Source organism: Phodopus roborovskii, unplaced genomic scaffold, assembly GCF_943737965.1.
Source record: "Phodopus roborovskii unplaced genomic scaffold, PHOROB, whole genome shotgun sequence".
NCBI classification, from domain to species: Eukaryota; Metazoa; Chordata; class Mammalia; order Rodentia; family Cricetidae; genus Phodopus; species Phodopus roborovskii.
The window spans coordinates 3184448-3472805 of NW_026126547.1; the positions used below are offsets into that span (position 1 = coordinate 3184448).

The 288358-nt window shown below is 43.8% G+C and overlaps 5 protein-coding genes across 8 annotated transcripts; 2 read left to right on the top strand and 3 right to left on the bottom strand.

The window, feature by feature from the left end:
• Positions 1–13182: 13182 nt before the first annotated feature.
• On the bottom strand, positions 13183–132930 carry Pkd1l1 (polycystin 1 like 1, transient receptor potential channel interacting). Its single transcript, XM_051200565.1, has 54 exons — positions 132843–132930; positions 129950–130052; positions 128017–128103; positions 126050–126129; positions 125892–125962; positions 117237–117335; positions 115877–116111; positions 109895–109951; positions 107192–107356; positions 105017–105136; positions 104394–104562; positions 103742–103981; positions 100838–100970; positions 97345–97551; positions 96618–96799; positions 93371–93592; positions 91589–91749; positions 88042–88170; positions 87289–87348; positions 84540–84716; positions 82953–83030; positions 80733–80875; positions 79775–79892; positions 75930–76041; positions 71044–71242; positions 70080–70136; positions 65708–65917; positions 64070–64312; positions 62354–62464; positions 62098–62252; positions 61057–61157; positions 59619–59811; positions 57504–57587; positions 55191–55398; positions 52525–52631; positions 50818–51034; positions 48457–48630; positions 47235–47385; positions 44193–44328; positions 43166–43250; positions 42583–42759; positions 41166–41284; positions 38447–38557; positions 34653–34773; positions 33824–33907; positions 33149–33294; positions 32000–32234; positions 29816–29920; positions 29019–29159; positions 25168–25302; positions 21975–22205; positions 19571–19732; positions 18634–18804; positions 13183–13377 (listed from the first exon to the last, which is right to left on the bottom strand). The coding sequence occupies exons 1-54, from the start codon at positions 132928–132930 to the stop codon at positions 13183–13185; spliced, it is 7800 nt and encodes a 2599-aa protein (XP_051056522.1).
• A 12620-nt stretch (positions 132931–145550) lies between these two features.
• Positions 145551–155807, bottom strand: Hus1 (HUS1 checkpoint clamp component). 2 transcript variants are annotated; one of them, XM_051200612.1, is made up of 8 exons: positions 155727–155807; positions 155168–155295; positions 154913–155089; positions 153178–153285; positions 152145–152219; positions 149061–149160; positions 147309–147428; positions 145551–145885 (listed from the first exon to the last, which is right to left on the bottom strand). In XM_051200612.1, the coding sequence occupies exons 1-8, from the start codon at positions 155776–155778 to the stop codon at positions 145803–145805; spliced, it is 843 nt and encodes a 280-aa protein (XP_051056569.1). In that variant the 5' UTR covers positions 155779–155807; the 3' UTR covers positions 145551–145802. The 2 variants fall into 2 exon arrangements, with proteins under 2 accessions (XP_051056569.1, XP_051056570.1); XM_051200613.1 differs by having other exon boundaries at positions 155677–155797.
• Positions 155808–161091: 5284 nt separating this feature from the next.
• On the bottom strand, positions 161092–176736 carry Sun3 (Sad1 and UNC84 domain containing 3). The gene is made up of 9 exons (XM_051200614.1): positions 176677–176736; positions 173928–174031; positions 172524–172564; positions 171612–171783; positions 170577–170661; positions 167128–167243; positions 165944–166111; positions 162832–162924; positions 161092–161279 (listed from the first exon to the last, which is right to left on the bottom strand). The coding sequence occupies exons 3-9, from the start codon at positions 172550–172552 to the stop codon at positions 161160–161162; spliced, it is 783 nt and encodes a 260-aa protein (XP_051056571.1). The 5' UTR covers positions 172553–172564; positions 173928–174031; positions 176677–176736; the 3' UTR covers positions 161092–161159.
• Positions 176737–186493: 9757 nt separating this feature from the next.
• Positions 186494–206029, top strand: CUNH7orf57 (chromosome unknown C7orf57 homolog). 2 transcript variants are annotated; one of them, XM_051200611.1, is made up of 7 exons: positions 186494–186640; positions 190138–190323; positions 191810–191918; positions 193963–194119; positions 196872–196969; positions 198225–198397; positions 205061–206029. In XM_051200611.1, the coding sequence occupies exons 1-7, from the start codon at positions 186586–186588 to the stop codon at positions 205105–205107; spliced, it is 825 nt and encodes a 274-aa protein (XP_051056568.1). In that variant the 5' UTR covers positions 186494–186585; the 3' UTR covers positions 205108–206029. The 2 variants fall into 2 exon arrangements, with proteins under 2 accessions (XP_051056568.1, XP_051056567.1); XM_051200610.1 differs by having other exon boundaries at positions 198177–198397; positions 205061–205579.
• Positions 206030–239437: 33408 nt separating this feature from the next.
• Positions 239438–256893, top strand: Upp1 (uridine phosphorylase 1). 2 transcript variants are annotated; one of them, XM_051200609.1, is made up of 10 exons: positions 239438–239581; positions 239965–240054; positions 240742–240827; positions 248490–248555; positions 250440–250557; positions 252094–252252; positions 253573–253687; positions 255368–255577; positions 255852–255998; positions 256684–256893. In XM_051200609.1, the coding sequence occupies exons 4-10, from the start codon at positions 248509–248511 to the stop codon at positions 256821–256823; spliced, it is 936 nt and encodes a 311-aa protein (XP_051056566.1). In that variant the 5' UTR covers positions 239438–239581; positions 239965–240054; positions 240742–240827; positions 248490–248508; the 3' UTR covers positions 256824–256893. The 2 variants fall into 2 exon arrangements, with proteins under 2 accessions (XP_051056566.1, XP_051056565.1); XM_051200608.1 differs by lacking the exon at positions 239438–239581 and having other exon boundaries at positions 239920–240054.
• The last annotated feature ends 31465 nt before the right edge of the window (positions 256894–288358 follow it).

Genomic DNA, 288358 nt, shown 5'->3' on the forward strand with positions numbered 1-288358 from the left:
AAGTTATTTTGGTATATTTTAAGTTTGTGGTCTGCAAAACATCTACTGTTGTGCTTTTGTGTTTGGGCAGAGAATGAATTCTTGGTAATTCTATACGGTCCATCTGCTTCCAGCAGCACACACACTAAACCAGGCCTTTCAAAACTAGTTAGTAGCCAAGAATATGGGCTTGTCCTCCAAATTTAATAATCTCCTTAGCAAATTCTCATCTGAGAATGTGGGCTTTAAAAATGAGTTCAATCACAGTAGTCTAGCTGACTTCAAAGCTGAGTGTGAGCAACCATTTTATATTGAATTAGTCAAGCCAAGAAGAGAGAGAGAGAGAGAGAGAGAGAGAGAGAGAGCTATTAACAACATTCAATTGTTCACTTTACAAAATAGAACTTTATTGCAGAAATCTTATATAAATAGACTCTGTTCTGGTCTTGTTCAATGCATTATTAGATCTAGATGATAACTTGCAGAAGCAGACTCACAGGGAGAACAACGCCTATAAAATAAGATTTCAGGCATTCCTTGTTAGGCAAAGTCAGAAAAACAATCAAACAGGAATACAGCCATGCTCAGCACAAGCACAACTGGTAAAGAAAACACTTAGGAAAAGCCAAACTACGAATTGTGACCAGGGTCCCAGACTGATGACACATGAGCCTGGAGTTTCTCCTTGGCTGTGCATTTGCTTGTGAGAACTGAACAACTGACAGCTAACCTGTAAAATGAGATGGGCAGGCAGAAATGGGCAGTGGTGTTGGCTGAACACTTGGTTCTCAGCACCGTTTTGTGTTTGTGGCACCTGAATGACCAAGGTGCATGGTAAAGTATGGGCCTTGGAAGGTAGAGCCAGGCCCAGATAGCCAGACTAATTTTCTCGGCTTCTAGTTCAGCTGCTATCTGGGGATCAGCCATTGCAAGTCAGTGCTGCTCTGATGCCTTCCCTTCTTGGTGGACAAAATCCCCAAATAAATCCTTTGTCTCCCAAGTTATGCAGTTGTGCATTATGTCACAGCAATGTGAAAATCAACTGATATGTAAGTGTAAAATGTCTCCAGGTAGTTCCCTACCCCCACAAAGGTACCAGGGAACCTGGTGGTTAACAACTGTATCCCTGAGCCAATGTGACCTGGTCCAGAAACATTCCCAGTTTGTGATTCAGGCCTCTCTTTTCTCAGTCTTAAAAGGTGATAATATACATCCTACTTCACTGGGCTTTTGTAGACATTAATTGAGATTTCAAAGAACTTAGAAAATTGTTTGGCTTCTATAAGAGAGAAAGGAAGAGAGAGGGAGAAAGGGAGACAGAGAGTCTGTGAGCAAGAGCGCTAATATAAACTGTCAAAAGAAAACTGTCCCTATAAAAGTTCATATTCTTATTTTTTAAAGAATTTTGAAAATCGGACAGTTCTGCTGTTCCATGGGGGTATGGGTACAGAGTTCCAAGGAGCTTAACAGTTACCATTTTACTCAGCACTCATCCCAAAGCAAGTGGATGCAGAAGGGCTTGAGGCCCAGGGTGGTATCTTTGCACGTGAAGGAGACATGATCCATTGCTGGGAGATGGAGGCCGACGGTGGAGCAGAAAGGAGTACAGTCACACTGGGTCGTCCAGTCCACTTGGAGGCAGCCCCTGCTTCCAAGGGTCCCTGGCGTGTGTTGTAGAACAATTCAACCATCATAGTGTCACCAAGAAATGGTCCTAACCCAGAGCCATTGCCTTCCAAAACTACAGACTGCTTTGTCTTTACCTGGCCCTGGAGCTAAATACTAATGTATATAGCAACATGGCCCCTTAGACTAGAGCCTTACACAAACAAACAAATAAACAAACAAAGATCAGACCTAAGCCGCACATTCCAACTGATCAATTGGGTAAATATGTGAACAAAATTCCCTTTTAGAGAAAGTGGTCAAGTGTGGGTTGTCACAGACTGACCAAGATGGGAAAGAATCCTCAGTATGAGCCAGTGACTGCTGGAGGAGAAACTGCCTCCAAGGAGGCTTCAGGAACTAGGAGAATATGATCCGAGTGTAGTCTGCCTCATTCACAGGTTCCCAAGCAGCCTTTTCCTCAGCCAGCAGCTCTGAGGATGTAGGACCAGGCTTGAAGATCTTCACCACCACATCCATCCTCTCCACAGCATGTGAGGTCACTGGCCTGTGCTACTAGGGTTGGCATGGTTATTACATCTAAAACAGCTTCCTGATAAAACTGGAATAGCAGATATCAGATTTACCTTCCTACCCAAATTGAAGGAGGAGGAGGAGAAGGAGGAGAAGAAGAAGAAAAGAAGAAAGACTAAAGCAGCTGGGATTACAGGTCAGGCCAGTTTTTGGTTTGCTTTTTTGCTGATTCTGAAGTAAACAGCATAAAAAGACTTTATTTTTTTTTATTTGCTGCTAAGCTAGCATACCAAGTGATGGGTTTTATTATGGCCTTCTCACAATATACATCATTGTGCTTTGTTCCCATCCACTCTCCTGACATCTTCTCCCATCTTCCTTGTTCCAGTCTTGCCTGGTTCCTTCTCACCAATCACTCTTTCTCCATGTCTCATAACTTCCATTACTTTCTCTTTTTCCTCATCCCCTACTCCCATAAGATTGTTTCCACTTCATGGTCCCCTTTCTATTTTCCTGACATCCCCCAACACACACACACACACACACACACACACACACACACACACACACACACACACACACACACAGGTCTAGATTCTGCATATGAGAGAAAGAAATGTAGTATTGTCCAAGTCTGGCTTATTTTGACTAACATGATGATATCTAATTCCATCCAGTTTCCTGTGAGTGTTATGATGTCATACTGAGTGCCATGATTTAATATTTTTTATGATTTCATATTTTTATAATCCCATTGTGCAATGCTCCACAGTCTCTTTATCTGTTCACCTGGAGATGGCTGGATCCACTTTCTAGTTACTATGCCTCTGTGGTAAATTGACTCAGTGTTCTCACTGAGCATGGTTGGATCACATGGTTGATGGGGGTTGTCCTTCTGTATATATGTTTCTCTTATTGGTTAATGAATAAAACGCTGTTCAACCAATAAGGCAGGAAGATAGGCAGGACTAGGAGACAAGGAGAATTCTGGGAAAGGTAGGCAGAGAGGGCCTGCCAGAATAGTTGCCATGTAAGCTGACAAAGGAGTAACAGGTCCAGACCCTTCTCCACACCATGTGGAAATACTTAGATGAATAGAAACAGGGTAATAATTAAGACAGCTAGCCAATAAGAAGCCTAAGCCAACAACCAACAGTTGTATAAATAATATAGCATCTGTGTGTTTATTTGGGGCTCCAAAGGATGAGACCTGCTGGGTCAGAAACAGCCATTCAGCACATGGCTATTCTAGTTTTGGATGTTTGAGAACTTTCACATTGGCTTCCATACTGGCTGCACAAGTTTCTGTTCCCACCAGCAGTGTATAATGGTTTCTTATGTTCCATATCTTGTCAGCATTTCTTGTCCACTTTGCTTGATGGGCATAGGAAAGAATCTCAAAGCAGTTTTCATTTGTCTTTTCCTGATGGCTAAGGCTGGAGACCACTTTTCCTCACGTCTGGTTTTATGCGAGTCCCATACAACTGCTGTTATTGTGGCCCTGAAGTAAGAAGTGAAATTAGCTTTCTCTATTTGATTGGGTTTAATAAGGCTACCCAGGAATTTCTGTGCTTCAATACTAATTTTAGGATTTTTTTTTTTTAAAGATTTATTTATTGTGTTTACAATGCTCTGCTTACATGTCTGCTTCAACACCAGAAGAGGGCACCAGACCGGATTACAGATGGCTGTGAGCCACCATGTGGTTGCTGGGAATTGAACTCAGGACCTTTGGAAGAGTAACCAGTGCTCTTAACCTCTGAGCCATCTCTCCAGCCCCTTAGGATTTTTTTTTTTTTTCCTAGTTCTGTGAAGTGTGGTATTGAGTTTTGACAGGGATTTCCCTGGATCTATAAAAATACTTTCAGTCATATAACTATTTTTACATTAGTTCTTCCAGTCCATGGTCCCATGTGTTCTTTATGCTTCTAGCATCTCTAGCTTCTTTCTTCAGGGTCCTGCAATTTCACAGGGGAAGTCTTTCACCTCCTTTGTTGTGTCTATTGTGGGGCATTTTGTTCATTTTACCTGCAGCTGCTGATTTTTCCCTTATTTCTTAACTGAGTTTTTGTGTATTGACTCTGGATTGTGCTGATTTGCTTTGAGCGTGTTCTGCTGAGTCATCAGTGTTGCCTAAGTATAAGGTCATGTTCATCTGCAAAGACAGGTAATTTCCCTTCTTGAGCTACCTGTTTCTTCCGTATGTCTCTTGCCTTACTGTTCTAGCTAAGGCTTTGTGCACCATATTGAATTAGAGCAGAGAGACTGGGCTCCCCTGTTGTATGCCTGCCTTTAGGAATGTTTCCAGTTTTCTCCCACTCACTAAAATGTTGTGTATATCATGGCTGACCATATATTACATAAAATGTGTTTCTCATTTCCTTAGAGAACTTCTGATGAAAAGATAATGAGTGCTGTATTTTAAGATAATTGTGTGACTTCTGTCCTTATGTTTACTTACATGCTATATTGCATTTATTGTTTCTTGTATGTTAAGTGACCTTGCATCCCTGGTATGAAACCAACTTGGTCGTGGTGTTTGGTCTTAATGCATTTTCAGGCCAATTGGTCTGTCCTTATGTAGCATCCACATCTGGTTATGGCATTGGTTATATAATGAGCTTGTGACATTCTACTCTGTGGAACTCTGGGGAGTATTGATGCTGGCCCTTCCTTAAAGGGCTAGTACGTATAGGCACTAATCCTTTCAATTTGGGCCTTTCCTTTGTTAGGGGACTTTTTATTGCTACTTCAACCTCATTGCTTGTTTTAAATCTATTTAAGTTGTTTATATGTTCTTGACTTAACTTTGTTTCTTCGAGATTTCCATTTTTAGGATATACATTTTCAATCCTCTGAATTTCATTGGAACCAGCAGCGGCCTCTCTCTTTAGTCTAATTTTACTTGGGACTTCTCATTCCTTTGGTCAGTTTGATTAGGCATTTGTGAACCTTGTCCATGTTTTCAAAGAACCAAGTTTGTGTTTAATTGATCCTTTGTATTTTTCTTGTATATTTTATTTAATTGACTTTGCCCTGAGAGTCATAATTATTGCCTTCTCTTTTTAATTGAAACCAGGATATGAGTTAGATAATATCAGGACTTTTTCTTTTAAAAACAAAGTATGGGTTGGTGATTCTCCTTCGACCCCTACCCCTCATCCCTTGTCCCACTTGATCTCCTCTTGTATTCTCCCCCTCCCCGTAGTCTCTTTTCCTCTAAGTCCCACCATTCCCCATCTTTCTTTGTCATCTCTTGGTACCCTCTCTTGGTCTTCTCTCTAGTGTTTTAGGTTTTCCTCACACTTACACCCATTGATATGTACACACACACATTATAGGCTAGGATCTGCACGTGAGGAAGAACTTTGTGGGCTTGCTCTTTGAGTATGGATCATCTTGTTTAATATTGTACTTTCTAGATCCATCCATTTGAAGATTTGAAGAGTCCCTAGGTGCTGCTCACTCTGCTGAAGAAATGTCACATTTTCATGCTCTACAGCAGCAAAAGGCAGATGGCGGCTCTACAAGTTTATCCACTTTAGGCTTGGGGCTACCAAAATCCAGAGTTATCTGGGCTAATGAGATCAGCTTTGGCTACTGAGAGGAGTCTGGACTTCGTTGTCTGAATACAGCTTCCTACAACCTGCCGTGGTGAGCACTCTAGTACCCTCCTGTCATGTGTGTTCTCACAACCCAGGGCTGTGGCAGGCTGAACTCAGTTGTTTTCTGTCCTTTGTCCTCAGGGGTAGGATATCTCTCAGGCTTATGTCTGGTTGGAGCACTCTGAGTCACAGAGAGGCACAGATGTGCTCTACACTGCTGACTCATTTGCCCAAGGAATCTGTGTCTCCCCAAGGCCTGCAGCTGGCTTTGGGGCTTGTGAAGGAGCTGCTCTTGCTTATTACCCTTTAGATGGGGCCCACATTTCCCCACCTCTGCTGATAGCCACACAGCTGGAGCTATGTCTGGCTTACTCACCATGTCACCTGGCCTTTTCTTTCACTTGTTGGAGTCTACTGTTACCTTGTGGATTCCAAAGCTCTTAACCTTTTCCTTTTTGAAATAGTCTGTTCTTTTTTTTTTTTTTTTTTTTTTTTTTGGAATTGATTATCCACTTTAACCAGGTCACGGAAGTGTTTTTAAAAGTGCTTTTGTTTTTAATTTTTATTCCCCTTCTTATATTTACCTGATTTTGTTTACATTTTTATTTTCATTCTTGGGCAGCTGTTCCCCTCCTCCTCCTCCTTCCCTTCTTCTTCTTTTTCTTTTGGTCTTTCCCCTCCCTTTTTATATCGTTCTTCTCTTTCTGTTTCAACTTTTCTTTACATAACTTTTTCTCCTTTCCCTGTCTCTTCCTTTATTCCACTCATGCACTATCTCTACATTCATTCTTAATAGTTTTCAACTCCATGCTATGCTCTACGTTATCTTTCCAGTTTGTGGTCTTGGTCAGTAGTGGTGTATTAGTGGGATTTAATTCATTACCACTGTGACTCCCCTTACATGTTCATCCTCACTCCTATTTGATTGTAAATGTGATTGTGTGTCTTGTTTTGCTTGGTGCTATTCTTTTCTCCTCCTTGAATGGTATTGGAAATGGAGCTTTTAAAAGTGGGCCGCTCCATAAGATTCCCAGATGAACAAATTGCAACACAGACATGCATGAAAACAGATAAGAAGCAAGGCAACAAGGGTCCTTCAAAAACACCGCTACTCGTCAACAATGGAATTCAAAGTTTGTGCATTGATTAGTGTTAAATGAAGAATTAAAATATTTTAAAGACGACAATGATGTCAACGAGATACAAACAAACAGACCAAGGGAGTAAGGAAATCAATTCAAGACACAAAAAAGAAAAAAAGTGTAGGACAAAGTCGGAAACAGGTATGAGAAAGTCAGTAAAGAAATCAAGATTTTTGAAAAAAGGAACACAAATAGAAATACTGAAATGAAATACATTTCAACTAATTAAAAACAAACAAAAACAAAACCATCTCCCCAATGGACTGGATCCAGCAGAAGAAAGTGATGGAGGAAAAAAGAATGGACTGTGACATTCAAACATCAATAAAGACAAGAGTTTATAGTATCCATGAATTGTGGGGTACAACCAGAGATAAACTTAAGAATTTACAGAATTGAGGGAGCAGAGATAAAAACGAAAGGCATATAAAATTTATTTAGTTACCCTGTAGCAGGAACCTCCTAAATTCAGGGCAAGAATTGGACATTTAAGCAGAAGAAGCATTTATAACCTCAAGTGGGCCTGCCAGAGAAGGATCTCTCTACTATATTATAGTCAAGATGCCCACACTACAGAAAGAGTGAGAAAAGGAGAGAGAGAATTTTAGAATATTAAAATCTGTAAAGAAAAACGCCAACTAACAAAGGCAAATATATGAGAATATCATCAATTGCTCATTAGTATACACAGTGGACACCATCCATGGTGAGCTGTATTCATGGTGAGCAGCATACATGGTGGAGGACGGAAGACAGGCTCACTGTGAGATAATCAACAGAACAAACTTCATGAGGGGAACAGATGAATACAGGAGAATCAAGAAAGAATCCATTGCACCCAGTGCAACAGACCAGCCAATGCCTAATATAGAGAAGAAAGGGGGGAAAGTCCAACCTAGCAATAAATTATCAACAAGACACAAAAATTAATAAACCCTTCTCAATAATATTCCCAAATGTGAATGGTCTTAACTCTCTGGTTATATTTATACATAATTATATCCAGAATTTCATCAGAAATGTAAACCCTTAACTTGTGGATCTATATAAACCCCCCATCCCCTCCTTACCCCTGGAATGAGAATGCTTACTTTGTGCCATTGAAGAACTTTATTTGTGTTCTACTTTGAGCAGCTAGAATCCAAGATTCACAGTGTGTGTCAGTCTGCAATAGAGTCAGGCAACCACATAGCTAATTTGTAAATCTATGTCTTCTGAAAATTTCACTTTCAGGATTGGTTCCTGTGTTGCAAAGGTAGCCTCTGACCCTATGGAACTCACAGGACTTGGCCCTTCCTGATTTCCAAGACCCTTGTCTTCTTGAAGCAGACCAACCCTGAATGCAATGCAAGACATAGTTTGGGGAAGAATTTTACCAAAGAACAGTGATGACCTCATTTTAACAACATAACAAAAGATGTTGATGAACAAGTTCTTCTCAAGTGAGGAAATCAGGACTTCTTGTCCTGGGGAGAGAATCTGGACTCTTTGAAAACATATTATTTCCTAGCCTAAGGTCAATGAAGAACCCGAGAAAACCCAAAATAGACCATGGTCTCGCCCCAGCACAAATGTTTCCATTTATTTTTGGGCTTCTTTGGCAAATGTGCTTCCAGAGGAATGGGAATTAGACTTTGTTGACAGTAGACATTTTGCGGATGTAGACATTTTGCGGATGTTTTCCTAGCAAGGCAGATGGGGTACATGTTTTGTCCAGGAGCACCCATCAGGTCACATCATGATGGTGGTGTTGGCAACACAGATCTCTGCAGCCACTGGCATGCTGAGTTTCTTATGCCAATGTAGCTACAGGATTCAGTCTGCCTGAACACTGCTGAGTGTTTCATGGCAAAAAAAAAAAAAAAAAAAAAAAAAAAAAAAAAATACGCTGAAATGTATATTGTGCCTTCAAGGAGTAAGCTGTTGACTCAACCATAACGTCACTGAAAGTGGCTCACAGTTCAAGCAGCTCATATCTTTGTGCCTGGGTCAGCTTGTCCTCCACACACTTCCTGCCTATGTGTGGGGAGGAGGCATTGCTTACAAATACAGATACATTACTGTGATCTCATAGAATTCAGGGCTCTGACACTTCTAAAATGACTTCATCTTACAGAATCTGAAAGGGCAAAGCCCCCAACCCACCACCCCCATCCACCTACCCAAGAGCTTGATAGTATAGAAGCACATGTTTCTGGGCCACAGGTGAGGCTAAGCTCTCATGAGGTGGAAACAAGAGCAGCTCAGGATGGCCATCAGCTGCCTGGACTCAGCAGACATCTTGTGTAGAGTGTTCACCTTTCGAAAACAGCTGGGGAGAAGATGGCCGGGAGCTGGATGTCCTGATGTCTAGGACAGTCTTGTCTTTACTGTCATTCTCTTGTGTGCTGGGAAAAACCACAAATATTTTAAATTAATTTCTCAGTTAACATAAAGCTCTCCCTATCAATACTTCTTGATGGCACTAGGCAGGGATGGTTCTTTTCAGCATCAATATGGGAGCTTAGAACCATTTGTTACTCCAGTTCTGGGGATCCAATGCCCTCTTCTGGCCTGTGTGGGCACTGCACACACACACACACACACACACACACACACTAAATTAATAAAAATTTAATAAGTATGTTGATCACATTTGTGTGAGTTTACTTCTGGGGCTTTCTCTGAGACCTGTCTTGCCCCTCTGCCAGTATCTACACAGTATTCGTTACTGTAGTTATATGTAAATTATAGCCCCTTCCTGCACCAGGCACCAAATTCCTCCCTCTTGACAATGACTCAGCATCCAAGGAACCAGCTACCTGTAAGAGTCACCAATTGTGTCATCCTGAGGTTTTGAAACAGGAGATTTGGACCCTGCAGGGCAAAGGGTGTTGCTGTGTGTTTCAAGGGTCAGGCCACATCCCTGAGCTTCCTGATCTAGTTTTCCTGCTCTTGCCAGGCAGTAGGACCAGGGTAATGGGGAAAATATCACTCCTTTTTGCAAGGATTCAACAAGAGATTGCAAGAAAGAAACCACGTGACCATCAATATCTGGAAAACTACTCAACTCATGCCCACTACAAAGGAAGACCTTCTAGGGCCACTAGTAGATCAAGGCCGAGGGCTAGTGCATTCATAATTTTAACTAGTTCTGTTGTAAGAAAAAGCTGTAGTACTGAGAGAAACCAAGGAGACTGTTGGCCAAAATAGGTGTGTATAACTTCATTCTGCATTTTCCCAGACTCTGAAAAGTGGATAAAATTATCATGGCATGGTCACAGTGACTGGTGACCCCCACATATGCTACCTGTAACTGGGAGTCTCTGTCTTCCAGTTAGGACAAGCCCAGTGGGAGGCTGGATGATTTTCCTTTCACCCGGTCCTTAAAACTAAATAACCACCCATTTGCCATTGTCACTTTGGGCATGTCTGCTAGCGGTGACATCATCACAGAAGCTTTGGGGCAGACACTATTCACCACTATGGACACTGGCTCCCAAACTGCTGGGGAAATGGAGTCGATGTTTTCCCAACAGTGTTGTATTGGTGACATGGCTGACGGGTGTCTTAGTGGGTTCCCACGAGATTTACAAGGATCCTGGCCTCGCAGGCCACCACATGCTTCTTGTGTTCTGTTGATTTTGAGGCCTCATGGATACTCTCTGACAACCATGCAGTGCTTAGAGAAAATACCACTGCATTCCTATTTAAAAATGTCATTTAAGTGGAAGAAATTAATCTTTGGGTATTGCCCAGTCTTATCCAGGGTAAAACAAACAAACAAGCAAACAAGCAAGCAAACAAAAAAAAAAAAAAACTCAAAACAGAGATGATCAACTTTTCATATCACCAAGTACTAGGGCCCAAATATTTTCTGTTAAAAAAAATATTGCGTGTATATATGTGTCTGAGTGTATGTATATGTGTGAGTGTACATGTGTGAATGTGTGTATGTGTGTATATGCGGTGATATTTTGTGAACTAACAAAGCTTTCCTGAAGAGCAGAGTGAGGAGCTAGCCACACTAGTTAGCCATAAACCCCCAGCAGTAGTGGCACACACCTTTAATCCCAGCATGTGGGAGGCAGAGGCAGGTGGCTGTCCTGGACTTCATGAGATTGATCCAGTCTAAAAAAGAAACACAGCCATGCGATGGTAACCCACACCTTTAACCCCAGTATTTGGAAGTCAAACACCCTTAATCCCAGGTAGAGACAAGCGTGATATGTCGGGGCAGAGAGCAGAATGTAATGCAGGAGGAGCCAGGAGCTCACTGCATTCAGTCTAAGGATTGGTAGGGACAGGGTCGCCCCTTTGGTCTGAGGATTCAGTAGAGGTAAGAGGTCTCTTAGTGCCGGCTTTTTACTTCTCTGGCCTTTCAGCATTTAACCCAATATCTGACTCCAGGTTTTTATTATTAAGACCTATTAGAACTCGTGCTGTATTTGGTGCCTAACTTTAAGACATGAATTCATGAAAAAGCCACTTGCCAGTGGCTTTGCAACCACCATCACAGGTCAGAGATGCACACGAGGCTCCCCCGAATGTCACCACCCAGATGGCTTGGTTCTTCTCTCTTTTTTCCATAAGCCTCTAAGCGAGTTTGGATTTTTTTTTTTTCTTTTTTTGTTGCAGCCTCTCATCAACAAACTCCACAGGCCCAAAATCCAGAGGTACCTGGGCTCCAAACACCACAGGACTTACCCACCCTAGACTGGCTGGTTCTGCCTTCAGGCAGCTCCTGACAAAGGTGCTTCGATCCTGTATACTCTGTGTGTGTGTGTGTGTGTGTGTGTGTGTGTGTGTGTGTGTGCGCGCGCGCGCGCGCGCCAAGGGCATATGCATGCTAACGTGCTACCTCAATCGTGGATGGAGGTGAAACTTGTAGGAGTCGGTTCTCTCCTTGAGAACTCAGGGACTGAATTTAGGTTGCCTGGCTTAGCAGGGCCTTTACCCACCGAGATATCTTTCTGGCCACAAGTATCACTTTCATAAAAACTATACAGACTAAAAGGAGAAAGTGGGAAAAAAAAAACCCACTACATACTTTGTTTTACCTTTATCAAATTAGTGGGATTACTGGGAACACTGGAATTAATGTGAAACTGTGTGACCCTTGTCTTCAGAGATTCACAGTTGCATAAGTGTTTGTGATGAGCTTTTTCCTCCCCAACTGGAGATGTTAAAGTGCTAGTCTTCAATGCCCAAGAATTACCAGGGAAGTGAGATGCAGTCATCACAGCAGGCCCTAATCCAGGACATCCATGTCCTTACAGAAAGAGGAAACCTGACCATGGAGAAGGACAGATGGGGAGAATACCAGTCAGCCACCCCAAGCCAGGGAGGACAGAGAAGCTGGGGAAAGCCTGGCAAGCTCTCCTCCGGTGCCATGGACCTTGGGTCTCCAGGCTGTGAGACATCATATTACTGATTGCAATATTTGTTACTGCACTCCAGTGACCCAATGCAGCCCTTTATCTAGTATTGGGGGCAATCGTTAACTGAATTTGCTCAAAGCCTATGAAACAGAAACTTCTTCAAAAGCAGCCATCTCATAAAGCATCCTAACCCTGGAAAATTTAAAGATTCCAGTCCTGCGACCCACCCCCCCACCAGAGAGAATGCAGCTTTTGTAAATAAATTCCATGCTCACAGTGACACAGAAGCCCTGGTTTGTATCCAGTGTCACAACTGCTGAACTAGCGCACATCCACAGGAAGAGGGTGTGAACACCAGTATTTCAACTTGGCTGGCATTTGTGTGTCAGAAGGGGATAAATCAGGGGCTGCAGAACATTCCTCCCTGGGCATCCACCTCAGCAGACCCGGTGTGGAAGCTGAGATTGCTTATCTCAGAGGCTCTCTCTGCTTCAGCATCCATGGGGCGTTTTACATTTCATGCACTCCCAATACACCCAATAGCCGTAAATCACATCTAAGCAGTTCTATTAAGTTTAACGAGCTTTTCTTGTGATGTCCATCCAAGAAAAAAATATCAAGATATACTTAAAAGTATAGAAAAGCTTAGGGGAAAAAAATGTCTTCTAAGAACTATTAAAACTATTGTTCACCACCGTGACCCTGTCTCTGTGTAGTCTCTGGGCTTGAGCAACACAAGAGACTCTTTCAAAAGCTTTTCAGTGGGAAATTATTTCAAACTTAAAAAAAAAAAAAAAAGCTATAAGAACAATCCAAAAGTTCTCAAAAATCCTGCCCTCGGAGTTGCCTACCAACCTTTGCCCTTCTTGGCTTAGCTTTTGGCTCTTTCCAGCCATAGGCGCCATCTATCATTTTCCACAGGCTAATCGGTTTACTAAGTGTTTTTACTGTGTGTCTTCAGTAGTAGAGAGTGCATAGATTGTGACATCGTAGCTCTGGCAGCACCCGGCAGAGCCAGGGTAGGAAGATCATTTTCTTCCGCAGGAACACAGTGGCCCCTCTGAGTGTTAACTGCATCTTGGGAACAGAGGGGTGCCTTCCTCCCCGAGACCTCTCACTTTCATTCATGACTGCAATGTTAGTGGCCCCTCTCTGTGTCATGGAAGAGACATATCACACCCAGATCTGCATGAGCACAAAAGTTGCCCAGACTATCACTCATCTTTCCGAGATTCTTATTTTCTGCAATTGGGAATGACATCTTCCTAGTGGTTATAGCTCGTTTTCAGCATTTCATGGTGGCTCACAAGTGCCCCCTCAGTCCCTTGGAGAGGTGACAGGTACATGCATGGACCTTGTCACTCTTTTTAGTAGTCTAGTTTAAATCCAAATAGAGGAAGGAGAACATGTCCATATTAACTCCATTTGCCTTGTTCAGCTGTCCTACAGGGAGGGACACAGTGCTCTTTGTCCTAGGGAGGAAATATGGCTATGGGATTGTACTATGTGCCCATAGTCCCCACTGTGTAGCTACAAATAAATAGTAGTTCAGTGGTGGGACCTTGAGACTTGTATGCCTACATCAGAAGGAGCAGGGCCATTCAGGTTCTGTTTTCCTCATGTGAGGGCTGGGGTGGCTTAACTTGAACCACAGGCTGCCTTACCCTCCGAGTGTTAAATTACCTTGTACCCACCTGTAAGACAACACTGCTTGACAGAAGATGTTATGGAAGCCAGCCACAAGCATGAAGTCTGTCAGTGGTTCTCAACCTTCCTAAGGCCATGACCCTTTAATACAGTTCCTCACAATGTGGTGACATCCCAACCATACAATTATTTTGTTGCTCCTTCATCACTGTAATTTTGCTACTGTTATGAGTCATAATGTAAACATCTGATATGTGACCCCTGTGAGGTCACGACTCCAGAGGCTCTCCGGTACCTCACAAACTGGAAGAGTCAAGGAAAGAAGCTGTAAGAAGTAAACAGAGACCTAAGAATTCAAGTTCATAGCACTAACCTACTGAAATACAGAGCCTCTGGCCTCTGCACAGGACGGTTCTCTGCAAGCATAGATGGCCTACGCTCCATCCCCCAGATGCAGAATGCTAACACAAGTTTTCCACCTATGAAAAACTTCTTTAATTCCATCCAGGAAGAAGGAGCCTAGTAACTGCACTTTAAAAAAAAAAAGTCTTTGTTAGGGATGGAAGCCAGGGTCTTCTGCATTCTAAACAGGTGTTCTATGGAGGAGCTTTGCCCTACTTGAGCAGGTCAGCTGTGTCCTGAGATAAAGTGCCCCCTTCTGGCTGACTCATCCTGCTTTAACTGTACTCGTAAAACAAGAGGAGAGGAAATTTTATGGGGCAAAGATGCCCCCCCATAGCTTCTTCCAATTGTCCCTGTGGACTCAGGCCTGGCTAGCTTCTGGAAAGAAGGGGCACACTGAGTGGTGAGGGGCTGGGCGACAACAAGAAGTGGAGTAGGAACTTTTCTTTGACTGAAGGTGGAGGTAGCTAAGAGGCAAGGGCAAGCCAAGAATCACAGAATGAGCAATGAGCCAGGGGCGAGAAGAGGCGGTGGGCCTGGCAGCCACAGTGTTCTGTTGCTATGAGTCACTTAAGCACAAAGAACAATGCAATTTGCAGGTGGTTAGTGATAGCTCCAGGCCACCTCTCCTGCTATTTTAGAGAGATACTGATCTTAATTATTATTGGTTAAGATGAAAAACAACTGCTCCGAGTTAGGAAAATCAAATGGGTCCTTTCCTTGGTTTTCATCACACAAAGGGGAGTCTGTTCTGCAAAACCCAGTTGGGCTTGGCCTGCTGGGGACCACTGACACCCAGCTCCTTCCCAGAAGGACAGCTAACTTGTGCTGAAGAACCTGGGTGCCACAGGCGTTGGCAAACCCAGCTACAGTGGCTTTTGTGTAATATGCCTTTGATCAATGTCTCATAAAGTGACTGTTCAGAAAACAATCGCATTTTCCAGTGGGAGGAAAGTAAAATTGATGATTGTGGTAGTGCCAAGCACTTCATGTCACACAAGAACAGCTTGTCCTTGGGGCACAGATTATGAGTCTTTGCTGTCTCTGGCATGGATACTGCAGAGTGTTAGGAAACCAGCATGGGTCCTCATGCATAGAGAGTGTGGAAGGTCTCAAGAGAGCAAACAATATATGCATGGGAACTACTCAGACACATGTGTGATTCTAGCCCCTGGAGTCATGACATAGATGTCCATAAGTGTGCTGACAGGGGACTGTGGGAGGAGATTTATGTCTTAGATATGGTCCAGTGGCAGCTGGAGGTAGAGTTCTGGCTAGAGTTCTTGCCTTAACCGTATTCACGAAAACAACTCAAGCACACTTGAGGTCCCCAGCTTGAGGCCCAGAACCTTTTAAAAATGTCATTGTGGGATTTTTGAATGAACAACTTTCTGGTTTTCCTTAATCTTAGTGAAAGTGCCTCTGATGTACCCCTGGTGGTCTGTATACTCGGAGACCTGATGTATCCCCTAATGGTCTGTATACATAGAGATATCTTATTTGGGATCTATCCTTTTTAAAAAGAGGGCTTTAGACATTAGGAAGAGATGTTGGACTTCACTAAATACAGCTGTGGAGAAAGTCAAATGATACTTTACTCCTGTTTTGGTGAAGGCTGTTATTGTATTTTTAATACTAAAAGTAGTCAATTTAAAACTCAAGGTCATGGGATATTACTCTTACTTTTTTAATCTGCTGCTGGATCTTACTTGCTAATGTTTTATGCAGATTGTTTTGGTGCCAAAATCAGTAAGACTGGTAGTTTTTGAAGTTTGGGGTATCTGCATAGTTTTAACCAATGTATTTATTGTTTCATGATAACACATTTGAAAGATTTCATTCTGTGTAGTCAAGGAAGAGTTTGCAGGCACTCTGGGCTTGGCTTTTTCATAGGAGTATGAATTTCACTTGTGCCCATCTGGCTGGTGGTTTCAAGAGGGTGGCCATGCAAACTCTGCTTCTGCTTTCTCTCTTTTCCAGTCAACTTAGCCCCACCAGAGTATAGACAGCCAGTTTGTCTTCCCAAAGTTTTTATTATTCACACAGTTTAACTAAATGTGTTTGCTGTCCTCCGCCCCCCTTTGCGTTTTATACATTGGCGTTCACCATCACCGTCACATTTAGCTGTAGGATGGCTGATGGCTTACAAGTGCACCTCTGATGGATCACTTGGTTTTGCTGCTGGCTTCTCTCAGTTGCACTCCATGTTTATGATTCCTGCCTTCCTGCTTTGCTGAGTGCATACGAATTCTGTTGATGAACTGGGTCGAATATACACTGTTTCCTCATTTAGCTGTTCCTGTAAGCCCTAATTTCATAGTACATGCCAGCCTTGGTTCTACTCCTGTTATCCTCAGCTCTCATGACACAGGCATTCACGTGTTCTCTTCCAAAAGTCTGTTAGGATTTTCAATTTTTTTTCATGTCACAGGAGTTGGAGAAGCTACTTATTCTTTAATCCCTCTCTATATGTGCATTCTTGCTTTTTAAGTTTGTCATGCAATTGGACATTGTATTTCCTAGTCTCAAAAATTATACTTGTCCTTTCATGTGTCCCTTTTTTTTGCCGAGATGAACCTTCAAATCATTTCAATAATTAGAACACTAATTAGTAAAGCAGAACAGCTTTTTAAGTTTAAAATCATGTAGAAGCAGGCATCGATGCTGTCTAGACAGCAAAAGAATGATGCTCTTACCTGAAGTCTAGTAAGTAACGCTTACATTTTACTCTAGATTACCAGATTTAAACCCACTTTTTTTTTTTAAATTCTGGTATAGAGTTCCCTTTTAGATATACAGATAGTCTCTGACTAACAATGGTTGATAGTACAATTTTTCAGTGTTAAGGTGATGGTCCAGAGTTCAAAGATTAAAAGGGAGCACTACCCTTGCAAAGGCCCAGGTCCATTTCTCAGCGTTTAGTGACTCACAGGTGCCTGTAAATACAGTTCAGGGGATATGACCATCAAAGTCCTTTTCTGGCCTCTACAGACACCCGCACACATGGTGTACACAAACTCATGCAATTATGTACATACACACACATAAAATAGAGGATAGATAGATTATATATATATATATATATATATATATTAGACAGATAGATTATAGAAAGATGGTTCTTTTCAGAAATGATGGCACATTCTGTAGAGATCATACTCAGAGTCACAGATCCTGACTACTCCCAGTGGAACCTGGTCCTCTGCCATGCTGTGTTGCTAATTCTGCCATTTATTCCTGGTGGATCAAATGCCTTTTTGTGTGCTCTATTTCAAGTTTTTTTTTTTTTTAAGGATATAATCCCATTGTCGGTGGAAAAACATCTGTATAGGCCCAATTCTTTATTCCCTCTCTGACTTTTGTACAGCTCTCTTTTTTCAGATTTCTCTATCTATTATTATTCCTAAAATAAATGTTAACTTTTTAAAAAATATTAATTTTGCTGAATTTTCTCTGATCCTCATCCTTTGTTCATTTTCTTGCAAATCTATTCTTATTCTTCTCTTCAGTGTGCATAGAAAAGCATTTCCCCATATCTGTGGATACAGAGAAACTCCTCTTTCTTCCTTCTTGTCAACTTATTCTTTTTTGTGAGGGTGGGGGTGGGGAGGTTCAAGACAGGGCTTCTCTCTGTAGCCCTGTCTGTCCTGAAACTTGCTCTGTAGACCAGGCTGGCCTTGAACTCACAGAGATCTGCGTGCTTCTTCCTCCCAAGTGCTTGGATTAAAGGCATGTGCCATCACTGCCTGATGTAACTTGTTCTTTTATTTGTTCATATTTGTGCTTTCTTCTTGCTCCTCTTTCAAATAAGGATTTTCTTCACTGAATTACTTTTCATGAGAGAATACCTTGCTTGCCAGTGGCAATGGCTTTTAGTTGTATGCTCCTTTGCCCTCGCCTTTGGTTGGCACCTCCCATGTGCTCATCATGAATCCCGTGCATGCTCTCACATATGGCAGCATCCGTATGCACATCTATCCCCTCTGTTCTAATCCTCAGGGCACTCAGCAGGCTGCTTTGCATTGCCCGTCGCATTGCGCTAACAGACATCCCTCATCTCTGGGAGATGCACTTTCCATTTCTGCTTCTCCATCTCTTTATTGATTACAGTTAGAATGGGAAATGATGGGGCAGGTAGATATCCATGGCACCACTGGAAACTTGAAGTCTTGCCATGCATTCTAAATAATTTAAGCAAATCTGGCCAGAGTACATCTTCCCACTAACACTATTCTTAGAGTTTTTTTTTTTTTTTTTTTTTTTTTTTTAAGTACAAATCCATTTCATGATTTCAAACCAACTTTAGGATATAAAATTTTCTGCATAGAAAATTAACAAAAATAATTTGCATAGTCTTACCCCAGTAGCTTGGCACCCTGAAATGCCAACTAAGTGACTATCTACTGTCCTTGACTCCACTGTCCTCCTCCATTGCTCTTCTAGGATAGAAAGTTCTAGGCTGTCAGACAAACCATCAATCTTCTCCAGAAGTTCATCCAATAGACTTGAAAATTCATCCAGGTAGTAACTCTGAAGGGAAGAAAACTAGATTAGTAAATGCATACAGGAATGTGATATTTTCCTTTTGCCCTCATTATCTGAATTATTTAGTGATGCCAACTTTGGAAAGTTTTCACTATGATATAAAATATCTTGGACCCAGAAGAGAGAAGACTTGGGTGCTGGACCAGTTTCCTTCTGTGTGTCTTGGTTCCTTCATTTATGGTGTGCACATACTGCTTCATTCATAAGCATTACAGCTAATGACACTTTGACAAAGAACCTGTGAATGAATGTGAAGGCAATAATGGGCACATGACAGGCAGTAAGCCCTATCCAAACACACAGTGCGATGACGCTTCTCGAAGGCTTCAGGACTGCACCGAATGCTGTATAAACAGCAGTCATGGATGACAGCTGAGAATGCACTGTGAAAATACCTAGATTTGACTTGTTTGCATTAGTGTCTGGAGTGCCCAACCCGAAGTGCCAAGGGATCCATGGTTTGGGTAGAAGCTTTGTCTGATAGCAAATGCCAAAAGCAAGGGAGACTCTACCTTGGGGTGATTATAGGGATGTATCAAGCAGTGATGGACACTGCCAACCCTGTAAGTTCTTTAGTGTTTTAGGGAAAGATTCTGGAAGATCCACTAGGGTTGAGAACTAATTTTGAGCCTTTGCAATAACTGCTGGCACAGAATCACTGTGGTGCTCTCGTTGCCGAAAGCTAGCCTGCATGTTAGAGTCATCAACCCGAGTGTACCACTGCTTACTGCTCCAAGGTCCCACCACTTACATGGTCCACAGGCACTGCAGTCTCCTCCAGAGTTGTTGTTTCCAGCCCCAGAAGGGTGAGGAGTTTATGCCATGCATAAACAGCAACATTTTTAAGTGTCATGAAAGACTTTCTGTGAAAAGACTTCCTTTTTCGGAAAACAGTCAGGAGGGAAGCCCTCAGCTGGAGGAGAGAAAAAGAGAGAGACAAACTCTGTGTTACCAAGCCTTGGAGTTGCTGCTAATATGAAGTGGAAATTACATCTGCTGTGTATGCATAAGGACTTCTCAGGAAGCGTGAGGACACAAAATTAGGAAAACACCACTCTGGTGTGCAACTACGGTTTGAGCTCAGCTGTGAAAATGTATCTTACTATGAAGCATGCTGTTGTTGTCTCACAGTGGTGTTCCTGTGTATGACACACCATCTCAGCCAGAGTGTGAGCCTGTGTCCGGGAGGTGGGAGGGACAGAGACCCAGCAGGCTGCTGTGCCCTCGTGTGTGCTTATAAGATGAGACAACACTGTGCCCCAGACACAAATCCCTGTGTTATGTATTTCTTCAGTGCAGACTGAGGCATGTTAGTTCACATCCCATTTATTTTGGAAAATAGCTCAAAACAAGCAAAATATTAGCCATTTAGAATCTGTCTGCTTTGGGTGTCCTGGAGAACCTCACAGGGTGTTGTCCATTGAAATGGAGAAGCTGTGCTGACAGACCCCAGGAGCCAAAGCTTACAAAGTCACTGACCCAGAGCCTCCTAACCGCTTCTGCTGCTGAGCCACACCCTCTGGACATCCCCACGACTCCCTCTCCTCTCTCTTCTGGATTTTTATCACCTGACTCTGCTATAGCCTGCATGTGTGTATGTGAGTGTGTCTGTGGGGGAGTGCATCTTACAGCGTGAGGGGCTTCCACTGTGTGAAAACATGTCAACACACATCTCAAAAAATATCTCTGGGTGTCACTGTCTCTCACGGCCACAACTTTTCTCTTGGCATTCCCTTGAATCCCTTCAACCCTTGGCAGAACTGTGTGGGGACACCAAGAGCTGGAAACATAGACAGCTGGCAGACGGACATAGCACATCTGTGTGTCTGAGGGCTGACTTCAAACCGCAGGACTCAGGGTAAACAACAAAAGAAGCTGGGTGCAATGGTGTAGGCATTGAATCCCAGCACTCAGGAGCAGAGGCAGGCAGATCTCTGAGCTCAAGGCTAGCCTGGTCTACAGAGTGAGTTCTAGGGCAGCCAGGACTACATAGATATATCCTGTCTTGAAAAACCAAACCAAAAACAAAACAAAACCGGGCATGGTGATGCCTGGTTTTAATTCTAGTACTTGGAAGCAAGAGGCAGGTGAATTCCTAGATTTTATTGGCTAGCTTTTATAGCTTAGGGCTTACTTGATGAGAGGCCTTTTCTTAAGGTGAAAAAAAAATGCAGTTTCTGATGAATAATACACAAAACTGTCCTCTGGTCTCCAAATGCAAACATGCATAAACACACATACACTTATTTGTACTTCTCATCCTATACTTAAAATGGATGGATAGAAAGAGACGTAATGAGTGTACAGTGGGTAAACAGATGGATGATGGGTAGCTCAGTAATGATTAGTTGGCTGGGAGGTTAAGTGGTTGGGATGTTAGGATGGAGGAAGGAATATAGGATGGATGGACAACTGGTAAGTAGTGATCAGGGAATGTGGACCTCTGAAAGGAGCTAAGAGCACCAGCCTGAGTGCTGTCAGGGTGTGAGCATATGCAGAAACTTCTAGTTTAGCAATCTATCAATGAAAACATTGACAGAACTTTATGAAACAAAGGATTTGAAGTCACCGAGAAAACATTGACCAATTCCTTTAATGCATATTGAACTTCACCATGTACCAGGAACCACCCTGAGAAGGGATGGCTGCTTTGAATGTGGCTCAGGTTAAAAGGGAGTCAGAAAGGACTATCTAGGACCATGACTTGGTGAGACCTGCTTCAAGTTTATGGGAAGACTGGGACCTAGTGTGTGACAGTGACACACTGAACACCATCTTATAAAATGAGTAGGGCGTACAAAGGAGGGGTTCAGTCGAAGCAGCCTGAGTTCAAGGTGAGGATGAGAAGAGGTGTGAGTCAGCGGGGTGGGCTGAGGGGTGGGGGTGGGGACGGGGTGGGATGGGGTGGGGCAGTGTCCTGAGCAGGAGTAGCTGTGGATTGCTCTCAGTGAAGGGAGAATTGAGCTGATTGTGTTCAACCCCATCTCAGGGCAGATCAAGTAGATCCTGGGGGGAAGTCTGTTCCCATGAGATCTGGCCAGGGCAGTCTGGACTTGTCTATCTATATGGACAGAAACCATTTTGTCCTGATAGCAGATGAAACCTTCATAAACTTTGACTTTTAAAGTCTAGGCTGCATCAAGGTATCCACGTACCATTCCGAAACATAGAGTTGCCACCAGCAGAAAAAGGGCTCCACCGTAACAAGCCATGGCTTGATGGCCAGGATCCAAATGATTGTGCAGTGAGTCCCTGTGGCTTCTTCCCAGAAACTGAAGCGGCAGTCCGGGAAATGCTTCTGTAGAGGCGCCAGGTGATGGTGTGGAGGTGAAGAGCAGAAACCGGCACAAATAGGATTGGGCAGCCAGCAACAGGGCCCCTAAGAGCTGCAGGGAGGAAACCCCGGGATGCTGAGCCATCATCGCTCTTTGGGGAAGAGGGCTATTTGGCGGACTTGTAAATGATTTTAAGTTAATAGTTTGGAGAAGGGGGATTTTTTGTGTGCAGCTTAAGACTTTCTGGTTTAGGCTCTCACCCCAAAGAGGCCGGCTTCCACCAGAGCTGTCCCTCCCAGGTCTCGTGGTTCAGTTGTCAGAGCTCTTCTGTCCCCATATCCCCATCCTCCCTCCACTGAAGCCTGGGAAACTCCCCAATGGCCAGTCCCAGTTCACACACATGCGCCATGGAGGCCTGTGATGGATAATCGACTGTAACCCTTTTCAGTCACCTTTGCTGTCAGTGACCTGCCCTTCAGCCTTTGGCCATGAGCATCCTCACTGTACATTGGACTTCCCTTATATGGGGCTCCTGCTACTATGATAGTCTCTTGCCTACATGTGTCTAGCACCCAGCATGGGCTATGTAAAGACATGGCTTAAGAATTGGGAAGGGCTACTTAGAGACAAACTAGCTCTGGTTAAGCTTGTGGCCTGGCTGTGAGAAAGAGGGACTTGGGGTCTTAGTTGTAGTGTCAGTAGCCCAGTTTGTTTCATACTGTCTACTGAAATCAACTCCAGGGCTGACACACTTTCTCAAATGATGACAGACCATCCACCATTTTGCTATCTGTCTCAAAAACCACTGGCTTCCTTTTGTTTCGCTGGTCCTACATTTAGAATTCCTCGTGTCTTGTCTGGCACTCAATGAATATCCTTGACTCTGATGTGGTGGTTTGGTACTCATCTCTGTGGGACTGAGGAGGAAGAAAGCATAATCTAGGCTGAGCATGGCAGGACATGCCTGCAACCTCAGTGCTGTGAGGTGGAGGCAGGAGCGTTGGGAATTCAAGGCTCTCGTTGGCTTTCTAGTGGGTTTAAGACCAGGCTACAGTACTTAAGACCTGGTCCTGAAGCAGAATAAAGAGATGGCAGCTTTGCCAGTGGGTAAAGGGACTTGCTGCCACTACAAGGGCAGTGCCAATGAATCTATCATAAATGACAGTTTAGGCTCAGCTCAAGCTGGACTCTGACCAGGTAAACAGGATTGCTAGTGGAGAGCCCCTCCAGCCATCTACTTCTGGCAGGGAGGCATCTAGTTCTCTGTTAACACGCATCTGTAATAAATCATAGTCTCCATGATAGCTCCCCACCTCTTATGCCCTCGACCCCCCAACTCTAACTTCCAGACTGTCCCCACTTAATGCTCTCTCCCAAAGATCCCCACTTAAAACTGGCAAGATTCCCCCCACCTTTTGCTCTTCTCTCTGACCCCAAGAGAGAGCCTTAGCAGTTGTGAATTTCCCCAAAGCAAGCCTCTCTTCCGCCCACAGAGTGCTCTGGTCCAGTGTTTTCATTGTGGCCCTTCGCCTACATTGCCTAGCGCAATGAACGCAGATGATGAGAGAACAGGAGGGGCTCGCAAGAGTTGTCCTCTGACCTCTATACAATGCCCTCCCACACAAATAAATAAATAGATGATAAACAAATCTACAAATGTAAGCAGCAGGCAAGCAAACAACAAAACACAAACTATTAGTCTTCATCTCAGCAAATCAAGATGAAGGGCCTGAATGACCCCCCCACCAGATTCCCAACATACATACACTTTTGACAGGGCAAGTGCTGATTCTTAAACATCATTCACTATATCCATTGACATATATATGGACATATAAATTTTCTTAACATAAAAGGACTTTTGTATAATGCTAAATGGTGTTAATAACAGTCTCTTGCTAGTTAAGGACCACATAGATCTATACAATTTCTAAAGTGTTTCATGGCAGGTTTATTAGCTGGCCTCTGGTGACTTTTGTTAGTTGGTTATGGGCAGCCTAGGCTTAAATGTAGCTGTCTTAGATTCTGAGGTCTGCTCTTTCTGATCTCATTTGCTGACCCAGTCCTCCAAGCACAGTCTAGCAAAGTCTGAGGTCCATATTCTCTGGAGCAGGAGACTCTTGCTTGGGCCCTTGTGAGCCTGTGTGAGCCTTGAAGCCTGAGAGCCAGAATGTCCTCACAGTAGCCACCAGGCCAAGCAGTTCTCTCAGATTTGATAGCAATGCTGTCTGTGGCAGATGTGGGAACTTCTGCTGCATTGGGCCTATGTAGCTAGAGCGAGATCTTTCCAGCTGGGACCTGCTCAGGACCGGCAGCCAGGGACATCATCAGGACCTAACACTATTATCTGTGCCTGGTTTGGGCCCCCATTCTCCAGTCAGAACTTTTGGCCCATCCCTGGATAGAGACTTGCCCTGTGCTGACATAGAGCTCAGGCATTGGCAAGCATTCATACAAACAGCTGAGCATCATATGATGCTCTTTTGTCCCGACTGGAGTTTGCTTCTGTGTCCTATTGATACTCTGTGGTTCCTTGAGTGAGGTAAACAATACAAAATGGGTCCCTGTGTGTGAGTGGAGAAGTCTCTGTGTGCCGGAGTCGGATGACAAATGGATGTAGAAGCAGCATGTGGCCATCAGAGGACCCTGAAATTACGGTCCCAAGGCAAGCCTCATCCCCTCTCTCAGCTTCTTGCTCCATCATCTGAAAAAAAACCACCTTTTCCACCACAGCCCATTGTGATCACTAAGCGTGTTCACATATAAGAGACACTCCACAGCATTCCTGACACTTCGAGAAAGGGGGGCAAGTGTTAATAACCACAGAAAATAACCATTGTGTGCTGTGGGAAAGTGTAACACAAAGCCAGTGTTTAATAAATCGTGGCTATTGGTGTCACAAATGTAATTTAATATCACTGGTACCCCTTATCTAAACCCCGCTATGATTGATTAGGTGACTAGAATTCTGGATGGTGTGTCACCCTGTGAAAAGTTTGCTATTCCCTAACTAGGGTGAACCAGTGCGTTGATTGACTAAGGAAATCCCTGGAGAAGGGGGGAGGATTCTTACTGCTGGGGCGAAGGCTCTGGAGAGACAGGAACACGTCACTGTGGATAAGGATACCATGGTGCTTAGGAAGCCGAGGAGGTGAGCACCCTTCAACAGCCAGAGGAACAAGAGGCTTCCCCGGAGCCATCTTGCCATCTAAGGGAAGAACACAGCAAGTCAGTATACCCTGACAATGATAATAAGGTCACGTAGACACAGGCACATACCTGTGAGCTATGCTGAAACACAAGTCGGTTTAAGGAGTTGTTTAGACTACAGGCCTCCTGGGGACACCAGGTACCCCAGGGACACCAAGCACCAGTGTCTGCAGAGGAGCACATGACAGAAGCAGGATACAGGCCACAGTATAAGACATCTTCAGAAGGGCCGGGCTGGTAGAGACAGCAGAGTGGGTGTGGCTGCTTCCCCTCTGAGGCTCAGTCCACCGTGCTGTAAGGAAATGAATGGCCCTGGCAGTGGTGATAGGGTGTGCCCCCCTAGTCACGTAACACTTTACCAATGCTTTCCTTGAAGATATTGAAAATTTAATTCTGTGATAACCAGAAGGGTTCCTGCATTATAGCTGTGAAGTCTATGGCTCAAATAAACACAGCAAAGACACATAGCAGAACGACCCAGGGGCACATTCATAGTCTAGGTCCAACACTCCTGAATCACTCAAAAGTTGTGCACATGCCGATAGCTCACTGGAAAAGGCCTTTCATTCTGTGCAAGGCCTCGTCTACTTCCCCAAAAGAAAGAAAAGAATGCTACATGCTAGAACTTCATGTGAGCAAAGGATGAAGGTTTTCAGTTTATTTGGGAAATGACCAAAAGCCACCTCTGGCAACTGAGGCCTGGGTAAGTTGTGAGGGGCTGGCACACCTGTGGCCAGTGAGAAGCAGCCGTGCTTGGGAAAACCAGCGACAGCAGAGCTAGCACGGCCTAGGAGAGCTACACGTGGGACATGGGCACAACCGCACCTTTCCTGGTAGCTGCAATTTAGCAGGTGAAAATAAACATGGAGATTTACTTTGCACTTTATTTAGATCAACACATGCAAAATAGTATGTGCATTCTGTACACACAGAGATATTTGCATATTAAATTTATGAAATTCAGCAAGTACTTTGTATTTTGAGTATATCTCAATTTGAGCTGACCACACTTCCTGCTCTACACTGTCAGGGGGGTCAGTGACCATGACACTGGAGAGCACAACTATGGCCTCTCTGTGGACCCCTTTCTTGCCTACGTATAAGTGGAAGGATACCAGAATGCCTTAACTGTTTTCGTTGTCATATTTATTTATCCGATACCTATCATATGCTGAGAGGAATATGTATGTATTTTCTTCCCCCCTTCATCCTAGAAAATCCCTTGTTTTGTACCATGCTTCTATCATAACTTGAGGAAGCCTGGCCCACTCCTAGGGTTAAAGAGAAGCTGTGGCTAAGGCCACAGGCTACAGTTACGAGGCCATCTGGACTCAGACAGAGTGCACTGATGGCCTACCATACAGATATCACAGTTCACTTCTCAGGTAACTGGTACAAGACCAGAGACCATTCCCGCTGCTGCTTCTGAGTGGCCTGTGATGCTCACCCTCTTGGAGTACGGGTGGGGTCATCTGTGGTGTGGATGGGATATGATCACCAACTGGTTTAGTGACAATAGCAAGGACCTTCTCCTTTTTCTTCTTTTCAGCCTTGGTTTTCTCAGCTGAGTATTTTCTTTTGTACAGGGCCTTTCTGGAATACACAGCAGTCTGGAGTACCTGCCAATTCCTCTAACAGGACAGGGTCCCGGCTTTTTAACCTTAGGGACACTCTTTTTTGGCTGCACCAGCAGCAGAGGCACCAGCAACATCACCACCAGCCTTCTTGGCTGCAGGGGTTTTTTTTTTTCTTCTTCTTCTTTTTTTCTTTTTCTTCAGGCTTCTCGGCTTTCTCATCCACCATCTTGAAAGATGGGAAAACCCAGCTCTGCTTTAACTGCACGCACTTCTCAGAATAACTGAGGCTGAAACAGAACATCCTAAGACAGAGAAGGCACTAGGAACCGCCTGGGCTGTTCATTACTGTGTGGAAAGATATTACCCACAGCTGGGAGAACTTGGAGAGCAGTTCTGGGGTTCCATATGTTGGGGGATCCAGGCTAACTAACACTTCATGTCTTAAGACTTCTTTTTTTAAGGACAGAAAGGAAAGGAGCTTCCTGCCTGTGTGGACAAAAGAATGATTTTCTTCACTTTTGTGATTGGCAGACGAGACTCCCATGGATTGTAGAATATAATCCAAGGTTCAGAAGTGTCTGGAATCTTGCTCCTGGTGCTTAGCATAGGGATGGCTCAGCAATGTGTACAAAGAATGTGTTTCATAGCACCATGGGGGTGATGAGCAGGAAGGGGAGGAGGCAGGCCGGCTGCTCATGATGTAAAGAAGATGTCTACCTGGTTAGTGCCCAGCCTCGGGGCTCATGAGTACCCATGGAGCTCAACACTCAGGAGTAGGACATATAGCTGCATGGCTTCCCTCATGCAAGGGCTCTCTTCTTAGCCTGAGAGGGCACAGGACTGACTCATAAAGTCACAGGTCTAGTGTCATCTACAAAGGAAGGTGATTTGTGTTCTTGTCCTCCAGGAAGAAACCAAGATTGTCTCTGTTTGGGATCCTTCAAAACACTGGCCCCAGGGTAATAAGTCTCTGGTACTTGCATGGCCGGGCCACTCTGGCTATAGGAAGGTCCTGCCTGACACCCTCTGGGCAGCAGCTGTCTCAGGAATACTCTGTTTCTGCTCCACAGTTTATCCAGAGTGTAGATGGTGAGAAGCCAGAGGAGAAAAGATGAGTGGGGTTGATATAACCTCCAAGGAGACAGAGACAATAGTGGTACCAGTTATCCAGAAAAGGAAAGCTGAAGCTGTGGCGGAGGAACATTACCGTCCTGCATCCTCTAACACTCCTCACTCAGTAGAAAAGAAAGCTGGGTCCAGGGTGCATCACAAGATGATTCAGAGGGAAATTATAGGGAGGAGGCAGAGCTGGGAGTACTGAGGTTAAAGGGGAATTAGTCCCCCCTCTTTTCAGGTTGTTCTGAGAGCATCTTGTCCAGGGTGGGAAGGTACAGAATGGCCCTGGGGCATCAACAGCCATCAAAGTGGGTAGAAAAGATGCTTGGAGAATCTGTGGGTAGGTAGATGTGTTAGCTGTGGCTACAGCAGAACAAAATGGGAATATAGATTCAGTTTGAATATATCCTCTGTAGCATGAAGCTGTGGACCTCCAGCGAGCTCAGCTGCTGTGGTAGGATCCTCTGACCCACAGGTCCCCTCCCAGGGACTTATGAGGCTTGTCTTGCAAATTCTACCTGGTCCCCTTGGTAGAGATCCCATTCTACAGATGGAAGCCTAGGGGGCAGAGATAAAGGGACTTAGAGATGGTGTTTCTTCCTTTCATGACCTCAAGTCTTTTCCTGAGCCTCAGTCTCATCACTTATTGAAAACACCAGCATCTAAGACCATCAGCAGATGGAAGGGAAGGCAGGCATGATGCATCTAAGAATAATAGTGACAACCTCCTTACTGTAGACTATGTTGACTGACACCTGCTTCCTCATGCTGCTGCAAGTCCATTGGCATCCCTGGCTCTTGAATTCTGCTTTACATAGCATGTGTGGCTGCCAAGCTAGTGGGCACATGTGAAGTTCTCCAAATCCATCATTGCTTCAAGTGGCACCAACTGTGAGCTTACAGCATTATCATCCAACATAACGAATCCATCACACTGAACCTTTTAGTCCTTGTATGACAGATATCATTGAGCGACATCAATTATGGCTTCTTTCTGCTAGCCTTGAGTTCCCTATCATACCTGATTCCATGACACCATCAGACTTAGGTCCACAAACATCTGATGAAGTCCTTTGTGGAACTGGTCATTGACATTCTCAGCGAGGGTAGTGAGGTGAGCAGAGGCTGCATAGTAGGCCAGGGCTACCCCAATCATAGAGAGCTGCAACACAGGAGAGAAAAGTCTCTCAGTCGGCTGAGGGTGGGCACAGTTGGCATTCCTGACTCTCTGGTGACAAGTTGCCTGTCAAAACTTAAGTTGGTGGTTAAGGAGGTAACTTGGATGGTAAAGTATAAGCATGAGGACATGCAATGTCCAGAACCCACGTAAAAATACCCATCATGGTAGCACATGCTTGGAATCCCCATGAGGGGCAGACATAGCAGGGTGGATTCTTGGGGTCTTCAGGCAGCTAGCCTCATCTAATTGATTCTTTCCAGGCCAATGAGAGACACTGTTTTAAAATGACAGATGGATGATATCTGAGAAATGACACCTAGGTCTGGCTTCTGGCCTCCACACATTTATGTACTCAAACACACATGAACATGAGCATGCTTGTACACACACACACACACACACACACACACACACACACACACACACACACACAAACACACACACACACACACACACCACTACCACCATCACCACCACCAGATTCCAAGGACACCTGATTTCAAATGCTATCTGCCTTCACACTATACTGGGGGAACCACAGTGATGTTGGAAATAGTGTCTATAAGACTTCATGACATAAGTATTTTTCCTTTCAGATAAAAATATTTTAGTGTTATTGTTCTACATGAGAGACTTACCTCAAGCCAGTGTCTCAGTTTTCTCCAATAGCTGAGGATGCCCTTGGTGGCCATTCCCCAGAGCTGGAAACAGAGGTGGGTCATGTTGAGTACCAGGAACACCAGCTGGGAGGGGACATGAATAAGTGAGACAACGGAAGGGTCAGTTAAGTAGTTCTTTCAAGGTCCAGACTTCTTCCAGTTTCCATTGCACATATGGTATAAGCCTCTCTCCTTCTAGACAGCATATGATAACAAGCTAGCCCTTCAGTAGGTACCTGGGCAGCTTAGTATCACTTCACACTAAGCTCTCCCAGTGACCCAATCCCATGTGAAGCATTAAGATGTGCCATTGACCCTGCAGACACAGGAATAAGGCATGCGGATGTCCACGGCCACTACCAGCTCACCATGCCAGCCTGCCACTTATTCACAAGTTTACAGGAAATTGGAACCCATCAGCAGGGGCTTTGTACATTCTCCATCCTCTCTGAGAGCTATGTGTACTGTGCCTTTGTGGATCTAATAAACTGCAAACATAATCAGAACCAAGTTGCTTTGAGTCCTAAGGGGAGGTTGTGAAACAGTGTACTTCACCATGTCATGCCAGAGACTGCCTCTCCACTACAGAGGAGAATAGTGGTGAGGTTGGAAGTAGTATTGACAACACTCCTGATAGATGTATTTTTCTTTTCAGATAAAAATTCCTTAGTGCCATTGTTCTACACAATGAAGACCACTACATCAGAGAGGCTACCTCCAGCCAGTGTCTCCAGGAAACTGACCTGGTTTTCTAAACTCTTGACATTTTGCCCAACATGGCTTCATTTTCTTTTTTTCTTTTTCTATTGCATGAATTCTGACATTTTAAGATATTACACTAGCATGTTATTGACCTTGTTTTCTGACCATTTTTCCCCCTTTTTGCCCAAAGCCAGAGCTTCTTCTATCCCAGCTCTTCCCAGTAATCCACTCCTGTTCTTCACAGTTATTCTCCATTTCAGTCTCAGCTGTGGCTATCTCTAACAGTCCCTAGTCTCCTTTCCCTTCCTGAAGCCAACTAGACTTGACTCGCCCAATAGTAGATGATTCATTCATAGAGAAAGATAAAATAAGAAGATACAAAGGCAGTGGCATACCATGGAGGGTATGCTGAAGCTTTTGGCTGTTCAGTAAAGCAATGTGAACCATTGACACCTGGTGCTATGGGCTGGGGGCAGGGAGGAGCAGATATCCCCAGATTAATATTTTGGCACCCAAAGTTCCATAATGCCTCTATTTGGAAACAGGCCTCATTGGAAGTACTTAAGGCTAAGTGCAAGCATGAGGTGGGGGCATATTTCTATACTATTGGTGTCTATTTATATATACTTGAGGCCCAAAGGGCACATACTTTCTCTTTGTTCACTGGTACCAAAATGAAGCCAGGCTGTTTGATACAGTGAGAAGATGGCTTTTCACCACCAAGGAAGGGGTCTTTGCTACAGCCCAGCATTCCCAGCACTTGATCTGGGGTTTCTAGCTGCCAGAGCTTTGTTAAATAGATGTCTGTTATTTAAGCCTCCCAGCCATTGAGCAGTAAGTAATCCTATTCGCCTGACAGGGATGTGTGGTAGTCCCCAACGGCTGTCTGAAATTTCAATAGTGACAAACACTATTAATATTGGATCTTTCTTATAAATACATAGACAGCTATGATAAACCTTAATTTCTAAATTTGGCATAGTAACTGATTAACAGCAATAACCAATAATAAAGTGGAACAATTATAACAACACACTGTAATTATACAACAATATACTGTAAGGTTGTTTAAAATGTGGGCATCATTTACTTCTGGAATATTCTACTCCATATTTTCAGATCATTTGTGACTATAAAAGTTAAATGTTGGGCAGTGAGGGATGACAGTATGTTGTTCTGGTGGTTGAGACTGACTAAGATTCCCCGATGAATTTAGGACATCAAGGCAATAGAATACTTACGCTCATTTTGTATGTGATGGTTAGTTTCCCCATTGGGGATCTTCTTTATCTACAGTCCTAACACCTATTCTATGATTGATAAGACATGAAAGAGACATACTAAGAATTGTGCAGGTGGGTCAATGGGAGGTTCCTATTTTCACAGAGGTAGAAGGTATTTAGCCATGTGAAGCCCTAGTTCTCTGTGCCCATCCAGGAGGCCCAGGACAGGTGAACTCACCTCTGAAAGCATAAGAAGGTTCTGTGAGACTGAATCACTGTAGAAGATGCTGATTGACTCTACCAGGGATGAGGGGACAAGACCTCCCATGGGGAGAAACTCTGCACGTAGGGTCACACTTGTGAAGAGTCTCATTGGCGGGTTGTAGAGAGTGAAGTGCACAGATACGGCCCTGGTTCTGTGGTCGATCCACCTGTTGGCCCTGAGGGCAGTCAGGGCTGAGTGTGCTTCATGCCTGGAAAACAGCTCTGGTCAGAGGGAGGGCAGGAAACAAAGCCTCGGAGTCCATGGAAAACTCCATTTCTGGCACCATGTCCAATACACCAAAAGCAAGCCTCATGGAGACAGATGACCCCTAAGTTTCTGATTACTGCATAGACAGTCCTGCTGTGGGCTAGGGCTCCCACCAGGAGCCCACTATTCCTTCACCCCCCTTCCTCATTCCTGTATCCAGGATGTAATCCCAGCCAACAGATGGTGTCTACCCTCACCTGTGCCCTGTGAGGGGGGGATGCCCAGCAACCCTCTCCAAGGGCTCACATCCTTCTCTTCACAGTGGACTGTGTGGATAGAAGGAAACCACACCTAATTCATATTTAGTAGCAAATCATGTTCTGCCTTTAATTTCTCTGGCACACTACTATGACCATACAGATTGACTTCCTAATCAAAGTCCTGTGCTGTGGTGAAGGCTGCACCATGACCTGGGCCCAGGGCCCAGGAACTGGCAGGACACTTGACTACAGGCTCGGCTACAGGAAGCATGGTGTATGCATGCTGTGTCTACACATGCGGGAAGACCCACTCCTCATCTTCTCAGTGAAGCTCAAGGCATCATCTGTGTTCCTCCTCTAGGAGTTAATGGCCAAATAGTCAAGACCACGTGAACTTCCTGCTTGGCACTCAGTAGCAAAGGACAAAGATTCCATGACTCTGCAGGCTCTGGCAGCTACTTTTCAAGAATGAACCATTCAGTTCTCCTCTACGTACTTTGGTGTGAATCTGAAGTCTGAGTTCTTCCACGCCATTGTTCTGAATAAGAACACTGCCCAGGCCTTAGCAGTGCTGGCCCTTTTGGAGCCTGCCCAGAAGCTGAGCCTGCAGCAGACATGCCTCACTTAGCATCATGGGGTCTGGGAGCTCACTGACCTTGTTCTTCCTAGAGTGTGCACGGCACTCTCCCTCTTAACCCCACAGGCCTCACCACCAGGGGTCACATTTTGGTTCTCAAGATCAAGGTCATGACTCCATGTAGGTAGTGCATCTTCCATGAGCTCTGAGGTTGACCTGGGAGGCTAGAGCACAAACAACCATTCAAGTAACCCCAATCGATCTCTGTCCCCAAGTCCATCATTGTGGAGCTCTCAAGCTCCGCCCACACAGAATATAGCCAACCATGTGGTCAGGGATCCTGCTGCTTTCAAGGACCATTCTACAGCAAACTTCATGATCTCTGGGTCATGTCTCAAAATGGAAGGATCAGGAATATGCTTGTTGATGGCTGTAGCTGAGGAGTTGGCTGTGTGGGGCTAGCCAATCTACAGAACACTGCATTATGAAGAGATGCTGTAGATGCTGTCTTTGGGCACCCTTCCCCATCAGAAAATAATACAAACAAAATTCTAGTTTCAGAGCTTTAGAAGAAAGCCTTCTTCGTCTAGAAAACCAGCTCTAGAAGTGAAGAGAATGGTTCTGGGGAAGAATGTAGAGGTTGCAAGAGGGTGCTTGAAATGGTAGAAGGGAAGGCACGTGGAAATCTCACACTACATCCCAACTCTCTAGCTTATCTGCCAGCCCTGTCTCCGAGTCTCCAGGTGCACTTACTGTACATGCAGTACCAGAAGAAACCTTCAGCTGCTTGATCACAGAAGGGCCTATTAGATGGCACTGCCCTCTGAGAGCTCCAGGCTGAAAGAGAGAGAGACTTGGTGTAACAGCTTTGTGAATTTCGATGGCCACTGTACAGCATTGCTCACAAGGCTGGGGAAGCACAGGCCACCCCATCTGCAGACTCAGAAGTTCATTGTCCTGAAAACCCGAGGGAGGATACAACCAGCACCCCAGAAACCAACCTTTTGCAGATGCAGCCAACACCCCTCCTCAGCATCCTCAGAAAAAGAAAGCATTCAAATGAAGCCCTCTCTGCCCCCTCATGTGAATGACCCCAGGCCACTCCATGACATTCTAGGAATGCAAGCAAATGAAACGAGGGACAAAACGTTTGAGATATGGAGGGCAAAGCACTTGTATTTTTCAAAAAGGGGAACAAGTGAACTGTGAATGAGGGACGGGAAAGTACACACTCAGGACCAGCCTTGCCTTTTTCTGGAAGCTTCCCTAACGCATCTGCCTTAGCAGTGGGCTCCTCTTCTGCTCTGGGGACTCCTGAGCCCTTGTCATGCTAGCAATAAGTTGGCTTCTTCCTCAATCTTACCCTGAACCTCTGTTAAAGTGTCCAGGCCCTGCTTGGACTGGCAAGCATTGAATGGAGGGTGTGAATAGCTTAGGAGGCCATCATGGGCCATCCTAGAGTCTCAGGAGACTCCAGGCAAGGAGACTAACAGGTTTCTTTGCCTGTCATGGTGCCATGGAGCAGACCTATGCTGCCTTGTGGTTCCTCTCACTGCTTCTGACATAGGAAATGAATGCCCACCTGAGCCCCCCAGGTTCCAGCAGCAGGTCCTTCTGGGTACAGCCCATCCAGCAATGTGCTCAGAGTCCAGTCCCACCAGTCATCTGTGCTGCTCAGGTTCCCAAAGGAGTGTCTGGCATTTCTTAATCCAAGAACAAAACAAATAGCATGAATCCATAAGAACAATTCCAAGTGAGGGGAGAAAGGTTGTTTTTTTCCTGGCATTTTTTTCCTCCACTTGCAGTCTAGGTACTCTGTGAGAATTAAGCCAAAGCAAACTGCAATATAAGATACAACCCCAGAATTCACCCTGCTCCTCAGTGACAGAGGGAAGAGAAACAATAGGGGAAAATAATCTCTTGTTTATTCATTTGCTCATTCGCTCAACAAATATCACTGTGTTACTGCTAAGTACCAGGTACTCTTTCTAGACACTGGGAAACAAGACCAAATTCCTGTCCTTCAGTGAGGAAACAAACAAATGTATGCACGTATGTGTGTGTGCATGCATGCATGAAGCTTATGATAAAAGTTTCAACTGCTAATATTTTGACTTTACAATGGTTTAACGTTTCACCCAACGACATTTCTGGGGCTTCCTGCCAGAGAGCCTTGGCCAGGTTATGGGTAGGAACTCCTTAAGGGTGGCTTTGGGAGGTGACAGAGGAAAAAAAAAGAAAAAAGAAAAAAGAAAAGCTGGACAGTTTAATTAAAGGCAAGGAAAAGCCTTCAACTATGTTAATAGAGCACTGAGTCCTTGCAGCTGGAGTGATAGGCAGTTGTGAGCTGCTGGACATGGATGCTGGGAACAGAACCTGGGTCCTGGGGAGAGCACTTTGCACTCTTGAACTCTTAAACCCTGAGCCTTCTCCCTCTGTAGTTCCCTTTTCTTGAGAGCACAGATCATCTCCTACCCATTAAGTAATTTTTTTGTTGTTGTTTTGCATGGAGCCTAATCTATGTAGGCCCCCTACTGGCTGCTAGTTCTGAATCTCATGCTTCTGTGAAAATTTGGCTAAACAGGAACTTCTGAGGCTGCAATGGAGAAACGGGGGAGGGGGTGGGGTGGTAGGAGAATGGGGGTGGGGTAGGAGAGTCAGGGTGGGGGCACAAATAAAGCAGATAAAGCCCTGAACATTTACCACCTTTGGGAGAGAGCACTCTACAAAGAGAAGGTGGCAGAGACCGAGGCGGGGAGGGATATTTGGCAGACAAGTTGACTGCGTACCTGCCACTTAGGATGCTCCATATCTGTTTTTAAAAAACAAGCTAGTGTATATTTAATAGCCATACTGAGTTCCCACAATATTTAAAACTTTTACATTTTTATTATTATTTTTTAATATGTATTGGTGTTTTCCTTACATGCTTGTCTGTGTACCACATACATGCCTGGTGCTTTCAGAGGCCTGAAGGGGGCATGGGATCCCCTGGGACTTGAGTTACAGATGGTTGTGAGCAGCCACCTGGGTGTAAGAAACAGAACCAGAGTCCTCTGGAAGAGCAGCCAGTACTCTTAATGGCGGAGCCATCATCTCTGCAGCCCCCATACTACTTTTGGAGGTGCTGGTAAAACAACACCAAGGCAGCTTTGCCCATATTAAGCTCGTAATCTGTCACCGAACTGCACCCCTACCCCAAGCTTGCATAGTTCAGAGAAATGTCATCACTCCCTGATATTTGTTCCCTGTTGGGACATCATTAAAAAACACGTTTGTGACCCAGAGCTCACCCACCCACAGGAATCATCTCCCGCTCCTTCCTGGCACACTGGAGAGCAGGAAGGACCAAAGGGTCCAAGCATGCCCTGGTTCCGTGGGTACTAATTACCGCAGTTCTATCAAATGGGCCTGCAGAGGCAGTCCTTCGAGAGGAGACAGGAGCAGTCCTCTCTGAGCGCACTGGGATGGAGGCCGGCTTCGCCTCCTGTTACCGGTGCCTTATGGCTTAGTTTTGTTGTTTTGGGATTTCATGAAGACTTTGAGTTCAGAAGTACTTCAAGTACAGATTAAATATCATCAATCTGCTTTAGAGGAATATTTTGTTGTTGAAGACAGAAATCTAGACTGTCATTTTCTGAACTTTATAGAGGACACTGAAGCCTGGAGCCAAAGGGCTGCCTGTCACAGAAAGGCAAGGGAGCCCTCCCCTGATTCCACAGGATTCCTTCTCCTGGGCTTGGTCCCCAGCTCTCTCTGGAATGCCACAAGTAACAGCCCCCCCCAGGACTTGTTGATTTTTAGGATTAGGTGCTGGCGGATGGGGAGGCAGACAGGGCCCACTTTAAATGTTCCGTTTTGAACTGGTAGATATAAAATAGCCTTGCCTGGTGACCAGAACTGTAAGAGGCAATGAGGCAGTGAGGTTTCTCTTCGTTGTGACCCACCCGGGTCAACATCTCAAAGGTCTACCTGAGCATATCAGGCAAGTACACATAGCTTTCTTATAGATATTATCTCAGCCGGAATAGTTCTGAATTGACTATCAAGAGGCATATGAGAAATATTGAGTAAAAAGGAAGTCATGAAATGTGCGATAGAAGTAAATTAGTCAAATCGGTGTTTATAGTGTTTTGATTTCCATATCTACAGAAAATGCCCTCCTTGGTCTCTTTGTTTTGCTCACAGCACCCCCTCCTGGCAAGTCTATGTATATGTTCAATTGGAAGAAGAAAGTTGTCAAAGTGGAAGGTAACTGTGGCTTTGCCAAATGGGGTGCAGAAAATAGCATGTAGCTTCCTTAGAGCTGCAGTCTAAGAGGTGGGATTATTGAGCCACAATTCAAGTACTGGGACTTCCACACAGTACCTTGTTAAAGAGCAGTAAAATTATAAAAATAAAGGGAATGGCTTAGGTGAGTTACCATCTAACAGGGGATCAGTGTTCCCCGTCTTACAGAATCTAAAAACATGTCCTTCAAACAAAAAGATGAAATGGATCTTACTACCATCCTCTCCTGGCCTTAATGTGGCAAATATATTTACATAAAGCTCAGTGAAAAGCCAAGGCCACACATTTACAAAAGTGCTACGGAAATGGGTATTAAATATTCTCTCCAGAAAGGAAACCCCTGAACTTGTGGAGTTGCCACTGCTCCCTGCCACTGCAAAGCAAGCAATTATTCATATTGCTAGAGTCAAAGTGCCTTGGAGAAATTGCCTGGGTTAGCAAAATTCACTAACTTCCAAGAAATGTTCAACTAAGTGTATCCACTCATCTCCTTGGGCATCCTAATCTCTGGGATATCAAAACCCCCAAAATATCCACATGGCAGAGGCCATGAGAGTGTGTCCCTGCCTTGGCATGTTGACTTGGTTAGTGTTCACTTATGATGGAAGTCTGTTGCATTTAAAAGTAAAAAGGTGAATAAACATTTGAGACATGGTAGAGAGCTTGACAGCATGTGGCACTTTGGAATTGGGGACCACAAATCATAAACTGCAACTGCAGCCTTTGGTTGAAGAACAATGATGTTTTCCTGCAAAATAGATGGTATGACCCTCTTGTTCTGAATTCCTTTCACTATTGACCTCAAATGAGATGCCAAGCATCTTGTGTTAACGTGGATAATTAAACAGCCTTTGCCAGACTTCATATCCAGGCCTTGATGAAAACCTTTCTCTAAGGGCAGTCTGTACAGGTGAAATGACTGAAGGAGCGAGTAGAGGGTCTATAGGGCTCCCCCTTCTGGAACAAAGTGAAGGAAACAGTTTCTGGAACCCAGAGGTTGGAGTTCTCTTTGGGTATGAGTGATTACAGTGACCAAGAACTAGTGCAATACCCCCCAGATCTGCAGGAGTTCCCCAAACCTCCTACCTTGTGAATTCCTTCCTGATGGCTTGATTGAGAGAATATTCACCCGGACAGAATCTCCCATATGTTATAAACAAAAGCAGCAGCAGCATGAGGCTGTGCACTGAAATGTCTCTGGGAGGAGAGATTTGAAAGTTAACATCTTTGCAGACCCTGTGTATCTACATAGCCATTTCCCTCACAGAGTGTGGTTTAGGGAGCAGGGCATCCATGTTCTGTTAGGATGTATTAGCATAAGGCATGAGCTGGATTAAAGTTTGCATTTACTCTTTGTCTTTTCATTAATTCTTGGAGAACTTCACAGTGTCCTTTGATCATATGCATATACTCACCCAACTCCTCTTAGATCCGCCCACCATCCCTACCCATCCAACTTTGTGTCTTTATTTTTGTTTAACCCATCAAATACAATTTGTGCTGCCCTTATACTCTGGAATGTGTGGCCTTCCGTGGGAGTTTGACCAACCTATCTAGGCCACACTCTTAAAAAAGCAAAAACTGGTTCTCCTCCCACCATCTATCAATTGCCAATAGCTCCTTAGCTAGAAGTGGCATTTCAACACATCTGTATTTGTGTGTTCCTCTATGTTTTATTGCTATTCAGCTTCCAGGTCCACTTTTGGAAAGACTATAATATGTTCATTGAATAGTCTTTATATTTTTGTCAGTAAACCTGATTGGGCCTATTTGTGTAGCTATTTCTGGGCTTTCTTTTCTGTTCCATTGATCTAGGTGTCTATTTCCTTGATCTGCAACTATTGTTTAGACCAACAGCACGCTGCAGTTTCTGCAGCTACATACTACATATTAGAATTACACAGTGTCAGCCTTCCAACTTCATTCTTTTTCAGGATTGATTTTGTTATTCTAGTTGCTTTGTTCCTCTTATCCCTTATTCATTTTGGAACCAGCTTGTTGACATCCATTTTACATAGCATAGGGTATCTGAGCAACGAATCTGCAGATAACTTGGAACACATTGATGCACTGCCCTCTGTGGGTTGATGTGCATAGTGTATTCTTTCTTCTTTCTCTCTTTCTTTCTTTCTTTCTTTCTTTCTTTCTTTCTTTCTTCCTTTTTTTTTTTTTTTTTTTTTTTTTTTTGGTAGAGTTTTGTGGGTTTGGACTTACAGTCCCTGAATGTTTGCTTACATTTTCATTTGAATACTTGGATTTCTTCAATGCTACTATAAACAACATTGTATGTTCAAGTTCAAGTATTCTTTACTACAGGCATGTAGGAATATAACTGCTTTATATTGTATGAGTGTATGTGTGCAGGCTTTCACGTGTGTGTGTGTGTGTGTGTGTGTGTGTGCAAACCAGAACACAACTTCAGGTGTTGCTCCTCCTTTTTTTTTTTTTTTTTTTTTTTTGGTTTTTCAAGGTAAGGGGTTTTCTGTGGCTTTGGAAGCTGTTCTGGAACTAGTTCTGTAGATCAGGCTGGCCTCGAACTCAGAGAGATCCGCCTACTTCTGCCTCCTGAATGCTGGGATTAAAGGTGTGTGCCACCACACCCACTACTCTATTTTCAAGGACAACAGCAATAGCAAAGTTGGAAAACCATGCAATTGCTCACCTGCCCTACCCACCAGTGAGTTGTTAATCTGAAGGAAGGCACGGGTGTTCTGCACAATGACACCAGGGACTGAAGTGTCCCACTGGCTTCAGTCTACATTTGAATCTTTCTTAACTTTCCTGTGTGTTTTATGCATTTCCTGTCAAGGTGCAGTACTCAGAGCACTGGCTACACATGCTTACTGTACCTATGTGACTTTGATGTGTGTGTGGGTGGGTACGGGGTCATTTAAGTCTGCCATGTATGTTTTCAGTGGTTTAGTTGGGGTAATTTAACTACTCTGCTTTTATGAGGAGACTGAAGAAGTTTCTAAGTCAGTGCCTTGTCTTCCCAGAATTTAAATGTGACACTTTAGTAATGCCACAACTCTTTTCTTTGCAAAGGATTTGTTTTAGAATGTGTTCTTTACTTAAGGGAGCTGACTGTTTGCAGGAGATAATGAAGGATTTTTAAGAAGGATGATTCATTGGAGGAGACATTACATACTTTAGAAACACTATTGTAGGTAAAATATCAGTCCAGAATTCAGAGCTGGGAGACATGTATTGACTAGTACTTGCAGAAGGTTCCTCCAGAAACTACCATTAGTATCCACCAGAGATGGGGATGGAGATGGGTACCTTTGATAGAAAGACGCATGGCTGGTGTCTAATTTGGAGAGGTTTGTCTCAGTTACTAAGCTTCATGTTTTATCTAAAAATTTGAAATGGATTTTATGTTGAGCCCCAGAATGTCTGTGTAAACTATGTTGAGTTATTTTCAAACACTGGTCCCTGGGCACAGCCATTGTCTATGAAGAGGTAGCTCTTGGATTTTCATTGCCCTCTGTATTCAGCTGGAGGAGTAGGGTGCCAGGTCTAGTGCTGAACACAGCGTGGAGATGCTTGTGAGTCTGTATGACTGAGCCATCTGAGGTACACTGCTCTGGGCCACTGATTGCAGGCGGTGACAGAACAGTTTTCTTCCTCCAGTCTCTGTCCCACATGTTCTGGCACAGGCTGAGACCTGGGAGGATTTTCCCAAGTGTAGATTGAGATCTCTTACTGTTCCTTCTAAAAGGAAGGTAGAGCCAGGGAAAGCTCAATGTATTCTGACCTGCGCCCACCTTGGGAGTCTCTGTGCATCAAGGCTGCCTGCACCCACCTCAAGGCTGCCTGCATCTGGCTCTCTTTTCTCAGTCTCTCCATGGTCACTCTGAACTTGGCCCTGGATGGTGGCCAAGCCCAGCGCAGGTGGCGTTCTCGTTGTCGGGTAGCCAAAACCTGGAGGTGGGGGTGAGGAGACTACATGATACCAGGGTCAGGACTGGAAAGAGAGGGGCCTTTGGTGTCCCTGCCAACCCAAGAGCCATCATCATTGCTCTCTGCCTTACATTCTGGGGACAAAGAGGGACCTTGTACAGTTAGCACACACTGTGTTGCTGGGGAGGTAATGGGAGATGGAGTAGACACATTTAAAAACTGCTCATGCCCCAAGCCAGAGATTTTGGCCAGGATTGCATCTGGGCATTACAAAGCATAGCTTCACAAGAGAGGCGTGCCCACTGCTGTCCAATCACAGGAGCGGTTGCCTTTGGCATTTGCATAGTAGTTCCTATTAGAGACCTTCAAAGACTGGGAAAGTGATTTTATAGCAGTTTATTTTAGTATGAAATGACCTTTGTATGTCTTGTGTAATAGAAGCATCATGGCTTCCATGCTGTAGTTATGTGCAGGACTAACACTAGCCAAACACCAAACCCATGGGAAATAGTCACCCATTCATTTCTCACTCATCTGTTTACCCATTCCATGCACATTCAGTCCTCAGTCCCTCCCAGCTCTGCTGGACTTCTAAGAAATATAGATCAAGTACTGTGGATTGGGCTTGTGGTTTGTTCTGAGTACTGTGCACCATGGCTGGGTGCACCGGAAACTGGAAGGCAGAGCATCACAGCTTAAGGTGAGCATAGCATGGGTTTGGAGAGTCAAGCCTGATCAGAACTGAGTTCCTCAAAGGCCTCTCAGTTTCTGATACTAGACTAGCTGGCAAAAGAACCCCGCTGATTGCCTCAGACTTGGACCCTGCTGCCTATGCTGAAAGGGGAAGAGAGTCTTGGAAGAAGAAAGGGGAGCTGGGGGCCTGCAGGTGTGTAGAGAGTAGAGCAGTGTCACTTCTCAGAAGCCATGGTGTTGAAGGATTGGGCCAGAGAAGGCACGACACAGGCCTGCACTTGGGACATGGAGACCGCTAAGGTCTGTGTGGAAGCATGGGGAGAGAGTGAAGCTATATATTTTCTGTGTGTGCATTAAAAAGCAAACGATCTAGAAGTTCTCAGAAACTGGGGCCAGGGATTATATTTCTCATTTGCCTCTACATTTTCAAATGCACTCATTACCCTGTGGCTCTGATTTCACCAGGATTAGGGTAAGGAAAGAAGCATAAGAAATTAAAACACACACACACACACACACACACACACAGTGGGACATCAAAAGTACAGCCAATTTTGAACTAAGGTCTGAGCTCCCATCTGCATGGTGGGAACAGAGCAGTTCTGAAACCTCCCGCTCCTGCTCACCCTTTCGGCTTCCTCAGCACTGTCAGGACTACAGGAGCTGCGAGAATGGGGAATGTAGGCTCTGGAGTATTCTTTCCGTTCCAAATCTAGATCCTTGGTTGCATCATGTAAAGACTCAATAAAAAACTGGCTGTCGTGGTTCCTTTTCCAAGCAAAGGCCAGCGCTGCCAAGCAGATCTGGAAGAGAGGTGTCTGGTTGTGCCCCCTCCCACACAGAGCCATCTTCCTGGCCCTGCACTGCCAGCTGACTTCATCTCAGTTCAAAATAGATACCAGAAGTCACTTCCCTGAAGTCCCCAGCACCTGGTCACCAGGTGTGGCCTTCACCAAGATGCCTCTAGGGCACAGCTCCCTAAACTGAAGATGGAGACAAGCGGTTCATCTCTTTGGGGATTTTTCAAATAAGGATTCCAAATACCAGGTTGAGTTGGAGCTTAGCCTGGGCCCTGTCTCCCAGATTTTATCGCATCTAGATCATCAAACTATAAAGAGGGGACTCACATCATCAAAACACACACACTGGTCCCTGTGCTATCCCGTCCCCTGCTGATGAAGGCACCTCTGCCACAGGGGAGTTTCTTACCATGAGTGGCTGGGTGACAAATGCACAGCAGACCACACAGAGAAGCAGCAGATACAGCCACCACACACACTGCTCTGGCACAAACCTGTCCAGAAGAGGGAGGGGTCAGTTGATACCATGGAGTAAGCTACCCTCGAGACAGTTACAGCCAAAGGGCAATGATGTCTTCACTGCTAGGAGGCATGGGGTGTGATTTAGGGGAGGTTGTGGGATGGGTACCAGGTCTGTCTGCCCATCAGGGTCCCTCCCTGTTGAGGGAACAGCAACCTTTCTGACACTTCCCAGCACCAAGAATAAGAGGGCCTGAAATGGAGACCGGGTAGAGCACAGACAAGGCCTTGGGAAGTGCAGGTGGTGGTGTTTTCAGGACTCTGTATTTCACCCCACACCTCTGGATTAAGCAAACTGAGGTGTGAAGAAAATTCTAGTGCCTGTCCTGTCTTCACAAAGCGGTCAGGAATGCAGTTGGGAGAAGAGCCATTTTCAGGAAGAAAGGGCCCCTTCATGGGTTAGGAACATGGTGTAGGCTTTTCTAGAACTATAGGGGTGGCTCTCCCTCTTCAGAGGTGGCTGAAACCACACAGGAGCCAGGTGAAGAGGGAGCGTGTGGGAAGGACTGGTTAGGATCTTCGCTGTATCATCATAGCCCAGCTCAGCAGTATACATTTTTTTTTTTTTTCAAACAACACCAAACAACAAATGGTTGACTTTGGCCAGCACCAGAGTTTTTCCTCTGATGAGCTTAGTGTCAGAATACCACCCATCCCTGCTTTTTGGTGCCCTTCCCCCTTAGCTTCTTGTTTGGTACTCAGGATTCTGTCTATACAGAGCTTCTGTTGAAGACCTGTCTGGGCCGAGTGGCGCTTTGGGGGTTTGTATATGGTTGTATTCACCTTTGGAAGGGATGGAGTACTGGAGAAAACAGTGATATTGGTAACTGTGTATGAGTGCCCTGAAACAGGGGTCTCTTCCCAGATCCTGGACCTCTATCAATACCTGAGGATGTCTAAAATCCTTAACCACTCACCTGTAGCCTAGGAATCCTGTCCCCAAACCACAGGCCAGGGACGCTGACCCACAAATGGCCCAGGCCACAGAGCTTGACCAGGTCAGACAGACTCTTGACCACCGGGGCACAAGTCCTTTAAAAGCACTGCTGGGAGCTAAGAAAGGCCAAGATAGAGAGATCATGCAGGTTAGCAGACTTTGTCATTATCACCCACAGTGTGATGAAAGCTTGTCACCTTGGTTGGGCTAAGGTGTGCTGTCAGGAAGCTACAGAGGACAATAACCATTGAGTAGGTGGGCGGAACAAAGCAGATAGGCCTCCCCATGTGGGTGGGCCTCATTTAATCAGTTGAAAGGCTAAATATAACAAATGGACAAAGAAGGAGTTCCTCTTGCCTGATGATCTTTGAACTGAGATATTGGTCTTTGCCTGATAGACAGGGGTAGCCTTGGGAAATGGACTTGGCCAGTATAGCTGGGTCTTCTTGAGCTGTCATTTCTCTACAGAACCCACAGGCAATTTCTCACTTCTGAGCTCTGGTTTTCCAGCCTGTCTCTCTGCCCAGCATATCTAGCCAGCACTCCTGGGGCAGCCTGCCAACACTAGTACTATTATCGTAAGCTCGTCTAGCTGAGTGCTCATTTAGACATAGAGATGCCTTTTTCCTTCTCCCCTAGGGTGCACTGTGGGCCAGGCATGGCCTTGGTCAGTTGAACACACAGACCTTGCTGATCACTGTCTACAGAGCAGTGTCCACTGCTGCCCAAAGCCTCTGATGACCATTTGTCCACACGTTATGCAGCCCCAGAGACCCAGTTATATGTTGATACCCTGTCCTCCTTCCTACTAGGCCAGTTCAGCAGGACCTTCAATCCCTTCCGTCAGACCAGACAAGGTTAGTTCCCGGGACCCTGGTTCCAGCAGGACTTACTGACTCCACTGGCACAGCCTTCCCTCTTTTTCCCCTCCTTTCTGGCTCAGTGAGCATTTGCCATAATTTGAAGCTGGAGCTGTTACTCTAATTTGCATAGAGCTTTGGCCTTCAAAATATTTAAAGTGTAGGGGTCTCTCACTGACTTTATAAAAGCATTGGATCTGGCTTGTAAGCCAGACTCACTAGGATTGGACTGAAGCCAACTGTCATGGTTTCAGATAGGCCTGGGCTCATACCCAAGCTTGGATTTTAGAGAGAACCAGAATGTTTAGTGACATTTGGACCAAATACATTCTTGTTCCGCCTCTCTGTATGGGCACAGGTCACTGTCCTGTCAGCAGGAATGGGGGGTGGGTACTCAATATAAATAAGGGACTTTACCTTGTGAACTGGGAGGAAGGTGGTGGCTCTTCTCTCTCAGAGCAAGAAAGGATGGACAGACCATAGCGCTACTACTGGCTGCCATCCTCCAAGCTCCGTCAGTCCCTGGAAGAATGTCTGATGCAGGATGCTGGAATTGTGACAAGGTCAGGCCAAGTCAGTGCCACTTTTGCTGCTGCTCATGAAACACCAGAGCCCTTTGCAGCAGCCAGCTCTGAGAGTAGGCATGGTCAGATGGGGGCCAGGTCAAGCACAGGCCTCAGGTGACTTTTAAAGAATGTCATTTTCTGAGTTGTACCTAATCTTACCTAACCTCCATTTTCCTCTCCCTACCATGGGGCAAATGCTGGTGGCCTCCAGGCACCCCCGGGCAGTCAGGCTGATAGATTGCAAAATCCACCAGAGTAAAAATGAGGGCCAGACCCCTGGCAAGTGCTTGGGGTGTGGGTCAGGGGTTCATGTGGCATGCAGAGCAAGTGTGGCTGGAGAGCGCCTTGCATAGGAACAGGGGTGTGGAGCTATGGAGGAGACTAAGGCACTGCCTGGAAAGCGTGGGAATCTGGTAAGCCCCAATGCACCACCACAGAGAAAGCCCCCAAGAGCACCAGTACCACAAGGGCACCAGCATCCCAGCACCCCAAAGGTACCAGCATCCCAGGGCACCAGCACCCCAAAAAGATCCCCAAAGCATAAAGATCCCCAAGGCAAAATCCCAGTGCAATGCAACCACAATGATAACATTGAGAGAGACCTGGCTCCCGAGCCCTATCTACAGCAGTCTCTCCTCCTTCTCTTCCACAGCCCACCAGGATCTCAATGGACACACCTATGGGACTTTCCAGATGCTTGCCTTCCCTGGCCCTACCTAGTTGTCATTCCCACTCCTTGACCTGGGAAATGGCCTACACTCTCCGGAGGACCAGCTCCAGCTGTCCTCTGGATCTAACCATGGCCAGGCCACGACCACAGGAAGATGCCAGGGAAATCCAGTTTTTAGCATCTTATGCTGTAGAGTTATTGACTGCACGTCATGTGGCTTACCTGGAATGACTGCCTCAAACTTGGTCTCCCACTGTGATCAGGGCCTGTTTTGGGGAGGGGGGGACAAATGTGTGACTCTGAACGAGGCACAGCTATGGTACTTTGGGAGCTGCTCTCTCTCTCACCCCCCCCCCCAGAGTGAGCCTGAGCGACAAGGCAGAGCTGAGATGAGAACTTTTGATGTCTCCCTCCTGATACAGGCCTGGGAAAGCCCTCAGCCACCCAGAGCAGGAGAAAATTGTGCAGCTAAAAACTTACAAGATCCTTAAGAGGAAAGAGTGACAAATGGGGCTATCTAAGGTTTTCAAACAGTAATTATTGAAAAGTAGGATTCTGGAGAAGGGATTTACTCCACAGGCAGCCATATTTTTCTGCCATGGGGTGGCTGGCTATCATTCATATGATTCTGGAAATGGCGGGTACAAGATTATTGTCTACAAGGGATGATGGTCCAAGAGAAAAAGTGGCTTTAGACACATCTGGTGATATCTATTTTCAAAGAACAAGACAAACAGAAAGCAGGGATATACTGCCTACTTAAGGGAATGGCTCCCGAGGACCAGTTGATGCCAGGGAAGCTTCTGATTTTAGTTCACCATACCCTGAGGCACCTCTGTCTTCACTCCTCCTAGAGGCCACTGTAACCCAGCCTGTAGATGCCCTGTTGTTTCCTGTGAAGTAAAGAGGTTGGTTGGTAAGGGCACCCCACATCGGGAGTCTCCCCAGGAGCATGGGGCCACACACCTTGCTGAACCTGAAGAGCAGTGACAAGAGTTGTGTGGCTGGGCAGACCAGGAAGGTGCACAGGAGGCAGAGACTGAAGGATTCCAGAGTGGGTCCCACATCCAGGGAGTTCTGCAACCATTCAATTATACCACAATTAATTCCCTCGAGTCCCACCCAAAACACACAGAATTCCAAATGCATTTGATGTGAACATGAATTAGCTAAAGCCCTTTCTCCCAGAGCCTTGCCTCTGCCCCAGGGGTTGAACAAGCCAAAATGCACTTTTCCTCATCCTTGTGAACCAAACAAATGCTAGCTGAGCACGCACAAGACTGATTAAGTCCTGATGACAGTCCTACAATAAGGAGCCAAGAGCTTCAGTATGTCCCCAGCCAAGGACAAGAAGGCATCCTGGATCAGACTACTGGAGGTACCCAGGGAAGCCGAGCTCCCCAGAGAGCATAGCAGGCCTCTCCTGGCCACTTGATCACATTCTTGTCATGTTTTGTTTGTTGTCACCAGTTCTACCAACATATTATCGTTTAAATTCTGCATGTCTTTAAGTGTGATCATATCTGCTGCCATGTAAAGGATTTGCCACACTCTTTGTCCTCTGACAGATGGCTGAACTCAACCTTGACAAAGCTACTATCAGTGTCCCTTCCAGCCATCTGCAGGGCCAGGTGAACTCAGGGGCTGGCCCCATGAGTGATGCTGAATTTATCACAGAAAACAACCTTGGGCTGGAGAGATGGCTCAATGCCTAAGAACACCTGATGCTCTTGCAGCTGATGCTAGTTTGTTTCCTAGCACCCCCATCAGGCAGCTCACAAACAACCTGTCACCCCAGGAGAGGTTTGACCCCCTCCTCTGGACTCTAAGGGTACCCTCCCTGTCCCTCCTTGTCTCACATGTACCCATAATACAAATGATAAAAATATTAAAAAAGATTAGCTTCTTTCCCCTCCCCTGAATATCATGCTGTACAGATGCCAGGATGTGGATTCTCAGAGGGCAGCAGTGTGTTGAGGACTTGCAGACCCTCCCAGCTCTAATTCCAGTCCTGTTCCCTGCTGGCCTACTCCTTACTCTGCTGGACAGCTGCCCCTAGCTTAAGCTCTGAGGTTTGCATGGTAAAAGAAGGACAGGCTGTATGCCTGAGATTTGAAAGTTACTCTGGGAAAATCTGCTGCCTCCCACCTGCTCATGAGCACCCACGGTGACCAGGGCAGCGAGGCATGAGTAGACACAGAGGAGGCAGGAGGACACGGCAAGCCGCTGTGTGTGTAGGTAGCTGCTGGTGGGGGGCTGGCTGTACGGTGAGAGCCAGATGTGGAAATCCTCCAGGTACTCCGTGAACTTGGAATAGAAAAGCTGAAACAGAAAGCACAGGTGTTTTCCCAGACCTGGACACAGGTGTGAGCAGGGTGGAGCCCTGACTGAGAACCAGCAACTTTCAGAAGGAGACTCCAAAAATGTCTTGGCTTTTCTCTTTCAGCTGAAAGCTGGGTAACTCCTGGCCACTGGGTCGGCACAGGCAGAGGCCCCACCCACGTCCTCCTCAGCAACATTGCACTGGACCGTGCCTTCACCACCAGGACTCTGACCCAGTTCAGCCTTCTGCTGAAGCTTCCAAAGGTTTAGTCCCAGCAGCTTCCTGCATCATTTGTGCTGGCACATGGAGACTTCCTCTCGTGGCCTTCCCGCCCACCGTTCCTTCCCTTTCTGATCCCAAGAGACTTTCTAAATCTCTCCATTGTCAGCACTTTCCACAGAAACACCTTCACATTTTAGCTGGGCACTGGCTCCGGGTGCACTGAGAGCTGGGGCTGATCTGCCCTCTCCTCCGCACGCAGCCTTACAAGGTCTACTGCCCGGAAGTTGGTAATATCTTGTGAAATTTATCTGAATTTTAAAATTCTCAATGCAACTTAAGTATTTTTTGGTGCTAAACATTCTAGAAAAGAACTGTTTATAAACAGAACTGAACAGCAAATACAGGAAAAACAGGTTTAATAGACTAAGGATATATCTTTTGCATGTAAATTCCCAAGTGCCCATTGATTCCAGAGACCCAGCCATATGGGTTGACAGACAACTAAATCACTGAAGTCAGATTTCTTACCCAAAGTTCTCAAGCAAGAGCTGGAGGGGAAGCATGGAGATTATTGCCCAAGGGATGTTGCAGTTAAGCAGGGCCTTTGGTTTAAAGTGCTAATTTTTTTTTTTTCTTTCCCATGGCTGTTTGGGAGCAGTTGTTTCCAATTCACATTGGCCATGTTTTCTGCTAAACTGGCAATGCCAGGTACTTCTCTCTATGGTGACAGTGGAAAGAACAAGACCCAGTGGCCAGGAAATGTCAGGTTGGCAAGAAAGTTCAAAGGATAAAAGCACTTGCTGCCAAGGCTGATGGCCTGAGTCCAATCCCCAGGACCCGCATGGTGGAGAGAGGACCAAGTCCTACAGTTCTTGCACCCCTACAGTGCACTGTGACATGGACACACATTCACAAAACCAGTCATTTAAAATGTTATGAAAATTAGAAAAAAGAAATCACTCTTCACAAACCCAAGTCTCAAAGACGCGTCTCTGTGACATTTGCTGTTACAGAAATAAAGGAAGGAGAATTGTGGCTGTAGCATCAGCAAATAATGTACAGTGGGCTATTGTATGGCCTCTAAATTCGTTAAAAGAAAACTCATGAAGAGGTTTATTCTAAAATATAGAATATAAAATGTGAGTGTTAGCAATGAGCCAATGTCCACCAATGGGGAGTTGATGGGAATATTCAGAAATGAAAATTTCATACTTAATCTGATACTAGACAATTCTGGCACTTATCTATCTTCAGACATTAGAGCCATGATCTGTTTGTATTCCGTGACAGAGAAATTGTTTGTGGCACATGAGTTAATAACAAGTCTTTAATTTGGGCCCTCTTGGACACCACCATGCAGAAGTTCTAGAAATGTGTTACTGCTGCTGCTCAAAGACGGCAGAACTGCATTACTGTAGAGATTGCTAAGCAGCAAAGGCAATGATGCACGTTGGCTGGTCAGCTGATCCAAGTGTCATGTCACCTGAGGTGTGATGTGCTGCAGCTATCTCCTCTGAACTGAAACCGCCCCTCTTGGAGGAGGAGGGAGGTGCTAAGACCCAGGGAGCTCAAGAAACAAGAGTCACAAATATTGCTATGAAGAGGATTTACTGGCTGAGCTGCCTGCAAGTAATGCAGAGGCCTGGGACCCATGCTGGGGTTGGCTTTTTAGTGGTATAGCTTCTTTTGAGTCACCCACATCCTTATAAGTCATCCATAAACCAAGTGGCTAACCAAGGTAGACTAGGACGGAGTAATTTCTTTGGTGGGTCGTCAGTCCCTATCAGGAGTGAGTAGTCTTGTTTAACATCTCTCCAGGAGAAGTTAAACAACATGAGTATTTTGATAGTTAGCTACATAACTTTAGGAAATTTCAAGTAGCAACTTTGGAAAGATAAGCAGAAGTGGGCATCAAATAGTACCGGCCAATTAGGTATGTCACCAGTCACCTACATGGGACCTACCTTCCAGAAGCCAAGACCGCGCCGCAGGCAGAAAAGCTCTCTCTGCACACGGCCATCGCATAGGCTCACAGCCAGCCAGCACTGGGCCAAGAAGAACCAGCATTGGCCTGAACATAGGTCTTTCACCATTACGTGACTGATGAACCAGTTTGGGGAAGGTCCACTACTGTCGTGCCAGAGGCGGATCTTCTGCAGTGGTCCCAGTTGGTTAGGAGTGCTAGTGACACATAGAAATGTCTTATCAGCCATGCGTATTCAGTACCTGTAACAATCTCTGGTATGGCCCTTAAGGACAGTGGGCTCCAAGGCCTTCAGGGTCACTCTAATGCACCCTTTATCACCAATTTACTTCTCCCAGTTTCAGTTATTCACCAACAAGCACAAATAGAACATACCTAGTGGGAAATTCTAGAAATAAACAATCTCAAAGTTCTCGAGTCTTATTATATTGTATTGTTATAGCCATTCTGCTTTATTATTACTGATTGATAATCTTGTGCTGCGCCTCACTAATAACTCATACTTTATCTTGGGTTTGGATGTCAAAGAGCAATCAAGTAGGTACAGGGTCCAGTGCTCTCTGCTCATGCCGGGAACCACTGTGTGGCCTGGAACACATATCTAGAAAAGGAATGGCCCCAACTACCTTAAAGCAAGTCACTCAGCTCTCCATATGCCTATTCTGGTGTGAGTTAGCCTGAAGTTAAACTGTACTTTCCTCGTAAAACAATGCTCCAAAATAATAAATATTATCAGCAAATTATAACAAACATTACACATTCCTTTCATGAGAAGAAAAATGACTCCATTATTTTTGTGATTTTTAAGAATGGGAGGTGCTTACACCTCTGCCTTGATAAACGATATCTTCCCTGACTCCCCATCTTTGGGATGCCATGTAGCATTGCTCTTCCAGATTTGGAGTGGTGGCACTAATTAGATTAATCAGGTTTTGTGACATAAAAAAATGCTTATTCTAGGGTCTCTTTTTCACGTTGCTCCTCTGAAGAGGCAGGCAGGTCTTTGTGTCACCTCTCTCTCTCTCTCTCCCTCCCTCCCTCCCTCTCTCCCCCTTCTCTCCTTCCCTTTCTCCCCCTTCTCCCTTTCTCTCCCCATCTCTTCCTCCCTCTCTCCCCCTCTCTCTTCTTTTTTTTCTCTCTCTCAGCCTTTCTCCTCTCTTTCACGACTCCTGTCCCCAAAGGCCAGTTTCCTCCCTCCTCTCCCCACTTTCTCATTTCCTCTCTCAATAAAATTCCCTATGTTAAAAAAAAAATCACTTATTCTAACACACAGGCTTAGTAAGCCTCCACCTTTTTTTCTGCCTTCATACAAACCCCCATCCCCACCCCGACTCCCACACCTCCAGCCCCCCACCCCACCCATGTTAATCTAGCCTATATGTAAGGCATGTGTGTAATTCCAGCCCCAGGGCAGCAGAGTCAGGAGAATTGTTGCAAATCCAAAGCCAGGCTGGTCTACATAGCAAATTTCAGACCTGTTGTGGCTACATAGTAAGACCCTACCTTAAAAGCAAAACCAGAACCTTTCTAAAATTTTAAGTATGTGAAACAGTGTTCATCACTCTCTCTGCTTTATCTTAAGCATGATGTTCAGAAAGCCAAAGTTCCCTATGCAGCATCTTTGGGATACCCATTCTGACCAGCCACTTTCCCAAACCATGAGGTTAGAGGTGTCAGGAGTACCTACCTCAGTATAAAGGTGTGCCTGGAATTCCTTCCAAACAAGGGCATCTCTGGGCAGCAGAGTTCTTTGGTTTCTGAGAGTCCATTTTCACCACATAAAACAATGAAAACCTTTGAACAGACACAGAAATGAGAGCTAAACCCATGTCACTGAGGGTGTGGAGTTCTCCAGAACAATGTTTCTTTGCCCATTCCAGCTCCCTCCTGGCAGGTTCCAGCATTGAGCCCAGGGGCTGGGGGAGCCTGCATGGCTTGCAAAGCCCTCACAGACCAGGGCTGACATCCCACAGTGTAGTCTACTCCACTAGCCAGCCACAAATTTCATCTAGAAAAGTGGGAGCCCTTTGGAACCTCAGCATTTCTATTCCTCAGCAGGGAAGAACTCCACAGAGGGCGGCATCTTCTACCCTAGGGCATGGTGGCTGAACACTGGGCCTATAGAACACCAGAGTGTGGTGAGTACTGGTGGGTGGGATACCCATGTCCATAAGGAGCACCCTAGGGGAGCACATTGGACTGTGCCTATCACTCTCCCTGGTATCTGTCACACAGAAATCTTCAGTTTTGTTGTCCTATAATCTTAATCTTTCTTTCATTAAAATAACATTATTCTCTGCCTTTCTTTCCTTCCATGTCTTCCTTCCTTCCTCCCCCCCCCTCTTCCTTTCTGTCTTTTTTGGTTTATTTTTGTTTCTCAAGACAGGGTTTCTCTGTTAATAGTCCTGGTTGTTCAGAACTCACTCTGTAGACCAGGCTGGCCTCAAACTCACAGAGATCAGCCTACCTCTGCCTTCCAAGTGCTGAGGTTAAAGGAGTGGACCTCTACATCCTGGCCCAATCTCTTGTCTTTCAAATCCTGTCCCAATCCAAAATAATCTTTTGCTTAGAGTAGTCACTATTTTTTTAAAATTATCTTTGTTTATAGACTTCTGAAGTTAATTGTGTATGTAATATCAACTAAAGATTTTATATTGTTTTCTTTTATAGCGTCTAGATATTTTGCTGAACAGCCTCTTTGGTCTACAAGACCTTGACACACACCTGGGTCATTTCTGGGTATGTAACTGTCCCATAAGTGTACTGGCCAACCCTAGACGACATTACACTATGATGGCTCTTGCATGGCTTTCTGGTGGGAGCCATGCCCCTCTTTTTCAGATTGTTAACCCTATACTTATTCTTCTGTGTGCTAGTGTTCCTTTAATATGGACTTTAGAATTAATAATTCCTGTTCCACAAGACATCTTTCTGAAATTGTAATGATTTCATTTGCTTTTAAGGCTTTATATCTTAGTTAGTTAGTAAGTTTCTTTTTTCTTTTCTTTTTTTTCAGTAAAATGGATAGTGTGGCTGGGTGTGACGACACACCTTTAACTCCAGCATTTGGGAAAGAGAGGCAATTGGATTTCTGTGTTCAAGGCCAGCCTAGTCTATACAGCAAGTCCCAGAAGAGCTAGGGTTACATAGTGCAATCCTGTATCAACATACCAGCAAACAAATGCAATCAGAACAAAAACTCAAATAAAATATATAATGTGGATATAGGAATAGACCAATTCACATTGTCATCATTATCATTGTCCTATGGATTTATTTATGATTTATGACAGGGGGAAATTAGTTGTCTCAGCTACTGCATTAAGATTGCTATTTATTTAGGTCTTTTATGAATACTGGGCAAAATCTTCCCATGGTGCTTCTGTACATGTTAGGTGACTTCACCTTCAGGTTCTCATCATTTTGTGACTGTTAGGAGGCTCTTGCTTTTAATTATACACAACGGAAACTACTGACTCTGTATGGATGAGTGGTGTGGTTAACCCCAACCCCGATCACGAACCTAGCAAACATGTCTAACGCATTGGGTCTAATTGTTTTACATTGTTTTTGTACCAGCATGTCAAGAGCACATGGCTCTACCTTCTGGATTTAGGGGAGGCCACACTCACTCCTCATGCCTCTAGTCCTATATAGGTTCCACAAAGCAGACATGATTTTAGAGAAAAGTATCAAGTACATACGGAGAATTCCTGGTGGATTTGTTGGACACATTGCTAACACATGCCTCAGAAAGTTTGTTCCTGTCCTCTGTAGACTTCTCTTCAATAGCTCATCTTCACCTAGGCGTTCCCCTGGGCTGCTAGGCTGGACTTCCTCCTTGAGCCTCCTACCACTTCCTCTTCCTCCCCACCCACAACCTCATCTTCATCTGCCTCTCTATTGAACCCTCTGTCCTTGATCTCTGTCTCTCAACCCAGCCCGTTTCCCCTTAGCCCCAAGGCTAGTCTAGGAACTTCTTGCCCCTTTCTCGCTAGATCCTTCTCAGATGTAGGTCATGGATTCAGTGTTAACTCAGAGAAGCCCAGTCAGTTCTCATCCTTTCAGAGACCCACCCTGAAGAAAGCCATTTGTGAAGCTGTTTTTCACCATGGAGTCAGAAAAGGGGAGGAGAGTCCAGGGGGCAGGAGGTGAGGGTCCTGTCTTTGCCCTTACAAACATGCAGAAGGACAGTGGAAAGGAGAGATAAGCATCACCGCTGACATTAAGATGGGACAGTGGTCACAGGTGACTGATAGATCAGCCAAATCATCTCATTGTCACTTCTTGTGCCTATGAGGCCCATGGACACCCTGAGATCTCACTAAAGGCATTGTTAGGAGCTCATGTTACCTTTGCCGTAAATTGGGCTGGTGACCGGAAGCCAGTGTCAATGATGACTGCATACAGCTGGTGGCCAGGTGGGATATCTTCTTCCAGAAAAATACAGCCAGGTTTCTTTTTCTTGTGACAGTCTACACATCTGCTTTTAGTCATCAAAAATCCATAAAGGATCAAGAAAAACACACTGAAAATACCGGGAAGCAAGTTGCATGGGTGACTGTAAACAAAGGAAGAGGAATTAAGGAAATTTCTCGTGAGAACTGGCATTCAGGAAGATGCATCAGCTCTGCACAAATTCACAAACTCTCATTGGTTTTTATGAACTTGTTAACCCAACACCTGATACTGGTTGAGTGGAAGGGGACTCTAAAAACACAGAGCTGCCTGTTGGCAGACAGGCACCCCACAGTCTACCCTGAACCCCCAAGGAGCCTATGATGATCCAGCTGGGGTGGCAGGAAGCTGCACCCTGTTATGTCTGATGGACTTGTACTGGGGAATTAAAAAAGAATGCCAGGTATGGCTCAGTGGTAGAGTACTTGCCTAGCATATGTGACACTCTGGGTTTAATCATTAGCATGAATGGGGGGAAAAATGGAAGAGAGTAGGAAAGAAAGAAGAATGTCCCTGTATGGACATGCCTCACAGTACCGTTGTGACATTCTGTTCTCTTCCTGCCTCCACCAGCAGAACAAGACAGGAGAAACCCTAGATGTTCCCCTGTGCTTTTTTATCTCCCCATGTCCTGGCAAGCAAGGCTGCTTGCTCCCCACAGGCAGCTTACACTCATCTGGTCCCTGGAACTCATGCACCAAGTCGGCCTGGGAGAGCAATCATCCAGCGCCATCCTCTATAGATTCACAGAGTCACCATGAGAAGCCCCTCCAGCTGAACCTTAACATACTTGGACTTGGGCTATATGGGCATTTGACAAAACTGCAGAGGGCCCATACTGTGTGTGAATGCTACCTTCCTAGTCTGTCTCATTACTCTGACTCTATCTAAAGCTGATGTGCTTGGTCCCAGATCTGTGTCCTCTTTTCTGCTTCCAGACCAGAATCAGAACCAGGTCACCTTTGCTCTCGACCACACTCCATGAACTCATAGCTTCCTAGCTCTAGCCCATCCTTCTTATTCTGACATTACTTCCTGGAAGCACTCAGGTGTCACCAGCGCTTTGGGGTGACTTTGGATGCCATTTTCTGTCCCTATTAGCTCCACTCCCACATTGTTCCTTGTTTATTCACAAATAATACTAGTGTTTCAGAAAACCAGGATGGGAACTACTGTTCTCCAGGCCCTGAGAACTGTTGGCTGGAAACCTTCCCTGGGGTAGCACTGGTCATCAGTAGCTAATGACTACTTGCTACCTATCAGGCCCACACGCTTATCTACTAAATACCATCCATAAGTGGACTACAGTCTCATATTCTACCAATATAGGTGCAAAAAATTATTCAAAGCAGTTTTCCTTCAATGTGCTCATATCCCAAACTCTAAATAAAGTTTTTCAATATGAAACAGTGGCTATGAATACATGGTAATTTTTGAACGTATTTAAAATAGGATAGAGGTTTGTGGAGGTTCGAATAGGAATGGCCTCCATAGACCATGTGTTTAAATCTTGGCCATAGGAAATGGCGCTATTAGGAGGTGCAGCCTTGTTAAAGTAGGTGTGGCTTTGTTGGAGGAGGTATGTCACTAGGGGGTTGGCTTTGAGGTCTCAGAAGCTCAAGCCATGCCCAGTGTACAGTCTCTGCCTGCTCTATGCCAATCAAAATGTAGAACTCTCAGATCCTTCTACAGTGTCATAGCTACCAGTATACCACCATACTTCCCAACACGAAGACAATGAACTAAACTTCTGAAACTATCAGCCAGCCACAATGAAATGTTTTTCCTTTATAAGAGCTGCCGTGGTCATGGTATCTCTTCACAGCTTTAGAAATCCTAACTAAGATGAGGTTGTTATTGAAAATGAGGCTACAATATTCAGTATTAACCAAGAAAAGCAAATTGAGTGCCATTTTCGATTGCTGTAAACATGTACTAAATCAGTAGTAATTGACCCAGTCTACTCTGAAACATAGCTGAGCTTAAAAGTAAGGAAGATACTGGATCCCTGGTGTTTGTAAGGCTCCTGTCAGTAGATGTAAAGTACAAACAGTAATATCACATATAAGACAATCATTCCTCACATCTATGCTCCAGAAAGCAAACATGCCAAGTAACTGTTAACTACAAACTCATTGAGCATGGGCGTCCCTTAAGCGGTCTCTAGAGCACATGAAATGAAACTCTGCTTTGGAGAACGGAACTCACCTCCGAAACACAGAAATGCTGCTCACTTCCAAAGTGGCATTCAGCTTTCTTCTCAGGACAGAGAAAGGCGCAAGGCGATGGTAGCTAAGGGGGAAGGCAGAGCAGAGTAACAAATGTGGGTAAGTTCAGCTCTCTGTGATGGGACAATGAGAAGCTGGAAAAAAAAGAAGTCATTCCAATGTTGTGACGTGGGCCAGTTTGCCATGTCCTCATGTGTAACTCCGATGTACCACAGAGCCTCACAGTCTGGGAATGGAAACTGTCCTGAGATGTCTGGCATCAGGGAACACTGCCCCCTAAAAGGCAGACCCAGTACTGCACAGCCCTGCATGAGACTCAGGTTAGAGGCTCATGATGGACTTATCTTTGCTTAAACACTTGTCCTGGCCTCACAATATCTTCTCATTGCTAAGCCTGTCATGACAAGTATAGTAAATTCTGTTTTTTTGTAAAACAAAACCGCCTTCTCTTTGTCATCCTGCAGGTAGTTTCTGTGTGTTCTTCCTCTGTGACCCTGGCTCTTGGGGAAGAAGTACTATGTAATAGAGAACAACGAACAGCTTCCATGTGTAATTTAATAACAAAGAACACCATAAATTCCCATGGCACAATATTATCATAAAAGTCCACCGCAAAGCAAGATGATGTTGGCACGAAAAGAGACACGGAGGCCAATGGGTTGAAATAGAGAATCTGGTCATAAATCCACACCACTTTGGCCCCCTGATTTTTGACAAAGATACCAAAAGTACACGCTGAAGAAAATACAGCATCTTCAACAAATAGTACTGGAAGAACTGAGTACCTGTGTGCAGAAGAATGAAACTAGGTACTAATCTCGCACCCTCCATGAAAATCAATTCCAAATTTTAAATGTAAAAGCAGAGCTTTAAAACCAATAGAGGGAAAGGTAGAGAGTATTCTGTAAGATACAGGCATATGTAAGGGCTTTCTCAATGGGACTCCAGTCACTCGGGAAATAAAACAAGTGAACTCAATCGTATTTTTATATATTTTGCTACCTTTGGACAGTTTTTTATTTCATTGATCTTTTGTGTGTATATCATGGTTTTCAATTTTGTGGGTCTGTGCGTGTTTCTTGAGCTTTTTTGCTGTTTTATTCTAGTTTGTTGGCTTTTTGTTTGCATGTTTGTTTTCTAAAGAGAACGAAGATGTGGAGTTGGATGTAGAGAGATGGGGACGTTCTGGGAGGAGATGGCAATGGGAAATCTATACATTTTTAGTTAAAAACGACTCTCTCATACACACACACACACACACACACACACACACACACACACACACACACCAAAGTCAAAAACAAACAATTACAATGTAAAAGTAGAAGGGGAACCAGGAGTAGGAGGTGGATAACAGAGGATAATGCCTCCAGATCAGTTCAGTTTGGACATGTTTGACTCCTAGTGGGCAAACACAATATGTGACTCTTTGTGGCTTCATTGTTCTTGAGGGAAAAGACTGTTTCTATACTAATAATTGCTGAGTTTCTACCCAATTGGGAAGGTAAGGGCAGCACAAATAAATGGACTAAACTGATCGTAAGATTGTTAAATCTATGCCTAGGTGATACATAACAGTCACTTTAGCTATCCCAAATGACTAGGAATGCTGCTTGTGTCCATGCAGACTTCTCTTTCCCTGTGAAGCTAACTTTCAGTCCAAGCCCTTGGGCAGGGAACTCCTCTGCTCACAAAGAGATGAACAGCAGCGGCTGTAACAGTGGAGGCTCCGCCTGCCTGACTACAAAGTACATAGTCCCAGGACGCCCTGCGTCTATGGTAACGATCTAATGGATTCATGCTCACTCAGCTGCTGTCTCATTTCACAGTGGGCACTGACAGTGACCTACAACATCCAGTCGTTACAGGTGGCTCCAACAGGATGCCCAGAGAACATCAGTCCCTTTCCTTGAGAGCCACAAGACAGACGTGCAGACAGGTGTAGCAGGCATTTTCTGTTAGGGTAGCATCAATCAAGACTGACCAACTTTCATGAGAGGACACCGTTCACACAAGGCCCCTGGGACTGACACAAATGTGGATGAAAATAGAGCCAGTGAAAGCTCCCGGCTTGTCCCCAGCAGGATGCCCGTACCTGCAGTTGACTTTTTCAGGAGAAGTTCCTGGCTGTGGACAGGGACCTTCGGATCTCCATCCTGTCTTGTCCCAAAGCACACACTGGATCCACTGGAAATTCACGGTGTAGTTTACTGCCCCAGCAAGATATTTGTTTGGAGGTCTTCTGTCATAATCAGCATTCAATAGGGACAAATACCCCACATTGGTCCCTAGAAAAGAGGGGAAAACAATATCAATAAAACGTGAACTTTGCAAGTGGGAGGGCCCCAGGGGACACAGAGATAGAGAAGGACTGAAAAGTACATCAGATTCTGGCCATTTCCTGCTATGGGGTATTTACAGTGAGTTAAACACACCAAGACTTTTCATTTTGAGTGACAGAGTGCCGTGGGGGGGGGGGGCAGTGTTTCTGATGCCACCATGTTCCAAGTCCTTCCTGACATCTAAACAAAGGGGCCCCCTCCCACTCCCTCCCACCCCCTCCCACCACAAAGGATGGAGATAGTTCAGCTCCTCCTTAGCTACCATTCAAGCCATTTCTGCTTCTTCTCAGACCACCCGCCACTCTGTCAAACACGATGCTTCTGTGAACAACACACACACACACACCACATAGCTTTAGCTAATCATCTCCAGATAAGTTTGATGTTTAAAAGTAAAAGTATTTAAAGTTTTCTCCTGGGATTTTGAAATAAATGGTTTGGGGGAAATTAGGTATTAGTTGTGAGAGTGCTTGCTGTGCAAGCATAAAGACATGAGTTCAAATCCCTGTATAAGATGTTTGGTGGAGTTACACATTTCCTTGTAATCTAGTGGTGTGGGGATTGGAGACAAGATGTTGTCTGGGGCTTATGGACACCAGTCTTGTCTCAGGTCCAGGAACAAACCTTGTCTCAAGGGACTAAGGTGGAGAGCCATAAAACAGGATACCCGACATCTTTCTCTGCCTTTTCACACACAGAGATTTGCACACCTGCTGACACATATGGGCATAAACTGCATATACTATACATTTATACCACATGCTCTCTCATACACAATGAATGAATGAATGAATAAAATTGTACCACTCTTCATATTCTATGCAATAATAAATAATTGGTCAGAGAGTTAAAATGTTAAAACACTAACAATGTACCAGTGCTAAAAGACACATAAATGATTTCTCTTAAAACTCAGATATTAGGAATTGATTTCTAACAGTGGCCCCAAATCTAAGAGTCCTCCTCATCAAAGAGACCTTACTTTGTAACATATGCAAGCAACTACAGAAACCCACAACTGGTCAAAACACAGTGTACAAGTGATGGTGGAATGTTCCATCCCAATCAAAGCATCTACAGCTAAGGCTCAAGGAACATTGCAAAAGAATGGTTGGAAAGACTGTAAGAGCCAGGTGACTAGGAAATCCACTTGAGCCTCCTAGAAACATTAGGGACGCTTCATCCACTGACCTTTCAACGGAACAGCAGGTACATAAACTTGTACAGTCTGCTCTTCCCAGAAGTACACCTGCTTCACAAGAAAATCAGTAGGCGTGGCTTTCTTGGAGAACCTGGGGCAAACAAGGAGTGTAGACTTTTCTTATGCACTTTGTGACAACCATACTTTTCCAAACTATTCATGTAAAGAAAATCCCAAGCACCTCCCTCCCTTTTGTCTGTGCTTTGAAGAATTAAGTGGGGGAAAAATCCAGGTTCTTTCAGCAAATAGAAACCTCTTGCCATCCGATGGCTCAATGCCCTTGGCAGATAGAGTCAAGCCAGTGGATTAGGATTCAGCTGTGTGTGGAGGCTATCTGCCCAGCAAATACATAACACTGACACTTGCTCCTGAGTCCCCTCCAGCCAGTGGAGAGTCTCACATGCTTACACAGCTGCCGTGGAACAGCTAACATCTGCCCACACATGGAAACTCCCAGAGCCGCTTCTCCCAGAAGACACTGCCCCTCCCCACCAGCCACTCAGTCACTGCAGTGGCTTCCAACAGTGTTTTCAACCAGAGTCCAGAGAATCTCCAGTAGCCTTTCCACACAGTCTAGCCACTGGCTGAGGCCAATCTAATCTCACATACTCAGTGTCACCGAGAAAGAGAATTAACTTACCAAGTCTCTATGGAAATATAAAATATAATACATTTTCTCCTGGGGGGGGAGAAAAGAAGCAAGCGAGGGAGGGAACAATAGAACAATCTTGTCCAGGTCTGTACTGTGGTGTTATCAGACTTCCAAATGATGCCATACTATGTATGACTGAAACTCGGGTGTTTCTCACTCTAGGCAACAGGCAGGAATCTAACATTTGAAAAGGATGGGAGCTCATTTTCTAAACAGATACACATACTTCGTACATGTAGGCACACATATAATTTTCTTTAGACAATGACCCTTATTATTGCTTTGAAGCTGATTCACCCATTTGTTCACAAAAACCCTCAAGGACACTCCAACATGTTATAATCTCATTTCCACCACCGTAGCTGCCACCCTCACACACCTTACTAACAGCATGATGGGGAAGGCTCTTGTACTGGGCTTAGAGAATCTGATGTGTATCTGTAAGGTTTCCTGGGGTCTTTCAGCAAGCCCAGTGAACTGGTGGAGGTTTACTTCATCCCGTCTCAACGTGAACATGGTTGGATTTCTCTTGTGCTGTTTGTCAGAAAGAGAGCAAGTCAGGCGTGTTGTCTTGGGACAGTGGATGCATTAGAAAACAGCCAGCCCAGCTTAAATAGCGGATCAGCTGTCTTTACCTGGTGGTTTTCCTCTCCAAACTCCACAGTCACAGGTGTCTCCAGTCGTCCTCTGAGAATTGGGCGTCTGCTCTTGCAGCTGTAAAGCCGAGGGCTTACCACACCACCCACCTTGGGGAACAAAGGAAATGAAGCCAACAGTTGAGTCGAAGGTGAAAAGCAGATAGGCACAGCAGCACACACCTTTAATCCCAGCACTCCCTGGAGGCAGAGGCAGATGGATCTCTGTGAGTTCGAGACCAGCCTGGTCTACATAGTGAGTTCCAGGATAGCTGGGCTGTGTGAAGAGACCCCGTCGCAACAATCAAATGAACAAACAAACAAAATGAAAACAAAGAGAGGTGAAGAAAAGCAGGTGGTTATTGGAGTCATACTGTCTTCCAGTTCTGATCAAACAAAATGAGTTTAATGAGATAGATTGGCAGGATTTTTGTGGATGGGGGAGGGAGGCCTTAATGCTCCTTGTATGCTTTCCTTGCCAAAATGATAATTTTAAGTAAAAAACAAATGTTACGCACCCTTATAAAAAGAAGTATTTGTGATGGGCGTGGTAGTGCAAGCCTTTCGTCACAGCACTCAGGAGGCAGGGACGGGTTGGTCTCTGTGACTCCGATGGCTACATAGTGAGACCCTGTCTTATTTTTTTTTCTTTTAAAGAAGGAGAAGAAGGAGGACAAGGAAGAGGAGGTAGAGAAGGAAGAGGTGAAGGAGGAAGAGGAGGAGAGGGAGAAGAGGAGGGGCCCCACTTGGCTGAGCTGGGTGGGAAGGCAGGGATGATCACTGTGCACACCACTTTCTGCCTTTCCTGACCCATGTGATCCACAGACCCAGGAGCACCTGTGGATTCTGGATGCAGATGCTCACAGCAAATTGTGAAGACCTTGGAACCCTGCTTGACTTCCACAGCCCTAACCTCGGACAGATCTCACACACACCTCTTCATTAGCATGGCCTCTGTTCTGTTCTGTTCTGTTCTGTTCTGTTCTGTTCTGTTCTGTTCTGTTCTGTTCTGTTCTGTGTGAACTCCATGTTGATTGTAGGACCACTCCACCACAAGCTCTGGCCCTCTACTCTCTGACACAGATTAGGCCCCATGGTGAACACTGCAGAGAATCCTATCAGAGACCAATGAGCCCTAGTTCTGCTAAGATTTTCCTGGAGAAATGTGTAAAGACAAAAGACCAAGAATAAAAACAGAAATCCTGATACTTGAAAGATCAGGCCATGATCTTCAGGAGCCTGACTTCAGACACCTGGGGCAACTCAGGCAAACAACTCCTAATGACCTATGGTACCTTAGCCCAAATGGCCAGTGTCAAAAGAACAATTTGTACTGGAAGCTGTACTAATTAACAAGACTGTGAGAAGCCCGCCCACCTACCCAGAAATGGACACTTTATAAACACCTCAGGAGTAAGGCTAAGCACTTCCCCCATGGACTTGCCCACAGAGCCTGTGGTATGGTCTAATAACTCTTCTCTTTCTCTGTCTGGTCTTGTCCCTGGAAAATACATTTTCCACCTTCTGTCACCAGTCTTCTATAGGCCACCCTGGATACAGCAAGAGTTATCTCTAGCCACTTCAAAAATGGCTTCTCTTTGGAAGCAAGGACAATGTGCAAGAGTTCCAACCTACTTTCCTTTTTTTTTTTAATGTAAGTCGAGTTACTGAAAATTTGAAAGCGCCACTAGAAGGGGCAGAGGCCACAAGCTGTACCTGTCCAGGAACTGGTCCCATTGGATAAGGACTGCTCATAAAGGCCATGAGCTGGCTGATGTAGCACTGGCTGTGTGATTCCTCTTGAACTGGACTGTGCAAGACCAGGTCAGCAGGGAAGTGAACCCAGATGAAGCCCAGGTTCTGGACAGAACTCTGGAAGCTGTGATGGACAATGGTCCAGAACTCCATCTGCCCAGTGCTTATGTGAAGCTGATGCTGGTGGCTCAAGGAGAGACAGGTCTGCAAACACAGGAGGGAGAGGAGGATGCTCTCAAGATGGATGAGCAAATGGATACAAAACACAATAGGCAATGGTACTAAAGACACAAATGACTTTTTCCCAGTTCTGGTGCATCTCACTGATATTTAATTTATTTTTTAAAAATTGCTATGCTCTTGGTGCTTCCTAGTTCATAAGAAGAGTTTTGACAGTATGATTGCTTTTCAAACCTTTAGGTGGGTTGGTATGTGCACAAGCCTGAGCTTTAGTACAGGTTCAGATGGAAGACATTTTCACATGTGCATGTGAACAACAGTACAAACTGCCAGACTCAAATATAGTATTTGTTGGGAACCAGCAGTCTGCTGACCCCGCCCCCTACTGACGGGTGGGATGTTCATGGCCTCGTCTTATCTACAACATGACTTATCTGGCTGCTCAAGCTTTATGTGGCTGCCAGGGGACTCACTTACACATGAGCAAATTTCCCTTTTAAAGCAAGCGTGCCAAGCACGCCTCTCTCTCTTTCTCTCTCTCTTGCTCTTTCTCTCTTGCTCTCTCTCTTTCTCTCTTGCTCTCTCTCTTTCTCTCTCCTCTCTCTCTCTCCCCTGCTTTCGGTTGGCCACCAGCTACCCCCCCTTCTCTCCCCTCTATCAATAAACTCCATGTGGGCTCTGAGTCTCGTGTTTGTGTTTCATAGGCAATAGCTGCAGCAAAAGAACAACAGTATTAGTTGCTCTATAATTTCCAAAATGTTTTGATAGCTCTAGTTAAATAAACCTGCAAGCGTGCGTGGAAGGGATGGCAGACGGGGGGAAGGGGAGAAAAACATCTAATATTAACTGACTGCTTCCTTAGAACATTGGCCATTTCACAAGATTAAAATAAAATATCCAAGACAACTTCTCAAAACCACTGGAGCAGAAATATAAATAGATAAAATAGACATCTGTTTTTTTTTTTTTTTTAACAGCTATGGATCAGCAGTGCCACTTTGGAATCTAATGTGTGCAAGCCATCTTTTGTGTGACTTCATATCATTTTTCGGAAAACAAAGTATGCCCCAAATCCCAAATGGAAAACTATCAGAACACTGGACACAGAACACTACTGTCACAAAACACGTAACATTCCAGGTGAACATTTCCAAACACTGAGCCACCACCCAGAACCATAGCTCATCTCTTCAGGAACTAACTCTAATATTAAGTGGGGAAAGTGATGTAAATATTGGCTAACATGTGATAAGGGAGCAGCTGTTTGTTTTGTCTGTTGGTTTGGTGTGTGTGTGTGTGTCTATGTCTGTGTGTCTGTTGGGGATGGAATCAAGTGTCTTATGCATACAGAGCACATATTCTTCCACTGAGCAGCACCAGGCCTGTGGTTGCATTCTGCAGGTGGATAGAACATCTTACCAGTAACATGTCGGAGATGATCTTCATACCTTCTTCTTGCAGATAGTCCTCACTTCTCATGTCTTCTTTGGCAGCTTCCCAGACTCCAGAGATGAGAAGGATAAATTCAACTCCCAGTTTTTTGTTGACCAGTAGCTTCCTGGAGAGCTGACCTTGAGCGAGGAGCCCCTGGGCATGTTTGAGGATGTGCATGGCACTCGTCAAGCTCAGCTGCATGGGAAGAGGGCATGCGGTCAGGTGTTCCCTGACATGTGGTGTGTACACTCTTGCTTCTTTCTCTGTTACTAGGGATCAAAACGACTCAACGTGGGAACAAGACAACAGAATCCAGCTCATGTATGGTGTTAGGTGGTGAGTGGACACCATTCCCAGCAAGAATTTGATCTAGGATGTTTAGCTTCTCCACTGATACAATGGCCAAAGAAAAGCATAAGGTCTTTTATAGCCCTTTCTGCTTTAACATGGTATGCATTTTTTAAAAGCATGTCATAAATCCTTGAACATATTGACCCCAATATCACTCCATAGCCTCCATTCTCTCCGTCACCCATGTGTGGTCTGTGCTCAAGCTGCACTGAACTTTTATCATCCCCCAATAACCAAGGTTCACCCCCCAATGTCATGCATATTCCTCCACCAGTAATACCCTTGCCCTCTGCTTGGCTAGCAAACCCCTCCTTTTCAGCTTCCCTCTGTATAAGCCTTCACCATACACTTCTGAATGCTTGTCAAGGCAGAGAGGGTGGGCTAGTATCACCACACACCTGTTGCCCACCTTAGAGAGTTATTCTTTACTAGTAACACTTAAGAAATTAGCATCCATTTATTAATTCTTTGAGAATTTTATGTATGGATACTATGTATTTTGATCTCATCCCCCACCCACACCTTCACCTAATTCATCTACTTACTTCTTCCCAGTCCAGCTTGTGTTGCCTATGTATTAATGGGCGTGGGATCATCCATCAGAGTATGATCCATCTACCAGGGGCCACACCTTTAAAGAAAACTGATTTTCCCGTCCGCAATAACCATCAACTATCCGCAGAGCTCAGCCAGGATGCATACTCATAAGCCCCTCCCTTTTCCAGGCAGCATTATTCTTCCATTCCCTCTTTAGACTTATATATATATATATATATATATATATATATATATATATATAATCTGCAAAGGTGTTCACTATGCTACAGTTAAGAGCCACAATTTAGTGGTTTATTTAGTAAACCTTATTTAGTAAACCAACAACTCCTAACATACTGGGGATAACCTAACTGTTGCCTGTGCTGCAGAGGAATTGTGACCCTCTCCTAATAACACCTCAGGCAGGCATAAGGTGAGCTCTGTCATGTCCACCCTCCTGGCCTTCTGGGGAGTCACGTCTGGGCAAAAACTCCATACTCCAGGCCCTGGAGTCCAGGTGAGGCCATGTGTGCATCAGTCATCAGGAAAATGTGTGGGATGGGATTTGTTACTTTCAGGGTGACATTAACTGACATGTGGCACACCCTATCTGTGTTCTTCTCCCCTGAATTGGGGAGCCAAAAACTACAGATGTCAGCTGCATGATAATGAGGGAGGGGGAGGTTGAGTCTCCATGAGGAGATCATTCACAAAATGCTTTCTCTGTGTTCAGTTACTCGGACACCAGGGCTTTTATTATTGCAGCTAACATTACCACAGCTTATCCTAGGAGAATTAAAATTAGAAGACAGATGTGCCCCAAATCCCGGTGCAAGTGCTATGTTTATGTGGAGTCAAATGAACCTGTCATCAGATCCCTGAGGGTTTCATGGGGATTATGGAATTTGAAACCAGATTTGATGAGAAACCAATATTTTCAAAGGAGAAGAAATAATCTGTTCCATGTTAGGAGAAAACTTGCCATTTCAGGAGCATGAGAAACATCTAGAGTGGCAGAACATAGAAGAGGTGGTGTGCAAGGGGAGGTACAGAGATAATGAGCTGGGCCAGGTAAGGTCCTTGTGTGCTGTGTGGAGAATCTGAACATTATCTATATGTGGGGAGCCATCAGGCATATTGAGTAGCAGGTGACATGACCAGATGTGTTTTATGAAGGGAGATCTGTAAAAGATCAGCTATATGGTCAAGGGAAGTCCTGCTTCTTACCCAGATGTGGTATAATTGGTAATCACTATTGAGATGAAGAAGAGACTTAAAGAATGGGAAATAGGGGACAGGGCCACCAGTGTCTGTCACTCATTTTACTACTGTCTCTCTATCATCGAGACACTCCCACTCCAGTGACAGAAAGCAAACACATAAAGAAATACACAAGACAGCTGCTGTGTACAAAACCATCAAAGGAGAGAGCCCAGACAGTAAGGAGAGATGGTGCAAGGTGACAGTGATGCCTGTGAGGAGGAAACAGTGTCTGGACCATTTTCCGTTCTCTGCTGAGCCAAAGGCAGCACACAATAGGACAAGGCCAACTACCCTGGTTATCGGCTAGAATAATACAAGAGTGTGGTTGGTTGAAGGACCCAGGTGAAGAAAGTGTAAGTAGGAAGGAGACAAAGCATGCAGGCTATGGTGAGATCTTTGCGTGTTCCTCAATGTGAACACAAAGCTGTGGAATGGTATTAAGAGAGAGGAGGTGACTAACTGATTTAGGCTTTCCCACAAGGCTCTGACTGGTGCTGCGGCAAATGTTATCAAGGAGATAGGAAGGAAGCAGAGAGTGTTGAGAGAGACACCAACTTGGATGGTCTTGTAGGTCAGTGGGGAGCGGTCGAGATGGAAGACAGGGAGATTCCAGTTACATCTTTATTGTTGTTGTTTTGTTTTTTTGAGACAGGGTTTCTCTATATTGCTTTAGAGCTTGTCCTGGAACTAGCTCTGTAGACCAGGCTGGCCTCAAACTCAAGGAGATCTGCCTGCCTCTGTCTCCTTAGTTCTGGGATCAAAGGCGTGAGCCACCAACGCCAAGCTCAGTTACATTTTTTTAAATAATAACTGACTAGTTCAGTTATATTTGATGGATGCAGACATCAAAGGATGCGTAGGTGACCTTGGTGTTTTGTCTCTATTCTGGGTAGTTGTGCTGTCCTGTCTTGTGTCAAAGGAAGCAGGAAGAAAATGGAGTGGCTCTCAACTTGGAAATGCGAGGCTGGTTTACAGCACATGAGAGAAGGCTGGGCCAAGGGTGTGGAATGCACAGTCTGATATAATTACATCAGTTTCAGACTAAGACTAGAAGAGGTCTCCAGGAGAGAATGTTGGAGAAGTTCAACACGAACCATGTCAACATGTCAGGGAGGAGGCAACTGGAGAGCCAAGGATGGCAACCAAAAGCTGAGTTATGAGGACTTGAAATGAGATCCCCCTCTCTCCCACACACACCATGGCATGTCCTGTGAAGGAAAGAAAGAGGATAAGAGCTGTCTAGTAGAATTGAAAGGATGGAGAATCCTTCAGCTTCAGCACTAAGAATATGCAAAGCCATTGCAACAAGTAAAGCTGCAGGACAGACAGCAAGCATTGACACAGCAAACCCAAGCACCGCCTCAATGCTCTTCTCTAAAGAGGTGCCTAGCAGTGAGAGCTGCTGGAAGAGGTTGGGCATTACTAAGTGGATATTTAAAGAAATAAGTGGGAGTCATAACGTACCTTGAGATCATCTAGAAGAGGGATAAAAGAAGTAGCCAATCATGGACAACCTAAGGAGATAAACCCTGGAGAACAGTATGACCCAGATGAAACTACCAGCACCAGCCAGTTAGGTTGGACATGTTCCCAACTTCAGGGACATCAGTCACACACACACACACACACACACACACACACACACACACACACAGGACAGAGGCTAGACTGGGGCTGTTCAGAGTGGTTGTGGGTAGGTTTCTGAGCACAGGTGAAGTGAAAATGCTTGCTGGGAGTCCTGAATTTTATTTTCTAGAGACAGGGTATGAAGACAGATGTAACTGCAGTAAGATTTTATGATTGGTGGCAACGAGGGAGGCCCATGGGTTCTTTTGTCATCTCTCAAAGAACAGCACAGTGAAGACACCTACTGAAGGACTCCAGGGAATGTCAAAGATTTGAGAAAACAAACAGGCACGGCCATGAGAAAATCCAACACCACATTAGCAATAAAGAAGAATCCGCTCACCAAAGCAATTCATACTGATTGATACCCCTTTCCACTTCTATTCTGCATGAAGAAAAGGTCTTCAGGCATGCCTCGAGGTAGATAATGCTGTTCAGAGGAGCATTTAGGAGAAAGTGCTGTCTCTAATCTCAATGTCAAAATAAAATTATGAATCGTATATTTATCAAGTCTTGATCATGACATTTATAATTGTGCAAAATCCAGGAGACTAACACCAAGAAAAAAAATAACCCTTACCTTATTAGGGAAGTTTATGAGGTCCCTCAATATATGAATAGAATCCATCATTGCTTCCTAAACAGCAGAAACATGCCAACAAATGGGGAATGGGGGGAAAGAGAGAGAGAGAGAGAGATTGTCATTACTTCAAATGCAACTTGCTTAGGGAGAAATGGAGCATATAATGTGTTTTTCTATGAAGAGGCTTCCTAGAGGCCAGCCTTTTTGTAGCAAGATCATGACCTTTGTCTCGAAGTTTTCTTCTAGTCCAGCACGACTCTGATGTGTCTCTGGTCAGGCTCACTAGACCCTAGCAGGAAACTGACACAATAGAAGTTGAAATAAAGGACAGGACTAAATAGATCTTTGAAGAAGGGGAAGAGAAAATGTCAGAGGAAGGAAAATGATTAGGTCTAGTAGAATGAGTATCTTGTAATTCTATTGAAATGTTCTCTAACAACCATTATAAAGCAGAGTTGCAGAGATGCTGTATTTGAGGCAGGAAAGATGGTTCTGTGGTTGAGCATACTGCCTGCTTTTCTAGAGGACCAAAGTTCAATTCCCAGCACCCAAATGGCTCCAGTTCCAGGGGATCCAATGCTTGTGCCTGGCCTCCATGAGCACCAGGTATGCAGATATACACATAGGCAAAATAACCATGCACATAAAAGAAATAAATCTTTAAAAACATTGACATTTACAAAAAAAAGAAATGGCATAGCATTTTGACATTATCCTTCAGTTTATGGTTGTTAACAGAAAAAAAAATCAAACTTATGCATGATTTTTGTCATAAAACATTGAGAGAATTATCCATAATGATAATAAACTTGTATCACTCTTTCTATTATAAAGCAGAAACATGCACAGGACCTTAGTGGCCTGCATACCTTGCCCCTTTCCTGCCTGGACGGTAGGAGCAGGAGTCCTTGCTGAGAAGCCTGATTTCAGAGGACTGCTGCTATCCTGCTCAGGGCCATACCTGGTCTGTAAAAGGTACTTTGCATGCTGAAGAAATCAATACATCCTGTATCTGTGACCACAGGCCACATGTAGATGTGTTTCTGCTCTCCACATACAAACGGGTCAGGATTGCAGTGGTCATGGCAATGTAGTTCATGACTTCCGTGTAACTCCCCACCAGCTGGAGAGAAGACAGGGTTTCCAGGGTGTAGTTGTATCTGAAGGAAACACAGAACTAATTGTGATGGTTTGACAAGATTGTAAGACTTTACTATACCAAAGGTGGAGTGGAATTTGTTCTTGAGTGTGTCTTAACCAAAAGGGAATGGCAAAACACAATTGGACATGTTACTAAAATCCTAGTAACACATCACCTTTGATTAGAATTGAAAAACACAGCATGTCAAACAGATTCCAATATATAAGCATCATGACAAATTAAGGAATGTGACCCAGAGCTAAAGACACAGTGGCTATAGCTGGCTGAAGCTACGTAGGCAGCCTAACCATTAAGAGCTCATTGTGTACAGACTCAAATTAGAGGGAAAAGATATATCATATTTGCAGCAGTGTACAAAAATCACAGGTTTATGACTTCAGATTTTATTAATTGGGTGTTTTACTTATCTATGAGTGGAATGATAAGTTTATTTGCAGCTGGAAAGGCCACCTCATGTCTTAGGGCTCTGTGCATTGGGCCGATGCCTTCTCCAGCCCTTGTTCTACACTGTCTTCATATGACTGTAAGACGCCATTTACTTGAATAACTCAGCTGAATCTCCAAAAGTAAAACAAACTCCAACTAAATAAAAATGCATGGTGAGCAATGAATCACATACTAAGCAATATGCCATGTTGACTAAAGACTGTAGGAGCCAGGTGAAAGAGAAAACACACAAATGAGTCTGAGAAGAAATAGCACAGATTACACAATTATGGAAATTATGTTTACAGACTTAGTCTCCTACAGTCAATAATCATACAAACAAAACACAAAGCAAACAAAAGCAGCCCCAGGAAGCCTCAGAAAACCAGTCCCATACACAGAGAGGCAGAATATATTATACAGAAGGTGCAGTTTTCAATGAAATCTTATGAGACTGCCAAACAAACTTTAAAGCCTGACTCAAACACAGGAAAAAAGAGTAGACAACAGGAGCTTCCTGTGAGAAAACCCAAATGATGGATTGATCAAAGACTTCAAAGCAGGAATCATAAATACATTCAAAGAACTAAACACAGATAATTTTGAAAATTAAATAAGGGTATTATGGTGACTGATCAAATATAGAACAGCAATGAAGGAAAGCTACACATTTTCTATAAAATTAAATGGAATTTCTGGAGCTCTGTGTACATTAACAACAACGAAAATTCACTGTAGAATTTGAAAAGTGAATTTGAGAAAAGCATCTGTGAATCTGGGGACCAAACAATAGAGATAATGAACAACAAACAGAAAAATAGGAAGAAAATAAACAGGGTTGTAGAAATTCTGGGTAGCAAGTTCGCACAAAGTATACTTTTTCTTTCTTTGTTTAACAAATCCATTGTGTAAGATAATGTCTATAAAATGCTATGGTTGAGAAGCAGAGATGCACAATTAAGCACTGAGCCAAACTCTTGGAATCCAGTTTCAAAGAGGGAGAAGTGACTAACAAAGGGCTCGAGACCATGCTGGGAAAACCCACAGAAACAACTGACCTGAGCAAGTGGGAACTCATGGACCCCAATCTAACGGCTGGGGAACAAACATAGGACCAAACCAGGCCCCCTGAACGTGGGTGTCAGCTGGGGGAATGTGCAGTCTATGGGGCCTCTGGCAGTGGAACCAGGATGTATCTCTAGTGCACGAACAGACTTTGGGAACCCATTTCCCGTAGAGGGATACTTTCTTAGCATAGAGACACGGGGGAGGGCCTAGGCCCTACCCAAAATGATTTGACAGATTTTGATGATCCCTCATGGAAGGCCTCACTCTCCCTAGGGAGTGGAAGGGGGATGGGATGTCGGTGGGGGTATGGCAGGATTGGAGGGAGAGGGAACTGTAATTGATATGTAAAATAAGATTGTTTCTAATTTAAATAAAATGTATTAATAAGAAAAATGCTATGGTTGAATCTCTAACAAGTAGGCATCAGTTCAGACAGATGCCTTAGGGAACCTAGAATGGTTATACTTTTATCGGCTAAAAATAAAAGAACTGGGAGCAAGTTTTAATGATCAAGAGGGAGAGATTCTAATCATAAAATGGTCCAACTCACCAGAAAGGTAAAAGTTATATCATTGGTCAAAGTGTGAAGAGCAAGGGAAGGAGCCCTCATCTGTGTTAACCGCATCATTTCAAGGCCTAGGAAACACAGTGGGAGAGGAGGCAGAGAGAAGGCAAGAGCTGGAGGATGGGGAGGAGACCTGTGAAGTGCTGTTCTCTGGACAGGACGGTCACAAGCATGAAAGTACAGCAACTGAGATTACCCGTACAAGACCTACACAAGATCAAGCCAAGCGCAGCCCCAGCATAGATGGGTAGATGGCCTCAGCTCTACCCCTGGCTAAGGAGTTGTTGGCAGTGGAAAGTTGCTGGGGAGGGAGACTTATTCTTTTTTCAGGATATGGCCACTCAGAGGATTCCCATGCTCCAGTTGTCAACCCCACCCCCCATGGACAGCACTAACTTATACTTGGTGGGTTGTTAGAAAAGAAAGATATAAAGTAGGGGGCATATTGGGGCATAAGGAGAGAATTGGAGGGGGAGTTTGGTCAGAGATATTTTTATTGTATACAAAATGAAATCCTGAAAAACTTTAAAAGCTTAAAACCCTGGTGCACAAACATTCACGATGCATTGTTAAATAGTGAATGCCTTATCACATTATAATGTGTGCACAATTGCCCAAAGACTTAACACTGTGGAGTTGTACGAAACAGTTATGAATACATAGGGAATCTAACAAGAGAAAAGAAACTGATGGTACTGGAGGGGCAGGGAGGACTTCAGAGCTAGTAATGCTATCTAAAAATAATGGACAAAATAACAGCAAGAGATCAACAAAGTGTGTAAGACTCAAAATGAATGTGATCAAACACATTATATATGACTACATTAAAGAATAGTAAATTATTTATTATATATTTTATGCATATGGGTATTTTGCCTGTGTGTGTGTGTGTGTGTGTGTGTGTGTGTGTGTGTGTCTGTGTATCATGTGTGTGCCTGGTGCATTTGGAAGTCAGAAGAGGGCATTAGATCACCTGTAACTGGAGTTATAGGTGGTTGTAAGCCAACATGTGGGCACTGGAAATAAAATCCCAGTCCTTTGCAAGAGCTACAAGTGCTCTTAACTGCTGAGCCATCTCTCTAGCCCCCAAAGAATACATTTTTTAAAAATATTCACAAAAATAATCTTGGAGCCAGAGAGATGACTCAGTAGGTAAAGATACTTTTTATGCAAGCCTGACGTGAGTTTAATTCTTAGAACCTAGGCAGAGGTGGGAAGAACAGATTCTACAGAGTTGTCCTCTGACCTGCATGTATGTACCATGGCATGAAATGAGAGTTAGGAAATGCACTTTAGCATTTATGGATTGTCCCAGTTTGCTTTCTGTTGCTGTGATAAAACACTAACCAAAACAACTTGGGGAGGATAGGGTTCATTTCATCTGACAACTTCCATGTCACAGTCCATTATGGAGGGGATTTAGGACAGGCACTCAAGGCAGGAACCTGGAGGCAGGAACTGAAGTGGAGTGGAGGAAGAACACCACTCACTTGCTTGCTCCCCATAGCTTGCTTAGTCTGCTTTCTTATATAACCCAAGACCATGGGCCCAGTGTAAGAGTTGGACACCATCCACAGTTGGCTGAGCCTTTGCACATCAATCATTAAGCATGTGAATGTCCCAAGGCCCAATTAGATGGAGACATTCTCTCAAGGTTTTGTCTTCCCAGATGACTTCAGTTGGAACTGAGTTGACACAAAAACTAAGTCCCACACAGTCAGCACAGAGGAAAATCACCTCAGCCAGTGCTGGTAGGAATGGCAAGAGGTGCAGCCCCTCTGGAGAAGTGCTAAGCAAGAAGTATCATATGACCCAGGGATTCTACCCACGAGAAATGAAAATGCTCACCAAATCTCACAGAAGAACCTTCAGAACAATCTGACTTACAGACAAAAAAATAGGCAGTGTCATATGTTCAATGAGTAAACAAATAGAGGCAGTAGGATAAATATGATTGAGTAATTTAAAAATGAGGTGCTGATGGTACTGGCTGAAATTCAGCAATATTCAGGTGTGAAATGGAGAGTATATTTTTCATCATTCTGTTGCCATGAAATTTCTAAAATATACAAATCTTCAGGCACAAATATTTTGGTTTTGGGGATTGGGAGGTAGGAGTTGGGACTGATGATTCAGGAGTGACTACTGTTAGTACAAAAATGTTATGATAACCAAATAGCCCCAAACTAAAGGCTACATTGCTCTGTAAGTGTGAAGAATTTCAAAAGATAAGCTATGTAATGTATAAATGATACCTCAATTAAACTGTTGAATGGATAGATGGCTCAGTGGTTAAGACCACTTGCTGCTTTTCCAGAAGACCCCAATTCAGTTTTCAGAACTATATAGGTGGCTCATACAGTCCTCTACTCCAACTTCAGGAGTTCAATGTCTTCTTTGAGGGCTCTCAGGTAACCCCACTATGCTCTCAAAGATGCATAAATAAAATAAATCTTAAAAATATGTTTTAGAAAGAAAGAAAGAGCCTCATACAGGTCCTGGGTAGTCTTTGCTTTTGCCCAGCAAGAGAGGAGCAATTTGTGTTGTTCTTTTAGGAGTTCTTTGCCATCTCCCCAGGGAATATAACCTCTGTTCTAGGATGTCTTTGTTGCACCCTGTTACTTACAGGTCCTTGTCCGGGCAGGCATTTCCATGGTAACGGGGTAGCACGGTCACTTCCACAGTGCATGGCTGCACCTTGGAGCCTTGGCCATCTGTGATCTCAGTAGAAACAATGACTGTGAAGGAATATGACAGAGGAGAGTCATCCCAGACACCAGCTGTGGAGAAGTGTCTTCATACACCATCACCAGCTGAGTAGTAGAGGTAAGGTGATGGAGAATGGGATGTGGGCAAAATTCAGGCAAGCTATTTTCCCTCCCACATTATACAACACTGAGGATACCAACAAATCTGTAAATATAATGTCTGTTAAGCAAAACCATGAGCTGTAGTGGTGAAGTTTTTTGTTTGTTTGTTTGGTTTTTTTTTTTTTTTTTTGCTTTTAAAGATTTATTGTATTAAAAATAGATTTTTCATACAATATATTTTGATTACTCTTACCCTCCCCCAATCCCTCTTAGATCCTCCCCACCCACCCACCCAAATTCACATTCTTTCTTGATCTTTCTCTCACTAGAAAACAATTAAGCATCTGAAAAAGAAAGAAATCAAAGAATAAGAAAAGTAAAAACAAAAAACGAATAGACAAAAAAAAAAAAATCTGAAAGAAGGCCCCTCCCAAAGCAGAAGAAACACATATTGATTGAGAGAACCGATCTATAAGGTTAAAAAGAAAGAGAGAAGGGAGGAAAAAAGAAAAAGGGAAGGAAGAAAGAAAGAAAACGAAAGCAGACAAAGCTACATTCAATGCTCAGTATTGCTCAGCCATACAGAGAGGCTCCCTCTTGCAGTAGAGGGGAATAAGTACAGAGACCCACAACTGGAAACTGTGCAGAGTGAGAGACCTTGGAACATTCAGTCCTACATGGGAGGACTCCATCAGATCCTTCCCCTCAGGGCTCAGGGAACCCTGTGGAAGAGGAGGCAGAAAGAGTGTAAGAGCCAGAGATGATGGAGGACACGGAGGAAACAAGGCCTTCTAGACACAACAGGGCTGTTGCACATACAAACTCCCAGTCACCGTGGCAGCATGCACAGGGCTGCACAGGTCTAAGCCAGGTGCATCTCAGTGCTGAGAGGGGAAGTGGACACACGCCTCCATCCCTAACCCAGAAGTTATCTCCAATTGATAACTGCTTGTAAATGAAAATTTAGTTCAACAGAGACTCACTGGGCCCCATGCCCAGGAGCAGATAACCAACACAAACAAATTTGAAGAATTTTTTGAGTTTTTTTCTTATAAAATTTATTTTTAATTATGTGTGTGTATATGTCGGGGGTATGCACATGTGAGTGCAGGTGGTCTTGATGGCCAGAAGAGTGTACTGGATGTCCTGGAGTTGGAGCTACAGGAAGAATCAAACTCAGGTCTTCTTCAAGAGCGGTGCATGCTCTTAACCACTGAGCTATCTCTTCTGCCCCATGGCTATGGATTGTTTACCAGGAATTCAAAAACAAGGCAAGGTATGAGAAAAGACCTCAAGATTCTTCTGTCCTGGGAAGACCTCACAGCCCAACCTAAGATCTGAATGCCATAGTAAGGTCAATGAGTGCTCATCAGGTAGGGGTCAGGGGGGTGTTACAGAGGGCAGATGCCATCACCGTGTGATGCAGAAAGTGGGACTAAGTCATCATCCATTCACAAGGTCATGGTAGGTAGGACCATTTCTGCCCTCCAGGATGTCCCTGTCTACAAAAACCTTAGAAGTGCTGAAATGCAGTACCAGGGTCATGTGGAGTGTAATCCTGACTCTGCAATGGATGGACCTAGGAATCCCCTCACATAACAAAGGCTCAAAGGTGTGATGACACCTGCTGGTGATGTTGGGGCCTGGGTGATGGCCACAGGTAGAGTTGTGGGTATCACACAGGAAGATCAGCACATATGTTAACCCTGGGTATCTACATAGTAGATGCAACTTGAAATCCACTATTAAAGGCTGGAGACTTAACTTGGATGACAGTTCTTTTTAGGAAGTGAGCTCTGGACATGTATAATCCAATCACTAAGAAGGCAAAATTCTGGGATCTACCTTCCCCCAAGATTCTGAGCCAGTAGTTACTATGAGAACCCCTGAAACTACCAGTTTTAATAAGTACCCCACTGTAGATAATGTACTGTGAATCAAGAGAGAGGATGGGAGAAAAGGAGTGGGTTTTAGATAAGACTTAATTTGATGTAATGACTGTGTCATATTCACTCCTGCAAAAGATGGGACAAGATAAGGAACATTTATTTTGCTTAACTGCTCCTATTTATCCTGTTATAAATTATGAATCCAGATAGTCACTGGAATCTAATATAACACCAGTTACCAGTACTTATCATATGTATGAAGGATTTGAACAACATTTAACTGACACTGTTCCAGGCCTGTGACCTAAGATCTGGACCTATAGATTTATGTCAAGACATTCTTCATTCCAACATAGTGCCTGATTCAAGGTCTTCTATTTAGACATCTGTCTAGCTCTGAGAACTATGGCTGTCTGGTGGAAAGAGGTTCTCATGCCCCTACATGCAGCTCTCAGGTAAGGAACATGTCAGGTGTTAAGTAACTTGCACCATAAGAGGGATGCTTCTTGTGGTTTGTCTTTATCTAAGGCAAGTGCTATTATGACCCAGCTCTAGCCACCCCCAAGAAGCAGGTGCTTGGCCTGAGCAAAATTTCCAGAAGGCAGATGAATACAATTTTAGCATTTGAAGATTTATGGATGGAAAACCCATGAATACCACCTTTATCTAATCAGCAATGCCTACTATGCTGGCTAGTGTGTTTGCTTGGCTTTAGAAAAACTCAAGTTCAGATGCAAATATAAAACTATCATCATGCTAATCAGAACATAATTCCAAAGCTCAGAGAAGTTTGCTCAGTGTGACTTGAGCCTGGGAGCAAGCGGAGGTCTGGAGGACATGGAAAAGTTGTCAGCAAGAAAGTATTTTGTTGACTTTAAAGGGGAAGGGAGATTCAAGTACATCATTTTACTATCTCAAATCAAAGAAACTTCTACATTACTGGCTTTCATTCATACCTATACATTGGAATCACATAGAAGTTTAAAAATAAAAGTAAAATACAGGTCATTCCCCATTAACCAGACTGGCTTGTGTGAAAGCAGACACTTTGTCACATCCTTTATGAGCAACATTAGGTGACACCAGGTCTCATGTGCTGAATTGGGCTTAAGGGACAGTGCTTGGGATAGAAAGCTATTGTCACCACAGACTTCATTGGGATTGGGATTCCTGTCATTCAGATCTGCAACATCTTCCAGAGGTCCATGTATTTAAGGGTTAGTGTTTAGCTTAACACTGTTGTAAGTTAGTGGAACCTTTCAAAGATAGGACCCAGTGTGAGGTCTTCTGTTCATGGGGGACATTCTATCAAAGAGGACACAAAGAAGAAACTTAAATGTTACAGGGATTGCCACTTTGCTCACTCAACAGTCTTCCACATTTTGTTTTTTGGAGGGAATATCTTAATTTGTTTTCATCTACAATAAGTTCAAAATTCAGAAGATATGAGCTCTTTAATTAGTAAATAGGATTCCCTATTCTTGCATATATTAATCAAATATAAGATCACATATAATCACATACATATATCTTTTAATACTTATTATCAATATTTTGATTGAAATTGGAGATATGAAAATCCTAATTTGCTGATGATGTCCCTAGTATTCTTTCTGTATTAAAAGGCAGGTAAAGAGCCTAAATTCACTGAGGTAAATAAATGATTTTAATTTCTAGGTCCCTCTAGTAATTTGTAATTGTTAGAAACCAGGAGAAATTGTTTGAAGGGATAAGTAGGCATACTTAGCCACACGGTTGACACTGTGACTTACCTTTGTAATTGTCCGAGGTCTCACCAGCTGGCAAGAAAAAGTAGTACTGGGTATCTCGTCCACGGTACAGGGTGTGTGAAGTGTTTCCTATGTAGTAGCGAAATTCGTAATGAAAGTCCTATGATCCAATCCATGGGAGGAAAAAAATAAATAAAAGGGAAACTGAACACACTGTGGATGGAATCACCAATCAATGCAACACACCTCCACCCTCATGGCCACTGCTGGTTATGTTTTGTAGCCCAGCCCAGGCTGCCTGCATCATCCTCAGCACACACAAAAGGGAGAGGCCTCCTGGCACTATAGGGCTCGTCTGCTCTTAGCCAAAGGGCTTTTCATATGAAGCAGGATTTTGCACTTGGGTCAGGTAGCTCTCTTGTCTTTGGAGCCCCTAACACAGTGGTTCTCAACCTGTAAGTCGTGACCAACCCCCTTCTCTGTACATGAGGGAAGATTCCTGAGAAGGAACGTGGGAAGAACAGAACAGATGGTGTCCATAGCCAGAGGACTGTGACTGAAAATTCACAGCCCCATACTGTGCCGCCATCTGACTTCAAAGGGGCCCTTAGTCCCTTCACACCTCATTCTCCTCAGATCCTCACAAGACCCTCTTCAAAAATGCAGAGTGACTTTTTACACTGTCTAAATTAGGACAAAGAGGTCAAGTGTAGGTCACAGACATGTCCTGCTGAGGGAGTTAGGACTCAGGCTGAGTCCCCTACCAGCAACTTGTATGCTCATAGGTAACAGAACTTCCTGAATTTGCAGCAAAGCCCTGCAAGGATCCTCTCTTTCTGATGAGGAGGCTGCTCTTACTAGTAGGAGAAACCCCCATTCATGCAGATATGACCTTCCCACATTGCTGGGCAGGCCCAGCCCTGCAGCCCACCAGCAAAGAACTCCTTCCAAGAGCTGTGGTTGCTTGAACCCCTTGGGATAGACAAGGGTTCTGACATACCGGTTTCCCTGACATGCAGAAGACACTGAAGATGGTATGTGCCTCCAGACCACTGTGGGGTTGCACCTGACAAGACATGTCCTGTGGAACTTGGTTGACCGTTATGTAGAGCTGAGCTTTGCCTACTAAGGCATGCTTTGAAGCTAAGAGAAGGACAGAATGGGGATTTCAGCCAGCATAGAGAATAAGAGTGGAGAATATGTATGTATGTATGTATGTATGTATGTATGTATGCATGCATGTAAATGCATACATATAATACACACACATCACACACACAAACATACACACTTCCCATATCCTCAATGTCCTCAGCTTATGTCTAGAATCTGCCGTAAACATGTATCTGAGAATTCTCTAGGCAGATGTAGCACAACAGATGTAATCGTTACTTTCCAGTTACTAAACACCATGTTGCGTACTTTTTGCTCTATTAATCACCTTACAATACTTATTATCATTTACAATTTTTAAAAAAGTAATATACTGTTAGGATAAATTATGGGCTGGGGCTTTCTATAGTATAGCACATTGTCAAAAATCTTCATCAGGTCCTACGGGGACTGTTTTTGTGGCCACTGGCAGGCAGAACACTCTGCCTGTGCTTCCTGTTTAACAGTGATTTGACAATACTGGCCACAGAGAACAGGCCCTTCAACACAAGTGAAATCCAAGAGGACACAGTGATTAGTTCTGCCTGGCTGACCAGCCAAATCCCCGCAAAAGAAGCAAGCCAACAACCCTGGGGTATGAATAGCTTGGCAGACATGGGGCAAGAGTATTCCCCCAAAATAACACAAGGAAGGACTGCCACACTGCACCGTGCGTGATGGAGGGCACACGGGAGTGACGCTGTTAGGGAGGCTTTGGGTGGGCTAACTGATGGACAGCTGAGCAGGACACCTGGCACCTGAGCTCAGCTCTCCCAGGTGGGAGAGCTGGGGACCGTGGGAAGACTCTCAGGAATCTCCTGTGTAAAGAAGATGCATGGCTTAAGAGAATGGCTTTTAGTTTGTTCCTTGGTGGATTTCAAAACTGGGGTGGGGTGGGGAGGTGGCACATGAGCTACTGAGAAGCAAAGGTATCCCTTATAATAGAAGCAAGCATTATCCCTGTGTGGGCAGAAGCAGGGACCAAGGCCTTGGTGTCTAGACAGGGCAGGCGGAGACTCACAGCATCGGGAGGCTCCAGAGCCATTCAGTGAAACATCAGGAAACAGCCTTGGGGGGATGTATGGAAACCCAGGAGGCAAAACTGGAAGCGCAATTCCCTCAGCCTCCCAGCTGCTGCTATGATAGCTAGGCCACTGTGCTTGGCTCATGCAAAATGCAGATGAAGAATTGATCCTGCATATCAGTTGAATCTTCTGTGTTTGTTAAATGGGAATGAAAGTCTCCAGAAATGGAAGGAATGTTTAGAAGTTATCCAAAAGAATGCTTTCAGATTGAGTCATGGGAATGCAGGGAGAGTTGTGGGGCACTGAGCAGGATAAGCCTGTGGATAAGTCCCAGCCCACGTGGAACACTCACAAAAATGGCAATAACACATGGTTGGGATTATATATATGCAGGGAAGGTGACCTGCTCAGGTGTGGCAGTTTGAATGTAATTGGCCTCCATAATCTCATAGGTAGAGGCACTGGTAGGAGGTATGGCCTTGTTGGAGGAAGTGTGTCACCGTGGGGGCGGGCTTTGAGGTTTCCTATGCTTAAGATACTGTCCAGTGTGTCAGTCGACTCCCTGTTACCTGCAAGATGTAAGACTATCAGCTACTCTAGCACCAGGTCTGCCTGCATGCCGCCATGCCTCCTGCCATGATGATAATGGACTGAACCTCTGAAACTGTAAGCCAGCCACCCTGATTAAATGTTTTCCATTATAAGAGTTGCTGTGGTCATGGTGACTCTGCACAGCAATGAAAACCCTAACTAAGACATTAGGTATCTAATAAAAAAAAAAAGTCAAATATACAAGAGGGACAGTAAGTGATGGTTGTTTAGCCTGTTCTAAACATGCACCTGGTTCCATGAGGAAGGAGAGCATCACAGCAACTAATGTGAGTAACAAATAATGGGATAGGCAGCGGGAGAGAAGGGAGAGGTGAGGCCTAGAGCAAGGTGTGGCAGTGCAGAGTCACTGCTATTTCTAGGAAAAGAAAATATGATAATGACCAAAGCCTTCATGGTTCCCCACACCAGATCCAACTTGTACCTAGACATACCTACAGAGGCCTGTAAGACATACATCTCGCCACTGCTCAGTGAGAATGGTTTTATTGTCAAAGCTGGTCCCATGATACCTACAAAAGAGAAGGTGTCCACATGAAAATGGCAGTCAGCGGGCCCCCAGGGGCGAAGCAATAATATTGCGGTGGTTTGAATAGGCTATGGCCCCCCATAGCTGCATGTGGGAGCGACACTATTAGGAGGTATAGCCTTGTTAGAGGAGGTGTGTGTGGCCTCGTGGGAGGAAGTGTTTCACTATGGGGGTGGACTTTGAGGTCTCATATGCTCAAGCTATTCACAGTGTGGGATACAGCCTCTTTCTGCTGCCTGTGGATCATGATATAGAACTCTGTTACCTTTCCAGCACCATGTCTGCCTGCATGCTGCCATGTTTCTCACCATGAGAATGTGGACTAAACCTCTGAAACTGTAAGCCAGTCCCAATTAAATGTTTTTCTTTATGAGAGCTGCTGTGGTCATAGTGTCTCGTCACAGCAATAGAGACCCTACGACACATGTTCTGTTCATATTTGGGAAGGACACTTGTCTGTGGGTTACCAGCCTTCTTTGAGGAGCCCAAATTCCTATTTGCAGGCCATCCTCACCCAGTGGAAACAGTATTGAGGTACACCAGTCACCCTTAGCTCAGAAATGAGGTAGATTTCCCTACCAACAAGAGAATGCTGATAAGATCTCTTCTTGTACATTAACAATAAGCTCAGTGTTCGAGTTTTTTATTTTATAAATTTGACTTATCTGTTAAAGTATCATTGACATAATAAGTTTTTGTAGAATTTTGGTTTTGAAAAAAAATTTATTTTATTTATTATGTATACAGTGTTCTGCCTAAATGTGTGCTTGCACGCCAGAAGAGGGCACTGGATCTCATTACAGATGGTTGTGAGCCATCATGTGGTTGCTGGGAGTTGAACTCAGAACCTCTGGAAGAGAAGACAGTGCTCATAACCTCTCTCCAGCCCAGATATGAAAATTTTTTTATCTCTTCTCCTGCAAGAGTCAGCTGGATCATCCTGCTTAGCCTTCCTCAAAATTGGGAGAGCTCCAAGATACAAGACAAGTGATTGGAGAGAGAAAGGAGAAAATCCCCTTAAAAATAGCATGAAATACATAGCCTCCCCAAAAGGCTTATGGGGGTGACCTACGCACATGTAATACTCAGAAAGGCAGTGACCTACCAGAGCAGACAAACCAACATGCCTGTGCTGGGGGAGACAGGTTAAAAATTCCTTTTCCTCACAGGGCCAGCTTTACTTATCCATTCATGTAAATGGAACATCTGCTTTATACAGGAGCTTAGAGACGGGCAGATGCCACATGATGGGGTGCCACCAGAACTGAAGCTCCCTGCTGATCTGCAGCTAGAGACTCCTAGGGGACAGCTGCAGCTAGCATCGTCCTTAGAGAAGGATCCATGGACTGGTCCACAGAGGGACAAACATGAACAGAAAAGGCTAGGTGGTTCCACTCATCCATTAAGATAAAAGACTTGGGAGAACTTGAGGGCTGATTCCAAACTCTTCTGAAATGGCTATTAATCCAGGGTGCAAGGAGCATGTTCATACCTGAGGAGGTGTAGTCGTGGAAGATGGCTTGGCTGACCAGGGTCTTGGGCCAGTCGATCATGAAATCTGGCTTTGCTCTGCCTGTGTGGAGGAAAGGGCCTAGCAGGTTGTCCCCATCACTGGCACTCTCCTCGGCATCCATGCTTGGTCCTGATTCCTGGAAGTTGGTGCTGGTTCCTAGGAAGATAAATCATGGCACAGGAGAGAAAGGGAAAGGTCGCAGTCTTGTGAAACATGAACGCTTCAAGGTTGATGCTAATCCCATGTCTGTGGTTGCCAGATATGGTACATCTAAAACAATGCCTTTAGTACGTGTGCGTATTCAAGAACTGTACCTTAGTGTCTTCTAATCAGCCTCCTTTCAGTACCTTCCCCATCTCTCCCCTCCTTGATCCTTTCCTTTCCCCTCCTGCCCTCGTATTCCTTCCACCCTTCCACCTTGTGATCTGGAATTTCATAATTCAGTCAGGTAATGATAAATGACAGGAAAAACACAGCAGATTCGCAGAGAAAGCAGGTGGGAGGACTTCTGTTGTGGGAGGGGGAAGGGGGGGTCCTGTTGGAGCAGTGGGCAAAGGATGTGTTCAGGGAAGATCTGGAGGAAGTTTCCAGACCGAGTAGAAACCAAGTGTGGTGGGAATGGTCCTCTGTGGGCAGCTGAAGAAACAGAATGGAGCCCAGAAGGTGGGTAGTGAGGCTGAGACATGCCTGCCTGTGGCCACCAATAGAAACCTTTGCCTTGAAAATGGCAGGATGCCACCAGTGGCCAGAGGAAACTGACCACCTAGTTTGTGTCTGAGAAAGTTCCCTGGATGCCTTGTAGACATGTGACTGCAGGCAGCAGGCTATGACTGCAGAAATCGACTATGCAGTCTGGGGAGGAATGGCATGGGGCAATGCTAGACCTACTGAAGACTTCAAAGGAGACCACAGAAACAAGACATGGTACCAAAAATCCTTGAGGAATTAGGCTGACTCATGGCAGAAAGTCATGCTAGGAACAGGATAAGTCTATTTTGTCCATTTGCTATTATGATTTGGCACCTGCCATGCATAAGCAGGACCCCCGAAGGAGACCTGTGTATGCATTATAAATTATAATTTTTCTGTATGATTTTTATGGCTTGAATTTGTAGTTATCCTCACAGGTCCATGTTAAATGGTTGGTCCCCAGCTGGCTGTGCCTTTTCTGGAGGTTCTGGAAAGCTTGGAAGGTAGAACCTAGCTGTGAAAAGGGGGTGGGTCCTTGGTGGTGTGCTGTCCTTAGTCCCTTCCTATTTGGCCTGTTTTCTGTCCACCATAGAGAAAACCTCCTTTATACACACTCACACTGATAAGACTTTCTACCAGGAGCATGGAGCCATAAACCAAACCCTGGAAAACCGTGAGGCAAAACTGGTGACAGGAATTGCCAACCAATGCAATCAGGTCTCAGTGTCCTACAAATACACAAAACAGCAGCAAAACTTGCCTTTCTGGCAAGAAAGAGGCCACCCGTCCTGACCTAACCAGTCCCTACTGATAGCGAGGGCCTAGTCAGGAGCAGATCCCACCTGCTCCATGGCCAGCACGCCCACCCCACAACCCCCCATCCTGCTGTACACTCTGGGCAACAGTCCTCTCCTTACTCGCCACAGAGCCAGGTGATTAGGTACCAAAGCTGTACGAGGCATCATTTCCTCTGTCCACAGCCTACTGGAATTACTCAGACTGCCAGATCCTGAAGGACATACTGCCTATCATGTTCCTCTCTTTGAAAACCTAATGTGGCTAGGGCTCATGGTCCTGTCAGGTTTTCTCACAAGGCCCCGAGTGGTGGGCCACATGTTTGTCCCTAGAACCTGTGACCATAACACACTTTGTTTTTCAGGTCTCTCTTCTCTTCCTCCCAAGACGGCCTATGAACAGCATCCCACAGAAAGAAGTATGACACACAGGAGGGAACAAGAGGGGCTGAGGAAACCCTAAGTCAGAAGCAGCTGAAGAAAGCCCTGCAGTGAATCAGAGGACCAACAGAACTCAACCATTTAATCTCTCAAAAGATACACCAACCATTCTGCTCTGTCAACAAACGAATCTCCTGCCCATTCCTTTGGTAGATACAGCATGCTCCTGTCACCCATCTGTTCACTAGACAGGTAGAGCCAGTGTTCGGTCTGTCTGTTCTTCAGAAACATAGATCATCAACCATACACCTGTTTACATGATACAATTATCCCGTGTTCACCAATGCACTGGGCACCACAATGGTTCTGGGGATACGAGAATGAGCGAGCGTGAAGCTTTTGTGAAGATGTCAGGTGTATATGGGACAGACACAGTAAGACATCATTGGTTCAGAAGCCACCTGCTTAGAAGAGATAGCAGTGGAAACTGAACTGACAGGAGTCATCATAGTGCCGAGGGAGAATTCAGTGTGGAGGGAGAGGGATGAGCAAGAAGGTAAGGTGGAAAGAGCCCTCGGGGAGACCTAGCCGATGGTCACCATGCCAGGCACCTCGGGTCTGGATTGCCTACTGTTGTGCCTGAGACCACTGGGAGTTTGGAAGCTCAAGGTTTGCAGCAGTAAGTCAGGCAGGGGTGAGGTCTGTGCTGTGGAGAGAGGCTTGCAGTATCCATTTCAAGACTCCCTAGGGGAGTTTTAGGTGGTCTTGATGAAGGGACAAACATGAAGAATCCAGGAGGGCTGCTGCATAGTGAGTCTGTGTGCAGGACTCTTCTACAGGGGGACAGTCATAAAAGTGTTTACCTGGCTGTCTTCCTAGGGATGGCACATCTTCTTGGATGTCATTATAATAGGCTTCAAAATCTATACAAGAGGGAAAAAATGACATTTTGTTTGAAGACACAATTAGTGAGTGCTGAAGGCTATAGACTAGAGCCCCTCACACCAAGATCCTGCAAGGCCGAAGGAATAGAATGTCATGATCCTGTAGAGTTTTCAGATCAGAACCAAACTATCCAAACCATTTTAGTCCCCTAAAAGTGTCATCATTATCCACTCCCACTAAACATCTTTTTGACTATTGGTAAAACCTTTAAAATGTGTTCTTAGCAGAGAACTATTTGCTACCAATCCACAGCTAAAAATGTTGTCAGTCTAGAACCTAGATGACTGTTCCCACACATGACTGTAAGCCACTAATTGGTGGTTCCCACACACACAATGTATTTGATACAATTTTCTTTGTTGTATAATGTAACCACTTCCACTGTGGAAAACATACTTAAGGGCAATATTTATCTGTGTCCCTGGACCACCATCACTCATATTTGGGTCAAGAATAAATATCTCTAAGCTGGGTCTCAGTGGCACGTGTCAAAATGCCAGTGCTTGAACAGTAAAGACGGGAGGACCAGGAATTCAAGCTTAGCTACAGAGGGAACTGGAGGCCTGGGCTCTGCATTGAGTATGAACAAAGGTGGGAGTGACTTCAATCTGTCCCCTTTGATTCACTCCTTCCCAGATACCTACATATAAGAAACAGTGTGTGGCACTTACCGTCAAAGGCAGGGGAGGAGCCGGAAGGCGGCCAGCTTCCCTCTGGGGTGCTCATCATCAAAGTTTGTTCACCTGAGGAACCTAGTGCTGGACTCATTGAGCCGTAGTCCTCCATAGGTTCCCCTGAACCTGCCAGGGGACCCGCCAAGGGGATGTGGTGGCCACCTGCTGTGAACTCTCTGGAGGTGCTCCCCAGGTTGGGAAGAGCTGTCCAGCTCAGGGGCCTGGATGACTGCTCTGGTGAGTGCGGTGTCTGTGATCTTCTGGGGCCTGACTGAGACAACTTCAGAAGGGCCCCAAATGCCGAAGAACCCAGCAGCCCCACAGTGCTGCAGAAAGGGACTTAAACACAAGTGACAGGGTTAAAATTCCACGCTGAAAATACAAAATATCGGTCTTTTAAAAATATACAGGCTATGGGGTCACTGCAAGATGGCTCAGCTAGTTAGTAAAGGTGCTTGCTGCTGAAACTTGGTGATCTTAATCTAATATCCTGAAGTTTGTAATGGTGGCTAACCTCCACATGTGCACTGTGGCATCCCATCAACACCCACATACCATACACACACATATACACACCCACCACACACACCACACAGATACACACACATACCACACACAGATCACACACCCCGAGACACATACACACCATTCTCACACAATACAGCACATACACACCCCCACACCACACAAACACACACACACATACACCACACCACATGCACCACACTTACACACACAATAAAACACATGTACACACATAATGTACACACACACACCATTCCCACACAATACAGCACGTATACACACCCCACACTACACACACACCACACACATACACACATAATACACACATACACCATACACACCACTCCCACACAATACAGCACATATACACCCCCCATACCACACACAAACACACACACACCACACACATATACCATACACACCACTCCCACACAATACAGCACATATATACACCACACTCACACAAACAGACGCATGCACACATACCATGCACATATACCCATACCACTCCCACACAATACAGCACATACACACATCTCACACCACACACACACACACCACAACATACACACGTGACACACACACATACACAATACAGCACTGCACACCCCCATACATAAACATACCACACACACACACACACACACACACACACACACCACACAGAGACACACATACACACAAACACACACAACACCTTAAAAACATATACAGGTTACATAAGCATGTCTTCTTGGGAGATGAAGGAATTCTCTGTGAGCTTGGAGTGACCATAGCCATCACAGGGCTGAGGCTGCTGCAGTCATGCAAACACAAGAAACAAAACAACAGGGAAAGTGGTCTTGGCTGCAAAGCTCCCTAGTAGAAGCAGGGATGCAGCCATGGGATTCTCACCCAAGATTCCAGCCATTTCTCCCAATTGTAAGTTGTCTGGGGGTGGGCACTAGAGTGCATAGGGTGGGGCTGCAGTGTGGCAGCTGTCACAGTCATCGTACACATGCGTTTGGGTGACGCATCTGTTTCTACATCCCCTGCGCTCCTGTCACTAACCCTTCAGCGATGCCCCTGACTTGAGTAGACTGTCCATCATTGGTGCATCTTGTGCCCTATCTGGGGTGAATGAACACATCTTCTCAGGAAACACTATACTATTTTAAAGAGCCATGGAAACCTGATGCTCGGATCGAGGTCCTGGCACATGGCTCTGGCCCGGCGCTGTGAAGCCAATGCATGACCTAAATGTGTACAAGTGAGAAAAGGATCTCCCAGTCCTTCCCTGGAGCAAGCTCTTGCCAGTCTATGTTCAGACTAGAGGGTCACCCTACCAGGTTCTACAAGCCACGGTGTGAATGAGTGGCATTGTATTCTGGAAGCAATTTCTGCTAGTCATCATTCCCCTCCCTGATAAGGAGGATTCAGTAAATAATTCTAAAAAGTCTCACTAGGAATTATGATAAAGGAGCAAGGACAGAAAAAAAATCACAGATGAAAAATCCGCTTTTAAAAGGCAGCTTTTGTTTTGACCAGGACAGACCCCTCCGCCTGTGTCTTCTAAGGTGCCCCTGACAGTGAACTAGTGGTTTGTTTCCCCGTGTTCCTTGAACTGCTGTAAGAGGGGGTGCCTGAGACCATAGACTCCCCCCTCTTCCCCGCTGGCCCCAGGTCCTTCTGATCAGCCTGGTGGATTTCTTCAGACATCCTGACATGCAGGAGTTACACCCTAGTGAGGCACCTTCCTTACTTCCCAGAATGCCTCACATCACTGAGTAACTGCCGGTCACACCCTGTGCTCTTTCTACTGACCAATGCAGTTCTAACAACCAGTTTGAAATGTAAGTCCTGCCCTGGGGTATAAATGCCAGAGAGCCCACTGGTGTCTTTTCAGGAGCCCTTACTCTGTGGCCATTTTCAACTGGGACTTGAATAAACTCTGTCCCAACACTCAGTGTGCCTCGACTTCCCATTTAGAGTGACAAATTGGATCACCATCATTCACCCACATGAGTGGAATCTTTTAGAGTAACTTACCACCCCCATTTAGCAGTATAGACTGAAAGCTAGAACCAGGCCTGCTGGACACCTATCCAAGAGAGGCAGGTCGGATAAGACACACAGGCTCAGACTCAACTGATCTGGCCTCACCACACAGATGGCCTCTAAGATGCCCAAAGATACAGACATTTCACCCCACTAGCAGCAAGCCATTCAGAAGCATCATCAGCTGGTCCCCTCTAATTTAGTCCTCATGCTGTCTACCTGGGCACTGCATCAAATGGCCATCTGAGAGCTTGGTTCTCCGTCCATCCCATCTTGAAATGTCCACATGGTTTTATGGTTATTTGATTTTAAACAGGGGTTCCCATCACCCGCTCCTACAGAAGCTCACATAATTCAGGGAAATGCTTTCACTGAACAACTGTAAATTGGCATTACAGATGACAGAAGCTAAGGGGTCCCTAGGGTGAGGTGTGTGAGCAGAGGCCGGAGTTGCCAGCCCTTTCTGGAAATCCAGCCTCCACCAGTGATCTTTGTCCTTGTGGGGCTCTACTGGAAGCTTCCTAACACAGACATGGTTGATTACATCATCCTGCCCTAGTGTTTGGGATGGCCAGGCCTCATCTCAAGGATACTCAGGGGCTGCTAGCCACCTGTCAGCTCATTATCATAAAAAAGTGTGATCAGAGCAAGTCCAAGCACTTTAGGAGTTGCATGCCAAGAAAGTAGAGCTTAGACCCAATACATATGTCAGCTTCCAGGGCCACAGTTCTCTGGACAGTGAGCTTCACCACAGATCCTTTGCAATGGCCTCCTGTAATTCTCAACCAATAAAATTGCCTAAGTAAGTCTGGGCTCAACCTCCTTATAGCACATATGTTAGAAACCATTTTTGGACTGTCACTAGGTGTCTGGGCTGAAGTGAGATGAAGTCCCAGCCGTGGGTAGGTCAGATGCAATGGTTCAGCAACCACAGAATGACCCTGAGCTATTTTATTTATTAGAAAGAGAGTAGCCATGTTACCTTCCAACGTGTTCTTTTCTGTTGCATTGACTAGGAAGAGATCCCAGGAATAAGTGAGGTCTGGTACATTGCCACAGTCTTCACACACAGCTCTGAGAGACAATTCTTCATTCCAGTTTGCACGGGTGTCTCTAAAGTTGACCCATGAGATGTGGAGGAATCTGGAACAGGCAATCATTTGAAGTTGTAGGAAAATACCACCCACGGGCATCCTTAGGCTGCATTCATGTGGGCTGGCCACGTTTGAACCATCTGTGTTGGCTCTGTTTTATGAGCACTCAGTGTATTACCACAGCCTGTGGGGGTTAGCACAGACCATGTAACTGGCTTCCAGACTTTACACAGCATGAGTTGACCTAATCCACCAGACAAGCACATTCACACCTCACTAAGTTCAGAGACACTGTGAGATTTCCTCAATGTCAAATAGTCCTGGGCTTTCTTCTCTCTGTCACTCAGTCTTGGCTCTGGCCATGCTGCCCAAACACAGAAGTCAATACCTGAGTTATCTCTTTACCTTTCCGCCACATGCTTGCCTCTATAGCTATAAACCACTTTCACCTAGGCCTTTCCAAGCCATCTGCCTTTGCCACGGTCATCTGGCTCAGCCTTGCCTCCCACTTGTGCAGAGCTATTGGGTCATGAGCTGCCCCATGCCCTACAGTGCCCACAGGAGTTATACCTTGCATGGTCTCACATTCCATACACACATTTCTGAGTCACTGTAGCTATATCCTGGCAATTTCTCCAGGCTCTTTGCTAGCCCAGGGCTGAGTCCCAAAGAACATTTTATGAAGCCTGGTTCTTTGGGACATCATCAGGTGGTGTGAGGGACTGTGTTGGGCCTCACCATGTGGATTCCTTTCATACAGGACTTGAGGATAATTTAAAAGACTGAGTATAGAGAGGGCTTGCTAAGTGGCATGCAGAATTCTCTTTGTCTTTCACTGTCAGGCAAATCCCAAGCCACGACTTCACCATGTAACACCAAGCGCAGGAGGCGAGAAGGACCATGGCAAGGCATGTCTGCTGCTTCCTCAAAAGGAATCAGCCTGTCACATGCTGGTGTGTACCTCTGTATTTGTGTGTGTACATGTGTGCAGTAGCTGTTGTCCATAGTTTCAGCTACTTGCAGTCAACCAACATCTGAAACAATAAATGGAAAATTCCAGAAATAAACTATTCATAAGTGTTCAGGTATGCCGGTCTCAGGAATGTATAATTGTGTCCTATCCTTGAATTTCATTCTCCTGGAAATCAGCCCCTGCTCTGCCACATGTAGCCTAGACCCTGAAGGAAGAACCCAGATGATTCTGTGTCTTTGCCCATCCTAGCAGCTCACCTTAAGTTCTGGTACCAGCTTTTGGTCCTTGGGGCTGTACATGTGAGTACTTTGGTAGTCTTAGGGATGAAGAGTTTATGGGTAATCTCTCATGCTCCAAGATATCACAACTGGACCTACACATGCATCCCTTCAGTCCTGTAATCCCTAGAAGGCTCCTGAGTCTGGAAATCAGATCACCTTGCCACCTTCTATCATCAGCCTCAAGCACTGGTCTTCCATCTTGGGGATGGTGATGTAACAGGAAGGACCCAGTGACTCTGAAAGTCACTGGTGTGTCACTGTTAGCCCAGGAGACAGGAGAACTATCCAAGTAACCAGCCCCTCCCTGGCCACCAGGTGTGGTTCCCACACAGCCTAACTTCACTGGTCTCCACGAACATAGACTCCTTTCAAGCAGCCACCAGAGTGCTCAGCTACATATGACCAGACAAAAGTACCTGAAGGCCGGGTCAGGACTGGTGGACAGGAATATCAAGGCCTGAGAAGAGTTCTGTCCATTGCTGGAGACTGTCAGTGTCACAAGGAACTGGTCACAGCATTCACTGAGCCACTTTGCTGGGAAAGAAACTGAAGGAGCCTGAGTGTCTACTTGGTGTGGGGTAGAGTCCTCAAAGCAGGGCCACCTTAGCGAGCTGGTTGTAGTGCAAGTCCAGTGATACCTATAGAAGAAACCAATGGAGGAACATGGTTAGCATCACTGTGTATTAAGGGCACGTGTGGCTGGAAAGAGACAATACCCCTCACTCTTCGACATCAGTGACACAGGGGCTGGGCATGTCTCTTCCACTGTACTCCACCTAGAGTCATGCTTCCGGCTGACTTGTGTCTTACACTGTGGTCCAGCTATGTCTGTCACTCCTCCCCTCCCTGTGCATCGTGACTGGTGACTCCCTCTTCTCATAAGTTACACAGCCCTGCAATGCCTAGAATAACTCCCTCACAATGTCTCTGCCAATGCTGCATCTCATCTTGGTAAGACAGGAATGTCACACTATCCCTAATTTAGGAAGAAAACAGCTTGGTAGAGGTCTTGGGGGAGCTGCCCTGTTTCATTCATAGCTGATGCAAAGTGTAGCTAACAGTGAACTTGAGATGATTCTCTTTGAATCTCACCATCTTTCTGTAAAATGTTAATTGCTTGAGCCACAAAACAAAGATGGTTGCACCATCAGGGGTGGAATGGGAGGACAGCATCTTTGAGCAGATCTTAATCCATAGAGAGAGACATACTTAAACAGGCATGAGGCAGGCAGGAATCAGTGTGGAAATGCACTGGCAAGGTAGGCCAGCCTTATTATGGCAACCTGTTTCCACAAGTATGACTTAAACCTGAACTGCTGCTGAGGCTTAAAAACCCATTTCCATGTTTAGATTGCAGGTAGTGCATTCTGAGAAGACATTGCATTCTGAGGAGACACTGCATTCTGAGGAGACACTGCATTCTGAGGAGACACTGCATTCTGAGGAGACACTGCATTCTGAGAAAGCACTGCATTCTGAGGAGGCACTGCATTCTGAGGAGGCACTGCATTCTGAGGAGAAATTGCATTCTGAGGAGACACTGCCTTCCAAGGCAGGTACTGCTGCAGCCTCTTAGCCTCTGCTGGGAAGAAGCATCTCTGAAGCATAACAGAAGGCAGTGTCCAGTGCAGTTCATAAGCTGTATAGAGAAACTGTCCCATGATTCCCCTAAAGATTCCTTATTGCCCAGAAGTACAATCAGCAGGAGGCACTCAGCTCAGGCACTATGATGAGTAACGGTGTGAAGATGATGGAGACACAGCCTTGGTCTGCCTGGCTTGGGGGTGAAGAACAGATAGTTGGGATCTATGTCTACAGCATGTGCACAGCTAGAATGTGGAAAGGGACCTCTCATTTCACTGCACTAAAGAAGCACCAAGTTTCACACTTGGTGTGTCAAACACACAGGATCACAGCAGGGGTTACAACAACAAAGGGACCTCTCCATTGATTGATGAACAGGGACACGTGCCAGGCACAGGGATGTACCCACTGAGAGCCCTGCTGTTCCGATCTTAAACTCAATGAAGGAGGGCAATGAATAGCAGCCGTATGAGTGCGGAGTAAGTGTAAGACTGGGTTGGCTCCAGACAAGACAGTGGCTTCCCCTCTGAGTCAAATGGGTGTGATGAAGGTCAGAGCAGGGAAGTTAGGGCATCTAACTTTTTCTAGAAAACACCATACTCTGTGTTGGACAATTGGCTGAGGCTGAGGATGTACATAGGCTGAGGGCTGGATGGCTCCACCCAGGCAATCAGGGGAAGAGTGTGGGGGTGGTGGTTTCTATGGGAGACCTAATGTAATTTCCTGACAGAAGAGACACAGAGTGTGAGAGAAAGTGATGTTAAAGCCGTTCAAGGAAGCTTTGGTCTGCGTGACTGGAAGATATGTTTCCTTGAGGTCCCAACACTAAGATGAGAAAATGGACAAGAACCCCCATCCCAACCAAGATCCTATCTCCAACTGACAAACGCTCAAAAAGGAAAATTAAGTTTCCTCCATGGAGTCTTAGTGTGTATACAAACCACAGGGCAGCAGTGGGTGGGCAACACAAAATGAATTCAATGGCATTTTTGGAGATTTTTTTTTTGGTCTTATATTGAATTGGACATTTTTAACTGAGCTTTTGCTTATATATTATGGTTTCTGATTTTGTGTTTTTAAGGGTTTTATTTGTGTATGAGTGTTAGTGTGTATATGCGTTTCTTGTCCTTTTTTTTTTTCTTTCTCATTTTTTTGTTCTGGTTCATTTGCCTTTTGTTTGAGAGACAGGAGCAGGGACAGGGGCATGAAGTTGGATGTGTGGGGAGGGGAGAGGATTTGGGATGACATGAAGTAGGGGAAACTGTGATCAGAAAATATTGTATAAAAAATTACTTTTGGACAGGGTGTTGGTGGCGCACACCTTTAACCTCAGCACTTGGGAGACAGATGCAGGTGGATCTCTGTGAGTTCGAGGCCAGCCTGGTCTACAGAGCTAGTTCCAGGACAGGTTCCAAAACAATACAGAGAAACCCTGTCTCAAAAGCCAAAACAAAAAAAAAAAAAAAAAATACTTTTAATTAAAAAAGTTGTTTCCTGGATGAAGATGGGGAAGAGGCTGACTTTGTGGCTGGGTGACTTGAGGCACAGGAAAGGACACAAAGGTGGTGGCGATGTGAAACTCAGAGCAGATTGGGGGAGGATGTGCGTCTGAGCCTGTGGGGAGAGTGGCTTGAGTGGAGGATGCATGCCGGAAGGAAGAGGACCACATCAGAAGACTGGGAAAGGCCTGCTGGGTTGGACTGTCTGGGCCAGAGCCTGGGACCACAGAGTGGAGCCCAGACAGGTGGCACTCTGTCACACACCCCCTTTGCCTGGCCACCCCCCCAACACACACACACAAGGACATCTGACAAGGCGTCCTTAGAGAAGGGAAGCATTTACAATGTGCATTCCAAAATGGCATTTGAAGCATCACCTTAAAAAGGTACTCACACTTTACTCTCCAATATTGGCTTACACTTGACTAATGAATAAAGCACTTCAACCTAAGAAAGCTGCTACCCAGAAATGTCTCAGACTACGTTGATTGGCAGAATTCCCAGACTAACTCTCCTAATATTCCTGAGGCAGAGTTTGGAGAAGTAGGAGCCCGGGATCCTCGAAGCTCTTTGTTCTTACCTGAGAGCAGCCCCAGGGATGTCAGGGTCATAAGACTGGAACCCTCTGAGGATGATGGGGGTGGTGGCGGCCCTAGGGATGAAGATGTGTGTGCCTTCAGAGATCACACTGACAGGAGCCCTGGCTCGAACCTCCACACCAACACAGTAGTTGCTATACACCATGCTTCCCTTGATCTGGACCTGAAAGACGGAAGACAAGGGGTATTGCACAAAGCACATGCTTTCTGGACCTATGCATGCGACAGTGGCCTTCACCTCAACTGCAGTAGTTGCCTACAGTGTTTATGTAAGGGTGTGGCTGGAGGGAAGAGCATGCATCTTTTAATACCTGTCTGCCTAAATGTACAGTTATCTAGATGTGGGTTGGTCGGTATTTTAGAACTCAGCTCCTCTTGCTTGCACAGTACAGCAAATGCTCTTCCGCACTGACCCACTTTTCCAGCTGAAATGAAAGACCCCTCTTAAAATCTTACCCACACCTTTAAAACACACACAAACACACACACATACACACTCACACTCACACAAACACACACACATACACACACACATACACACACATACACTCACACATACACACACACTCACACACACACACACACACACACACACACAAACCAAAATAAAATGAAAAAACAATACAAGCCCCCCCCCTTTCATTGGCTGGAGGCTTTTCTCCAGGGCTTGTGGAAAGGGTTGGCTTGAGGAAGCGTGAGCGAGCCCACCTTGGCCACGGCAGTGTAGTTCCCACACTCCAGGGTATAGCTTGGGAGCACGATGGTCTGTCTGTGGGTGTTGACAGCAGCAGGGAGGGTGACAGCAGTGGCCCCGGCACCCACAAAGCTCCAGGTGTAGGAAAGTCCTCGGGACACGTTACAGAGGACTGCAGCTTCGAATGTTACTCCTAGTCTCAGGGGCTGAGACCTCCATATCTGGGAATTGACATGAGAGGTCATGTCAGTGAATGTCCACCAACCCTGACGGTGCAGCGCGCTGTGAGAAAGTGTCACTTGTGAATCCACGACCATTTGTTTGCGATGTTATAGCATGAGGCCTGGGGCTAGCTTTAGACAGCACCATACATTTATTTTACAGACAAAAGTAAACAGTAAAAACATAAAAACAAGGAAAGTATTTATGCTTACATACTAATAGCAGGGAAAAACAGCCTTTCAAGCATAAAACTAATGGTAAAATTTAAAACATAAAGGTTACTAGATTTGATTACATCAGAATTTCATTTAATGGAGTATCTGTTACTCGTTTGTGTGTTTATTATGATACTCACAGCTGTGCTGTTCTTCCTAAGCTCTTTATGCCCCTTCCTCCAGCCTCTGGAACTAGCTCAACATCCTGGCCTGACTTTGGGATTTGTCCCTGACTGTGGAAAAGCATTCCAAGTGAGCCAGCCTTAGGAGGGAGACTGTCCAGCCAGGGACCCCTCCTGCTCTAGGGCTGATGTTAGGTGCAAGGGCTCCCCCTGGAGGTAGTTCTATGTAATTGTAAAAGAGAAAAATCTCTTGAGAAGGGATTTTAAGAATTCAGCAGTTACGTTAGTTGTCCCTCCCCATAGTCCCTCTTTTACCCTACCATCATATTTTTCTCCCCCATTTAATCCTCCAATTTTAGTTCCCCTTAGTCTCCTTATAATACTCCCGGGCAAACCACATGATCAGGAGTAGTTGGCCAACACAAAACAGAATGCATATTTTGTGTGTGTGTGTGTGTGTGTGTGTTTTGTTTTGTTTTAATATCATTTTGTTATTGATTTTCTTTGTTTATATGTTTTTATTTTTGCTGTTTTCTAGTTTTTTGAGGGAAAGGACATGAAATTGGATGTCTAGAGAGGTGGGGAGGATCTGGAAGGAGTAGAGGGAAGGAAAAGAATATGATCAAAATATAATACATGGAATCATTTTAATAAAATGTGTTTAAAGGTAAAAGAAGGTATGGGCTGCCCTCCTCCTACTGCTGACTGGGACATTTAATCTGAAATTTTAGTTGAAATATATTTTATTGTAAAGAAAACACAAATTATATAAAGACTAGGCTGTTAAAAAAAAACAGAAGAAAGAATGTATTACAACTGAGAGATTTATCTCTTGTGTTTTAGGGGGCTTTCTACACTACTTAATTTACTCTTCAATCCTTTTCATTGCTTCTACTCTGTACCTGATTTCATTGTAGGACTGTTAACAAAGCTACCACACTTACACTGGCCAGGGCAAATTGTAATACTCTCCATTTCCAGACCTTATACACATATTCCAAGTGATGAAATGCATTAAAACTATACAATTTGCATTGGAAGGGGAGCTGGTTCTGCATGCTGACAAAGTGGAGTGCACAGTAGCACTTAGGGGACACAAATAAACTTCCCAAGAGAGGCATCTGCCCTTCAGCTCTGTGACATGGAAATACTAAGGATATGAAAAAAAATGTGTGCACCAGAGTTTTGCATGCTAAAGATGTGTGCACAGAGTACAGCATGCTAAAGATGTGTGCAGAGAGGGCCATATGCTAAACACATGTGCAGAGAGGGCCAGATGTTATTTATAGTAATAGAAAGAAACAATCAAAGTTTAGTAGTGAGGACTCTGGGAAATGCTGTAGAATTCATACATGCCACCATTAAAAGTAATAGACAAGATGATGTAATAAGAGACAGTGGTCATGCTATAATGCAATAATTTAAATTTTGTGATGAACACACATATTCAACCCCTCCCCACACACACACATATACTAAAACAATAGCAGGGAGCTGGAGAAAAGGCTCAGTGGTTAAGAATGTTTTCTGTTCTTGCAGGGGAACTAAGTTTTTTTCCCAGTACCCATGTTGGGCAACTCACATCCCCCTATAACTCTAGCTCAGGGTATCTGACACCCTCTGTTGGGCTGTGTGAGCACATACCCATACGCACACATCACTTTAAAATAATGATCATTTTTAAGCAATAGAAAAACATTTAAAATACATACATCTATCTCCTGCTTCCTGGATTTCACACAATTCCATTTTTTTTTCTTTCTTTATGCTTTTAGAAAACACAAGAACTATAAAAGACAAATGGAGTCATCAATACTGTTTTCCTTATTTTACAGAAAAACTCAAATGAAAATGTTTTCCAGATTAGAAGCTGAGCTCATTTATTTGTACAATGTTTGTTTCTGAGTATCAGTTGAAAGTAAGTGTATATTAAAACAAACAATAGATCCGTGTGTGGGAGTGTGAGCCTGTAGCTCCAGCAAACAGGAAGCTGCGGAAGAAAAACCACAAGTGCTGGGCTAGCTTGGGGAGCACAGCGGATTTGAGGACAGCTTGGGCTAAAGAGAGACGCTCAATCTCAAGATAAAATGAAATAAGGTAACAACAATAGCAACATATCCCTTAAAATAAAACAAAACCAAACAAAGGACAGAATGGGCTGCACAACAGAAAAAGAGTTCCAGCCAGAGCCTCGGGAGCTGTGGTCTTTCCCTAGAATCCCCGAGTTTGGCCCATCCCTCACACAGAGCACAGAACAGCCTGACACCATGGAATGCTGGCCTCCAGAGCTCCAGAGATCTTTCCTCGAGGGATGTGGACACCTGAAGCCCACAGCCTGCACATGGCAACCCCATACCCTCTTTGAAGTCCACTGGACTCGGCTGCTAGGACCTGAGATGCACGGGTTGGCAACTAATCCACCACAGAAAGTGTTTTGGCAAAGGCTCAGCAGCGAATTTTGATTCCCAAGGGTCAGGCTATACACCTTTGACCCCGAAGTAAAACTGCTTGAAATCAAAGCCCTCAAAGGACTGGAAGAAATAAAAGGCAGCCCTCTCCCCCCCCCAACTCAGTAGTTGGTACTTGGCATATAATTGGCCATTCTTTTAATTTTGGTGTCAAATTTTCCTTTTGACTGAAAATGCTATTATTGTGTATACAATCAGAAAAGAAAGGGAAAAAAAAAAGCTGCTCGAAGCAAGCTGTGCTGAACGTCAGTCATATAGGTACATAAAAGACTTATTCTCCCACTAGAAGCCAGGCTTCCCTCCCAATCCAGGCTCTCCCTGCTCAGGGAGCAGCTTCAGCGCCCTCACAGGGACTCCTTTGTGCGTGTTACACGCAGCAGGACAAACTGGACAATGCCTCCTTCATTCAGCAGCCAGCTCGCCAATATGGAAGTGGTCCATAGGGAGGCACGCAGGAGAATTCCTGAAGCTGGGCCCTACCTGCACCTGCTTAGGCCCCATGTTCTTCACCGGGGGTGGTTGGCAAGGCTCACGCACGATGAAAAGTGGCTTTCTTAGCACAGCAGAGCTGATGTTATTGAAGGCAAGGACTTCAACTGTAAATTCTCCCTCCCTGCAAGGGTGGAAAGCAGAGAGAGACACGGAAAGATCAAGGTTGCTGAATACTGGCCCCCGTTCCCTCTTTATAACCGTCTGTGACCTGTGGTTATGCTGTCTGATGGCAAGTGAACCCAAAGACTAGAGACAGAAAAGGCCTGGGTCATGAAGTTGATCTCCATGGAGGCCAGTCTCTGTCTGCTTGCTGCAGCTGCTCATCCTGCATGGACAAAGGCCTGTGCTGGTAGTCACATGCTCCAAACAACATCACACTCAGGCGAGAGCAGACTGCTCCCAGGAGCCATGAGTCAGTTCTCTGCTGGCCACAGAGCCACCCAAAGGTTGGGCCTCAAACTTTTCGCTGTGATGGACATTCCTGACTTTTCGGAATTCTGGGTCTCTGTGCACATCTTCCGGTTCTAGGGTCAGATTTCCTGAACAATCCTTAGGGTTTGGGGCACTAAAAAGGAACAGAATCAGTTTCACACCTGCCCCTTCATGCAGCCCCAGGCAGAGTGGAAGGTCCTGGCTATAGAGAGTAGGAGGACTGTGGGAATTAGGCAGCTGGTGACTAAAATGTCACCTGCTACCTTGGAGATTCAGGAAGAAAGACAGGTGCTCTAAGGAGGAGCATGGGAGGATGTCTGCATGGTGGTCTTGGGCTGTGGGATGTTCCAGGGCAAACACTGGAGATGGTACCAGACATACTCTACCATTTGCAGAGGGGTGCTGGAGCCACATTGTGTATCCTAAGTGTCTAAGCACTAGGTACCTGCCTAACCATGTGCAAATCCCTCAGGAACTTCTGATTGACTCCTTCTGTATTTTGAGAACCTATTTCCAAAGGAGAAGTCATGAATTATGGCTAGTGATAGACCACTAAAGATTGCCTGTGAAAGTTAAAAGAGGCCACAGGCATGGGCCTGCACTGAGGGAAGCCTGTAATGGTTTATGGTGCCAATGCCCAGAGGTCTTACCTTTTGAATTCTTCTATTTGTGGTTTGAATGAGAAACATCCCCACAGACACTTGTATTTAAACACTTGGTTCCCAGTTGGTGGTGCTGTTGGTGGTGCTTTGCTGGAGGAAGTGTGCCACTGGGGGTGGGCTTTGAAGGTATACAGTTCCAACACACTAAAGAGTTGGCTCTCATCTCTCACCTTCTTCCTGCCACACCACCATGTGACCATCCAGCCCTCAGAACCCCTACACTCAGGGATTCCTGAAGTTGCTTTGTTTTTGCTTTTTTGTTTGTTTGTTTTTGCTTTCCAAGACAAGGTTTCTCTGTGTAGTTTTGGAGCCTGTCCTGGAACTTGCTCTATAGACCAAGCTCACCTCCTATTTGCAGAGATCCACCTGTCTCTGACTCCTGAGTGCTGGGATTAAAGGCATGCACCACCACCACCTGGCCTGAAGTTGCTTTTGATCATGGTTTTTTTTTTTTATCACAACAGCACAGGAACTATCACAATTCTGCACACTCTAATATTCCTCTGCACCAGCTGAGCTTGAGGCTTGGCCTTGGCCATGCATGTCTCTGGCAACTGTGAAAACTAGACATTCATCGTGAGGTCTTGACCCATTTAGGACCTAGGATTTACCCCAGCCAGAGACTCAATTAGGAACAACTGACCTGTTTGTCTACAGTTTCCACATTCCCGACCTTGAGTGACATTTGCACTTGTGGTTTTACATGGAAGAAAACCTTCAGGAGTGATGATTTTTGGACAAAGGCAATCAGATATAACTTATCTTTCTAATCTAGCCAGGTGCTGCAGAATGATGGTTAATGAGGTATTGCACATAACATGACAAGGGTTCCTAGGATTACAGTAAGGCAGAACATTTTGTATTGCCTAGTGATACCATAGCTGTCATAATATAAACAGAACGACACTGGGATGAAATCAATTCCAGCACAAACAATGATGCCCAGTATACGGATGGTGATATAAATGGCCTTGTGGTTGCTTTATATATTTATAAACTATAGTTTTCAGAGAATGTACACCTACTTATAAAAAGAAATGTTTTCTATAAAACAACATTTCCTGGGCAGTGGCTTTCTGCACCTAATTATTTATATCCTCTCTTGATTGCATCAGGCACAATATAAGATCTATGGCATCTAAGTCTGTGTAAACACACTTATAATGCTTGCACACTAACAGAACCAACAAGTAATGGCTTTGCAGAGTACCTCTGGCAGTTAAATAACACACAACTATCCCATAATGCCTTGTTCCAGGTAAGCAGTGGGTTGAATTAAGGGTAGTATTCATACTCTACTTTCAAACACAGAGACCCATTGTAATGTGTCCTCGGAGCTCTTACCGTTTTATCTGCCCCCTGTTTACTGCCTCTCCCTATCCCAATCACACCTACCTGCTACTGCAGCCCCCCCCCCCACTCATGCCATTGTTTTGGGTCTCTGTTGGTTTCCCATCCCCTCCTTTTGTCTAGGAATCCCTGCTGGAGGTTCCCCTTCTGGTCATTCGCAAATGCCCAAGTGTGGTTTCTTGGTCTACAAACCCATGTGTGTGGGTCATGCCCTCTGCACCCCATACCTTCCTTGCTGATGGAACCCCCAGGAATGAAGGCCTCTACTTGCCTCCTTTCCCTGGACTGCAAGCTCCTTCAAAGCCTAGCCAGGCCTGGCTTGTTTCCATTCAACATTTGTCATCTGCATGGCCTGCAAGGTTGGCTATGGGGTTTTAAGCATCAGTCCTTCAGAAAGCAGCCCCATGTGCCACCTGCAGTCAGTTGTCACCTGTCCTGCATAACTCACCTGCTGTAGACATGGCTGGAGGAGCTTCCACCCAGCTCAATGGTCCCATCTCCAAAGTTCCAACGATAGGCTACATCAGTGCCAAAGTTGAGTCTGCACTCAAAGGACACATTGGCATTTACCAGGGCTGAGGCAGTGGACATAAGCCGATTGGCCCTGATTCTCTTCTGTACCCTGATGAGGTGGGACTCAGAGACCACACTGCCAGTCTTGCTGGTGGCCTTGACCATCACTTGGTACCTGAGGATGGGTACAAGATGAGAACATGAGAACATGAGGCTGGTGAGAATCTCCACATTGCTTCTGCAGACAGACAGAGCTGGGAGCTTAAGTTGTGGGCATTATCCAATGAGGTAGTATCAAAGTCAGGATTCAGGGACTTCTTAAGTTCCCTTTCTTATTATTTAGTTCATGTCTCTAAATGAGGTGAGAACCTTACCCCTCTTTAAAGGAATTGCCATCTAGATTAGAGGGCTAAGATGAGATTTGATCACTGTGTTTCTTAGTGTTCACTGGGGGAGGCAAGCTTAATACACAGACATGCTTAGGGACTGGATGAAATTTAAACACTAATAAAACTATTGTGATAGTGCTGGAGTGGTCTTTATCCTGACTGTTGGCTGCATCAGTATTAAAGAGCATATTGACAAACCACTGAGGGATGCTCAGCCTTCTTTTGATGCTTCTGGAAGTTGTCCTCACTGGTGGGTCATCTCCCAAATACCATGTGAACTCCAGGGGTATGGTTTCCTTGGTAACAGCCACAAATGTGATGTTTGTGTCTGCAGCAAACACAGTTCCATTGGTGTAGACAGACACAGCTGTGACAAAGAGAGGGAGGGAGGGGTCCATTAGCACAAAGAGCTGGTAGCTGCTCAGAGACCACCCCCCCTCCAAACCAAACTTATGGATTGAGCCTATGGATTGTGAGGGTAACACAAAACCAGGGGGTGAGGGGGACCTGTGGGGCCCAAGCAGGAGGTAGAGCCCAGGTCTGAGGGCTATCAGCAACAGCTCACAAGGCAACATGGCCAGCTCCTTTGGGAACTGTGCTTGGAAGGCATGGGATGGAGGTGGGATGGGAGCAGCAGGTGACCATATGATAGTCCCCCATCTCCCACACTCAGGTGGGAGTTCAGAGCCTATGGTTTCTAGGTGCAAAAGAGCCTGCCAAAGGGCCAATAGGATGGGTCCTGGGCTGAGCTGGCAGTAGAAGCTTCAGCAGTCAGCTGCTAAGGCAGAAGAGCTATATCGAGAATTAAAACAGAGACGCACATTGCATCTTATACCCAACAGTCACGCCAAGCCAAGCCTGGCCGCTGCCCACTTGTATCTGAGAAATGAAGGACACATTGTATGAAGAAACAGATGAGAAGCAATGCATCACAACTGTGCCTACAAGAGAAGACAAGGGAGACATTTTAATTCACTTGTCTTAAGCTCTCTCTCTCTCTCTCAAACACATACACATGTGCACACACACACATACACACGCATCAATATTTCTCATTGTCAACTTTCTCTTTGAATTTTAATAAAATTTGAAATCTGGAGCACACACTCAAATGAGGTGGTTGGCAAATGTGAGTTATGTCACAGGATTTCTCTCTTTAAATTTTTCTTTAAATGATTTTTTTTCTCTTCAGAGACCTTGACATGGTGATGAATACATTACAGTCTTTGCAACACACTGATTCCTTTGTTAGATGGCTTTATGTTAAACATATTTGTCCTATGTGTGTATATTAAACACACACCATAGAGATATGTGTTTAATCATAGAGTCTCTACATCATGAAGGTTCTTAATTGGGGGTTGGGGATCCAACAATAAGCCTCATTCATCTAAGTCCTCTAAAATGTAATGTAGTATTTTGTGTGTGTGTGTGTGTGCTTATACACATATGTATGTATATATTAGAAGGCAAATACTAAAAACTTGAATCAGATCCTAGAAGAAGGCTATGATGTCTAAGAAGATTGAAATAAACTCATTTGGGATATTAGAAATAATATGGGCTTTAAAATTATTGTTGTTTTCTATGCATATTCTCTTTATGAAGACAAAATGTTTATTTATAATATAAATAAAATGGATTGGATACAGATTCTTTTTAAATGTGCCCCATGAATAAGCTTAACAATGACCAAAACTTTTTTTTCTGCATTTTTAAAATTTAAGTTTGAAACAATCTTATTTTATTTATCAATTTCAGTTCCCTCACCCTCCCATGCCCCCCATCAACCTCCATCCCATCCCTCTTCTGCTCCATAGAAAGGGTAAGGCCCTCTATGGGGGGGTCATCAAAATCTGTTGCATCATTTGGGGCAGGGCCTAGGCCCTCCCCCATGTGTCTAGGTTGAGAGAGTATGGAGAATGGGCTCCCAATGCAATGACAAAATCTTAATCTTGATCACAATCTGTGTCACAACACGAGGAAAGAAAAGTCATGGTTTTGCACAAGGGTGTCCAATTATTGATCCTTGGTATGGGATTTAGACTCAAATCACCCAATTCTAAATCTTAGCACAAAACCTACTTTTCTCAAAGGCACATGTGGCCTATGCTCACCCACTTTACTCAAAGCTTTGATAAGACAAGTCAATACGGTTGGTCAGCAGGCTGGCTACAGTACACTGATTGGAGGGTTGAGAAGTCCTCCTTTGTGTCATGTGATGCTTAGTCGGAGAGTTTCCCCCAAGGGGAACTGTGAAAAATGCAGTCCATACATGGTAAAATAGTTCGGATTCTCAAGAATGAGTTCTTCAGGATACACCTCCCCCTGGGTTCTCCTATCTACTGGAGCAGAACACTCTGGGGTCTTACTGTTCTACTCTCGTTCTGCTAAAATGTGTTCCAACTGTTTCCTTCAGAACCCTTAATTACAGTCCCTCTTCTAACTCCTTCTGGGCTATGAGTTTTTGATGCTGTCTGCCAAACTGGCAGCAGGGCAATGGATACCCAGAGGTGGGTGTGGGGCGAGGGTGAGGAGGCAGGACTTAGGAGCTCCTGACATACTGTGAGCCCAGCATCACATACCATTGGCTATGGCTGTGGCAGCTACCAGAATGTCCCCATACCTGCTCTTCACAGCCCACTATATGTAGCAACTTCTGTCTCATATAATATCTGTCCCACAGTAATAATAGTCTGGGGCCCTCCCAGCCCCATGGCCATGCTCCTCTGCAGGCATGGTTTTGTCCTTTCACCTAGATTTGTTCCACACTTATCCTGTCTTTACTGGATTACAAATTCCCTAAGGTTGGATTCCTGCATGATTCCACCTCATCTCCCCCCAACAATATTCCACACAGTACCTGTTTTCTCTGTGAGATAAAAACAGATGACAGCACTGTATTTAGGATGGCTGGAACTTCCACAGTGAAACTAAAGCTACAAGAACAGCAGAGATCTGCACGCAGCCCAGAGAGCTCCACACACAGGTCTCACCTTTCTGTTGTGGGAGGGAGTCAGCAAAGGCAAGAGCTTCACCATCGTGGATAGAGCTGGAGTTCATGAATACAGACACTTTCTCATGGCCAATGTCCACGTAATAAGGCCCTAGTTCCACATCAGCTCCATGAACGCCATGGACAACAGCCCTGAGCTTGTAGACTCCTTCTGGAAAAAGAAAGAAAAAAATGGACATTTGATGGCTTTTCAAACAGACATAAGAGCTAACATCTCACGATAGTCACAATGGGGTGTGACTAGCAGTCTGTGAACTGATACTGCAAGATTTTTTTTTTTTTAAATTCCTTGCAACAGCAGGGACATTTCATCCCACATTCAACATGACTTGGTGTAGCTTAATGGTCTCCTGCCTGGAAATTCCTAATAATATTAATAGTGTTTGTGTTTTCCACTAGACCCTGAAAATGATGCACCCTATCTGTGCGTTATAATTTTAACATTAAAATAGATCCAGGTCATTTCAGAATAGCTAGGTTAATATGTGTGTATCTGATACACATACTTGCTTGAATAAACATCCAAATAGTATATATCAAAGCATGATAGACTAAAAAATAGCCCCCAACCCTGACAGTTTTCTTGAAGGTTTTATAATGTCATTATGATGTGATTTTAAATTTTTTGTTAAATATGACTTTGAATTTTTCATTAAGTGGTAGAAACTAGTCTTCCTTTTTTAGATTGTTATCAGTCATGGTTAATTGCATAGTCTCTCCAACTTGTCTCTGGGCTGGTCACCATTATCATGGGAAGTATATGGACCTAGCTTGCTGAAGAAGATACAAAACTCAGTTGTCCCATGGGGCCAGTCATTTCTCGGAAGAATCATCAATTTGTCTGATTGGCATTGCCTAAGGATCTATAATGAATCCTTTGACGCCAGCCCAGATCCAAAGAAACCCCTAAAAACCAATTGGATTCATGATTGCATTCTATTTTGTTTTTAGTTCTTTGAGAATGTTGTATTTAAGACACTGAGTTCCATTTTATTAACATAGCCACAGATGACTGATACAGATCTACCAGGCTAGAGAGGCATCTAGTAGCTTGCCAATGCCAACCTCCTACCCACTATTCTAAATTATGTATTTACTCCTACTGTACATTGGCTTTAAAATGTTAGGTGACCCTTGTTGTGTCACAGGATTATGTCCTCTGCTGGTCCCAGTCACCCATCCCCAGCTCTGTCTGTCGATCACAGACCTCATTCATCATCCATACAAAGCAAAGGTTCCCTTCCCAGCCTCTCTCAGCTTACAAGTCACCATTTTGTAAGCTCCTTGTCTCCTCCTGACCAACTCACATCCACCACAACCCTTCATAAATGACTTGGGCAGAATGGGTGCCTTCATCTGGTGATAGCCCACAGCTCTGGGGGGTGTTTCATTTCCAAGTTCACTATATTCTGTCTTTTTTGCTTCCAAAGTTCATCACAGTTCACTTAGCACACACATAATAAATGCTTGTGAAATGATCAGTGACACTAAAGCCAAACAAATAAAACAATGTTCGTAAGGCCCAGCACACACTGTTCCTAAGGAATCCATACAGCCTTCACTGTCCTAGAGAGGAAGTGGTGGCAAAGACATACAAACCAGAGGGACTTAGCAGAGACAAAGAAAAGCCATCTATAAGGAAACTCAGTGAATATGTCTCGAAGCAGGGTTTGGGGCAGTGTGCTGAGCAGAGCCCCAAAGAAAGTACCCTGCCCTGAACTGAGATTTAATTATTTCTTAAGAATGGGCAGACCCCGGGCTGGAGACAACTCAGAAGTGAAGAGTGTGTACTGCTCTTGCAAGGAGTTGAGTTTGAGTCACAGCACCTGCACTGAGCAGCTGGCAACCTCCTGTAATTCCAGCTTTACTGGCTCCAATGCTCTGTTTGTCTCGGTAGTCACCGGCATTCACTTGTACACACACACACACACACACACACACACACACACACACACACACTTTAAAAATAAATCCTCTTTAAAGGCACACTTTTCCAACTTACAGAAGCCCTATCTTAAATGCCGCATCATCATTAATAACTTCATCACATTTACAAAACAAACCGACACTTCTCACAATAGAATCCAAAGGAGATCTATGCATGGCTTTTCATAAATAGAAAGTGAAACTAACGTTAGTTCAGCTATCACAGTCATGGGGACCAGGACTGAATGAAGAGTTATGTTATGGACAAATCAACATATTATTTATACTTTATTTTAAGAGGCAGATTTCATCACTTCAGCACCAGGAAGCTAGTTTATCTAGCAGTTAAAAGAACTGTTCCTAGACTCAGGAATTTGATTCCAGGTCTTAAGAAAATTTGTTTGCAAATTCCCTTTAAACTTAACCTCTAGGAAATGATAGAATACTTACTCAGTGCTGGATAATTTTATGTCAACTTGACCCAAAAAAGTCCATTTGTGAGGGGGAACCTCAATTAAGAAAATGTCTCCATAAGATCAGGTTATAGACAAACCTGTAGGGCATTTTCTTAATTAGTGATCAATGGGATAGGGCCCAGCCTACTGTGAGTGGTGTTATCCCTGGGCTGCTGGTTCCGGGTTCTGTAAGAAAGCAGGCTGAGTAAACCATGATGAACAGCCAGTCAGCAGCACCCCTCCATGACCTCTGCATCAGCTCCTGCCTCCAGGTTCTGGCCCTGTTTGAGTTCCTGTCTGACTTCCTTCAGTGATGAACAGAAATATGAAAGTGTAAGTAAAGCCAAATAAACCCTTTCCTCCTCAACTTGCTTTTTGGTCATGGCGTTTCATCACAGCAATGCCTAACTAAGACAAACTTCTTATTTTGTTTTTAAGGCAGTAAGAAAAATCAACTTATTAAAGTTGTGGGTATTTAATAGCAATAGAGCATGCCACAATTTGAGTATGGCACAGTTAGCCTTCCACTGAGTCTTCCAGACCTTATGCAAAAGCAAAGGGATAAGAACAAACTAAAATGAAATACATTTGAAGGAGTGATGAGAGGTAGCCCTATGCATGTTTCATAATACAAAAGAGATGTAAGAGCTGCCAAAGCAGCAAAAGTCAAGCATGGATGGGCAGGAACCATGCTGGAGGTGGGGAAGGGAAGATACTGTAAATTCAGAAGAACCTGGTGACTGTAAAGTTCTCAAGCAAAACCCACCTGCAATAATTAACTCACTTAGGAGAAACACTGCAAAGACAAAGAATCAGGAAATGATGAAAGGGAGGGAGACAACACCATTCAGAGCTTATGAGATACTACAAGAGTTAAGAGGAAAGCTTCAGGAGGTACTCAGTGGATGGAGATTGTCCTCCAGAAAATATATATGGTTCAAGGAAGATTAATGGATTAAACACCGGAGAACCATTACCTTCTCTCATGAATGGTGCAAGAGTAGAAGAGAGAACACTTCAAAGATCGCACTGGAGGAGAGACACCACTCCAAGTAAAAGAGACACAAAGGAAAGGGGGGGCAGTCAAAAGAAAGCAGAGGTATTGGAAAAACAAATGAGACCACAAACAGAGAGACCGAACAGTGCTGTAACAGACTCTCACGACTCAAAGTTAAGGTGTTGGGACAGAAAAAGTTTAAGGACATGACCAAATAAATATTCCTTGAAGCACATTAAAGGGTAATGCATGTCTACATATGCGGAAGTACCGTGTAAGCCAGAGGAAGTGATCGAGAATAGTCGATTTTGAGGCATGTGCATTCTGGCGAAGCTACTGGAAAGTACATTTGTAAAAAACAATTATTTTGAAAGAGAGCCATCACAGCTTAGGAAAGGATGCAGCCACCTATGAGAGGGCTGTGCAAGACACAGATATCAGGGAGCTGGAGGGCGAGGTGGGCCTAAGAATCTGCATTTCAAGGCAGGCACTGGCGATGATAACAGTGATGAAGCGTGGCACACATGGAGAGCCACCCTTAAGAGAAGGGACCAGTGGAGGGACGACTAGAGTCCTCAAGAGAACAACACGTGCCCAGGAACTTATAGGCCAGGAAACTGTCACTCAAATACAGCAGCATAGACTTTAACTGCTCATCCGAGCTCTCCCCACAATCAGCAGGAGGCTGAACTGTAGTGAGCTAAATGAGAGCAGGAAGGGAGAACTGGGAATGAGAACGGAGCCCATCTCACACTAGAACCAGAGTAAACTGGGTGTGGCCAGCTGCTGGCAGACAGACCATCGGCCCGATGCTGATGCCTTGAAGATGTAGAATTTACAAAGGGAGCTCAAGTGGGCAAGGAAAGAGAGGAAGGGTGGAGGTGTGAAGTACTATGGCTACACTTCCTTGTGACCTTGACTGGGTTGAGAATCACCATGGAAACACAGTTCTGGAAAGGTGTGACTGAGGGAAAACCTGCCCTGAATTTGGGCTGTATTATCCCATAGTCTGGTATTCCAGAGTGAATTAAAACCAACCAACCAAACAAACAAACAAAAAATAAAAAACAAAGACAAAGTGAGCTGTGCACCAGAATCCATTATCTGTGTTTCCTGAATGTGTGGGGGCAATGTGACCTCCTGCTTCATTCACCTGTCACCTCAGGCCATTGTTGAATATGCCTTCTCACCATGGTGAGCTGCATCTTGTCCAACCATAAGCCGAAATCAACTCTTCTACTTAATGTTCCTTGTCATGAACAGAAAGAATCCTGTGATAAATAGACACCTATGATAAATGAGGGGTGGGAAGGAGAAAAGGGAATGCACTTATAGCCTTATTCAATGGGTAGTCAGTGGATCGCCTGACCTTGACCACCCTGCTTAGGACAGGGTGCCAACTCCGTGGGTCATAATGCCACTGGTGATTTTTAGCTCAAGGTCTGTCTTCCTCCCTCCCTCCCTCCCTCCCTCCGTCCCTTCTTCCCTCCCTTCTTCCCTCCCTCCCTTCCTTCCTCTTTCTTCCTTTCTTTCATCCTTCCTTCCCCTCCTTCCCTTTCTCTCTCTTTCCCTCTAGCTCTTCCTTCTTCCCCCCTGCCTTCCATTCTCTTGCCTTCCTCTCTCTCCTCCTCTTCCTCCCCCTCTCCCACTCTCATTTGCTCTTACTAGTCTTTCCACTGGAGGGGTTGGGAGGTAATGAGTCTCAGGCAGGAAGGTAGCACAGGAGTTCAGAACCCAGAAGATCCGGAGCCACTTAAGCCCATCATGTCAGGATGGACAACCTCCTGAGCACTCTTGAATTCTCATTTCTAACACTGACTGCAGTTTAAACTACAAAGATGACATCAAAACTTAAAAAAAAAAATCAGAAAACTAGAAAAAATATTTATTATGGTACACAGTGACTGGAAATGAATAATGAAACAGTCAAACAAAGGTCATAGGATATATGGATATGTTAGAGAAATAAGAAAGAAATAACCAAAAAAAAAAAAAAGCATGAAAAAAAAAAAAAAAGGATCAAAGCAAATTAACCAACTAGGAAAACACACACACACACACTCAATCCATGCTGGTTCCTTATCTAAAGAAAAGCACATCAGCCCTATCTAATTCAGAAGAGAAGCAAGAGCAAAATTAAATAAAAATGATGAAGGAAATAAGTCAGTATCAATGAAAATTTAAGAACCAGAGGGGCCCACTTTGTTCATGGCTATGTAGTTAAGCTTGAAGACTTGAATTAAAAGGGTAATTTTTTTCATGGCTATGTAGTTAAGCTTGAAGACTTGAATTAAAAGAGTAATTTTCTAAGGGCCTAGAATTTAAAAGAATTAGCTATATGAAAAGTAGCAAATATCAATAGAGAAAGGCGTAAACAAGTCAGCCAGAGGCAACAAGAAAGTGGGTGTGTAGGTTCATCCAGACAATAACTGTCTCTAATGCTGTCTTTGCTGTTCCAGGGTGAGAGAAATATAAAGTTCTCCATGTATCACTTGGAAAATTTAAAGCTTATGCCCCCAAACCAACGAATAGACCCCAGCCAGATTATGAGCACCAGTGTAGAACCCTTGAATAGGATTTAGAAAAGTGAGTTCAACCACTTTAAAAATAGTAAGGCAAAATCATATAGAATTCAGGAATGTGATATGGCTTGAAACTTGTGTAGTTCTAAAGAAAAACAAATGTTAAGATCATCTTAGCAGATAGAATCTGTAAGGAGCTTTAAAAAAATTTTTAGTCCTTAACAAAAGATGAAAACTTCTGTGCCAGGATAAATTGAAATTCTAACATGAAGTTTGGAGAAAAAAAAATGGTAGAAAATTCTGAGGACAAACACACCCAACATTATCCACTAATTTAACCCACAACACTCTGGAAATCTGGGCCAAGCCAATTAAACAAGAGAAAGGGCTGTGAGGTGATCACTGGAGATGGGAAGTGACACACCAGCATTTCTAAACAGTGCGTTTACACAGCTAAGAAAACACTTGGGAATGTGGGTAAGAGATGCCTGCGTCCAAGTTCAGCAAGACGAGAGGCCACAAAACAAAGAGCAACTTCTTCACCTCTCTACATATCATGGCAACCAGTTTGAAGATAAATAGCTTATTTGTATCAGCACAAAATAATGAATGCCATGTAAGTTTCATATGGAAACAAACGTTTCCAAAGGAGTGAGGAAGGATAGAAAGGAGCAGAGTATGTTCTATTGAAAGGGGGGCTTAGGAGCATAAAACTACACAAATTAACTTTAAGTTAAACACAATTCCGATAAAATTGCCAATATCTTCGTGTTAGTCAGTGTGGGTCTAAAGTTTATGTGGAAAAATCAAGAAAATATGACTAAAGCCAGGCAGTGATGGCACACAACTTTGATCCAGCACTTGGGAGGTAGAAGCAAGTGGATCTCTGTGAGTTTGAGGCCAGCCTGGTCTACAAAGCAATTTCCAGGACAATTGGCCTGTTACACAAGGAAATCCTGTCCGGGGAAAACAAAACAAAAAACAAAATAAAACAAAACAAAACCCAAAAAACAAAAGCAAAACAAAAAAGATAATATGACCAAATAATCCCAGAAAAGTTGAGGCACCAGGAGCACTAGCCACGGTAACAAGACCTGAGGAAGCTTAACGGTGGCTCTCATGAGAAGTAGAACAAATAGACAAAGGGAAGAGAAAGTCTGCGGATGGCCTAGAACAGGAACCCAGCTTGTAAAGGAGAAAGAGATAACATTCCAGATGTTTCTGAAAAGTGGATCATTTGAGCTACCTGAGCAGTTCTGCTGACCTCAGGAAAGGGAAACGTGAATCTGACATTATGCCAGAATATGTATTCAAATATATTAATTACTTAAATGTGCAAAATTCTATCATAATAGACTAAAAGACATGAAAGAGTTGCTTTATAAATTTGGATAAGGAACATCTTTTTAACTAGGGCATGTATCTCAAAAATTGGGGCTTACCAATAGCTCAGTGGTAGAATATTTGCAATAGTTGCCTAGAATTTGTGAAGCTAGGTTCAACCTTTAGCACCCCCATAATAGATAAAAATAAAATAAACAAGCAAAATTTTCACACGAAAACATCTAAAAGTAAAGCTGAAACATAAATAAACGAAGAAAAATATTTGCAACTTTTGACCCTCACAATAAAAAGACTAATTTTCTCAGTAATGGAAAGTACTCACAAAACCCCATGCTATACAGAACCATAAAAGTGCTCTTTGTGTCTAAACATTGTTTTTGGAAAGGTACTTTAATTTGAATAATGGTAATAACACACAAAGTTTCAGAAGGTGGCCATTTCCATCTTCAGACTGGCATTTATCTGCACTCTTCACAGAGCATGGGCCAGACAGCTCTAATTGAGAACAATTTGGCAATAACTTGGCAAAATATCCTCTTTATTGTGAGCTGCCATGTTCCCACTGCAATGTTACCTTTAACGCTAAAAGATCAGAAGCTATCCCAAAATCCACCAATTACATACAGCTAAACAGGCTTGGCCTGTTAAATCACTATACAGCAGCCACCCCAAAGGGCAGTGATGCCCTTTTGGTCTGGATGGAGGAGCTGCTCTAAGATGAATTTGCACTTACATGGGCAGAGAGCTGGATACTGTGCTTAATGCACTTCTGCTTACAGGAAGCAGAACAAGCCTGATAGTACATGCACACGAGATGTAAGAAATAAAAGATGTGGTTGCCCTATGGGTTAGTGAGAAGAGACTCTTGCTGTGCATCTTGTCAACTGTGTGGGCTTGCACAAGAGGCTAGACAATGTTCAAAACAATAGTTTTCAAAAGGGAAAGAAAAAAAGTTAAGTTTTCCACTCACATCCCACACTGGTCTCCAAGGCTTTAGATTTGCCTAACACACACCAAAACATCTATACAAACATTGGCCATTGTTTGTTATTATTGCTTTGGATTTGTTGGAATTTTCAACTCAAAAGAAACAGGGTGCCCTATCACACGTGGCTCACTGAAGAGGAATGTAAGGGGCTTTTGCGTGTCACCATGTGTGGGAAGGAGGCCCTGTGTGACCTGACTGTGTGACCCCAGGGATCGTTTCTCAATCTCATTCTCCTACCCCACAGCCCTGAGGGGAAGATTAACGAGCTGAAATATAAAGACTTGGTCATAGTCCAAAATGTGAGCTCTGCCAGTCGGAAGCCACCAGGTTGGTTCAGAAGGGTTCAGAGGGTGGAATATGGCTTCCTCCCTGCCAGTGTCCTGGGATGGCATCTCCTTCCCAAGCCTCCAGAGAAGGACAAGTTGCGCCATACCTTTCCTGTATCGGTGGTAGCCAGTCGCTGCAGCTGCACCTGTCACCGTACACAGGCTCATCTCAGCTCCACAACCATCCCCAAAGTCCAACAGCACACAAAGAGCTGTTCCGGAAGCCAGGTGAACACGGATTCCCAGAGCTGCAGGTGCCGGAGCATCTGTTTCTGGGAAATGGCAGACGGCAAAGTGCCCAGCATTTTCAGCCTGTGTCACTGGGATGGACCCAAAAGGATGCTGAGTGAGGGGAGAGGCACTCTCAGGATGGTACCAGGATGTGGGGAGGCTGTAGGTGCAAGCCATCCCAGGAGGAGGATCTGAGGAACTAAGAGAAAGGCAGTCAGGGCAGTCTACAGAGGGTATGGGTGGGTGGGAGGGTAGGTGGGGGCAAACTTTCTAGGATAGCTGGCAGGGAACAGGTCCTGGTGTTCAGTGGGCTCCCTGCCAGCAATACCAAAATCACTGGCCACTTACGACAGGCACTTCTGACCACTGGCTGAGACTCTTAAAGCAAGGCCAGAAAGTCCCCTAGAGACTGGGGTCAGCCCTCTAGAGACTGGGGTCAGCCCTCTAGAGACTGGGATCAACACCCTGGAGGCTGAAGTCAGTTTCTGGAGCACAACTAATCTAGATACAGAAAAAGAAAGGGTAAAATAACCTTTTCTCTATCACTGAAATCATGAGTCAAAAGCCAGTCTTTCTAGAGTCGCCACCTGCTGGGTTTGTACAATGCTTATCTTGACCCACAGTTTCCCATTTCCACCTGTAGCTCCTTGTGCGGGGATCTGGGGACTAGGAAGAGTCAGGGCTACTAGCTCCCAAGAATACAGGACTGCTGTCCCTGGCTTACTGGGAACTGTTGCAGGAGGGCACTGGTGATGGGCATTTAAGCAGTCAGAAGTCTGAGGAAAGGACAGAGCCCTTCAGTGCAGAAGGAGAATGCTCTCACGGACAAGGAAGGGTCCTTAGTGTCAGGAATACTTCACATTTCCCTCCTCTGCCTGTGCTGTGCTTATCCCCCCAGCAACACGGGCAGACAGTGCTGAGGTCTGACTTTCTGACTGCTCTAAAGGACAAAGGGACCACATGACACAGGATGCAGGTGGCAAGGAGCATCCAGTCATATCATCTGGAGCACAGCGGCTTGGCACACTCCCAGCCACAGCTGTAAGAACCAAGAGATCCGAATCAACAAATGACTGCTAGTGACTAAGGCGAGATGTGTGTGGCCTTCACTACCCTCCCTCTGCCTTCTGGGAATGGTAGGAAAATGGAAAGCCAGCTAGATGCCTGAGAGCTGCCTAGGTGCTGGTGTGTGGGGATGTGCCGCCCTGGTGGGGGCCCCCTAGCGGCAGACCTCACAAGCAGCATCTTGGAGAGGTTTTCCACAGAGCTCAGCAGTCCTTCACAGAAGAGAACGTCCTTCTTCAGGCTGCAGAGGGCCGCTGCTGAAGGGACACCCTGCAACATAAATGTCTAAAGTCACAGGAGTTTCTCCAGTCCCTGCTCTGACACACGTTTTCCAAAGTCAACTTAGTAAATGGCCCATGAGATTGCAGACTCCTTAGACTGAGGACTCTGGTGTGGCTGGGAAAATGTAAAGCAACCTGTCCATGGCACTGGCTTCAGAACGAAATGGGGACAGTTCCCAGCAAAGAGAACACCCAGCTGGGAACCCCCACACAGGTGGCACCAGCAACTTCAGGGCGACCTATTACCATTTCATGTTGTCAATGGCACTGCGTTCGGAATGAAAGGGGGCCATTCCCAGCAAAGACAGCATCCTGCTGGGAACCCTCTAGAACTACACAGGTGGCACCAGGAACTTCAGGGATGGCCTACTATCACTTCATGAAGTCAGCCTGTGCTAAGGCAATAGGTTAGCTATTTATATGATCAGTATGCACGAGGCCGGCAGCTGAGAGATGACATTACCACAGGCAGGAAAGTGTGGACTCTTTTTTTTTTTTTTTTAAACCACAATAACATATTTCAATTCTGCACAATCTTGCAACATCTAACAGAGTTAGAAAGACAAAGGAGTGGTCACTGATCAGCTCAGAGGCAAGTTCTTCAAGGGCTGGGCTCAGACACCAACCTGCTGGGGACCAGAGAATGATCCATCTGCCCTTTCAGTCTCACGTGGCCACAGAAGACAGGAGCAGGGACCGGCAATATTCCTCATGTTCCTGCTCATGACAGAGGGCAGAGAGATGCTGTCATATGCTTGGCACATCTGACTGTTATCTGGAAGACCCTCCCTGTCACCCAAGCCCATAAGGCAGTCCATCAGAGACTTAGATGTGCTGTGAACCGGCCCACACAGGGCTATGGCAGATGTCATTGAGAAGTCTTTAGGGAGGAAGGGAGCCCAGTTAAAGCCATTTGCTAAAATGTGTACATCCCACACATGCTGGGCCATCAGTATGCACTGTGGCCTAAGCCCATGCCCTGTAGCACAGACAGGGAGTTGGGGTCCAGGAAGGCAGGTCCTGGTTATGAACCCTAATCTGTGGCTAGCACCTCGTGTCCTGTGCCTCTCACTGACCACAGCAGGCTCAAGGTCTGCAGGTTCAAGGCCCTCATGGAGGCAGTGAACTGTGGCATGTGACTAACTTCAGAATTCAGCTCTGGTCCCGGATCTGTTGCTGTGTCCCCCTTCCCGGCTTCCCTCATGGTGCAGGACACAGACACCATTCCATCCACTGGTGGAACCAGTTCCCTTTACACTTCTGATGGCACATCTTCCTGCATTGTCCCACGTAACTTTGAACATCCCTAATGGGTCTCACTTTCTGGCTCTTTGCTTTCTGGTTTGGTTTTGTTTTTCATTTATGGCTCTTTACTTCTTAACACAGAAATGTATTAAGCTGGGGGTGTAGCTCAGGCTCTCTGCTCAACATTAAGAGGATCTCCTTTTTAGAAAAGACAGGCCTTCCCTTCTGCCCAGACACGTTATCCAGAGCTTTATTCAACCAGATACTACTGGGAGCAATGCTGGTGTAGGAGGAGAAAGCAGAGTTTAGGGCTCCTGCCTGAGACAGCTCTGCTTTGCTCTTGGTGACTGTTGACTATTGACTAAGGTCACACACAGCAGAGAGAAGAATGGCATTTCCTTGATGGCCCACAGGGAGTGTTAACCCCGGGGAATGTTTTCTTTTAATTGAACAGTTATACCTTGCCAAGTCCTACATAATTTAAAATAAGCTATATAACACTTCAGTGCTTGACTCTCACGTTGGAGAATGTTGTTTCGCCCAAGCCAGAAAGAACTTGATTATTGACGTGGGCTTGGGTGGGTGGGATGGGTGACAGACTGGCCTGTAAAATCTGACAGCATGTATTTTATGCTGAGATGCCCTATAATGAAATAGGCAACACAGACAACAGCAACTGAAAGACCTTAAGCTGTCAGACTACCAGACACAGACAGACAAATTCCACCCCTAACAGGAAGCCACATGTTTGTAAAGTAGAATCCAGGAAAGCCATAGTGTTGGGCCCACCCTTCCAGTGGTCTGGGCCACAAACCCTGCAGGATGGGGGGGGGTATGCTATGCTCTCCAGTGTTCCCCACACACAGACTTCAAATTTTTGGTTATGTAATATTGTTTTGCTTGTTGGATTGTACAAGAATAAAGAAAAACATATTTATATATAAAATATTATATCACAGTGAACGTGTCTAAGGTAGAGTTAAGCAATCATGATTATATTCACAGACCCATGCCACCAGTATCCAGGATTTTTACTTCCCTGGGAACCTTGAAACGACCCCCAGATGCCCCCACTCACGCTACCCCACCCCTTGGCCACTCCTCGTCTACTCTTGCATCCGTGGCTCAGACTTCCCTAGTAGGAACTGCACAGTAAGGGTTGCTTTTTCAACGGGCTCATTTCACAAAGTCCCACATCCTCGTCCTCAAGGTCCCCTAACAGTTTTTGTTTCCAACTCCAATTCCCACATACCCCACTGAGGCTTTGCCAGCTCCGTTCCTGGTATTGCCATCATGCCGAGCCTCATTCTAAACTACAACATAATATATACAGCACGAGCTTTCAGGCAGGGCAGAGCTTTCAGACTCCATTTGAAAAGCAGCATCTGGCCCCCTTTTGAGGGCAAATGCAGACACAGAAAGACTCTGTACCTCATAGTGCATGTAGCCGCCACCACTTACTTGTCTGGTGTCATCATGACTGATACACGGCTCATTCCTAAATGTAACAAGATGTCATTGGGAAATCTATCAAAGCAGCTTGGCAGCAGATGAGCACAGGGGTGAATCCCAACCGTATCAGGGAAATGCCCAAGAAGTAGCTCCATGGCTAAGCAGGTAAAAAGGATTGCCGTGAAGGCCTGCTGACTTGAGTTCAAATCCCAGAACTCATAAAAAGCCAGGCACAGTAGCTTATGTCTGTGATGCCAGCACTAACAGGGCAAAGGTGGAGGTGATGAATCTATAAAGCCTGCAGGTCCACCAGCCTGGATACAGACAGAGTGGCAGAAACAAGGTAGATGCTGTGTCAATAAGGTGAAAGGAAGGGACACACTTCTGAACATTGTTGTTTGCTCTCCACACTTATACCAGGGCTTTCAAGTGCCTACAATTATAAAGACATCACACACACACACACACACACACACACACACACACAGAGTAATGATAATAAAATAATAATAAAGAACTGGTCTCTGTGATATATGCATAATTTGTTTTAAAAAGTGTGGGGGGAGATAGAATACAGAGACAGAGAGAGACAGAGAGACAGAGAGAGAGAGAAAGGAAGGAACAAAAGAATGAATAAAAAAGGAAACAAGCCAGCCTAGAACTTACAAATACACTAGATTGAGCAAGGTTACAACATTCTTACCTGAACTCTGTAAGGAAAGGGAAGCTAACACTGCAATGGGGACACCCTCCCTGACATCTGACTACCCAGTGTGAGCATAAAGGGACAGGCAGGCAGAGAGCTCCTGACTGTCCTCAGGGCTTGAGTCTACCGTGGTCTCCACCACAGCAGAGGCAATACCCTTGCCCATAGCTCCCATAGCACTGAGTTCCTGCAGCTTGACTCAGTGGGGACCCAACAGCCCTGCCACCCTGCAGCTGTATCACTAGTGGCTCCCCACCTGGCATCACAACCTAATTAATCCCTGCAGTAATTCTGCACCTCTAAAAGCCTTCTGTCTGTCTCCGGTGATGCTCCCTGAAGTCCTTGAACCCCACTGTAGCCCCTTTGATCATCTATAGCTATTCTATGACCTACATGTGTGAACATATATATAATTACCATGTGATTAGTAACTGAGATTGGAGGAGAAGAACTGTGTTTGCCTCAGCCAGCTTTCAAGGGAAATCAGCACTACTTTGCAGACTTCAGCCAACAAAACCCACTCAGATCATAAATGCATTATTACTCAGGGAATTTAGTATTGTGGAAAGGTGCAATGTATCTGCCTGTCTGTGTTTCTGGCATAGCATGTCCATGATTGAAGTTCACAATAGTGACATGAGGACTCGTACCTGGCAGCACTTTGTGTGCCTCCCAACATTTGGTGCTGTCTACTTATACAACCTTGTCTAATAATAATAATAATTACTATATATAGGCATACAAATATTCACATACATAAAATATATGCATGTATATACATGTATAGTATACATATACATAAATATATGCACATATATACACGTATAGTATGCACAAACATAAATATGTGCACGTATATACATATATAGTTTGTATATACATATAAATATATGCACGTATATACATATATAGTATGCATATACATATGCACATGCACACATATACATATACATATTCTTTTTCCCTTTGGTGTTGAGAGGTTTAAATCTTCTTTGGGGTGGCAGAACAGACCCTGACGTTGACATCTGAGATGTTCCCCATGATTCCCATGCTGTCCGTATACTCAGAAATGCCAGACTGCCTGGGCTTCCTTGACCCACCTGTCAGTACCGTCATCCCAGCGTGGAGGAGCTTGTGATTCTCTGTTAACAGCAGGTAGTCTTCCTTCTCGACTTGTGTTCAAAACGTTCTACAAGGAAAACAAAGTAAAACTGTGAACACTGGGGGAAGGATCATTATTCATTATAAAACAGCAGCCTCCTCCACCCCTGAGTGCCAGGCACTGTCCTTCTCCCCAGGGAGAGCAACAAGGAAGACAGACAGACTGACAGACTCTGCTCCAGGGCTGTGGGAAGGAAGCTGTGGAAAGCTGGCTGTGGGAGGCTGGGGTATGGGGAGGGAGCTCATCTGGATGAGAGAAGATGGTGGCATTCCTCAGTGTGGCCTGGGAGGTGGGGTGGATGGGTGTTGGTTAAATTAGAACAAATGGTAAGTCCAAGGGGTGTGGCCTGCTTAAAGGAGAACATAGGGCAGGGGACGCAGGGGTAAGAGAGGGTTCTAGATGGGTCATGAGAATGACCCAAAGGCTTTGCCAACTGCACTTTGATACACGCAGACCTCCTTGAGACAAAACTTCTATTCCTGTGTGACTTGGACAGCAGGGCTGAGAATCAGGAGGAAGTCCCAACCCAAAGCTGGCTGGCCACAGCAAATCCCCACACTTGAGCAACACGTGACTTTAGGTTGGATTGCTTGTGTGTTTTCATCCGCCCCTGTTCTTGTTTGAAGGCAGGCCACTCCAGGTCGCTTTGTTCTGGAACCCATTCCCAGCATGCCCCACTCCTGATAAGGCAACTACCCCTCCATCTTCAACCCTGTGTCTTTTCTCTCACAGTAACTGCAAGTGTTGTCCCTTCCCGAGCACTTCAGCCTCCGTGGCTGTTTGTCCCCAGTGAACTCATGCACCAGGTAGATAATAGCTCTTTAGTAAAGGCCTTCAAAGAGCTTCCATGCCCACTAAAAAATGCTGTTCCACACTTTGTGCTGCTCGAAGCCTATGGTGGGAGGTAACCCCCCAAACACATGAGGGACAGTATCATCCTCAGACTGAGAGGCAGTACCCCTCCTCATTTAAGGAACAGCACCATTTCCCTCCCGAGGGCAGTCTTACCCCACTCCTGAGGAGAGCTATCATTCCCCTACCCAAGGGCCATTCTCATTCTCCAACTGAAGGGCAGTCCACACCTCACCACTACACAAAGGATGGCCCCACCCTATTCCAACTGGAAGGCCAGCCCCATCTCCTGCAGGGAAGCCCCATCCTTTTACACCTGAAAGACAGCACCCCGGTCCTGGTCCCCATATGAGGAGTTGTCCTCCCCCACTCCCATTTGCCTGGGAGGCTCCTCTGCCGGCTTGTCTTTCTCATGACAGAATGAAGGTTTTAAAACTTAAGCGTGTACCCCCTCTGCTCAAGCATACATGCTGTGACAGTGACCTCAGAAGTCAAGGCAGGGGCATTTGAAGCTGTAACCCCCCCTACACACACACACACACACACACACACACACACACACACACACACACACAATTGTTCTCAGAAGGAAAGGCCTAACTGATCCAGTGTAAGGTGCACCTTGTCCCATGGAGCTGGTGAAGATGGCTTCTGTGACTGAGTGTCTCCTGCTGTTCCTTTAGGATCTTGTGAAGGACAGCTGCCCTGCTCATCACTCACATAGAGCTCTGGGTTAGTCTGAATCTCTAGAGAAGGAGAAACGTATATTCAGAGGTTGGTCACTTGCCGGAAGATGAGAGCAGAGATGGAGAAGCCTTGACGGGAACACTGGGTCTAACTCCTCTGAAGGGGCCACTGTGAAGCTATCCATCTTCAGGATAGTGCCTGTGGTCATGTCTTTGCTCTCCTTGTCTGAAAGGGCTTGGGTGAGGACCCACTGGGCAGTGTGCGGGAAGGAATGCATGGCACTAGCCACAATGGAGGAGGGGATGGTGATGGATAGGAGCACAGTTCTGTTCTGTGTGTGAGGACGAAAACTCTGTTTAAGCACCTTTTACTGCAGCTTGTATTTGGGCCAGCTTTCTCTCATAGGCAGGAGGTTGAGGCTTGAAAGCGGAAGGTTGTTGAGGGCAGAGCAGTAGGTTTGAAAGCCAAATCAGAAGAAGATGAGGCCATTCCCACAGGGATCCTGCTTCAAATCCCAAAGTACCTCTGGGTAAGGACGAAGGCAGTCAGTGTCCCCAAGCTTCTAATCTTCTGGGGCAATGTCAAATCTAATTTGAACATTTTGATCAAGAGTCCAGTATATTAATATGAGCTAAAGGGAACCTGAGGTCTTGACACCAGACATTCTGTCGAGTATATGAGGAGCAAGGTTCAGCTGCCAACCACATGAGCAACTCAGGTCTGAAAGACTTTTGTGTGTGTGTGTGTTTTTATATAGGTGTTTTTTAATTGCACATAATTTCTATTTGACACTATCTTCTTTCTTTTTTTATTCCTTCCTTCCTTCCTTTCTTTCTTCCGTTCTTTCTGTCTTTTCTAAGATTTATTTATTATGTATAAAGTGTTCTGCCCAGAAGAGGGCACCAGATCTCATTGTAGATGGTCGTGAGCCACCAGCTGGGAATTAAACTTAGAACCTCTGGAAGCAGCCAGTGCTCTTAACTTCTGAGCGATCGATCTATCTATCCAGACCTGGCCTGAAAAAGTTCAACGAACTTCTCACATCTACAGAGAAAATATTTATAAAACTGCCCTGAGCCAGGAGAGTAAAAAAAATGCCCTGTTTTTCTGATCCCACCACATTTCTGAGTTCCAGCAGGTGAAGAAAGTACTGCCCAGTTCTCGGTGGCAGCTATACAAGTCACTGACATGGAGAACTTTGAAAACAATGATTTTTACATTTTGAGAGAAAATACCCCAGACATGTCAACTCTTCTCCTCAGGCAGCTGGAGAGTCCCGGGTGGTAATGCCTTTTCTTAGTGAATGTTAGTAATAGCGTTTTGGGCAGCCCGGCTCAGAGGGAGCTCAGTGGTAGAGTGCTGTAGAGTGCTTGCCCAGAATGCACAGCCTGGAGTCAGTCCTCAGCAATGACACACACAAACATTTAGTTAGGGTGGTGGCAGATGCCTGTAACCCCGTCATTTAGGAGGCGGATCACAAATTTGAAACCAGCCTGTGCTTCACAGCAGGAAGCAAGACCCTTTGCCAAAACACCACTACTATGACGCTGATGGTGATATTGATGATAATGTTGATGACGGTGGTATTATATTGGGGGTTGTGAGTTTGGCTCAGTGACGCAGTTCTTGCCTAGCATTTGTGAAATTCTGGCTTCCATCTGAACCACCTAAACAATGATAATAGTAACAATGGAACACGTGTCTCTGTGAAGGAGATCTGGGGCCAGGGAGCCAGGTCCTGGAATCCCCACTCCCTTTCTGTTACTGGTCTCTGTGGATTTCATTGTAGACTCAGGGTTTGTCCGGGTGTGGTCCCTGCACCTCTCCTGAAGCAGAAAACCTGGAGTGGGGCCCAGTGGAGAGTTTAAAACTGTACCACCATAGCATAATGACCATTTCAAGAGCAACATCTCTGGACAATGGAATTGCCACATGAACATCTTTCTTGTAGGATCAGTGTGACATTCTCATCAAGGACAGGAAGTTGAAGGCAGAGGAATTGATGGTTAAACTAGCGCTTATCTTCCTAGGGGCTTCTCTGCCTGATAAACTTGTAGAGTACAGGCCTTGACTAACTCAGGACTTAAGTGGTAGTCTCCAACTAAACCTCTGCATCGTCATTTCCTTTCTCCAGAAAGGGTTTTGAGCCACAAAACTTGATTAGAGCTGTGTGCTTTTCTCCTCGGCTCATCTCTCACATGTTATTTTACCTGTGGACTCAGCAGGGACCCTTTGAGGACAGACGTGGGTTGTTGCTTCTATACCTTTGACCTGTATTTGTTAATGGGTGAACACAAAGGCCCGGTATCCAACAAGGGCTCCAAACCACAAGGCTGCCTCCCACTAGATACGGTGCTAGATGGTGTGTGGAGTAAAACACAGGCAACACTGGTTACCTGTGGCCTGGCTGTGGTGGCCCAGCCCTTTTCCCAAGTCCTTACCAACTGGCACTCCACAGCAGAAGGTTCTGAGACTGCAGCCACAAAGTCGAAGACACCCGCTGTCTCCAGCCCTGGTTGAGATTTCGTCATTTGAAGAAAGGGAGCAAACCAGCTGGAAACACCTATGCGTGAGAATAAAGGGAGGGGTTAGTGCAGACCTGCCACGAAGCGTGGCCACACTGTGCTACCCCTCACCCATGTCTGTGTCTCTGTCACAGACCCATCAGGCACAGTGTGACTGTCACACAAGCAAAGAGTAACTCACTATTGTGGCTTCTGCACTTTGCTTTCAAATGTGGAGGCTGCTTCTAGTTAACTAAACTCAGGTCCCATCAGGCTGTTGTAGAAGCCTGGGTCTGTCTTCCTGTTAGGTGGAAGAAGCTGGCACTCAAGCTCAGCCCTGGGCTCTGGGACTTGTCCTCTGCACCCCACTTCCAGCCTCACTGACTGTTCTCCAGCCCTGGTAACATGTTCTGTCGAGTAACACTGGGGTTCAGGAACCCATGTGTACTACTGGTTTGCTCTCCAGAGAAACGCAGACCAGGCTGTGGCTCCCAAAGGTCTGGATGTCAAGGGCTTGGTCCCCAGAGTGGTGTCACCAGGAGGTGTTGGAACCTTTAAGAAGTAGAACCCAGCCAGGTGGTGGTGGTGCATGGCTTTAATCCCAGGACTGGGTAGGCAGAAGCAGGCGGATCTTTGTGAGTTTGAGACTAGCCTGGTCTACAGAGCCAGTTTCAGGACAGCCTCCAAAGCCACAGAGAAACCCTGGAGAGAGAGAGAGAGAGAGAGAGAGAGAGAGAGAGAGAGAGAGAGAGAGAGAGGGAGGGAGGGAGGGAGGGAGGGAGGGAGGGAGGGAGGGAGAGAGAGAGAGAGAGAGAGAGAGACCTGCTCTTGCTCTTCCAGTAAGATGACCCTCATCCTCCGCCTGTAGGCTGTGACTGATGGTTTTGTTCTGTCACATACTTGCGGCCCTTATGCACTACTCCTCTGCAGGTCTAAATCAACAAGGCCAACTCACTATGGGCTGAGACAGTCCAGACATATCTTTGGTCACTATTAGGAGATTTGTCTCAGGTCTCAGAAAACACAGGCGTCAGATGTAATTACTTTGTATGGTGAAATCTTGGAAGCTGAGGGAGAGAGGTTAAGTTGGGAATGTTTAGCAAGCTGAAGAGGCAGCATTCAGTCTGAACCAGCATTCTGGTTTTGGAGGCACTAAAAGCTCCACTTCAAAGACCTTCTCCTGTTACTCTCTAATGGGGTCTCTAGACTCAAATGAATCTTGCAGTCTTGCGGTCAGCCTGAGGCCTTGGACCTTGCCCTCCAGACAGGGCTCCTCAACACCTGAGCTAATTATGGCTGGCACTCAGTTGACAGTCAAAAAACAATCCAAGAGCAGCAGATGAATTGACCTGGAACTAGAGTGTGCGTTCTGGTTTTGATGGTGCTATTTGGATTTTGTATCCATGATGGCTGCTAGCACACAACAGGGCTGCAGTGGAGAAATGGAAATTGTCATCCATCTCTGCTCCTGCGAAACGTGGTGTTTCTTCCTAGACAGCAGCACCTCCCCCTCCCCCTCCTACTTTCCCATCTCCTTCCCCCCTTCCCTCCTTTCTTGCTCCCCCTTCTATCTTCCTCTAATCCAATGGAGAAGAAAGGAGCCTGTATCAAGGGCTGGCGCTGGGGTTGCTGTCCCAGCAAGGGCCTCTTGTAGTGTTCCATTACAGCTGAGGGTTTAGTCTGATCCTTTGGTGTTAGATTCTACTTCTTTTGTGAAAATACGTTCAGCTCTTTTGATCAATTTAAAGCTGTGGTTTTCTTTTTACCTTTGTTGGGTGTCGATGGAATGAGGAGAAGGATGTGTGTGTGTTTTAGTTTCAATAAAGGCTGTATAAAAGACTGGATAGTTCTATCCAATTTTCATGAGCTCGGTTCTTGATGCAATAACCAAGAAACCACCACCAGAGGGCAGACGAGGACACTATGTAGGCGAAGGGAGGCGGAGAAACCCAGAAGCAGTCAGCCAGCCCAAATGTGAAGATTAAAAGAGGCAGCAGGTGTGGATGGCCTGTTATACTGAGTAATTCCAAGGGTGACGCTGTCTAGCTCTCACTATGCTCACTTGTCAAAGGCCAGAAAAGGGGGTGTGAACAAGAAGATAGCCTTGGAACCAGCAAACCACACTACCGTGTCAAAGGCCTGCAGCACTCTGGAGGTCAGAAGACTGTGGAAAGGGTTCCTAACGTCTGTCTGTCCACTCGCAGACCCCACAGTCCACGCTGAGGGGCAGACTACTTGATACTCACAGCAGAGGGGTAATTTCTTATAACTCTTGACTGAAGACATCACATATTTTAACACCAAGGGGTTGCTGGTCGGCGGGAGAAGGGCTTCAGAATAAAGGGGCAGGTAATTTTAAAGAGGCAAGCGGAAAATGAACTGCCAAATTGAACCGTCTTTGGCAGCAGAGACACTGAACAAAGGCAATTCCAAGCAGCAATAAGGGCCCCTCAGTTGTTCTCTCCTTGTGTGTTTAGTGAAAGGATGACGATGTCCAGGACACAGAAGGAAGCAGACTGTGAGCTAAAAGGCAGGCATGCAAGCATTCCCCTGGATGCTGCTTCACCCATCTGCAGTAGCATGATGGGGCAGACGGGTGGTAAGGGTACTCAGATTTGGGGGTGAGGAGGAGTGTCCTGCCCGGGGCCCACACTGGAATTTGGGACTCTTTCAGTCTGACTCAGAAGAGCAGTAGAGTCCCAAAGTCTGTACTGTAGCTGCCCCTCATGCCAGGCCAGAGGACAGCTATGTTCCAAAGCTGGACCGGTTTGACTGGTTCAGGCCTTAGAAAGAGGGTACGGGAGATGCTTATGCCATATCTTGCCACCAGCAGCCAGCTGATAGCATAGTTTAAGGTAACACACTTCCTCAGAACAACCAGAAGAAAGTGGGGAGGAGTGATTGGAAATAGGATTGTGCTGTGCCCTCTGATTGGTGGGTTATGTCTCGTTTCTCCAGAGGAACTGACAGGAAACCCTTGTCCTCTGCCAACAGCAGGCAACCCTGTTGGGTTGGTAGGAAGGGTGATGGGCATTGTTCTGGGATGAAGGCAGCCCTTGGAGACCTCTCAAATGTCTTCATTCTCAGCAGCATCTACTGCTACGGTTGAGAGGGCAAGAGTAGCTTGCATCTTTCTCCCTCTCCATCTAAGCAAGCGCAGAATCTCCGCCAGGGCATGGTACTCCAAAGAGAAAGCCTGGATAAATGTGACCTGGATGGCTGAAACAGAGCTCAGGCCCTTCTGCAGCAGAGGGTTGAGAAAGGTACAAAGATTCCAGACTTTTCTGAATTCACATACAGCTATTTGGGTCAGACTTTGGGACATCACAGGCATACCCTGATCTATTATGAAGACAGCAGTCAGATAAAAAGAGTTCTGGGTGTGAAGAGTTATTTAATCCAGACAACTCATTTAAAATCGTCCTGCTTTGCTTCCACTGAAATAAGAATGGATTATTATTGTCTCGCTCGCTTTTTTTAATCACTCTGACAAAGTGTCTAACATAAACAATTTAAAAGCAAACATTATTTATAAGGATAATATACAGTGCCCCAAGAATGTGTTCCTGGTGACCTGTTCCCTCCAGTCAGGTCCCACCTCCTAGTTTCTACAAGCTCCCCAAATAATGCTACCAGCTGGGAATAAGTGTCAACTTCTGAGCCTTTGAGGGGACAGTTGCCATCCAAGCTGTAACCATCCACTGTGAAAGGCTGGGGATATGCACTTGTTGCTCTTGAGAAGAACAGAATTCAATTTCTCAGCACCCACATGGTGGCTCACATTCATCTGCAACTCCAATTCCAGAGGACCCAATGCTTTCTCCTGACCTCTGTAGACACAGGAACTCACATACATTTGTGAGGGGAAACATTCATATAAATTAAATAAGTAAATCTAAACAAAATCTAACTTCTTTTGCAAGAAACATTCCCGAGTGCAGAGTTTGCAATCTGGCTCATCATCCCCACCCAGGCCTAGAACAGTGCCAACTCACCTTTTCTGGTCCTCAAAAATGTCCTCGGCCTTTGCCTCAGCCATGTGCTGTGCTAGCTGGTCCTGGATACCACACTCAGTACACAAGCCTCCTCCCTCGCTCTCTGCAAGACACAGGGTGACAGAGGCACTTAAGGCTTCTTTCCAGTCTCTGCACTGAGAACTCATATCAGAGTACCCACCTCACATGGAGAAAAAGATACACAGCAGCAATAGTTTCCTAATCAGAAAACTTATTTCTCCACTCTCTCCTGAGGAGACAGGTTTGTTTAGGTGTAGATGTAGAAATCTGATAACAGAAAACAACTTTATAAGCTGATAAGCCCAGGCACCCCTGGGAGGAGCAGTACATCATCCGGAATCATTTCCATTACACAGACTCAGGGGCATCCTAAACTCCCCTGCATTATCTCTCACAGCATCCCTTCTCTTGGGGACCCAAAGAGTGAACTGTTCTCTCTCATCCAGCTTCCCACTTCAGCATTTAGAGGCAGGGACCACATCCTCTGTGCTTGTAATTGCTTTGAAAGTGTTTGGTAGTCTCCTAATTCTAATTTTCATAAACTTCTGGACCACCATAGAGTTTATAAAGCTTAGTCTTGTTTTGTCTGACTCGGGAAATTAGAAAGTCCTTCCTTGTGGAATTATCTGTGTGTCTGCACTGAATTCAGGAGAGTGTTAATAGGCATCGCAGGGATGCTTCCCCCCACCTACAAATCTCCTCCCTAGGTGGGAAGGGAAGGAACCGCGGGATAAAAGGAAGAACTTGCTGGGGGCTAATCTCTCTGTGTTTGCTGGAAGTTGTTTGAACTCCCCAGGCTGAGTAAGGAGAGCCTCTGCACCCCACAGAGGCTAAAGGCCACTGTTGACACCGGTGTCCTGTCTCTTCAAGTCTTCCCTCTATGTGTTAATCCCTCTGATTTTTCTCTCTTCTGCACCTGTTGGGGTAAGTGCAGGAATTGGCGGGAAATGTATGCAATTTGTTTGTAAGCAAACAGTGTTTTCTCTCTCTCTAACACCCTGCCCAGGATGTCTTGTGTCACATCTGACACCTCGTGTTTAAAGTGAGTCCAAGAGTAAAGACACCTGCCACCGGGACTGCTGGCTGACAGCCACATCCAGCAACAGAACCCGAGGGCCACTTCTGCCCTTTGGGAGGACTGGATTTAACGAAGATGACAAATTCAAAGTTTGTGGTGGTCAGGCTACTAACCAAAGGCTGCAGGAAATGACAGGAGTGAAGAAAGTGAAAACACAGCCAGTCTGAGCTACTGGGATGTATATGAAGGAAGATTAAGAATTAGCTTCCCGTCATTAGACAATGTTGGTGCAGTTCAACCACAGTGAGGAAATGGCCATTACCTTAGAGCCACCTGCTAGCCTGCAGTTGGGCTCTGTCTTTTTTAACCATGGGGTGCTGTGTTCTTAAACCGCTCACATCCAGCTAAGGAATGGAGTTCCTGGCTGTCCCCACTCTCACTCTGATTCCCATGGCCTGGGATTTGCTGAGCACTTCAGTAATATGGTAGGGAGCACAGCAGGGAGGAAACCCATAGCAGAGGCCAGAGGTGTGCTCCATTAAGGTGAGAAGTAGTATGATTAAGCCAGCTGGAGAAGGCTAGGTGACACCCAATTGGTGCAAACATTCTGGATGTGATTAATGCAATGGCTTCTGAAAATGATCAGTGTTAAAACCACTACCTCGGGTTTGCTTAGGAGCCATCAAAGACTTGGCAGGGTCCCATGTGCCCTTGTTAATGGAAGAAAGGGGGAAAAAAGAAGGGATGGCTTCATTTATTTGCATAAAATTAATATGTAAGGATGAAAGCCCTCTGGAATGAGCCTCAAGAGAATCTTCTGGAAGGCAAGGAATGAAAACAGCTACCCAACTCTCATTGGTTAGCTTAAAACAAAAGTCATGTCTTTTAAAAGCATCCTTTGAAACCACACATTCTCCATTCAAATTTAATACACAATTTTGACTTAGATAATTGCTTATGGAGGGCTGGAGAGATGGCTCAGCCATTAAAAGCTAGGCTCACAACCAAAAATATAATTGCTTATGGAGTCCTTAAATTATATACAATGCAAAAGATAGATGCTTGCATGCAAGTAGCATCTTCTGCAGAATTTAATATTCTAAACAAAATGGCAAACATTTATTTATACAATTCATAGTATAAATAAAGCAGATAATCTGTTGTACCAAAGGCATGGGTGCTTCCCGAGATGAGTCCTCATATGTTAAGATGCTGTCGATGACATCTAACATCCAGTTCAGACCTGGGCAGTAACACATTTGCAGCTATGATAGATGCATAACAAAAGATACAAGGGAGGTAATTCCAGAAGGTTGTTTGTAGGAACAGTCAGCTTTGCATCTCAGGTCTCCAGCCCAAGTTCTGATTAGTATTATTTCACAGCTAACATTCACTTTCAAACTAAGTTTGCTGGAAAGACACCAAAGAGAAGGCCAACATCACTCCACCTTTCACAGGCTAGTGTGCCCTTCCTTAGGTGGCACAATTGCCAATACTCATTTCTTTAAAAAAAAAAAAAAAAAAAAAAAAAGATTTATTCATTTATTAAATATACAGTGTTCTGTCTGCATTTAGGCCAGAAGAAGGCACCAGATCTCGTTCCAGAAGGTAGTGACCCATGATGTGGTTGCTGGGCCTCTGGAAGACCAGCTAGTGTTCTTAACTTCTGAGCTGTCTATCAACCTGTAGATGTCTCCTATTGTCAGTCTGCATCATTCCCCAGCCTTAGCCATCCTCAGGGTCCCAACATTCATAGAGAATCAAACACAGTGTCTGGACTGATTTTTGGTAAATTGTGCTGGTGTAGCATGGGGTGCAGGTAGATTGTGAAGTTGAGACAGAACCGAAACTTACCATTGGTTGAGCTGATAGCTGGAGTGGAGAACAGGGCCCAGGCTGTGACAAGCACTTTCCAGCCCATTGTCAGGCAGCCTGCTCCCATGGGGGTCTTCTGCTAAGCAGAAAGATCACAAGTGGCTCTGCTCAGTGAGTGCTGATGGGAGAATGTCCACAGAAGGGTCCTGATACAGCCAGGTCTGACCCTTTCTCCCTAGGAGCCAGAGAAGTGAGCCTTCCCTGCTCCATTAGCATATTAAGGGCAATGAACCAATGGCAAGGTCTGCCTGAGAAACATCCTGCACAGAGGAGCCCCAGCCAGCTGGAAGGCTGTTTCTGCAAAGGTGAGTATGCCCTAAAAGGACAGAGACAACAGTGGCTTGCTAAAGGAAACAGAATGTGTGTGTGTGTTTGTGTGTGTGTGTGTGTGTGTGTGTGTGTGTGTGTGTGTGTGTGTGAAAAATAGCAAGTGGCCCGTCATCTGTAATGCCAAGTCAGAGCACACTTTTATTGTCAACTTTAAGTGACAGAAAACAGTTTTGCTTCATCTGTGGGAACTTTAGGGATGGAGGTATAGTTAAGTGATAAAGCAGGTGTCTAGGCATTGGGTTCAGTTTTCCACTATAGAGGGGGGAGTTGGGGAAGAAGGAGGAGGAGAGAAGGGAGGAGAGAAGAGAGGAGGGGAGAGGGAAGGGGAAACACTTTGACCCACATAATTGAATTAAAAATGGTATCTCTCCTATAATCTTTCACAGTTCTCATTTACTTCAAAATAAAAATATCTACAACAGTTAAATGTCTCAATATGCTGCCTCCAAATGCCTTTGCTCCTTTGACCATTTGACACGTGGGCAGACACCATTCCCTAACTTTTCTCTGTCTGGACAGTACCAGTAATCATAGTAGAGATGATGGCAATGTTGTAAGGTTTGGCAACCACTGTGATTTTTTTCTCTCTTAATAGCCTTTGCGAGCACAGGGAATCAACATGTCCATCTTCATATTTAAATTGTTTCAACACTTTTTTAAAAAAGATTTATTTATTATGTAGTGTCCTGCCTGCATGTATGTCTGCACGCCAGAAGAGAGTGCCAGATCTCATTATAGATGGTTGTGAGCTACCATGTGGTTGCTGGGAATTGAACTCAGGACCTCTGGAAGAGCAGCCAGTGCTGTTAACATCTGAGGCGAACACTTTTTTTTTAAATGTAATTTTTAAAATAATTAAACATTTTCCACTTATGATTATATTATTTCTCTCCTCCCCCTTGCCCACTTTGCTCTCATTCAAATTAATGCCTCTCTCTCTTTCCTTTTTTTTTTTTTTTTCGGGGAGGGGGGTGAGTAACAGGGTTTCTATGTGTAGCCCTAGCTATCCTGGAATTCAATTTGTAGACCAGGCTGGCCTCAAACTCAGAAGACGTGTCTGCTTTTGCCTCTCCAGTCCTGGGTTAAAAATGTGTTTCACCACTGCCTGGTTGACTTTTTTTTATTAATTGCTGTTACACACACACACACACACACACACACACACACACACACACACACACTGCATGGCCCTGCATGGACCCTTGAGGCACCTTGAGCAAGCCTGAACCTGTTGGCCAAGCCTGAACCTTGAGCAAGCCTGAACCTCCTTGCTCCAAAGCTGTTATTGGAACTCTTCCCGTTTTGACAACACACACCTCGTGGGGAGAAGCTAAGCCTAAAACTCCTGTTATTTTCACTGTGCTGTAAGTCAGTATTTAAGCCTGTTTTATCCCCTCAATAAACAGCATTTGGCATTCGGCATTCCGACATTGCCATTGAATGAATGACCCACTCTTTATTTCAATCTCTAGGCCTTCACCCGAGCATGGGCACTACAAGTGGAGGTCACACCGAGGTTGAGAAAGAAAGGATCACCTAAGAGATCGCCCTCAGAGGCTGGCCCGGCAAAGTAAATGAAGGAGGGTGTATTGAGGGATGGGTGCCAATAACTAGGGAAATGCTCAATGGTTCTATTGAAAAGACAGGGCACCGGAATTAAAACAAGACAGCTGAAGAATTCATTGCCATAACATAAAAGAAAAAAAAAATGGCAGAGATGATTAGGACTTTTGAGGAAGTACAAGATTTACAATCTATGAAATCTATCAGAACAAGAGGGATCTCAACTAAGAGATGGTAGTCTTACTGTAACTAATGATGAAAAAGGTAATTTGGAAGCAGAATTTGAACAATTAAAACAAAGAATTTCTGAAGCTTATGAGCACAAATGCCATCTTGTATGTATGTATGTTCTGTATGTATGGTATAGCCACACAAACATGTGTATGAAGTGTCATTATAAATGTGTGAATCCTAACAAAGGTACTATTTGAATTGCTTGGGAGATAGTCAAAAAAGACATCCGGTCAGTGTCTTACTTGGAAGGGTTGGCGATCTGCACATCCCACAGCTGGCCTCCAGAGTGTGTCAGTGGGAAATGGCCAAAGCCAGCATGGCCTAAGAGCCAAAGGATTCTGTATGGGCGACTCAATAGCCTTTAGCAGAGGAGTGGGTACTGCTGTGACTCCAGAATGTAGTACTCAGCTTCTTAAATGGTCAGATGATGAAGGACATCGGGTCTTTCTCAACCTTTTGGTTAAGTCATATCCCTGTTAATCTTTGGGGAAGAGATGTTTCAGAACATGGGAACAGTCCTTACTACTGAGCCTGTTAAAAATATGCTGGCTGACCAAGGTTATGTACAAGGAAGAGGACTGGAAAAATTCCTCCAAAGTGACCCTCAGTCTGTTGCATCCAAATATTTAATTATCAAAAGAGCCGGAGATCGCTCTGGGCTGGGAAATTTTCCCTAGGGGCTATTGCTATGCAGCCTGTTCCCATTCCTATTATTTGGAAAACTGATAACCCAGTATGGGTGGAACAATAGCCCTTATCTATTGAGATATTACGGGCTGCACATCAACTTGTAAAGGAACAATTAGAGGCAGGACATATTGTTCCTTCCACTTCCCCCATGGAATACATCAATTTTTGTTTTAAAGAAAAAATTTGGAAAATGGAGACTCCTACAAGATCTCAGAACTGGTAATGATTGTATGCAAATTATGGGAGCCACACAACCTGGCTTACCTTCCCCTATAGGTATTCCTCAAAGCTATCATTTATTAGTTATAGACATAAAAGATTGGTTTTTTAGCATTCCCTTGGATCCTCAGGATAGTGAGTGATTTGCATTTAGCTTTCCTTCTATTAACTTTAAAGAGCCCTATAAGAGATATCAATGGGTGGTGTTGCCTCAAGGAAAGGCCAATAATCCCACTGTTTGTCAAATTTATGTTATCTTTGTCCATTGCCCCATTAGGGAGAAATTTCAATCCCTGTATATAATACATCATGTGGATGATATTCTTTTAGCTGGCCCAGATCCTAAGGAAGTGAATGAGGCTTTTTGGGGAATTGCAACATAATCTTCAATTAGCTGGCTTAAGACTAGCCCCAGAAAAGGTGCAACAAGAATTTCCTTATTAATACCTGGGTCATCAATTGTTATATTCTGGTATCCATCCTCAAAAGGTTACTTTAAGGCTGGATAGACTGATCACCCTTAATGATTTTCAAAAATTATGGGGAGATATAAATTGGGTTTAATCTAGTTTGGTCCCCTTAGAAACTGCTGCCTATATAGCTCTAGTCTCTTGTGTACAAGAACATTTACTAGCCATACAAAGCCTACAACGGAGGCACTCTCATCCAATTTTTGTAGGACATCTCAGCACATTTTCCCGGCCCTTTGAGTGAAAGACATGCCATTGCTGATTTTAATACTATAATAGTTAGTGCCATTATGATGATGATGAGTCTGGTTATGAAGCAGCCTGCAACGCTCATACAACCTTCCACCTTAATGCAGGGTCACTTAAATTCCATTTTAAAATTACTAGAGACCAAGCTGTTAATATAGTTAAGAATTGTCCCCTATGGGCAGAGTTCTTACCTGTTCCACACCTTGGAGCTAACCCCCGGGGTGTCATGCCTAATGATATCTGGCAGATGGATGTTACCCATGTTCCTTCCTTTGGCCAACTACAATTTGTTCAAGTATCTTTGGATACCCATTCTCATCTCATATTTGCCTGTGCCCATACTGGAGAAAGGCTTAAGGATGTTAAGAACCATTGTTTACAAGCATTTGCTTATACGGGAATGCCCAGACAATTAAAAACTGATAATGGCCCTGCTTATACTAGTCAGGGTTTTATCTCACGTAAGATGAGCATCCCTTATAATCCTCAGGGTCAGGCCATGGTGGAGTGTGCACATCACACAATTAAAGCCTATCTTCATAAAACAAAAAAGGGGGAGTACAGGGTCTCCTCATAATCACCTTTTTCTTGTCCTTTATATTTTAAATTTTTAAACTATTGATGGAGCTGCTTGATCTGTGGCTGACAGGCATTGGCACCCTGGGTCATCTGACTATGGCCCAGTTATGTGGAAGAATGTCACTACTCGACAATGGTGCAGGCCTGACCCAGTTCTAGTATGGGCCCAAGGGTCAGTTTGTGTCTTTCCACAAGATGCAGATAACCCTGTTTGGGTGCCTGAGCATCTGATTCGCCATATGGAGAGGGACCATGATTGTAGCAGCCAATAAGAAGGTCCGATGAGTCTTAATCAAGAATCTACCCATTTGATGCCTGTGGGTCTGAGTAGCCCTGTGTGGCCCATTTTTCCTGACCACTAATTATAGTTTGGGTCAAGCGGCTATAAATTTACACTTTGATCCAAAGGATAAGAATTTCACCTTCATCTCAGGCACTTTTGTTCTGATTACCTTCTTTTTTGTTGTAACTAATGCTACTAATTTTGGAGGAAGTTGAAAGAACTGCAGAGCATGGACCTTCATGCTCCAACTCAGAAAAGGCAACATCCCAAATCACTCAGGAGAAGCGGTCTTGATGCAAACTGCATGAGGTCTTGTTTATTCCAAATGCACTGGGGTCCACAGTCCTACACCACACAGGGGTGAGGACCCGGAGTACAGAATTGAGACAGCTTTTATAGGGTTACAATAAAGCCTGTGCATTGTAAACCAATCATCTCATAGCATCAGGTGCCCGCATGGTGCCGGCCAATCAATTTAAACCATCCAAACCTGCGTTTTATAGACCAGTTTTCTATAGCCGGGAAGTCTGAATTTGTACAGGCCCCTAGATGGGGTGACAAATGGCAATTCGGTTAGGTCACTGGGGTGGGGGTTCCACAAGCCATTTACAAAGGAGTGTGACCTTTCGCTACTTACTGGCTGAGGACAGGGTCTGTAATTTAAGTTATTTAATATTTTTAATCTTCTAGCTTCCTGGGGTCATTGGAAGCTGTATTTTTTTCATCCTTACAAAGTCTCAATTCTTCTCAGCATGTCTGCCTACTGGTTAGCTGTGGAACATATGAAGTAACGTGGCTGTCCTGGGCCACGTACCCCAGGTGGTACCTATGGCAGAGACCTCTACAGATGACCAACTTGTACAGCAGAGAGGAAAGGAGATTTCGGGATCATGGCTGCCAGTGCCGCCTCCGCCACTGAAGTAACAGTTTCTAGGATAGCTCTCTCTCAATCTGTAAATACTGCAAGTACAGTGGATCAACTACCAGGTGATTTGGCTGAAGCCTTAGCCACCCAAAACACACTTGATTATCTAGTACAAGTTGGCATTTTTAAACTAAATCTATGAACTAGCCTCCTATATATAAACACTTGAATTTTTTTTTGTGAGAGGCTCATATGGCTTCTTGTTCTCTGTCTTTCATACATATCTGTGCTAACACATGCTTAGCCATGCAGATCATTAACATCTATGAGACCTGAGTGCCACCTGCCAGTACAGAAGGCCTTTTACAAGGACTTCAGCTTGCAGCCAGATTACTGGGGTTCGTAGCCCTTGCACTTGGTGCTACTTCGCCACAGCATTAGACAGGCCCAGGCCAACTTTCAAACAAGACAGATTCTACTGTCTTTGGCTCAAGAGAAAACGCCTCTGCCCATGTGTGGCTGACAAACTACTCACCAGAGATGGGTAAGGCAGAGGGGGCAAATATCCAACCTAAGACAGGAGGATTATGGGCCTGGGAGACCTCCCCAATGGCGGGTAAGGAATTATGCTGATGTCCTCTGCCACCTAAGGCAGGTGTTAGTTTATATTAAAAGAAAGGGGGGCCTGTAGGGCCCTGCATGGACCCCCAAGGCACCTTGAGCAAGCCTGAAGCTGTTGGCCAGAACTCCTTGCCCCAAAGCTGTTATTGGTACTCTTCCCGTTTTGATAACACACACCTCGTATGGAGGAGCTGAGCCTAAAACTCCTGTAATTTTCTACTGTGCTATAAGTCAGTATTTAAGCCTGTTTCTTCCCCTCAATAAACAGCATTTGGCATTCAGCATTCCGACATTGCCATTGAACGAATGACCCGCTGTCTTGTCTCTGTATTTCAATCTCTAGGCCTTTGCCTGATTCGTGGAACAGATCATAGTGTGGATGCTACACACACACACACACACACACACACACACACACACACACACACACACACACCCTCAATATATAAATACATCCTGCTCAGCCCTTATGTTACCTGTATGTATGTTTTCAGGGCTGACCATTTGAGTAACCACTGGGTATGCTCTTCCCCAGGGAAGACTGTTTCTCCCATTCTAAGACTTGTTTCATAGTTGCCTGTAGTTCTTTGTCTAGGGTTGAGGCTTCCTGAGATTTCTCCTATCCATGTCAGCATGTCTCCTGGTGTTGCTCTTGTTCAGTTGATCGGGTCATACTTCATGGGTGTAGTTTCTCTGACATTTTTAGGAGACACCATCTCAGAACAAATGTCCTGCTCCTCTGGTTCTTACAGTCTCCCTGTCCCCTCTTCTGCAATGTTTCCCTAACCTTAGGTGCAGGAGTTTTGATGTAAGTGGGCTCTAGACCTCTGCTTTTGGTAACGTGTGGTTTTCTGTAATGGTATCTGTCTACCGGGAAAGAAGTTTCCTTGTCAAGGGCCGAGGACAACATGTATCTGTGTGTGAAAGGGTACATATTCAGAGTGTACTTCAGGATTGTGTGGGTTTAATAAGTTGAGGCTATAGGCTCTCCTCCAAGATTCATGATTTCACTATCCCTGGATACTTGGCTAGGTTTCCAGCATCAGGTGTGATCTCACTCTTGTTGAGTGCTCTTAAGTCCAATTAGAGACCTGTTGGCTATCAACCAGATAGGCATGCCACTACTGTACCCTAAGGGTTATAGCAGAGTATTTTAATTGATTTGTGTACAGTTATCTGTATTGAATTCCTGTGGCTGCCTCTAACCTTGCTTCTACTCCTTGTTTTTATCTGGAGTATTTTGCCTATACTAATACAAATGCTCTGTGAAACAGACAAATTGACATGTATGCACATGTCATATTGAAATATGATATCATTTGACTCTCTGTGCTATCTTTTTAAAACTAGATCATACACACACATTATGGATCTACAGTGCAAAGGCAGGCTCAGAATGAAACCCGATGAGCAGTATATGGCTTCTCTCTTCCTTAGATCCCAGGTAAAGCATTTGTCCTTTCTCCTGGGTACTTGCAATGTGTTCTGTCTGCAAGGAGGTCCCTGGGTACTTAGGAGGAATAAATACTCAGGTCCCATTGAGCACTGCAGTCTTGATTTGAAAATGCAGCATGCTCCAGGACTGGTGAAGCCCCAGCATGAACATGGAGTGGGACCTCAGGAAGGAGGCATCGGCCCTGTGCTGTCCACCTATGAGGGTTCCTTACACCCTCTGACTCCTTTGCAGTCATTTGCGAAGCACGAAGGAAACAGATAAAAGCACAGAAACCCAGGGCAGAAACTCAATTCATTCGGACTCTAGCTACTGTCTGCACATCTGTATTTTTCCCCTTCAGGCAGGGTACCTCACAGGACAAGCTCTATAGGATGTTGTCTCTGTAAGGACACTTAGGGTGTTTACACACAGAGTCTCTGAAAACTTAAGCCTATAAGCAACCCTTATAGGAACAGAGGCTATCTGGGTAGAGGGCCCTATGGTAATCCAATGGTGTCATGGTGTAATGGACACACTGTCCAAACCTCTGAGCTGCAGAGCAGTAGGTTTCACTGGAGTCCCTTGCCTATACTATTCGATACTCATGAGCAAAGCACTTTTGCACCCTGTGTTGTTGGGAATTCGCGGCCATCACTCCCCTGGAGACAAGGTCAATTTCTGGGGTTCACTTGCTTATAAAGCAAGCACTTGTAAGTGCCAACATTTGCCTTTTAATTTAGAAATGGGCCCAAGTGCTGCCTTTTCTTTAACTCCAGTCACCTGCTGATGGCCCCTTAGGAGGCCACTGATTGTCCAGGATTGGGTGCCGGGAAGAGGCAGGTCTTAGCCTGGGGTGCTACAGTCTAATTCAGTGTTATTCAGAGTGCTTTCAACAATAGGGACTTTGACTCCAGGCAGGTGGCTTATCTTTGTCCCATTGTCCCTGGGCTTCTTATTGATTGCCCAGTGATTTGTAAGGAATTTTGGTTTAGCTGCTTTCTCTCAAAATGCATAGACAAAAAAAAAAAACCCTTACTAAAGTGCTCAGTCTCCTCTGCAGAATGGGTTAGACACTGTGCTTCAGTTAAAACACAGGTTAGACTTTGGTTGCCCCACAAAGTCTTCAGCTGCATGGGTGTGGAGGGACATGTAAGATGTGGGGCTTCATGGACTCATGGACGGACACTAGTTACTGGAAATGTGTCCTTGAAAGGAATATTGATGTTTCAACTTCCCTCTTTTTGCCTAGCAGGTAAATTGCATTTATTTGTGTATATGTCTTTGTGCAAATGCATGCATGCCATTACACACACACATACACACAGACATCAGAGGATAACTTACTGAGAAGTTGGTTCTCCCCTTCTACACTGTGGGTTGTGGGTTCAAACTCAGATAATCAGGCTTAGTTAGCAGCAAGCACTCTTACCAACTGAGCCATCTTATCGGCCCCAAACTTTCTTCTTTAAAAGCTGATTATCTCAGACATTTTGTCACAATGAAGGAAAGCTAACTTGTTCATGTTGGATTTATTCACATTGGGCCCATAAGAAATTTTTTCATGTAAAATGGCCTTATTAATCCAGGTTCCAGTACTCTGAACCCAATATAATTTCAACATGGCAAAAAGTCTAACTTCCCATTGTAATAAGTAAGCATGTGCTGTCAAAATTAAGCCTAAAATATAATGTTCAGGAAATTAAAGTTGCCAGATGAATATGTATGTGTATTAATAAACAAATAAATTCCAAGTAATAGTCAAATAATAAATATTTAATTCTATAAAAATAGTTTCATTACAAAGTTGGTTATAAAAATTGTTAGAAAATACACAAATGTAGAGATTGAAATAAAAACCACCCAGAGCTGGCTGGGTCTAGATGTTTGCTTCCTGGCCTTCTTTGTCACACTGAACACCAACATCCCACTGGCTGTTACCACGCACAGTACTTTGTCCTGTAGCATTAGGAAGTGACATCACAGCACGGATCATCTACCAATTCCCTAGCCGTTCACATTAAGAAATCCTTAGTTTATAGCAGTACTCAGCTTTGATGATAGTCTGTATAACAAGTCTTAGGGGGCCGTTTCATCTTTCACACGGAGAGTAAATAGCAAATGGCACCCCAGGAAGTGGTACTAACACCCGGCCCCTGCAATGTCCAAGTGACCCTAATTTATCATCTCTTAGCTGAACGCTGCTCTTAAAGAAAAATCTACAAACTCAAGCTCTCTTTTAGATTCTCCACCAGAAGCCACATAAAAGAACAGAATTGGAGTGTGGAATTAGCAAAATGGTGGTAGAGATCTATGCCTTCTCCATGTCCTCACATAATTCCAACTAGTAACTTTCTAGTAACAAGATTACCACCCTGAATTCCCCCAAATCCAGAGTGAGGCTATGGCACCCATTGGGCCACAGAGAAATAAAAACCATGAGTGGACAGTTCATCAGGGTAACTATGAGGCTGCTTTTCCAAGTTCACAGGGCCACACATGGAGAAATCCCCTATATTTGATTCTACAGTGGAAAAATAATAGATGGGAACTGGGCATCTGGCTCCTCCATTCTAAGTCTTCGTAGGAGGCCTGCTTAGATCTAGTCTCTTCACATGGGATAGTGTAAGCAGAGACAACATACTCAAGGCCGTTAGAATGAAGAAACGGGACCAGCCTCACAGCAAAAAAAAGTGTGAATGCTGGGAGCCCACTCTTGTAGAAACGGCAATGCCATCGAGCTTTGCAATGGATGCAGTGTGTGCAAATTCTAGACAGACATACTATACAAGCATGGCCATGGGCAAAAGCCATGTTATGAAGGCTGAATTATGTATTCAATATACAGATGCTGATCCAGAACTATAAGGGTCAAGAATCTCCTACTGGGCCCTCAGAGCAATATTTAAAGGATGGTGGTTACCAGAGGCTTGGGGAGGAGGTTAGAAAACTGGCCAGAACAAACAAAATAGCTGGTTTTCCAGGAGAGGAGGCAGAGTGAAAGGTGGGGAATGACTGCATTAGTGAACCATCAAAAAGAACCCCTAGGCTGCACACTCTGATATCCCAATAAAGGCTTTAAAATAAAAAAGCACAGAATTGTATCCACCACAGCAGATACTCTGCCAACTGGATGACATTTACCAAGATGTCATCGGCCACTGCAACTGGTGAAAGAACCAGTATTCCTGCCTCAAGACTAATGTAGAACTGCCTCTCAGGTTTCTAAGAGCAGGTTTCTTTGTGGCAGGATGCAGGGCAGGACACACTCAGTCTGGAGACCTGATGGGTAGGAAGGTCCCTGCTGCACCAGGACAGGGCCACAGGATAACAAGGCCGCCTGGACATTGGCACAAGTGGCTGCATCCCCGATCTGTCTTAGGACAGTCTTAAATCTCAGTTCAAGACATGGCTCCCAGGGATGTGTGGGTTGTGAGCCCTGGCAGGCATGGTCAGGGTATCTTAATGGTTCTAACATTCAGGAAAGCATTCTTCAAGCTCCAAGTCTTAGTGATCAGAGTAAGGGAAAATGCATCTCCAAACCTCAGACACCAGGCTCCTTCTACACACAGCCAAACTTCTCTGCTCTCACCCAGGCTCACCTCAGGATGGGGTTCCACAAAACAGCTCGAGTTCCCATAACCCCACTCCGAGCCCCCTCCCTTGACTACAACTCTGTGAGATACAAGCTATAAACACTATACAGAGAGTTGTGACAAGAACCAGAAAGACGACAGCCTCTTGACTGCCTTCTCTCCCATGTTGTTACCAAGCAAAGTCATGGCCATCAGTATGCGGCACGGCGGTGACATTCATGACTAGTGAGGCAATGACAGTTTGACAGGTAAACAAGCTTCAAAGGGAACTTCCTGGAATTTCATTTGCATCATGATTTTGAGGCTTTATCAAGGCACCTGGACTGCCCTTTCATTATAGGCCAAAGAAGAGAGAAATGCTTTAACAATTAAAGAATCCCTAATTTAAAAAAAGTTAGTTTAACTAAATATATCTTATTAGATATCAATAGAGCCAGAGGTGTGGTGGCTCACATCTGTCATCTCAGCGCTTGGGAGTAGGAGGCTCAGGAGTTCAAGGTCAATCTTGGCTACAGCTTGAACCACAAGACAACCTGTCTAATAAAAATGGAAACAGCAACAAATAATCCTAGCAGCACTTGAGAAATAGTATTTTCCCTAAATAATATGAAAAAGCCAAAAAAAAAAAAAAAAAAAAATGCTTTACTTTGTTTTATCCTCCCCCACCCCTTTTCAAATCTTATCCTAGGCAACTTAGGCCCTGACTCTGTGACATGAAAACAGTTCTGATGCCACTTCATGGGACACCCGACACCTAGTTCAAACAGGAAGCCTGCCGTGTTGTTTTTGGAGAAAGCACACCCTCCAGGGTGAGCCAGCCCCAATGCAGGAGCAGAACACAGCCTCACCCATGATGGCCAAGCTTCAACTGCGTTATGCAAAACACCATGAGCTTTAGAGAATTACACAAAACTATGATTTAAATGACTGGGGATATAGATTGGCGCGTAGAGTGCTTACCTAGCATGTACCCAGTCCTGGGTTTGACCTTGAGCACTACAAAAGAGTTAAAATAAGTTATAACCTAAAACCAAAGTGGGCTCAGGCAGAAAGTACACAGAAGGACAAGTTCAAGATGGGAAGTGGATTGGCTGGGCTGGCCTTCAGGCTCTCTGGCTCTGCAGGTTCCCCAGGCTGTGAGGCTCTGCAGGCAGTGAGAAGGAAGTGAACTTGAATCTTCAGTAAGTTGGGCAAGGCTCCACATGCTGTAGCTGTATGCTCAAAGTGTGGTGAGAAACCCGGCATGCTGCCGGGGACAGAGGGGCTGTCCAGTTTGCACCGAGTGCCCAGGCTTGGGGGGTCGGAGAGGTGAGCATGCTAAAGACCAAAAGCAGACAGCTGCACTATACTGGGGACCGAGCAGGAAACTAGTTGGGTAGTAAGCCCGTGAATTATGACTGCAACACCAGTTCTAGACATATGATGACTTTTGCAATCTGGTAGCCACACTTTAGATAGGGCTGGTGCTTAGCACTCAGTGCAGAGCAGGTGCTCAGCACACATAAGGCCCTGTTCTCATCTCAAGCACCAGAGGCAAACAAAACAACAAGACCCTATAAAAATAAATTCTATCTTTTCTTCTTAATGTCTCAGATCCAGGGGAGAAGGGATAGGTGCTGGTCTTGAGTAATATGAAGAAATGATTATACAGCTGTGCTTCCTTCATTAATTCTGTCTCTGCTTCAAGCAGCATTGGGAGAGATAGCCAGTACAAGTCTGTGGTGCTGTGAGGACAGACAGCTGACACCATCCAGTGCTTCTATGGTCACAACAAAGGTCTCTGTGCTGCCAAGTCGGCTGTCATGGTGCTAGGACAAGGCTGGGATGAAATACTGAAGGGAGATATCTTCCAGAAGCAAGTCGAAATGAACAATTCTGTTACTCACAATATCTAGGAGAAAAAGACCCAGATGTTAAAGACAGCTTTCATCCTTACTTATCACAAGCGCCTGCCTGCTGTGGACACCTTCTATGCTTGGTGTCTGTTCCCTCTGAGGGGCTCACGAGGGGTCACAGCATATGCTACTGCCACCCACTGGGGACAGTGTGAGAGATGAAGAATGAAGCTGCCCAGGTTTTAGGGGGAAAATCATGCTGATTTAACTAAAATTAGCCTTCCTGGTAAAGGCAGGTACCCACAGCAAGGTGACCAAAGTATATGGAGGTCTGAGTACTTGTGGTCCTGAGCACTGTGATAAGCTATACCACACACCACCAGAACCTTCCCTGTGTCTTCACGTAGTCTCTTCTGTGGTTTCTCACCCTGTGATGACTAGTTTTATGTGAATTTGACCCAAGTTAGTCACCAGAGAGAGGGGAGCCTCAACTGAGAAAATGCCTCAGTAAGACTTGGCTGCAGGCAAACCTCAAGAGAACATTTTCTTCATTAGTGATTGAAAGGGAAGGGCCCAGTCCGTTGTGGGTGGGGCCATCCCTGGGCAGGTGGTCCTGGGTTCTATAGGAGGGCAGGCTGAGCAAGCCATGGTAAGCAAGCCAGTAAGCAGCACCCCTCCATGGCCTCTGCATTAGCTCCTGCTTCCAGGTTCCAGCCCTGCTTGAGCTCCTGTCTTGATTTCCTTTGGCGATGAACAGTGATATAGAAGTGTAAGCTGAATAACCCTTTCCTCTCTAAGCTGCTTTTGGGCATGGTGTTTCATCACAGAAATAGAAACCCTAACTATGACACATCCCTTTCCTCTTTTGGAAAGGTTGGTCCTTGACTGAGCCATCCAGAACTTTACATTCTATTACTATATTGTCTAGTCCCAGGTCATCTTCCTCAGCTTCATGGATGAGAAGTCATCCTGGGAACTTTCCACAAAGGGAGGGATGTCACACCTAGGCCATTTGTTATGCCTTTTTCAAAACAAAACAAGGAGACAATGAGCCTTGAGAAGCTCTTGATGAACCTCCTAGCTCAGCGGGGGAAAGCAGGTGAAGAGGGCAGTACAGGGCAGTGAATAGCCAGAGCCAGGATGGGGCCCAAACCAAGAACCGAAGAGACTTTGGTAGTGAGCATAGGTCAGGTGGGCATGAAAGGAAAGGAAAGGGCTCAAGCTGAAACTCAGATCTAGGGCTCCGAGCATGTAAAATGGGATAAACTCAGATGGTGTGCAGACAGTATCACAGGCGGAGCCCACTGCCAGTCCAGCATGGCTACTGGCTTTCTGGAACCACACTGCTCACCATCACTCTTCAGCATCTTCTTCTAGCTCAAGGAAACTTTACAATCTGACTGTCCAGAAAACTAAATTTGCATTTAAAGACTGTATGCATATTAGACTAGAGGTGAGAAATGGGAAAAGCAAACTCACTGCACACAGCCTTGGTGGGAGTCACTTGCTGTCCTGCAAGGAACTGGAGGAGTTTCTTTATGTCGATGTGCACCTCGGCCATGTCTTCTGGGTGTCTGCTTTGAGAGACACTCTCAGAGGCTGAAATGACATGCAATTTTTTTTTTTTTAATCCAACATCTCTGGACATAACAAGAACTCAGAAAAGTGCAATGGGTATTTATTTATTAACTCCACAACTCTACAGCTCCTTTTAGCAACCTAGTGGACCACAACTTGTAAATGTTTCTCATTCAGCAGGCATTTGAACTGTTTAAGATATTGTAACTTTTAGAGGAGCTTCACTTAAAAGGTCTTGAAGTACACTCAGTCACCTGTTTGCACAAAAGAAAATTGTAGTTCAGTATGAATTCAAAAGTTGAAATGCAGATGGCTAATGCCAGATGTCTCACTCCACATAGTAGAACAATAACAAAAAAACAAAAACAAAAACAGAAATTAACCTTTCAAGTACTGATAACCTGCTTTGTGCTCAAGAAACAAAATGACTGACACCAAAATAACTCATGTCAGGGCTGGGGATGTAGCATAGAGGCTCTCAACTCAATAAATACCACGAACAAACAGCATCAAGAAAACCAAGGTCATTTCACACACCACACACAGCCTTGGTGCTGTGGATTTCACTCTGCTGGAGCAATGTGATTCTCACTACAAAGGGAATGTTTCTTTCAGGGCTATGGAATATCTGTGCCTCCGAGGAAGCAAACCTTCAATAACCAATTGTAGCTCTGAAAGTGATGGAGTTACCTGTTTGACAATATTTTTTCTCTGGCCCTCTGGCCACTTCCCTGTTTGAGGAGGAGTCTAATTTGGACTCACTGTTTTCACCAAGCTGCAAAGCACCCCTTCCTTCAAGGCTTACTGAACTGACTTCACATTCCCGCCTGACCTTTATGAGGTGAAATGTGTGACCAAGTTCATCTGAGTCACATTTGTTTGCCCATCGAACTTTACTGGTAAGAAACAGAACCTTTGGCTCCAATCCAAATGAGAATCTAAACCTTTCAGAGCAAAGCGACAAGTGAAGAGCTGCTGTGGAATATTTGCTTAACTATGTAAAGATGTGTTGCATTTGTTTAAAGATGTGTTGTTGTTTTACCTTGCCTGCCTAAGGCACTTGACTGGTCTAATAAAAAGCTGAATGGCCAATAGTAAGGGAAGAGGTATAGGCAGGGAGAGTAAGTAGGAGGAAGAATTATGCTCAGGGAAGAAAAAGAGATGCCAGGGTCCGGCCGGCCAGCCATCTAGACATAGAAGAAGCAAGAAAGTGGGACATACAGAATGAAAGAACAGTAAAAAGGCCTGAAGATGACTAGAAACAGGTTAAATTAAGTTAAAAGATCTAATGGGACAAGCCTAGTAAGCTAAGGCTGAGTATTCACAATTACTAGTAAGTCTCCATGTCTTTATTTGGGAGCTGGTTGGCAACCCAAAGAAAATGCCAACTACAAAGAGTTATTGAGTTCTTGGAAGCCACTGTTTGTGACCTGAATCCCAGAGGAGAGAAGTATCCTTTTGCACATCCTCAATGTCTGCTGGGCTAGTGCTAACTGTCCTATTATGTCACAGGGACAGGAAATCTAATCTCAGCCCCTTCTCAAATGTGAAACAAAGAAAACCAAATTTCAATGTTTTCATTAAGAGAACTCAATATATATATTGAAACAATTTATTTATTAGTAGCAAAATATAACCTATAAGAAAACTTACGTAATATAGGGTTTCCAAGATCCTTAAAATGAGTTGTCACACATACCAACTCAGTTTCTATCTTTAGGTTCAGTTCTCCATTTAGGTTTGCTTCAATAACCTGCAAATTGAATAGAATTCAATATTGAAAAGAGGGAAAACAACAACACGTGGGTACCAACTTCCACAAAAGCCAGGTAACAAGGCACACAAACCTAACACCTCACAGGGCACTGAAGCCACCAGGGTACCTAACGCAGTGCCACAAAACTATCTCACTACAGGTACCAACCACAGAGAGAACTCTGAAATCCCGAAAACCAAGAAGGTGCCCCCAGTAAGAACTCAGTAGGGCTAAGTAGGAGGGACCTTGCTGAGACACTCTGCCAAGGATCAGGGCTCTGGAGGCACCAGTCTGGCTATCCTGGAACTCCCTCTGTAGACCAGGCTGTCCTCCAACTCACTGAGATCTGCCTCCTGAAAGCTGGGATCAAAGGCATGAACCACCAATGCCTGGTGAGATATTTATGTCTAATAAATAAATCAGAAGCAATCAAATTTCCAGGTGTTAGCACACACAGTTGTTGCAAGCCAATGGGCACAGGCCACCCATGAGCTTTATAGAGCTCCAGTGAGTACCCCAGAACATTCACGCACGTTGCTGTCTACATTCTGTTTTGGTCACTTGTTCTGGATCATAGGACAGTAGGTTAATAAGTAGCTGAGGGTTATTGGAAGAACTCTCCACATGAAAGCTTTTGTTCCAAGGAAGTTACTAGATTAAAGGCTGTGAGCTTGAGGAAGTCAGTGTATAATGGCAGGAGTTCAAAAATAAGAACACATCTAAGTTCAAAGAACCTATCTTGTTTTGTTTCTAGAATGAGGAAGATTTGGAGTTCAGAAATTTTACAAAAAAGCATGGGGGAGGGACACCGTATGCTGACCAGTTTTCAGGGCATGCTAATATTGCATATCTTAAACTACAGCATGACAACTGAGCTGTGCGGCAGGGTGACTTCCTTTCCTCTCACTGACTTAGGGTCGTCAGCCTGCAATGCCCAGAGGATGGTCCTACTGACACGGATGCCTACCTCCCCCTTCCAGGTTAGGTAGCATGTTTGTGTTACTGGCTGGCAGACTGCTGACCACAGACAGCATGTGGCCTTTCTGTAGACCCAAACCCAACAACCAAACCAGAAATGCAGTGTGCCACCCACAGGCTGGCAAATCTCTTTCCAGATAAAAGAACCAATATGATGGGCAGGGTGATAGCTTAAAAAGAAAAGCGACTCCCATGGCCTGTGGCAATAGTTCTAGGGCAGGGAGAAGAGGAGCTGAAGAGAGGATCTTGTGGGGGAAAAATGAGTATCAGAGCCCTGAGTCCTCTCCTCAAAGCTGTTCTGTGAGCACTGAGGCCAGACCAGATACCAGCATAGCTCCAGCTCTTTGTCCTGGCAAGGCAACAGTGGCCCTACCCCCTCCTGAATCCAGACCTCACCCATCTTTTATGCAGTGTCTTTGCACAGGACTCAGTCATGACCCTTTACTGATAGTCTGATGCTGCAGTCAGGAGATTTCAGTATAAATGTGGAAAGGGATCAAGATAGTTGCCTAACTTTGTAAGGTCTTTGTTTTACAAGGTAGCCTCCCCTGGAGCCACCTACTTAGTTCTTTAGAATCCCCGGGTACCCACAGAGAGCTCGTATGCATTTGGCTATTCTAGCTCGATAACTTCCCAGTCAGCATTTGTTGGGCACTCCAGAAGAGAAACAATGGCCACAGCCCCCACTGCTCACTTCTCACTCTCCACTTTGCTGACTCACTTCCATGGAACCCAAAGAACAAGCAAATGGCTCCCTCAATTAAGTGCCCCACTTGTCTCTCTGGGCCTCCTGAACCTCCTAGAAACCCCAGGGTACCTTAGAGGAAGCCCCAGGGTACCTTAGAGGAAGCCAGCCTGACAACTAGATCAGCACCGTGGGAGTGGCAGTGAACACCACCGCCAGCACAGTGCGTGCGACTCAAGGGAAGCTGATTTTTGATTCACATGGCAGCTACAAAGACTAAGTCAGGCTCAGTGACAGCACTGCTCTGAAGTGAGGACTCAAGAGAAAAACAACACTACCAACCCCCATCCCCACTTTTCTAGGTTTCAAAATCTTTTTGTGATGCAAAGATTCCTAGGAGCTAAAGGTTACTCCCATCCATGCAACAATGCATCAGTTATGAACTACTGAGTGACAGTTGGACTCTGAACTCTGAAACAGAAATTCAGAAAGGATTCCCTTCCTGGAAGCGTGCAGTTCTGGAGATTCCAAGGCAATGGTGGATCTACAGGCCTGCTGGAGAGAAGTATAGTGCAGGCAGTTTCCTGTAGGCAACATGGCCAGCCTGGTATGGATCAGCCAGGAGGGCCTGCCTGGCTACCAGAGATGAGGCCTTGGGGTTAGGAGAGTTAAAGGTTTGTGTATTGGGTAGGCAGTGGCTTTAAAAAATTCAGGAACATAATGGAATATGGCTTTAAGGCGTAAAGCTGGAATCCATAATACATCCATGTGTGAATAATAATCCACATAATTCTCCATCGCCGTTGTGATGTTTTGGACCTTCAAAAATATATAGAGAAATAAGGGGGTCCATTTGTATGTTAGTATATAAAGTGCTCATGCATTTTAACATGCGAAAGGTACCAGGCCTTCGACTATTCACTCAGCACAGTGGTAGGACGTGTGCTTAGTTTACATGAAGCCTTCCACTCAGTTCCTCAGCATCAAATAGGAGACCAACAAAAAGTGTTCTGTCCAAATTACAAGATACAAAATAGCGTATGTTGAAACATGCTCCTGAAGGGATTAAGAGCAAGTTTGAAAGCTTTCCCCAGTGAGTAAGAGCTGAAAGGCATTAGAACAGGTCCCTAAAGGCCAGATCTCAACACTGAGCTCTGTCCTCCCCAGTGGAGCCTCAGTGAGAGAAACCCACTACCCGAGACACCTCATGGTGTCAAGGAGCACCCCCACACCTGGGTCAACAGTGAAGCTGCCTCCCAAGACAAGCCACCCACAGCACGGCATGAATTCACTCTGTTCTGAAGGAGTAATCACTTACCAGTTGATTACTGATGTTTTTCATTTTTTCTACAACACTCTTCATAGTCTTCAAGGCTGGCAAGTAAATACTGACCTAGAAACCAGGAAGCAATCACAAGGGTCAGAAATCTTAATACAGTCTACAATGACAGGTACTCAACCAACAACTGTGAAGTGCATTTAAAAACTCAGAATCAAATTTTTAAAGTCCCTTTAAAACTTTGAAAATTTCACTAACTTATTCAGGCAAATAAAGATACCTGGATACTTGGTTCTGGTTACCATGGCGACCATACTCTCAAGAGCATTCTTCTCATTCAAGAAGGAACACAGTCCTTCAGCTGAGATACCTATATACAGATCCAAGGGGAATACACCTTAAGTGCTGAGCAAGAAGCCTTCCTCTGGGAAATGTTTTACAGGACTCAGGGGCTTTCTGTGTACTCTGTGTAACAGTACAGCCAGCCATTATCACAACCCATTTGAGCTATGTTACTAACAGTGCTTTATGTAACGCTGGCTTTTTCCAACCCTACATAGACACCTTCTAGTCAACTACACATTTCATCCAGTATCTGTTTAATTTCTTTATACATATGCAAGAGACAAAGGACCATTTGGCATCTTCTTTATTTGCAATGGTGCTTAGGTTCTAGAAGGTCACTGTTAACCTAAGCTCTAAGTCAACAAAAATGCTTTTTCTTTCTCTTTCATCAAGGTCTATGAAACATGAGTTTGTGCCTAAGGTCAAGAGTCATAGTAAATATAGAATATCTTCCAAAGGATAACTTGGGTTAACTGAGCAAGGCTCAGTTAACTGAACTCCTGCATGGAAAGTATGGCATTTCTAAATGGACAGAAGTTCTTTAACAGGATTTACACATATAGCAAAAGGCACATACTCACATCTGGAGTCTTGTTAATTGATTCACATTCTTTTTGGAAACTACCCACCCCAAACACAATACACTGCAAGACGACAACTAGTACTGGAGAATTCAATTCTTGCCCTTCATTGTGTGTTGAACAACAGGACTACAGACAACACTTACATCAGAGTCTGGGACAGACGGTTCTTGTAAGTCCTTCCACAATCTTCTAGGAATAACCTTTATGGGGATATCATGTGTCACAATTCTACTGCTGCTTGATGAGGACAACTGCTAAGAAAAGAGTTATAATAGTTTATGTTGTCAATGCTAAGCTTTCTGAATTCTAAATGGAATGTTCTTTATTTATCCTCTCAAAACCCATTCAGCCCACACTGCTGGTGTAGTATATCTGTTCTGCTTTTGGTCCTGTAAGGCTCTGAGGATTTAGTGAATGAGACAAGAGGGCCCCAGTGGAGCAAATAGAAAGCAAGCGACCAGAGCTGGACCAGATATTCTATCCGAGCCCGAAGGAAGCACATGATGAGGCTGACTGAGGGAGAGCTACCAGAGGCGAGTGAAGGAACAACCCTCTGGGGCGATGCTTCAGAGGACATCAAAACTAGAGAGGCAGACAGCCTCTGAGAAGTTGAAGATGAGGGGGCAGGGTTTTAGGCAGAGGAGCAGTATCAGCATTCACAGACCCAGGAGACAGAAAGAAAGGGGCAAAGCTGCTGGGCCAAGGCAAGCTAGATGCCATTGTGTGCCACACCCTCGGTGTGCTATAGCTTCTGCTCCACTAAAAGGATAGACCACGTTTATTTCTAGAAGCATCTCTAAAGCTTAGAAACCAAAGTATCACCGGGTACAGTGGCACCCAGGAGGCAGAGGCAAGTGGATCTCTGTAAGTTTGAGGCCAGCCTGGTCTACATAGTCAATTCTAAGTCAACCTGAGCTACATAGTAGGACCCTGTTCCAAAACAACAAAAAAGAAACCAAAGTATCTTGCATTCTTACTTAGAAAAGCAGTGTATATTTTCCTTAAGAAACTAAATAAACTTAAACTTATAGTTACATGGAATGCTCTAGTTAGCTTTAAGAACACATAAAACGTTATGAAGTCATGAGTTAACTGCTATAGCCAGCTTGAAAACAAATGCAACACACACCCATAGATGTGAAGAGCACATATAAGAAAGGAAAGTTAAAAAGAAAATGGCAGCCTAGATGGGGCAGAGCACTAAAGAAAGGCAAAGCTTTGGAGAGAAACTCCATGTAGCTAGTCCAATTGATATCACCAGTCTGGGAGTTGGGGAAAAAATGACATATACAGAGAACAACTCAGACGGGAGTAATTTATGATTGGGCTTCAAGATAGTTTGGACTATATGTGAAAGGCTATGAACATGTTAGGAATTACAAATTCCATTTTGAACATGTGTTTTTGTGTGTTCTGAGGAGAGGCTGTTCACTAAACTCATTTAGTAGTAGCATCTAAGACAGACAACTGTGGTAAGTCTGATGACTGTTTATTTAAGAATATTGCAGATAATGAGACAGGAGGGGGAGATTTTAAGATGAAAATGGATAAAAACATCTAGACAAGTTGACAACACCCTGAAAGAAAGAGATTTGAGCTAGCAATTTGACTGTTTGGAAAAAGCATGTGAAAGTCAAAGGACAATCTCTGGTGTAAGACTGTATATTTTATTTTGAGACAGGGCGTCTATGTAGTCCTGGAACTCATAGAGATCTTCCTGTCTCTGCCACGATGTTGGACTAGATCTTATATTTCAAATGAAACCAATTCTCTTCCAAGAATACTGTTTGAGAGTTCAGGCTTATAGCTTATACTTATACTTCCTAGACCAAAACAAGGGACTTGTAAAAAAATAAATCAGAAATTCCTTCTACTTACCAGCTCTACAGACACGGTAAGACAGGGAAAGTGTTTGTTAGTCAGCTTGATTTTCAAGGCTCTGGCGTTCTGGGCAGTCTTCAAGGCTCTGGATAAGTTTTCTGATGTTAATTCTAAATAAATCGCATTGTTTTCTACAGAGACTCCTTCCATTTGAAATTCACTAAAAATGTTCTCCTGCAGGACAGAAACAGGCATTTAGGGCCTTTTCAGCATTCCTGCGGGAGCCCGGGGCCTCTGGGAGTTCCTGCTCACCTGCTCCAGCTCACACCACATGCTCACCCCACCACTGGCCAACTTGTCCGAAAGGATGAAGTTCAGCTTCTCCGGGCTGATGCGGAGGGTGCAGGTTTTGGCAAGCTTGGCTATCATGTTACTGACCCCTGTAGCAAGGGTTGATAAAGTACGCAGTTACTAGGCAGCATATCGGGTATCCTACAGGTCATCTTACACAACTTCTAGTTCATGGATCACGCTAGGACTTCAACGCGGCTAACATCTTGCGAGGCACACAGCCCTTAACATCAGTGTGCAATAATGAAAACAGTCAGAGAACGACTGACAATCGAGGACATTCCAATGGGGCATCTGGGTACTGCAGAACAGAACTGCCTGCGAGCAAGGTTAGGCACAGTCCCGGCGGAAGCAAGAGTGAGGGAGGACAGCAAAGGTAAAGAAAGGTCCGTGATAGCCATCCTTCCCCTCAGGGCCGCCCTCCCAGCCTACGGCCCCAGCTGCGCCCTCCACCCCGCCCATCCTCTCACAGGGCTGCAGTCGCACTCTCCGCTCGCTCCCCGCAGCCCTGCCAGCTCACGTGTGAAGTGATTCAGACAGGCCAGGTCCACGATCTTGGCGCGAAACTTCATGGCGGTTTCCTGGCCCGCAGCGGCTTCAGCCGGAGGCGGACAGAAGTCCCTCCCCCTGCGTCACGGCGGGGAAACGCGGGCGCGCGCACAGAGGTTCCGCTAAGCGGGTGCGGCAGGAGAGGTCCGCCCACCTGGCCAAAGGCAGAGAGGAGCCTCCATCCGCAGCCTTGGCGACCCGGACTCTCACACCCCGGTGCAGGCAAGTCACCTCCTGAAAAACACTTGGATACCTGCCAACGTAGTCGTTTTGAAAATTGTTTGAAACGCTTTAAAACTTTGAACACATTAATTGGTAGGATACTGAAGACCACGGATGTGAAGTGATAATTCTGCTACTTTGTATCAATATAGACTCATCAGAGCCTAACAAATTCTTATTAGCCGTAATTAATGAGGGTGCTTAGACAAGAGGATCTGAGGTTGGAGACCTGCCTGGGCATCTTAGTGACACATGTCAACAAATACATTTTAGAAAGAAAGAAAATGAAAGAAGTGTGTGTGTGTGTGTGTGTGTGTGTGTGTGTGTGTGTAGAACACTTGCTGAACACAATTATGACCTTTGCATTAATCCCAGTACCATAAACAAACAAAAGTCCTCTAATATAGTGTCCTTAGAATTGTTTTAAAAGAAATTTTAACTCAGAACACTTTGTTTTTTCAAGGATTATAGCTATAAAATTTTTCAAATGGCACTGGGGCTTAAACTCCCCAGCCTCCCCACATTCTAGGTAAGCATTCTTCCAATATACCTCATATCCACCTCTACACCCCAATATTCTTAAATTCCTTCGAAAATAATACAAAACCAGGTCTTTGGGGTCCACACAAAGGCTCAGCAGGTAAAAGTGTTTACCATGAAGCCTGGGTTTGGGCCTTGGTGTAATTCCAAAAATTGTCCTCTGACTTCACATGTGCACTGTGACATGAGCATGCTCACATTCACACACACAGCAAATAAAAATATAATCTGTCTCTAACTCAGTACACAGAATTGAGATATTAATAAAACAACATATAGTGTAGACTATTGATAAAGTGAAAAACAGTGTATATATATATATATATATGCTAAATTCTAGGTGACATACAAGTGGTTGGCAAGCCAAATGTTAGATATTATTCTGAATGTCAACAAAACTTGCCTTATTTTAACTTGATTTTGAAATAACAAATGTCACATGAAATAAGGTAATTGATATATATATATGTATATATATATATATATATATATATATATATATATATTGTGGTTTTGTGATTAAAGGCTGTACTGTTTGTGTGTACATGCATGTGCTCAGGGTCATCCATGAACTGGAGCTCATGTGAAAGTCAAAGGACAATCTCTGGTGTTGGTACCCACTTCCACCTTGCTTGAGACAGCATCTCTGCTGTTAGCTGATAAATACCCAGGCTAGCTGGAGCTTGAGTTCCTGGGGATTCATCTATCTCTGCCTCTTTTATCACCATAGGGACTGTAGGATTACAAATGTTTGCTAACCCCATTTGACTTTTTTTGTATGTTCAAAGCAAGGATTTGAACTTGGTTTCCTGTGTCTTAGGCAAGAGTTTTACCTGAACCATTTCACCAGTTCCTAAGGTCTGTGTTTAAATTAACTTTGTAAACCGTGTGCTATTATATCCCATCTCTATTTTAAATTACTCAATATTGTGCAATAAAATGGCAAAACAATTTTTTAATTCCTAAGAAAAGATGTATAATGATCATATGTTCCTTATTGATAAATCTCAAATCATATAAAGTTTTGCTTAACAAATATGTAAGCAAGCTATGACAATCTTTTCTTAGAAGAAAATACTAACCTTACATATTCTTGCAATTAAGCTAAATAGATTTAGCAAGCAAAGTCAAGGATTTCAGAATTGATAGTTAAATATACCAACATTTCCATATTTTCTTTCCAAATGATTTTCTCAAGAAATCACTCTAAAGAATTCCAGAAGTCCTGTGTGCCTGCTTGTTATTTTCCATCTAGGTACTAAATGGATTTTTGATTTTGTAAAGTTCAGGCCTTCAAAAGTTTAGTCCTTTAGTCACACGAGGATCCACACAACACTGTTGGTGCTATTTTTACATATAGAAGTAAAACACCCTACCTGATCTTATCTCAGGAAAGGAAATATGTTACGTATAAAATGTCACTCAGTATATACAGTTGGAGGTCAGGGAGTGACATCTTTAGAGCTGCTAACTAGTTGAGCATCATGTCTTCACTAAGGGTTGCCCAAAGTTGGAGTGGTTGTATCTGTCACATGCCTGATCATCTTCACTAGTCTCAGAGGGATAACAGACTCATTTGCAGGCTTGTTAGCAGTTAGTGTTGGAAAAAACTGCCCCAGAGGAAAAGAAAGTGACATTGCTCAGCAGTTCTACAGCAAATTTGGAAGTCAGTATTTATTGTTTACATGAAAAAACAGTGAGGTGAAAGCTCATACTGGAGATATTGGCATTAGCGAATGTCTTTTGGGGAACTATTCTTATCGAAGGGGTGTGTTTCTTCTTAAGAAGTTGTTCAAGCGACTCCTCATCTTTTGGATGTCAAATAAAAACACTTCAATAAAGCCCATATGTTTTTAAGTTTTCATTAGTACAGTACACTAGAACTATTATGCAAAGTACAGAGGGATGAAGACTCAAGGAGAATCACATCCAACCAAGGAGGAAAGAGACCAGTATTTGGTGGGTGTGGACTGTGTGAACCAGAATTCTCAGAAAAGGTGCCCCTGGGTTGAACATTCCAGACATTAACTGCTCAGAACTTCCACTGTGGGTTGCTGCTTTGGGTATCTATTTTAGAAAGACTAACCTTTGTAATGTGAGTGGCAGATGTGTTTCCGTCTTGCTTAAGGTTTTATTTGCAACCCTGTTATTTATGTAGAGTTTTTATGCTTTTGTAGCTTCCTCTATTCAATATCATACAAGACTTAGCCCCAGTTTTATTAAGGCCTTTATGGTTTCATTAACCATATTATAAATATTATATTTATAAATATATAATATAAAATATTATAAATATTTTACCATGCTATTTTGGGACTTATCACATTGTAAAGTAATAAATAAAGAAGCCATTTTGTTTTCTTAATGGCTGGATAATTGTTCCAAGCCATTTGCTTGGTTTTGCTCACAGGTGCCATGCCTTGGATATGGTTTGTTTCCTCCCTCCTGCAATACCTGTTATATTCGTGAGTGAGAGCACTAAGTAGTGATTAACCATTTATATCATTAGTGGATTATGGGTTACCACCCAGGTGGACTGACATGGAGCCAGTTTGGTTAGGTCTTGTAAGCTTCTTGCTCTTTCCATGTATTATCTAGAGTCTCGAAACTAAATGGATGAAAGCCACCGAAAAATGCATCCTTCAGAAACTACCAGAACTGTGAGCTGAAATCAACCTCTTTTACTTGTAACTTATGAGTTTGTTGTAACAGTAGAGAAAACTAAGGCTCGGTGCTTACACCTTGCTGCCCACCCAGTTCCCACATAGGTGTGAGTCTAGTCTTGGACAGTTCTAACTACTGTTTTACCTTTGTCACAGAACTTTCCATCTAATGATTTTTTTTCATGATTTTATAAATAACAACATTGCCAAAACATTAAACAAGATGGAAACATATCTGCACTCCTATTACAAAAAATAGTAAATGTATTGTTAGGAAGTTTAAAATCAAGTTAGTCTATAACACACTTCTTGAAGTTTTAAAACCATGCATCTTTTGCTCTTCCAAAGACAATTTAACACTGAAATATCTGTAGACAGAAGAGAATAACAGTCCGTGTGGGCAGCTGTATCTTCAATGGTGATTTCACTCTCATCTTTTCCCACCTTCCTACTTCTTTTCTTTCCTCCCAGTGCTTGAAAACAGATCCAAAGCGCATCATTTCACGTGTAAATATTTAAAAATGTACTTTAAAAAGAACATTTCTTTTTAAAAAGTGAACCATTTGGTAAATTGTGGCATGGTAAACATATTTTTATATGTTTTTATTTTGTGGTGTGTGAGTGTGTCTGTGTACATGTGTCTGTATGCGTGTGTGCGTGCACGCACGCAAGCATACACCATGGCATTCATGTCCTGGTCTACATGCCATGATGTACCTGTGGAAATCATAGGACTAGTCTCAGGAGTAGGTTCTTTCTTTCCACAGTGTGGGTTCCAGGGATCAAATGCTCATTGCCAGATCTGGTAGCCTCTGTTACTCGCTGAGCCATCCTGATGGCCAAGGCATGGTTTTTGTTTGAGACAAGGCCAACCTGAAACCCACACTCCCTGCCTCTGTTTCCCCAATGCTGGGATTCCAGGTGTTAAGCCTCTTTGCATAGAAATAATTCTTTTACAAACAAAATTGTAATATCATTTTCACACAGATACTTATGAATTATTTTCTAGCAATAATTCTCTTTGCTTCTCTGGTGGGATGGAACCCAGGTCTTCATACAAGCTAGGCAGATGCTCTGCCACTGAGCACCTGATCCCCATTATCCATTACTGTCTCATGACTGCTCCATAATGACCATAACTTTCTGGTTTTAATTGGGATCATTATAGTTCTAAATTAGTTTAGAGAGAATTGATGTCTCCACAGCTGAGCCAGTCTTGCCCTTTATTCTGTTGCATGGGGCCTTTCCCACATATGCATTCTCCTTTCTTTTACCTGATGCTTATGGTCTTTGCTGTGACTTTTGTAGATTATGCCCTTGATCTGATCATCTTTTTTATTTTATTTGATTTACATACAGCAGCTTCACAGCTGACGGATTGCTACAGTTTCTACTTGTTTGTATTTTTTAAAAAATATTATGTTTATTTTTATTTATATTTATTTAGTGTGAGAGGTCAAAGGACAGTTTTGGAGAGATGGTTTTCTTCTTCCTCCATTTGTAATTTTTTTTAAAGGACAATACTGAATTCTGAGGAGTCCATCAGATCATCTGCAAATAACCATGAGCTTGCTGCTGACTTTTATCTCTAACCTAATAGTTGCCTGTGGTGTTCCCACTCCAACTGCCCATAGCCCACAGCTCAGGGTTGCTAGTGGTGGTGATGGTGGGTGTTGTGTCTCATGTGGGGGATGAATAACTGAAATGCAGAAGTTGTGGTGAGGACGGCTCCCCAGTGAGACCCTCTTCTAAACACAGACTCACCACCTAATGCTCAAAGCCAACTACCCGAAGGGTGTTGAATTGACATTCATTTTTTTTTTTTATTAGTAAAATCCATTCACTTCTTACTGCCTAGTAGAGATGAATTTGAGGTTTCTCTCCCACTCCATATCTTTAGTTCTTAGAGGTGCAATTTGATGTAAGGGAATAGCAAGCATCCTTGGACATTCTGGCCACTGCCTTCTGCATCAGCTCCTCTAAGTGTGATCACTGGGGATGCCATGGACTCTGAATCTGTACAGACAGGTATACTTTGGATGTCCCCAGTTGCTAAGGATTTGAAGTTTCACACATAACAAAGATTCAGAAGCTTCATTCTGGAAACAAAGGAAACATGAATGACTTATGAGAGTTTCTCTTGAAGAATCCCAGTGAATACTGATGTGGGGGATGTGGGAACGTCTTTCCTCCCTAACACAAGTCTGTTCAAACAGTGCTCTAAAAGATGGAGAAAAGAGCTACTGGAAGGGAAGATCCCATGGACAGATAAATATAGGGGCATGAAGGCATTCAGGAGGTCTAAGTACGCCAGTGGCTCTCACTGCTGTCGACTCTCCTCAGACTCACTGCTGTGCCAATGAAAGGAGAGTTGTATGAAAACCAGACCCTGAATGCTGAAGTAGAACAAACATGAGTTGAAGGCTAGCCTGAGCTACCATAAACAAGATCCGGTTTCATAAAATAACAGTTAAAACCAAAATAAATACAACCTCAACAAAACCCAAAGCTAAATACGAATCAAGGGTCTTATGAATACTCAAATAAAGCACAGAACTCCACAAATATGTCACTTTATAACAGTTATCCATCCTGTGGTATCTGAAAGGATGGCTTCCAGGACTTCTTGTTGATACTAGATTCATGTGTTCCCAAGTCCCCTACATAAAATGGCATGATATTTGCATAGAAGTCAGGGTTAGCTTTCTGTGTAGTTAAGATCATCTCAAGATGTCTTATAATCTTGGACACCATGCAGATGCTATGTAAAAAAATCTCTATACTGTAGTGTCTAATATACACTCATGAGGAAAATCTTTACTTGCTTAGTACAGTCCTAAAGACTTTTGTATATGTGCTATGATTATCTGTGTGAGATCATTGCCTGTGAAGAGCTGTGATTCTCTGTGTGAGATCATTCCATGTAAAGAACTGTGACTGTATGTGAGATCATTGTATATGAAGAGCTGTTTGAGTATTTGATGGTGCTGGTGGCGAGGACTTGGATCAATTTCATTATCGACCAAAAAGTATCATAAACATTTATCCTTACATAATATGAGATAGTTTCTACATCTCTCAGCTCCTTCAATTCCTGTGGCTAACTACAGACAATGAAGAGATATGTTACATACTTCAGTGCATGTTAGGGAGTTTGTCAGTTAACAGTGCGTGTTTCCTCTCATTGGCTTAGAAAGGAAAGCTTTATCTATATTATCTGTCATTAAATATTGACTGAGTTCCTTTCCCCCTCTTTCCACATCATATAACATCTTCAAAGCTTTACTTAAGGCAGATGAGACAGTCACTATCAAACTGAATTGCTCATGTGGTAGATTGTTTCCTGTACTTGTGCTGGGTGCACTACTTAAAATAAAGACTGAGAAACTCAGTACATGGGGAAGTAGTAGAAAGTGAGAATGAGTTAAAAATTGCTTTTACAATAGTCATCTCTTATAATTAATTGTGCACCAATGAGTTACAGTTAAATGATGTGCATTAAAATACATGTAAGCATTTGAAGCAAAGATTGGAATTATGACAGCCTTTCTTAGCTTTTGCTCTAGCCATAGTTATTCTCAGGCAGGAGTTCTAAGCTAATCCCTCTTAGTGATGAGGCCAACATAACAGCATTTCTCAGTGGATTATTACCTGGAGCTCGAATGTTTGAATGGTTGTTTCTGTTTTGTTATACACAAACTGACCTAGGAACATTTCTTCTCCTTCACATTTTTTCATAATACCCTGCAAAGAAAACAACAGGTATGGAGACTGTAAGGAGTGGGTGGGAGCTCAGTGGAAAGAACTGAATGCAGGTGTTCAAGTAGCAACAGTTCACCTAAAATTGCATGTGCTGGAGCTGGGGAGATGGCTCTGTGGATAAGACTGCTTGGGCAAGCTTGAAGACTTGTGTTCAAGTCCCCAGCTCCCATGAGAAAATGTGAACAAGGCTGCCTGTGCCTGTAACCCCATCATTGCGGTCAGAGACAGATAGAATCCGAGAACCCACTGTCCAGCAAGGTGACACTAAAACGGCAAGTTTCCAATTTGGTGGGAGACCCTGTTTCAAAGTACGAGGGCCAAAAGCAATAGAGGAAGCACTTGGATCATCAATTCTGTAACCCAGAAAGAAAGTGGGAAGTACTTGTTGTTGCTCAATGACTGCTGCCTGGAGGAATCAGCCAGAGTGCCTACAAATAAGGAACAGTAGTGAGTAAACTCACACAGGCAGGGCCTGCTGAAACTCATCTCTAACTCAACACTGTAGTGCATGTGAGCCATTGGAGGCTGGAATCAGGAAGCTTCAGCAGCATGGAATTGGAAGCATTGGTGGGTACGGGAATCCTCCAGCTAGTAATATCAAAGGGTAGAAGGCCTAAGCCTTCGAGGAAAAGTGGGAGTGGGCACTCAGACTCAGACAGAAACCACGGGGAAGGTCCAAGGGCAGCAGATGGAAACACAAACTCCTGTGGCTTGAGATGAAACTAGCACCACAGGGACCTAGGCTGTAAGCCCAGAAAAGCTTGGGATCTGGGCCATGGTATGCTAGAGGACAGGGAGGGGAAGGAATCAGTTCTGAGGCTTGGCTGACTCATTTCAACAAGCCAAGAGGGTCCTCAGTCCATGGCAATCCCTGCCCACCAGCCCCTGCCAGAGCTCTCTTCCTGAGCCAGCTGGTTGTGCAGCTGAGGTCTGTCCTGTGCTCTTCTCCCTTGCAGGTCCTAGCAGACCAACCAGGTTGATACTTGCCACATGCAGGAATTCTTGCAGAGTCATCTGCATTGACTGTGCTGCCCAGCTTCCTAGGAGCATCACAGCATTCAAGAAAGGCAAACTTATAAGATCAACAGAGACCCTGGAAATAAACAAGATAGAACTAAACTCTGCTATCAGTTAGCATCTTCAGATGCAAAGAAGGCAATGCTGTGAACGCGAAGGACTCTAAATAAGCAATGTTTGCGGAACTCAAAGTCTTAGAGAGTAAAATTATGATGGAAGAAAGGAAAATTTTTACATAGGCATTAAAGGAAAATAGATGCAGTCTTTCAGAGATGGTCTATGAATCAGAAAAGGGAAATGAGAAACAGACTTCAGGATGCAAGAATGAGACCCCACAGTGACAGCCATGCACCAGGCTCATCTAGCAATCAACAGATTGGAGCCAAAGGGTAGAAGAGCTCCCATGGGGTGGCTGGCAGGAAGGGAGGAGGGCAAAGGAAACCCAGTTTATCTGACTTGAATTAACAATGGGTGAATATGCACCTCTGATGAAGAGCTTGGCACGGATTAGAGATTGAAATGGACCAAAGTGAGCAAATGAGACAAACAGGCGGCAAATGCCTTTGCATATGTTTAAATTGTTTTCCATAAAGAAACAGACAACAATGCCAAGTAATCACCAGGAAAATGTTGACCACTGACTGGAACAAACAAAAAAAGACATGCATCACTCCCTCTTCACCTGCCCAGACATGAAGCACAGACTTAGGAGTTCAAATTCAATATCTATTTCACAGAAACAAAACCCACATCAGTGGTAGACTCTTACACACAAATATTCACAGTCCCATTACTTATAAAAACCCAAACCCTATAAATGACTCTTAGATGTCTACCAACTAATGGATAAATAAAATACAAGCAATCAGATATTTATTCTTTGCTTCCAAAAAGAAGCCAACTATTGACAAGTACTAAAATGTAGTTGAACCTTGAAAGTTCTGTGTTAATCATTCACCGGAGAATGCACACACAATATGACAATGATAATGTCTGACACAGATGAATTTATGAGTCAGAGACTATTAGTGGTTGCTAAGGGCTAGGGATGTGATGGGGATGAGAGGTGAAAACTAAGTAGTATGAGGTCCCTTTGGGAGGCAACAAAAATGTTCTAAAATTGTGTTGGTAGATTCAGAACTGTGAATATACTAGAACCCCTGAAGTATGCTCTTCAAGTGGGTGAGTCCTATGCTATGTGAATTCTATTTCTATAAACCTAATTTATAAAGACAAAGATATTAGATAGGCAGAGCCACAGAAAAGATGTGATTTTCAGCTTCCATTGGAGGGAGTCATCATATAATATCAAACACTGAAAAATTATGAAATAATGGTTAAAAGAAAATATGGAAGCAGGCACTTCAATAAGAGTTGAAACTGCTGCTAATGGAAGCTTTGAGATAAAAAGAATTGGGAACTGCCAAGGGATGGTGGCACATGCCTTTAATCCCAGCACTCAAGAGGCAAAGACATGCAGGTGTCTGTGAGTTCGACGCCACCCTGGTTTACAAAGCTACACAGAGAAGCCCTGTCTCAAAAAAACAAGACAAAACAAAACCAGAAAAAAAGAAAGAAAGAAAGAAAGAAAGGAAAGAAGGAAGAAAGAAGAAAGAAAGAAAGAAAGAAAAAAAGAAATTGGGAGGAGGGAGAAACAGGAAGGTATATTACATAGTTTATGTAAATAGCATTTTAGGAGTTTAGTTTTAAAGTAAAAATGTAAAGTCAAACACAGAAATCATCTGGTCCAATCCTCCCAGTCTGTAACTGACAAGCCAAAGGCCCTAAAAGTAAGACACACAAGAAGTTAGTGCACCATTAAAAGCAGAATCCAGAGGTGGTGATAGCTCAGCAGTAGAGAGCCAGTTTAGCTGCCAAGAGGCCCTAGGTTCAATCCCTAAAGACAAGAGTCTAGCTCCTCCTTCCCAGTCCAACACCCTCTGTCTCAACCCATTCCGAGTGACAGGTTTGGACAGCTTCTCACATAGACAGAGAACTCCTTCGGTGCACTCGACGTATTTCCTGAGGGGGACACCTTCTCTGAGATGTGCTCCATGGTAACAGCTGTCGGGATGATCTTCCTGGCTAGCTTGATCAAGATATGACCCTGGGAACCTGGAAAGGCCCAGCACTTTCCAGGGTGGACATCTGGCTGGAAAGAAAACAGGAAATTAATCTCTTTCCTGGGCACAGAAATCTGATCTTTCAGCACGGAGGGCCTTGCCACTAGCAACTGTAAGATTCTGAGGACACCTGGCAAATAGGAGACCTTCCCAAACACCCTAGGTCTGGTTCTTTGTCCAGAGTACTTTGTGGTGCTGTGCAACGGAGCCTGGCCCACAGCAGTGTGTTTTCACTCACTGCTGTGGACTACACTGCTAAAAGGGCTGCTAGAGGTAGAAGTGTGGATGGTGTTGGTGGTGCTGGTGGTACTGGGTAAGGAGACCATGGTGTGCATGGTGGAGGTGATGACGGTGGCAGGTGGCAGAACTGGCAGAGATGGTGGTAGGTGAAATGCAGGTGACCCTAGTGATGGTTGGTGGGGAGACGACAATGGTAGGTAATAATGGTGATGGGGGTCCTGGAGACAAAGGAGGAAACCAAAGTATTTCTAGTAAGATGTAAACCAAAGTACATCTAGTAACAGGTAAAATTGTAACCTGGCAAGAAGAATTGTAGGTCTCTCTCTGAAGATATTTTTAAATTTGAAAGCAGCTTCTAAGATGTGGTTCAAAAGTGTGTTGGGAGTCATGAATCTTCCAAGTGAACGAAAACGCTAAGTGGAAATTTCTGTTATAGTCAACCCTGTGAGAACATGTGATTGGCATAGAACTTACTGCCAGACTGGCATTTGGAGGACAGCCTCTTTTAACAGATGTTTGCTGAATAGAGTTTTCAGTGGAAAAGAGGTCACAGAATCAATGGAAATGAAAGGTGTGGAATTCCATGTTCTGACAAAGTCTAGTTTTCTGATTTTAAAAACATATAGTTAATGATAATTCAGGACTCTAAGAGAAATACTTTGTATGGTGTTAAGGTATAGAAATGCAAGAAGTGTCTAGGTTCTGCAGGCAGCATGGATGTTCTTGCCTCCGTTTTAAATATTAATACAATCACTGTCCTTAATAACAAAATTTTTAGATGTGACATCGTCCTATTTACACTTACCTGAAGAACCATATCTGGAGGCATCTCATAATTGAGGAACCCTATCCCATGCCAGTACAGTTTTGCTTTATTGTTCTTGTAACTTTCTGAGGTCCCAGCTTCAATGACAGAGGCTCCTAAAATTGCAAAATATTTTAAACTTAATGCATAACCTGAATACGTGTCATCTGGATTTTAATGCTACCCCTGGAAAGCTATTAGTGGACAAATCACGGTTAGATTCACACTCAGGACTCAGTCACGCTGGCACCACTGATGGTCTATTGTTTTCAGAAAGGTGTTTGCTCATGTGTTTCTTTTGAAACAGGGTCTCACTAGGTACTGAAGACAGACTTTGAACTTGTAGCAATCCTCCTGCCTCAGGTTCCTAAGTGCTTGGAATAAAGACATGTGAGACCATATCCTGATAGAAAGTCATGTTTGCCTTTTCTAGTTTCATGAAATTTCTGAAACGTATGATTAAAAAAATCTTCAGTACTGGGACAATTGAATCAAAACTAAAATTAATGTGTATTGTATTTATCATCACACAGAAAACCAGACTTTCAGTCAGCCTTGTTTACCCAAAAATGGAAAAAGCAGCAACTCCACACGACATGCTTGCCCTTCGTGTTATTTTTAACAATAATTATGTAAATTCATCAGACATTAATTTTTTGTAGGGGCTTTAATTGTAATCAAAGAAATATAAAAGTATTGACTAAACATTATCCCTTCAAGTATTTCATTTTAGGAAGGAAACTTATCTGAGACATGAGAAATTTTAAAATGCAAATTACTTCTTTAAATTTCACTGGAGTTGCACAGTATAACACTGAGGTCCACGAGCTTATGCTAACGACCATGTTCTTGCCCAGGAATCTAGTTTATGAACTTTATTCTAGGATAGCACGGATTGAAATATTAAATGTGGGCCCTTGATTGCCACATGCAGCAAGAGGAAATATACATCTCCCAGTTGAAATTTAAATACTGAATTATATTTAGGAAGATGACCCAGTGGTTAGGAGTGTTCTGCTCTTCCAGGGGGCCTGAGTTTAATTCCTAGAATCTACTGCAGGTAGCTCATAGCCACCTTTGACTACAGCTCCAGGGACATCAATGACTCCTCTGGCTTCCATCAGCACTACACACACACATACACACACACACACACACACACACACACACACACACACACACACTTAAAACGTATCTTAAAAAGTTTTGAGTCACAGTCTTATGTTATGCAATATTTGGAGCATCTTTATCCTACAATTGCTTTCCATTCTCTAAAACTAAAATTGAAGCAGGCATCTTTTATTTTAACAATTAACATTCCTGCTTGTATGACCAACTGGACGGGAAAACCCCATCTGCATATGAAACCAATATAAGTCTGATTCCCCCCTACAATCCCCACATGAAAAAAATCTGAATTGTGGGTTTTGAAGAAGCTCATACTTTTTCATTATTTCCATTCATTTAGTTTTTAGGTTTTTATTTTGTTTCAGTGCTCTCTCTAAGATATCCTTTCCTAGGCTGATGAAGGATAATTGGAAGCTCAAAGCCATCCTGGGCTATGATGTGAGTTCAAGGTCAGCTAGACAACTTATCAAGACCCTGCCTCAAAATGAAATTTTAGGGAAATATAGGTCTAAATATAGCTCTATGGTAAAGAGCTCATCTCACAGGCAACAGACCATGAGTTAGTCCCCAGTGCAACAAAATAATGAATTACAAAACTACACTCTTTTCCTTTACTTTTTGTCCTAGATATTGTATAACTCCATGCCTTATATGCAGACTTTAGGTTAATATCTGAAAATTATGGCTAAGTTTTAGTTTGCAATGACTATCAGACCTGCTGGCTTGACTTTTCTGTTTTACCGAAACCCAATTCACCAAGCCTAAGGGGACTGACTCTAAACTTGTGTTCTATGCCACTATCTCTTGATTTCTGGGCCTTTGTAATAATCCTGGAAACCAGCTACCAAATGTTCCAGTTTCTCATGCACACACACACACAAACACACACACACATACCAATACAAGCATGCTTTTCTAGTAGACATTTTGCCCTGTTTCTTCTGTGTTAGCAATCACTTTTTTTTATAAGTTTGATATGTTAGTTCTAATTTGCCTGCTTTTGTGTCTTCCCTCTCTCTCCCTTTGTAGTATTTATTGTCTTGAAACATGGTTTAGGACATTTTTGGAAATGGTAAGGGCAGACATCCTTACTGTTTCTGACCTTAGTGGAAATCTTTCCGTCTCCCATAAATCCCTGTGCATTTACATAAGGAATTATGCAGGAGTTCTTTGTCAGGTTGAAGAAAATCTCTTTGGTGTGTTGAGAGTTTTTAATAATAAATGAATGTTGCTAAATGATTTTAATTTATCTAAACCTATCACAGCAATGACCAGATTGTTAAATGTATTAATATAGCAAACAACACAGGTAAGATTTCAAAGGATAAGTCTATCCACACACATTTATTGTCATTCTTGTGTCTTCCTGGATTCAGTTTGTGTAAGACATCACAAAATGAAGCTAAGGCATGGTGGCTCACACCTTTAATTCTAGTACTTGTGAGGCAGAGGCAGACAGATTTCTGTGAGTTTGAAGCTAGCCTGGTTTGCATGCATAGTGAGTTCCAAGACATCTAGAGCTACATAGTGAATCTATGTCTCTACAAATGAACAAACAAACAAACAACAAATAAATATTACAAAGTAATAAAGAGGGCAAGTGGACCATTTGAGCTTAGAATTTCCTCTTTATTTACTTACTAATTCATAGCACGATTATCACAGTGCCCAGGGGCCTTGTGTACAGCATGCCTAGCACTACATCACTGAGCTATAGCCCTGGACACAGTTTTCTCTTCAGGTAGGTTTTAAGCACTTGTTTCTCTACATAGCACATCACTATCCACCACCACCCCCACCCCACCCCCGCTATTATCCACTTCTTATTGAATGGCTTTTGATGGTCTGTCTGCACAAGTTAAGAAATCTGTTCACTAATCAATATTATCTCTTACATTGGCCCCCTCTTCCTCTCTGCCTATGTAAGCTCTTAGGGTTTATTTTCAATTGGATGATGTTGAACACACTACTTTGTAAGTCACCTTTAAACACCGGCCTTTAGTCTACAATAACGCATTTAGCATCCCTATAAGCTCATTTTGGGTCATATAATAGACAGTGTTGCCCATCTGCTGAGCTTCTTGATCTACTACCTCGTGTCATCTCGGCTTTCTCTCAGGTCCTTTTAGATACATGCTAATGGATTTCTGGAAGCAATCAATGACAATCGTTTCTAATATCTTCCTTAACATCTAGTTTGTTAATTTCAGCCCTTCTCAATGTCATAGGGTTCTGTGTCATTTTCTGATAAAGAATTTTAAATGGTCTTAAGCATTCTTCTTTTTTTAACATTCATCTTTCATTTTTTCCCCTGTACTCACCAGCTGACTTCAGGGCATAATCAGCCATCTGTATTTGATCCCCTCTGAACTTTTTAAGTACATAATGTACCAAGTTTGACATTTCCTGTAAAGATTGGAAGAAAAGTTTTCTATTATTAATCTCTACCAACTCCTTGCACTTTTACACTTTGTTTCATGGTCTTGGGCCTGAACTCCTTAATCTGAAGAATTCTGACGGCTCTCGGGTGGTCTCAGGGGTAGGCATTGACACACTTGGATGTCTTGTTCACAGCACTGCGGGAGTGACTGTCTCAGAAAACTCAAAGAGCTAAAGCCAAAAAGTATGATTGAGGCCATGGTCACACAGAAAGATGGACCTGGGGCTCCCTCTAAACCTTCCTTCTCCATTACACCCTGGTACCCTCCCATTGGATGGGAGGTGTGTTGCTTGCTGTGTCCTGTACTTAGCAACAAAGACTGGAATATTCTATAGCTCTCTGAGAATCAGGCAGCTTACAAGGTCAGATGGTTGCTTCTAATAGCAATTTTTCACCCACTTGAGTCAGTGTTGGATTCTGAAGGATACCCTTGTTCAAAAATAACTAAGTAGCCTGAGCAGGTACAACAGTTATCATTGACTAACTCGAACACAGTGCCACAGTTACAAAGACAGAGTGGATGGAGCCTGGAAGTCATGGAAGGCTATGTTTCTACACATTTCAAACATAGACATGGGAGGAGAAACTGGTAGTGGTACAGGCAATGGGAAAGCAATGCAGAGAAACTTCTGACCTGAGTCTGGAGCTCACCAGGGGCTTAGTTCTCAGGCCGAATGGAAACCTCTTTCTGGTAAGTATTTGCTATGGACATTCACAGATCACCAGTTCTGTTATCTTGTGGGGAGTTAAGTTGTATCACAACTCAATGTCCTCTCTGTAACACAGCACTGGGAAGTGAATCAGGGGGTCCCAGAGGATGTAGCTAATGTCAGTTGGTACACAGTTAGTGAAAGAAATGGCATGAGCATCCTCGGGCTAAATGTCCCAGCCCCCTCCATGCCCCAGACCTCCTTGCCTCATCTAGAACGGCAGTGGTGACCTGGTCCTGCACAGCGTCTCGGGGGACAGACCAGCTGTGATTGTGTACGCCGTCCTTCATGTCTCTAAGCAATGCCTTCAGAACACCTATTTGCTCAATTAAAATCAATATTTCACGAAAATTGTTCTCCAAAGTCTGGCTTTCCTTCCTGTAGGCAGAAGAGCCGCAAGGTGAAAGAGGGAAGCAGTGAAATTCCTGCCCACAACTTCAGGGGCAGCAATGGGCAAAGGAGTCAACTTAGGGGCAGACAGAAAGATTCTCTGGGAGGGGAAGGCGGGGGTGTGCCTTTGTCTGCTCGTTATACTTCATTGTGTAGGGAAAGCAATGTGGGCACTCAAAAGACACGAGTCAGAGGGAATCCTTGCTTGGCTTTTTCTACACTGAGCAGTCAGGAGGCAACCAACCTCACTTGTCCTCAGTCAGGTGACTTCATACAGGGGAATGCTAAATTTTAATGTCATCCCTAGGATGCAAGCTGGGTTGTCCTGAATTCCAAGTGTAGTGGACAGAAGTGTTTTTCAAGCTGTAGCCTGGAGAGCCACACAATGTCTACACTTGGGACATTTATCATTTATATTCATTTACCTATTTATGAATTCACTTTTATTTGAGACAGACTTGCCAGTTGTAGCTTCAAAATCGGGATCTTGCTGCTTCAGCCTTCTGAGTACTAAAATTATAGGACCATGCCAGGCTCAGCTGAATATGGTATTTTAAGCAAACTTGGCTTCTTGGGGGTAAGAAGACATAGCCAGAAAAAGTGCTCTTGACTGGCATGAAATGTAAGCTTTAATACAGGAAAATTATTTTATAAATTTCCCAAAACAAGCCCCCAATATTTCAGTGTTTGGAGTCAGCAGAGAATGGTGCATACAAAACCCCACTCACTTTAAAAGTTCTACTTGCTCCTTTGGCATTCGAAGTCTGGCCTGAAACAGAGGAGAGAAATAATTCTGAGTCTTGCTTTTTCACTCAGTTGTCTTTCTTCTGAAGTCATACTTGGACCCTTGGAATTTCCCAAGGGATGTAAGAGCACCTTGCATGTGTGTCTTCCTTGGCCTGCCATGTAAGCCGTTGTTACCATGTCTGGGAAGGTGGCCTTATTCAGACATCTAATAGAAAGTGACATTTACTGTGAACTCCAGGATTTGCTGTTTCTGGAGGTGGGGTACCCCACTGCTCACTCTGGATGCACATCAGTTTTCCTGGGGATGGCTTAGGATCTGGGCCAGCTCCTGGTCCAGGACCAGTGAAGACCTGGGGCTGTAGAGGTTATCTCAGGTAAACTCTGTCTGTGGGGTTTCATCAGGGACCAGGTTTTGTGTGCTCATTAGGTTTCTGGCAACTTGAAACAAGTTGGGAAAGGGAAACCTCCATTGAGAAAATATCTCAGTCAAATTGTAGGCAAGCATCGGGCATTTTCTTGATTAATGACTGATGTAGATGGGCCTAACCCACTGTGGATGGCACCTACCCTGGGCAGGAAGTTCTAAGATGTACAAGAAAGCAAAGTGAGCAAACCATGGGGAGCAAGCTAATAAATAGCACTCCTCCATTACCTCTGTGTCTGTTCCTACATCCAGGTTTCTGTCTTGAGTTCCTGCCCTGATTCCCTCAATGGTGAACTGTGTTGTGGAAGTGCAAGCCAAATAAACCTCTTCTACTTGCTGTTTTGGTCATGGTGTTGATGTCAGCAATAGAAAGCAAAGTAGGTGGGGGAAGTGGTGCACACCTTTAACCCCAGCACATGGGAGGCAGAGGCGGGCAGATCTCTGAGTGTGAAGCCAGCCTGGTTTACAGAGTTCCAGGAAAATCAAGGCTACACAGAGGAAACCCTATCTCAAAAAACAAAACACAAACAAGGAGAAAGAAGAAAGAAAGAGAGGCGAAGGAGGGAGGGGAAGGGGAAAGGGGGGGAGGGAGGGAGGGGACTGGAGCAGTCAGGGATGCTAGGAGGTGCTTATGGAGTATAGCGTGGATAGTGAACACCTCACAGAGATCTCGGGAGCTTCCAGGCAAAGGGAAGCACTATGCTGACTAGGGATGGGGGAAGGTTAGTCATAGGGAATAATGTGTCTTTCTCCCTTCTCTTGGAGCTTCTCCCGGAGAGTCTGGAAAGGTCAGAAGGTATGAAGAATTGGGGAGATTTCTTAGTCATAAAACCACTTAGAAGAACCCCGATTGCCATTGGCTGTTCTCCCAAAATTGAGAATATAATGCAAGCTGAACTCACCTTGTGGAAAACCCAGTCTTAAATGAGTAACATGCAACAAGAATTTAATGAAACATCACCTGGTAATTATAGAGCCGGGAGCCATATTCTGCAATTACAGTATATAATTGTCTGGGTTTTTGAGGAAACTCTGTTTCTTTAAACCACTGATGATTTTGAAGTCCTTCAAGGAAAAAGGCAAACTCATTAAAGAACTTATCGAGACACACTTATAAAACACCGTACATGTATTAATAAGCATTTCTGTGAGTGTGAAAGAGAGGAGTCTTAGAAATTAGGAATTCAAGGAGGGACTATTTAAATAGTCCAAATGTCCATCAATAGACAATTGGTTTTTTGAACAATGCAATACTGTTGAGCCACAGTAATGAACAAAGAACTAATACGCTCTACAGTAAAGATACCCTTCAAAAATTCGGTTTAATGAACACAAACATACAAGAAAATTGTCATTTTTAATCACATATTTGAGCTAGGCAAAGAGGCAGGATTCAGACTTGTGGAAGAGAGAACAGGAAACTACTGGTTTGGATTACAAAGAATTTCCTTTAGGAGATTAGATGCATGAGTACCTTGATCAAGGAGGTAGTTGCCCAACACAGTACACCCAATAGCACTGAATTATCACTTCAACTCAGTAGAAAACAAAAACAGTGACAGTTCTGACATTTGTATGAAAAGGTGTTTAAGCAGAGCCTGCACATGTGTTGGCAAGTTGGCCAGCTTGAAATTGGAAATACAAAGCAGCAGTTTATAGCCATTAAGAAGGCTTCAATGTGTATCTTAAAGATGATATTATAGTTATACAAGTACACCGGAAGGCTAATGTGTCAAAGGCTTGGTCTTCAGCTTGGTAGTACTAGGAAGTGGAAGAATGTTGAAGAGATATTGCTTGATATCTGGGCTATGTTACTGGAAGCATATCCGTACAGGGAACATTGAGACCATGCAGTATTGACCTGCCAGGCAAAATGTGCCTACTGGAGCAACAGTGGCATGAGATCTATAAAGAAACTAACCACTTTCTCATTGGATTTGAGGCCTGCTCCACAGGAGGGAATTTCATCCTCGGTACTATAATTTTGGTCAAAAGCCCACGGGTGGGGAGATCCTGGGATCTAGGAAGGAGGTGTCATTGTTAGCTTGCCAAATAGCCATGTTGTTAAAATGTCTTCTAAATATTTATGCTTACACTCATAGACATGGGCTGCTCTCAACCATGGTCAGAGAAGCTTTTATTTGTACTTAAGAGGAGTCAATGGAGAGATGGTGAACTGATCAAAGAACTGAGGATAAGAAACTTAGTAACAAGCCCTACGTGGAATATTTGTGTAAATGTCACTATCACAAAGACTTGGGAAAGTCAGAGAAGAGGAGGTAGAAAGAATGTAAGGGCTATAGGATGGGGAGCAGAGCTGTGAAATGCTATCTTCTTGACATGACACAACCATGACAGCCTCGGTCTCACAGCAGTTATGAATACCTGTACAGGACCTACACAAAGTCAAGCTGACCAAAACTCTGTCATAGATGGGGTAGATGATATACAGGCTCCACTCCCTTCCTGAGGAGCTATGGGTTGCTGGAGGTAAGGCTGGTAGGTTTCCCATGCATCCTGTAGTAGGATGGGCCCACACCTATATACATATGGGCAGCACTAACTAGACTTAGTGGTTTTCAAAAAACAAGTTGGGAGCGGAGCATGAGAGAACTGGAGAGGGGAAATTTCATTATGCATTTGTGAAATTCTCAAAAATAATCAAAATTTAAAATAACTAGTGCTAAAACATTGTATGCATGCATTAAAATACTATGATAAAATATTATTATGTATAGTATGTGAATCAAAACTTTTAAAAATTGAAAAAAATCTCTAAGTTCTGTCAATCAAATTTAGAACAGGTAAAAATACCAGCTGTTTCTTCAGGAAGCATGTTGGAGATTATTTCCTCTTCTGACTACCTATCTTGTATCTATATATCATCTATAATCTATGTGGGTGTGGGTGAGTGTGTTTGAGCCACAGCATCTATGTAGAAGTCAGGAGACAATGATGGAGTCAGCATTCTCCTTCCACTCTGAATCCAGAGACCAAACTCAGGTTGTCTGGCTTGTAGCAGGGAACTTTACCACGTGGAGTCATCTCACTGGTATAAGAGTAAAGAGATTCTTATAAGAATAAGAGATTCTTTACTTCCAAGCGACATCTGTGTTCTCTCTCTCTCCCTCCCTCCTTCCTCCCCCTTTCTCTCCACCCCTTTCTGTCCATCCTTCTCTCTCTCCCTCTCTCTCTCTCTGTCTCTCTCTCTCTCATACACACATACATGCTTCCAGTTTTGTGGCATGCACACATGTGTCTCCTAATCTGTATGTTTCTTGTGTTTTTCTTTGTCTCTTCAGTTTGTTTGTCTTGTCCTATTCCAGTTTACTTTATCTTATTTTATTCTATTGTTATTGTTTACATACCTGACTGATTGTTCTCTAACTAGAGAAGCATAGGGCATGAATTCTGAAGTGAGGGAAGCAAGGAAGGGTCCCAGAGGAGTTAGTGGAGGGGAAATAGTAACCTGAGTATATTGTATGAAAAAAGATATTTTAAATATGAATAGAAAAATAAACTGTAATACAGATAGTTCTTAAAATTTCCTAAGAAACAGCTTCTATTACTTTTATAATGGGACATGAAAAGGGGGAAAGAAACTTGAGAATGTGTGGGTAACTTCCAATGTGTCAAACACGAGTCATCCCATTAAGCCTTCAAATACCATATAATCTGTGAATCAGCTTAAGAGTATTGCTAAGACTTACCAACAAGAAAAAAAGTTGATGTAAACAGTGTACTTAGGATAATCTTCCATGATCGAGTCAACCTGCAAAGAACAAAGAGCATTGAGAATTTGACCGTACTTAGCTTCTGAGAAACCTTGTCTTGAAAAAAAAAATTAACAATGTAATCCATTGCTATTAACTTTTAACTTGAACTTTAAACTAGTCAGAACACTCAAGTCATCAAGTTTGATTCGTCTACTCCTGGTTGCTCTAAATTAAGCTTCTTTGATTTCTTTGATTTTTGATCTGTGATTTTTGAAACTGAAAGTAATTTTCAAGATGGTGTATGTGAATATACATTCACATTTCTCCTTCGCACGCATGTACTGTGATGCTATTGGGTTCCTATTTATGATCTTTAAATGTTTTGGAGAAAACAAAGTTTTTCCAGAAATTAAAAATGATTAATACATTACATAACAAATAACTTATGTTAAGTGTGTTCACCAGACTGGTCCCTAAACTCCTAGGACTGGTATCCTTATATAAGTAGAAGAGAACAGATGGCTGTCCACGTGCCACCTGAATAGGCCTCTTTTCCAGACAGGCAGAGAGCCTTCACCAGAGCCATGGTCAGCTGGAGCCTTGGCTTTGAGCTTCCTTGGCTTTCAAACTATGAGAAAAATCAATGCCATTTTTTAGTCACCCAGCCTCTGGCTTTTTACTGTAGCCCAAGACCAGTATATCTCGTCCATGAACAAACCCTCTGTTTACAACTTCCACTCTGAAAGTGTCTCCTTTGAGCTCTATCCCCGCTCATCAGGTCTCTCTGCTTTTTATTTCTGTAAATGGACGTATGTGGACAGCTCCATCTTTCTATCCTTCCTCAGAACTATGTGTTGAACGGTCACACTGTTTTGTGCAGTTGTAACTCACCATTCCTACGAGTGGCAAGTACCTTACCACTGAGCTATACCCCAAGTTCCAAAACTCAACCTTCAAAAAAAAAAAAAAAAAAAAAAATCCTGAAGGAAAAAAGGATGCCAAAGACATTTGATCTGACAATTCTAGGTTGGCAAGTTGAAAATTGGTCCTTATGAGTTAGAAAAACCAGATAATGACAAATCATTTGTAACTGGTAGGTGGCAAGTAGATGCAACAGTAGAAGCTCTGCATCAGATCTTAGGAGAGACAGTGACACCTGTCCCAGCAGGTCAAGTCACTCCATAATATGGCTCTCAGCATCTCATCTGATGACTCTGAACTAGACTTCATCAGCTGAAAGGCAGAGTTGTGAAGAAGGGCTAAGAGGGTGACCTTCTCTGGAAATGATGCAATCTCTATGTTGACACCCCCATTTCTTTACAATTTACTCCTTTAATATCACGTTCAACTTCGGTAAACAGAGTACTTACATTGCAAGTTAGTTGACCAAGGGTGTAGGAGGTGAGTCTCTCAGCACCCTCCTTACAGGTGTGATGTCAACTGGGCTCTGTGAACAACAGCTCACAAAGAGAAACTTAAATTCCCCGGATACAGAACCTAAGCAGCCTGACTCCTCCTCCACCACTCCCAGCTGCGGGGCAGAATTTAGGGCTGAAAGCAACCAGGAGGAGAGGGTTCCTAACCCCTTTTCCTCTAAGGCTGAGGTTTCTGAAACCATGCTGTGAGAGTGGATTAAAGAGTGCTGTGTAGGTGTTAGTTACAACTCTTTGGTAGGCTGAATCCGATGAAAATTACTGAATTACTGCATTTTTCCAAAATGTAGGGTTTTCTTTTTTTTCATTAATTTTAGTTTTCCTCTTAACTTAAAAAGCCTGGCTGCCAGGCCACTCTTAGTGAAATCCTTTCTACCCCTTCCCCGAGCCTGTGGGATCCTGACACTTAAGGCAAGCATGTGCCATTACTGTGACTTTCAGGGCTGCTCTTCTTGAGCAAGGTCACCATGTAACAGTCCTTTTATTGTAACAGCAAGCCTTACTTCTGTGCCTTTGTCTCTGTTTTCAATGGTGGTCATTACAGTGTATCCTCGTGGGGTGGGGAGCAGGGAGCAGATTTGGCTTGCCCACTAGACAGGGCCTTCTCCCCTTAGGAGAAATTTCTTACCAGAGGGAGCTCAATTATTTGCAAAAATGTACATCAACCCTCAGGCTGTTCATTCTCACCCACAGGTGTAGAATATACCTCTCTGGTCTAGTGTGCCAAGTCCAGCACTAAGGTCTATATAGCCTGGATCCTGGATGAGGCCCACGGCCATAGACCATGCCATCTGTATGATTTGTTACCACTGCCAATGTTCAGTCTTCCAAAAAGCATGACTCCTCTGTCTTAATCCTTTTCCCTTTTCCACCGTGATTAACCAGTACTCAATATCAAATGGCTGGAGTAACATAGGAAGTACTATGATTGCAAGCTTCTGGAGAAACTGGAAATGGTTTTCTCCACAAAGGAATTTTTGGGTTGGGTTATTTTACAGATAGTCAGGGCATCGATGTACACCATGCAGATTAGATCTCAGTAGTGGATGCTGGCAGATGTCTGTAAGTCTAGCATTTAGGGCAGATGGATTGTCATAACTTTAAGGCCAGCCTGAGCTATGGTATGAGGGCCTGTCTCCAAAATCAGAAAAGAACAAATGCCTTGAAATCAATCTGCAAAGTAACATACAGGTTCATGTCCCGGCTTCTTGCTCTCACTGTGGGACATCAATACTCGAACTGCCACTGGGTTCTTCAGAACAGTCCCGAAAGGGCAGTGCATCCTTCCTCTACTTTGTTCTTTCACTCATTTACTCCCACAAGAGCTCATAGAATGCGGAACACTGTTTTCTCGTCTCTATTTTCTATTTTATGGAAAAGCAGGAAGCCATACGTATGGTTTTGAATGTATGTCTTCTTGACAGATACTGCTTGCCCAACAGCCAAACTGTGAGCAAGCAAATTTTGAAAAGCCCAGTGACTCACTGTTGCATCATTCTTTGTGACACCTCACAATGGCCAACAGGTCACCACACCCATGCAGAGGTTGTGTGCACATAAGCCTCTCTGAGTGTCTCAGCATCCTATGCCTTACTGTATCAGATTTCAAACCTAATGGACAATGCAGAGATCTTGTATGTGTCTACTGCTTTTCTAGAAAAATTTCTGGATGCTTTGTAACATTTGTTTCAGTACTCAAAGATATCAGAAACAAAATGTAAGAACCAACCCCCCCCTACCCCCACCCCCGGTTCCGTTCCTCTCATTTTCCCCGGTAGATAACTAATTTAAAAACTGGCACCGTATTTCCATATAATTTTTAAAAACATATTTACAAATAATACATGTTATGTTTTAGACAAAATAAATGATAATCTATATACATATGGCTTCCTGCTTTCCATAAAATAGGGATGAGAAAACAATTTTGTATTAACATACCCTGAGATATATGAACCCAGTTCAGTCTTTCCTCCTGCTCTATGGTATTTTATTATACAGAGTTCATTTACTTGTTTCCGTACAGATATACGCTTAGTTTGTTTTCAGTGATAAAAGCCATGTCCGTTGCCTGTTTCTGCATGCATACCAGAGTGCACTTTAGTCACATATCTAGAAACAGAATTGCTGTCCGACAGGGTGACCTGGCTTATTTGGACCATACAATTCTAGGGTGACAAACTATTTTACTTTCAACACTTAATAGCCTCTGGTCATATCTATTTTAAACTGTGAAGTTTTTTTGGGGGGGGCAGTGTCAGCAAGATTACTCAAGAAAAATGTCTCCTCATATCCCCAACATCTATAGTTTTGGTGGACATTATGGATAATGGTGCTTTCTTACTAGCTTTGGGGATCTGGTTGCGAAGTTTGGAGATACCAGTAAAAACTTGGACACAGTGAGAAGGAAGGCTCATTCTGCCAAGTGGCAGAATTATTCACCGTGGCCCCAGCTAGAGACCCAGCAATTACTTTCCCCCACTTTAGATTCGATTACATGCTGTCCACGGTTCCACCTGTGAACACAAAAGTCATCTGAGACCAAGTAAGAGCCCTCCCCTAAGCCACACAGTCTGTGAACAGTCCGGATAGTCCTGGTAATCCTGGCCACACAGGGATTGCAGGAGAGGCACTCATCTTGGCCTGGGGCCGATCCTGAAGCATCTCTGTAGAACAGATTTAGAATGCTTCAGCCAAGATTTGGTTCATCCAGTCTAGCCAGATACCCAATGGGAAACATGCCCATCCATCTCCCAAGAGAAAGTCCCACTGGTCTTTATCTTATGGAAGACTCTGACATGTGTCTGTCACTCTACTCCAGTCTATGAACTGAGGTCTAAGAGCAGTTGTTATGCCCACTCAGGAGCCTCTTGGGAAATGAGCCCACCTTATCCCCAGGGGTAGGCCTGCTCACTTTAGTTCTAGCTGTGAGCTCTGAAGCAGCCCTTTGCCTTGGTTCCCAGTCTCCTTCACTTGTTCCTAAATGACAGCAGAGACTGCCTTGAGGACCCTCTTAGTAAAACAGAGAAATCCCCTGCAGACCCCACAGGACCTGTATCTGCTCACATACCAAATAACTGACCTGCCTCTGAAGATAGCCCTATGGACCTTGACCTTGGTTCGCCACAGGGCTGATTCCACTGATCTGTGAGCTGGAGGCATTCCAACCTAGTGCCAGGCATACTTTAGCCTCTAGCAAAAGCTATACAATGGAAGACAACAGCAGTCAAGCTTTTGTTTGACTAAAGCTTGCTCTAGATGCTATTCTATCCACCTGAAGACACACCAGGACGAGGTCTTTGCCAGCAGATATCAGTATATAAAGACTGGGAATGTGATTGTTCCATCAGAGGCATAGACACTGGGCAAGTCTACAGGGATGACAAAGAATCAGACAACTTCAACTTCAAAGTCAATAAAGTTCAAGTCAATGACCCCAAGGAAATGGAAATCTACTATTTGCCTGACTAAAAAATAAATAATAATACAAATGCTGATTTTAAAGAAACCAGGTAAAGTGCATAGAGAACAAATAATGAGACAACATCAGAACAGTAGCACATAGGCAAAACAAGATGTTCAATAAAATAGGCACAGGAGCAAATTATCAGAAATCCTTGAACCAAATTTGTCGTCACAGCCTGACATTTTTTCATAGAGAGACTTGGCAACAGATTCAGTAATCTGAAGAATCAAAAGTCAGAGTCATTCCACCTGAAGCCCAGAAAAATGGCTCAGTGAGTGAAAGTCCTTACCTTGCAAACCCTACGACCTGAATTAAATCCAGGGAGCCTGATGAGTGTGGTGATATTTTGTTTATCGTTTAACAAATAAAGCGTGCCTGATAAAGAGTGCAAACCTGATATTGGCCACACTAGTCAGCCATACAGGCCAGTCAGTGGTGGCACACACCTTTAATCCCAGCAGCCACACTAGTTAGCCATAGAAACTGGGCGGTGGTGGTGCACACCTTTAATCACAGCCCTAGAGAGGGATATGAGGAGGGTAGAGAAGCCTTGCTTCTCTGATCTTTCAGCCCCCATCCCCCCATATCTGTCTCTGGGTTTTCATTGTTCATGCTATGGATGAGGTGGAAAGAGAAAACTGACTTCTGAAAATCATCCTCTGTCTTCTACACACAGTCACACTAATAATAATCTATAAAAATTATAACTAAAAATAAATAATAAGAAAAAAGATAGTTCGTTTGAAAGTAATCAGCATATACATGAATAGGTGTGTGATGAGAGCACCAAAGGAGAAAAGAGAAAGAGATAGATTATTTAAATAAACACCAATTGGTAATGTTCTCTATCTTGGCACTGACTGGGTCAATTGGATTTGTAATGCTTCAAGGTTAAGTAAGATGGACTCCTGAAATACAACCTGTTGGGAACACAAAGGTTCTTGTGCCCACGCATCATTAGGGGAACCAAGAAACACAATGGCTTCTTAATGGGGAAGATAAAAATACCTGTTTTCCTGTCCAGAAAGCTAGGAGAGGATATTGTTAACAACCTGGTGGCCTTTTTGCTATCTGTGATGGCAGATCTCACCCACCCATTGCTTCGTAACAGTTGCAGAATTCCAGTTATGAAGTAGCTATGAAGTAATCTTATGGTTGGGGGGTCACCACAGCATGAGGAACTATTAAAGGGTCACAGCATTAGGAAGGTTGAGGACCACTGTTCTAGCCTCTGTGGGCTTCTCCATGCACGTGACTCATACATATGTGTGGGCAGAATGCTGATAGACATTAGAAATTTTGATATTTAAAAACATAAACGAGTGAGAAAAACACACCATGAGAAGCAAAGCAGAGAGAGTCATTAATGCTGGTCAAGACTTGTAAGACCCACCTTATAAGGAACCCAGGCGATCATTCAAGTTTAAATGGCAGGGAGCTAGGTACTATTGTGCAAATGGAAAACTCAATGATAAACATTTGGAGGTGAACTCTGAATGCAGTAACATTGGAAGGATGGCGGGCAGTCAAAGCAATTGGAGTACACAAGCTAGAGGATCAAAGAACCGTAACCACCATACCTTGTTGTTTAAAAAGATACAAAATATGACACTCCTATAAAGAGATGTCAGGGAAAGTGGGAATGTAGCTCTGCATGCTATGGAAGTTATCTGCTTAGATAAGTCATTTTAACTGCAATGTTTCATGTAAGCTTCACAGATACCACACACAAAAGGAAAACTCAATTAAATGGTGAGAAAGAAATCACAACACATGGCTGCAAAAAAATAAGTCACACACACATATACATACACACACACAGATGGGGGAATATACACAACTATAAAAAGTAGGAAGTCATATATGACAACATAAATTAACCCAGTGAAAAGAGCCAGACACAGAGCACACTCTGCAGCTTCACATGAGGAATGCAGAACATCACATTTACAGAAGCAGAAAGCAAGGTGGTAGTTACCAGGGGCTGAGAGGTGAGGGCACCTGGGAATTTGGAGAGGCTGTCAAACACAGCCTGAGACAGCTCTAAGACCATGAGGAGCCTGCATGCAGCATGTGACTATTGCTAACCATTCTGCCTGAAATCTGTTCAAAGGGTAGAAGGTAAGTGTTCTTCCCCCCTCATGACAAGCATGAGGTTATGGATATGGTAATTAGTTTAGTTGGGGTAATCATTCCACAATATACACATATACTGAATGCCAAATTGTATAACTAATATCTATAAAATTTGTGTTAGTTATAATTCAAAATCAAAACATCAAAATATCCTTTTTTTTTTTTTTTTAAGTCTTGACCTAAGCAAAAAGGCTTTAATACCTCCTGCAGGGCACTGAAGAAGGTGCTTACAGAGACTGGGCTTCTCTTGATGCTGTGGACACAATGCCCTTGTTTTTCTGATTAGGATGACAACCCAAACATGACATAAATGTATGTCAAAATGAAGAATTTGACCTTTAAAGTAGTTTGATTTATCCATGAAGAGAAAATGACAAATTAAAACATTGTCTTGGTTTGTGAAAATGTGCTATATTTTTACTTTGCCTGATCAAAGGGAGATCTGGGAACTACAGCAGGAGAAAAAGTCGGGAAGGGGCTCACACTAGGCCTTTTAGCTTCCTAGCATGGTAGTAATTGGTAGCAAGGATGTGAAGAATTGGAAAGATGTAAAGTCTTGCTGGTTCAAAAACACAGCTGCATTCAATGAGGGGGAACCAACAGAGACTAGGAAAGGCCAGAAGACTGAAACTTTGGAATCCATCCATACACACTTTTCTCAAAATGCTTGTAAGCAAGAAATATCTACATATGTCTACCAACAAAGTTAGATAAAAAGACCGTAATGTGAGATTACAAGACAAGGGATATCCCACACTTCTAAAGCCCGAAGCCATTCTATGACAGAGGCACATGTGAAGAAACTTAGGAAATAAAGACATTGAGATGTCTCCAAGTAGGAACGGGCTATTCTTGAGTCATTTTTCATTTCTATGTGCTTAGATTCTTACTGGTATGGCACCTACAAATTCCTTCATCTCAGTAATAGACCAAAGGTCAAAGCTGTCTTTTAAAGCATGAAGGCCCTTCATCACCACTCAGCTGATGATTCACTCTTAGAGAAATGTCAAGATCTTCTATTAATGAAGAGAGAATCAGAAAGCCATGCCTTAGTCACCACAGCTCCAGTTACTATGATCAGCTGTTTCTAAAAATAACCTGTCTTGATCTTATGATCCTCAAGTCAGGTGATGGTGAGGCCTCCAGAGATGGAAGCACTTGTGTATGGTGATAAGCTTGTGTGTGCAGTAAAGATGCTGTTCAGTATAGAGGTCTGATACTATGTGACCAGGCAAGCTGAATATCTGAGATCTATCATAATATGTTAGAGCTGGGTGGAGTACAGTCAGGGCATAAGTCCTGACACACACAAACACACTCACTCGCACGCACACACACCTGCCTGCCTCCTCACCCAGTCCTACATTATCTGCCTTCTGCTAGATTTCTAAGGCTTTACTTCTGTAACAGAAACAGTACATCAGATAGATCATTGTCAAATACACACCATTTCAAAAAGGTCTTGAACTTTAAAGGAAAAAAATAACAAGAGGGAACCACAGCTACTTACAGCTCAGGTGTTAATAGAATTTCTTAGGCGGTTCTGGTAATTTATCCTTAACTCTTGCAGAAATTGAAAGTGAGTAGTTATGTCCATTATTTGGGCAGAGTGGTGTGAAGTCTTCAGGGTAAGCATGAGATCAAAGTTCGTAGCTCTAAACTCTGCAGCAGAAGCAGGGTTAAGAGCTTTAAAAAAAAAAAAAGCAACATCTTGGCTTATAAAACAAATATTTCTGGCAAATAAGCCAAATAATATCTTGTTTGGTAATTTGAATATTGACCCAATATGAAGCAATTTCTATTATCTGAGTTTCCCAAGCATGGAACAGTGTTTCTTTAATGCACTTAAGCGACTCACTCATATGCCAATTTCTAGAACTCAGTATGAAGCCCAAGATGACCTTGAACTCTTCATGCTCCTGCCTCAACATCCCACCAAAGCGCTGGAATTATAAACCTTTGTCACCATGCTCAGCTTTTCTTTTCCCCTCCCTCCCTCCCTCCCTCCCTCCCTCCCTCCCTCCCTCCCTCCCTCCCTCCCTCCCTCCTTCCTTCCTTCCTTCCTTCCTTTCTTAACTCTTCTCTGAAAAATGTGGTAGATGCTTCTAGCTAACCTGAAGTCACTAGGGTTCCAGTAGGGAGCTCGGGGAGGGGTCGCGGCTGCTGAGGGAGCATTTAGGGCTGGCCCCGCCCTCATACTCCGCCCCACCTCGCAAAGCTGAGGGCGGTTGACAGGTGGCTCCTGCGCTCTGCTCCCATTGGCTCTGGGCACACGCGCCTCACACGCTGGTTGGCAGTCCGGCCGTTGCCCTAGCGACGCGTGCTGCTGTGGTTCCGCGTCTCTTTAGGAGTTTGGAGTTGGTCTAGGAGTCCCCGTAGGAACTTCAGTGGCAGGGGCTGTAAAGCCTAGATCCGGGGAAGCGGGAGCCTTTTACGGTGACCTCGAATCCTGTAAACCCTATGGCCCGTGATGACCTGGAGGACACTTAGTACACTCCTGTTGTCTACCTGGCGTGCACGTGCCCTTGCTGTTTACCCCGCTTAACGTGCCGGGTGCTGCCCACCACTGCGGGGTACCTACTGAATGCTCCAGGGCTGAATATTCGGTCGGTCGCATGTTCCCCTTCTGGGTGCTCAGAGTGGACTGACGCTGCGGTGCGCTTGCTGTGGATGTGCGAGTTCTTGGGTGTGAGGCGTCTGCAGGTGTGTCAGCTGGAGGCGGGCGGAACCGCGAGCACGCTGACTTTGCTCCTGTGGCCTCTGCTCCCAGCGGGCGGGTCAGCAGCGCCCAGATACCGGAGAACCCGAGCTCAGCAGCTCCTTTCTCTTCTGGACGCGGACGGACGGACTTGGTAGTAGCACCAAGCCATGAGGAACACCAGCAAGGAGGTGCAGGGCGCCTCTCACCGCTATGCTCCCTGCGGTGAGTGTGGGTAAGGGGGATGGAGTGATTCAAGTTGGAAGGGTAGGCACCTCTACTTTTACTGTTGCTGTGCAGGGGTTGAAGCCCGAACCTTTGCACGCTAGGCAACAGAGCTACCTCCCTTTTCAATGGCGAGTGTAGTCGCTCATTGAAATTCATTTTGTAGCAAGTTAACCCTCATAACTCTCACATCTTGGCAGCGGCTGTTGACTGAGAAAAGTCTCATTTTTGACAGCATCAACCAGGTTTATCACTGACTTCCTAACTTTTGCTCCTAATTTAAGACAAATGTTCCCCGTTTTCAGCATCTGGATCCGGAAAGCTGAATTCACTGAAGGTTCGTGGGTTGTGCACACCTGTTTTGAAGCTGAATAGGGAAGGAAGACATTTCCTGGTGCTGTCGTCGCTTTTCTCTTGTTTATCCTCTATGTCTAGATAAGGGTTGGAGACAGAAGAGAGAGAAGAGGGCCTGGTTTTCAGCTGGGAGGGGACAGTTGGAGCCATGTCATCTGCATGGAGGGGAAGAGTGTGACCTTTCCACATTTTCTATGCATGCTAGTTCATGTCAATGCTGGTGACAGCCTGAGAACTGGGGTGGGCTGTATCGCTCCTGAGGCCTGGACAGTTCTTAACCGGTCCCAGGCTCTGTAACCTTCCTGTGACTTCTGCGTGTCCTAGGAAGTGTGACCCATGCTGATAGACACTCAGTGCCAGATGTATTCAGCAAAGCCTATGTCTTCTTTACACATTTAACCTCATGGCACCCACAGGAACCATCACCTCATTTTAGAGACCAGGAAAATAAGGCATGCAGAGTGTGAATTAAGTTGCCCTTGGAATAAGTACACCTGCCAAATGGCTTTTTCTCTGAGACTATATAGCCTAAAAAAGCAGTCTGTGCCCCTATGGGCATGCATGTCTATATAACGTTACCTGTAGTTTAGAAGCCAGAAATTGGGGCACCCTATAGTTTGGTTCACTGTCTCTTATGGCCTCTGCTTCCTTATTTGGGAAAATAAGTGAAAATAAGGGCATAGCATCAAATGGAAAAGCTGTACAGAGAAAAGCAGCCAGCCAGTGGTTGATCTGGTGCCACATAAGTACAAGCATCCTACAGTGACAAAAGCTAAAAAGATACCTCTGTGTCCCCTTTACCTCCTACATGTGTATGCTAGGTGGCAATGGTTTGTCCTTACTGATGGGGCCCAAGATCTCTGAGCTGTGCCTGTGTGCACATTTACAAATGCCTTAGTGTGCTCAGTGCCTGTCCAAAGCTTGCAGTAATGAGATGGCAGAAGATACAGTGTTCTCTGTGGATTAATTAGCAATCAACACACAGAGAAAACATAAAGCAAGAACCAAATGACTTCCCTCTAAAAGAAGAAACAAGGAGCTGAGCCCGGTCAGTAAAAGGCTGCTCAATTCTGATTCTTAATTCTCTGGGATTCCTTGTGCAGGTCTTCCAAAATGGATCACGTTGACTCAGCTAAGGAGTATTCTTTAGATATTTAAAATTTCCAGATGAAATAGCCTACACTTTTAGGCAGCAAGCCCAGCTTTAGTTATAAGAAAAAACTGATGGTGTGGGCATTTAGCTTCAGAGAATATCGACTTCTTGCTTCTATGTTTGTTCTAGCATATTCACTGCTGTTTCCCTGTGCCCTGACTCTGAGCAAGCAGCATGACTAATCAGCTACCCACATAGTTGTAAAAGGAGACAGAGATCTCTTGTATGCACTGGCTTGCCTGAGTGTGGGGCCCATTGAGTACAACCTGAATGGCAGGTTGGAGAACAGGGGAAGAGCTGAGGTCGCAAATCAAGTTCAAAGTCCATCTGGAGGCAGAATTCCCTCTTTTTTAATTTTTCTTAAGATTCACTCAACTGAGCGAAGGAGACTCATTCTGTTGTAGAGAATCATCTGCTTTATTCTGATGTAAGTGACAATTCTCATTTTGAAAAGACCTTCACAAAAGCAATGAGAATAATACCCGCACAAAGTCTGGATACATACTGCCACAAAGGACCAGGTTCTGTGTTTGACTCTGAATGCCGTGAGTCTGAAAAGTGTTATGAAACACAGCCAGCATCCATGCCACAGAAATTGTGTCTTCTTGTATTTTTTTTAAAAAACTTAAGTCTTTGTTTCCCAACTTTTCCATTGATGTGATTTTTTTGTTTGTTTGTTTTTTGTTTTTCTTTCTTCTTTATATTTTGGCATCTGGTTGATTTCTGATGCAGTTTGCACAGTTCTCTCTCACCCATGCGTGTGTGTGTGTGTGTGTGTGTGATACATCAGCACTAGTAACTTAGTAACTCCAGGACTTTGAGACTTTACTAATCCCTCTGTTCCTTGATAGAAATTCCTGCTCTGGGACTGAATGACTCTGGGGAGTCTTATGAGTGCTTCCAAGTCAGCCTGCCCTGTCTCCCGCTGCGTGCCATCAGCTCAAAGTCTAGGGCGTATCTTCATTTCACCAGGCCGTGCTCAACTCCTCTCTATTTCTGCAGAGGGTTGATGTCACCCTGGGGAGGAAGGAGGGACAAGTGGCCCACACTCCTCTCCTTGCTCCCTATGAGCTCTCCCCAAGTTCCCTCTTTAGAAGTCACACAATCTATACTCACCATTTTCCCTCAGTCTTTCCCAAGGAAGACCTTTGACATCTGGGGCTTGAGAAGGTTTTGCATAAAGGTGATTGCTCCTGCCTGGTGGATCCCCCTTTCAGGACCCATCTAAGCCTCCATTGCTCCCCACTGCCCACTGTAGCCTCCAGCACAGTTCTTGTGTGCAGCTGGGCTGCCACTGGGACACAGGGTTGTCTGGCTGCTGGAGGGTGTGGGAGGCAGGCGTTGGCTTTCCACATAGATGTTAAGCAAGTAAGGCTTCTTGGACCACACCCCAGCCTACTTCCTTCAGCTCTTGTAAGAGTGACAAACGAGTTTGGTCAGCTTGTGTGTCTGTTACAGAATAATAGTATTTTAATGTCTGAGGCTTATCCAATCCTGGCCAGTATCTGGTTTATCCATAATGGTTTAAATGATTTGGCATTTATTCAGATCTGCATGTCACCCAACATTACCAGAAATACAGCTAAGCATTTTCCTGGGGTATGGGGGAAGGGCAAGAGGGAGGGATAGTAGGAGGGGCAGGGGGGAGGGAAGAAGACAGACACAGGGGTTTTGGATAGTTTCTAGAATTACTGCAACAATGGAAAAGGCTTTGGGAGGATGACGGGGGGGAGTGGGGTCAAGAAGGCGGTGATGTCCCTTCTATTTGCCTTAATGGTTGATGTAGTTGGGGACTCTGGAAAATTAACTTATGTTCTAGGTTTCCTGGTCCTGATTAGTATTACATGTTCCAGAGCAGGCAACTCTTTTCTTGTTTGTGTGCTCTGTGTTATGTGCTTCCTGACACATATGTTATATGCACACAGAGAAACTGTCAGGCAGTAGAGGGCTTCCCTAGAACCCTATCTGACTGTGCCTCCCTCCTGTCTAGACTGGTATTACCATCTACCTGTGAAGCGTTCTGAGAAGGCTGTGGGTGCCCCACCCGCATCCCAGATCCCAGGGCTCAGTGACTTGGGAGACTCCCCAAATGGAAACATGCCCCGTGCTCGGAGATACTGGATAAAAGAAACAGACTCAGAGTATGTGAAGCTGGCTAAGCAAGGCGGCAGACCTGGTAAGCCCTGTGTGAACTAAGTGGCTTTGTGAGCAGAACTCTGGGGTTGGGGGGGATTAGGAAGTAGGGTGGGAGCAGTGTTTCCAATCTTATCCACATAAAATATAACTGTGGTATCAAGATGCTTGTTCAAGCTCATTTTGGACATTGGATATGTGTAGTCTTCAGTGAAAATCAACTTTAGTACAAGCATGCAAGGAAGACATATTGAGTTTAATAGAAATCACTGCTCAGAGGGTTACTCCCAGATGTCTCAGCTAGGCTTTGCAGCACCCAGAACTGAGAAAGACTAAAGTTTTCCTTTCTTCCCTCTGGCTGTCACTGTTACTACGTTGAATATCAGAGGAGAAATGGTAGCCAAGTCTATGCTTGAGCATTCCAAACCTAGACCATATCACTTGATTGACTCAGCCAAGGGCAGATGGGGCGCAGGATCAAGGCAGCCTTTTCTTAGCTCTATCTCCTTGCTCTTCGTTCAAAGAGATGATTAAAATCGGATGACACAGAGACATTGTCTTCACTATGCTGTGCTTATGTGGGGGCTGACTTTCGTGAGCAGCAGCTCAGCCACAGAGGATGAAGGGACAAACCTGCCTGCAATATGCCACTCAACAGTGCTGAGACCCCAATGATTTTGGTAGCAGTGGGAAATGTGGGGAGAGAAGACGGCATTGACTAAGCAGGCAGGATGTGCAGGGGAGTCTGTGTTAGGAGGGATCCACATCATCCTTTCAATCTGTCCGAAGTCGGAAAATCTTAACAACGAAAAGTCTTTGAAGTTTTAAAATGGGAAGTTTAAGATTTCTCACCAAGAGGAGTAAGTCAATACACTTTCTGCTGCTACCATGGCTATGGGAATTGGGAATTATTTTGCTATTGGAATTACCTAGCAAAACCCGTTCTTAACACTTACTGCCCTTGGACACCAGTGGACAGGAGGGAGAGGAAGGATGAGAGGAAGAAAGTCACTGGGGAGTAACGAGGCAATTGGGAAGGAGCCTGTGCTGGGTACCTCCCCGAAAAGCCACAAAATCTGATACATCCACCTGGGACTTCCCATCTGGGAACCTGGAGGAAGCAGCTTCTCTAGGAAACAGCAGTGGGGGTGGGGCAGACCCACAATGGTGGACCAGACTGTTGTAGGATGGAGAGGAACATGGAGGTCGCTGAAGGCTGAGGAGCATTGCTCACAGCCCTCGGAGATCTCAGAAGTGCAGAGATGAACCGCTGAGGGAGTGCTGATGGTGGCTGGCACAGATGCCAGCTAAAGACCAGAAGCTCTGTGCACACCCAGGAGAAGATAGCATGAGAGGTGGAGCGTGCGTGAGGGATGTCTTTTCCTGAGTGCCAAGCAGGATACTCGGCTCTCAGCCTAGGTAGAGGCCACCCTAGGGAAGATGGCACAGCCCCCAGTGTGGAGTGTTGGTAACGCCACATGCCCTGTGGGCAGCAGGACCACATATAACAGTGTCCCTTTCTCTTTGAGATTTGCTGAAGCACTTTGCTCCTGGGACCAGGAAGGGCTCGCCAGTAGCCTACTCCCTGCCAGACTGGTATATCCACCACAGCAAGCCTCCGACTGCCCTCCAGCGAGAGTGAGTATCTCCAAGTCTCCCACTTTGTTGTCTCTCTCTAAATATATATAAAACATGGGTGCCAGCAAAACAGTCCAGCAGCTTGCCAAGCCTGACAGCTGAGTTCAACTCCCCAGGACCCACATTGTACAAGTCAGTCGAGAGCCAACACCTGCATTTTACCCTCTGATCTCTACATGCTCACCGTGGAATGTGTGTGGCTAAGCACAAATTAACAAAAATGTCATAAAAAAATAAGTTTGGGGAAAAAAAATCTCGTTTTGAATTGGAAAGTTACAAATATCTCGTATTTCCAGAGAGTGGTATTACAGCCCTGAGTAGGACTGTATGTAATAGCTAATGTTTTGAGAGATGTGGCCTAAACCGACAGGAAACTAGTGTCAAGAAGACACACAGCCATGTCCCCTCAGGGTGCGGCTCTTTTGTCCACTTATTAGGTAGTAGCTTTAGGTTTTTATTCTTTGTCCCCTGGGCTCTGGCCCTGTCTGCCTACCCCAGAGCTGCCTGCCCCAAAGCTTTCTTCTCACTGTGGGTGAAAGGTATTACACACAAGGAGAACCGAACACAGCTCTCAGTTTCTCAGATGATCACAGAAGGGCAGAGCCATGGTCTCCTACCCTGTCACAATGTTACTATTGTTACTTGTGACCATGCAAACTTGACCCCTTCAGATACCTCTCTTGGTCTGAAAGGAAGCATAAAAAGTACAATTTTTTAGGGTTTATTTTTCTGCCTTTTAAAGACTTGGCCTTTTGTTTTGTGTGTTTGCTTGAAAGATTGGATCAACACAGACATCTTCCCACGTTGTGTGCAGTGTTTCTTGACTGGCCCCAGACACCCTGTGGGGTTGTGGTTTTTGTAGGTTTGTTGTTTGTGTTCAGGACTCTGGTTCTTCCTGTTTTATTTGCTTTTGTATTTTTATTTTAAGGTGTGTTATTTTATATTTTAAACAGATTCCAGGCTGTTTGGGGCCTCAGAATTTGAGGCCCAGGCTGACCTCAAACTCATGATCCTTCTGCCTCTATCTTGGCCACCACTACCCTGGCTTTGTTTTTAGTTTTTAACACATAAAAAGAATACTTTTACATGCCTGTGGCAAGTGAATATTAAATTCCTATCGTTTTTAAGAATAGTTTGTAGGCTAGACTTGTGGTACACAGCTTGTTTTGTTTGTTTGTTTGCCCTGAATATCCTGAAAGTCACTCTGTAGACCAGGCTAGCCTGTAACTTGTAGATCCCCCTGCCTCTGCTTTCTGAGAGCTGGGATTAAAGGAGTGTTCCACCACCACCCACAGTTTTAATTCCAACACTAGGGATACAGAGGGTTCTCTGTGAGGTCAATGCTGAAATCAAGGCTAGCCTGGTTTACATAGTGAGTTCCAGGCCAGTCAGGGATACATGGTGAGACTCTGATTTTTTGTTTTTGTTTTGCTTTTTAAGAGTTTGTGCTAAGTTCAGAAAAGAAGGGGAAGCAGGTAGAGAGAAAGCAGGAATGGGCAGGAAAGGATAGGAGGCCCTGGAGCTGACAGATTGTGTGGGAAGACCAGTTGCATGCTTGCATACCCACATTAACATTGGCCATCTGACAGGGCAGCAGGTTGTTATTAGTTAAATGGTAACTTACCTCTTTGAAGGGAACAAAGTAGTAAATGTTAGTCTACAAGAAATAATTATAATTTATCCATTTTCTAAGCTCATACTTTAGAATGTCACCTTGTGATTTCTTTTGTTGTCCTGGGGACCGTGGGACCTAGCATGGAGAGGGGCTGATGTGTTTATTCAGTGAGAGAAGTAAAGGGCCTGCCTGCCTGCCTGCCTACCTACCTACCTACCTACCTACCTACCTACCTACCTGTGTTTTCCAGGAAGATTGGGGAAGCAGAGAGACAGATAAACCAGAGGGTTGAGAAAAAGGAGGGGGATAAGGAGGAAATGAGGAAGGAGAGAGAGGATAGAGGTAGAGAAGAGGGAACAATAAAGAGAAAGGGGGAGCCTAAAATGGTGCCAGGTGCCAGGCTGTAACGTGTCCTTTCTGTCCTTGCAGAGTCCCTGTGGTCTCCATACCAGATTACATGGTGTATGAAGAATTCAACCCTGATCAGGCCAATGGTAGCTATGAGTCCAGACAAGGCCCCTTTGACTTTGACATGAAAACAGTTTGGCAAAGAGAGGCTGAGGAACTTGAAAATGTGAAGAGAAAGGTAACCATGCTGCTGAGTGGGCGTCACCCGCATCTGCTTTGCCCCTGTGACTCCAGGAATAATTAAGGGAGTGTTCCTTAGCTGCTGCTACAGCCTACTCAGGCCACCTGCAGACCTGGCCCAACCCTCCACTGTGCTCAGTGCTGAGTTCTAAGCTCTGTGCTCTGTTTTAAATTTGAAATTGCTAAGAAGCTAGCAGACACATTTTCTTCCTGTGTATGTTGGCTTTGTAGCTAAGATTGCCTTTTACCTTCTGGAGCCTAACCAGTTAACGGTGTCTTTGGGGAGACTGTCCTAACACTTCCTATCCTGCATACAAAGAAAGGATGCATTTATGTGTGTTTAATATCCCATTTTTTTTTTTTTTTGGATATTTCTATCTTATTTAAGTACAAATTACCCACAGTGCTCCTCACTGATAAGGAAGGAGAGAGGAAGTACGTTGTTCTGCAGAGATGCTCAGGGGTATTTTGACTATGAAGTCATATGTGGCCTGCAAGGCAAAGCCTTTTCAGAGGACTTGACCTATTTGAGGAACTGGAAATCCCAGAAACGAGCCGTGAGTGGCAGATGGGTTGGAGTCTCTACACCTGTCTGTACTGTTCCTAGAACCTATAAGAGCATAGCCAGGCCCATGCCAAATAAATGCTCTACATTGTGGCTAGCACCAGGTCTGAAATGAATTTCAGCACTTGACATACCAAAATTTTCAGGTGAAGTGGTGGCATTTATGTTGAAAATGGCAGTGGTGTTTAAGACCGAGAACAAGAATGGACACCATTGTGGTTTCAACAGCAAGGGGACCAGTGTGTCTTCTCAGTGCCTCTGAAAGAGAGGGAGTTCCCCTCAGATCATGTGGGGACTTGGTAGTTGAATACCAAGACGGCACCCATTGGCTGTGGTGTTGGTTCTTCAAGCTGCCCCAGTGTCCAGCTGTGATTGAGGCCTTGGGCCACTAGTATGAGCCCTGCTAACGGACTCTACTGAGGACTAGGCCTGTCTCCTGATAGTGTATAAGTGGTTGACTGTGTAGAGGTGAACCCTGAGCAATGAAAGGAAGGCTTGCCTGGTAATGAGGGTTCCAGCATATAGCTTGAGAAAATTTAGAAAGCAAAAATGCTGCATCACTATAAACTCTGACTTCATCTAATAATCACTCACACAGGGTCCTGCTGACTGCAGAAATACCTGGAGCCAGACTGTCCTCCACCTTCTCAATGCTAGGAAAGGTAGAAGCCAGGGTTGCAGACACCGATACTTACTGTGCACTCGTTGAAGGGACAGTGTTATGTAACTCAGGAAGAGACACATTATGGAGGGCCCTGATGGCCTTAGGGAAGTAGTGTCCTCATCACCACTGGGCATAAAGGTCCCCAAAGTGTGTATTCTGTAGAGCCTAAGGAGTTTTCCTGTTCTCAAATCTTGCAGAACCTCTGGGCACGGAATTATTTCAACACTTGGCTATTGTCCTAGACTTTGGCTTGCCATCCTGTCCAGTCTGTCCCAATGATGCAGGTTGTCCTGCCTCTCGGAGACCATCCGTCTCCAGCCTAGGAAAGAACGGGATGCCCATTGAATCCTCTGGCTGTCACTCAGCCTGACATAGACTGTGTCCTGTCCTTAGGACAGATGTATCAACATTCTAAAGGGTGACTCCAGGATGCTCTTTTCATCTTTCATCTGAGGTCATTACATGGAATATAGTTCACTTGTTACACAGTATTGATCCACAATCTTCTAACAAATGCATACCTCATGTAAGCACCATAGACACGGAGCTACAGAGCAGTTCTGTCGTCTCTCAGATTTCTCAGCCCCTTTGTCACCAATCCCTCCTAATTCCCATCTCTAGCAGTTACTGGTCTCCTTTAAGCCTTGATTGTTTTTTGTCTGCTTGACACAAGCTAAGGTTGTCTGAAAGAAACTTCAGTTAAAAAAATGCCTCCATCAGGTTGGCCTGTAGGCAAGTTTGAAGGACATTTTCTTGACTGATGACTGGTGAAGAAGGGCCCAGGCTATGGTGGGTGGTGCCACATCTGGGAGGGTGGTCCCAAGGTGTACAAGAATGCAGGCTGAGCAAGTCACACAAAGCAGGAGAGGGCAGTCTTCCTCCACGGCCTCTGCCTCCAGTTCCTGCCCTCCAGTTCCTGCCCTGCGTTCCTGCCCTGATGTCCCTCTGAGATGGTGTGTGACCTGAAATCATAAAATGAAGTTGGTTTTGGTCATGGCATTCATCACAGTAACAAACACCGTCTAGGATAAATCTTTCTAGAATCTCAAATCAGTGGCATCAAGCTAGTGACTACAGTCCCTCTGGCCTGCCTCTGCCATGTGGAACGGTGTGTCAGGACCCTAGCCCTTGTTATTGTTGTTCTTTTGTGGGTGGCTATTTGTTTGGTTTCCAGTTCTTGGTGACCATTACAAAGCTCCCATGAACCTCATTATACATACATTTCCGTTTTCTATGGGCTGGTGGACCCCTCCCTCCAGCAAGACCCCCTCAGAATATCTGGTATCCCCAGAGCTCACTAATTGTTTTCCTTCTGAGCAGGGGACCTCTTTACTTAAATACAGCAACTGTTTTTGAAGCACATTTTGTCCCCTTTGCAAGTCATCCTGTCAACTTAGTGATTATTTGATTTTATTTATTGTAACAGCCTGTGGCCACACGGAAGGTCCAGTACTGGTGTTTTTGCTGCTCTTGGAGTCCTTTCTTCTACCCTAAGTCATAGATTTGTATCTCTCCACACAGGTGAAACTGCCAGCCATTAACTCCAAGAATCCCAGCAAAGTGGGGACCCCAGTTAGCCACAAAGACCTTGAAGGAAGCAGGCTGTCCCTGCCTCCTATGTAAGTGTCCAACTTATAAGAATGAATGCTGTTTGTATGAAGATTGGGTTGATTTTCTGTTCTTCAGCCAGGAGGCAATTGTGAACTGATACCACCTACTGACCCGCCCTAACCCTATCCAGACACAGATTTGCCAATGGTAGCACCCGCCTGCCTTGCCCACAGAGCCCTGCCCAACCTGGCCTGAGAACCTAGTTGCACGTTTACTCCTTCCTTAACACCAATGTTACCTCTTTGATCACATGCCTGGCCTCCTTGCAGCCTGCAGCTTGTGGCATAGGTTTGTGGTTTGTGGTTTGTGGCCATGTGTCCCTTGCTCATGCACTCCGTACTGAAACTTACTGCCATCAAAGCCTGAGCACAGGGTTCCTATCTTGAGTGCAAGCACTCCGGCTCTGCATTCTACTGGGATTTCTTAGATATGTTGACACCCGTTGGTCTTCTAGCTGATGAGTAATCCTGGAGGCCTCTGTGTCACCGTATTTGCCAGAAGTCTAGTTTAGGAGCAAACAAATGTCATGAATTTCTGACTGAGTCTTCAGACAGCTTCTCATCGGTGAGGAAAACGATCACATTCGATACATCATGACAGATGGGGAGGGACTTGCCAGGGAAATTCTTAATAAGGTGGTTCATGAGTCCGAAACTTGTGGCTTGGGAGGTGACAAGCGCGTGCTTGTCACCTGTCTGACTGGAAGGCTCACACTACTGCCCTACTACTTTTCAGTGTCAATTATGATAAGATCTCTAAGCTGAAGTGGGTGACAGATGACAGGAGACAGCTGTGCAGTGAGTGGACAATAAGGAAGACACTAAGGCAGGAACAGCTATCCTAAGTAACCCATTGTTAGTGTGTAGGGGGAGGGGTATTTTCTAGAACTTCTTTGTGTGATAAACCAGTGTTCTTACCAGATTTTACTTGGGTAATAAGAAAAAAAAAGGGGGGGGGGTTGGGAAACTGGGCTGGCTAAGTATGGTATCACTCGTGTATAGGGATGCATTGAGACCATTTTATGTTTGAAATGGGGAAAGATGAGAGACATGGAGAGAGTGAGAGATGGGGGAGGGGAATGGAGGCAGAGAGGGAATGGGCAGAGCTCAGTACCAGTGTTCCTTCCCAAGTTAAGTTCCCTGAACACTGCCGCTGGTTTTCCTTTTTAAGTTAATCTTTGCCCTGGAGTTTAATATTTACACGTCTCTCTTTAAGGCCTGGTCCAAAAAACAGTTCACCAACAAACTTTTCCAAACTTATCAGCAATGGCTATAAGGATGAGTGGTTACAGCAGCAGCGAGCTGATGCTGACAAGAGGACTCCAAAGACATCCAGGGCATCCTTCTCCACCCAGTCCACAAAGGAATCAGAAAATACCCAGGACACAGAGACGCCCCAAGATCCAGAGGCCCCGGAAGACCCTGAGAAAACCCCAGGTGAGGGTCATCATGACATGCACGTGTTTTGTGGTGAGAACGGTAGGTGATTTTCTCATCCCCTGGTGTGTCTCCCAGTGAGACATGCAAATAGAAGCCATGCTAAAACTCCACAGAGGTCTTGCCATATGGGGTAAGCATTCAAATAGTGTGTACTTGGGCTTTTTTCTTTTCATTCAGTTGAGAACGCAAAAAATTATGACGGATGGGGCTTCACGTTTTTATTATATTTATCAAAAATCTTGATACTCCACTTGGTACAACAAAGTGTAAAATACTGTATTAGTTTTAGTCTTCAGAACGTAGAGAGTCCTCACATGACACCGCCAGCGCCACTGCCATTGTCCCACATGAGCTTGTCCTCTGACACCCCATTCACAGGACACCTTCTGTCCTCTGAAAGGAAACCCAAGTTCAAGCATTCCATTTCTCTGTTATCAGCACTTTTTAAACTGAGTGATTTAGGATGCCCAGAATACAACACTGGCTTTTTTTCTTAAGCATTCGCAGAAGCAGCCGCCCAGTTTGCTTGTTTGCACCTGTGGAAACTTACTGCAGACCATTTCAATTTCTGTCACTGATGATACTGAGAGAGCTTGCTTCTTGAAAAAAAAGTCATTCTTTTTAGGCTTTGCTGCTTTGAGTAATGGCAGAGACAGCAGGAGTGGGCGGAGTGGGTGCAAGCATTTGAAATGCTAGGGTATTGGTTTGTGAGCAGAGCTCTGTATAGCTTTGCATGTCTGACTCCTCCCTGTATAGATGGAGTATGACTGCCAAGCAGTCTCCATCCTTATAGAGATGACCAGCTGACTGGTGAAACAAGGGTCCTCTTGAATGTTACAGAGCTGATAGAGTTTTATGGCTAATTGCTACTTGAAGTAGAATAGACTTTTTCTCATTTTTTGAATGTGGGTTATCTTTTTTAGATTTATTTTTATTCCTTTTAATTATGTATGTATGTGTGTGTTACTTGTTTCATCTATCCATCTCCTCATGGGTCTTCCAGCTGATATTCTCTCTTGGCTACTGTGCTCCAGTGAACATAGGGCTGCAGGTTGTCTCTTGACTTCCTGGTTCCAGTTCTTCAGGGATACATACCCAGGAGTGGGAGGAGCTTCCTGCTGATTCAGGATACATACCCAGGAGTGGGAGGAGCTTCCTGCTGATTCGGGATACATACCTAAGAGTGGGAGGAGCTTCCTGCTGATTTCTGTATGTTGTGCTAAGGCACATTCTTGCTAACAGCAGGCTGTGGTTCTGTTTCCTCACATCCTTGCCAGCAGTGTTTTTAATCTTTTGATTTGTTTATCTTATGTGTATAGTGTTTTATTTGCATGAATGTTTGTGTTCGACATGCATGATGGGTGCCAGCACTTGAATCTCTGGGAACTGGAGTTAACAGGAGCCACCATGTGGGTGTCGGGAATAAAAATTGAGTCCTTTGTAAGAACAGTCAGTGGTTTTCACCACTGAGAAATCCCTCCAGTTCCATCTTTTTATCTTTTAAAGAATAACCAGCTGGGTGTGGCACATGCCTTTAACCCTAGTACTTGGAAGGCAGAAGCAGGTGGATCCCTGAGTTTGAGGCCAGCCTGCTATACAGAGTTCCAGAGCATCCAGAGCTACTCAGAGAAACCCTATCTCGAAAAAAACCAAAACAACAATAAGAACAGCAAATCACTGTGGCATTTGTAAGGTGTCACTTAAATGTGGTTTTAATTTGTGTTTTCCTAGTGATTATCAATGTTAAACATTTTTTCATATACACATCGGCCATTGTATACATTCTTTTGGAAAATGCCTATTCAAGTCTACTCCCTAGCTTTCGTTGTTGCTTTTTATCTTTTTGAGACAGGACCTCACTATGTAACTGGAAGTAGCCTACAACTCTCTCTATGTTCCCAAGGCTGGCCTCCAACTCGTGGCACTCTTCCAGCTTCAGGCTTTAAAGGCTAAGATTATAAGCATGAGCTACCAGGCCCCGTTCCTTTGCCCATTTTTAAAACCATCAGTTTCCTTTCTTGCTAAGTCACTTGAGCTCTGTATATATTTTGAGTACTAATCCCTTGCCAGAAAAGCTGTTTCCAAGGGTTCTGTCCTATTCTGTGGGTTGTGCTTTTATTTTGTTGATTTCATCTTTTTCTGTACATAAACTTGTTAGGTTGATACTATCTCATTTGTCTATTTTGCTTGTGTTGTTTGTATTTTGACAATATAAATATCTATATATAAACACCCAACATATACTGTGTAACATACAATATTTATATATTTATATATAATAGAATATTTATATGTATTCACACATATACATATATAGATATTATTTATAAACATCTCTGGGGCTGGAGAGATGACTTAGAGCAGTGGTTCTCAATTTTCTTTCTTTCTTTTTTTCTTTGGTTTTTCGAGACAGTGCTTGTCTGTGTAGCTTTGGAGCCTATCCTGGCACTCACTCTGTAGACCACGCTGGCCTCGAACTCAAAGAGATCCACCTGCCTCTGCCTCCTGAGTGCTGGGATTAAAGGCATGTGCCACCACTGCCTGGCTGCTTCTCATTTTCTTAATGCTGCAACCCTTTAATACAGTTCCTTATGTTGAGGTGGTCGCCAGCCATAAGATTATTTTCATTGCTACTTCATAACTGTAATTTTGCTACTGTGATAAACGTAGTAATGTAAATATCTAATATGTAACCCTTGTGGGGATCATGACCCACAGGTTGAAAACCACTGACATAAAGGTTAAGTGCTTGCTTCTATGGCCAAGGAGCCAAGTCCAGCCCAGCACCCATATCAGGTAGCTAGCAGGGGGCTGCCTATGACTCCAGTTCTAAGGGAGCCAACTGGCCTCCCCAGGCACCTTAGCTCATATAGTGTAGCTCATGCAGCCACACACTACACATAAATAAAAGCAATAATGATACATAAAACATATTGTTTAAAAAAGAAAGGAGTCAAACCCAGAACCAGCACTAAAGATTTCCCCTGCAGTTTTCCAGAAGCTTTGCAGTGATGGGTCATTTGTTTAAGCTTGTAATCCATACTTGGGTATGATGTCCGAGCTGAGAGTCAACTTTTATATTTTGCTTATGGGTATTCATTTTTCAATAACACTTAGAGAAAGCTCTGTCCTTTTCTACTATATATTCTTTCTACCTTTGTTGAAAAGCAAGCTTAAGTCTATAGATTTATTTAGGGGTGCTAGCCTATCTCACTGTTCTATGAGTCTGATTTTATGTCACTTTATAAGCAGATTATGTCATAAACATAGATAAATATGTCTGTGTCTTTCTACCATGTCAGAGCTAATTGAGTAACAACACATTCACCATTAACAACCACACACACAAGTAACAGTGGGTTTGTTGGCAGCAATTTGCCAAGCAGTCCTGCTCCCCTTGATAACTGCCTGAGGCGAACACAAGTTCCTTCATTCCAGGCTTAACTAACTCTCCAATCACACCTTACACATCACACAATAATTATATCTCCATATATGCAAGCCATAGAGCAGCCACAGAGGGTATAAGAGACCACAGCGGAGTTCAAGGAGCTCCTAAGACGCAACTAGAGATACACCAAGAGCTGACAGAGATGCATCTCTGGGGGCTGGGGGACGGTGTGGGGAAAGACTGTGCTGAAGCTCTGGAGACAGTCTTTTGATGTATACACTGAGTGGGAGGTAGCAGTAACCATTGTGGTGTTATATGTCCCTCATTTTGGAGGTCTAAGTGAAAATGTTGTACCTTAACCTCAGTCTGGTGTGTTCAGTAAATTCTTGGGCCTGGTTTTCTTGATCAGATTTTAATATGCTCCTGTGTTTATAGGTTCACAATGTACATTGATAAATTTATATGGTAACTCCCCTTTTACTGCTAGTAATAAGTTAGTTATCATTTCTGTGCCTCTGTGGGTGGTTCCAGACAGATGCTGGTGTTTATATGTGGGACAGGATGCAGAGTCATCCTGTCTCTGTGTACTGCAAAATGTAGCCAGCTGATGCTTTTCAAATCGAGTGCTTCCAGGCAAGACACATCCTGAGGAATGACGGTAGCCTACAGTGCAGAGTAACTCAGGGCAGTGCCAGCTTGACCACCCCTTCCAGGCTGCTTTGTTCTCCCTGACCTTGTCCTGTGCTCTGGAGTAAGGTCATGTGATGCCTCCAGTTTTATTCTGTGTGTCAGGACTGCTTTGGCAATTTAATATTTCATAGTTCCATATGAATTTTAGAATTTGTCTCTATTCCTGTGAAAAATGTGATTGAAATTTTGGTAGGGACAGCATGGAGTCTGTAGATTATGTTATGGGAGTATGAACAACAATATCAATTCTTCCATGAACATGCAATATTTCCCCATATGTTTATGTCCTCTTGGATCTCTTTCATCATCTTTAACCTTACTTCATTTACCTGTTTGGTTCAATTTACTGTCAGGCATTTTTATGCTATATGTATAGGCATGTCTGTATGTGTGTGTGTGTGTGTGAGAGAGAGAGAGAGAGAGAGAGAGAGAGAGAGAGAGAGAGAGAGAGAGAGTTCTGTATCCTTTATTCTAACAGTTTGTTGTGTGTTCTTTGAGATTGTCTATAAATAAGACTGTGGCAACAAGAGATAATTTACTTCCATATATAGGAGTTTTTCTTTTTTTTTCTGTGTCTAATGCTCTGGTTATGATATCTGTTGTTAGACTGAATAGAAGCAGCATGAGTGACCCCCTCATCTTAGAAGAGAAGCTTCAACTTTCTACCACTGATTATGATGTTGACTGTGAACTTGTATACAGTGTGCATTGTTTTGAGGTAGTTTCCTTCAGTGCATGAAGATGCGATGCTGAATTTTTAAAATGTTTTGGCTGTGTCTATTGAGATGATCATTTAATTTCTGTCCTTCATTCTGTTAATGTAGTGGGGTGTGTGTGTGTGTGAGAGTGTGCATGTGTGTGGTGTTAAATTGCTCCTGCATACCAGGAATGAATCTCATTTAATAACTATACACGTTCCCTTTAATGTATGGTTAATTTTGGTTTGCTAGCATTTTGGTAAACATTTCTGCATATGTGTTTACCAAGGACTAGCCTGTACTTTTCTTATCTTTCAGTGTCCTCATCTTGTTGGGCATGAAAGTGGTGTTGGCTTCATAAAATGAAAAAGAGAAGTGTTTCTACCTTGTACTTTTTGGAGAAGTTTGAAAATGATTGGTAGTATTTATTCTTTAATGTTTGATAGACTCCAGCAGTGACTCGGTCAGACTCCAGACTTTCTGTCAGAGTCTTTTTTTTTTTTAATCACAGATATAGGCATTTAGCCTCCTTACTCATTTTAGATCTGGGCACACTTGGTACTCATGCCTGTCTTTGTAGGATTCATGTTTATAGGAACATGTACTTTGTTACTGTGGTTCTCTCTTACTATCCATTGCATTCTATTGCACTGTGCCTTTGCTTTCTGATTTGCATTTTCTACTTTAGTTATAGATTTTTCAACCCTTTCCCTTTAAAAACATCAAAAACAAAATCTTCACTTTTTTATTCTTTCCCTTGTGTTATCAGTCTTTATTCTTGTTGGATATTATTTCTTTTTTTTTTTTCTGTTTGGCTTTAGAGCACTCATTTTTAGAACCCCAACTTAAATATGTGCATGCAGCATGCACTCAGGCTCCTGCATAAGCAATGTTTTAGGATTCTGCATTTTATCCTCAAGTAAATAAAAATTACCTCACCGTAAGTATGTATCTACATGCACACATGTAAGATCCAACTGAGGGATAGGACTTGACACTAGTGTGAACGTATTACCTTTCTGGGAAGTAAGTCATCGCAAGTACTATATAATCCAGGTGTCACAGTGTAATCCATATCTCCGCCAGCAGCAGGTCCTACTTAATTACAGAAAAACCATTTTACCATCAAAATCAGTAACCCCCCCCCATAAACAGAAAAGCACAATGTCCTTGAGGAAGGGGCTGGGGACCTGCTGCATGGGAAGAAGGCATCACCACTGAAACCCTGGCCCCTTCCCTCTCCAGGCCTGGTACTGATCATGCATCACAGTTTACATTTTATAAACAACAGTGAAAGCAGGTGGTGCCTTCTTCCTCCCTACCTGAAAATGCTCCTCTCTGAGTTGTAACTTTCTGGAAATGAATTTACTCAAAGTTTCTGATTATTAATATTTCTTTCCCTCCCCCAGACATAAGGTTGTTGCTATTTTAGCATGATCCTTTACAGACATTCTTGATGTGTTGGCATAAAAAAAAGTTGGCTGTTAGTTAGGTCACATGTCCAGTTATAGCCTTTGGGAAAGGTCCCTAGTTAATGAGGAGGTGTGAGAGTTGGGGACAGAGAGACAGATGCCACACAGAGACCTCTCTCTAGCCACACTGCTTAGTTCTGTCCTGTGCATTGGCAGCAAAGCTCTGCATCATGGGCGGGCAGGCAGGGATACAAAAGTGTGGTACTTGCTTTAGTGCCAACGTGGGATGGAGCCTTGTGTTTCCCAACCATGATTTGTGCTACACAGTAGGATTGCATGCTCAATTTTCATAGACTTTTGGGTTAACCTTAGGAATAGGAGCAGAAATATGTGTGTCATATACTTTCCAACTAATAAGTTAAAATGTTAAGTTTATGAAAAACGCAGCTTTATCTTGTTTGCATTACAGATGCAGAAGGATCCCCATCAGAATCAACGCCTGCTGAGCTCAAATAAACCTGGATATGCTATCTGGGACGAGCTTTTTAGTTGCTATCTGTAGAGTGACAATGGGCAGCTACATTTACAGGCTTCTGTTCTATTTTATTAACATAGAGTCTAATGGAACAACCTGCCTCGAGTGTAGTTGAGATCACCATAGCAAGCATGGGGTAAGTGTGGGCTTTGGTTTCTTGCATTTCTCTGGGTGGCCGTGCTGACCTGGTGACTTCTGGGACCAGAGTCTTCCTAAAGTTGACCTCTACCATCCTGTCTGCACCACAGTGCTGTAAGACTCTGAAAGGGAAGAAACTCACAAGCCGCAGCTTCTTCCGGCATTTGGTCCCATAACCTTTATAGAAACAATTTCCAGTTACATAGAAATGACTAATTCTAGAGCCATGTGACATTATTTTATTATGCCTTGAAGTTTTAAGCATTCCATATAAAACATTGTAACATTACTTCATAATTTTTGCTAATAGTTTGAGTGAAAATTGAAGCCCAGAAATACCAAATATTTATTATTTTATACCTTAGGTAAAAAAATATATATTTAATCTCAATTAGGCTATTATAATAGGCTTCACAAAAACATTTTAGTAATCAGACTGAATGCTCTTGTTTTATAAATTTTATTGTTTCTATATTACTAATTAACATTAAAATATATTTTATATTTTATTCATTAAAAAAAAAACAATTATCTTATCAGGAAAAGTTCTTAGGAAGCCAAATAGGGTCAGCACTTCAGTGACATTCCTGGAATCAACTTATCATGCATTTGCTTGGTTCAAGTTTAAATTTCAAATTGGTTCTTTAACTGAAATACTTAATTGAGCACTTACATCTCTATCACTTTATCAGAAGGATGCTACTATGGTAAAATATTTCCAATATGTAAAAATATGAATAACTATGTGTATTCAATAAAAATAATAATGCCACTATAGTACAGTTCCCTCTGCTTTTTTTTTTTTTTTCCTTTTCCACCCTTTTCTTTCCTTCACTTATTTTGCTAGCTACCTCATTTCTAAACATTCCCACTTACTTGGAAGATCATTAGGAATAGATATCAATAATGAGACATTTTCAATTGTTTAGAAGATTGCTGAAGTAACAGAAAACCATGGCTTGTGCAAAGAAGAGACACAATTTGGGGTAAAAACTGATGAACACAGTTTTAGCCTCAATCACTTAAGAGTAGTTAGGGTTGACCCCATAGTGACCTCTCAGGTTGGTATAGTAGAGCTTCCACGGTTTGAACGTGAAATACTCCCCCCACACCAAGATCATGCCTTTGGATATTTGGTCCCCAGCAGAAGATGCTGCTCATAGGAGGTTGGGGGACCTTCAGTGGGTAGAATCAGCAGGAGGAAGTGGGTCATTGAGGGTGAGCCTTAATACTTTCAAGTTCTGTTTCCTGTTCTTTCTACTTCCTGTTCTGCTGAGATGTCAGTGGATGCCTCTTCATTTGGCCACTATGGAGTTGCTACCATGCCTTTCCTGTTATGATGAGTAGATACCTCTTACAACTGTGAATCAAAAACAAAGGTCAAAAAATCCTTCTCCAGGCTGGGGTGGTAGCTCAGTCAGTAAAGTGCTCACAAGCATGAGGACCTGAATTCAATCCATAGGACACATGTAAAATGCTGGGTATAAAGCCAGAGATCAACACCTTTAATTCCTGCACCAGGGAGGCAAAGGCACGAAGATCTCCCTGAGTTTGAAGCCAGGGATACATATTGAGACCCAGTCTCAGTAAAGCAGAATGAAAGCACGGGGTGTCCTGGTGATTGCTGGTAATTCTAGTGCTCAAGAGGCAGAGGGTGGCTTGTGAGCCAGCCAGCCTAGACTAATTGGGAAAACCCTAATCCCAGTGAGAGACTCTGGTAAAACAAGATTTGGGGGTGGGGGGGGTGGGACTAAAAAGATCTCTCAGTGGCTAACAATACTTGTTGATCTTACAGAGGATTTGAGTTCAGTTTCAAAATCCCATGTCTTGCATCTCATGACAACCCATAACTCCAGCTCCAGAAAATCCAATACCCTTGTCCAGCATCTATGAGTATACACAGACACAAACACAATTCTTAAAAGGTAAATTTAGAAAATAAAACAACAACAAAACAAGGTTCGTGGCAACTCTCAAAGATGATGTTTAGTCTCTGCATGCATTCACATAAATATATACGTACATACACAAATGTATGCACATACATACAAACCCTTACTCTCTTTAAGTGGCTTGTGGCCAGGTATTCATTTGTTCACAGCAATAAGTACATAATAAAATATCTTGTAGATTATGAAAACTCAAAACTCCATCTAGTTGTCCTGAAGTAAGCGACTTTCCTCTAAAACCTAAAACTATTACAAGACAATACTAAACATAAGGTGTTTAAATGACTCCAATGTCTATGTGTAATACACTCTCACATTAGTTACTTTTCTGTTCCATTGCTGTGATAAAACAACATTAACAAAACAGTTAATGGAAGGAAGAGTATATTTTGGCTTATAGTACCAGAAGATAAGAGTTCATCATGGTGTGGAGAGTAAAAGCAAGCAAGCGTCAGCATGGTGGCAGGAGCAGGAAGCTTAGAGCTCACATCTCAACAGGAAGCTAAGTGAATGACAAATGGGGTGAGACTGTGAAAACTAAAAGCCTTCTGCCAGTAAAGTATGTCCTTCAGCAAGGCCACTCTACTCATTACCTCTCCAAACAGCGCCATCAACTGGGGCCAAGTGTTCAAATACCTGAGCCTATGGCAAATATTTCATTCAAACCACATGGTGTACACATAGATGCCCACATGCTCTTCAGAAGTTCTGGAACTTCTGTGGACTGTAGCTAGCCATCTTATCTCACCACAGCCTTAGATCAGCTTAATTCAAAGAGTTGGGGGCATTTCTTAACTTTTCTGAGCCTCGTGTTTTTCATATACCAATATGGATCAAGATGGCATTATTATTATTGTCGGTAAACCAAGAACCACCCACATTCCAGAACCAGGTGCTTCCCCAGCCTGCCTCCAGGGACTCAGCACCAGCAGTCACATCATCACCAGCCACCAAATGTAAAAAATTTATTTCCATTGCCGCCATGAGTTGAGTACTTTTCTTTTCCATTCTCACTCAGAGGCAGCCTTTCGTATACCCTATATGCCCCCCAAAAATCTCTTTTAAGAGATCCATTACATGGTATGATCTTTGCAGCATTCCTTGGACCTCATCACCACAAAACCCTCCCAATTAAATTTGGTTTTAATGACAACTTGCTACAAATTAGAATTACCCAAGTAGGGAGCCTCCCCTGAAGCATTTCCCTGATTCATAAATCAGGAAAACTCACCCTCACTGTGGGAGGCACCTTCTGGTAGGAGCCCAGGTAAGAAGTGATATTTCAGACAGAAGGTTGTTCTTGCACTTTTCTGGCTTGGCCTTCCCAAGTCGCTTTGCCCCATTGCTGCTGACTCCTTCACTGACCATAGAACCAGCGTTCCCAAGCTTTCACCCTGGGATAAGGACCAGCAGCTATCCAGGAGCTTCCTGTACTTTGGAACTAGACTATGGATACTGAAGCACTGCACCTTGTGGACTGAGTGCTGACTGGTTGTGGTCCCCAATGAGAGATAGTTATTCCAGGACAATTCCAACTACCGATGCATTCAGCCTCAAGGATTAAATAACTATAGGGTTCTCCACATGGGTGTTGTTTGGCCATTGTTACTGTTTTAATGCTCATTCTGAGCATTAAATATCATTCTGATATACACACATACATATATCTCTTCTTTTGTTTCTGTCTCTGAAGAGAACCCTGAATAAATCAGGCATGAAAGTCAAGCTTAGAAAAGCATAGCAGAAGAATCAGAGGAGAGGGAAAAAGAGAGAACAGTTTTCTAGAGGAGAATGCAGAACAGCATGAACAATAGTATCAATGTAACAGAAGAAATAAAGAAGGAAAGCAGTATGAAGCTCTGACAAAGGGGCATGTCATGAAGTGCCTGAAATGTTGATTAAAATGCAGGAGAGATGGTCAAGTGGTTCCTACTGCTCTTGCAAAGTACTTAGCATCGACATCCAGTTGCTCACAGCTACCTTCAGCTCCAGCTCCAGGGAATCTGATGCCCTCTTCAGGTCTTTACAGGCACTTCGCACTCATGTGCAAAATCCTACACACACACACACACACACACACACACACACACACACTTGTATATGTGTGTCTTAAAAGAGTAATAAAAAGCAGGAGTAAGCCCTGGTAGGATCAACAGTAGATGTTATCAAACAATTAAGGCAGAAATACCAATATTGGAGAATTGCTTCCAGAACATGGAATGAGAGGAATTAATTCTCAGCTTAACAGTGCTGTAATTACAAAAAGACAAGTAAGAAAACTATAAGAAAATTTCTTTTTAATAAGGACTGCATGAAACCTAAACTAAGCATCCTTAACAGTAAGAAAGTACAAGCTCCCTTGTAAGTCTGGGAATAGGAGATGGCCTCTTCATCAGGTAGCTTGGTCACCAGGGCATAGTGTTGTCAGTGAAATTGCTGCTTTTACAAAAAAAAAAAAAAAAAAATAGAGAGATACTTTGTCTTGTGCCAGAGGAGGACACAGAGAAAAATTTGCCACTTGTGAGCCAGACACCAAACTTGCTTGTACCTTAGATTTTTCCATACTCCAGAAATTCGAGAAGTAAATACTTTTGTGTATAAACTATCTAGTTAATGTTTGCAAAAAACAGCCTGAATGGGTTTTAATACAGGAAGAAAGAAACTTATCTTTGATCACAGATGATGTGATCACCTGTGTAAAAAATCTAAAATAAGTTACAGTGGAAGCAAAGTAACAACTCTCAATACTGGTAGCCAATTTTGCCAAGGCGACAAGCCAATAACTTGCCCAAATAGCAAAAATGAACAAGTAGAATTTAAAACATAACCACCAAGGGTACCCTCAAAATGAAATGGTTATATGGTCCAATACAGTACAAACAAGACTATATAAGAAAATTATACAACTCCAATAAAAGAAATTGAGAAGAGCTAAATAAATGCAGGGGATTGCTATGTTTGTCCATGGACAGGAAGAATAAATATGATGTTAGTTGGTGTCATTAATACCTAGGTATTCAATACAATCACAATTAAGCCCTGGGCATGCTATTTTATGGATGTTAACAGGGGATTAGAGACACAAAAGACTCTGAAAATGCAGCATAGCTTTGAAGGAGGTCAACTTCAGAGGAACAATACTGCACAACTTTGTGACTTAGAGTAACATTAAGGTGTTCACAACAGAGGCTGTATTTACTGGGAAAAGAGTAAACAATGTAGCACACTGGAGAGCCCAGAAACAGACCCCCAAAATACAGTAAACTTGCATAATGGGATCAATGAAGAAAGGGCAGTTTAAACAAATGGAGCTGTAATCATCAACAGCCAAATGAAGAAAAATATCTAGACACAAACCATATACCGCTCACAAAAGTTTACTCAAATGATCACAGATTTCAATGTAAAACAATATATAAAACTCCTAGAAAATGACATGGAAGGAAACATAGATGGCCTTGAGATTTGGTGATATTTAAATACAGCACCAAAGGTATGGTTTATGAAAGAAATAACGGAGAAGATGTGTGCCATTAAACATTTTTAGAATTTGTTCTACTGAAGAGAATAATACTATGGAGAAAGCCAAGAAACAAGTTACAAACTTGGGCAGGGGTGAGATGTCTGGTGGAGGAGTACTGTCACCTAATGTTAAATACAAAGAACTTTAAAACTCAATGGGAGACAACAAGCAGGCTGAAAGGTATTTACAAACACTTCACCAAGGGAGGCAGTCAGAGGAAATAAGGACACGATAAGGCCCTCAATGTGGTATTTCATCTCAGAAAAATTCAAACTAAAACAGCCATCAGATGCAAATCTAGTATAGGCCACTGTGGAACACACATTAGGGTTTCATATAACCCTGAATGTATTCTTCATTTGGTCTAGGAATGGAATCCCTTAGCATTTACCCACAGGAAAACCTATCTCAACAAGAAACCCTATGATACAATTACTAACATCTGGAAGCAATGGAAACATTTATTAGAGGTGAGTGAGTGAAGAAACCATAGTGTATTCAGACGATCAAGTAAGTATTAGTAATGTCCAGGAAGAAAGGAAGTGTGAGGTCATCAAAAGACAAGCAGGAATCAGTCCACACTCTTAAGAGAAAGAAGCCAGCTGGAGACATCCATACCTTGGGACTCCAACTGCCTGATCACCAGGTGGACCAAGCAAAGGCTGGAGGCAGTAAAGACATCACAGGGCCAGGGAAGAATGACTGACTAAGTGGAATATGGAGGATATTAGAGCTAGAAACTAGCTTTGGATTATAACACAAAAATGGCTCATGTGTATACCCTCAGTAAACTTGTACACCCGCACTACGATCTGTTCCAAGAATCAGGCAAAGGCCTAGAGATTGAAATAAAGACAAGACAGCAGGTCATTTGTTCAATGGCAATGTTGGAACGCCAAATGCCGAATGCCGTTTATTGAGGGAATGAAACGGGCTTAAATACTGACTCACAGCACAGTGGAAAACTACAGGAATTTTAGGCTCAACTCCTCCCCACGAGGTGTGTGTTGTTACGAGGTGTGTGTTATCAAAACAGGAAGAGTACCAATAATAGCCTTGGGGCAAGGAGTTCCAGCCAACAGCTTCAGGCTTGCTCAAGGTGCGGGGGGGGGGGGGGGTGGGGGGGTGGGGGGGGGTGGGGGGGGGGGGTGGGGGGGTGGGGGGGGTGGGGGGGTGGGGGGGTGGGGGGGGGGGGTGGGGGGGGGGGGGGGTGGGTAGGGGTGCCCATGCAGGGTTCTATAGGTCCCCCTTCGTTTTAATATAAACTAACGCTTGCCTTAGGTGGCAGAGGATGTCAGCATAATTCCTTAGCCATCATTGGAGAGGTCTCCCAGGCCCGTAACCTTCCTGTCTTAGGTTGGATATTTGCCCCCTCTGCCTTACCCGTCACTGGTGAATAGTTTGTCAGCCACACATGGGCAGAGGCATTTTCTCTTGAGCCAAAGACAGTAGAATCTGTCTTGTTTGAAAGTTGGTCTGGGCCTGTCTAATGCTTGGTGAAGTGCAAGGGCTACAAACCCCCATGAGAGAGATTGTCTATTCTCTAAATAATCTGCCGGTGAGTTGAAGTCCTTGTAAAAGGTCTTCTGCACTGGCAGGTGGCACTCAGGTTTCATTGATGTTAATGATCTACATGGCTAAAGCATGTGTATAATTTAAAAACTGATCACTCCAGGATTTCTGGAGAAAAATGATGCATTAACACAGATATGTGTGAAAGACAGAACAAGAAGCCATATGAACCTCTCACAAAAAATGCAAGTGTACATATAGGAGGCTACTTTGCAGATTTAGTTTAAAAATGCCAATTTGTACTAGATAAGCAAGTGTGTTTTGGGTGGCTAAGGCTTCAGCTAAATCCCCTGATAGTTGATCCACTGTGCTTGCAGTAAGTATTTACAGATTGGGAGAGGGCTATGGTAGAAACTGTTGCTTCAGTGGCAGAGGTGGCACTGGCAGCCATGATCCTGAAATCTCCTTTCCTCTCTGCTGCACACCTGGGGTGCATGGCCCACAACAGCTGTCGGCAAACCTGCTGAGAACAATCGAAACTTTCTCTAAAATTAGTAGCATTAGTTACAACCAAATGAAGGGAACCAGAATACAAGTGCCTGAGATGAAGGTGAAATTCTTGTCCTTTGCATCAAAGTGATGGGAGAGGTCATTCTGTATATGTTTCTCATACTGGTTAATGAATAAAGCACTGTTGGCCAATAGGAAAGGAATATAGGAGGGACTAGGAGACAAGGAGGAAATAGGAAGGAGTAAGGAGGAGTCAAGATGGAGAGTCTGGAGAAAGAAGAATGCCGGCCGGCTCCCTGGTAAGAGAAATACACAGATCAGCAGAAATGGGTAAATACTTAAGACAGAGCTAGCTGATAAGAAACTAGTACCAGGCCAACAGATTATATCAAATACAGAGTCTCAGTGTGTTATTTGGGGCTGGCATGGCGGTGGGACAAGACCAGCGGCGGCAGGCGGAAAAACCGTACACCAGCTATTGCGGTTGAATAAGGATCAGGATAAACAAATAGGCTGAATAGATGTTTATTCAGGGAGAAATAACTTACAACCTAGACAGTTGAACACCAGGAAATTCCGCCCGATGCTCTACTGTCCGAGTCACGACAGCAAGAGAGCTTTTCCCTGCTCTCTCTCTGACCTCCTTCCAGAGGTCACTTCCGTCCATCACTCCACCTCCCAATGGGTGTGGTCAGTGCTACAGAAGGACTATCTCACTACATCAAAGTGTAAATTTATAGCCGCTTGATCCAAACTATAATTAGTGGTCAGGAAAAGGGGCCACATATGGCTACTCAGACCCACAGGCATCAGAATGGGTAAATTCTTGATGAAGACCCATCAGACCTTCTTTCTGGCTGTTACAATCACGGTCCCTCCCCATATGGAGAATCAGATGCTCAGGCACCCAAACAGGGTTATCTGTGTCTTGTGGAAAGACACAAATTGACCCTTGGGCCCATACTAGAACTGGGTCAGGCCCGCACCATTGTCCAGTAGTGATATTCTTCCACATAACTGAGCCATAGTCAGATGACCGAGGGCGCCAATGCCTGCCGGCCGCAGATCAAGCAGCTCCATCAATAGTTAAAAAATTTTAAATATAAAGGACAAAAGAAAGGTGATTATAAGGAGATCCTATAAACTCCCCCTTTTTTGTTTTATGAAGATAGACTTTAATTGTGTGATGTGCATGCTCCACCATGGCCTGACCCTGAGGATTATAAGGGATGCCCATCTTACGTGAGATAAAAAAATTTTTGCAAAAAAGAGTTGAAACCCTGACTAGTATAAGCAGGGCCATTATCAGTTTTTAATTGTCTGGGCATTCCCATATAAGCAAATGCTTGTAAACAATGGCTCTTAACATCCTTAAGCCTTTCTCCAGTATGAGCAGAGGTGAATATTGAGATGAGAATGGGTATCCACAGATACATGAACAAATTGTAGTCGGCCAAAGGAAGGAACATGGGTAACATCCATCTGCCAGATATCATTAGGCATGACACCCCGGGGGTTAGCTCCAAGGTGTGGAACAGGTAAGAACTCTGCCCATAGGGGACAATTCTTAACTATATTAACAGCTTGGTCTCTAGTAATTTTAAAATGGAATTTAAGTGACCCTGCATTAAGGTGAAAGGTTGTATGAGCTTTGCAGGCTGCTTCATAACCAGATGCTCTCATCATCATAATGGCACTATCTGTTTTAGTATTAAAATCAACAATGGCATTTCCTTTACTCAAAGGGCCGGGCAAATCAGAATGTGCTCAGAGATGTCCTACAAAAATTGGATGAGAGCGCCTCCATAGTAGGCTTTGTATGGCTAGTAAATTCTCTTGTACACAAGACACTGAAGCTATATAAGCAGCAGTTTCTAAGGGAGCCAATATATGATACATGTATTTACTGTCCCTGTATAAGTTAAATGGCTCATCAGAAAAATGTTGAAGGGCTAATTGTACTGCAGCTAGTTTAGCAAATTGTGCATGCTTTACTTTAAGTGTAGAGGTTTTAGTAATGGGAAAGGAAACAACTACTGCACAACCATTTGAAGAGCTGTCTGTAAATACATTGTGGGCCTCCTTCAAAGGATTTTGGGAAATAACCTTGGGGAAACGCACAGGGTGATATTTTAAAACATAAGCTAATTTATTGGAAGGAAAATGAGTATCAAAGTGGCAGGGTGTGGAACACAAGAAATGTGCCCAATCTTCATCAAACTGTTGAAGCCATTGTATCTGTTGTTGAGTATAGGGAGTAACAATTACATCCAGCATCTTGCCAAAAACTTGAAGACTCATTTTGTATGCCTTTTGAATAATACAAAGCATCACCTGAAGATAAGATCTAACTGTCTTTCCTGGGGATGCATGTTTATTCACCCACAATATAGGACCAGTTTGCCAAAGCACTGTGGTACGGGAATACGCTGAAGCAAATATCAAGTTTTGAGAATAGTCAATATAATTTAAATGTGCAGATTGGAGGCATTTTGTATACATTCTCCCACAGCAGGTGTTAAGGTGCATGGAGAAGTGGGATCAGAATCTCTTTGTAAAACATCAAATAAGGGTCTAAGCTGCCCAGTGGTTAGGGCCAAACTAGATCAAACCCAATTTATATCTCCCAATAATTTTTGAAAATCATTAAGGGTGGTCAGTCTATCCAGCCTTAAAGTAATCTTTTGAGGATGGACGGATACCAGAATATAACAATTGATGACCCAGGTATTAATAAGGAAATTCTTGTTGCACCTTTTCTGGGGCTATTCTTAAGCCAGCTAGTTGAAGATTATGTTGCAACTCCCCCCCGCAAAAAAAAAGCCTCATTCACTTCCTTAGGATCCAGGCTGGCTAAAAGAATATCATCCACATAATATATAATATACGGGGATTGAAATTTCTCTCTAATGGGGGCAATGGCAAAAGATAACATAAATTTGACAAATAGTGGGACTATTGGCCATTCCTTGAGGCAACACCACCCATTAATATCTCTTATAGGACTCTTTAAAATTAACAGAAGGAATGCTAAATGCAAATCACTTACTATCCCGAGGATCCAAGGGAATGCTAAAAAAGCAATCTTGTAGGTCTATAACTAATAAATGATAGCCTTGAGGAATACCTACAGAGGAAGATAATCCAGATTGTATGGCTCCCATAATTTGCATGTAATTATTACCAGCTCGGAGATCTTGTAGGAGTCTCCATTTTCCAGATTTTTTCTTTGTAACAAAGATTGGAGTATTCCATGGGGAAGTAGAAGTAACAATATGTCCTGCCTCTAATTGTTCCTTTACAAGTTGATGTGCAGCCTGTAATTTCTCAATAGATAAGGGCCATTGCTCCACCCATACTGGGTTATCAATTTTCCAGATAATATGAATGGGAACAGGCTGCACAGCAATAGACCCTAAGGAAAATTTCAACCCAGAGCGATCTCTGGCTTTTTTGATAATTAAATTTTTGGATACAACAGACTGAGGGTCACCTTGGAGGTATTTACCCAGTCCTCTTCCTTGTAAATACAGGCAGCATATTTTTAACAGGCTCAGTAGTAAGGACTGCTCCCATGTCCTGAAGCATATCTCTTCCCCAAAGATTAACAGGGATATGACATAACACAAAAGGTTGAAAAAGACCTGTATGTCCTTCATCATCTGACCATTTAAGAAACTGAGTACTACGTTCTGGAGCCACAGCAGTGTAAATGAGTGGAGGCCCGCTGAAGAGGCCATGCTTGTGGCCAATGGTTTTTTGGCTATTATTGAGGAGTCAGCTCCAGTGTCCCCAATTCCAGAAAACCATCTACCTTGTATGGTAAATCTAAATTTCTAGGAAATCCGGCAGCAGCATTGCTTTGGGTGGTTTCCTTGCAAAATTATTGAAATTTGCCTCTCACCCCCACTCAGCGCAGCTCTACAGAGCTGCATCCAATCACTAGGGGTGTAACTTAACACTGCTAAAGACTTAAAAATTGTCTGAGTAAAAGGAGCATGGGGCCCATAAGCAGTGACAGCTTCTTTAAGCTGTTTTATATCCTTAAAATTTAATGGGCTATGCTCTCTAACCCTGTTATCCTGAGGATCCACTGTCTCAATCACTGGAAACACTTGTCTTTCCTTTTGTAAGGCTTCTACCTTGGTTATTATATCCTTGACCTCTTCCTCTAACCCTCGAGGTGTAGAGGCCCTACTAAAGGAATTGGAATCATAAAAGGGGTTGTGCCCTGGTGGACGGCATATGTGCTTATCAGCTTCAGTTTCTGATTCCGAAGTATCCTCCTCATCATTTACGGTAGGACTATCATCATCTAGTTGGGATCCCTCTTGTTCCCTGATAGACTTCACAGATTCTAAATCTTGTACTTCCTCAAAAGTCATATTCATCTCTGCCAACTGTTCTTTTACTTTAACATTGTTGCTCAGGAGCATATCTTTAACTAGACACCAAAGGGAAAAGGTGACAATAGGGAAATTATCAGGCCTCTCTTTTTTATAAGCCTTTTGGAGCTATCCTTTTATCTGTTCCCAATCGGGGATGTTAAAGCCTCCAAAGTGCATAAACCAGGGGCTATGTTCCTCTAATATGTCAAAAATTCTTTAGCTGTTTTGGTTTTAATGCTGGTACCCTGCCTTTTCAATAGGGCCACTAATTGCCCGCTGAGCTTTTCCTTAGAGTTACTGGCACCCATCCTTCAATACACCCTCATTCACTTACTTTGCCAGCCGGCCTCCGAGGGCGATCTCTTAGGTGATCCTTTCTTTCCCGATCTCGGTGGGACCTCCACTTGTAGTGCCGCTCTACAATCTGTTCTACGAATCAGGCGAAAGCCTGGAGATTGAAATAAAGACAAGACAGCAGGTCATTTGTTCAATGTCAATGTCAGAATGCCAAATGCTGAATGCCCTTTATTGAGGGAATGAAACGGGCTTAAACACTGACTTACAGCACAGTGGAAAATTATAGGTGTGTATTATCAAAACGGGAAGAGTACTAATGACAGCCTTGGGGCAAGGAGTTCCAGCCAACAGCTTCAGGCTTGTTCAAGGTGCCCCGGGTGTCCATGCAGGGTCCTACATAAACTCTTGAGCCATAATGATGTGCTTCTGTGGGCGCATTGATTTTTAACAGATCCCCTGCTCTAGCTAGGATGTTGATAGGAAAGGCTATGTCTATTTGGGCAGAGGGTAAATTTCCTATACTTTGTGTTTATTATTGCTAGAACCATAAAACTGCAGTAAACAGGCTTATTAAAATGAAAATCAAAATCTTCCCTTATTTGTCCATAAAAAGGAGAAACAAAACTTAGAGTTGAGAAAAGGGAAGAGGTAGACAGGCTACGTGAGAAAGAAAAGGATTACACACATGAGTGACTGCATGTGACAGAGTTGATGGTAAAAGCAGAACCAATTAAACCTAAAGGACAACCAGGGTGATACAACATGAAGCCAACTCATTATGCTAATAGAGCCCAGTACAACTGCTTTGGGTGGTCTCTGCTCTTAGCCTAAACGTCATGTGAAAAAAGATGTTTGCCTGGGTGATTTCACAAGCATAACAGTGTGTGCAACATGTCTGATTCAGAGGCTTTTTCCACATGATAAAGTATGGTGATGGAATAAGTCTGTCAGGAGACACATGGCCTTACAACCTGGTCAGTGCTAATTGGGAATGCAAAAATTTTACATTAGACTCACCACATGCACCATTGCATTAGTAAAAGATTTACAGTAAAGAACACTCTGGGAGCTAGTGCTGTGGGTAAAGTGCTTGTTGGGCAAGCAAGTCCAAAGTATGTCTGGAGAGAAGTCAAATGTGGCAATGTGTATATAATCTCTGCACATACTCTCTCTCTCTCTCTCTCTTTCTCTCTCTCTCTCTCTCTGTGTGTGTGTGTGTGTGTGTGTGAGAGAGAGAGAGAGAGAGAGAGAGAGAGAGAGAGTGTGTAGCCAATGTGTGTGTGGCTGGGCAGAGAGGGGAGGAGATATGAGGCAAACAGATCCTGTGAGCTCACTGACCAGCCAGTTTAGCTGAAATGTTGAGCTCCCAGCTTCAGTGACAGACCCTGCAATAAATAAATAAATAAATAAATAAATAAATAAAGCAGAAGACATCTAGCCTCCATGTATGAACACACACACACACACACACACACACACTTATATTTCTTTAAAATGTACATTCATTTTAGTATCTATCTACACCTTGTTTTTGGAATTGTGATGTATAGCTGTTCTTAAAGTGAATCTTGCACACTTTCTGGAAGTTGTGATGTTGGTAGCTAGCTAAGGTTAAATCTCTTCACATTTCATTTGAAAATGGAACTTATCAGCCAGTGAACTGAGCAGGCAAACTTAAAGTGAGAAGGAAACCTCCACAGGTCCATCTTCAGCACAATTATATGAGCTAATGATACAGTGCAAGTTGTCTATTAATATACAAACAGGAATTTTGCTGGACCAGTCATTTCTAGAGTTCATTCCACACACTCTACTGAGGGTCAAGGGTACATGCAGGAAGAGTCAGAGACACAGAGGAGCTTAATCCAAAACTATCTGTGGTTGAGAAAGTCCACACAGTGTGAGAAGAAACTAGGAGTGGGATGAGGAGGAATTCTCTATAGTAGAGCAGGAAGGACATGGGAAAGATGCATGCACCTTTCCACTTAGGAGGACTCTGGATAAGCTACGGTCTCTAGAGAAGGCCAGTGTGAATGGCGAAGGGCACCCTTGGAGACAGGAGAAGGGAAAACAGAGGATACTGGGACTCCTGCTGAATGAAAGCAATAAAAAAGGATATCAACCCCATCCCCACACCCCCCCCCCATGACAGCCTTGCCATTAGGAAACTGTGTGTCTCTCTTCTGCACATGAAGGTGCGTCCCAAGCCCATGTAGTAGGCACATGGAAGAACATGGAAGTCTTCCCAGGGAATATATTAGGGCAAAACGCTGAGTGAGAAAGCTGCCCTCTTCAAACTAGCAGAGACAGAAGAAACCTCTATTCAAGCTCTTCTGTTTTGCACAGTTAGAAAATTAAAAGTGCACGCAAGTGACAACTGAAACCAGAAGTACCACCACCCTCCCCAAGTGAGTTGATTTAATGTCTGGGAAAAAAAAGAGTCAAAAAGAATTTAAGAGCTAAAGGCTATATCTAAAAGTCCACAAAGGAAATTAGATTGTAATAAAAATTTAATACAGGGCATTGAAGGAGGCAGTCAGGAAAAGGAGATGGAAAATGAAATGAAAGGCGAGCAAAGAAAAGTGGGAATTCCCCGAAGAAAAAAAAGTAATGGGGGAAAAAAGGAACAGAGCTAATGCTTAGCAAAACAACAAGGACAACAAAAATCTCTCAGAAACAAAGAACTCAAATCTACACATTTAAAAGGGCTCATCGTGTACTGGTAAACTAATCTGTAACACTATCACAACATTTTAATTAAATAGTATTGATTTCATTATAAAAAAAAATTTGTTCCATCTCTCTAGACTAAAATGATGTAATGACTTAGACTAAAATGATGTAATGACTTAGAAGATCAAACAAAGTGTTCTGTCCTAAGGCTTGCTAAAGGTAAATAGAGGCTGGAGAGATGACGCTATGGTTAAAGAAGACTCAGTGTTCTTGTAGAAGATGCAGTTAGCTCAGTTCCCTGCCCTACATCAGGCAGCTCACATAACTCCAGCTCCAGGGGACTCACTGCCCCCTTCTGAACTCACAGGGACCTGCTGTCAGATGCATACACACACACAAAGATCCACACATACACACATCATTTATTTTTAAAAACAACAACAGTAGTCATTTTAAAGTAAACATGGGGGAACTAAGCACAATAACACACACCTTTAATCCAGGAACTCTGGATTTCTGTGAGTCCAGGAACAGCCTGATTTATATAGTGAGTTCCAGGCTACATGATGAGACCCTGTCTTAAGAAAAGATAAAAAAACAACAACAACAAAAGTGAATATAGAGGATAGGGGTGAGGAAGCTGTCAGTAAAATGCTTGCTGTGTAAGAATGAGGGCTTGAAAGTTTTTTAAATAAAATAAATTAATCTAGTCTGAAAAACAACAAAGAATGAGGACCTGAGTTAGACACTACTCCCCTACCTGATACACACAGACATCGTAAAAAAAAAAAAAAAAAAAAAAAAAAAAACAGTTTCCTGTTATTTGGCCATTCCCAATCGGTAACACTTACATTATTGAGAGGCTTCATCTCAGAAACTCAAGTTGAGAAGCCAGGCAGTGGTGTACACACCTTTAATCCCAGCACTTGGGAGGCAGAGGCAGGCAGATCTCTGTGAGTTCGAAGCCAGCCTGGTCTACAGATTGAGTTCTAGAATGGCCAGGGATTAAAAAAAAAAAAAAACAAAAAAACAAAACAGTAACAACAACAAAAAAATGAAGCTGGTAGAGGAAGACACCTGAGGTTATCCTCTGGGCTCTAAATGCAAATGAGACACATATATGTGCACTCACACACATGTATACCTACAAAAATAAATTAGTAAAATAAAATAAATATTATAATATGTATGATATGTATGGTCAATGGGACAGAGGTCATAAGAAACTAAAAAAGAATAATATATGATCCAGGAATAAATTCTGCCAAACTAACATTGACGTATCAAAACAACAGAAAATGAGCTCTAAACATCTAAAAACAGCCCTTTGGGATGCATCAGAGGACAGAGGGGTTTATGAGTAAGAATGTGTATAGGAAGCTGCATGTGTATGACTGGAGAAAACAGGACAAAAATCCTATCATATACCTTTAAGAGAAAGAACAAAAGAAAATACAGAGGAGCCTACATAGGATTTTCTTTGTAAAACAAACAAAAGCCATGCAACACTGCTCAAGCAGAGTCAGGGTGAACTGCAAAGAAATGTTTGCACAGGTAAAAAGAGAGCTAGGGAAGATCTAGGCTGTGGAAATGCAAGCAGAGCCAGGGTTCAGCACCAGTGGAGAGAGTTGGGGCATAACAGCCCATGCAAACAGGAGTCAGGCATAGGAACCCAAGGGAAAAAGTATTAGTTGCTTTTCTGTTGCTGTGACAAAATACCATGACCAAAGCAACTTATTAAAGAAAACATTTAATTTGGGGACTTGGCATTTCAGAGGTTATAGTCATCACTGTCATGGCAGCAAGCCTGGCAACATGCAGAATTGCATAACACTGGAGCAGAAATTGAGAGCTACATCTGATTCACAAGCAGGAGGCAGAGTAAGTGATAACAGGAAAAGACACCCCTTATCCTTCCCCCAAAGTTCTGCTGTCTGGGGCCAAGCATTCAATTTGTGAGCCTATGGGTGCCATTCTCATTCAAACCACCAGAATGAGAGATTCTTGGTGATTCTCAGGGGCTGTTTAGTAGTGAAGCACCCTATCACCACTGTAATCTTGGCAAACTATATTATGGAGTTACAGGAACTGAGTTACAGAATTCAATGTGGTAGCTTGACAGGTATAATGAATCAGTGTCCTCCAGCAACAAAGATAAATACAGGAGGACCAGCCTTCCTCATACACTCAGAACCTTAGACATAGAAAGCACCTAATACCAAAGATAAGGTTTTAATGTGCAGGGTTGTAGGGAAGTGGAAATGATACCTCAAACCAGACAATTACAGCAGAAAGTGGATTTCAGTCATAGACATCATTTTTATCTGGAAGGAAATTGACAGTCTCCCACCCATGGAGACTGATAATAAAGAGAAGTGTGGTGGCTATGCACTTGACTATAGTCAGATGCATTTTGGGAAAGTGCAGTGGTTTGAAAGAAAATGCCCCCCAAATGGAGAGGCACTATTGGACATTATAGATTTGTGGAAGTAGGTATGGCCTTGGAGGAAGTGTGTCACTGTCAGGTGGGGGAATGGAGCTTTGAGGTCTCTTATGCTCAAGATGCACTCAATGTTACAGACTACTTCTTGTTGCCTGCAAGATGTAGGACACTTAGCTACTTCTCCAGTACCATGTCTGCCTGCATGCTGCCATGTCCCACCATGAGGATAATGGACCAAACCTCTGAACTGCAAGCCAACTAAGTTAAACTTTTTCTAAGAAGAGTTGCCATGGTCATGGTGCCTCTTCACGGCAATAGAAATCCTAACCAAGATAGAAAAGATATTTAAAAATATGAGAAAATTCTGAAAGGAAGTTGGAACTCTGAAAAAAACCAAACAGGATTTCTGGAAATTAAAGATTCAGTTAATCAAATTAAAAAATACAACAGAAAGTATTGTCAACAGATAAGGGCAAGTGGGAAATGGTGAACAATGACAAGAAAATAACACTTTCAGACATACATGAGGAAAAATTAGTAAACATGACCAAAGCCTTCCAAGAACTCTGGGATATACTCAACAGACCAAGCCTAAGAATCCAGTGGTAAAAGGACTGGATATAAATTCTAAATGCCTAGACAACTTTTCAAATGACTTTACAGTGGAAAATTCCCAAACATAGAGAAAAGACATGAACATCCAAATAGAACACAACTTCAAGTAGGTGTGAGCAGAGAAGAGTCTCTCTACATCATATCATAGACATGGTGTCAAAAATACAGAACAAAATCAGTATTACAAACTGTAAGAGATAAAATGCCAACTCACATTCAAAGGCACAAACATCCAAATAATGTCCGGTATCTCATCATTATTACTAAAAGCCAAGGAAGCATGGAATGATGTATTCAAAGCCCTGAAAGTAGATAACTGTGAACTAAGATAGCTATATCCAGCAATGTTATCTTTTAAAATAAGTAGACAGGGTCCGGTGGAGGTGGTGGCACATGCCTTTAATCCCAGCACTCAGGAGGCAGAGGCAAGGGGATCTCTGTGAGTGCAAGGCCAGCCTGGTCTACAGAGCTAGTTCTAGGACAGGCTCCAAAGCTACACAGAGAAACCCTGTCTCAAAAATAAATAAATAAATAAATAAATAAATAAATAAATAAATAAAAATAAAATAAGTAGACAGATAAGGTAATTTCAAGGTAAGCAACAATTAAGGCAGAATACATGATAACTAAGCTTGGGCTACAGAAAACATTTAAAGATTTACCATATACAAGGAAAGAAGAAGCTCTCATTCACAGAATTCAGGGGAATAAGTCTCATGAGAGCAATGGATGAACAATGATGAGAAGGAATCTATAGCACCCAATACAGTCAGCCATAAACCCCCTATTGCTAATAGGAGAAGGAATTCACCATGAATGTAATCAAACAGAACAACAGCTAAAAACACCATAGAGACAGGAAACTCCCCTCTACAACAACCTTAAATACAAATGACCTTAGCTCATGAGTAAAAACACATGGACTAACTGCCTCGATTGAAAAAACAAGACAACAAAAAACCTAGATTCAAATATCTGCTATCTTCAAGAAGCACACCTTAATGGAAAGATGTCCAAAAATTTGGGTCAAAAGGTAGAAATTGACTTATATAGCAAATGGATTGTAATCAAGGTGGAATAGCTATTTTCATATCTGATAAACTTAAAGCCAAAACTAGTCAGCAGAGGTAAGGGAGGCCACCAATATTTTAAAAAGGGAGAAATTATAATGATTGTAAATATTTGTGCTCCAATGTTGGGGCTTCCAATTCCATAAAATAAACAATGAAATGTATAAAAGGCCAGAAAGGTCTTGATAGTATTTGTGGGAGACTCACATCTTTACACAGAATTCTTAGAGTAAAATCAGTGGAAAAATTTCAAATCAATTTTGTGCCAGGTGGTGGTGGTGCATGCCTTTAATCCCAGCACTTGGGAGGCTGAAGCATGCAGATCTCTATGAGTTTGAGGCCAGCCTGGTCTACAGAGCAAGTTCCAGGATAAGCTCCAAAGCTACAAAGAAACCCTGTCTCAAAAACCAAAATAATAATAATAATGATAATAGTAATAACAATGATAATGTATCTTATAAGATTATCATAGACTAAAACTATAAATCAGTAAGCAAGAGATAGCATAGAAACTGCATCAATACATAGAGACTGAACAATACAGATAAATGGGTCATTAAAGAAATAAGAAATGAAAACTTTAAATTTCTAAACTCAAATGGAAAATATAAAAGCAATACCAGAACTTCTTAGCTATGGCTAAAGTGTATAGGAACAGTGTCTTGTATTTAAAAAATCAGAACTAACACAAATAATCTAATAATACAACATTCTAAAAAATGTTTTTCAATGTTCTAGAGAAACAAAAAAGCCAAACTTAAATGTTATAGATGACAAGAAGTATCAAAGATTAAAGAAGAAATTAATAAAATAGAGACAAAAAGAAAGATACAAAACCCAATCAAATAAAGGGTTCAAGTTGGTTCTTTTGGTCAGATAAACAAAACTGACAAATCCCTAGACAAATAATCAAAGAAACAGAGGACCTGAATTAATAAAAATTAGGAATGAAGAAATGAAGAATTGAAGTTGTTAGACTTCAGCAGAATCCATAGGATCACTAGGGAACATATTGAAAACTTATTTTCTCCTGGAAACTCTAGAAGAAACTGCTATATTCCTAAACACAGATGACCCACCAAACCAAATAAAGACAACAGGAACAATTTAAACAGACAACTGGATTAAAGCAGTAGTTAAAGTGTTCAAACCTATCTTTGTATCCTACCCTGGACAAATCCCTCAGACCTCACTTCCCCAGGCTGTGAGGCTGACCAACCGCCATGTGGTGGGAGCTAAATGGTACTAACTTTAACTCCCTATGTTCTCGCCCATAGAATTCTCGTGTTTTCTGTCTCCACTGAACAACTGGAAGATTTGGGGCAGGTTTAGAGGCAAGGAGGAAAACAGACAGTCTCTTGGCGTGGCAACACTGCCTTTGACCATGATATTCCCACCAGGTTAATTTTCTAACTCATAGAGGCAACATGCAACAATATTAAGGTTTTAAATTGTGATCAACTACTTTTAAGAATTGAGCTTCTTTCTTTATACACACATTTTTACTTTGTTTCTATTTTATTTGTGTGGGTGTTTTGCCTTCCTGTTTTCTGTGCAGCATGTCTCTACAGTGCCCCTGGAGTCCAGGGGAGGGTGCGACATCCCCTGAGACTGAGTTGCAGATGGTTGGGAGCCACCATTTGGGTAGGGATTGAACTCTGGTCCTCTGAAAGAGCAGTCAGTGCTCTTAACTGTTGAGCCATCTCTCCAGCCCCCCAAAAGTTGATTCCTACAGGACTTAAACTCTATCCAACATGGAGGTTCACAGATCTGACTTCAGACCAAGCTTGATTACATGAGACAAAGTGGCAGCAAGGTCCCTTCCCAGTGTGTTCCTGGGCTCCCCATTCCTGTTCCTTCCTTCATGAGCTCCTTTCCAAACAAGAATTTATACACAGTTGTCAAGGGAGATCAAAATGAAATCTAGGTAACAGCACTTGGTGTTCAGTTACAATTTGTGGTGAGACATATGGACTTCACTTCTTGTGTCGAGACCATGATATTCATTCCTCTGTTTCTTTGCTTGGCCTTTTTAGATGTGCCTAGACCGCATATACTGTCTGTTACCATCCAGGCACACCTGGCCCTGGCCCTTGGGGCAGAGTGTGTCACCCTTGCATGCACAGCAGGCAGTACCCTGGGCTTCGGTGGTTGCTGTGGCCCCTTTAAAAGGTGTAACTCTGCTGCCTCCTCCTCCCTCCCTCCCTCCCTCTCTCCCTCCCTCCCTCCCTCCCTCCCTTTCTCCCTGCCTTCCCCCTCCTCCTCCTTCTTCTCATTCTTCTCCTTCTCCTTCCCTCCCTCCCTTCCCCCTCCTTTCCTCCCTCTCTCTCCTTCCCTCCTACTCTCTCTCCCTTTCTCTTTCTCTCTCCCACAACTGCCCTGGGCTCCTGTTCTCTCTCCCTTCTCTTTCCTTCCCCCAATAAAACTTCCCATGTAAGCTCTGTCTACATGGTGTGTTTGCCCCTTACCAGACGCCATGGAACTTCCTGTCAAGGTCCCTCTCACATTGTATTATAACACTGTCTCCTCCTATATCTGTGACAAAAAAAAAAAAAAAAAAAAAAAAAAAAAAAAAAAAAACAAAACCAGGCAATGGTAGCATATGCCTTTTATCCTAGCACTTGGGGTAATCTCTGTGGATTTGAAAGCTCTACAGGGCTAATTCTAGAACAGACAAAGAAAACTGTCTCAAAAACAAAACAAGAAAGAAACAAAGAAAGCGAGAGAAAGGGAAAGGAAAGGAGATGGCTTTACATTTAATGGGGGATGGACTATGTTATCACAAAGCTCAATTTGCCACAAATAACCATATGGCCTTGTCACTCTTGGCTGGTGACCACATCAGGATGGCAGCAGCTGTAGGACATGGCCACTATCTTGGTTAGTGATATTAAGGTGGTGAATGCTGCCAGATGTGATGGCTTTTGCCTTTAATACCAGCACTCAGGAGACAAAGGCAGGCAGATTACTGAGTTCAAGGGCAGTCCTATCTACAGAGCAAGTTCCAGAGAATTCCTAACTTGAAAACCTACCCCCCCCCAAAAAAAAGTGAAGGTCATGCTGAGTTTACCAACATCTTGGTTAATGCAATCACATGCCATAAAACAAAATGGCGACACCCCTAAAACTTTCCAGTATTATTACCAAGCCCTCAGAGGATCACTGTACCTCTGGAATTTCCTGCTCCCCAGGCATTCATACACATGCTCCAGACTTCTCTCCTTTTGGGTGTTCAACTTCTTGGATGTCTAATTAACCATGGAACTGGGGAGAACCAGAAAAAACTCCAACACAATTCCATTGGCAAGTGACCAGACTTCCATGGTGTTTTAGTTTATTTTTTTGTTGTCGACAGTTGTTTTGCATGATGACTCCCAATGCTAGTCAGCAATTAAATGGCTAGCCCTGTGAAGCTCACGTGAATTTGCCATGGCTCAGAGAAAGCACAGAAGTAATCAGTACCCAATGGATGGATTGCCAGGTGCTAGGCAAGCAGATGGTTGTGGGCAGACAAAGGTTGTACACAGGCTCTGCTGAGTCTTGACCGCTGCTCTTCTACCGGCCATCTCCAAGCCTATCTCATTGTCTGCTTTTGTTTCTTTCTTCCCCACCAAGCCATGGGTGTCCTTGATTTGTTTTGACTTTCCAGTTATGGTGATTAAACAGATAACCAAAATAATAGATTGATACTATCTCTTTCCAAGTACCATTAGATGTTAGGGTTTTCTGTGTGGTCCCTATTCTCTAGATTATGGCTATTAAATAAAAAATAAATCATAAAGTAAAAGACTTGACAACTAGTCCATGGAAAGTTTAGAGAGGACCTTCTTCATAATAAAAATTTTCTCAGTAATAACTCCAGTATCACAGCTTTAGCAGGGATTCCTTGGCTGAGTTCTGCTGGATGTAGTAAAGATCAGTTTGATGGTTCACTATATACTACTGCTTCTCTGTCTATTACTTGCATTCATTCAAAACCAAAAGCATGTCTATAAGAGATCATTCTCTGGAATGTACAAAGCATAAAACAGATTTTTTACTATCTTGTCTTTTCTACGTTTCTGAGATAAAGGTTTACCTGATAACTTACTTACAAAGCCTCATAGTTTAACAGTTTGTAGCCAGGTAATATTAATTTATTACATTATCCTATATATGTAGTTTAGATTCAGCAGTATCCTCCAACCAAATAACTGCCAGTTTCATAAGAAAACTGCATCTGCTTATAAAATATCATCACAGCTGGCTTGTTAACTGTTGGTGTCCCTTCACAGAAGAAGGGGGAAGGGCTACATGGGACACCCATCTGAGAGTCCAGCCACTTACCCCAGATGATTGTATGTAATTCGTGCCTAATTGCACAAGGCCTCAAGGGCTTGGAGAAGAGCTAGAGTACATAGTCTGGGGAAGACTAGGAAAAGGCCTTCAGCTCTGCAGCTGTGAGGAAGCTGTCATCTTCTACTGGTGGAGACTTTCTAGGGTAGCTGCTTTCTGGTTATCACTCTCCTGTCAGTGGCCCTTTATCCATGCTCTAAAACTAGCTCAATAAACTCTTTGCTTTCCTGTTGGGGGAATCATCTTTTTGTACACTGTAAAGATGTGCCTCTGCCTAAGGTGCCTTATGATTGGTTTCATAAGGAGCTGAATGGCCAATAGCTAGGCAGGAGGGCTGAGGAGGGAAATAACTCAGGGAAGAAGAGAGGCCAGGAGATGTCAGCAAGTCGCAGAACAAATTGGATGTACAGAATGGGAGTGACATAAGAGCCATGCAGCAGAATGTAGATTAATAAAATTAGGTTAATCTAAGATATAAGAACTAGTGGGACAAGCCTAAGCTAAGGCTAAGCTTTCATAATTAATGATACATCTTCATATCATTATTTGGGGGCCTGTGGTCCCAATGAGAAAGTACTACTGCACTTTCCTAGGATGAATTTTGGTGAAATAAAACTTCAGCTTGTCATATTTTATTTTGTTTTGAGACAGGGTTTCTCTGTATTGCTTTGGAGCCTGTCCTGGAACTCACTCTGTAGACCAGGCTGGCCTCGAACTCACAGAGATCTGCCTGGCTCTGCCTCTTGAGTGCTGGGATTGAAGGAGTGTGCCACCATTGCCCAGCTTCTTACTGCAATCTTATGAGGAGGGAGTAGACATTGCTTAGTCTCCTTTGGGGACATAATTCTCACAACAGATGGCAAATTTATTTGTTAATGTTCTCATGTCTCCAAGTATTAAGAAAATCAGTAAATAAAAGAAAATGTTATAAGAATATAGAAATGGGAATATTTTTAGTAAAGGATTTGTGTGTGAAGATGTTTTTCCATAATGGAAAATATAGGTGTCAAGCTTAAGCAAGTTACAATGGTCTGATCAGGTTATGTAAGGTATGTAAACAATGAGAGTTTATATACATGATATTAAAATGTCCAAGGTTAAAGTTCAATAGATTAGATGTCTAACCTTTGCTTAAACCAGTAAAATTATTGGTTTGCTCATCACAACAAAGCTTGCTTAAAGTATGAGGCTTTTGCCCTAGCTTTATCTAAACATTACACAGTAGTTTGAAGTAACCAGCGTGGTGTAACTGACCTGGGTGTTTAATATTCATACTTAGAGACTTATATTGAGAGAGTCAGGGAGATTAAATAAAGGACAATCTTTTGTTCCTAGTCCTTCAAGGTCAACTAGGTTTCAGAGACTGTGGGGTTATCTCTTGGATGGTAACTGTGAGGAGTCACCTGTGCTCTTGTTTGGGGAGGCCATGAAGACCTTGCCAACTGACCTCCAATTAACAAGTGTCCACACTACAAAGAGAGGAGTCAACACAGAGGGAGATTTTTCTCAGTGCTTTCTAAGCAAAGCCATAGTTAGGCAAGGTCTTTGAGTTAGCTACATATATGTGGAACAACTGGCAAAAGGAAGGCTGAAGAAGGTAAAGGCTCCCCCTAAGCCCAAGTGATCCATCAATTCAACTAACCTTGATAGGAGAGACAGAGCAGGAGATAGCAACTGTCAACACTGTCTTAAACATACAAAGGGAAAGTATAAGAGAAGACCAAAATGACTAGACTGCTTCTGTAACTGTTCAGGGGATTACTCTCGCACATTAGGCTTAAATTCTTATGAGATGTTATTTAGACAACAATTTATCACTAATGATTTTCTTCTTCATGAGAAAATTACTGCCTAGGTGGAAGCGAAAGACCCACAGAGTGTGGGCCTTCACGCTCTGACTCAGGAAAGGCGACACCCCAAATCACTCATGAGAAGTGGTCTTGATGCAACAGCATGAGGTGTTTTTATTCCAAGTGCACTGGGGTCCACAGTCATGCGCCACGCAGGGGTAGAGGACTGAGGACCCTGAGTGCAGAATTGAGACAGCTTTTATAGGGTTTATAACAAAGCCCATGCATCACAAACAATCATTTCATAACATCAAGAGCCCATGTGGTGTGGGCCAATCAATTTAAACCATTTTATAGTTTATAGACCACTCATTTTAAATCATCCAAGCCCATGCTTTATAGATCAGTTTTCTATAGCCCCAGAGGTCTGCATTTGCGCAGGCTCCTAGACCCTTTGCCTATTTACAAGCAGAGGACAGGGTCTGGAATTTAAGGTATTTAGGACTTTTTAGATAGTATTTTTAAACTTGAAGCTTCCTTGGGTCATTGGAGAGTTAGGCTGTATTTTTCCATCCTTACAGAAGATTTCAGACCATGACACACTACAGCAACTGCTTACAGTCAAGAGAGGCAGAACCACTGTTGTTTTCACCCACAAATTAAATGTTGACCAATTTTTTTCTTTCTCTCTCTAGAAGCCATCTGAGAAGAACCACATACTGATTATATATACTTCAACAGCTATGGAAACACCTGGAGGCAGATTCTGAGTTTATCCTTCTGAAATACTAGCCTTGGAGACAAAATGAAAATGAGGAGGAACCCAGTAGATGGATGCTCTTCAGAATCCATGAAGAGATTCTAATGGATGTTGGTCTCAACATGTAACACACATCCTGACTTTTTCCTGGTTTTCTTCGTAGGACTCATTATATACTAAATACTCTTGCCTTTACTTCTCCCTCACATCTGTTTCTACAAATCAGTCAAGGACTTCCTCTCCTCCCTATACTCAGCTATTATATAAATAAAGTTGCTGATGTGCTTTTTGGGTTTTTTTAGATAGGCACAGTGGAGGGGTACCCAACTGCCACACCTGGTGCCTCCATACAACTTGAAGTAGCAAAGTCAGTCATCACTCAAATTCCATATCAGCAGTTAGAGTTATCCTCTTTGGGGTGGGGTACAGTGTGTGTGGGTGTAAAAATAGGAAATAAAAATTGGCTGGACAGTTTTAGGTAAAAAGATCCCATTGAAAAGTAACCAGTTTATTTATTTAATTATTTAGGTCTAAAAACTAGGACTATCCACGGTGTAATAGTATGGCCCCCATAGACTCATGTGTTAGAATGCTTGGCCTATAGGGAGTGGCACTATTAGGAGGAGTGGCCCTGGTGGAGGAAGTGTGTAACTGGGGAAGGGGTTTTGAGGTCTTATATACTCAAGTACACTCATTGTAGTATACAATTTACTTCCTGCTGCTTGTGGATCAAGATGTAGAACCCTCAGCTCCTTCTCCAGCTCCATGTCTTCCTGGGCACTGCCATGCTCCTCATCATGATGATAATGGAATAAACTTTTGAACTGTAAGCCAGAGCCATGGTGTCTTTTCACAGCAATAAGAACCCTAACTAAGACACATGGGCTTGTCAGAATCCTTCTTTTTGTCAGATGCCAGAGATGTCAGGAGTGCTCTGTAGATATGATCTTGGATCTAGTTTCGAAGTGATTTTCGGTTCTGTCTTCAGTGGTAGAGTGGGGTTGTTAGAGTAATGACAAAAGCTTAATAAGAAAAAAATCCACTCGGTCAAGAGAACAGAATCTCCATCCAGAGTGAAGACCTACCTAACATTCCAGTTGGGCCATGTCAATTGCCTGGATAAGGAACCATCCCTAAAACATAAGGATAACTGTAAGCCCTGATAAGAAATAGACTATTATGTCAGGGATTGTCAGGGGCTTGCCGAGACTGTTTTCACCAAACACTAGTAAGTGCTTCTAGTCACTCACCATACATTGCTGGACTTTAAGAAAAAGTAGAAAATGTGTGAAAAGGAGGGCAAAACTGTGAGAAGTATTTTTTTTTCCCTATCAAAAACAGACTATACTGACAAGGACCAAGAGTCCACATATCTCCCCCAAGATTGTGAAATCCTTAACTATACCTATTTGTTAAACTCTTGGCTGCCTTCCCTTTCATACCCATTAATACTTAGCCAATCATGTCAGTTTGTGAGGGCAAGCTCCCACCAATGGGGTCAGACATAGTTACCACCTGTAAGAATAAAAATCACATGACCACCCCTCCTGACATGCCAGCTTGTATAGTAAGTAGCATACCCTCCTGAGGAAATCACCCTGCTTAGTTACTTTTGCTTTGTTCACATTTCTCTTTGTGCAATACCAAGAATATTCTTTTCTAAAGGATATATAATGAATGTCAAAAGCTAAACACCTCTCTCAACATTTTCAGATGAACAAATGGACTAATGAACTGAACTCAAAAGAAGAAATAGAAGAATCTTTCATAGTGGAAAACTTCAGGGATATACAAATTAAAACTGCCTTGACAGTGTCAAGTCACCCCAGTCAGAAGTGCTAATGTCTAGAAAACAAACAGTAACTGCTAATGCAGATTGGGAAGAAAGAGGAACTCCATTCATTGCTGGGCAGTGTTATCAGGGACAATCATGAAACTAGGGAAGTTTCTCTAAAATGAAACTAACTGCTCCATAAAATTACTTATGATGACTTCCATGACTAAAAGTCAACTGATAATCACATCTCCAAAAGATCTTTATAGAAATGCTCAAGTCACTGCTGAGTGAAGTACCAGGTGAATAGGACAAGAGGGTTAGTGAATAGAATAACCAGAGGATGTGGTCTTGTTTCTGCCTGGAATAAGGCTCTTCTCCCCAGATAGTTGTCAGATGACTGGCAAGAGAGAGACGGCATGTGGCCCAAAAAAGAGGAAAGAAAAACAGGTGCTACAAATGAACACAATAATAAAACAGCAGATAATTAACATTGTGATAATTGCCTTATAGTTTAAGACATACTAACGAAGAGACAGGATGTCAGATGGATTAAAATATATACACGCTAGCAGGGTATGGTGGCACATACTTTTAATCTCAGTACTTTCTGAGGCAGAAGCAGGTAGATCTCTGAGTTTGAGGCCAGACTGATTTTCAGAGCAAGTTTCAGGATAGCCACGGCCACACAGAGAAATCCTGTCTCAAAAACCCAACACACACACACACACACACACACCCCAAAACCAACAATCCAAATATATGGTATTTTTAAGAAACTCCAAGTTAAGTCAGGTGGAGGTAGTCCATGCCTCTTGTGAATTTGAGAGCAGCTTGGCCTACAGTATTAGTTTTAAGACAGCCAAAGCTACAACAAAGAAACCCTGTCTCAAAAAGTCAAAACACAAAGAAAAGAAAGGAAGGAACAAAAGAATCCCCCCCCCCAATTAAAAAACAAAAACAAAAAACTATACATTTATTGTGAAAATATACGATTTTCAAATGTGAAGATGCAGCTAAAGCAATATTGAAGGTGAAATTCATAGCACTTATTTTCTACATTAGAAACCAGAAAGGTCTTACATGATTAAATTTTGATCTAAAGAAACATTATGAGAATAGTGAAATAAAGCCAGACCAAGAAGGAGGAAAGAAATAATGAAGATCACAGAAACCATGTACTGTCCAGTGCTTTTGAGGCGGAGACCAAGAATTGAGGCCTGCGTGGATCCTGTGTTCAAACAGAAAAATCAGAACTAAAGCTAATCAAATTAAAATTAAGGAAGCAATAGAGTAAATGTAATGCTTGCTTTTTAAAAAAAAAATAGGCTAATAAGGGCTGAAGAGATGGCTCACTCATTAAAGCCTAGGCTCACAGCCAAAAAAAAAAAAAAAGCTAATAAAATAAATAACCATTTAGTAAGACTGGTTAAGAAGGAAGAGAAAGAAGATACACACAGCCAATGTAAGAATGGCACACCTTTAAAGACCAAGACCATACTTACTGTTCAGTTGGGGCCTCCAGCTTGCATGATCTGGAAAGCCCCATCCCCCCACCCCCTTTCAACCCCACCCAGTCTGAGAGTCTTTGAACAAAGAAAAGGTGTCAAAAAGTCCAGTGCTACATTCTTGTGACTATTGCAATTTCCTCCCCTGTTGCCACCAGCAGCCCAAATTCCCACCTAAGCACTCAGCTTTTGACCATACTTGGGCACAAACCCAACTTGTGGAGGGCACATCATCACCCCTGGCCTACAACCTATAAAATCTCCCAGCTTTAGTTCTGGGGGAGCTGGGTGCAGAGAGGGGAGTGCAGTTTCTCCAACCTTGATCTCTATGACTCCAGTAGCTTTGCACTGGGATTTCTGCAGTTACAATCTCTAGGAGTTGCTTTGCTCAAATAAACCTGTTGTTATACTTTTTTCAATTTGGCTTGATCCGGCCTACTGCAAGTTCCAGAGATTGCAACTGGATCTGCTCATAAAGAGAACTCAATAAAACAAAGGTCTTGGGCACCACTCAAGGTGACCTAAGACTGATGTGTCTCTATCAAAGCCCTAGTATAGATTTTCACAAATAGACAATGTCATTGTAAAATTTACGTGGCTCATATACTAGAAGAGATAAAACCCTCAAATTCTAAGGAAGAGCCAGCTAGGAAAACCAGTCCCCAATATTAAGGTCTAGCAGAGAGAGTACTGGAAAGGATACAGTATTGAGAATGGGAAGATAGCTATTTTCACTACTGTAGGGAACCCCTCCCCCCACAGCTGCAGGAAACAGTGTGTAACTAAATTCCCAGTTAGTTGCCAGGCAATCCAATAAAGAAAGGATAGCCTTTCTAACAAATGGTGCTGGATCGCCACTCACAAAATAGACTGAAATTTTCACGTAGTGTTGACACCTAAACATGGACTATGAACTTAAATGTAAATTATATAGCTAGTAAAGTTTCAGAAAAACATATGGGACAAAATTGTCAGAGACAGGAACAGCATTCTTAGATTTGATAACAAAGTTCATTCATAACTGGAGTTCATAAAATGAACTCAAATACTGACAAAATGTGCTTTGTGAAAGTTTGTTAAAAGAGGATACAACAATAATCCACCCACTGGGAGGAAGCATTTGCAAGCAGTAGAGCAAATACAGAATTCACAACTAGGGTAGAGAATGAGCCCACAAATCTCCACAAGAATAAAGAAAAAACCTAAAACATATAATTAGAAAATGGGAAAAGATATGAACAGATATTTCACTGGGGAGAAAAAAAAAAAAAAAGATGTCACCAATCACTCCAGGAGATGCCTCACATCTGTCCTGTGCAGATTGAAACCAGGATAAGACATGACACACCCATCTAACTGGATAAGATGACAACATAGAATGCTGCTGAGATGTGGAGAAACTGGATGGTCCAGGTGTTGTTGGTGTGGGTGAAACAATTTGAAAGTCCTCTGTTGGACTGTGTGTGCACTTACTGTAGGAGGCAGACACCACATTCCCATTTATCCCAGAGCAAGGAGAGTTCGTTTTCAGACCCAAAATAGGGATGCTGTGGAGGGTTAGGCCAGCATCATTTTTGTTTGTTTGTTTTTTGTATCTATCTATGTAGCTCTGCTTGTCCTGGAACTCATTGTCCTGGAACTCATTGTTCAGACTAGTCTTGAACTCACTGAGATCCCCTTGCTCTGCCTTGGGGCAGGGGCAGGGGTAGGGGTTGGGGGTGTGTGTTTGCCAGCTTTCCTCTCAATGTCCTAAAACTGAAAACTGCTCAGCTTGCCTTTTACAGGAAGGAACTGGCTCAACAGTTATGCGTCCTTACACTGTGGAATATTGCTCTAAAACGAAGAGGTTCGGATTTCCTGTGAGCTCATTTATGCAGACAAGCTCTAGTGAATGAAGTCATGTGAAAAAGTCCATTCTGTCAGTTAGGCACAGTTTCTGAGAATACAATGTTTTCTTTTTTTGCAGTGACAACGTTTGTAGGAGTGGAGCACAGGACAGTGGACCCAGGTCTCAGGTCTGTGGTGGGTGGAGGGAAATGGATATGGGTGTGGAAGAAGGCACGAGGGAACCTTTGTAAATGGAACTCTTTAGTGTGTTGACTGCTGGCATCCCACATGTGACAAAACTGTATAGGATGAAATCCAAAACTGAGTCTAGGAAAACTCAGCCAATTTGCATGATGTTACTGTCCCGTGACAGCATTCTATGGTTTATGTTATGTTTTTATTGGGGGAAGTGGGCGTACATGGGGGCACAAAGGATCCCTCTACATCATTATTCATTACAACTTCACAGCTATCTTAATCAACAAATCAAAGGTAGGATAAGAGTTTCGATTTCAAGGGTGCCACAATAAGTAGGCTCCACCCAGGCTGGAAAGGCTCTCAGAGGTGACCTTTAAGTTAGATCTAAATGAATAGACAATGCTTTGGCAGGTCTTGGAGGTTTACAAAATGACAATAGGCAGAAGAGGGAACACCCGGGAGCCTGACCCAGCCTTAGGTTGCCTGTGTTTACACACCAAATTCCTTTCCTAAACTGATTTCTGACCCTAATAGGGCAGGACCACCAATCCCTCAGTTTATATCAACAAACTTTTGAAGATTACCTATGACAAAAGTCAGTGTGAAACTTAACTAACTTGTATTTTGATTTTGTTGTTCTTGTTTTGCTTTTTGAGTCAGGGTTTCTTTGTGTAGCTTTGACTTTCTTGGAACTCACACTGTAAACCAGGCTGGCCTCCAGCTCACAGAGATCCTCCTGTTTCTACCTCTTGAGCTGGGACTAAAGGCCCCCACTATCTGGCCTAAAGAAGTATCTTTTGAGCACTGAATTCTCAACTGTGATGGAGAGTTAGAGGTTCCAATCTGATAAGAACCCACTCTTTATACATACATAGACAGTTGCATCTCAGCCCACCACCATGCACAGCAGCTTTGTTCCCTTGTAGGAGTCAGCAAGCAAACCTCAGCAGTATTCCAGCAACTCTTTGAATTCTCGGGATGCAGCTTCACCAAGTGCTCCAAGGCTGGGCAAATCTTCCAGACATCCTACCTGGGAAATTCTACATCTTGCCAGTAACGTTCCCCAAAAGTCAAAAACCAGAGGTGCAAGCCAGCCATCGGTATTGTCCCATTTTTGAGCCCAGTTCATAAAATTTCCTGGAGATTCCATCATCCTCTTTTCTTTGAAGAGACGCTTCCTGAACAGGCTCCACCTTCAAATCCGTAGCCCTTACTAACAGCATCTTCAGGTTATTTGAATTCCATCAAAGGAACAGTCACTGGGAGGACAGGAGGCCATGGAAGTTCATGCTTTGTGAGTCCGGTAAAAAGTCCTCAGGGCTTCAACTCTGAGCTGTGGGAGGGGGCAGGGTGTGACTCTGAGTACAATAGTAGTCTTACCTTCAGCTGCAGGCAGCCTGTTAATTTGTGTGACACAGAAGTACGTGGCCTTCTGCACGCAAAGCAGAGGGAGCTTTTCCTTTCATTCCCACTAACAATAAAAATGCTGGCTGTTACCCACGGTGGCCCCACCTAATATGGCCAGCTGACTGTTTGAAAATGTCTACCCACAGTGAGGGGTATTCTAGAAACTAGCTCATAAGAGGGAAGGTTCTGTCCCAGGGCAGAGCTCTAGAAAGCCATATAGCTGCTGGATACAGTGTAACAAGAATCTCTAGTTTGCAGTGTGCCACTTAGCCATAAGCAGGGAGACAGAAATTTGTTTAAAAAAAGAAAGAAAGAAAGAAAGAAAGAAAGGAAGAAAGAAAGAAAGAAAGAAAGGAAAAGAAAAAGAAATGGTTTTACTTATATTTGAACCCGAGCCAGATAGGTGGAGAAGATAAAGCCCTTCTTCCTATTTTGCCTGTACTAGAATTACAATGAACAGGAAAGCCTGCAAATGTGCATATGTAGATTTAGGGGTGGGACAGGATAACAGAATTATTTCCTGGGAGAAAGTTGCTCTTCTAGCTCAGAAGTTCAGGCTGTTCTCACACCATCTTTACACTTACTTACAGGATGTGTGTGTGGGGTGGTGGTGGTGGGGAGATGATGGAGGGGATTGGTTAGCTGTCACCAGCATCTGGACCAGGAATAGGAAAAGAGCAATCGTTGGTGGTGTGGTGTGTGTGTGTGTGTGGGGGGGGGCACACCCTGGTTGCTGTTCTGTAGTTAGAAGTTGCTCTTGGGTTTTGTTACTGGACAGTAATGGGGCATCATTCTCTGGTGCTGCTTGGCCTTGGACTAAGTCAATTGCTTAAGTCAATGCTTAACGAAGATTCACCAAGGCCCTGGGGATACTCTGGCCCACACCTTGAGCCTTGGGGTCTTTCTGCCTCACAAATCAGCTGAGGTGGCTCTGACAGCTCTGCAGGTCCTAGTTTTGCTCTCTGCAACAGGCTGTGCTGATGTTGATCTCAGAGTGGCATAGGAAATGTCCCATACAATTTTGTGTTCAGGCTTAGTCATTTGCAGAATTTCGTGACTGAGAATTTGGTCTTTGGTCTTTTGAATCAGGTGAGCTTCACTTGCAGATTCTTAGAAGTGAATGGGAGATACCTTAGTCTTCCCAGGAGCAGGATCTTAGGCAATTCTGCTACTGTCTATTCTCAGGAACCTAGGACCTTGTGGGAGGCAAACAGTGGTTGTGCTGGGCTGTATTCACTCCCCCTCCCATTGCTAAACCTATTTGTCATTTCACCAGAGTGCCAGCTAGCTGGGGAAGCCAGGCTAGGAATTGTGTGAGGAGAGGACTGGCAGGCCCGGGTGGCAGCTGGGGGTGGGGAATCACAGTGCCGGGCAGGGCAGAGGTGCCTTCTGCCAGATAGTGACTGAATGAATGAGTCACTTCCCCTACTGGGCAAGCGCTCCCCTGGCTTTCCCTCAACTACGGAGGATATCCCTGGATCAGGAAGGTCCCAGAGGAAAAGGGAAAACAATTTCAAAACAAAGCAGAAACTGGCCCGAGATACTGAAAGGACACGGATACTGAAAGGACATAGTTGACAACAACCTCGTTCCACATTCTTGACCTCATCCACGCGGTCATTCATCTCTGGTACATTCCTTCACTATTTCCAGATAGATGGACCTGGGCCCTGGCTCTAGAGGTGATCTTGGGTAGCCATACAGCCGCTTCCAGACCGTTTCTTTGCCTATGGAACAGGTGAGATCGCAGCTTGGGTACGATTTCATCCATATAGTAAGGGAGCCTGTTAGAGCCACAGGGATGGCTCTGGATAACTTAAAATTGTCAGCTGTCCTCAAACCATAGCAAACAGAAGATGAAGGCTCCCGGGCAACTTTTCCGGGTTCAGGGTAAAGAGTTAAGAGAGCCACAGAAGGTGAGGACGGGGTGTGTCTGGGAGAGCAGGCCCTGGGTGCTGTCAGCTGAGCCCTCGGGTGGCGTCGATGCCGGGCAGTGACCCCTGGGCGGGGCTGAGGGTGACAGATCCGGGGAGGCGGTTTGCGGCCGTCCAGGTTCTTCTTTCTGGTCTGTTCCGTCCTTTAAAAGGTCTGACACGCCGCTTCTCTCTTACGATTCTCCAGCCTTCGGAGCCTTTCGCGCGGCTGGTCGGGACGGAGGGGTGAGCGAGCGCTCTGCTTTGTCGGTTCATCGCGGGATCTCCCTGTCTGTAGGTGAGGACACCAAACACCACGGGAATCGGGGCTACCGCTAAGACGAGAACCCGCAGGGAGCGGGAGGGTGAGCGAGGTGAAAGTGGGCGGACCGCAGCGCTCAGCGAGCACCGCGCCCGGGATGCTCGCTCGGGATGCTCCGCTAGGTGTCCGCTGGCGACCTCTCAGCAGATGAAGGCGCAGGCGCCACTCTGGGGGACACGGAGCCTGCGGGGGACGGAGGAGAGCTCGTGAGGCACGAGCAAGAGAGGGAAACATGTAAGGAGAGTGCAGCTGAGAAAACAGGCGAGGGATGTGAAAGTGAAAGGCCAGAAGACGCCTCAGGTCCTTGCGGAATGTCCAGTTCCTCACCCGGAAGAGAGAACCAGAATCCTTGCATAGCTCAGGCCACCCAGAATATAAGAGCTGGAGGCGTTACACCTGCCTTTTCATGAAGGACGGAACAAAGTTTCATTTTGATCACCCGTATGGATTTCCTTGTAATTGATTTACCAAATGTTATCTCATAAAATATTGGCTCCAAGTTGTTTGGCTGAAGTTCAACCGGGAAACTCTTGTAGGGTGTATTAAATGTCACTACCTAATTTGCAAGAGACCTACCTCACGTTACTGTTCTCTGATAACATACTTGCAGAGTGAACCCAGAACTCCGCAGTACTGCTCAGTGTCACATCTCTCTCCCTCCAGGGCTTGGTGGAGTGACTACAGGTGACTGGGGTGGTCTCTGACACTTTGGCAGCCTTCCCTGGACGTGGACCTCCAGTGCCTTGACAGTAAGTTATCCAGGAATACTGACTGAGTCTGGGGTAGAAAGGCATGCTTCCCAAGAAGGCAGAGGAGGGGCGTTTTAGATGTATGTTCACACTCTGTTATTATGCCCTTCTACTTTTCTCTCTCTCCCAGTTCTTTTTGCCTTAGTTCTCTCTTGCTGGTGCTATATGGGGTTAAAAAAACAAACAAAAAACCAAAAACACATTGGTTCCATTCATATGCTGTAACCTAGTCCTTTAAAAAAATATGGTGACTTCCTTGAATGGAGTCTTAAGCTGTCTTTGCAGGCTAAAGAGCCATTCACAGGGCCTGCCATTGTTGCCCTCTCTTTCAGCTTGTGAAGTTTGTGCCCCATCTGCATTTTGGGCTAAACCACCCTTACTTCTCAGCCAACTTGCTATTGTTTTTTCCCTTCTTCAGAGGCCAAGTGGACCTTCTAGTCTCAGCATAACTCTCATTATTGCACATGCCTTTAATTCAGCATGCTAATCTTGGGTACACATTATATTCTTCGTTCTGTTATACTTTCAGCACTCTTAAGCACTCATTAGTTTTTCTTTTCCTTGGCTTTTTGTCAAAATGCACTCTTTTTTTTTGACTGACTACAGAAATCTTACTTTAAAGCTAAGTAAAAATCATATGCATGACAGAAAGAGAAATTTCCAGGTTTTTGTTCTCCTTACAGATAAGCACTGAATAGTTTCTTTCCAATCTCTTTCCTCTCCTCCCTCTCCATTTCACACAAAACACACACAGATTGACTTTTAATATACATTTCATTACAAAAAATGTAAATCCTTATGCACTAAATAGTCTATTTCTCTGACTTTGTTATCTTAAAGATCACCAGTAAAGTTGAAATTTAAAATCTCATTGATGAGTTTCATAGCAGGTAGAGGAGCCAGGATGTGCAGAGGGAAAGGGCTACTTTCTAGTGTTCTGTGAAGTTCCTCAGGGCAAGCTAAACCAGCAGGTCCTGTGAGTGTGGAGTACAGCACTGGGCTGGGGGCAGATCCTGTCAGAGCACTAGGCTGGGGGCAGTAGCAGATGTCTTGAAGAGGCTGGGTGAGTACCTTTCTCTGTGATGAAGCTGGGGGGGTGTGAATGTTGGGAGGAAATGCTTTCTACACTTAGCTTTAGTGTGACATCTTCCTGAAGTACAGAGGTCAAAGTGTACCCCTAGAGTAGCAGGTGGGGCTTTGGAGGAATGTCGGCTTCTCAACAAAAGCAGAGGAACCACCACAGCCCCCACAGAATGTCCTGCCCCGACCAGAGGAACCTAGTTATTCGTGGGTCGAATAACTGAAAATAATGGGAGAGAAAGAAGGAACGAGACCAAGCAAGGTTTGTCAAGGTCTAACTTTATTAGGCACAAAGAGGAGTTTTTAAAGCAAAGCGGGGAGGAATTGGGGAGGGGTAGCTTTGCCAACTTTGGGGCTCTGGTAATGTCCCAGGCCATAAACATCTGCTTATCTCAGTTTCTGGGGTGAGTGGAACAGACTGCTTGTTAAGCAGTTTTCTGTTTTACCAAGATAAGGCTCAATTAGAGTTTTAAGGTGTAAGTAATTCTGCAAGAGGATGTGACTCAAGGCCAGCTCCCAACAATGTCCAAGTGTGGCTGCTTCACCTTAAACCTCCTTTTCAAAATATTCTATTTTTACTTATGCAGTGTTGTGTGTGTGTGTGTGTGTGTGTGTGTGTGTGTGTGTGTGTGTGTGTGTGTGGTTTTTAAAGGCAGGGTTTCTCTGTATAACAAACAGCCCTGGCTGTCCTGGAACTTGCCTTGTAGACCATGCTGGCCTGGAACTCAAAGAGATTCCCCCTTTCTCTGCCTCTGCTTCCCATGTGCCACCATGCTTGGCTATAGGAAGCATTCTTAACCTGGACCAACTCTCCAATTCATAGCGGTCTTTGCAGAATGATCTTGGACTTCACTTGGGCTTTTCCTAATTGCTGATTCCTGGGATTTGTGGACCCCAACTCTTACCTATCTTCTTGTTGTGGAGCAAGTGTTACCCAACATGCAAAAGTAGCTAATGCAAGGCTAGGCCACCCAGAGTGTAAGCTCAAAACTGACTCAATGGGGCGGAGTCATGGGAAGAGAAAGCAGACTGTTGGCAAAGCAGCAGGAGGCAAGTGTTTCCTTTTGTTTTTCACTAACTAAAATGTCAACCTAAAACTTTTTGAGAGGAGTTGTGCCCTGTGTTTTGGGCTTTAAGCTTATGACATCACTAACTGGATTCCCTCCAGTTGTGCCCATTCTTGAAAAGCTGCTTCCATATCCCGAGAATCATTAGTGAAAATTCTAGAGGCTTTTTTTTTTTGTGTGTGTGTCAGACGACTTGAGTTAAGAAAGTTCTCTTGGGTGTGTTTGGGCCTCTGGACTTCATGTTTCTCAATGCCAACTTTTCTGGCTCAGGTCTCCTTTTGTGGTGACCCCATAGGGTCACACCTACAGGTTTTGTGTTCCTGAGTCACGTTACTTCAACAAATGAGCTGTCATGAGCTCCTTTCATGGGAAACAACTTTGTCTTAGCTGGAAGTCAGCCCTTAGGATGTTGTCATCCCTGCACCCGCTGAAGTCCACATCCTGGCTCCTTGGGTGTGCACTTTCCCACTGACTGTCATTTTGCCATCCTTGCTGTTGCTCTTAGCCCTCAAATCCATGCTGGAGTGAAATATCAGAGAAAATTTGTGTATTCCAGCCACCCAATGCTTGCAAATTAGACGTCAAAAAACCAGACTGACACGAGAGCGGATTACTGTTCATGTAGATAATGAAGAGGGTGATTCAGAAAGTGGTTAGAATTTGGGAAGGGGCCGAGCAGCAGAGGAGCACACATGGCTTCTGAGAGAGTGAGGAAAAGGTGCTTTTGGAGAAACAATGTGTTTCAGCTGTTACATTTTGGGCGCTATAACGGTGAGTTCCTTGTTGTTGCTGTTCTGTTTTTGTTTTGCTTTGTAGTTCTGGTTGACCTTGAATTCTTTCTGTGCTCTAGGCTGCCCCCAGATGTGAGTAATCTTCCTGCCTCAGCCTCCTGAGTGCTGGGATGACAGACATGTTCTGTCCCACCCTGCTCCAGATGATTCTAAATGATCTTAAAAGCTCAACTGGGACTTCCGGAAAGCAGATGGGAAATACGCTAGTTTGGTTACCGTGGCTGTTTGGGTGCATCATAGTAAATACTAGAAGGGCAGATTACTGGCTCTTTGGATAGTTGAGTTGTTTGGGTAAGCTTTGCTTTTTAGGCAGAAGGGGTTTCAGTTGTTGGGTCCAATGCTGCTCTTGGTCTGTGATAGAATAGTTCCTCTTGGCGGGAATACACAGTGAAAGAGGCCTGTGCTGAGTCATGGTGGCCAGGAAACATGGAGTGGGGGAGGCTGAGGGGTCCCAGTATCCCTGATGGCCTAATTTACTCTCAAGACTCCCTCCTCAAATTTCTACCACCTTCTAATAGTGCCACAGCTGGTGACCAAGCTTTAACAGGTGGGTCTTCAGGAGACATTTCCAAATCAAAGCAACTACTGGGGTTTACTGTGAACCTCTTCATACATGTTCATCTTTCCCATTTACAATGCACTGTGGACCCTTCTCCTTGTCACCTCCAGGTACTCAAGGGGACACAGCTGTCTGGAGATCACCTCTTGATTGTGTCTTGGTTGCCTCTTGTATTGCTAAGCTGTTGGCCTTCTGTTTCTGTAGTAGAGGATGCCTATGGTATCATGGGCTTTGTGTTCCTTGTTTCAAGAGTCCTTTCTTGAATGGTGGGAATGAAGATTACGTACTAGGACCAAACAAGAAAGATGTGAGTGAGCCCTAGCTGCCTGGCTTCAGCTCCAGGCCAAGCATGGACAGAGATGAATCTGCTGCCTTCTGAGCTCATGAGAAGCAGGTCTCAGTGATCCCTCTGGGCTGGGTTGGAGTTTGGTAATTGTCTCTTGGTCATGGGTGTGGTTTCAAAAGATGTTTCTTCCTGCTCAGGTGTCTTGCTTTGAGGTTTGAGGCTAATGAGTGGTAAGTTAATCCAGGAAATGCTGAGTTATTGTCTTGCATTTGTCCTGCCCCTTTCATTCTGTCTGGACTTCTAAGGACTTCTAAGGCTGATGGCCTGTGGGTACCCAGCTACCCAGAAAGCACAGCCTGGGGTACATTGCTCCAGCCAGCAACAGGCCTGGTTAGCTCTGTGTTAAGTTGTCCCTATGCCATGCTGAGAAGAATTTGATCCTAGGGTTTAGACAGCTGAGGGGACAGACACATTACAGAGACTGATGCCAAGGCTCTTACCCAAGATGTGGTCAGGGTGGAAGTGCACTGTGTGTTTCCAAAGCAAACTGGGCAGCTGTTGTCACAGACGACAACGATGTGGAGGCTAATGACAGTTTTGCTTGTCTGTGTGACCCCCCTCCCCCACACTTTGGGGTGGGAGGACTAGCTAATTTCAGTTTCATTTAGAACAAGCGCTGTGATTTTGTGCTGCTGGTTGTCTGACACCTGAGTGATTCTAGAGACTTCCCGAGGGCATTTTATGGGTGACACACCTCACCCTCTGTCATTAGTCGAGTCATTTTGGACCCCACCCTCTTGGTTTGGTTGTAAGTGTCCCCTCTTCTGTAAAGTCTTCTGACCATGTGGCCTAACTGGTACTTTTCAGCAAAGCTGTTGTTGGCATGATTTCTGCAGGGTGATTGATGGGTAGTTTTCAAACCCTCTGGGAGATTGGTTTACCTGTGTTTGCGAGTGAGGGTGTTACCTGAGGATTACTAAGGGCAAGACTGCCTTGAATGTGGCCTTGAATGTGGCCTTGTCACCAACCCCCTGCCTTGGTATCCAGAGGCCACAAAAGGGGAAAAACTTCAGTATCCCTTTCTCAGCTTCTTGGCGCTACTTGAGAACATCTGTGCCCTGCTACCCTTTGCTACCAGAATGCATGGGCTAACCCTCTAAAGCTATGAGTCAAAATAAATTCTTCTTCCTAAGGACGGGAATTTGGCCACAATGATGTAAAAGCAGCTAGTGACAGGTTAAGGGCCCAAAGCTGATTGGCCTGTGGGTACCCTGCGGTTGCTGCCTGTTTCATGCACACTACCTGGGTTGATTGCTAGTCTGGGAGTATTCAGAACCCATATAGCCTTCTGAGAGCATGCTGGTTTTACCCTACAGTTCCTGTATTCGTTTATACTCTGTCCCTCAAAGAGATTGGTCCCTGGTTGTGTTCTTAAAACTTCTTGGCTCCCTTTCTTCTCTGCCCTGCATTCATCTCCTTCCTTGCTCAGTGATCTCACATACTGCATGCAAGCTCACAGTGTCCTGGGTCTTCATCCTGTCCCAGTTGTCCCAGCCAGACACTCTGTAGAGGAGAAGGGAAGTTACCCTTATGCCTCCTCATGGTTCACTCACAAAATCAGAAATTAAACAGGAGAAAGGGCTCGCATGTTTGTTTATTAATATGCTGAAAGGTAAGACTGTATTGCAAAAAAACAAAAAAAAAAAAAAACAAAAAAAACCAAAAAAAACCAAACCAAACCAAAACAAACAAACAAACAAAAAACCCCACAGGATCTGCCCAACTTCTTAACATTACCACAAGTGTAGGAACCTAAGACAGTTTTGAGAGTTTGTGAATGGTCATCAGGGAATGAAATGAGACAAGTCATTGGGATTGGAAGGAGCCTAGGGCCATACGTTCTGTAGTTTTACTCCATTATTATTATTATCATTTTTTTTTTTTTTTTTTTGCCTGTGATGGGATGGAAGTCAGGCTAGGATTAGGCTTTCTCATTTTCTCTAGGTCAGACTGAATGTGCTCATTTATTTATTACCTGTTAAATTGCTGTGATAAAAACACCTTGACCCAGGTAACTTAGAGCAGAGTTTATCTGAGTTTACAGCTCTGAAGGGGCAAAGACCACTATGGCAGGAGCAGCCTTTGTAGAGGCACAGGCAGGAAACTGAGCTTACACCTTTAACTGCAAACATGAAGCAGAGAGACAGGGCGGGGAGGCTTTGGGTCCCAAAGTCTGCCTCTGGTCTTATACATCTTTTGGCAGGGCCTTAGTGCCTAAGCCATCCCCCAATGGTGCCACAAGTTAGGGACCAGGTTTTCAAATGCTTGAGACTATGGGGTCATTTTTCATTCAAACCATCACATCAGAGATGCTTTTACACATGCCAAATCCCAAGGACACTGAGCAAAGGACCAGTTGCCAACTGCTGATCTCATTGATGTACAGATTTTCACATTCTTCAACTGAGGCAATACTGTTGTGCCTCCTGGGGTCTTTCACTCTTAGAGTCATCTTACTCGGCAAGCTCAGAATGTATTGTGCCGTTAAAATAATAGGTGGTGCCAGCAAGATGGCTCAGTGGGTAAGTTGCTGCTGAGCCTGGGCCTGAGATTGGTCTCCAAAACACATGATGGAAGGAGATCTTGACTCCCACAAGTTATCCTCTGACATCCACATATACATCTCCCCAATAAAGTAATGTAAACGTCAAATAGGTTTTGAAAGCCTCATTATGACCAGCATCCGTGTCCTGAGGGACAGCATAGGGACCACTTCTCACTACCCACGGGCTCTGTACTTCCTGTGACACTGCCAGGCAAAGCCGCCCTGCCCCCCTGTCCTGCCAGTCCTAAGTGCTCTTTTCCTGCACTGTGTTTAACTTGGGAATGTTGGTACCACACAGGATAAGGGAGCCTGTGATGCTTCTCAGTGCAGCACATGCCTGAGTTCCATCCTCAGTACCACCACGACGAAAACAATACAACTCACTCCATTGTTGGCTCCCTTGGTTGGACAGCAACAAGCTGGCATTTCCAGGCAAGTGTGTCACTGGTACCAAGTGAGAACAAAAGCCAGATATAAGGGACAGGCATCAACTGCAGGGGAATTTTGGCTCTGGAACCAACTACTGTAATGGTCTCTGGCTTGCAAACTTTACTGCAAACGAGCAGTATGTTTTGATAAAGAGTTATAAATACATAGCCCAGCTTTAGGAAATGTCGCCAGGCAGCCTGCAGTTTTACTGAGTGGCCTATGACCCATGGCTCTTCCTGATGCTCTGCTCTCCTTAGCTCCCATGTGATTACCAAGGAAACAGCTGTGGCTGCTGCTTTCCCCTGTAGGTTCTCCAGCCAGGCTGGCAGCAGCTGCCCACACCAGCTTCAGGCCCTTGCCCTCTCAACAGCGTCCTCTGAAGCTGGCAACTGGTCCACCTCTGTTCAAATCCCTGCAACCTCTTGTTTCTTTTAAACAGGAAGAGGATGTTCAAGACTTCCAGAAGGGAAAGGCAGAAGGGTGTGGGTAGGGCCAAAGATCGGACTGTTGCTGGGATGGGATGCTAGGAACCTTGTACTTTATTCCTAAAGTGTACACGTGTGAGGTCCACCCGTGTGGACTCTCTTTCTCTTTCTCTTTCTCTTTCTCTTTGTCTCTCTCTCTCCCTCACCCTTGTGGATTCTCTCTCCCTCACCCATGTAGATTCTCTCCCCCCCCCACACACACACACACAACACACACAGTGTATACAGCATACATTTCCATAATGAGCATGATGTAAGTGTGAAGAATTCTGCCTCTTTGCTCAGACTTCCCACATGAGTGATATCTCATACCACCCAGGTCCCTTTGGGTTGATTCTGTTTTTGTGATCCCTCCCGCAGGTCCTGCTACAGTGAGAGGATGGCAGCTACAGGAACGGAAGCAAAGGACCTCGAAAACCATCACAAGTAAGACTAACCCAGGTTGGGCTCTGTTGGTTTTACTAAGCGTTCTTTAATTAGCTTGGGTTTCAGAGTTCTTTACCTGTGTTACCATGTGATGCTCACAGCAGTGAGTGAGGGATGAAGGGCTTCAGAGGCCTTGCAAATATTCAGGTCCTTAGGCCTCAGGACATGTGGGTTCAGAAGACCAGGCAGGTCAGTGCTCAGATAGGTGGCTTTCAGGTTTCCTTTTATACGTGACTTTTTTTTCCCCCCCTGAGACAATCACCATGTATCTCCTAGATCAGCCTTATTTCTCAATCTTGAGTGGGTTCTTTCTCCCTGCTTTGTATGTAGTTTTTCATAATTCAAGTGTGTGCTTTTCATGAGTTCTCATAGGTTTAGGCTTTGTTAAAGAACCATACGTTTGTGTCTTTTTCTGACTCCAGTGTGTGTGTGTGTGTGTGTGTGTGTGTGTGTTCCTCCCCAGGGTTTTGAGCCTGCCCTAGTGAATGCATGGTCTGCCCAGAGCCCTCCTGCATGGGTTTGAAGTCCACATTTCTCCTTTCCCCGTGTCAGGGCGTGTGCCATCTGCTGGGGCTCTGTGAGGTGGTTCCCATCCTGCTTCAGTGTGGTCACAATTGAGATCCAGGAAGACTAAATATTCTTGTCCCCAACATGTCCCTATGAATCCTTTTACCAATGCATTGGGGACTGTTATAGCTCATGTTCATGTCAGAGTGAATGAGTTTTAAAATCATGCAATTCTCAGGGTTAGGCTCCTTCCTTCTGGTCTTCCTGGAATTGACAAGTTAATTTTTTTTTTCTCTCTGTGTGGCTGCGTTGTCTTAATCATATCCTGTTGGGTCATTTTGAAGCGTAAAAGTTGCTCTTCTGTTTTGTATTCCATATTCACCACATCCTGAAGGAGATTATGGTTAGATGCCTGAAAGTATGTTGTGATGGTTGGAGTTTCAGATTGTCCTAAAGATTAAAAGTGATTTCTGGGAAAGTCTAGCTGTATATACCCTGTATTTGGTCCCTCGAGAAAGAGCTTCCCCTCCCTTTACTCCTCCCCATTATAAAAAGCCAGGAAATCTGCCAGGAGCATGGGGTCAGAAGGTGGACACACTCTGTGCCTTGGCCAGGCTGCTTGCTTTGTCTAAGCAAGGTTCACAGGCCAGGGTGTGGTCAGCAGCGTTCCTGCTTGTATGACTGGTGTGTGTGTGCTGTGGATCTCTAACATTGTTCGGGAAGTGGTCCACCCACCCACCTCCTACTCCCTTTGTGAGACAGCTCTGACTTCTTTCTGAGTCCTATGCTATGCTTATCATAGCAGTCTCAAAGCTTCATGTGTTTACTTAATCTGCTCGAAACCACTGAGCCATCTTTTCATCCCCTCATGACACTCTTAGTGTCACAGTTCTGAGAAGTGGTACCTAATACAACAACACGCGAAAAAAGAAATTATAGGCGCTCAGATTGGAGAGGTTATCTCTGGCAATAGAGGAGATTTTTTCTTTTTTCCTATTTCTGTCTATATTTCTGATAGTGATCATTATTACTTTTAAAACAGTCAAGTTTATGTCCTGAATATAGTTGACTTGGATATCAACTAGCATTCTTTGTGTTGGATGGTTTACTAATTTGATCTTTGTAATTTTTCTTGGCTCTTCTGAGGTTTTGCCGATTGCCTCCAAACAGGGCTCTAAGAGCAAAGAGGAATTAAAGGGAAGGAGAAAGGGAAGTAGGGACCTTGGCACTGTGGCGTTATCTTCTTTCCGTGATTCACTTGCCTTTCCCCCATGGTGTCCCTCACACACCTCATGGATATAGAACATATTCGTGGTAATGCTGGCTGGACATTACACATCCATGTTCTATAAACCTTTCCCTTTTTGTTTCTAACAGTGACTGCTTCATTCAACTTCCAAATCCAAACATAGCAACAATGAAAGAAGATGTTCTCTATCATTTCAACCTCAGCACTAGTACACATGATTTCCCTGCTATGTTTGGAGACGTGAAGGTAAAATGCCCAGGCTTTGAGTCTGTGGATTGGCTTACACTGGACTTCCTTTTGGTACAGTTGCACCTATGTGAAGTTGATTGACAGGGGACAGGATAATATTCTATGTCTATCAAGACTTTTGTAAATTGTTACCTTTTATTTATAGCAAGTAAAAGAGAGAACAAATGTTAGCTAGTTGGCCTCTACTTCATCTCTTAGAACTTTTATATGAGTGTGAACAGGATAAGAAACTTCTGAGCCATGCAAGGTGGCCTATGTCTATAGTTCCAGCAACTCCAAAGACAGAGGCAGGAGAATCACCTCATCTTGGGAACTTGGGGGGCAGCCTAGACAACATAGAGAGCTGGAAAGGCCTTCTAAGAGTTGCAGTGTCAGTATGGAGAGCCTGTATGACCCCTGTTTGTGGAAGGTGTACATTGATGATTTTTTAATTATCTGAGGGAAAATTATGATGAAGACACCTCCAGTACAAAGTGTTCGGTGCTAATTTGTCCTACATTTTTATAAAATTCCTTGTTAAAATTTGTTTCTAATCGGCGCCTAAATGTTTGCATCCTTTTAAGGAACAGTGCGACACTCCAGTTCATGTCTGTGTTGTGGAGTGACAAAACAATAGTCAGCACATTCACAACTCAGGCACCAGTCATGCTTTGGGTTCCCAACACTCAGAACCCATCCACTGCTGTCTTGCAGTTTACAGCTAGTTACGTTAACTATAGTTACTGTACGACTAAAACAGGGCTCTTCAATAACGGTAGTTACCATAGGACTAAAACAGCACCCTTCAATGTCTAATCTCCATAAAGATGAATTAAAACCCAAGATGGGCTCAGAACACCAAAGCTGGGCCCCATCTGCCATTGGTAGAACGCGCCTTTGGTAGCAAATGGTGGGCAGCTTTCATGTTTTCTTAATTCGTTGAATTTCTATTTATCCCAATATTGCTAATCTATTTTTTTTTAATTGCAGGCCATGGAAATGTTCTTTCATGTTTAGAGATACGTTTATTTCTTTTATCTTCAGATTCCATTAAATCACCTTTTTCACAATTCTTTGGCAAAATAAAATGCCCTCTTAGATGACACTTGGCAAAGTGAAGGTTTTACTTCTCTTCCTACAAATTCATTCCCAAGCTCCTTCTGGACCGCTATTCTTTGCCACTCAGGTGACCAAGTGAGAGAGCGATTGATGGCCCATTTTAACACTGGGTTACAGGACCCTAACTCCCTTCCAGCACACGCTAGACTACTTCCTACCTGGTATGTAAAGCCAAGTGTGGTGCCTGCCAATGCCTTTTTAAAGAGTCTGGGTCCCTGCATGTGTGAAGCTGACTGCACTGTGCTCTAGATGCCTGTACTGAGCAGTGATTTCCTAGACCAGTGCTACTAAAACTCCCCAGGACCACCACCTTAGATAGTACAAGTCAGGCCTTAAAACTTGCTGCTAAGTTCCCAGATTAACACAATGTTGCTTGTCAACTTGAAGACCTCTCATAATAAGTGCATTGATGAGGTCCTCACTCTCTGGTTTCAGTTCGTGTGTGTTGGTGGAAGCCCTTCCCGGATGAGCGCCTTCATCAGGTATGTGGCCGCTGAGCTGGGCCTTGACCATCCAGGGAAAGAATATCCCAACATCTGTGTAGGCACTGACCGCTACGTCATGTATAAAGTCGGACCTGTGCTGTCTGTGAGCGTGAGTACTTGCCTTTCACTTGGATTTGGTCTCCATGTTCTGCAAGACCCTGTTCTGCACACTTCTGCCTGGGCAAACAGCTAACAGCTGGTGCCTTAACATTTGTTTACTGTAAATGGCTGGGAGCATGGTGAGCTCTGGGCAGCTGGCATCTGGGCATGAGAGTAAGTCCTAGGCTCCAGCCCTTGAGGCTTGGCTTCCTGGAGAGGCTCTGTATACAAAAGCAGATACACTTGTAAATACGCACCGCTGTCCAGGCAGTGTGGGGGTGGCAGGTGTCAGGGAGGGCTTCTCTGCCTGGCCCAGGGCTATAGAAGAGCCACATGCCAGGTCTCCATGCCTCTTCTATATCACACACTGACTGACCTGCTTTATAACACAGGTTGTAAGCAATGAAAGTTCTTACAGAGATCTCCAGTATCCTACCAAAGGGGCCATTTTCTAGCAATATCTAGGGATATAATGAAGAGCTACAGCTCAGCAGTGGGTCCCCATCCTGCTGAGATGCGTCTGGACATAGTAACTAGACCTCCAAGCATGTCAGTCATGTAGAAACACCCAATAGCAGAAGCATTTCCCTGTGTTTGACATTCTCAAAGGGGTCCCTTTGCAGTAGGACCCCCCCAGCATCTGCGTGGGGAGGGGAGAGGAGGTGTCTTAGGAGATCTGACTGTGGGAGAGTCTTTGAAAGGTGTGTGGAGTGGGGTTGCCTTGTGGTGGAGACAAGGAGAATATGGCAGAGGCAAAAGTACAAAGATTATCTGTGTCTGAGATTGAGGAACCAGCCAGTTATCTTGCTTTGCTAAACAGGAGAGGGCAAGAGAGAAGTGCAGTGGTAGAACCTTATCTGGTATGGATAAGGACCTTTGTTCTTGGCTTCAGCTGTCAAGAAATTACTATTACCCAGCAATAGGAGCTACTTTCTTCCACAGTGCAGGTTGTGTGAGTCAAGGTAGGTAGGTCATGTATAGGACAGCTCTGTTAATAGTTTGAAGTCTGTCCATCATTGCCACATGATGATTTTATTGGTTGAAATATACCACATAAAACATACAGTAATCTCCTTTCTCACATGGGCCTTGTTCCAAAGACCCCAGTGGACGTCTCCAAGCATATGAGTACTAAAACCAATAAATACACAAGACTCTGATGCATTTTACTTGTGAACTAGGTATAGCAAAAGAATGGCAATAATGACTCACAAAGTAGAATAATTATGGCTGCATAATATAATGAAAGTTAGGAGAATGTTCTCTCACGATCTCATTCTATGTATGCATTGACGAAGGCACAATGTTGGCACTTTCTCTCTGGTTTTAGCATGGCATGGGCATTCCTTCCATCGGGATCATGTTGCACGAGCTCATCAAGATGCTGTACCATGCACGGTGCACCAACATCACCATCATCCGCATCGGCACTTCTGGCGGGATAGGTGAGGACAGAGTTTTGATTCTGACCCTGTGGGTAGAGGAGGTGCCTGAGCCCTGCAGTGGGTCATACAGGGTTATACAAGGGCTTTCCTGTCTGCCTGTCTCCTCTTTCCATCAAAGTGATGGGGCAGGGGGTGCAATACAAAACTAACAAAAGGGCCTGAAATTAGCTCAGAAGTTTCTAATCATTGACAAAAACACCAACCCCCCAAAACAAAAGAAACAAAAAGCTAAAAACCAACCAACAACCAAAAAAACCCAAAAAGGAACAAAAAAACTCAAACCCTGAGCAAACATCCCCTTCCTCTACAAAAACCCACAAAGAACCTAAGAAAGGTCTGATTTCTGTTATAAAGACAAAAGGTCTGCTTGGTCATGCCTATGGCCCAGCCTTCTTGTTGGTAGTGTCTAGGGATGGCATAGGGGTTCATCATGTATGTGAGATGGGGGGAGTTGTGCCCCAGCCTCGACCACTCATCCATCATTAAATGATTCAGTGAATGAGTTAATCCATCCTTTAGGGTGGAGCATCAGTCACTTCACACACACTTCACATAGGTCCCACCCAGCCTCGAGCCTTCCTGTTTCACACAGTGGAGATTTTATTTCAGTGTGGATTTTAGCAGTCAGGTGTGTGTGCGCGCGCACTTACACACATGCACATGTTAGGCAATGACATACCATGGCATAAGTAAAAGTCTGAAGCAATAAAAGTCTAAAGCAATTTCATTTTCTTTTTTTCTTTCTTTTTTGTTTTTGTTTTTTTTTTGTTTGTTTTATTTTGTTTTGTTTTGTTTTTTTGTTTTTGAGATAGGAGTTTTCTGTCTAACAGCTCTGGCTGTCCTGGAACTCACTTTGTAGACCAGGATGGCCTTGAACTCAAAGAGATCCACCAGCCTCTGAGTGGGATTAAATGCATGTGACACCACCACTGCCCAGCAGCTCTAAAGCAATTTCTTATTTGTCACTAAGGAACTAAAGTCACTGTAGAAACTGGTTTCTAGCAATTCTTCAGAACACATGGCCATTGACTGGAAGCTGTATCAGCTCCTGGGACAGTATAAACTTAGATTTAGGCATCCAGATCTAAGTACACTGCTCTTGGAAGGTAGGATTTCAAACTCTCCTAGCAGTGGTCACATTGTATAAGAAAACATAAGCCGGACAGAAAAAGAAGAGCAGAGTTTTGTCCTTTGAAGCATGCAGCTAGTCCAAGAGGGCACACCCCAAATGCCCACACTGAACAGATGGTTGTTGGTGATTGCAGAGAAAAGCAGGCTAGTCAGGAGTTGGCTGCTTTTGAGGCACACATGGCTTTTCTATACTTTTGTATTGTGTTGAAAATTCACAAAATTAATGGAATGATTAAACTAACTTCCTAGAAACCTAACTAGCTGGTGGAGTGCTAGTTGGTGGCAATGCCTGGAAAACAGGACCATTTGGTAAAGGATGGGGAGACTCCTGGTGAGGTTGCTGTTCTCTGCTTTCCCTTGCTTTCAGCAATGGCTCTGTGCAAACTCCCAGTCAAGAAAAGCTCTGATTAGGAAAAGGGATGGATGGCTTCGAACACACACTGGGATGCTTCCTTATGGGGCTGTGATGATGGATCATGTTTGTGGTGCCTGTTCTCTGCTGCGCTGCTTTGTCACCCCATGTAACCATGATGCCTGCATCTTCCTCAGGTCTGGAGCCTGGCTCTGTGGTCATCACCCAGCAGGCCGTGAATGAATGCTTCAAGCCACAGGTTGAGCAGATTGTCCTGGGACAGCGGGTGTTTCGCAGCACCAACCTGGACGCACAGCTGGTGAAGGAACTGATGCAGTGTTCCTCAGACCTGAATGAGTTCCCCACTGTTGTGGGCAACACCATGTGCACCTTGGACTTTTATGAGGGTGAGAGGGAGCGAGGGCATGTCTGGCCCAGGGAACCCTTGCGCACCCAAGCCTGCTTTGTGATGGTGTGGTGCTGTCTCTGGGTCACCCTCGTGTGGCCTGCTAAGCCTGTCACAGTATTTCCGTGATGGCTCTATTAGTGATCTGAGCAGCTCTCCACTCCTTGAAGACAGGCAGGCGGGTCCTCCATTCCTGTGTCTTGATGGCATGTGTGTAGCATGGTGCTCAAGTGTAGTAGGCTCTGACTATGTGGTTCTGTCTTCGTGTACTGCAGGACAAGGCCGTCTGGATGGTGCCATCTGCTCCTACACAGAGAAGGACAAACAGGCCTATCTGCAAGCAGCCCATGCTGCAGGTGTCAGGAATATTGAGATGGAATCGTCATTGTTTGCCACCATGTGCAGTGCCTGTGGCCTGAAAGGTAGGAAGACACCTGGTGGCCTTAGTGGCCTTTGTCTGTCGTATTTGCTAGCACATCCCAGAGGGACCCTCCTGAGAGTGCCTGCCTCAGTGTTGATTTCTCACTTGTGTCCACCTTGGTCATCCTTTGACATCAAGGTGTCATCCCTGCAGCCCTGCTACACGTACAGTGTCACACAGCAAAGCATAGGGTCCCCAGTGTTCTTGCAGGGATTTCCCTTGCCTCTGAGAAGGGTCACAAAGATGGCGATGCCCTATCCAGCTCAGATAGAAAGCTGCCCCAGCCCTGCCAAGGGATTGACTTTCAGGACTGTTTGCCTTTCTGAAGAGCTAATCCCATTGTATAGTCTAGACCTGAGCATCTTTTCAGCCAAATTATGTCTCAGAACTTTCTGTGCCCCATGGTCTGGGACAACGTATGTCCTGCAGGGCTGCACAGGACAGCCAGAAGCTGGCTCTGGAACTGGCTGGAATTTCTTTTGGCAACAAAGGCAAAGGGAATAGGTGATGTTAGATGGGGAATTGCCAGAGTTGCTGTAGGCTGTGTCTTCCTTCGTGGTGTCCTGCTCCATTCACAGAGCCCTTCTGTCCCTAGTGTGCACACTGAGCTCCCTGGTTCTGGCATTCCTACCCAGTGGCTAAGGAAGGTGTCTGATCTTGCCTTGATGAGACTTTTCTCTTTGCAGCGGCTGTGGTGTGTGTCACCCTCCTGGACAGACTGCAAGGGGACCAGATCGACACCCCCCATGATGTGCTGGTGGAGTACCAGCAGAGACCTCAGCGGCTGGTGGTCCACTTTATCAAGAAAAGCCTGGGAAAGGCCTGAGGCTCTGCTCTTCACCACTCAGGACAAGCCGGTGCAACTCCTGGCCAATAAATCTATTTTTCATATCCTACTCGGTGGTTTAGTGTCCACTTTACATAAGAACAAATGGAAGTGGGCCACATTTGACACTGTTCAGGACCATTCTAAGTAAATGGAAGCTTCCAGGTTTTTATTTCAAAGGTGGTCATTTTCTTCAAAGGTGGCAATTGTGCCACAAAACAGATTTCTCTATGCATTTTAAAATGTCTATGCAGCCATCCCTTGATAGCTGCAGACAGGATTCAAGGCTGACAGGAGCCTGTTGTCGGGGAGAGGAGCGCAGGTGAGCCATCCAGAACCTGAACTGTACTTTCTCGTGGGACTTGGTTACACTTTTTGTGACTTTTTCCATATTCCCATTTGTTGATAGCCAATCTCGGGGCGGACACAGGTGGTGCTGTACCACCCTCTGGTGTTCAGTCTAGGCAGTGCAAGTTTTCTGGCCAGAAATTAAAAGGCTTGCTGGACCCTGGTGGGTAATGGTGTCCAGCAGCTTTATTGGCCCGTTCAGGGCCTGATTTGCAAAAAAGGCAGCTCAACTGCATCTCATTTGCATCTGTTGAGCACCAGTGTGCTTCTGCTGTCACAGTTGAGCTTGTGGACACTTACTGTCAAACAGGTCACTGATTTTCTCCACATACCACCAAAGATGAAGCCCCTCTCTCGCCTACACTGGCTCCGAATTTCCATCTCTGGCGCACTCTGGCCACTGACTTTGTTCACTGGGGAGCTCTTCTTCCCACTACCTGGCCTCAGTCTCCTTCACCCCACACTCCGTTCCCAGTGCTGACAATAAGGAGACTTTCCTGCAGGAGAAATGACACCAACTTGGCGTCTTCCCTCAGCAAGTTACGTAGAATCAGGAATGTGGCTGGGTTTGTCCTTGAAGGATCAATTCCTCAGGGCATCCTTTGGAGATGGGCTCAGAATGGCATCCCCGGACACCAAATCACAGCTGCTAATCATTTTTGCAAGTAGAAATGTAAAAATGCTGCCGGTGACACTCTAGACTTTATCCCAGAAAACATGGCATTTTCCCCCCCATGTCTCCATGATGAGGAAGCCCACTGCTTCCTATATCCCTTCTTTCTGTGCAGCCCAATCCTGTAACAGTAATAACAGTGTCACCCATCAGAAGTGAAGGGAAATGATGGTGTGTATCTTTGCCACAAATCTTAGCATTAACCAAATTTAACCTGTACAAACATGTATGATTTGATAATTCACCTGTTGTCCTAAGCCTGCTGCCTTCACTGCATAGAAAAAGCTTACACGGCTCAGAAAATGTGGAAAAGAATGTTTATAGTAGCAATGTTGGTAACCACCCATGTGGCCAAAAGCAGATGTGTACAGTTTGATGTCCTTAAGTGAATGCAGACAGTGTCCTGTGTAATGTAAAACGACCTCAGACAATGAAACTAAATTGCTGTACTCACCATCATTTCCCTTAGAAACAGGCATAACAAATGATACTACATCACGTGATTAAAAACTAGAGACAAGACACCCCAGCAGAAATGGGGAAGGTATCTCTGGGAATCTTAGTGGGGAAGGTGGGCTGCACTTGGGAGGTTCTGTAACTTCTCCAGAACACTAGGACAGTTCTTTTTTACACATTAGAATTTGCATGTATATGCTGTTTTATTATTTTTATACATAGTTACATGGTCATCATAAACAACCTGGCAGATGAGATGCCACCCAACTTGTCACAACCCTGGCTTCCAGCTGTGGTTTTAAAATAAGCCCTATAGAGTCAGCAAGCATCACAGGGATACCTGTTTTTCATTAAGTATTTTCCAGTTAACAGGTGCAACTGTGCAGACCAATTGTTAAAAGTAGTAACTAATATTGACCAAGAAATTGTGGCTTGCAAGGTCTATGACCCATACTTCAGCAACCTCATTACCCCCAAATGTCAGATGCCATTGAGGCCTCAGGTGGATGAAGGCTCAGGTTCACGACATCTGAGAGAAGGGAAGTTCAATTAAGGGGATGCTTCTGTAAGATGGGGCTATGGGCAAGCCTGTAGGCATTTTCTTAATTAGTAATTGATGGGGCAGGGTCCAGTCCATTGTGCAGTCCAGCCCACTTGGGCTGGTGATCCTGGGTTCTATAAGAAAGCAGGCTGAGCAGCCATGGGAAGCAAGCCTGTAAGCAGTCCCCCCTCCAGAGCTCTGTCCAAATCCTGCCCTGTTTGAGTTCCTGTCCTGGCTACCTTCCCTCCCCAAGTTGCTTTGGTCATGGTGTTTTATCAAAGTACTAGTAACCCTAACTAAGACACTGTTTCTGAAAAGCTTATCTGGGGATGTGGGAAGCTGTCTTTGTGGAGCTGCAATTGGAGACAGCTGACTTGCCCCAGGCTCATACAGAGAAGGGGAGTGTGGATTAAGAAAGGCTAGCTAAAGACATTAAATGGGGATAGATATGAGGTGGGCAATTCAGTGAGTACTGAACACCCTGAGTTTATTTTTCACCATTCTTAAATACCTTAACTGAAAAGGAGAACATGGTCTCATGTATATGGAACACTGGCTGCCTGGAAGGAAGGGCCTAGCTTCCCATACAGGTGTTGGAGATTTAACTTTACTCATCAGGGATGTCCTGGATGGTGCTGGTTAAATGGGTTGTGGGAGCTCACAGGGAGCCAACTCATTGCTGGAGTGGGTATCAGGATGTTGGCTGAATCCTTACATGAAAGTTAACGTGGTCACTGATGTAGACTGTAGTTGTGTTGTGTATGAAGTTATGTACAAATTTTAGGACTGTCAAGGGCTTTGGTGGGAACAGATTTGGATGCCTGGGAGGGGGTGCTTCCGAAGTCAGCGCAGAACTCTTCCTGAAGTACCCTGGTTCTCTGTGGGGTCCTGCGACAGCCATGGGAGGACAGAACAGGTGGAGGGCCCCAGGAAGAAGATCTTTACCTCACTCCATCCCTTCTTCCTACAGATGGACCTAGTGAAGTGCAGGGAGGCCTCTTTTGGGGGCTTGATGTTATGAGGGGCATGTGGCAAGAGTCCAATTCTTCCTCAGGGAACATCATTTCTTTCTGTGGGACCGGTCTTTGTTCCTGTTGTCCTTCTGGATCTGTGCTCCTCTGATAACCTGTCACTAGCTTCTAAGGGACAGATCCCTGTGCTCCTGCCATTCAGCTTGCTAGAAACAGACTGGTGCCATCTTATTATGTGTACTCTGGGTTGCGCTTCCCTTGTTACACCATTGAGGATACTCTATGTCAAGTGAGGTTCCCACTGGGACAGGATCCAGAGCAGCTTGCCTCAGGAGAGGCATCCAGTGCTCAAGAGAGGTGGGAGTGTTCAGAGGGGCCAGCCAGAACTGGGAGTTCCCGGTGTCATCCAGATGGTCAGCTGGGAAAGAGGCAAACAGAAGAGAAAGTGGCAGAAGACACGAGGGTACACATGGCACTGGCTGTCACTTTGTGATACTAGGTGGTAAGGTGGTAGGTGAGAATGCCCTCAGGGGCAGTGTGGTATGAACTGGGGTCTCTTTCTGGGTCCCCCAAAGGGTGGGGTTATTGGTTATCCTAATGGCAAAAGAGGACACGCTGGATCTAGAGACTGAGATCCGAAAGAAGTGGGAAGAATAGGGTACACTTGTGTCACAGTCTTGGCTACCACCAGGGCGGCACTGACTGGGCACAGCAAAAGCAGCCCCTGAAAACCCACAGTCTCTACTACACAGCTACTCTTTCCATTTGTGCCTGTGTTTCTCAAGCCCCACCCCATGAATCTGTGGACCTTTCCCATGAACACTATCATTAGTGGAAGCCAAGTATCTCAAGGCACTTAGCAAAACATCATACTGGGTGACATAACCATGTGATTGATGTCTCACAGTGCTGGTGCTAGAAGCTCAAGATCAAGGTCCAGGCAATACTGGTTTCCCTCCTAGGGTTTCTCCCCTGACCTTGGAGATGGCCTCTTTTCCCTACGTGTACCTGTGTCCTCATAGATGGAGACTGTTCAATGTTTGTGTACCTGTGTCTTCACTGATAAAATGAGATCAGGGACACGTCTTCCTAAGTCAATTGGTCAAACCATGGTATGTCATCTAGATGCTTAAGCTTATTAAATTATGAATCCAGCCTAAGAATTAAATGTCAATAGAAATAAACTTCTTGATTCACATCAAACCTAGTTGTAAAAAAGCAGGTTCTGGGGGTATAATTTGGTTGGTATAGTGCTTGCCTAACATGTCCAAAGCTCTGGTTTTGGTCCTTTGCACCACATGGATAGCATAGTGGCACACACCTATTGTTTGGGCATTGGAGGCAGGGGGATCAGAAGTTCAAGTTCATCCTCAGAAACGCGGTGAGTTGCATGCCTGCCTGGTATACACGGAAAAGGCAAAACAAGGAAGAATCACGTGGTGAGAGGGCTATGCCGGAAACAGAGGAGCACATTTCATGTCTTTCTGCAGTCAGAATGTATGGAATAACAATAAATTCATAAGTGCAGCAGTTTTAAAAAGGTTTTATTATTTGTATTTTATGTATTTGAATGTTTGCTTGCATGTATGTATGTGCAGCACATGCGTGCACAGTGCTGATGGAGAATATAAGAGGACATTGGATTCCATGAACTGGCGGCTGTGTGCCTACGGGTGGGCGCCAAGAACCTAACCTATCTTCTGCTTGAGCAGCAAGTGCTAGCAACCACTGCAGCTCCAGCTGCAGCAGTCTTAACAGCAGTGATTTGTCAGATAACCCTTGTTTTGGTAACCAGGCTGAGGCAAGTTAGGTTCTTTTATTCTAATCTTAACTACTAGTATCAACTCTTGCATAGTAAATTCTGTCTGTTTATGTACTTGCATATATGTGGTTTATAAAATAATTACAAGCGAAAGAGGTAAAATCAGAGTTCAAAATATTTTAGCAGTGGGACGATGGATGTGTGAGTGAGTCTTTATTGGTAAGGTAATGAACTCAAGACCAGCAGAAGAAGTTGTGTCTGGCACCCCAAGAGAGTCAGAGTTGAGGACAAAGGTGTGGGGGTGAGTCCAGCTTTGAGGTAAGAGTGTAGAACCAGGCGAGAGCAGGGATGGTGGGTTCAGGTCTAAACAGGTGAATGAGTGGATGGGCAGACGAATAGGCCACACCAACAGCAAGGGACTGAGGTGAGCTGAAGTCCTAGGGACAGCTGGGACTTCTGTGGGCCCTTGGCAAACACACTGGATATCAGATAGTCTATGTGGGAATATTGTCCCCCACTTGATGGTAAGGGAGTTCTACCCTTTCTTGGTCTGGATTTTTTCCTGAAAGTGGAGTCAAAAGATCCATTGCAAAATGGAGTCTCTCAGGGAAGACACAACCTGAAACGCAGAGTTTCACATTATGGGAAGCAACTCAGAGCCAATCATAGCACATCTCTACAAACTATTGTACCTTTTTTTGTTTCCTTGCTTTTGTAATTTTTAAAAATCCTTGCCTGAAATGTTGATGGCAAACTCTCTACCTAAGATGGAGGATAGATTTACTGAGCAATCTCATCAAATATTAATAAGGCTAGGTGTGGTAGAACATGCATTTAATCCCAGCACTTGGGAGACAGAGGCAGGTGGATCTCTGTAAATTGGAGGCCAGAGCCTGGACTACCCAGTGAGTGCCAGGACAGGCTACAAAGCTACAAAGAAACCCTGTCTCAAAAAACCTAAAAAAAAAAAAAAAAAAAAAAGCCCCAACAACAACCCCCCCTAAAAAAAACCCAGAAAACAAAAAACAAACAAAAAGACAGAAATATTAAAAAGTAATTCCATCATAATTATTTGGATTATGTAAATTAAATAAATAGGAATACCATAAATATTTATGAGTGAACTTTAAAATAATTAGTAATTACATCTTACAACTGCTTTCAGCTGTCTCCCTCCCTCCTTCATCGTTTTGTGATTTGAAAGTTTCCAGAATGCTAAACTGAGGGTCAGGGGTTGCTTAGTGCCTGGGTCACTGCTAAGAGACACAAACTGCTTAGCATTAATTAGCAAGTGCAAGTAGACAACATAATTTTGAGCATTTGTGTACTCTCTTTTAAAAGGCATAGGGAAGCCAAATGTATGGGTCTTCCAATAAGCATGAGAAGTTGTAATAGGCATGAAGACATTTAGTGTGCAAAGAAAATGTGTTTTGATAGGGGAAGATGGGGGAGTTGTTTAGAGAAAAAGAAAGTAATTCTGTGCTAAAATAGAATGACTGGTTGTTCCAGAATGAGAAACAAGAAAAGGAAAGCCAAACAAATACCTCCCGAAGCCAGTTAATATAAAAGCTATTTCAAAAGGTTAGAAGGGTTGCAGGAAAAGAGTTGTGTGTGTGCTGAAGAGAAGCTCGATTTACTTATATGTGGATAACAACAGGAGAAGCGATGTCGTGGCTATTGTTCTTTCCCCCTGAAACTCATGTTGAATTCGCCTGGCTCTAGAGGCTTTTCCCCCCTCAGGAGCCAGGTTAATCCTCATTGTTATTGGTGTTATTAGGGTCACAGCCTGTGGCCTGGCAGCTTTAACAAGCCAGGCTCAGCTGCTTGTTCTTAATATACCAACTGACCATACAGACATTAATGGGAGCAGATAAAGGTCTATTGATTATGGCCATGTGGGAGGAGAAGCAAAGATGCCCAGTGATCTCACCCTTCCGCTTTCTTCAGGGTCCTAAAGTGAGGGTGATGCTTAACTGTAAGGGAGGACTAGGACTAGGCAGACCCAGTCAAGCTGTGGCGTATGCCTGAACTCCTTCCTGCAAGGGCCTTTGAAAACTTGTCTGCAGTGTGTACGTTCTCTTGCCAGGAGACAGGGTCCCCCTCTTGTTAACATCAAGATCCAACTCTTTCCTTCTCCCAGCATGAGATTCCTTGGGAAATTCTAATTTTTTTTGGGGGGGGGGTCCATTGTTTCAGTAACTTGGTTGTCAATAGAGGGGCACAATTGTCCCTTTAAAAAAATCTTCATTCCTGCAGGGAAGGTACTATATCATGACTGTGAGTTCTCACACTCTTCAACTAGTTTCTTTACAGGCAAGCAGGTTAGTATAAAACCAGCCACCCACTCTCACACTCCTTACATCTTCATCACTGAACTGCTTCCCTTTGCCATCTACCAAGCTACAAAACAACACAGGGCTCTACAAAACCGTATTTTCCTTATAAACTGCCTAACCTCCGGCATTTGGGCTCAGCAATAGAAATCTAATCCGGACACAAGCCCTACCATCAAAATCCATACTGGTTTTCTTATACTGCCAGTCCATTTTTAATAAAGAATGCCATGGAAACAAAGCTTTTGTCAAAACATGTTCTTACTCTTCGTGTTTGCTTTAAGCAAGCATTTAATTACCCAAGCAAACGGAGTCTTGCAACACTGAAGAGTTAGATGCTCTTCTCATCTCTGTAACGTTTGTTTCCCCTCTATGATTTGTTGTCACGTTGTTAAGCTTTGTCTCATAACTATTTGTGATCCTATTACATTGTCAGAATCGATTCGTTTTGGATAGCATCTATATTGGTAACTTTTCTCATCATGTGACAGGAAGCATTGCAGGGGAGAAAAGCTTTATTCTGGCTCCGAGTTCAAGGATACAGTCCGTCCTGGCAGGTTAGTCATGGCAAGAGTCTCTGGAAGCACCCGATCCATGTTGTGATGAGAACAGGAGATAACAGCTGGCCACTCAGTCAGGAACCTCAACTTATTATTGTCCCCGGCCAGCAGCTGAAAACATTTTTTGGTTTTGGGGCTGGAGGGATGGCTCAGTGGTTATGAGCACTTTCTGTTCTTACAAAGGCCCTGAGCTTCCAGCACCCTTATCAGGCAGCTTACAATCACCTATACCTCCAGCCTCAGGGGATCTGATGCCTCTGGACTCTGTGCACCCCCAACACCAAGATAATTAGAAATAAAATAAAAAGTTAAAGAAAAAGATGGTAGGAGGGGGGCTGATTTCTATTAATGTTTCTCCCTCTAAATGAGCAGCTATTTCTGGAGTTTGCATGTGAGGATGTGAGGAGGCAGTTGGGCACATCCTGATTGGGCCAGCTGTACTGATCAGCTGATTTCTGTCCTCATGTTGTACCACAACATCTATAAAACATCCCAAACCCAGATGCCCAGATGCCAGCATAAGAACACAATCAACAGCAACTTTGGCCTTATGTCTCCACTGGAACCCAGTTATCCTACTACAGCAAATTCCAACACAGCTGAAGCACAAGGAAAAGACCTTAAAACTAACTTTATGAAGATGATAGACATCCTTAAAGGGAAAATGAATAAATCCCTTAAAGAAATCAAGGAAAAGACAATCAAAAATTAATAAATCTCTTAAGAATAGCTAAGAAAAAAACCAAACAGTTTAAGGAAATGAATAAAGGAAATGAATACAACTATTCAATACCTGAAAATGGAAATAGAAGCAATAAAGTAAACACAAACTGAGGGAATTCTGGGAATGGAAAAATCTAAGGTCGGTGAATAGGAACTATAGACACAAGCACCACCAATAGAATTTAAGAGATGGAAGAGAGAATCTTAGGTGTTGAAGATAAAATTTAAGAAATGGATACATGAGGCAAAGGAAATATTAAATCTAAAATATTCCTGACATAAGATATCCAAGAAATCTGGGACACTATGAAAAGGCCAAACCTAAGAATAATAGGAGTAAAAAGAAGAGAATAAGCCTGGTGGTGGTGGCGCATGCCTTTGATCCCAGCACTTGGGAGGCAGAAGCAGGCCAATCTCTGTGAGTTCGAGGCCAGCCTGTACTACAAGAGCTAGTTCCAAGACAGGCTCCAAAGCAATACAGAGAAACCTTGTCTCCAAAAAAAAAACAAAACAAAACAAAAACAAAAACAAACAAACAAAACAAAAAATTACAGCTCAAAGGCTCTCAATATATCTTCAACAAAATCATAGAAGAAATTTTCCTAACCTAGGACATGCCTATTAAGGTACAAAAAACTTATAGAACACCAAATAGATTGGACCAGAAAAGAAAGTTCCTTTGCCACATAATAACCAAAACATTAAATATACAGAACAATAACAACAACAACAACAAAAAGAACATTAAAACCACAAGGGAAAAAGAACAAGTAACATATAAATGTGGACCTATTAGATTTATACCCAACTTCTCAGTGGAGACTCTAAAAGCCAAAAGGGATGGACAGATGTCCTGTAAACTCTAAGTGACCAATGCCAGCCCAAACTACAATACCCAGCAAAACTTTCAATCACCATAGATGGAGAGGATAAGACATTTCATGATAGAGTCAAGTTGAAACAATATCTATCTACAAATCCAGCCCTAGAGAAGGTAATACAAAGAAAATGCCAACCTAAGGAGGGTGACGATACCCATGAAAATACAGGGAATAATGATCTCACACCAACAAAACCAAAAGAAGGGAAGCACACACACCACCACCACCAAAGTAACAGGAATTCACAACCATTGGTCATTAATATCTCAATATCAATAAACTCAATTCTCTAATAAAAAGACACAGGCTAATGGATGAGAAAACAGGATCCATCCTTCTGTTGCATACAGGAAACATACCTCAACATTGAAGATAAACATGACCTCAGAGTAAAGAGTTGGAAAAAGATAGTGAATTGGATATTTGGATATTGAGTGTTGTGATCATTAACTTTGATTGTCCATGTGGTAAGATTTAGGATTGCCATGGGAAAAACAAAACCTCTTAATCTAACAGAATGGACTACAAATTGTAGAAAGAAAATATAATGGACTCAAGAAGCATGCTGGTGCAACTATTATAATATCTAACAACATAGACTTCAAATGAAAATTAATCAAAAGAGATGGGAATGGACACTTTATCATCAAAGTACATTTTCATCAAAGGAAACATTCACTAACATGACATTTTAATTCTTGACATCTAAGCCTGAAATACAAAGGCACCTATATTTGTAAAAGAAACATTATTAAAGCTTAAATTACACACCAACTTTCATACATTAATAAGTGGGAAGCTTCAATACCTGACTCTTAACAATGGACAGGTTATCTAGACAGAAACTAAACAGAGAAATACAGAACTAACAGACATTATGAGCCAAATAGTCCTAACTGATATCTATAGAACATTTCACCCAAACACAAAAGAATATACCTTCTTCTCAGCACCTTGTAGAACCTACTGCAAAATTAACCACATACTCAGTCACAAAGCCAATTTCAACAGGTACAAAAAATTGATAGGTGTATCCTATCAGATTAAAGCTGATTTCAACAACAGAAATAATATACTTAATGGAAGCTGAGCAACTCTGTACTGAATGACTACTGGGTCAAGGCAGAAATAAAGAAAGAAATTAAAGATTTCCTAGAATTCAATGAAAATGAATGCACAACATACACAAGTTCATGGGACACAATGAAAGCTGTGCAAAGAGGAAAGTTCATAGCTCTAATTGCCTTCATAAAGAAATCGGGAGATCTCCCACTAGTGCTTTAATAACATACCTGAAAACTCTAGAACAAAAAGTAGCAACCATACCCAACAGGGCAGAAAATAACCAAACTTTGAGCTGAAATCAGTAAAATAGAAGCAAAGGGAACATTAAAAGGAATCAGTGAAACAAAGAGTTCATTCTTTGAGAAATCAACAAGATAGACAAACCTTATCAAAACTAACTAAAAGACATGGAAAGAACATCCAAATTAGCAAAATCAGAAATGAAAAGGAGAACATAACAACGAACACTGAGGAAATCCAAAGAATCATTAGGTCATACTTTGAAAACCTGTACTCTACAAAATTGCAAAATCTGAATGAAATTGACAATTTTCTTCATAGATATCAATTACAAAATTAAATCAAGATCAGATAAACAATTTAAATAGTCATATAATTATTGTGGGATATATGTACACTGTGTGAAAATGTATTGCTGTGATGGATGTAATAAAAAGCTGAATGGTCAATAGCTAGGCAGGAAGTATAGGTGGAATTTCTGGTGCCAGAGTGCACACTTGGAAGAAGAAAAGCGGAGTTGTTAGTCAGACATGGAGAGGAAACAAGAGTTGCAATATGGAAGAGAGATGACACCAAGTTGATAGAACATAGATTAATACACATGGGTTAATTTAAGTTATAAGAGCTAGTCACAAATAAGCTTAAACTATAGGCTAAGATTTCATAATTAATAAGTTTCCATGTTGTTATTTGGGAGATGGCTGGCAGGAGAGAAAAAGACTCATTACCTACAACCCTTAAGGAAATAGAAAAAAAAAATCATTACAAATTCCCCAACCAAAATAAGCTCAGGGCCATATGATTTAATGCAGAATTCTACCAGACTTTCAAAGAAGAGCTAATGCCACAAAATAGAAACAAAGGAACATTACAAAATTTATTTTATGGAGCCACAGTCACCCTAATATCCAAAACACACAAAAATTCTAGAAAGAAAGAGAATTATAGACCAATTTCTCTCATAAAAATTGATGCAAAAATACTCAATAAAATACTTGCAAACTTAATCCAAGAACACCTCAAAAAGATCATACACCATGATCAAGTAGGCTTCATCCCAGAGATTTAGAGATGGTAAAACATACACAAATCTACCAATGTAATTTACCATATAAACAAACTGAAAGAAAAAAAATACATGATCATCTTATTAGATGCTGGAAAGGCCTTTGACAAGATCCAACACCCTTCCATGATGAAAATCTTGGAGAGGTCAGGAGTACAAGGGACATATCTAAACATAATAAAGGTAATATATAGCAAGCCTATAGCTAACATCAAATTAAATAGAGAGAAGCTCAAAGCAACTCTATTAAAATCAGGAACAAGACAAAGCTCTACATGTAGATGTTTCTACATCTATTCAATATAATAAGTAATGGAAGTTCTAGCTGGAGCAAAAAGACAACTGAAGAAGATCAAGAGTATACAAATTTGAAAGGAAGAAGTTAAAGTAGTGTTATTTGCAGATGATATGATCACATAATATAAGTGATCCCAAAACTTATATCAGGGACGCTTATGGTTGATAAACACCTTCTGCAAAGTGGCCAGATACAAAATTAACTTAAAAAATCATTATTCCTCCTATATACAAATGGCAATGGGGCTGAGAAAGAAATCAGGGAAATGACATCCTTCACAATAGACACAAATGATATAAAATAACTTGGGGTAGCTCTAATCAAGCAAATGAAAGATTTGTATGATAATAACTTCAAGTCTTTGAAGAAAGAAATTGAGGAAGATATCAGAAGGTAGAAAGATCTTCCATCCTCATCTATCAGTAGGATTAACATAGTAGAAAGGGACTTCCTACCAAAAACAATCTTCAGATTCAATGCAATTCCCATCCAAATTCCACCACAGTTCTTTGAAAGAATAATACTCAACTTTATATGAAAAAACAGAAACAAAAAACAAACAAACAAAAAACTTGGATAGCTAAAACAACCCTGAACAAAAAAAGAACATCTTCAACAAATGGTGCATAAAACTGGATGCACTGAATTAGACAGAAGAGAAAGTGGGGAATAGCTTTGAACGCAATGGCACAGGGGACACTTCCTGAACAGTACACCAATAGTGCAGGCACTAACATTGACAATTAATAAACCAAACCTCATGAAACGGAAAAGCTTCTATAAGGCAAAGACACCTTCAAAAGGACAAAATGGCAGCCTACAGAATGGGAAAAGATTTTTCCAACTCCACATCTCGCACATGGCTAATATCCAAAGTATATAAAGAACTCAAGAAACTAGACATAAACCAATCAATCCAATTAAAAATGGGGTACAGATCTGTCTTAGTGTTTCTGTTGCTGTGATGAAACACCATGACCAAACAGCAAGTTGGGAAGGAAAGGGTTTATTAGGCTTCACTTCAGCTTTGCTGTTCATCACTAAAGGAAGTCAGGACAGGAACTCAAACAGGGCAGGATCCTCAAGGCAGGAGCTCATGTAGAGGTTACAGAGGGATGCTGCTTAAAGGATTGCTTCCTCTGGGTTACTCAGCCTACTTTCTTGTAGAGCCCAAAACCACCAGCCCTTGAGTGGCATCACCCATCATGGGCTGGGCCCTTCCCTGTTGATCACTAATTGAAAAAATGCCTTACAGCTGGATCTCTTGGAGGCATTTCCTCAACCGAGGCAGCTTCCTCTCTGCTGACTCTAGCTTGTGTCAAGTTGACAATAAAACCAGCTAGTACAGGATCTAAATAGAATTCTCAACAGAAAAATCTTAAATGACTGAGAAACACTTAAAGAAATGTTCAACATCCTTAGCCATCAGGGAAATGCAAATCAAAATGGCTTCGAGATTCCATCTTACACCTGTTAGAATGGCTAAGATGAAAAACAAGCAACACCTCATGCTGGAGAGGATGTGGAGCAAGAAGGACACTATTCTATTGCTGATGGGAGTGCACACTTGTATAGTTGTCACTTTGGAAACCAATATTGTGGTTCCTCAGAAAATTGGAAATTGATTTTCCTCAAGATCTAGCTATACCACTCCAGGGCAGATATCCAAAGGATGCTCTGTCCAACCACAAGGACACTTGCTCAAGTATGTTCATAGCAGCTTTATTTATAGTAGGCAGAAACTGGAAACAACTTAGATGTCCCCTAACTGAAGAATGGATAAAGAAAGTGTAGTAAAAAATGACATCATGAAATTTGCAGCGAAATGGTGCAGGTGAAGATGGAACATGAAGGATCAGGTTTGGGGAGAGGGATGGAGGGATGGAGGGATGGAGGGATGGAGAGATGGAGGGATGGAGGAAGAGTGCTAGAATTGGGGAGCATTTTGGTGCCATGTAGAAACCCATTACAATGGAAACTTTCTGGAATTTAGGAGGCTGACCCTAGTGAAGACTCCTAGTAATGGGGGATACAGGACTTGAATCTACCATCTTCTGTAGTCAGGCAATGTTTCCAGTAGTGAGACTAGGACATCAACCCAGCATAAAATCTTTGATCTACAATTTTCACTGTCTGCAAGATGTTCTGGGGCAATGGTAGCACAAAACTGTTAGGAGTGGCCAATCAATGGCTGATGAGGCCCATGCCTGACATTGTCTATATGGCCAGGAATTAGAGGCTTGATAGCGCAGAGACCCAGGATAAAGCCAAACATGACTTGCAAAAAAAGTTAATGAAATGATTCAATGATTCCTAATGACATTTTGCTATACTCATAGACCAGAGCCCAGCATAATTGTCATCAGAGAGGCTTCATCCAGCAACCCATAGGAGCAGATTCAGAGACCCACAACTAAACATTAGGTGGAATTTGGGAATTCCTTGGAAGAGGGGGAGGAAGGACTAAAGTAGCCAGAGCAGTTGAGGAAGCCACCAGAACACAGTCCACAGGAAGCCTGATTGGGTGTGAGCTAGGTCATCTGCCTATATGTTATGGTTGTGCAGCTTGGTGTGCTTGTGGAACTCCTGACAGTGGCAGTTGAGGTGTGCTCGACTCTTTTTGCTTGCTTTTGGGACCCCTTTCTTCTTGTCCAGCCTTGATATGAGGGTGAATGTCTAGTCTTATTGTAGCTTATTATGCCATGTTTGGTTGGTATCCCTGGAATGCCTGCTCTTTTCTGAAGGGACATGGAGGAGGACTGGATTTGGAGGAGAGAAGACATAGGGGGAAAGGACTGGGAGGTGTAAGGAGTAAGGTTTTTCCGCCCGCCGCTGGTCTTGTCCCACCATTGTGCCAGCCCCAGTTAACACACAGAGACTAAGTATTTGATATAATGCTGTTGGCCAGGTACTAGTTTCTTATCGGCAAGCTGTGTCTTAAGTATTAACCCATTTCTATTAATCTCCACACGGTATTATCTTACCAGAGAGAGAGGCCACCGGCGTTCTACTCTCTCTGTCTTCCATCTTGACTCCTCCTTACTACTTCCTCTTTCCTCCTTGTCTCCTAGCCCCACCTATCTTCCTTTCCTATTGGCCAACAGTGCTTTATTCATTAACCAGTATGAGAAACATATATACAGAATGACATCTCCCATCAGGGAGGAGTGAAGGAAGTGGAAACTATAGTTGGGATATAATAGATGAGAGAAAAGTAAATTAAAAGAGAGAGAAAATAAAATCCACTCAAAAAAAAAATCTTGCCAACAGTATCAAGTTTTAAATTCTGTGAATTAAAATATCTATTCCTAAAAATATTAGCTTATGTGTAAGGCATGCTTAAATGAAGGAAAGACATGCCTGGTATGTAGATCTGGCCAGGAACACATGGCTGGAGAAATCTCACAGTCCCCAGGGGTGAACCTATTACTATTATTCTGCTAAATGGACACAGTGCCAACTACCATCTAAATTCATATCTCTATTCATATAGATCATTGCAACTGTCAGACCTTATCAGAGAAGTTTCCTTGTACACTAGTGAATAACACAGAACCCATAACTGATCAAAGAGCAGAGAGTAAGTGTCAGTGTTGAATGGGAGATCTATATCAAATCCCTCTTCCAAGGCCCAGGGACCATCACTAAGAGCTCTGAGTGAAGCAGTGGCCTCTCATCAACCCAGGACCACTGTGTTCATGAACTCACATCAGCTGTGATTGTCTGCACAGGATCAAGGCAGTTAGCATCCTCATATGGACAGGGAAGGGACTCCCAAGTCCCACTCCTAATTGAAGAGTTATAGAAAGGTGATGGCTTCAGGGGGAGGCAGTCCATTTCTGGTAGGTCGGCCACACTGCAGTGACTGTCTTCAGACTTAGGAGTATGTGGGAAGCACAAATCCAACTTGATGGCTTATTAAGAACCCAAAAAAAGGACATGAATTTGGGGGATAAGGAGATGGGGGGGGGGGCTGGGAGAAACCAGAGGGAGCAGGAGAGGAAGGGGTATGAATATGCTAAAAATCTCAAAGAATTAATACAAATATTTTAAAAATTAAAAAAAATATATCTTATATTCAGGGTCAGTGGGATGGCTCAATGGGTCAAGGCACTCCTTGCCAATCCTGATGACCTGAGTTTGATCCTTTAGACCCCATGATCAAAAGAAAGAACCAGCTCCTGCAAGTTTCTCACTGCTATGTCCACATGGTGGCAGGCATCCACATTCACACATAATAAATACATGGTAAGATAATTAGCTTCATTGGTAAATATAATGCTCTCCTGAGTTCTTTCTTCCAGTCCACTTGCAATTGTTCCCACACTTGGACTAGACCCTGAAAAAGCAAAGCAGAGCAGACCACGGAGTCTCTGTTGCCAGTGCTTCCTAAGCAGCGCTGACTAGCACAGTTGCTTGGGAAACTATTAGCAAACAGGTTAGATCTCATTAGAACTCCTCATCTGTGAAATTGGATTTGGCAACTTAGTTAATGGTCATAGCCAAAGAGCTTGGTGAGGGCTTTAGGTCATTTATATGAGAGCTAAAAAACAAACAAAATCCCAAATGTTTTAGACTCACGTTACTCTAATGCAAAAACCAGGAAGAGTGAAGACTTCCATACTCTATAGCCCACGATGCATATTTAAAACAAGGAAGTCACATTCTAAGAGTACACATATTGCAAAGTAAGAGGATGTGATCGCCTCCATCTGGAGGGGCATTCCAATTAAGGGAATCAATTTTAATAAATTTTTGGGCTCAGGCAAGAACCTTAAATAACAAGGAAGAAATAATGGACCACTTTTATCCACTCCTGTCTCCCTTTTATTAGGGAGACTTCGGAAAAAAAATGTAGCCATAGCCTAATTAATGTATTAAAGGACATCTACCACAGGTCAGGCATATTAGCAAGGGAAAAGATGTTTGCATGAAGGTTTATTTTCCTTTGAAGAATCTGAAGGAAATAAATTCTTCCCCAGAGAGGCCATCAGAGGATCTAGAGTGATACCTCAGAGAGGGTCTCCACCTGGGAGAGACAGCTCTGGGGTCAGCTGGAGAAGGGAAGGCAGAGTTCCCCTCACAACTGAATTTTACAGTGATCTTTGATGTAGAAGGTTTTCTGGGCTCTTCTGACCTCGATTTCATGGGAATCAAAGTGTCCAGCATGGCCTCACAGAACTGCCTTTGTGATGACAGCTTGAAGAGTTGATGACCATTCTACAATTCAGGGCAGTTTGGGCCCAGGATTCTAGCAGCTGGGTGAAGGTGGTGCAAGACAAAAGAGAATGGTTGAAAAATGAGGAGAAACTCCTGTGTGCCCTCGAAGGTAAATTCCATGAGATACACAAGCAGTTGGACAGGAAGCCCAAATGTGAGCATGTTCTGTGTCTGTGCTCCATCTGGGTATGTTGCTATAAAGTGTGAATGGCATTCAGGGTCATAGGTTGTTCTTGTGCATTCTCTTAGAGGTTATAGGCTTTATTGAAGAGATTACTTTTATGATGTGTGAGGAGGTTTATGATAACTTTATGATACAGATCACTGGTATACCTTGTGCTTATCATGCACAAGACTTTGAGCTCAACCTGTAGCACAAAAAAGGAGGAGGAGGAGGGAGAAGAAGGTGGAGGAGGAAGAGAAGGAGAAGGAGGAGGAGAAGAAGAAAAAGAAGGAGGAGGAGAATAAGAAGAAATAAAGAAAAAAGAAAACATATGAGCCATGACCCATGATGAGAACAGAACAGTCTTTCCCAGGAGGAAGTGAGATGCCATTTGTAAGTATCCAGCAGTGCTTTGATAGTTTTTTGACAATGGCGCCATGGAAAGCATCCCTGCACACCTGATCATACCCAAGGGCTTTCTTGCCATTCCAAGTGGAAGGTACTTTCTAAAGTATCCTACAGAGGAGAGACATCTTTTGTTCTTGTTTTACTTGCTTTTATTTGTGAAATATAGACTTAGCTTTTCATTAAAATGTTATGCATCTATGGGTAGCCAGAATATGTGTCCATACAATATGGAGGCCAATTGAGCTAAAGGCAATAAGTGGATACAGGAGAGCCCCTTGTCCTCCATCTACTGACCTAAAATCTAGACACTTTACGGGGGGGTGGGGAGGGAGACATCTCCCAGTCCTTCTGCCTGGAAGAGAGAAAAGGGACAACATTAAAGGCAGTTTTAGACATGTACATTTTAGGTCAGAAGATCATACATAGAGGACCTTTTATAAGGGGCTCTGCCAGCAACCTTTGACATCTGTCCTTTAAGCTGAGGCCATAGTGACCTCAAGGTTTTATTCTAATTTTGTCATTGCTCTAAAATGTGATGTCCCTTCTTGGAGAGATTCTAGGCTGGAAGTCAAGACCCATATTTTCATAATAAACTAGGAGTCTCCCTGATGTGTCAGAAAAGTCAATAGCTTCTGTATTTTTCAAAGTCAATAGCTTCTGTATTTTTCTCTCGCTAATCATTAAGAAAACCAAACAGGGATTCATTCCATCAAAAGACCTATGAGGAGTGGAAGGAAAGAATAGTTTTCCTTTGTATATGCTATAATGGGGAAACACTTCAAAGGCATATGGATATAGAACAATCAATCAAACCATATTGCTTCCCTCTTGGTTCTTAGCTGGCTCATCAGTGATGGAACTTGAGGTTCCCCAGATGTCATTCCAGAGATGTGCTTATGTGTGTATTCTGTTCTTTTTAGTACAAGCGAGAACCTACACCATATACTACAACACCCCACTCTGTGCTTCTGTCAACCTCCAAGCACATAGGTGTGACTTGTAAGGCAATTACTCACCAGAAATATTTTCTTGTAGTATATGACGTCTTGGGTCTTACCAATTTAACTTACCAGTAAAAATGAGAGTTGATGGAAAAGAAAATATCTACTGATACTCTTGTTGATATTCAACCAATAAGAATTGAGAGGGCCCCTGGAGCTCTTTATAAAGCCATGCTGTGTTGAAGAACAGCTTCATATATATGTTTAATATTTTTTAATTTATTTCTCTGTGACACATGTGCCTTGATGTGTGGCTGGAAGTCGAAAGACAACTTGTAAGAGTTGATTCTCTCCTACCATGTGGGCTCTGGGGTCATCAAGTTTGGTGGCTTTTAAAAAACAGGAATGTTTACAACGTGTTTGGCACCATTACCCTTATGGATAATGATGTCTCTTCCTTCAGTATGCACAAACTCTAGATTTCTTTGTTTTTCTTCAGAAGTCATTTTTGTAACGACTAAAAATGTAGTTATTAGAAAGTTTTATACATTTATGCAATATATATTAGTCATATTTACCCATCATTACTTCCCTCCAACTTACTCTAGTGCCTCTCATCCCATTATCTCCCTCCCAACTTCACATCTCCCTTTTTATTATTACTAATGGGTCCCTGGATCCAATTAGTTCTGCCTATATGCACACTGGTGTGTGATTATCAACTGAGCAACCTCCCTACTGCCACATCCCCAAAGGGGAGACTTCCCCTCTCTCACTAGCCTTCAGCAGTAAAAATGAATCCTTCTTCCTTTCCATTACTTTTGGGAGGTGTTTAGTCAGAGCTACAAGAAAAGTAACTGATACAATCCTACAAGCTGACTGGAGGGTATTTGACCTGGCACAAGCTATGGGAGATGCTTGGCAGGCCAATTATAGTTCTACTTGCTTGACTATATATCTCAGGCTTTCTAGAACTCACTTAGGTCCAGATTTACCAGAACAACTCACAGAATTTAAGATTCTCTTCCCTGAGGATTATCATTCTCTTATGAAGGAAACAAACATCCAGATGAACAGGTGATTAGGACAAAACCAGGAAGGTCTTGAATGCAGAAGCATCTGTCTGGGCAGCCAGGATGGATACACCATCCACCCAGGACTTTGATAGCTCCATGGAGCTTCTATTTAGAGTTCTACCTGTACACATGGGGGAACCAAATCACTAGCCACATGCTTGAACTCCACCTGTGCTCTTCCCTCTAGATGTCAAAATGAGCATGCTAAGCTGAAGACTTCAAGGATGTTAACTGAAGGCATCCAGGGGCTCTATCCTATCTACGTAGTTCATCTGTGTTAGAAAGGGACCTGTTGTGACCAACAAAATGTGACCCACACAGTCAGGAAATAGTAAGTTCTTTGATAAAGAACTGTGGATAAACAACAACAACAACAACAACAACACACACACACACACACACACAATTTTCTTATGTAATAGCACTATGTAGTTTTATGATGTTGATAAAGCTAAATATCCCAGGCAAAGCCAGTCAGTGACAATTTAGATTTTTAAAAAAATTATGTATTCCCAAAAATAATTTGAAAACCTGTGTATCCCTAACAATCATGTCAAACTTCCATCTAACTCCTATCACGTGTTTAACAGAAGTGAGCAATGTAGTTTTTGGCATCTCTATATACCTTTGCTTTATATCTCATCAAACCAGAGTCTAACTCTACATTGTAAATAATAGGCCTCCTCACACTATAGCCTTTAGAATTAGAAGGGATAATATTTTTGAATTTTATTGAATGTTACACAGCACCAAGGAACTGGTAGATGTTACTTTCACAAGTCCTCAAAGCATTCCCCCTACTTGGTATTACACTATAATGTATTTTGCAATATTTGAGTTTATAACTTTTTTTAGAAATTTATGGATGAGTAGACTGTGACATACCTCTAAGGTTTTCAAAATGGGAAACACCAGAGTAGTTTTAGTCTAACAAATGTTTTACAACACTAGAAGGAGTTTCTAATATAAAGAATTCATGTTACATCCACTCAATGGAAGCAATTTAAAACATGTCATGTGAAGAGGCAGCCTACTGAATGGGAGAGAAATCTTTGCCAGCTATATACCAGCCAGAGGATTAATAACTAAAATATATTTAGAACTCAGAAAACTAAAAAGCCAAAAAAAAAAAAAAAAAAAACCCAGTAAATAAATGGGAAAATGAAATGAACAGATAGTCCATTTATGCTTATAATACAATGAACCAAATATTGCGCAGCAGTTTAGTCAATGCATCATCCTAGGAGTCTGCCAACAGATGATGAACGAATACACTGTGCTGTATATACACAACGGAGATCTGTTTTTCCATAAAGGAAAGCAAAGTTAAGTAATTTGCAGGAGGGTGGATCGTGTTAAGGGAAATAAATCAGACTAAAAAAGACAGATATTAGATGTTCCTTTATTTGTGAGCCCTAGACTTCAAGCAGATACAGAAACACATTTATATGAAAGGCTTAAACCCAGGTGAGAGAATGAGAGAAGAAAAGAGTCTAGTGGGAGGGAGAATGGGGAGTGTGTGAGGGTCAACACCGCCCAAGAACTTAGTATATTTGGAACAGATTGTGTTTATGAAACCCATCACTGTATTCCATGAAAACACACTGATAAAAATTAAGTTAGAAGTGTGATCACTAGAAAAGAAAATGTCTAATTTAGCAATAAATACATCACTTAAAAATATAAGTCAGGCATGGTGGCACATGTCTGTAATCCCAGCACTCGGCAGGCTGAGGCAGGGTGATGACTTCAAAGGTCAGCTTGGCCTATGTGGTGAACTCTAGGTCAGCCTGAGCTACATAGTGAGACTGTGTCAAAATAAACACCCATTCACATGGATGGCACACAAACAAACAAAAACAACTGTCCCCAGACAACACATTCAACAGAGCAATCTGGTTACTTTCAGGTTGAAGAAAGGAGGGTCACTAAACAAATTGTGTGTGGTTTGGTGTGGATGAGAAAATCCTCTTTAAAGAGGTTTCACTTTCTTTAAGATACATCTTCGTGTGAAACTCCTAAGAGTGAGGGCACTCACTCTATTTGCTGTCTGCCTTTGGGACCCATTCCTTCTACTGGGCTTTCTCATCCAGTCTTAATACAAGAGGAGGTGCCTACTCTCACTGAAACTTGATATACCATGACAGGCTGATATCCATGGGAGGCCTGATTATATCTGTGGAGGAACAGAGGAGGAGTGGGTTGGGGAGGGGGACAGTGATCAGGGAGAGAGGAGAGGAAACTTCAGTTGGGATGCAAAAACAAAACCAAAAATGTAAATAAACAAAGAAAATAAAAGACTATACTAGTTAAAAAAAACAAGCAAAACAAACAAAAAAACCAACCAACTACACACACACACACACACACACACACACACATCCAAATCAGGAAATGTTCTACCTCAAAAGATGGCTATCTGCTTTGTGTATCATAGATCAGAAAGCCACCCTGGAGACTCAAGTGGAGACATAATCTGCTGGTCCCCTGGACGTGCTGCCACGTCATAGTTTTTCTGTTTTCTCCAAGGTGACTTGTATACTTCATGGTTGAGTCATGGCTCTTTCTTAGCTATTTGCAAAAATCATCAAGGCAGTGACCTAGAGTCCTTCCTTAGCAGACCAGTCTGTGGACCACTGAGTTGACAGGAGCATCATACCTCCCTATCAATAGGCTGGGAGTGAGGGAGGTGCACCAGGAGTCTGCTGTCTGTTCTCTGCTAGTGAGTTCTCACCGCCTTAGTTGACCTAAGGTTTGATGAAGCAGGAAAAGTCTTCCTGCTCTATCTGCCTTTTGTGGTCACTGTGGGAACGAAAGAAGAAGGTAAGAAGGTAGAGGAAAAGAGTTTGCGGCAAGTAGCTTGATGGTAGGTCTTGATGATAGGTGTCCAGGCCGAGCTTCACTGATGGTCTCTGGTCTCCTGGAGCTGCACAGCTCATTTTGAGAGAGCCTCACTCCACAGATTGTCAAGTCTCATGACCGTGAGTGTGAAGTCTAAGAGGAGACAGTCTTCCTATGCAGTGACCCCAACCCAGGGTCTGTGTTTGGCAGAGGATGAAGCAGTGGCCATTTAGGGCACCATCAGCCCAGCTAGTTTCCTGAGAAAGACAAAGCACTGAATATTTATGAAAGACATAAAAATGAGCCACAGCTTTCTCTTTGGGAGGGGCACCGAGGCTTCAAGTCCAGGGAATGAACTCAGGGCTGGTATTTTATTGTCCCCCTTATGCCTTTCCTTCTGTTGACCCTGCTTAGACACTTAACCCCCACGTTCCCACATCTTTTGTGTTAACAATGTTTTCTGAGACCAGGAAGCAGCCATGTAATATATCAGCATTTGCTTTCTGGATCTCCCAAGTTCCCCTAACTCTGTCACCCACGATTTTCTGTCACCACAGAGGACTTTCTATTGTTTCTGATCCCCAACTAATCACAGTCTGGATGACTTGCTTGGTGACAATTTTCATCCTTTAGGAACCCTTTGTCTATGATGGGAGGACACTCCCTGGAGAAAGGCATTTCCCACAAGAACATGATTCTATATTGATTTTTTCCTTAGGAGTTGAGTTACCTTGAGTCACATGTCATTCATGTGTGTTTCTCTCCAGCACCACAGCTGCCCTGCAGGATCACAAATTCATTTGGGGATTAGGAAAGGTCCGGGCTAGTTAACTTAAATTGGCGGTTCCTGAAATAGAAGCATGTACATTATTCAGGAACTTATTAAAATGTCAAAGCCTCAGGTCCTGGTCTTTGATAGAAGTAGAAAGTCTGTGTGGGCTGCAGAACCTTCTGGATATGTCTGGGGAAACATTTCCTGGGTGGCTTAATTGAGGTGGGAAGACATACTCTGAACGTGGGTGGCATTACTCCCCATGTTTGGGGGTCATGAACTAAATGGAAAAGAAAAGGAGAAGGCATGGGAATCCACATCAATCTCATTCCCTCCCCCCCCCACTTCCTGATGGGAAGACGAAGTATGAAAAGCCACTTCAAGCTTTATGCCTTCTGATGCCAGTCAGGCCTTCTTCGCCAGGATGGACTGAACCCTCTCAAACTATAAGCTGAAGCAAACCCATTCTTCCTTACATAGAGCTCACCAGGCAGCCAGTCACAGCAATAAAAGGGACTAGTACAGTCCAGCTAGTTCTTGGCTCACGAAGGGATTCTCACTCTCACTCAGGATTGCTGCCCCTCAGTGTCGATGGATGCTGTCTTGCAAATATAATTTTCATTTGCCAAGTTCATGCTGAGGCTCTGTTCCAAGTGTGAAGGGGCTGAAGGTTCTTCCTATACATAGGCCTAGAGGGTTTTTTCTTCTGGTCTCTGCTAAGACATTTCTCATATGCATTGGTTCCCATGATACTGTTTCTGGTTTCCTAGCTAGGACTGGAGCTTTGCCTCTCTGTAATCTTTTTCTTACACTGGAATCTGCTTCAGGCTGTGGGGGGGGGTAAGACACTAAATTTATAGGTTTGCTACCACAGCTGTCATCATTGAGTCATTCAGAATTAGGCCTGGGAGGTGGAGCAGAGCCTTTGACTATAGGGTCTATTTAGTGGGTTTGGTATTTTCCTCACGACCATCTGCTTAAATTTTGGAGTTCCTAAATAGTTTCTTTCTATATTCTTTCCAGGCATTTTTAAATCATAACTGATATACAGTGAAGAAAGGATTAACTATGCTAATAAGAGTCTAAAACCTTGGCTTTTAAGTAAAATATTATGTTCAAAATGCAAAGTAGAATAATTAAAGTGTTAGTTAATTAATTAAAATATATTATGTAGGAGTCTAGAAAAACTTGTCTCATGTACAGAGGTAAGATGGTGTTTGAAAAAAGTGGTTGCAAAGATGATCTAAGAGCAAACCTGATACCACCCTCTTTTTTCAAGGTAGTACTTGAACCATTTAGCCCTCAAATGGCAATGGGGATCTGAGCACAAAGATGGTATTCCATTTCACCTCAGCTCTAGGGGGAATCCAAAGAGTTCATGACATCATGGCTTTGGTATGGGAAAGGTGATAGTAGAAAGCTGAGAGAGAGAGAGAGAGAGAGAGAGAGAGAGAGAGAGAGAGAGAGAGAGAGAGAGAGAGAGAGAGAAACATGTTGAGTTAGTCAAGGTCCAAAAGAGATAAAAGAGAATAGCTTTTAGTTTTCTACATCTCTGAAGCTATGAAGTGAACTAAGAGAGGGGTCTTAGGGTCCAGATGAAAGGGTGAAGCACCAAAAGACCTTATGGGCATGGGGAGACCAAATCCAAATATAGGTATTTCAGAGGGACCCATCACGAGGTATAGTGTTGAGGGTTACTTAGGACCATCCACCATTGCACAGCAGTGAGGGGCAGATCTTGGAGCTGTTAGTAGATGGTGTTTATATCCAGAGACTGGATGAGATGTGGGTTTAAAAGGGGGTGAGAAGCCAGTCAGGACTGAGCCCTGCAAAGTTCAGAAGATGGAAATAGAAGACAAGGGTAACAGGCAGTGGAGAGTGAGGGAGTATGAATGGAAGCAAGAGGAATTACTGAGGAAGGTTGGGCAACATGTTGAAGGTATTCATGAAGGATCTTGTTTGGCTTGGACACTGTGCTTAGAGTCATGAAAGTCACATGGAAATGTCAGTGAGGGCTGGCTGGCTGGTGGAGGTGTACTCCTTTAATCCCAACACTTGGGAGGCAGAGGCAGGAGGATCTCCATGAGTTCAAGGTCAGTCTGATCTACAGAGAAAGTTCCAGGACATTCTCCAAAGCTGCACAGAGAAACTCTATCTCAGTTCGCCCCCAATAAAAAGGAATGTCAGTGAAGCAATGGAGACAAAGGATTGCGATAAGGTATCTGGTGGAGCCAGCTTTTACTTGACGGCAGCCCCCCCCAGCGTATGGGTGCTTGTGAACATGGTCCCTTGGAGAGTGGAAAACTTGATGCTGTCAAGGGCTGGAGCTGTTGCTGGTACACAGGCTGAAAGCTGGAAGCATCCAGGAGTAAGGTGGGCACATTGCTTGTCTAGAAAGGAGCAGTATCTGAATAAAGAAGAGGAAAAGGAAAGAGACAGAATGGATCCAGAAAAGGCTGGCCCATTTGGTGGTAGAGTTGCATCAGTTTTATTTTAACTCTATTTTGCTAACATAACCCTATGCCATACTTTAAACATCAGGAGAGGGAAAATTACTTTACCTATACACTTCCCTGTTGATTTCACTGTTTGATGAGGATGTATTGAAACATTGTTTGAAAATTATAAGACATTCCATGAAGGTCCATTGTTTGAGACCTCATTGAAGCTGTTCTTGTTCTTGAGGTATCTCCATCTCTTTCCCGAGGTCCTCAGTCTCCAGAACCTTGATTTAGGAGTTACTGGTCCTTTACAGCTCTAGCCTGACAGAACCTGATGCTGGGAAAACTCTGCTCCACGACTCTGACCCTGAGCAGATGCTGAGATGCTTAATTTTCATTGTTAATGTGTCTGGATGTAGAATAGCTACAGAAACACACCCCTGGGTGTGCCTGTGGGGGGCCTCTCCTGAGAGGTCTAACTGATCAGGAAAGACAGACCCTGATTTTTACAGCAGCATCCACAACTGCAGCAGCAAAAGAAAAGGTGCTGAGCATAGTCAGCCATCTCTGACTTTAACTATGTATACACATGCCTGGCTGTGTCTTCCATGCCTGATGCTGTGAGGCACTCATCCTTTCTCAAGCCTTAAGCCCCGAACTCCTCACCTTTAAGCACTGTTTTAAGGCATTTTGCAACAGCAAGGAGTAGAGGAAACTATCACAGACAGAAACGTGTGTGTCCATTGCTAATGTGAGTTCCATCCTGTCCTTCCAAATTAGATCCAGACGCCCAGACACTGGTGTGAACAGACATGCACCTGTAGTGGCATTTGATGAAGCCCAATCAGCTAAGGCAGAGGATGCAAGAAGCATTAGCACTACTTTAGACCTTAGACGGTCTAAAGGGGAGTTTTAGAAAGTCTCCTCAATGTCCTCAAGTCTGGGCCACAGATGGATCATTTTCCTCTCCATATTGTTGATAGATTTTTTTTTTTTATGATTTATCCTTAATTTTCCTGCCTCAGTGGACACCAAATAGCATTGAGAGACAAAAGCCATTTGTTCCCCTCTATTCATTGTCTCTTGGACAGATAATCTGCAAACACAATTTGGAGTTATGTTTTTCTATTACAGCAAAAAGAGAAGCTAATTCAGATTCATGAGAAATGATAGGAATTAGCAAGTTAGAATTTCAGTATCAGAGAGAAGTAAGTTATTTAAATTGCCTCCTAGGCTGTTAATTTTCAATATTTATAAGTTTCAATTAAATAAGAAACATTTGGGTCAGGAAAGTTCTTTAAGCAATGAAACTTCTAATTGCTTATTGCCCCTGATTTTAATAAAGCTTTTAAACAGAGACAAAGAGGCAATTTTACCTGAGAACCCTGAATAATTTACATTATAACTTTTAAACTACATTACCATAACCTTTCAAAGGAACCAGTCAAGTGAGTGTGTGCGATAATCGCCTGCATTCAAGTTCGTTGCATGCTCATCTGATGGTTTGCTTGGCTCTTTGGGAATCGTTGAGCTCTGACTAACGTAATTTCTGTTTGAAACTTACTCTATCCAAGAAAGCACAAGGTGAGTGAGTGTAGCTAGGAAAGAAAGGAAGCCAGGTTTAGCCTTCTGGAGCCTTTCTTCATTCCTTTCTGTCTGGATCAGCCTTCCTTCTTTTGCTACCTATTCCCGACTTCCTATCTTCTTATTCCGTTCACCTCTCTAAGGAATCAATCAAACCTTGGTTTTCAGAATCTGGAAGAGTGTGTGTGGGTGAAAGGGTGGTGCTTGAGGTAGGACTGGCAAAAAAGATGTTGGGAGCAAGTTCTGTTATTAACTGCAAAACCAAATACAACTCTTATAAAGCTGTGTGAGAGGTCTGTGATGGGGAACCAGTAGACATGGAGTGCTGATTACTACCAATTGGTGTGTGAGGTCCACAGTCTCTTATGCACAGATGATCCTTGATACTAATGAACTAGAGGGACCAGTTCCCCCAGTAGAAATTCACTTCAGAATTAGAAAATTAGCTTTCATATCGTTTTACACAAATATCTTTATTTCTTTTTGAGATTTGTCCAAGACAAACAGGACAGCCAGGAATTTCTAGTGTTCTAGGGAGGGGAGGTGGAAGTAGGCAGATTCCTGACTAGACACACCAAGGAAAAGTCCAGGGGAAGGTCACTGTCCTGTCCAATGGTGTCCTTACCCAGCACCCAGCTCTTGGTCTTTGAGGGATAAATAGCTAAATGTAAATACATGTATGTAAATGTAAATACACATACGTGTTGGGGAAAAAGGGATTTGATCAACTATTTCTTAAGTCATTCTAGCAGCGAGGCAAACCCAGAGAAATCTTGATGCCATGCTTGCTTTGAGTTCGAGGTGGGGAGTAGGTGAGATTGAACTGGATGTGGTTAAAAGTGAGTTAGGGGGAAATCTTGTGTCTGTTGTAGACTAGCGGCCCTGGTTTGCTTCAGCTGTATGCCCCATACCTATAGCATTTCCAGAGACTTGTCCTTGGTGCTCTCAAGAGGAGAAGCAGACATGTTCTGCCTTAGTGGCGCCATCATCTGTGTGTGTGTGTGTGTGTGTGTGTGTGTGTGTATGTGTGTGCGTGCGTGCATGCGTGTGCGAACGCTAGGGGTGGCAGAAACAGTCTCCCTTATTTTGACTGTGGGATTGGGTGACAGCTCTGGCCTTTCAGGTGGTGCCACATATGTCTGGGTTTTGGCCCAAGCTCCCCTGTGTCCCTGCTATGTACAGAGCTCTCTGCTGGCCTTGTAGGAGACCCTGATTTCTGCAGCTCTTTGGGCTGCCGGGGATCCAGGAAGAGAAATGGTAGCACTGGATGTGAGGCTGTGCATGGAGCAGAGCAGTAGGTTTGCTTTACCATGCACACAGTCTTGGGGTGTCACCCCTCCCCGCCCCCTGCCCCTAGGACAGCAACAGTTGCTCTACAGAGAAAACTGTAAGGACACTGTGTCAGCAGCATGGTTTTCCAGGTGTCAGTAACGGCTGGGAGGATCATCGTGCCTGGTGGGAGTGCTCCTCAGGCTTAATGCCAGCTCTTTCCACTGGGCATCTCCAGGTCAGTTTTTGTACATTCTTTCATCACGTCTGACTGCTCTTGTTTCTGCGCCAAATTGAGCCATGGACACCCCCACACTTTTGTTTACACTCTCCACTGGGTAGGACATAGACTAAGGAAAAAGAGGATTCCATATTCTCTAGATTATAGATACATACGATAAATTATGCATCCCAAGAGGAGATCATGCTTAGTTACAGACTGTAGATTTGAGAGCAGGTGGTTAAAGGTTACATTAACTCCAAGGCTTTTGTGAATGGTAGATCTTATAAGATCAGACATAGTCACATTAGTGCAGGCAAGCCATCCCCTCTCATCCTTTTCATGCCCACTAATGAAGAACAAGGGAGCTCAGGTACCCACGCTTGTGGTAAGAGCCCCAGAGGACTTCCTGGAAACGGACAGAGACAATAAAAAGAGGTGCTCTGACAGGTGCTCTTTGGCCTTACAGATAGCTTGTCATCAGAAAAGGTTCCCTTTGACTCTACCCTGACCAGCTGGGATTTTTTCAACCCATGGGCCTTAAGGGAACACCTACTATTTTTCTATGAAGAAAGTGGTCACTAGTGGGAATAACGAGTAAATCAATTGGGTGGAAAGTCTCCACAGTTGTGAGCAGATTCCAGAGTGAGCTGAGAGCTAGACAGATCAGTTTCTTGCTAGGTGAAGCTTAAACAGCCATTGTAGGCTCCTGTGTTTCTCAAGCAGGTCACAATTTCTGCCAAATGCTGTTAATAAAGGAGGCACCACCAGGGAAGTTCCCAGAAGCATCAGATGGGCACATTAGATACAGCAGAAACCACTCACTTCTGCAGAGTCAGGAGAACAAGAAGGGGTTAAGCTCTGAGGCTCTGAAGTTGATTGCCATGCTCTGAGTTCCAAGGACAATGACTCTAGGTTCTCTGAGGGGATATCTAAGTTCACTTCTTCTGATGATGTTTTTCTACCTCAGACACTACCGTCTTGGCCTGTCCCTTGTCTGGTTGCGACAGCCAGGGGATCTCCAAAGTCAGAGGACCTGGCCCACAGATCAAAGCTGCAGGATCTCCATAATACAGGGCAACAACAGGATATCCAGGAGGAGTCCTAGTGAAGGCCCAGCATCGATAGAGGAGTAAACCAGAGGCCTTGAACCAGAGACCAATGACTCTGCAATAACACTTGGAAGTAAAGATATGTGGACAGAAGGGTTTATTGTGGGGCTCACTGTGTTACACTGCAACTTCCATGATGAGATTTTAAATCTTCCTCCTTCCTTCCCCCCTTTTCTCTTAAATTTTGTTTTATTTTTGGGGGGAGGTGTACTGGGGTGGAGGGAAGATGTGAAGGGATGGGGAAATGAATGGGGTCAAGCTATGTGATGTAAAAAATACAAAGAATAAAAAGAAAAAAAAAAGACACTGGTTATCTTTGAGTTTGTATTGCTGTTTTGGAATACCACCACTAAAGCATTTGGGGAGGGAGGGATTTATTTGGCTTATACTTTCATAGCACTGTTTATCATCAAAGGAAGTCAGGAGAGGAATGTGGGTGCCTATAAAGGTGGCTGCACTCCGTCTTGGCACAAGGACAGAGTTCAAAGCTGTCAGCAAGCCACAAGACCTAAGGTCAAAGGTGTGGCTGCAGAAGGATGTTTCAGCTGTCTTAGTCTAAATAACAACGGACCTGGATCTGAGGTGTGGCTACCCCTGACCTCAAGGCTAGGGAACAAGAAGTTTAGAGCTAAGGTGTGGTTACTGAAGCCTTAGAATAAGGGAGGAAGAAAAGTCTGTTTGCTCTATATACATGATACTGTGTTCCACTTTTTGGTTATGGTATGTAAGACTGTCGAAATAAACTCGTGGCATTTCAGTACTGACTGACCTTTATTCTGTCTCTCTGTCTTTTCTTTATTATCTATAGCTAGCCTTTCCCTCATCCATACTCTCCCACTCAGGTACGGACTTGGGACCACTTACCTGGCTCCGATTGCAGCCCCTCAAAGACCGCTCCCGACAGAGGAAGCCAAAAGGGGCAGAAGCTGATGCAGAGGCTATGGAGGAGTGTTGCTTACTGGCTTGCTCAGCCTACTTTCTTGAACCCACCATGGGCTGGACCCTCCCCTGTCAATCACTAATCAAGAAAAATCCTCATAGCTGCATCTCTTGGAGGCATCACACGTTGTGTCAAGCTGGCATAAAACCAGCTGGCGTACTGGCATTACTAATGGGGCCCCACACTCATAATTCCATTTAACTTTAATTACTTCCTGCAAAGGCCCCACCAGCAAATCCACTGTGGAGGGGTAGGGAGGGGGAATAGGCAACACTCCTTGGAAGAACATGGTTCAGCTTATAACTCTTTCCTTGCCATCCGACATGAAACAGTTTTCATAGGAAACTTCCCATTCCCTACACTCTTTTGAACCAGCATGGTTTGGCTGATGAGTTCACTCTCATGATTCCCTCCTGGGACTGCCCTATCTATATTTGCTCTTTTAAATAATACCCTGATTTCTACTGAGTAGAAACACATAGAACAAATGATCTGGAGGTAACATTCTTACACTGAGCCAATGAGATGCAGCCGTTTATTACAGAGAGATCAGTTTCCTGGCAAAGCTGGTTTTGGAGTGGGAGGACCTGGGAGCAGGTAGCACTGTGAGAAAGTGGCTTTTAGTTGCTGC

Bases quoted from the DNA above. Each gene is read 5' to 3' on its own strand.
- CUNH7orf57 (XM_051200610.1), top strand. From the start codon at position 186,586: ATGAGGAACACCAGCAAGGAGGTGCAGGGCGCCTCTCACCGCTATGCT. The intron at 191,919-193,962 runs GTGAGTATCTCC...CTGTCCTTGCAG, and splicing joins CCGACTGCCCTCCAGCGAGA to AGTCCCTGTGGTCTCCATAC. The intron at 198,398-205,060 runs GTGAGGGTCATC...TTTGCATTACAG, and splicing joins AGACCCTGAGAAAACCCCAG to ATGCAGAAGGATCCCCATCA.
- Sun3 (XM_051200614.1), bottom strand. From the start codon at position 172,552: ATGCCAAAGGAGCAAGTAGAACTTTTAAA. The intron at 170,662-171,611 runs GCAAGGAGGTCT...CAATCTTTACAG, and splicing joins CCACTGCCGTTCTAGATGAG to GAAATGTCAAACTTGGTACA. The intron at 166,112-167,127 runs GTAAGTGTAAAT...TTTTCTTTCCAG, and splicing joins CTCCAGATATGGTTCTTCAG to CCAGATGTCCACCCTGGAAA.
- Pkd1l1 (XM_051200565.1), bottom strand. From the start codon at position 132,930: ATGGGAGCAGGCTGCCTGACAATGGGCTGGAAAGTGCTTGTCACAGCC. The intron at 61,158-62,097 runs GTGTGTGAGGGT...TGTTTGCCCCAG, and splicing joins CCCATCATGCTGTTAGTAAG to GTTCTCCAAGAAAGCCACGC. The intron at 13,378-18,633 runs GTAAGACTATGC...TCCATGACACAG, and splicing joins CAGGGTGCCAAGCTACTGGG to AGAGGGGCCACTAACATTGC.
- Upp1 (XM_051200609.1), top strand. From the start codon at position 248,509: ATGGCAGCTACAGGAACGGAAGCAAAGGACCTCGAAAACCATCACAA. The intron at 248,556-250,439 runs GTAAGACTAACC...TGTTTCTAACAG, and splicing joins GACCTCGAAAACCATCACAA to TGACTGCTTCATTCAACTTC. The intron at 253,688-255,367 runs GTGAGGACAGAG...CATCTTCCTCAG, and splicing joins CGGCACTTCTGGCGGGATAG to GTCTGGAGCCTGGCTCTGTG.
- Hus1 (XM_051200612.1), bottom strand. From the start codon at position 155,778: ATGAAGTTTCGCGCCAAGATCGTGGACCTGGCCTGTCTGAATCACTTC. The intron at 155,296-155,726 runs GTGAGCTGGCAG...CCCTTGCTACAG, and splicing joins CTGTCTGAATCACTTCACAC to GGGTCAGTAACATGATAGCC. The intron at 153,286-154,912 runs GTAAGTAGAAGG...TTTTCTTAGCAG, and splicing joins TTACCGTGTCTGTAGAGCTG to TTGTCCTCATCAAGCAGCAG.